We start from the raw sequence: 288,358 nt of genomic DNA, 5'->3' as shown, positions 1-288,358 counted from the left end.
ACCATATAACAATATAGTCTGATCACACAATAAATTACTCAATTCACTCAACGGTATAGTGCCTAATGTGCTGTGTGGAGAAAAGTTCCCAGAGCCATCCTGTCATGCATGTCTTGACTTTACCCCATAAGCATTATGTGGCCCCTAAGGTACCACTGATATACAGTCAGGTCCATAAATATTGGGACATGGACACAATTCTAATCTTTTTGACTTTATACACCACCACAATGGATTTGAAATGAAACAAACAAGATGTGCTTTAACTGCAGACTTTCAGCTTTAATTTGAGGGTATTTACATCCAAATCAGGTGAACGGTGTAGGAATTACAACAGTTTGTATATGTGCCTCCCACTTTTTAAGGAACCAAAAGTAATGGGACAGATTAACAATCATCCATCAAGCCTGAAGTCTGGGATACATAGACATCACCAGACGCTGGGTTTCATCCCTGGTGATGCTCTGCCAGGACTCTACTGCAACTGTCTTCAGTTCCTGCTTGTTCTTGGGGCATTTTCCCTTCAGTTTTGTCTTCAGCAAGTGAAATGCATGCTCAATCGGATTCAGGTCAGGTGATTGACTTGGCCAGTGCATAACATTTCATTTATTTCCCCTAAAAAACTCTTTGGTTGCTTTCGCAGTATGCTTCGGGTCATTGTCCATCTGCACTGTGAAGTGCCGTCCAATGAGTTCTGAAGCATTTTGCTGAATATGAGCAGATAATATTGCCCGAAACACTTCAGAATTCATCCTTCTGCTTTTGTCAGCAGTCACATGATCAATAAATACAACAGAACCAGTTCCATTGGCAGCCATACATGCCCACGCCATGACACTACCACCACCATGCTTCACTGATGAGGTGGTATGCTTTGGATCATGAGCAGTTCCTTTCCTTCTCCATACTCTTCTCTTCCCATCACTCTGGTACAAGTTGATCTTGGTCTCATCTGTCCATAGGTTGTTGTTCCAGAACTGTGAAGGCTTTTTTAGATGTTGTTTGGCAAACTCTAATCTGGCCTTCCTGTTTTTGAGGCTCACCAATGGTTTACATCTTGTGGTGAACCCTCTGTATTCACTCTGGTGAAGTCTTCTCTTGATTGTTGACTTTGACACACATACACCTACCTCCTGGAGATTGTTCTTGATCTGGCCAACTGTTGTGAAGGGTGTTTTCTTCACCAGGGAAAGAATTCTTCGGTCATCCACCACAGTTGTTTTCCGTGGTCTTCCGGGTCTTTTGGTGTTGCTGAGCTCACCGGCGCATTCTTTCTTTTTAAGGATGTTCCAAACAGTTGATTTGGCCACATCTAATGTTTTTGCTATCTCTCTGATGGGTTTGTTATGTTTTTTCAGCCTAATGATGGTTTGCTTCACTGATAGTGACAGTTCTTTGGATCTCATATTGAGAGTTGACAGCAACAGATTCCAAATGCAAATAGCACACTTGAAATGAACTCTGGATCTTTTATCTACTTCTTGTAAATGGGATAATGAGGGAATAACACGCACCTGGCCATGGAACACCTGAGCAGCCAATTGTCCCATTACTTTTGGTCCCTTAAAAAGTGGGAGGCACATATACAAATTGTTGTAATTCTTACACCGTTCACCTGATTTGGATGTAAATACCCTCAAATTAAAGCTGAAAGTCTGCAGTTAAAGCACATCTTGTTTGTTTCTTTTCAAATCCATTGTGGTGTATAGAGCCAAAAAGATTAGAATTGTGTTGATGTCCAAATATTTATGGCCCTGTCTGTATCTAGCGGTGCAATGTCAAATGTGCAGTGCTTGAGTTGTATCCCTGGCCCTCACGTCTTACAAGGCACCACAACAAAACCAAACTGTACACAATACTTCAATAAGTATCAGGTGTGATGAGGGATATGAACAATGGATAAGGGAGGGGAAGGAGTTCACAGGTCTAAAGCTTAATTGATGGATAAAGACACATAAGGGAGAGCGGGGGAAGGAAAGCATTTCTCAGATGTCCTTTCCCTAAAGTCCATCCAGTTTATAGTCTCTGAGCAGACTGTGGACTCGTTTTTTTTTTTTTGTTAAATAAACAAAAAAAAGGCCGACAAATTTGAAAAAAATAAATACATTTTTCTTTGTTTCTGTTATAAAATTTTGCAAATAAATAATATTTCTTCATGAATTTAGCCCAAAATGTATTATGCTACATTTTTTTTCCAAACTATGCTACATTTGTTTGGTGAAAATAACCCAAATCAGTGTATATTATTTAGTCTGTAGGAAAATTATAGAGTCCACAAACTATGGGATATATACATATGAAAATTGATCAATCCTGATGTACTGACGGCCAGTCTAATTTCTTGACGCCCAAAAGGGCCAGCACAGTACAAATTTCCCCCAAATTACCTATTTTTGGAAAGTAGACAATCCACTGTATTTAGTAAGAGATATATATATATTTTTGACATTCCCTGTGAAATTCCCTGATGAAGGAGACAGCATTCATTTCTGAAACGCGTTGGGTTCAGGAAACTATATCTTTTCTTTTGCAAATTTTTGTATCGATTGTATCCACAGCCATGTGCAATATATTATATGTGTTTTTCAATAAATATTCTATATTTTTCTACCATTGTTTGCCTATATGGTAGTGCCTCCAAAGTCCAACCCCTAGGGCTTTTTTTCTTTTTCCTGGTATATTTGGGATGTGGCACACCTCTCTTAGTTTCCCTTTTCATTAGTAAGAGATATGGGCAATTTTTTGAAGTTGTTATTTTTTTTGGTCACAATTATTTAAAAAATTAAGAAATCCCCCCCCAAAAATTCATCATTTTTTAAATTTTTCTTTTACATACTATCACCAGTGCAGTACAAAAAAAAAAAAAAAAAAAAAAAACAATTTTTAACATTATTTTTTCTTTTTTTTTTACAATTTTTTTTCCCAACAAACTGTGACCAGAGCAATGCAGTGTTTCCATAGTAACACTGTACTACTCTGGGTAAGTGATCAGGAGTTTTTTTTACACATTATGATTGCTTACACCAGTGAATTTCATTGGCATAAGCAACCATTTTAACTGAATGAAACTGGTTCATTCAGTGTCTCTTGTTGTGATTAGCTGTGATTGCCCAAAGCTAATCACATGGCACAAATGGGCTATGATTGGCCCTGTCTGTACCATGTGATCACTGTGACCAATCACAGCTAGCAACATAATAGTACACAATGGCTGGCATGAAAGGAAGCCATCCATTTTTTTACAATTGTCATGCGATCTGCTGTGATTGGCCACATTGATCACATGGTACTACTAGCAGGCCAGTACAGTGATCAGTCATGGACTGTGTCCCAGGGAAACAGCCAGTGACAGATCGTGCCACTGTGCGCTCCCATCTGGCCCATAGCACAATGACGTCTGGTGTTCAATCAACAAGTTCCCTGCCAGGAGCCATCAATGTCCTCTTGTGCAAATGCACCACAAAATAGTCCATTCAGCACCCCAAAGTGACTGATGGTTGTTTGAGGTACAAAGTCTTTGAGTTCTGGTTCCAGGGTCCTCAACAGTTCCTGGGAAAAAGAGGCACTGCCAGAAGACGTGCAAAGCTATTTTTTCATGGATAATACATAAGGGACAGTGCCTGTATCTGTTCACGTTTCTGGCATGCATGTGTCATGGTTATGCAATAGAGTTTGTCTGTCAGCTTACCTGTCTCCATGTGTTCATCTCTGGAGACCAGCTGACCCTCACCTGACAACTTTTGTAAACTCTCCTCTGGCATGGCTCCACCCCAGCTCCTATCAGGGAAGCCTATATTAACCTGTGCACTGCAAGCCAGCAGTGCTGATCAACCATTGTGTGTTAGCTTTCGTGTGCACTTGCTGTGTTTCCTACGTCTGATTCCAGTTACCGACTTTGGCCTGTTCTCGACTCTCCCTGTCTGCTTGTTACCCTGACCTTTGGCGTGTTATGTTTATCCTTGTCTGCTAGTTGCCCTGACATTTGGCTTGTCCCTTACTTTCCTTGTTGTTCCAGCCTGCTGCCTCCTTCCTCTTCTCCTGTAGTCTACCGTGAGCGTGAGCTGTGAGACCCTGGGGGCCGCGACCTGGAGCCAGACTGCAGCTCAGTCCATCCTCACCACTAGGGGCTCTGGTGAACACCTGCTGGCTCTTAGACTCCGCGTCCTGGGGAATCTATGCTCTAGCTCCCAGTGGGATCTGTGTTAGTGATCCAGTAGACCTGCTTCCTGAACCTCCCAGGGTTCAATCTGCAGCAGTCAGTCCTAGGGTCCACTACCTTAGCGGTGCACTTCCGACTTGGGTTGCCACATCATCCCTTTAATCCAGGACACACATTAATTACACAGGTTCTGTGGTTGATTAAGGTGGTAATTAAACTCATTTGGTGCCTTATCTGCATTAAATCAGCCTCAGAACCTGTGTAATTCATATGTGTCCTGGATTAAAGGGATGATGTGGCAACCCTACTTCCGACTCCTACAGAGTGCATCTGTCACCTGGCCTCAAGGTGACCTGACAGCATGAAAGCCCTCAAAGGCACCCCTCATTGTATCACCATCCATGCCACGTCTTTGTGCTTGTTGGTAGGCCTCTTTGACAAAACATTCCTCCAAACCACCTTGCAAGTGGCTAGAAGTAGACCCAGAACCAAGGACACAGTGTCCTTGGTTCTGATCGATTTGTAGACAGTCTTTGGTTTCCAGAAGTCGGTCCTGACTCCACATAACCTCTGCTCCTTGATAAACTTTAAAGTGTCCTAGTAATGCCAAGGTATGTTCTAATTATGAGGGAAGGAGCTGTCCCATTTACCCAATCCAAGGAACCTCCACAGAGGCAGGAGGAAAAAAAACATGACATGGAGTTTCCACCAGAGTGCCCTGTCTGTCCGATCTATCAAAGCCCTATGAATGTATGCAAAGAACATCCTCAGTTGTGTAGTGATGTCGGGCACGCCCTTACTGCTTTTGGCCTGGAATAAAAATTCATCTAAAGATGCTCATGGGTAACATAGCAGCCATCAAACTAGTATTTTTGGAAGGAGGTCAGCAGTGGCAGCCTCTATGTTTATATTATGGCAAGTTTACAATAAAATAATTTTCCTCAGAAATATTTTTATTTTTTCAGAATCTTTAGGTTTTTATGCAGTTCTAAATGTCGTTATGTTAGATAGCTATACATTGTCAAAAGATTGTTTTTCTAGAATATATTTCCTCTCTCCTGCTTTTTTTAACCTTGACCTTGCTGGCCAATTTTTAAGGCTGACTTCAGAGATTTCACAAGCCTAGAGATGGTTTTGTACCATGTCTGTGTCTCAGGGGGAGGATCACATTTGTTTTGGGGTGTGAAGTGCTCCCACCATTTTGTGTGGGTTTCCTCCAGGTGCCCAGTTACCTATCCAATCCAAAAATATACTGGTAGCCCAACTGCCATCTCACCAAATCAGCCATAGTGTGTGTGTAGGCAGGGGAAGTTAACTACTTTGCCACTAGGTGGCTCGGTACCAGATTAGTGTATGGTACAGCAATCAGTGTGTTCAAATATTAGGCTCCTTTTAGGTAGAGCCCCCCCCTACAGTGAGGTCAGGGGTGAGTAAGCACCCATACATACTGTAAGTCAGATAGAGAGAGCGGCACACACTCTCTTGGGGCATGAGATCCAAGAACCCCACACTTATGAGGATGTAGCCAACACACGTAGGCCCTGGACATGGCAGGAGACCAGGTGGAGTAGACCTGTGCATAGGAGGAGCCAGCTGTAGTCATTGTGTCCCTTATGGAGATGGGGGCTAGGGTGGAGTGCAAAAAAAAACACTTTAGATCCCTTTGTGAGGCTGCTTCCCAAGAGGGTTGCTGGGAGAGATGTACCAAGCCAAAAGGTGACTGCAGAGAGCACAGTCCTGTGAGTACTAATGACCCTGGACAGAGCAGAGACTGAAAGGTAGATGGCTGCTGGATGCTGTATATCAGGGATATGCAATTAGTGGACCTCCAGCTGTTGCAAAACTACAAGTCCCATCATGCCTCTGCCTCTGGGTGTCATGCTTGTGGCTGTCAGAGTCTTGCTATGCCTCATGGGACTTGTAGTTCTGCAACAGCTGGAGGTCCGCTAATTGCATATCCCTGCTGTACATGCTTTCACTTGTGACTACTGCGGACCGTCCACTAAATATGATTGACTGTGTATGTTAAGTGATTTCGGAATGTATATACCTGTGTTGGGGGAGAGGGAGGAGCCGGATGTGGGCATGGGGTTGGTGCCGACGCTGAGCCTGGGAAGCCCGGCGTCTCCCCTCCCGTGATGCAGGCTCCGGCTCACATGCGGGTCATCCCCTAGCCCGTCGCGGACTCCTCGGCCTGCTGCCTTCGCCCCCCCCCCCATCGGATACCTCCGCTCCAAGTGTAAGCCGTGACTGGTACGGGCAGTGAGTGAGAGCGGTGCTCTCCATTTGCCTGTATTGGACCGGCAACATCGTGCAGATCTCTGCCGTAGCAGTGAGTGCAACGAATCTACCTCTGTGGGAGCTGGCTGGCCTGTGTAACCCCGCCGAACCTAGTGACAGAACACGGAGCTTGTGGTGTCCGGCGCTGGGGAGGCCGACCCACAAGCCATCCATAAGAAACCTCAAGTCTGCGGCTGTTAGTGCCTGTTCTGGTATCGTGGAGGCTGCGGGACGGTATCAAGGTGCAGGGAAAATCTCCAGAGGATGAGTGATTTGTAAGCCACTGATCTGCTTAAACCCATCTGAGGGGGTAAGTGACTTTTCAGATCTGTATGAACTATAAGATGCTACATGTTACAGTCACATTCACCCGGCTCAATGAATTAAGGAAGAGTGGTAATTAGCAATATCTTATTAGACTTCAAGTTGATCACAATAACTATTTTGTTATCTATACCTAAGGGTGACTGGAACTATAATGGAACTACAATGCACAATGGCCAGGGTATAACGCATGGCGCTTTTTACCTCAAACTATTCAGCCTCCAGGGAACTGTAGTCACTGTAGACTCTGTGGCGATAGCCAGTGACTCACCATACATTACTCCTGTCAGGAACAAATTAACTGCCAGCCCTCCAATCCAATAAAGAAAAAAACATACACTCACTGCAAACTCACTGCAAACACATATCTACTGAAAACTTAGAGCACAGAAAAAAAAAAAAAAAAAGCTGACATGGGAGCCTGATGTTAATAGTGCAATTGTTTAATTGTGCGGACTGTTTGTTTGCTGTTCGTGTCTAGTGCACAGCCTGAACTTTCACAGTAGCAGACTACATGACAGCAGCAAAGAAAGCCCGGGAAAATCAACTGGGGCAAAAAGCAAAACTCCTGAAGGCCCATCCAAAATTGGGACAAGAAGACAGTTGGCTGAGACCGATATCCGCTCCACTGGTTGCGAGACAATGGAAGAAATAACAACGGGACCCCAACAAAAAAAACAGCTCCCTACAAAGGGAGAAATGGCAGAAATGTTTGCGAAGCTTGAAACATCGATAAAAGGAGAGATAGGAATCTTGCGTGAGAATATGGAATATGAATCATATCCTAAAAAGTGTCAAGGAGGTAGAAACCACGATGGACAGGCAAGGGGCCGAGATAAAAGATCTTAAGCTTCAGATGGAAGAGATGCAGAAAGAACAGAGAAACATAATGTATAGACTGGAAGACCAAGAGAACCGAAATAGAAGGAAAAACCTCCGGATCAGAGGTCTTCCAGAGCTACAAGGTGAAAAAGAGAATTTACAAGAAAAAATGGACGTCATCTTTGGAGGCCTGTCAAATCCAGTCGTAAAATAAAACTTGAAAGAGTCCACAGGATTAGAAAGCCGGCCGAAATAAGTGGGGACGTCCCGCGGGATGTTATTGTAAGATTCCATAACTACCAGGATAAGGAACAGATCAAAGCCAGCATAAGAAAAAAACAACCAGTGAAGTTCGGTGATATAAACCTGCAAATATTCCCAGACCTGGCTGCGGAGACTCTATCTAGGAGAAGAACTCTGAAACCATTACTGGCCTTACTCAAAACACATGACATCCAATACTCTTGGGGCTTCCCAGCCTGCCTAATTGGACGCAAAGAAGGTCGCTCCGCAGTATTTAGATTCTAGGAAGAAACGCAAAAATGTTGCCACCGCTTAGATGTCCCATTAGTGGAAATTCCGGGTTGGTGGGAAAAAACAGCAAACCATGAGTCTACAGAGGAACTAACAGTCTGGAAACCAGTCCTTAAAGCAAAATGAATTATTATGCAGAAAAAAATAAGATTTAAAGAAACTTAGTAATGGCCCATTTATATATATATAAGTTAGATGGGGAGGGGGGCGGCGGGGGAGCGGGGGGACGGATGGGCACAGGAAACTCCCAATCCCGGGGGGAGTATCGGTTTCAATTATGTCCACTTCGAGCTCAACCTCTAGGGGGACAACCGGGAGGCCGGGAGGTGTCAGTGAGGCTACGGTTATCTGGGTCTACGGGAGGCCCATTTCCCTCAACCGAATGGGGGGGAAGGTGTGGGAGTCTGAGGGGGGAGGTTGGGTGGGGTGGGGTGGGGAAGGGAGGAGGTTGGGAGGTAAGCCTGCATCCCATTGTCTACCACTCCTTTGGTTAGTATTGAAAGGTAAATCTCCTTTTGTCTCAGATAAAAAAAGATGTCTAGACTAAACATAATCTCATATAATGTAAGAGGTCTAAATTCCCCCACTAAATGTGGGAACGTTTTGGGTGAATTAAAACTCCTGAAAGCGGATGTTATTCTGCTACAGGAGACGCACCTCTTCCTGGGTAAGAGCCAGAGCATTTATTCCAGAGAATACCCGACTTGGTTTTAAGGAGATTCTCCGACCAGGGGTGCAAAAGGAGTGGCGATCGGATTCGCCAAGCGCGTATCGTTTAAGTTGGAAGAGAGATTGGTTGACCCAGAGGGGCGATTTCTGTTTCTAAGAGGTAAACTAAATGGGTCAGTTTGCTCATTAGCAAATGTATACGGCCCAAATAAAAACTCAAGCAGATATTTACTGGGAATCCTCGCAAAGTTTGAGGAATTCAGGCAAGAGGGGGCTATAATAGCAGGAGACTTCAACTTGTGTTTGGAACCAGGTAAAGATTGTATGTCGCGTGCGCGGGGGACTGGTGGGATGTGGCTGAACAAATTAAAAAAGAAGCTGCGCCTATGTCAACTTGTAGACGTTTGGAGGACACAACACTACAATCTAAGAGACTACACTTTCTACTCCCCCGTACATGCGACGTACTCTAGATTGGACTTCTTCCTCGTAGAACATTGTCTCCTGGAGGAGGTCGAGGGCACAGATGTTGGTACGATGACCTTCTCTGATCACGCGCCTATAAGTCTACAGCTGAAAATAGGCAAGCGTAAAAACTGGGTTAAAAGTTGGAGACTCGATGAGGATCTCCTCCACGATAGAATAATTGATAAACGAATCAAAGAGGAGCTGGAATTTTACTTTAAAACGAACGTACCGGGTGAGACGTCAGAAGCCATAGTTTGGGAGGCCCACAAAGCTTTTATCAGAGGGATTTTTATGATGGTGGGATCCGAGGTTAAGAGAAGAAAGGAGAAAGACAAAGTAGTTCCTAAACAAGAAATTCATAACCTTGAACAACTACATAAGAAAACGGGGGATAAGGAGGTATTAATGAGTCTACTAAGGAGGAGAGAGGCCATGCGGGCTTTAATCAAACAAGAAACCCGAAAAATGTATAACCTCGTGAAAAAAGAAAGATATATAGGTGGCAATAGACCTGGGAGATTTCTGGCTAAGGCCCTGAGGAAGAAGAAAACCTCCAACTATATTGATAAAATAAAAACAAAGGCAGGAGACATTAGATTCAAAGATAAAGAGATTGCGGAAATTTTCCGTGATTATTATGGGGAGTTGTACGCTATCAATAAAAATGACACCCAGGAAGGGAGGGAACAAAAACATGAGAAAATTAAAAGTTATTTAAAAGATAGTGGTATGATTAAGATCACGGAAACCGACCAACATATTCTAGAGGCCCCCATAACGGAGGAAGAAGTAAGAAGAGCCCTTAAGAAAACGCCAGTGGGCAAGAGCCCTGGCCCTGAGGGGCTGACAGTTCTTTACTATAAAAAATACCAGGATTACTTAATCCCCAATATGTGTTCTTACATGAATGAAATTGGGGATAAAGGGGAAATGAGGAGAGAAGCACTGGAGGCTAATATAGCTATTATTCTCAAACAGGACAAAGATAGTACACAGTGTTCCAGCTATAGACCCATCTCGCTTTTAAACGTTGACACGAAATTATTCGCCAAAGTGCTTGCGGAAAGACTGAAACAAATTATTAAAGACATCATACATCCTGACCAGGTCGGGTTTATTCCGGGAAGAGAGGGATGTGATAATAGTATTAAAACACTCTTAGTGACACAGAAAATTAAAGAGAGCGGAGCCCCAGGTCTACTCCTGTCTATAGACGCTGAAAAAGCGTTCGACAGAGTAGACTGGGGCTTCATGACGTGCACCCTTGAGGAGATAGGAATTAGGGAAAGAGCCCTCAGATGGATTAAGGCACTATACTCTCGACCTGCAGCGAGAGTGAGGGTTAATGGCTTACTCTCGGAGCCATTTGAAATGTTCAATGGCACGAGACAGGGGTGTCCACTTTCCCCACTGCTCTTCGTATTGGCTCTTGAACACCTCCTTTCCAGGATTAGGCTAAACCCAGACATCAGCGGGTTAAAGATCGGCAAAGACGAGTATAAACTGGCTGCCTTTGCGGATGATATCCTGCTTTATGTTACGCGCCCGAGGATTTCCCTTCCGAATATTATTTCTACATTAACAGAATATGGGAAGCTCTCTAATTGTAAGTTTAACCCGACTAAATCGCAAACGTTAGATATCAATGCTAGCAAACTCAGAGATAATGCATACCAAAAATGTTTCCCATTTATTTGGGGGAAAAAAGAACTTAAATATTTAGGGGTCAAAATAACCACAACAAAAGAGGCTTTATTCCAGGCGAATTTTATGTCCCTTCTCAATGAAATAAAGCAAGAGCTAAACAGAATAACACACGGACAGTTATCCTGGGCAGGTAGAATTAATACCGTATTTATCGGCGTATAACACGCACCGGAGTATAACACGCACCCCAATTTAGGAGGGAATTTTAAGGAAAAAAAACTTTTAGGAGGGAAGTTGAAGGGAAAAAAACTTACATTTAAATGCCCATCAGTGCAGCCTTCTCAGTGCAGCCTTGTCAGTGCAGCCTTGTCAGTGCAGCCTTCCCCAGTGCAGCCATGTCAGTGCAGCCTTGTCAGTGCAGCCATGTCAGTGCAGCCATGTCAGTGCAGCCATGTCAGTGCAGCCTTGTCAGTGCAGCCATGTCAGTGCAGCCTTGTCAGTGCAGCCTTGTCAGTGCAGCCATGTCAGTGCAGCCATGTCAGTGCAGCCTTGTCAGTGCAGCCTTCCCCAGTGCAGCCTTCCCCAGTGCAGCCTTCGATCCCCTGTCTTCAAAATCGCCGACCGCGATTTGAAAATGGTGCCGCCGGCGCCGAAATACACAGAGCCGGTCCTCGGCTCTTTCCGGCGGCTCTCGTTCACTTTCGGCTCCACTCGTAGTCCCGAGCGGAGCGGTTCGGATAGCTCCGCTCAGGACTACGAGTGGAGCCGAAAGTGAACGAGAGCCGCCGGAAAGAGCCGAGGACCGGCTCTGTGTATTTCGGCGCCAGCGGCGCCATTTTCAAATCGCGGTCGGCGATTTTGAAGTTGTGCAGCTCGGGATCGCATGGGATCGGCGTATAACACGCACCTGCGACTTTCCCCTGATTTTAAGGGGAAAAAAGTGCGTGTTATACGCCGATAAATACGGTATATATAAAAGGGTAATACTACCTAAAATTACATACAAAATGCAGATGCTTCCAGTGGCTCTCCCACAGGCATACCTCAGGAGTCTACACACAATGTTCCTAAAATTTATCTGGAGAGGAAAAAAACCTTGCTTAAACTTCGCACAGCTAACTAAAGAAAAGGGCAAGGGAGGGTGGAGAGCACCAGATATTAGTAAGTATTATGAGGCAATTGCCTTGACACGTGTAATAGATTGGGTGAAAAACAATACAGAAAAACACTGGGTAAAAAATTGAATATATAATTAGTGATAGTAAGTTAAATAAGATAGTATGGATCCCACCCCACTTAAGAAAACTTAGTACTGAAACACAGCACATTACTAGACACGCACTTAAAATATGGGACTCACTGCATAAAAGGGAGGGATGGGGGTTTAATTCACCCCTAATTTCACTTAAGGATTCAGAATATTTTGCACCGGGGAAGGAGGAGTGGTTTGGAAAGTGGATACTGGCGGAAAATGCTCAACTAAATGATGTGATGAACCAGGATAAAATATGTACATTCCAGGAACTTAAAGATAGGGAAAATTTGCTAGTCATAGACCCATGGCGGTATAACCTATCGTGCCACTTTATAGACTCACTCCCACAGCCAATTAGATCGGTAGGCAAACTACGCCCACTGGAGAAAAGTTGTATGGAAAAAAAAAGGAAGGGGGGGTTCTCTAAGATCTATAAAGTATTAAAGGAGTTGGGGAATACGGATGTCCCACCATATATTAGGAAGTGGGAGAAGGAGTTGGATTATAAGATCACAGATCCAGAAGCGTGGCAGATACTGAGGCGAGTGAGCACTACGTCGGTTAACTGTAAAATACTGGAGCTGAATTTCAAGTGTCTGGCGAGAATGTACATGACACCCGATCGAGTACATAAATGCCAGAAGGAAACTTCACAATTTTGCTGGAGGGGATGCAAAGAAACAGGGTCAATGGCGCATATTTGGTGGCCCTGCCCGGAAATTAGAAAATTTGGGGGGGGGAGTAAGGGAAATAATCGAAGAGATTACCAACATTGATATCCCGGATGACCCTTGGGAATGCCTATTCCATAAGAGCGAAATGCCCATAAAGACATATCTGAAAACGCTATTACCACAGCTCACTGACGCGGCTAAGAGCCTCATACCTAGGTATTGGTATAAGAAAGGAAGACCTATGATAAGAGATTGGTTTAATAAAATCAATGAAATCTATAGCCTAGAATACCTTAGGTTCAGTGAAGGGACGAAAGTGGAGGCCTTCGAGAAGAAGTGGAGGGAATGGGCGGAGTTTAAAGACTCTCTAAGAGCGGCCGAGATATGAGGTTCTTAGCTCAGGGTTGAGGAATCGGCCAGATTGTGGTAAATGGTTTAGAGCAGTGTTTCTCAACTCCAGTCCTCAAGGCACCCCAACAGGTCATGTTTTCAGGATTTCCCTCAGATGAAACAGCTGTGGTAATTACTAAGGCAGTGAAACGGATAAAATTACCTGTGCAAAATAATGGGAAGACTGAAAACGTGACCTGTTGGGGCGCCTTGAGGACTGGAGTTGAGAAACACTGGTTTAGAGGGTGACGAGGGGTCATTTGGGAAGATAGGAGGAGAAAAGATAAGGAGTGGTAGAGGGGGATGAAATAAAGGAGGGGTGGTTGGGTTTGGGGAGGGGGTTGGGAGGGGTTGGGAGGGGGTGGGATGGGCTGGGAGGGGGGTGTGCTTTTGGTTGGTAAAATAAGATTAGAGTGCATTTCAGCCCACTAAGGGTAAAAAAATATATATATATACCTCTGTTGTGACTGTAATGCCATTTTCTGTATACCGCCAGCAAAGCACAGCAAAACTATTTCTTGTGTGAACATTCCTTCCTTGGGAATTTAAAGGTCTAGCCCCGGGAATGTCACATGGAGGTTATTGGCAAGGAGCAGGGCACAAGAAGGGTGGAAGGTTCAGTCTCCGCAGGACAGTTTCTTGAAGGGCTGGAGTGGGGGTAGGGAATAGTGCTTTGGTGTCAAAACCAGCCAACCACGAAGCCCCTCTTACGTGTGTGTATAATAATTCATTTTCTAACAACTTCTATATTTTGTCTTTCTTAAGAATTTTCTGCGTGGAATTGAGAGTGTGAGGAACACATTCTTGTGGATCGGTCTAACGGATATAGATGGAACCTGGAAATGGGTGGATGGATCTCCTTTTGACGTAACTCCAAAGTAAGTACACTAAAACCCCAAATTTCTGAATCCTCCTCACATATCCCCAACAGTAAGATCTGGCAAAATTATCTGAAAAGGTGGCACACTGATGGGTCCTTGAGATGAAGTACATTGTTGTGACTTTATTTCACTCCACCCAGAGCTTTACAATATCTTGTCACCCAGAAAACCACAATGTACATATTATCAATATCGATCTATGAGTAAGTCCTTATGAGACAGCCCTCCTGAGTAGGGATGAGCCGAACACCCCCCGGTTCGGTTCCACACCAGAACCTGCGAACAGGGGCGGACTGACAACTCATGGGGCCCCCGGGCAATAGAAGATCATGGGGCCCCCTGTGTCTCCGCCCACATGCAAGCCGCACCTACACAAAGCCCCACTTACATGGGGCACACAGTAAGGCACATCACATGGCACACTGCAGAGCACGGGGCACATCATGGGGCACAGGGCATGGGGCACACAGTAGGGCACATCACAGGACACATAATGGGGCACCCAGCAGGGTTTATTATGCTGTACACATCAGGGCACATTATTGAGCACAGCATGGTGCATCACAGAGGGTACAGGGCAGATCAGTGGGTACACAGCGGGGCACATCACAGAGCACATCAGGAGATACACAGCAGGGAGCGTGCTGCACATCACAGGGCATGTGGCAAATAGTAGGGCACACAGCAGGGCACACAGTAGGGCACATCCTTGGGAACAGGACACAAGCGGTACACATCAGGGCACACATCCCAGGGCATGGGGCACACAGAGCACATTACAGGGCACACAGTAGAGCACAACAGGCGGTACACAGCAGGGCACATCACAAGGCACATCACAGGGCAAGGGGCACAGAGTAGGGCACATAAGGGGGTACACTAGCAGGGCACATCACAGGCCATGGGGCACGCAGTAGGGCAAATAGCAGGGCACAAACCAAAACACAGGGCACACAGTAGAGCACTGGGATCCTCCAGACTTAACACAGTGTCTTTCAGGGTAGCCATCAGGGGGGAAGGCGACACAGTGGGGGTGGAGGACACAGGGAGACACCATGGGGGGGGGTTGGAGGGCACAGGGGGACACTGTAGGTGGGTGGAGGGCACAGGGGGACACTGTGTGTGAGTGGCACAGGGAGACACCATGGGGGGGGGATGGAAAACACAGGGGGACACTGTGGGAGGTGAAGGGCACAGGGAGATACTGTGGGGAGGTGGAGGGCACAGGGGGACACTGTGGGGAGGTGGGGGGCACAGGGGGACACTGTGGGGGGTGGAGGGCACTGTGGGGGGGAGGTGGAGGGCACAGGGGGGCACTGTGGGGAGGTGGGGGGCACAGGGGGGCACTGTGGGGAGGTGGGGGGCACAGGGGGACACTGTGGGGAGGTGGGGGGCACAGGGGGACACTGTGGGGAGGTGGGGGCACAGGGGGACACTGTGGGGAGGTGGAGGGCACAGGGGGACACTGGGGGGGTGGAGGGCACAGGGGGGCACTGTGGGGAGGTGAGGGCACAGGGGGGCACTGTGGGGGGGGTGGAGGGCACTGTGGGGAGGGGGGAGGTGGAGGGCACAGGGGGGCACTGTGGGGGGCACAGGGGGACACTGTGGGGAGGTGGGGGCACAGGGGGACACTGTGGGGAGGTGGAGGGCACAGGGGGACACTGTGGGGGGGGTGGAGGGCACAGGGGGGCACTGTGGGGAGGTAGAGTGCACAGGGGGACACTGTGGGGAGGTGGAGGGCACAGGGGGACACTGTGGGAAGGTGGGGGGGCACAGGGGGGCACTGTGGGGAGGTGGAGGGCACAGGGGGGCACTGTGGGGAGGGGGGAGGTGGGGGGCACAAGGGGGCACTGTGGGGGGCACATGGGGACACTGTGGGGAGGTGGGGGGGCACAGGGGGGCACTGTGGGGAGGTGAGGGCACTGTGGGGAGGTGGGGGGCACAGGGGGGCACTGTGGGGAGGGGGGAGGTGGGGGCACAAGGGGGCACTGTGGGGAGGTGGGGGGCACATGGGGACACTGTGGGGAGGTGGGGGGGCACAGGGGATCACTGTGGGGAGGTGGGGGGCACAGGGGGTCACTGTGGGGAGGTGGGGGGCACTGTGGGGAGGTGGGGGGCACAGGGGGACACTGTGGGGAGGTGGGGGTCACTGTGGGGAGGTGGGGGGCACAGGGGGACACTGTGGGGAGGTGGGGGTCACTGTGGGGAGGTGGGGGGCACAGGGGGTCACTGTGGGGGTGGAGGGCACACAGGGGGGCACTGTGGGGAGGTGGGGGGCACAGGAGGACACTGTGGGGAGGTGGGGGGTACAGGGGGACACTGTGGGGAGGTGGAGGGCACTGTGGGGAGCACAGGGGGGCACTGTGGGGAGGTGGGGGCACAGGGGGTCACTGTGGGGGCACAGGGGGACACTGTGGGGAGGTGGGGGTCACTGTGGGGAGGTGGGGGGCACAGGGGGACACTGTGGGGAGGTGGGGGTCACTGTGGGGAGGTGGGGGGCACAGGGGGTCACTGTGGGGGTGGAGGGCACACAGGGGGGCACTGGAGGACACTGTGGGGAGGTGGGGGGTACAGGGGGACACTGTGGGGAGGTGGAGGGCACTGTGGGGAGCACAGGGGGGCACTGTGGGGAGGTGGGGGCACAGGGGGTCACTGTGGGGAGGTGGGGGGCACAGGGGGACACTGTGTGGAGGTGGGGGTCACTGTGGGGCACAGGGGGACACTGTGGGGAGGTGGGGGTCACTGTGGGGAGGTGGGGGGTGGAGGGCACAGGGGGCACTGTGGGGAGGTGGGGGGCACAGGAGGACACTGTGGGGAGGTGGGGGGCACAGGGGGACACTGTGGGGGCACAGGGGGACACTGTGGGGAGGTGGGGGTCACTGTGGGGAGGTGGGGGGCACAGGGGGACACTGTGGGGAGGTGGGGGTCACTGTGGGGAGGTGGGGGGCACAGGGGGACACAGTGGGGAGGTGGGGGTCACTGTGGGGAGGTGGGGGTCACTGTGGGGTCACTGTGGGGGTGGAGGGCACACAGGGGGGCACTGTGGGGGTGGAGGGCACACAGGGGGGCACTGTGGGGAGGTGGGGGGCACAGGAGGACACTGTGGGGAGGTGGGGGGCACAGGACACTGTGGGGAGGTGGGGGGCACAGGAGGACACTGTGGGGAGGTGGGGGGCACAGGGGGACACTGTGGGGAGGTGGGGGGCACAGGGGGACACTGTGGGGAGGTGGGGGGCACAGAGGGACACTGTGGGGAGGTGGGGGGCACAGGGGGACACTGTGGGGAGGTGGGGGGCACAGGAGGACACTGTGGGGAGGTGGGGGACACTGTGGGGAGGTGGGGGGCACAGGAGGACACTGTGGGGAGGTGGGGGGCACAGGGGGACACTGTGGGGAGGTGGGGGGCACAGGGGGACACTGTGGGGAGGTGGGGGGCACAGGGGGACACTGTGGGGAGGTGGGGGGCACAGGAGGACACTGTGGGGAGGTGGGGGACACTGTGGGGAGGTGGGGGGCACAGGGGGACACTGTGGGGAGGTGGGGGGCACAGGGGGACACTGTGGGTGGGAAGCTGTGCAGCAACTTTCTAATAGCAGCACGTGGTACAAGCTGCTGCACTTTCCTTCCTACATGCAGAGTAGCGCGGGAAGCGGCTGTATACAGACCTCTCGTGATGTGCTCCTCCTCCTCCTCGCCGGCCCCTCCTCTTTTCTGTCCGTCCGAGGTGATGACAGATACAAGCACCTGGGATGGACGGGAGGGAAGGAGGGGCCGGCGGGGAGGAGGAGGAGCGCATCACGAGGTGTGTGTATACACTGCAGTCTCTTAGCAGTGAGCAGAGACCCGATCAGCCCGTCAATCACAGCTAGCTGACGGGTAGATCGGGTCCCGAAGTGGAAGCTGCCATGGGGCCCCCTACTGGCCACGGGCCCTCGGTCAGCGTCCGAACTGCCCGATGGTCAGTCCGCCCCTGCCTGCGAACGGACCGAAAGTTCGCACGAACGTTAGAACCCCATTGACGTCTATGGGACTCGAACGTTCGAAATCAAAAGTGCTCATTTTAAAAACTAATTTGCATGGTATTGCCCTAAAAAGGGTTTGGGGACCCGGGTCCTACCCCAGGGGACATGTATCAATGCAAAAAAAACTTTTAAAAACGGCCGTTTTTTCGGGAGCAGTGATTTTAATGATGCTTAAAGTAAAAAAAAAAAAAGTGAAATATTCCTTTAAATATCGTACCTGTCTATAGTATGCCTGTAAAGTGACGCGTGTTTCCCGTGTTTAGAACAGTCCCTGCACCAAATGTCATTTTTAAAGGAAAAAATCTCATTTAAAACTGCTTGCGGGTTTAATGTAATGTCGGGTCCTGGCAATATAGATGAAAATCAGTGAGACAAACGGCATGGGTACCCCCCAGTCCATTACCAGGCCCTTTGGGTCTTGTATGGATATTAAGGGGAACCCCACACCCAAATTAAAATAAGGAAAGGTGTGGGGCCACCAGGCCCTATATACTCTGAACAGCAGTATACAGGCGGTGCAAACAAGACAGGGACTGTAGGTTTGTTGTTAAGTAGAATCTCTTTGTAATTTTGAACGGGTACATTTTTAACGTGTTTAGCTCCAGCCAAAAAATCTTTTTTAAGCTTTTTGGAAAACATAGGGAAGGGTTATCACCCCTGTGACATTTGTTTTGCTGTCTTTCCTCCTCTTCAGAAGATTTCACCTCACTTTTTGTCCCAATGGATTGGAAAGCATCAGTGGAAAGGAGAAATGTTTTTCCCATATTAACTCTTACAGGAGAGAATTTCTCTTCCTAGGGGTAGATTTCATCTCACTTCCTGTTGTCTCCTTCCGTTTGCAAGTAGGAGTCGTTTGTAAGTTAGTTGTTTGAAAGTAGGGTCCTGCCCTATATACTCAGCAGAAATTTGGGCCTTAGGTGTTGCTGTGGCCACAACACTGTAAGCCCTCACAGGGCCCTGCTGTGAAATATTAGATCAAGAATTGTAATTACATGCCCCTGTTGAACAGGAGCTGAAAAATTAGGCCTTAGGCACTGGTGCTGGTGCCACAACACTGCAACCCCTCACAGACACTCTAGTTGGAACGCAGGAACGAGCCCTGCTGCAAAGTATTGCATCAAAAATTGTAATTACACACCCCTGTTAAACAAGGGCTGAAAAATTGGGCCTTAGGCACTGGTGCTGGTGCCACAACACTGCAACCCCTCACAGACACTCTAGTTGGAACGCAGGAACGAGCCCTGCTGCAAAGTATTGCATCAAAAATTGTAATTACACGCCCCTGTTAAACAGGGGCAGAAAAAATGGGCCTTAGGCACTGGTGCTGGTGCCACAACACTGCAACCCCTCACAGACACTCTAGTTGGAATGCAGGAACGAGCCCTGCTGCAAAGTATTACATCAAAAATTGTAGTTACACGCCCCTGTTAAACAGGGGCTGAAAAATTGTGCCTTAGGCACTGGTGGTGGCGCCCAGAACCAAAAATGTTCTTACAAGCTATCAGCGTGATGATTGAGGAGGAAGAGGATAATTACTCAGGGATAGTCAATCAGCATCAGCATAGGCAGTCTTTGAAGGGATCTGAGATTTCAAAAAAAATTATTCGGTTACATCAGCATCAGGTGCTTGGTAGCTGGTGGTGATCCAAGACTGATTCATTTTTATGAAGGTCAGTCGATCGACCGAGTCAGTGGACAGACGCACCCTGTGATCGGTTACCACGCCTCCAGCAGCACTGAATGTGCGTTCCGAAAGAACGCTGGATGCAGGACAGGCCAGTAGCTCAATTGCATACTGTGCAAGCTCTGGCCAGTGATCCATCCTCAAGACCCAGTAACCCAGAGGATTTTCGGTGGGAAAGGTGTCCAAGTCTGATCTTGCCCCTAGGTATTCCTGCACCATGTAAAACAGACGCTGGCGATGGTTGCTGGAACCGATCATACCTTGGGGCTGCGGACCAAAAAATTGTCTGAACGCATCGGTCAGACGGCCACCTTCTCCACCGCTCCTTCTTTGACTGACCGAAGCCTCAGCAACACGTTGTCCAGAAACAGGAGTTTGTAACCTCCCAGTCTCTGGGAACGCGTTGCACAGACCTTTCTGCAAGGCCTCCCGAAGATGTTTCATCCTCTGCTCCCTCTGCGATGGCAAGATAAGGTCCGCAACCTTACCCTTGTAACGTGGATCAAGGAGGGTTGCCAGCCAGTATTGGTCCTTCTCCTTGATACCACGAATACGAGGATCCTTACGCAGGCTTTGCAGGATCAGGGAGGCCATGCAGCGTAGGTTTGCTGAGGCATTCGGTCCGGAGTCCTCTGGGTCACTAAGGACGACATGGTCCGCAGCCACCTCCTCCCAGCCACGTACAAGTCCATGTGTTTTTTGGGACTGATCCCTTAAAGACTGCTGCTGATGCTGAGTGCCAGGCTCCACCTCCATACTGACACAATCTTCCTCCTCCTCCTCCTCCTCCTCGTCCTCTTCCTGTGTGATCAGCGGGCACGCAGGAACACTGTCTGGATAAAGGGGGCCTTGAGAGCTAAGGAAGTCCTCCTCGTCCTGCCTCTGTTCTGCCTCAAGTGCCATAAGTGCCCTGTCCATTATTCCACGCAGCGTGTGCTCCAACAGGTGGACAAGGGGGACAGTGTCACTGATGCATGCACTGTCACTGCTCACCATCCTCGTGGCCTCCTCAAATGGTGACAGGACAGTGCATGCATCCCTGATCATGGCCCACTGGCGTGGGGAAAAAAACCAAGCTCCCCTGACCCTGTCCTGGTGCCATAGTCGCACAGGTACTCATTGATGGCCCTCTGCTGCGTGTGCAGCCGCTGCAGCATGGCCAACGTTGAGTTCCACCTGGTGGGCATGTCACAGATTAGGCGGTTCTTGGGCAGCTTAAACTCCTTTTGGAGGTCCGTCAGCCGAGCACTGGCATTATATGACCGGCGGAAATGCACACAGACTTTCCTGGCCTGGTTTAGGACATCCTGTAAGCCCGGGTACCTGCCCAAGAACCGCTGCACCACCAAGTTAAGGACGTGAGCCAAACAGGGCACATGGGTCATTTGTCCCTGTCGGAGGGCAGAGAGGAGGTTGGTGCCATTGTCGCAAACCACCATTCCTGCCTTAAGTTGGCGTGGCGTCAAACACCTCTGAACCTGCCCCTGCAGAGCTGACAGAACCTCTGCCCCAGTGTGGCTCCTGTCCCCCAAGCACACCAGCTCAAGCACCGCATGGCATCTTTTGGCCTGCGTACTTGCGTAGCCCCTTGAACGACTACGGAGCACCGCTGGTTCCGAGGAAGAGGCCATGGAGGAAGAAGAAGAGGAGGGGGTGGAGGAGAGAGGTGTGTCACAATCATTAGCATTTTGGAGGCGTGGTGGCGGAACAACCTCCAACACTACTGCACCTTGTCCTGCATCCTTCCCAGCTGCCAGCAGAGTCACCCAATGCGCCGTGAAACTTAGGTAACGTCCCTGTCCATGCCTGCTGGACCATGAGTCAGCGGTAATATGCACCTTACCGCTGACCGCCCTGTCCAGCGAGGCATGGACATTGCCTTCCACATGCTGGTAGAGAGCCGGAATCGCCTTCCGTGAGAAAAAGTGGCGTTTGGGTACCTGCCACTGAGGAACCGCACATTCCACAAACTCACGGAAGGGGGCAGAGTCTACCAACTGAAAAGGCAGCAGTTGAAGTGCTAGCAATTTTGCCAAGCTAGCATTCAACCGCTGGGCATGTGGATGGCTGGGAGCAAACTTCTTTCGGCGGTGCAGCAGCTGGGGCAGGGAAATTTGCCTGGTACAATCTGACATCGGTGTACCAAAATCAGATTGCCCACAAGTACTTGGCTGTGACACACCTAATTCTACACCTTCATTCCTCTCAGTGCAGGTCTCAGAGAGGACTGAAGGTCTAGTGGGGTTGGAAATCTCAGCTGATGAGGAGCAAGGAGAGGTCCTCTTTGTTCTTTGGTGTGGGTCTTTTAGATACGCTTGCCAACGAACTGCATGGCAGGTCAACATATGTCTGGTCAAGCATGTGGAGATGTTTTGGCCACGCGAGATACGCTTGAGACATATGTTGCAAATAGCAGCGGTGCGATCTGATGCACTCGTCTCTAAAAAGGCCCACACCAAAGAACTTTTTGAATAACGCGCAGAGACTGCAGCGCCCTGCACATGTGGAGCTTTGGGGTGTGATGCAGTCAATGTGCTGCCCTTAGGCTGGCCCCTGGAGGGCATCCTGCCTCGTTGGTGATGTGCCGCCTCCTCCTCCTCCTCCTCTCTCCTATCAGGCACCCACGTTGAGTCAGTGACCTCATCATCCCCTCCCTCCTCATCACTGGAGCAAACCTGGCAGTATGCTGCAGCAGGGGGAGCATGACTGCCAGATTGCTGTCCTTCTTGGGTACCCCCTCTGTCCGTGCTCATGTTACTGCCTTCATCGAGCTCAGTATCATCATCAGAGCCTTCCAAACGCTGGGCATCCTCCTGGAGCATGTACCCAACACTGTGGTCAAACAGTTCGAGGGACTCCTCAGGAGGACATGGTGGGGCTAGGGAAGGAGTCACTGATGACATTGAGCCGAGGGAAGAGGCCGCTGCTTTGCCAGACAAAGTACCCTGGGCATGGGTGAGAGAGGATGAGGAGGATGAGGACAGCTTGGTCATCCACTCGACCAAGTCTTCCGCATGTTGCGGCTCAACATGGCCAGCTGCCGAAAAAAAGGCCAAGCGTGTCCCATGGCCACGTGCTGATGAGGATGCACCGTCTCCACGACCAGCACTAGACACAGAGCCTGCTTGCCCTCTCTTATTGGCTTGTGACTGTCTGCCTCTCCTTCTTGGCCTTCCAGACATACTAATGGCCTGTAGCTGCACTAAGCTGGGATATATATATATATATATATATATATATATATATATATATATATATATACTGATACTGCAGCTAGCAAAATCAACTGCCTGCCTGTAGTATGAGAACACCACCAACCTTCTACAGGTAGCTTTAGCTGAACACTGTGTAAATAGTCTAGCTGCCTGACTGTGGTACTAATAGGATCAAAAGAACACCAGCAATTTTCTTCAGGTAGCTGTATTTACTGTAACAAGACAAGCCTGCCTGTCAGTAAGAAGATAACAGAAACGGATCTAGCTGAACACTGTGAGCAGGACGCACCCCACTAGCTTGTAGGTTTAGCTGAACACTGTGAGGTGGACGCACCCCACTAACTTGTAGGTTTAGCTGAACACTGTGAGCAGGACGCACCCCACTAACTTGTAGGTTTAGCAGAACACTGTGAGCAGGACGCACTGCACTAACTGTAAATAGTCTAGCTGCCTGACTGTGGTACTAATAGGATCAAAAGAACACAAGCAATTTTCTTCAGGTAGCTGTATTTACTGTAACAAGACAAGCCTGCCTGTCAGTAAGAAGATAACAGAAACGGATTTAGCTGAACACTGTGAGCAGGACGCACCCCACTAACTTGTAGGTTTAGCAGAACACTGTGAGCAGGACGCTCTGCACTAAATGTAAATAGTCTAGCTGCCTGACTGTGGTACTAATAGGATCAAAAGAACACCAGCAATTTTCTTCAGGTAGCTTTATATACTGTAACAAGACAAGCCTGCCTGTCAGTAAGAAGAGAACAGGAACGGATCTAGCTGAACACTGTGAGCAGGACGTACTGCACTAAATGTAAATAGTCTAGCTGCCTGACTGTGGTACTAATAGGATCAAAAGAACACCAGTAATTTTCTTCAAAATACTGTAACAAGACAAGCCTGCCTGTCAGTAAGAAGATAACAGGAACGGATCTAGCTGAACACTGTGAGCAGGACGCACTGCACTAAATGTAAATAGTCTAGAAGATAACAGGAACGGATCTAGCTAAACTGAATACAGTGTATATATATATATATATATATGCAACACCTGGGATGCATATATATATATAGACAATACACTTTAAGTGCAGCTAACTGACTGACTGTCCTGCCTAATCTAGCTAACTCAAATGAAATGACACTGTCTCTCTCTCTCTCTCTCTATTTCTCAGCACACCGGAACACACTGCACAGGGCCGCCGTGCAGGCGGCCTTATATAGTGTGGGGCGTGTACTAAATCCCCTGAGCCATAATTGGCCAAAGCCTCCTTGGCTTTGGCCAATTACGGCTCTCTGTTAAGGCGGCGCTGTGATTGGCCAAGCATGCGGGTCATAGTGCATGCTTGGCCAATCATCAGCAAGCAATGCACTGCGATGCCGCAGTGAATTATGGGCCGCGACGCGCCACACGAATTTGGCGCGAACGGCCCATATCGTTCGCAATTCGACGAACGATCGAACAGCCGATGTTCGAGTCGAACATGGGTTTGACTCGAACACGAAGCTCATCCCTACTCCTGAGCAGAGCATATCAAAGTGGGGGGGCTGGTTAGAGGGATTGACTCTGTAATAAAAGGTTCCAGCGGGGTGCCACCACTTCTCTGGATGAGCACTCAACGTGCCTTCACTTACTTACCTTTTGGTGGGAGCAAAGGATGAGTATTCTAAAATGTAATGTACATCAAAGTCAAATATCTAATTTTCTGGAACTTTTACATTAGGAACTGTGAATTGTATCATCAGTGCTTTATCCTTAGAACTTTCCATTTCCAGAACTCACATCAATATATGATGCTCTGCTCCCACCAAACACAGAACAAAACTTGGGGTGTTCTATCAAACATCCGAACAGCCAAAGTTCGGTCTGAAACTAGGTTCTCACCAAACCTTTGACTCATCCCTACTCCTTACATCATTCCAACTAGGGAAAGAGATGAGGGAAAGAACTCCTTACAGAAGCCAATAGGTAATGGAGTGAAGGGTAAGAACTTCTCACATGTGGAAGAACCTGGAGGAGAGAACTGTTCACATAGACAATTAGGGAAATAGGTGGGAGGAAGAGCTCATCACATAGATAATAGGAGCTATCTAGGCATGTGGTTAGCCACCCCTGACCTAACCTCCGTAGATTGTACCATCAAATTGTAGTGTGGAGATTTCATCTGTGTTTTGTGATTTCTTTAAACATTTGTACAAAGTGTAATTTGTAAAAAAGTATCTTATGAAGAGGCTGAACTCAGCTTTTTCTTGACTCCATTACTTTACTAGAACTGTCTGGAGCTGACAGGGAGGTATTAAATAAACCTCTGACTCTAGAGAAACTCTGTGTCGCTGCTGCCAGTGTGCCTAATAATAAAGCCCCAGGCACCGATGGGTTGCCAGGGGAGGTTTATAAAATGTATGGAGCCAATTTGTTGCCTGAATTAGTGATGAGGAATGGGAGCAAGCTTTGAAGAATCTGACCAGAGTCTCCTTATCCTCCTCACAGTGTCTGACCCCTATTATTCACAGGTCTCACTGCACTCCCCTAAAGTTACATTCCTGGGGTAAAGCAGCTACACCAAATTGTCCAAGATGTACTACTGACATGGGTACACACATACATACACTATATAAATATTGTGACGCCTGCCTTTACACGCAAATGAACTTTAATGGCATCCCAGTCTTAGTCCGTAGGGTTCAACATTGAGTTGGCCCACCCTTTGCAGTTATAACGGCTTCAACTCTTCTGGGAAGGTGGACAAGAGGGCCTGGCTTGCAGTTTCTGTTCTATCGGGTTGAGGTCAGGACTCTGTGCAGGCCAGTCAAGTTCCTCCACCCCAAACTCGCTCATCCTTGTCTTTATGGACCTTGCTTTGTTCACTGGTGCGCAGTCATGTTGGAACAGGAAGGGGCCATCCCCAAACTGTTCCCACAAAGTTGGGAGCATGAAATTGTCAAAAATGTCTTGGTATGCTGACGCCTTTAGAGTTCCCTTCACTGGAACTAAGGGGCCAAGCCCAACCCCTGAAACACAATCCCACACCATAATCCTCCCCCCTCCACCAAACGATTTGCACCAGTGCACAATGCAAGGTCCATAAAGACATGGATGAGCGAGTTTTGGGTGGAGGAACTTGACTGACCTGCACAGAGTCCTGACCTAAACCCGATAGAACACCTTTGGTATGAATTAGAGCAGAGACTACGTACCAGGACGTCTTGTGCAACATCAGTGCCTGACCTCACAAATGCTCTTCTGGAAGAATGGTCAAACATTCCCATAGACACACTCCTAAACCTTGTGGACAGCCTTCCCAGAAGAGTTGAAGCTGTTATAGCTGCAAAGGGTGGGCCAATTCAACATTGAACCCTACGAACTAAGACTGGGATGCCATTAAAGTTCATGTGTGTGTAAAGGCAGGCGTCACAATACTTTTGGTAATATAGTATATACAGTCAGGTCCATGAATATTGGGACATTGACACAATTCTAATCTTTTTGGCTCTATACACCACCACAATGGATTTGAAACGAAGCGATCAAGATGTGCTTTAACTGCAGACTTTCAACTTTAATTTGAGGGTATTTACATCCAAATCAGGTGAACGGTGTAGGAATTACAACAGTTTGTATATGTGCCTCCCACTTTTTAAGGGACCAAAAGTAATGGGACAGATTAACAATCATCCATTAAACTTTCACTTTTTAATACTTGGTTGCAAATCCTTTGCAGTCAATTACAGCCTGAAGTGGAATACATAGACATCACCAGACGCTGGGTTTCATCCCTGGTGATGCTCTGCCAGGCCTCTACTGCAACTGTCTTCAGTTCCTGCTTGTTCTTGGGGCATTTTCCCTTCAGTTTTGTCTTCACCAAGTGAAATGTATGCTCAATCGGATTCAGGTCAGGTGATTGACTTGGCCATTGCATAACATTCCACTTCTTTCCCTTAAAAAACTCTTTGGTTGCTTTCGCAGTATGCTTCGGGTCATTGTCTATCTGCACTGTGAAGCGCCGTCCAATGAGTTCTGAAGCATTTTGCTGAATATGAGCAGATAATATTTCCCCGAAACACTTCAGAATTCATCCTGCTGCTTTTGTCAGCAGTCACATCATCAATAAATACAAGAGAACCAGTTCCATTGGCAGCCATACATGCCCACGCCATGACACTACCACCACCATGCTTCACTGATGAGGTGGTATGCTTTGGATCATAAGCAGTTCCTTTCCTTCTCCATACTCTTCTCTTCCCATCACTCTGGTACAAGTTGATCTTGGTCTCATCTGTCCATAGGATGTTGTTCCGGAACTGTGAAGGCTTTTTTAGATGTTGTTTGGCAAACTCTAATCTGGCCTTCCTGTTTTTGAGGCTCATCAATGGTTTACATCTTGTGGTGAACCCTCTGTATTCACTCTGGTGAAGTCTTCTCTTGATTGTTGACTTTGACACACATACACCTACCTCCTGGAGAGTGTTCTTGATCTGGCCAACTGTTGTGAAGGGTGTTTTCTTCACCAGGGAAACAATTCCTCGGTCATCCACCACAGTTGTTTTCCATGGTCTTCCGGGTCTTTTGGTGTTGCTGAGCTCACCGGTGCTCTTTCTTTTTAAGGATGTTCCAAACAGTTGATTTGGCCACACCTAATGTTTTTGCTATCTCTCTGATGGGTTTGTTTTGTTTTTTCAGCCTAATAATGGCTTGCTTCACTACAAGTGACAGCTCTTTGGATCTCATATTAAGAGTTGACAGCAACAGATTCCAAATGCAAATAGCACACTTGAAATTAACTCTGGATCTTTTATCTGCTCCTTGTAAATGGGATAATGAGGGAATAACACACACCTGACCATGGAGCAGCTGAGCAGCCAATTGTCTCGTTACTTTTGGTCCCTTAAAAAGTGGGAGGCACATATACAAACTGTTGTAATTCCTACACCGTTCAGCTGATTTGGATGTAAATACCCTCAAATTAAAGCTGAAAGTCTGCAGTTAAAGCACATCTTGTTCGTTTCATTTCAAATCCATTGTGGTGGTGTATAGAGCCAAGAAACATTAGAATTGTGTCGCTGTCCCAATATTCATGGACCTGACTGTATATATGTGTGTGTGTGTATATATATATATATATATATATATATATATATATATATATATATGCCATTAAGTTGTAGTTGCTAAACTGAGTATATTTGTTTATTTTTTGAATTTGCATAATCTATGTGAGCTTTTTCTTTCTCTATGTCTCTTTTCTTAGAAGTCTAGTGGGAATGTTTTGTATGCTTTAATCTTGTTGTAAATTGCAAATTTATTTCAATAAAAAAGACTTGCATTATTTAAAAAAATTGTAGCATGTGGTCAGCTCTCTTGCAGTCCCATCACTGTTGTCGGGCTCACACCTTGATGATCCCATTTTACAGCATTTCTGAGGTTCCAGTTCTTCTCAGTTCCTGTCTTGGTCTAATCACTATTTGTCTCTTCTGTCCTTCAGGTTCTGGGGGGACTTACAGCCCGATGATTGGAAGGATCATGGTTTCGAAGGAGGGGAAGACTGTGTTGTGTTAAGGCAAGGAGTTAACTGGAATGATGCTCACTGTTCAGAGATCCACGGTTACATCTGTGAGAAGAAGATCATCTTCTGATATGGACTTCAGAGGACACCTGATATCTCTGTCTGCCTTTTCTCCTTCTCCATCATACTATGGCTATAAATAATCTACTACTGTATTCAATAATGCTGTAGAATATGCTGGGGCCTGTAGTTCCTCTAGATTAGGAGGATATCAGAGTGTCCATACTGCAGTTTTCAAGCTGAACTCCAACCTTGTCTATCTCACAATGTGCATTAGAAGCTACAGCAAGTCAAAAAGAGCCCCACCTCATTTCCTGGCTGGAGGACCTCCAGCATCATCTATCTTCTTTCTACACAGCCTGGTTGTCCCTGGCCTGCCCAATTCATTTATTAGATTTCAGTTCTTTCAACCATAGGGGGTTAAACATCACATGTTGCATGCAGACCACCCTAGGTAATGCACAATGTGGTCCGCCTAGGAGCACCCACTCCTCCAGACCAGGGCCGGTGCAAGGATTTTTGTCTACACAGGCGAAGGTGTATTTGGTGCCCCCCCCCCACCTTCCTCCTTCCACCCCCCCATCCCCCTTTCCCCCCCTCTAATCCACAATGAAACCCCCCCCCCCATTGTCTACAGCCTCGCTGGTACGTCCATCAGATTGCACCCATATGATGGGGCGAAGCGTGAAGGACATCACACAGCATTACAAATTTGAGCTGAACTGGCACTAAACGGCAGTGTGTAATGAGGGGGTGGAGTTATGCATTCCCCATTTCCGCTCACTGGCTATTAGGCAGCTGGCAGGTGAGGCAAACTAAAACTTCCACACCTTACCCGGTAGGAGAGAGGGCGCAGCTTCAGGAAATGCATACCTCCCAACTTTTGAACTTCAAAATGAGGAACATTTAAGGGAGGAAGTGACCTGCGGCGTACTCAGCTTAAGGGGTGTGGTTTAACAAAAGCCTGGCTTCCTAGTACCTATAAAATCTGCTTTGACTGCTATGCCATAAGCAAGAGTCTCACAGACACACATAAACCGCGGCACAATCATTAACCACAAACCCTCTTTCTAACAAGACCAATTTTCAGCTTTCAGCGCTCTCATACTTTGAATGACAATTACTCAGTCATGCAAAACTGTACCCATATGAAATTTCTGTCCTTTTTTTTCACACAAATAGAGCTTTCTTTTGGTGGTATTTAAATCACCACTGGGGTTTTAATTTTTTGCGCTTTAAATGAAAAAAGGCCAAAAAATTTGTAAAAAAAGGCATTTTTCTTCGTTTTGGTTATAAGATTTTGCAAATGAGTCATTTTTCTTTATACATTTTGGCCAAAATGTATACTGCTACATATCGTTGGTAAAAAAAATAACCCAAAAAGGTGTATATTATTTTGTCTTTCTGAAAGTTATAGAGTCTATAAGCTATGGTGGAAGGCCTATATAATTTCTTGAAACACCAAGTAGCCAGGAAAGCACAAATACCCCCCAAATGACCCCTTTTTGGAAAGTTGACATTCCAAGGTATTTAGTAAGAGGCATGGTGAGTTTTTTGAAGTTGTAATTTTTTTCCACAATTCTTTGCAAAATTAAGAATGTTTTTTTTTTTTCACAATATTGTCATATTAACAACAGGTATATCTCACACACAGCATATGCATACTTACAACTACACCCCAAGACTGATTCTTCTACTCTTCCTGAGTATGGCAATACCACATGTGTGAGGTTTTTACACAGCCTGGCCACATACAGAGGCCCAACATTGAAGTAGCACCTCCAGGGGTTCTAGGAGCATAAATTATACATGTCATTTCCTGACTACCTAATATACTTTTGAAGGCCCTGGAGCACCAGGACAATGGAAACGCCCACAAAATGACCCCATTTTGGAAAGCAAACACCCCAACCTATATATTATATGAGGCATTATAAGTCTTTTGAACGTGTCATTTTTTTCCCACAAGTTTTTGGAAAATGTGGAAGGAAAATGAAAACACATTTTTTTTTTTTTACACAAAATTTTCACATTATAAGATATTTCTAACACATGCCATGCACATAGCAAAAATTACACCCCAAGATACATTCTGCTACTCCTCTTGAGTATGGCGATACCACATGTGTGAGACTTTCCCACAGCCTGGTCACATACAGAGGCCAAACATTCAGGGGGCACCATCAGGTGCTCTAGGGACATAAAATTACAAATCAAATTTACTGACTACCTATTACACTTTTGTGAGGCACTGTAGGGCACTGATAAGCACTGTAGTGGCACTGATGTGGTATGGATGAGCACTGATGTGGCACGGGTGGGCACAGATGAGGCATGGATGGTCATGAATGACCACGGATCAGGTACGGATGAAGCCAGATGAGGCACAGATCACGCATGGATGTGGCACGGATGGACATGGATGAGGTACGAATGAGCACTGATGTGGCACAGATGAGACATCGATGAGGCACAGATGGGCATGAATGAGGCACATATGGGCATTCATGGGGCATTGATGAGGCACATATGGGCATGAATGAGGCACATATGGGCATGGATGAGACACATATGGGCATGGATGAGACACATATGGGCATGGATGAGACACAGATGGGCATTGATGAGGCACAAATGAGGCATGAATGAGGCACATATGGGCATAGATCAGGCATGGATGAGGCATGGGTGAGTGCTGCTGCGGTCTCTCTCCTCTCCTCGCACTCTCTCCTTGAAATCGAGGAGAAGAGAGAGCTGAACCAGACATGGGCCGGTTTGTTGACAAGTGATTGCTCCATCATTGGATGGAGCGATCACTTGGTAAAGGGCCGCAGTCATTGGCCCTTTACCCCGATCCGTGACACGCTGGGTCTGGAGGACCCAGCGGTCACGGACATTCCGTGGGTGCGCGCCCCAGGGGGGCACTCGGGAAGTGAGATTCTGGGTGGACATCATTATACGCCCTTCCAGAATAAGCTGACCATGCTGTAGCCATCATTCGGCTATGGCCCAATCGGCAAGTGATTAAAAAAAGAATGAAAAGCTTCCATTGCATATGGTTTTGCACACACTGAAAAAAATCAAAAAGATAACACTTTATCTGGGTCTACCTTAAAGAGGACCTTCAGTAAATTAGTCAGAGACTGATTAGCGACCAGAAACTGTTAAGACACTTTGGTGAGAAGTATATAATCTACAGCAGTGCTCAACATTTCTGAGCTATGAGCCACGTCTTAAGAGTTACTCACCACCGGTTGCCCCACCCGACCCCTACCCTGCCCTGCCCCTAATTCAACCCCTAAACACGCCCTCGTAAATTGTCTCATAAAATGACACTGTTAACCATTTTAATACTGGCCACTTATACCCCCTTCCTGCCCAGACCAATTTTCAGCTTTCAGCGCTCTCACATATTGAATGACAATTACTCAGTCATGCAACACTGTACCCAAACCAAATATTTATATATTTTTTTCACACAAATACAGCTTTCTTTTGGTGGTATTTAATCACCACAGTTTATTTTTTATTTTTTGCGATATAAGTAAAAAAAAGAGCGAAAATTTAGAAAATAAAACACACTTTTTTAGTTTCTATTATAAAATTTTGCAAATAATTAATTTTTGTTCATAAATTTGGGCCACAATTTATACTGCTACATATCTTTGGCAAAAATAACCCAAATCCGTGTATATTATTTGGTGTGTGTGAAAGTTATAGAGTCTACGAGCTATGGTGCAAAACTGATCACACCTGATGTACTGACGGTCTATCTCATTTCTTGAGGCCCCCGAAATGTCAGGACGGTACAAATACCCCCCAAATGAGCCTTTTTTGGAATGTAGACAGTCCAAGGTATTTAGTAAGAGGCATGGTGAGTTTTTGAAGTTGTAATTTTTTCCCCACAATTCTTGGGAAAATGAAGAAATTATTATTATTATTATTTGTACACAAAATTGTTATAATAACAAGTTATTTCTCACACACAGCATATGCATACTTCCAATTACACCCCAAAATACATTCTCCTACTCCTCCTGAGTATGGCGATACCACATGTGTGAGAATTTTTCACAGCCTGGCCACATACAGAGGCCCAACATGTATGGAGCACCTTCAGGGGTTCTAGGAGCATAAATTACGCATCTAATTTCACGATGACCTATCACACTTTTGAAGGTCCTGGAGCACCAGGACAATGGAATTACCCATAAAATAACCCCATTTTGGAAAGCAAACAACCCAACGTATATTCTATGAGGCATTATGAGTCTTTTGAACATGTCATTTTATTCCACAAGTTTTTGGAAAATGTGGAAAGAAAATGAAAGCATATTTTTTAACCACCTAAATACAGGGCACTTACACCCCCTTCCTGCCCAGGTCATTTTTCAGCTTTCAGCGCTGTCACACTTTGAGGCTCTGTTTCCACTACTGTGAGTTGTTGTGCGAAGTCGCATGACAAGTCAAAATCCCTGTATTTCAATGGCCCCTGTTCTAATTGGTGCGACTCAAGTCGCAGCGACTCCAAAAAAAGGTTTTTGCACTACTTTGTTCTGACTTCGGCACGACTTGTTCTCTCATGGTTCTCACTGGTCGCATGACATCGCATCAAAAATCGCATTGCAAAATCGCGTGACTTTGGGGTTGCAATAGTGGAAACCTAGCCTTAATGACAATTGAGCAGTCATGCTGCACTACAACTATGTGAAATTTTCATAATTTTCTTCACACAAATAGAGCTTTCTTTTGGTGGTATTTAATCACTGCTGGGTTTTTAATTTTTTACAAAGAAAAAAAAAAAAAAAAGACAGAAAATTTTGAAAAAAAAAAGTTTTCTTAGTTTCTGTCGGTAAATGTAAGTAATTTTTCTCCTTCACTGGTGAGCACTGATAGGCTGCACTGATGGGCCCTGATTAGGTGGCACTGATGAGGAGGCACTAAAATGCCGCACTTATGGGCACTGATAGGTGGCACTGATGGGCTCAGATAGAAGGCACTGGTGGGCACCGATAGGCGGCACTGACAGGCAGCATGGATAGGCGGCACTGATGGGCATTGATGGGTGGCACTGATAGGCAGCACTGGTGGGCACTGATAGGCAGCACTGATGGGCGACACTGATGGGCACTGATTGGTGGCACTTGTGGGCACTGATTGCTGGCACTGGTGGGTACTGGTGGGCACTGATTGCTGGAACTGATTTCTGGCACTTCTGGCGCTATATTGTAATCAGGGCACCGATGATCAGGGCCCTGATTACATGTGTAGATGTCCCACTTGCAAGGAGATGCCGCTGATCAGCTCTCCTCGCCACACGCTCTGTCAGTGTGAGGCGAGGAGCGCCGATTACCGGCATCTCCGTGTTTATATGTGACCGGCTGTGATTCGACACAGCCGATCACATGGTTAAAGATCTCTTTACAGAGATTGCGGCCGCGGAGTGTTGCTATGACACGGCACGGCCGCGATCGCCGAGCTGTGCGCCCGCGCGAGAGTGGCTGTTCTGGGACAACGCCATATGACGTCATCCCAGAACGAGAGCTGCACTGCCCCTCCATCATTTGACGGTGGGTGGGCGGCAAGTGGTTAAACAAAGTTGTCAATTTATACACATAGCATGTACATAGCAAAAATTAAGCAAACGCTCCAATGTATATTCTTTGAGGCATAATGAGTCTTTTGAACATGTCATTTTTTTGTAAACGTTTTTGGGAAACGTGGAAAGAAAATTAAAACCTATTTTTTTTTTTTTTTTTTTTTTACACAAAGTTGTCAATTTATAAGATTTAAGGCGAGTATGGCGATACCACATGTGTGAGACTTTTACACAGCGTGGCCACATAGAGAGCTCCAACATGCAGGGAGCACCACCAGGTGTTCTAGGAGCATAAATTACACGTCTAATTTTCTGACAACCTATCAAACTTTTGAAGGCCCTGAAGCACCAGGACAATGGAAACACCCACAAAATGACCCCATTTTGAAAAGCAAACACCCCAACGTATATTCTATGAGGAATGGGCTGGTGACAGGTGCTTGGGTACTCTGATGGGCTGGTGACAGGTACTCGGGTACTCTGATGGGCTGGTGACAGGTACTCGGGTACTCTGATGGGCTGGTGACAGGTACTCGGGTACTCTGATGGGCTGGTGACAGGTACTCGGGTACTCTGATGGGCTGGTGACAGGTACTCGGGTACTTTCATGGGCTGGTTGACAGGTACTTGGGTACGCTGATAGGCTGGTTGACAGGTACTTGGGTATGCTGATGAGCAGGTGACCGGTACTCTGGGGCTGGGCTTGGTACAAGCTATTGGGATCTGAGCACAGGTATATCTTTTCTTTGTTGTAACAGCTTGGATCTTAAACGCTGTCTGTTATCAAACAATGTCCCACCTCCTGGACCGGCTCCTATGATAGACAGCACACCACTTCAATTTCCCGGCATTGGACCAGTGTGCTGTCTAACATAGGAGCCGGTCCAGGGGCGGGACTTTGACAGCGACTGGCATTTCAGATCCAAGCTGTGTCACAGAAGGAGTTCCCCTCTCTGTGTGATCCAGCCGGCTCTCCTCTCCCCTCTCACAGTTTCCAGGCCGATCGCTAAGAGAAGACTCTGCTCCCATTCAGCCATTCTACAATGTGGCTCCGCACTCGCCCTCAACTAATTTCCACTCGCCAAATGCGAGCAGGCGAGTGGAAATTTTGAGGGCTGATCTACAGTATTGTGTATAAAGTGCAGGAGTATGTAAGGCAGAGTGCCGGGGATCGGGGATGTGCAATGCAAAGAGTGCTGCAGTCAGTGTCGGGTTTAGGATACATAACACTGACTGCAGGGGCCAGGGTGCTTAATGCAATGTAGTCAAGGATCAGAAGGCTGTAGTGTAGTAATACATGACACACAGAGTGCAGGGGATAGGAGTGTGTAACGCAAAGTGTAGCGGTAAGGTCAGTGCAAAATTCCCCCTCCCTAACTTTACCCTTTCAGCAAAAATCCCCATTCCCTCCCCTCCAAAAAAAATTACCACTAATTTGGACGTTTCCCCCCTCCCAGTACAAATCCTCTCTCTCCCTCCCAGAACAAATCCCCCCCCTCCCCAACATAAATATTCTTCCTCTTTTCTTGGCACAAGTCATCCACCCTCCCCAAATCCACATTTCCAGCACCATCCCCATCTTCTTCCCCATCCTAGCACTTATCCCCACACCCCTCAATTACCTCTCCCAACACAAATCCTCTTCCCCCCAATAGCCCTCTCCACCCCCCAAATCCTCCCTCCCAGTACAACACGCCTTTTCAGTACAAATCCCCACCCACCCGATTCCCCCTCTCCAAATCCCCCAAAGCACAAATCTTATTTCCCCTCAATCCGCCTTCCTAGCAAGATAAATTCCCCCAAATTTCTTCTTCCAGCAAAAATTCTCCACTCCTCTTTTAATATAATCCCTCCCCCCAATCCAGAGACAACTTTCCTATATACAGTCTAACTCAGGAGGTATGGAATTTACAGCCTCCTCTATTCTGGTGCACTCAGGCAGCTGCCTGGGCTGCCTTTTGGTTGTGGCAATTTAATCTTCTGTACTCTCTGTGGGGGCGGGATGAGTTCTGAGACTTTCCCCGGTGGTCATGGAGGGCTGCCAACCAATAGTGATCCTTTTCCTTTACGCCACATATTCTTGAGACCTTTCGCAGGCTTTGAAACATGAGGGAGCCCCTGCACCACAAATTTACGGGAGAATGAGAAGCAGACTCCTCGGGGTCACTGAGGATTACAGTATCTGGAACTGCCTCCTCCCAGCCACGTACTACTCCCAAGGGTTCTGGAGATGGAAAACCATCTCTTACTGTTTGATGTATGTCTTCCTCTGCTTCAATGCCTCCAAAACTGCCAGAATCCTCCTCCTCTCTCTCCTTTTGTGTGTTCTGTGGCATAGGAACAATGGTGTCTGCATAAAGTGGGCCTTGAGAGGAAAGGAAGTCCTCCTCCTCCTTCTGCTGCTCTGCCTCCAGTGCCCTGTTCATAATACCACGTAGAGTCTGCTCCAGCAGGAACACAACAGGTATGGTGTCACTGATGCATGCATTGTCACGGCTCACCATCCTTGTGCCCTCCTCCTCAAATGGTGACAGTTAGGGATGAGCCGAACACCCCCCCGGTTCGCACCAGAACCTGTGAACGGACCGAAACTTTGAGAAAACTTTAGAACCCCATTAAAGTTTATGGGACTCGAACGTTCAAAATCAAAAGTGCTCATTTTAAAGGCTAATATGCAAGTTATTGTCCTAAAAAAGGTTTGGAGACCTGGGTCCTGCCCCAGGGGACATGTATCAATGCAAAAAAAAGGTTTAAAAACGGCCGTTTTTTCAGGAGCAGTGATTTTAATAATGCTTAAAGTGAAAAAAAAAGTGAAATATTCCTTTAAATATCATACCTGGGGGATGTCTATAGTATGCCTGTAAAGTGGCGCATTTTTCCCGTGCTTAGAACAGTCCCTGCACAAAATGACATTTTTAAAGGAAAAAAAGTCATTTAAAACTGCTTGCGATTTTAATGTAATGTCGGGTCCTGGCAATATGGATGAAAATCAGTGAGACAAACACCATGGGTACCCCCCAGTCCATTACCAGGCCCTTTGGGTCTTGAATAGATATTAAGTGGAACTCCGCACGCAAATTTAAAAAAAGGAAAGCGTGGGGCCACCAGGCCCTATATACTCTGAACAGCAGTATACAGGCGGTGCAAACAAGACAGGGACTGTAGGTTTGTTGTTAAGTAGAATCTGTTTGTAATTTTGAACTGGTACATTTTTAAAGTGTAGCTCCAGCCAAAAAATCTGTTTTTTAAGCTTTTTGGAAAACATAGGGAAGAGTTATCACCCCTGTGACATTTGTTTTGCTGTCTGTGCTCCTCTTCAGAAGATTTCACCTCACTTTTTGTCCCAATGACAAATGTTTTTTGAAAATTTGGGGTTTCTAGTGAAACAAGGATTGGTCATAAAGCATCAGTGAAGAGGAGAAATGTTTTTCCCATATTAACTCTTACAGGAGAGAATTTCCCTTCCTAGGGGTAGATTTCATCTCACTTCCTGTTGTCTCCTTCCGTTTGCAAGTAGGAGTCGTTTGTAAGTTAGATGTTTGAAAGTAGGGGCCTGCCCTATATACTCAGCAGAAATTGGGGCCTTAGGTGTTGGTGTTGCCATAACACGTTAAGTCCTCACAGTTACTCTTGGTGGGCGCAGGAACGGGCCCTGCTGTGAAATATTAGATCAAGAATTTTAATTACATGTCCCTGTTGAACAGAGGCTGAAAAATTGGGCCTTAATCACTGGTGCTGGTGCCACAACACTGTAACCCCTCACAGACGCTATACTTGGAGCGCAGGAATGAGCCCCGTTGCAAAGTATTGCATCAAAAATTGTAATTACACGCCCCTGTTAAACATGGGCAGAAAAATTTTTGAATTTTCGAATTTATGAATTTTGAAATTTCCAAATTTACGAATTCCAAATTTTCAAATTTTGGCATTTTGGAGTTTTCCAATCTACGAATTTTTGAATTTACGATTGAGACAAAAATGAATTAATTTTTTGGCAGTGCACATGTCTGTTACCAAATCTTTGTAATATACGGACAAACCTAAACAATTAATTGAAGTATTATCCAATCAGGCAGGCCTTTGTACTACATCGTTGGTGGTAGATCCAGAAGATATTGTACAATCAGATTGTATAATGTATGGTAAGCTTGAGGCTGGCTATAGATGGATCAGTTTTTTTATTGATCAGTCAGTGTCTAATTTAAATAAACTGAGTGGATCCCCCCAATCCACACAACTAAGGTGGAAGAGGGAATCCTTTCTTCTGAGACATCGATGTCAGCGCTGCAGATTGAAGGAAACATTTCTGCTGGTTTAAGAGACATTGATCATTAAATTGACATCTCTTTAGCAGGAATGACTATAGAAGGATTGAAACGTATCCGATCCTTAAGGGACCAGTTGATAATCCATCCATCTGTGGCCAAGTTTAGAGGCTCCTGTTGTTTTCTTATCCCCGTTGACCTCACTCAGACACCTTTCACACCGAGGCCACACCGCGTTAGCTTTAGCGGCGCTTTACTGTCGTTTTACGAAGGGGTCATCCCCAAACTGTTCCCACAAAGTTGGGAGCATGAAATTGTCCAAAATGTCTTTGTATGCTGACGCCTTAAGAGTTCCCTTCACTGGAACTAAGGGGCCAACTCTAAACCCTGAGGGGCCAAACCCTAACCCCTGAAAAATAACCCAACGCCATAATTCTGACCCCACCAAATGGTTTGGACCAGTGCACAAAGCAAGGTCCATAAAGACATGGATGAGCGATTTTGGGGTGGAGGAACTTGACTGGACTGCAGTCCTGACCTCAACTCGATAGAACACCTTTGGGATGAATTAGAGCTGAGACTGCAAGCCAGGCCTTCTCGTCCAACATCAGTGCCTGACCTCACAAATGCTCTTCTGGAAGAATGGTCAAACATTCCCATAGACACACTCCTACAGCCGTGGCCAAAAGTTTAGAAAATGACACAAATATGAATTTTCACAAAGTCTGCTGCCTCAGTGTTTTTAGATCTTTTTGTCAGATGTTACTATGGATACTGAAGTATAATGACATCATAAGTGCCAGATGTTACTATGGGGTACTGAAATATAATAGCATCATAAGTGTCAGATGTTACTATGGATACTGAAGTATTATGACATCATCAGTGTCAGATGTTACTATGGATACTGAAGTATTATGACATCATAGGTGTCAGATGTTACTATGGGATACTGAAGTATAATGACATCATAAGTGTCAGATGTTACTATGGGATACTGAAGTATTATGACATCATAAGTGTCAGATGTTACTATGGGATACTGAAGTATTATGACATCATAAGTGTCAGATGTTACTATGGATACTGAAGTATAATGACATCATAAGTGTCATATGTTACTATGGGTTACTGAAGTATAATGACATCATAAGTGTCAGATGTTACTATGGGATACTGACGTATTATGACATCATAAGTGTCAGATGTTACTATGGGATACTGAAGTATTATGACATCATACGTGTCAGATGTTACTATGGGATACAGAAGTATAATGACATCATAAGTGTCAGATGTTACTATGGGGTACTGAAATATAATAGCATCATAAGTGCCAGATGTTACTATGGATACTGAAGTATTATGACATCATAAGTGTCAGATGTTACTATGGATACTGAAGTATTATGACATCATAGGTGTCAGATGTTACTATGGGGTACTGAAGTATAATGACATCATAAGTGTCAGGTCCCACACTTACCAGACAGGTGAGTCCGCTTGGGCAGAGGGTAGGCTCCCTTACGTATCCGATTCGGGGCCCCTGGTAGAGTAGACAGGAGGCCCACGAATGCGGAGTGGTATGAGGGCCTGATGTAAGGGTCCTGGAGCACGGTGGTCTGGCAAGCAACCGGTAGAGCTTCAAGACTGGTGGAGCAGATGCTGAGCAGGAGTTAATCAGGCTGGTCACACACACAGGCAGAGGTCGGCAACGGACTGGCAGCAACGGTACAAGGGTTTAGGCAGAAACAAGGTCAAACAAGCCGGGGTCGGGTTCAGGCAGCAATCAAGGGAGGTCCAAAGGCAAGCCGGGTCACAACGGGTCAAACTACAAGGATACAGGAACACAGGAAGATCACGGAACAAGACACAGAGCTGTTTGATCAGGCAGCACTGAATCAGGGTAGAGGCAGGCTTAAATAGGCTAATTGGCGCCAAACGCCACGCTCGTGCACGCGCCGATTCGCCAAGGCGCCCCGCGCCCCCGCACGTGCCCGAGCGCGCCCCCGACACCGGCGTGCACGCCCACACTACCGGGCACGCCAGCGGCAACGCACATAGGCGGACGCGCGCTTGCGCGAACGCGCGTCAGCGCGAACGCGCGTACGCACGCACGCCCGGACTCCACCCTGCATGCCACGGCCGGTCAGCCAAGACACGCCGGTGCCCCCAGGAACACGCGCCCCAGCACGCACAGAGACACGAGCGCCAACGTGCCCCGGCGCGCACCGGCGCCCAATCAGGTAACCTCTCTGACAGTGCCCCCTCCTCAAGGGCAGACTCCGAATGCCCAGCTGGGCCATCTTTGCGGCATGAGAGGTTTTAAAAGACTGCAGAAGTTCTCTGGCATGTAAGTTATTTTCCGGCTCCCACGAATTATCTTCGGGTCCATAGCCCTTCCATTTTACAAGGTATTGAACCTGATTGCGCCTTCTTCTACAATCCAGGATTGCCTCCACCTCGAACTCCTCTTCGCCATCAACCAAAATAGGTTTGGGTGGGCCGATGCTACGACCAGAAAAGAAGTTAGGGGTGACCGGCTTCAGGAGGGACACATGGAAGACTGGATGTATCCTCAGGGAGTTAGGAAGGTCAAGTTCGTATGCCACATTATTGATTTTTCTTTTAATCAAGAAAGGACCCAAGTATTTGGGCCCAGTTTCCTGGACGGACAGGCCAACTTGAGGTTAGCGGAAGATAATCAGACAGAATTGCCAGGTTCCAGGACAAGTTCTCCCCGTCTCTTCCTGTCAAAGATTTTCTTGTAATCTTCCTGAGCCTTGGTCATGGTTTCCTGCAGCAATTTGTTGTTATTTGAGAAAAAATCCAAAGTTTCGGATACTGCAGGAACAGGGCACTCGGGAATAGGTCCAGGCAGGAAGGAGGGGTGGAAACCATAATTGGCATAGAACGGTGACTGATTGGTAGCTGAGTGTAGTGAGTTGTTGTAGGAGAACTCCGCGATGGGAAGCAGGGAGGCCCAGTCGTCCTGGGAGAATGCGGAGAAACAGCGGAGGTATTGCTCCAAGGTTTGATTCGTCCTCTCGGTTTGTCCATTTGACTGAGGGTGGTAGGCCGAAGAAAATGACAATTCGATTTCAAGGGCGCCACAAAGGGCTTTCCAGAATCTGGAGGTAAACTGGACGCCTCTGTCTGAAACTATATTAGTTGGTACTCCATGCAGTCTGACGATCTCCTTAATAAAGATGGAAGCAGTCTCCATGGCTGAAGGGGTGCCCTTCATGGGGAGAAAATGGGCCATTTTAGACAGCCTGTCTACCACGACAAAAATGGACAAAAAACCTTCTGATGGGGGGAGTTTAACGATAAAGTCCATTGAAATCATGGCCCAAGGTCTCTCTGGGACTGGTAATGGTCTCAACAGACCCCATGCTCTTGTCCGGCTACTCTTGTTTCTGGCACACGTGTTACAGGACTCCACATATTCCTTGCAGTCTTTAGTAAGGTGAGGCCACCAAAAGGTGCGTTGGACAAGATCAGTTGTCTTCCGTGTGCCGAAATGACCGGCAAGTTTGTGATCATGGCACAACTTAACACCCGCACTTTTAGCTCCTCAGGGACCACAATTTTATTCTTGAACCAGAACAGTCCATCCTTGGTACGAGCTTCAGCGGGTGGAGACATTCCCATAGAGGATCGTCTGATCTGGGAGATTAGATCCTCCTGTAGGATCAGGAAATTTCCAGAAGGGAGGATGGTGTCTGGAGACAGGGCCTTCTCAGAATCCAGAAACATTCGGGAAAGGGCGTCGGATTTGACATTCTTGGATCCGGGTCTATAGGTTATATGAAAAATAAATCGGGAAAAAAAAAGTGCCCATCTGGCCTGCCGGGGTTTCAATCTTTTGGCCGTTCTTAGGTATTCTAAGTTCTTGTGGTCCGTGTAGACCAAAATGGGGTGAGCTGCACCTTCCAGGAGATAACGCCATTCCTCCAGGGCTGCTTTAATGGCTAGAAGTTCCCGATCTCCCACATCGTAATTCTTCTCGGAAGGGGAGAGTTTGTGTGAGAAGAATCCCACAGGGTACAAGAGTGCTTTGGCACCTTGTCTTTGTGAGAGCACGGCTCCCACCGCGACTTCGGAAGCATCCACTTCTAAGACGAAGGGCAAGGCAGGGTTGGGATGCTTGAAAATAGTGGCTGACGTGAACAATGCTTTGAGTCTTTCAAAGGCCTCTTGTGCCTTAGGAGTCCAGCAGAACCGGCTTCCTTGTTTAATGAGTTCCGTAATGGGAGTTATAATCGAAGAGAATCCCTTAATAAATTTCCTATAGAAATTGGCAAAGCCAATAAAAAGCTGTACTCCCTTCTTGTCTAAAGGTGCAGGCCAATCCAGAATAGCGGATACTTTTTGCGGATCCATTTTAATGCCATCAGGGGAAATGATCAAGCCTAGGAACTGGATGGATTGGAGCTCAAACTCGCATTTTTCAAGTTTGGCGTAAAAGCCCATGTTGTCTAAGCCGGGAGAGTACGTTTCGTACGTGTTTGCGGTGCTCAGCCAGGGACGCAGAGAAAACCAGGATATCGTCCAGGTAAACGATGACATATAAGTCCAGGAAGTCACGAAAGACATCGTTGACGAAGTGCTGGAATGTAACCGGTGCGTTGCACAGACCAAAGGGCATGACGAGGTACTCGTAGTGCCCGAATTGAGTACGAAAGGCCGTCTTCCATTCGTCCCCCTCTCTTATGCGGATCAAATTATAGGCTCCACGGAGGTCCAGCTTGGTGAAGATGGTGGCAGATCCTAATCTCTGAAATAATTCGGGAACCAAAGGTAGTGGGTATCTGTTCTTTATAGTGATTTTATTAAGCTCCCGATAATCGATGCAGGGACGTAAGGAGTGATCCTTTTTTTCTACAAAAAAGATGCCCGCCCCTGCTGGAGATGTGGAGGGACGGATGAACCCTTTCTTCAGGTTTTCGTCTATATAGGTTTTCAAGGTGCCCAGCTCCTGCTCAGTTAGAGGGAAAATCCTCCCGAAAGGAACTTCAGTACCAGGTAAGAGTTCTATTGGGCAATCGTAGGGTCTATGTACTGGAAGAGTTTCTGCCCCCTTTTTACTGAATACATCCAGGAAATCCCGGTAAGGTTCGGGAAGATTTTGGTAAGACTTAATTTCTGAGTCAAGGCACAGGCATTGGGAGGATGTTAAAGGGGTCCCCCGTAAACAGTGTTGTTTGCAATATTCCGAAGGAAACTGGATCTTGCCCGTAGACCAGTCGATGCTAGGATTGTGAGCCTGTAGCCAAGGTATTCCTAGGATAATTGGGAAGAGGGGAGAGGAGATGACATCTAGGCGTAAAAGTTCCTGATGTTCCGGGCCAATGGTGGCCAGTAGAGGAACCGTTTCCTGGGTAACAGGACCTGAGCGGAGGGTGGAGCCGTCCGCTAAGAAAACTGCCAGTCCCTGGGCCTTAGTTTGAGTAGGGATATGATGGTCTTCGACGAAGGTCCGGTCAATGAATCCGCTACATGCTCCCGAGTCAATGATGACCGGTACTGGGATGTTCCTTCCAGGTAACTGTAATACAATGGAAAATGTTAGGTGGTTACCGGAACTAGGTAAGACAGGTGCACACAACGAGGAGGACGGCAGGCACTTACGTCTTTTATTGGGGCATACTCTTGCAAAGTGTCCAGGCTCTCCACAGTACAGGCACAGGTTAAGTGTGCGTCTGCGTGTCTTCTCCTCTGGGGTCAGAGAGGGACAGAGAAGTCCCAACTGCATGGGTTCAGGAGCTTCCTGGGTTGGAACAGATGAGACAAGTGGAGCTTGGTTCGGGGCACTAGGGGCCCTGGGTAACATCCAGGTGAGGCGTGGGTGGCCAACAGATCTCTCAGAGCGTCTCTCTCTGAGGCGGCGGTCAATCTGGATTGACAAGTTGATTAACTCCTCTAGTGTCTGAGGTACCCCCACCCGTGCTAATTCGTCCTTCAAGGGGTCCGACAACCCCAGCCGATATTGGTGACGCAAGGCCGCGTCATTTCACTCAGTATCTGAGCTCCAACGCCTGAACTCCACAGCGTAATCTTCGGCCGCTCTGCGGCCTTGTTGAAGGGAGTGCAAGGCGGCTTCTGCCGTGGCTGTTAACTGAGGGTCCTCATACAGCTGAGACATGGCTAAGAAAAAGTCACTCAAAGAATCCAGAGATCTGGCCTTTTGCTCAGCAGATGGTGGGCCCAGGTCTGAGGCTCGCCAGTCAACAAAGAAATGACGAACCCCACTTTGGTAACCTCCAAGGAAAACGTACGGGGTAGTAAGGCAAAATGAAGTTCGCATGCGTTGCGGAACGCCCGGAACTTGCTACGTTCTCCGGAAAACTTTTTGGGTGTAGGCACCCTGGGCTCCGGTGGGAGCATAACTACAGAGGGTGCTGAGGCAGGACTAGCAGACGCTGCTCCCGGAGGGGAGGTTGAGAGGGCCTGGACCTGTCCTTCCAGTCTGGTATAGCCCTCCTGTAGGCTTTTGACGGCTTGGGTAAGGCCCGCTAGGTGCCTGCAAAGTTCATCCATGGGGGAGGCCCCCTGCCCGGACTCAGTCATGGCTGCCTGATACTGTCAGGTCCCACACTTACCAGACAGGTGAGTCCGCTTGGGCAGAGGGTAGGCTCCCTTACGTATCCGATTCGGGGCCCCTGGTAGAGTAGACAGGAGGCCCACGAATGCGGAGTGGTATGAGGGCCTGATGTAAGGGTCCTGGAGCACGGTGGTCTGGCAAGCAACCGGTAGAGCTTCAAGACTGGTGGAGCAGATGCTGAGCAGGAGTTAATCAGGCTGGTCACACACAGGCAGAGGTTGGCAACGGACTGGCAGCAACGGTACAAGGGATTAGGCAGAAACAAGGTCAAACAAGCCGGGGTCGGGTTCAGGCAGCAATCAAGGGAGGTCCAAAGGCAAGCTGGGTCACAACGGGTCAAACTACAAGGATACAGGAACACAGGAAGATCACGGAACAAGACACAGAGCTGTTTGATCAGGCAGCACTGAATCAGGATAGAGGCAGGCTTAAATAGGCTAATTGGCACCAAACGCCGCGCTCGTGCACGCGCCGATTTGCCAAGGTGCCCCGCGCCCCCGCACGCGCCCGAGCGCGCCCCCGACACCGGCGTGCACGCCCACACTACCGGGCACGCCAGCGGCAACGCACATAGGCGGACGCGCGCTAGCGCGAACGCGCGTACGCACGCACGCCCAGACGCCACCCTGCATGCCACGGCCGGTCAGCCCAGACACGCCGGTGCCCCCAGGAACACGCGCCCCAGCACGCACAGAGACACGAGCGCCAACGCGCCCCGGCGCCCAATCAGGTAACCTCTCTGACAATAAGTGTCAGATGTTACTATGGGATACTGAAGTATTATGACATCATAAGTGTCAGATGTTACTATGGGATACTGAAGTATAATGACATCATAAGTGTCAGATGTTACTATGGGATACTGAAGTATTATGACATCATAAGTGTCAGATGTTACTATGGATACTGAAGTATAATGACATCATAAGTGTTAGATGTTACTATGGGATACTGAAGTATAATGACATCATAAGTGTCAGATGTTACTATGGGATACTGACGTATTATGACATCATAAGTGTCAGATGTTACTATGGGATACTGAAGTATTATGACATCATAAGTGTCAGATGTTACTATGGGATACAGAAGTATAATGACATCATAAGTGTCAGATGTCACTATGGATACTGAAGTATAATGACATCATAAGTGTCAGATGTTACTATGGGATACTGAAGTATAATGACATCATAAGTGTCAGATGTTACTATGGGATACTGACGTATTATGACATCATAAGTGTCAGATGTTACTATGGGATACAGAAGTATAATGACATCATAAGTGTCAGATGTCACTATGAATACTGAAGTATAATGGCATCATAAGTGTCAGATGTTACTATGGATACTGAAGTATAATTACAAGAATTCCATAAGTGTCAATGGCTTTTATTGACAATGACATGAAGTTTATACAAATCAAGTCAATATTTGCAGTGTTGACCCTTCTATTTCCTGACCTCTGTAATTCCCCCGGCATGCTGTCAATCAACTTCTGGGCCACATCCTGACTGATGGCCGCCCCCCATTCTTCCATAATCAATGCTTGGAGTTTGTCAGAATTTGTGGGGTCTTTTTTTGTTCACCCGCCTCTTGAGGAATAACCACAAGTTCTCAATGGGATTAAAGTCTAGGGAGCTTCCTGGCCATGGACCCAAAATTTCCATGTTTTGTTCCCCAAGCCACTCAGTTATAACTTTTTCCTTATGGCAAGGTGCTACATGATGCTGGAGAAGGCATTGTTCCTCACCCAACTCCTCTTGGATGGTTGGGAGAAGTTGCTCTTGGAGGATGTTTTTGTACCATCCTTTATTCATGGCAACTTGTGAGTAAGCCCCCCACTCCCTTGGCTGAGAAGCAACCTTCCCCGCACACACATGGGCGGTCTCAGGTGGCATGACACAGGACTAATGGTAGCGCTCACCTACTCTTCTCCGGAAGCCCCAAACAATGGGAAAGGGGATTGATCAGAGAAAATGACTTCCCCCAGTCCTCAGCAGTCCAATACCTGGACCTTCTGCAGAATATCAGTCTGTCCCTGATGTTTTTCCTGAAGAGAAGTGGTTTCTTTGCTGTCCTTCATGACACTAGGCTGTCCTCCAAAAGTCTTCTAATCACTGTGCGTGCCGATGCCCTCCCTGCACTGGTGGTGCCTCTCACTCCCCCTGCACTGGTGGTTACCCCTCACCCCCCTGCACTGGTGGTTGCCCCTCACCCCCCCTGCACTGGTGGTGCCCCATCCCCCCTGCACTGGTGGTGCCCAACCCCCCTGCACTGGTGGTGCCCAACCCCCCTCTACACTGGTGGAGCCCCATCCCACCCACCCTGCATTGGTGGAGCCCCCCTGCACTGGTGGTTCCCCTGATCCCACAGCTGAATCAACTGTAGGAGATGGTCCTGGCACTTGCTGGACTTTCTTGGGCACCACGGAGCCTCCATCACAACAATTGAACCCCTCTCCTTGAAGTTCTTGATGATCCGATAAATGGTTGATTTAGGTGCAATTGTAGTAGCAGCAATATCCTTGCCTGTGAATCCTCTTTTGCATAAAGCAATGATGACGGCACATGTTTCCTTGCAGGTAACCATGGTTACCAGAGGAAGAACAATGATTTCAAGCACCCCCCTCCTTTTGAAGCTTCTAGCCTGCTATTCTAGCTCAATCAGCATTACAGAGTGATTTCCAGCCTTGTCCTTGTCACCGCTGACACCTGAGTTACCCAGAGAATCCCTGACATGATGTGGGCGGGTCCTTCTGAGGCCGGGCTGAAATGCAGAGGAAATGTTTTTTTTTTATGGTAATAAGTTGATTTTCATGGCAAAGAGGGACTTCATTCATCTGATCGCTCTTCATAACATTCTGAAGGATATACAAATTTCCAAACACGGAGTCAGCAGACTTTGTGACGATTCACGTTTGTGTCATTATCAGAACTTTTGCCCCCTCCCGGCTGTATATATAATATTTGGGGGTCTTTGTAACTTTCTAGCAAAAAAATTGTGATTTTTTTTTTTTACATGGAAACAAAAAGTGTCAGAAATCCTCCCGATCGTCCAGTGGATGAAGATTATCAGAATGGATAGGAAAGTAATATTGACCACACACGCCATCTAGTGGCCATAAACCAAACTGATATTTTCATACAAAACTCCTCCCTGCCAATGCTGTACATTTACCCCCCTTTCATGGCCAGGCCATTTTTTTTACGATATGGCACTGTGTCGCTTTAACTAACAATTGCGCGGTCGAGCGACGCTGTACACAAAACTGAGATCCTTTTTTTCCCAAAAATAACGATTTCTTTTGGTGGTATTTGATCACAGAGCGACAATTTTGGAAAAAAAAAAAAAAAACACAATATCTTTTACATTTTGCTATAGTAAATATCCCCAAATTAATTTAAAAAAAATTTCCTCAGTTTAGACCGATATATTTTCTTCTACATATTAAAAAAATCACAATAAGCTTTTGCGCAAGTTATAGCGTCTACAAAATAGGGGATAGAATTATGGCATTTTTATTATTTATTTTTGCTAGTAATGGCGGCGATCTGTGATTTTTTTAGCGGGCCTGCGACATTGCAGTGGACTGATCGGACGCTTTTTTGGGACCACTGACATTTATACAGTGATAAAAAATAGCCACTGATTACTGTATAAATGTCACTGGCAGGGAAGGGGATAACACTAAGGGGCGATCAAGGGGTTAAATGTGTTCCCTAGGGAGTGATTCTAACTGTAGGGGGGAGGGGAGTGACTGGGGGAGGAGAGAGAACGTTGTTCCTGATCACTTGGAACAGCAGATTAGTCTCCTCACCCCTGACTAAATGGAGATCGGTCTGTTTACATTGACAGATCTCCGTTCTGTCTCTGTCGGGAGCGATCATGGCTGCCAGGCGGACATTGCGGTGTGTATCGGTTCCTAAGTGACGTGGCGGGGGCGCGCGCCCCCCTATGCCCCTCATAGCACCCGCTATACCTACGGTGATTTACGCAGGGGAGCCATTCTACCGGCGGGTGGTCGGCAAATGGTTAAACGTGTAATTTGGCCCTTTTTTTTATTGCTCATTTGGGCATTTCTGCGCATTTTGCCTTTTTTTTTTTTTTTTTTTTTAGTGTGCATTTTGGCACTTTTTTAAAACACACATTTTGGCCCTTTAGCGCCCATTTTGGCGCAGGTTATTTTAGCACGCATTTTGGTGTGGTTCGTAACGCACATTTTGGTGCTTCTTTTAGCATGTAGTTTGACACTTTTTTTAAAAAAATGCGCATTTTGATTTGTTTTTTTTATGCGTATTTTTACAAACAGCGCATTTGTTGGCCACTTTTGGGGAAGCCATTAACAATTAATGGCACCTCAAGTATATTATTCATTACATTTTTTAATGCACTTTTTGCTGCTTTTTTTTAAACACACATTTTGTCTTGTTTTTTAAAACCGCATTTTAGCTCATTTTTATGTGCATTTTGGTGCTTTTTTTTTTTAACATGTATTTTGGCTCTTTTTTTTTAACCTGTGTTTGGGTGTGCAAAAAAAAAAAAAAAGAGCCAAAATACATGTTAAAAAAAAGCACCAAAATGTACATAAAAATGAGCTAAAATGCGATTTTTAAAAGACAAAATATGTGTTAAAAAAAAGCACCAAAATGCACATAAAAATGAGCTAAAATGCGGTTTTAAAAAACAAGACAAAATGTGTGTTTAAAAAAAAAAGCAGTAAAAAGTGCATTAAAAAAATGCACACAAAAAAAAGCCAAATGGAATTTTTTTTTTGGGGGGGGGCACGGAGTGTTGTGCGTTTTATTCGATGCGCATTTCGGCATGTGGGTCGTGTATTTATCAAATGACAAAATGTCTGCAAAGTGCATATGTGGGGGCGCCATTAACAATAAATGTCACCCAAAAGCGTATTGCGGATTTTGACACAATTTTACAGCAATTTGGAATCGTGGCAAGAATTGCGCATTTCTGCCAACAACGCTGCATTGCTCCGATGTGAACGGGTCCTAAAAGAAAATACAATATAACTATACTGTGTGTGTCTATATAGAGAGAGACACATAAACATATATATATATATATATAGACACATAAACATATATATATATATAGACACATAAACATATATATATAAAGACACATAAACATATATATATATATATATAGACACATAAACATATATATATATATATATATAGACACATAAACATATATATATATAAAGACACATAAACATATATATATATAGACACATAAACATATATATATATAAAGACACATAAACATATATATATATATATATAGACACATAAACATATATATATATATATAGACACATAAACATATATATATATATATATATAGACACATAAACATATATATATATAAAGACACATAAACATATATATATATAGACACATAAACATATATATATATATATATATATATATATAGACACATAAACATATATATATAGACACATAAACATATATAATTATTATTTATATCAATCTTTAACCACTTCACGCAATTCGCCGTACCCGTACATCGCTAGTTTGATGCTAAATACCGTGGTTACGGCAGCAGCTAGCCGTAATAACGCCGTGTGTTTCTCTTTATGATAAAAGTGGTTGGATTCGCCGCGAGATCGCTTTTATCGGTGGCGGGAGTGAGGGGAAGTTGCCTCCATAGCTCTTAAAAGGAGATTTTTTTTTTTTTTTCAAGTGACATTTTTTTTTTCTTTGTATTTATTGCATTTTAGTGTAAATATGAGATCTGAGGTCTTTTTGACCCCCCCAGATCTCATATATAAGAGGACCTGTCATGCTTTTTTTCTATTACGAGGGATGTTTACATACTTTGTAATAGGAATAAAAGTGACACCATTTTTATTTTTTTTTTAAAGAACAGTGTAAAAATAAAAAATATAAAGTAAAATAAATAAGAAAAATTATTATTTTTTTTTTTTTAAAAAAGGGGCCCCGTCCCTCACGCGCAGAAGCGAACGCACACGTGAGTAACTCCCACATATGAAAACGGTGTTCAAACCACACCTGTGAGGTATCACCGCGATCTGTAGTAATAATTCTAGTCCTAGACCTCCTCTGTAACTGAAAACATACAACCTGTAGAATTTTTTAAACGTCGCCTATGGAGATTTTTAAGGGTAAAAATTTGTCGCCATTCCACGAGCGGGCGCAATTTTGAAGCGTAACATGTTGGGTATCAATCTACTCGGCGTAACATTACCTTTCACAATATAACAAAAAAACTGGGCTAACTTTACCATCGTCTTATTTTTTTAATTCAAAAAAGTCTATTTTTTCCCCCCCAAAAAAGTGCGTTTGTGAGACCGCTGCACAAATACGGTGTGACAGAAAGGATTAAGCAAATCTCCGCCCCCATTTGAGCCTATTATTTATCCGGACCTGAAAACACCGTCTTGCGCACGCGCGGGTAAAGCTGCGTGAACAGCTGTTAACGAATGTGGCCGCACCGGAAAGGGACGCGGGTCGAGGATTTTCATAAGTCGAGATTTTTTTTTTTTTTTAGAACCCCGGAATCCATCTGCCCTTAGTTCAGGCATCAAGGCAGGAGGGTGTGGCTTATCTGTGAAAACCCCTCCCCCCCCCCGTGATGACTCCTGGGATGTATGACATCATAGTCACTGAAGAAATGTTAAAAAAATATATATAAATAATAAAATAAAAAGTATAAAACAAAACAAAAATCTCATGTCCTTTCCTCTGTATTTAGTGATGAGTGCGGCGTGAGGAATAATAATCATTTATTGATTGAGAGAGGGAAAGATTCACTTCAATTAAACATTAGATATAAAAAAAATAAAATCTAAAAATATAAATATAGAGGATACACGAAAATATAAAATAAACCTAAAAAAAATGTATAAATACAGAATAATAATAAATAAATTATAAATAAAACCCAATGTAGGTTGTGATCAGCCCTCCGGGGGGGGGGGGAGGGAAGTCCTCCATATATTGCCCCTCCCTCAGGTGGTGAGTATTTACTTTAGATGTGAAAGCTGTAATGTGATTGGTTGGTTGCTGGTCACGTGACTTCCTCTGATTATTATAGGACAGAAGGCGCTCATTCTATAGAAGGTGACATGTCAGCCCGCTCTGTAGAATTGTCTCCGGACATCTGGAAAACGTACAATAAAGTTGTTCCGTACAAAGTCCTCCTCCTCCAATCGGCGCCCAGCGTTCTGCGCATGCGCCCTCCCCTCGCCAATCCCAAGATGGCGGCTCCCTGTCGGTGGCTCCGAGTCTCCTCCGCCTGGCTGTCCGTCCGCCGGCGCCTGTCCTCCCCGCCCAGCTCTGCCGCCATCCGCAGCACCTTCCTCCGGTACTTCGAGGAGAGAAACGGACACCGGCACGTCCCGTCCTCCGCCGTCCGCCCCCGGGGGGACCCCACGCTGCTATTCGTCAACGCGGGGATGAACCAGGTGACGTCATATGACAGAGGGGCGGGCCCGGGAGGGTTGGCATGGTGAAGGAAGCTGCAGGGCGGGGCTGTAAAAGATTGACAGCTGAGAGGGACCAATGAAAAGATCGGAGGTCCCTGAGGACTAGGGAGGGGGCGGGGTTATGCATTTATTATAATGAGGATTATTATCATTCTATATCATATTTATGTGTCACAAGTGACTCAAACCAAGAAGTGTAGACCGGGGTGACCCCAAACCAGGAAGTGTGTAGACCGGGGTGACCCCAAACCAGGAAGTGTGTAGACCGGGGTGACCCCAAACCAGGAAGTGTGTAGACCGGGGTGACCCCAAACCAGGAAGTGTGTAGACCGGGGTGACCCCAAACCAGGAAGTGTGTAGACCGGGGTGACCCCAAACCAGGAAGTGTGTAGACCGGGGTGACCCCAAACCAGGAAGTGTGTAGACCGGGGTGACCCCAAACCAGGAAGTGTGTAGACCGGGGTGACCCCAAACCAGGAAGTGTGTAGACCGGGGTGACCCCAAACCAGGAAGTGTGTAGACCGGGGTGACCCCAAACCAGGAAGTGTGTAGACCGAGGTGACCCCGAACAAGGAAGTGTGTAGACCGGGGTGACCCCAAACCAGGAAGTGTGTACACCGAGGTGACCCCGAACAAGGAAGTGTGTACACCGGGGTGACCCCAAACCAGGAAGTGTGTACACCGAGGTGACCCCGAACAAGGAAGTGTGTACACCGGGGTGACCCCAAACCAGGAAGTGTGTACACCGAGGTGACCCCGAACAAGGAAGTGTGTACACCGGGGTGACCCCAAACAAGGAAGTGTGTACACCGGGGTGACCCCAAACCAGGAAGTGTGTACACCGGGGTGACCCCAAACCAGGAAGTGTGTACACCGGGGTGACCCCAAACCAGGAAGTGTGTACACCGGGGTGACCCCAAACCAGGAAGTGTGTACACCGGGGTGACCCCGAACCAGGAAGTGTGTACACCGGGGTGACCCCGAACCAGGAAGTGTGTACACCGGGGTGACCCCGAACCAGGAAGTGTGTACACCGGGGTGACCCCAAACCAGGAAGTGTGTACACCGGGGTGACCCCAAACCAGGAAGTGTGTACACCGGGGTGACCCCAAACCAGGAAGTGTGTACACCGGGGTGACCCCAAACCAGGAAGTGTGTACACCGGGGTGACCCCAAACCAGGAAGTGTGTACACCGGGGTGACCCCAAACCAGGAAGTGTGTACACCGGGGTGACCCCAAACCAGGAAGTGTGTACACCGGGGTGACCCCAAACCAGGAAGTGTGTACACCGGGGTGACCCCGAACCAGGAAGTGTGTACACCGGGGTGACCCCGAACCAGGAAGTGTGTACACCGGGGTGACCCCGAACCAGGAAGTGTGTACACCGGGGGTAACCCCGAACCAGGAAGTGTGTACATCGGGGTGACCCCGAGTATTGGCAGGGGGAGAGAGAAACTGGCGTCATGACATGACGCCGGTTTGTTACAAGTGATCGCTCTGTCATTGACGGAGCGATCACGTGGTAAATGGCTGCCGGGTGTACCAAGATGGCCGCCGCTCCAGAGCTAGGCCAAAGCCACGGCCTTTCCTATGGCCGAGGCCACAGAGCGCTCCGCGGATCGCGGGTGTTCCTCCGTACGCATCAATGACGATCCGTTGCACCCCTATGTGTGATTGGTGGGGGGCAAATTCCTCCAACAGTTCTCCCTGCTGATTTGGACAGTCCGCCCCACCCGGAATGCAAAAGTCTGGGGTGGGGGTTCGTCCCGAAGTATTACCTGTGTACCGGTGTTTCAATAAACAGTTCTTGGTGGTCAGCAACCAAATCGAGTACTGCCTAGTTTGTGGTTGCATGCGGTAGGGAAGATCTGATATCAGACTGGGAGGAAGCGGTATATGATGGAAGCACTCAAGCGGAGTGTAGGGACGTTTCGTTACGCACAGCGGGTAGGGGGGTTGTGTAAGTGTTCCCCGGTGCCATCATCAACAGACACCAGGGAGGGAGGGCAGACAGATGGGTGGTGATGCAGTAGGTCAGACCTTGATCTTCCCGGGAGTATTTCAGCAGATTTAATTTGGTCTGTTAAGCTACACCATGTACTCTGGTTCTGCCATGACACCTGCTATAATTTTGGCAGAAGGCCACAAGGTGGTTACTATGGTTGCCACCTCATCCCTTTAAACCCAAACACATATTAATTACACAGGTTCTGTGGCTGATTAAGGTGGTAATTAAACTCACTTGATGCCTTATCTGCATTTAATTACCCTCAGAACCTGTGTAATTCAAAGGTGTTCGGGTTTAAAGGGATGAGGTGGCAACTCTAGTGGTTACCCTTAGGAGAATGTCCTCTCTTTGGATATTGGTTGCTGTGGGTGTTTACAAGGGTGAATATGCTTTGTGTTCCTGTCCACCATTAATGTGGTCATTTTTGGAGGCAGAGGAATCTGCAGAGCTGGGGCTGGCAATCTCCGAGATCAGCAGAAGCTGCAACCTGCTAACTCCTTCCTACACTTAGGTCATGCTTACTCCATTTCTACCATCAATTCCACTCTCCTTGTTTTCACTAATCGCCCGCCGAAATCGGGACTGACATAATAATATTTTTCAATATTATTATTAGTCTGGGGTCACCTACGAAAGCAGTGTATGTATCCACACAGATAGAACCGAGGCCTTCACGCAATCACCTCGAAATGTTTCCAGGCAGATACTGATTGTCCAAGAACAGGATGGGAGGTTCGCTAGTCATGGCACCCCCCCCCCCCAGACCTTCATACATCATCCCATCCATGGTTGATCCTTCTAGTCACACGGCTGAAGGTGTGAATTGTTGTCAGATCTTAGGGGTTGAGATGTGTAACTGGCAGTAAATGTTGATGGACAGATGGTGTTGAAGGCGGCTCACTCTTATTCCGAGATGGTGGTTCCAGTGTGACATAGCCACTTTCACATCTTCTGGAAACCATTTGTCCTCTCTGTCCAAAATGTGACCTCATAATATCTACAAGGTCAGGAAAAACTGGACCATTGGAGTAACAGCGTCGTCCCGAATGTAGCTGGAGTGTCTGAGAAACTCAGAATATTAAACCAACATCTCATCCCTGTGTCCTTCAAACCCAGCAAAACACTGAGACAGAAGCCTGAACATCCAGAAGTGCTTTATTAAACCAAAAAAACATGAACATCCAGAAGACCTGACACAAGTGTGGAAGACACAGGATGTCTTTGACCCCCACCTCTATTCATGGATGGTTGTTCCAATGTGACATAGATGGCCACTTTCATGTCTAATGGAAACCAGCTGTACTCTTTATCCAAAATGTGACTTCAACATCTACAAGATCAGGAAAAACTCTGGACCATTGAACAAAGGAAAGAAGCAGAACACAAGGGGTAACGGAGTCGTCCTGAATAGCTGGAGTGTTGGAAAAACTCAGAAGGATTTTCAACAAACATCTCATCCCTGTGTCTATCAAGCCCAGCGATACTGAAGCTTTAACATCCTAAAGACCAACACAAGGGAAGTAACAAGCTATATGCAGTGCAGTGAGGAACACAAAGATCTCCACATTAGGTATTTAACCTCACAACACATAGCCTGACATAGAGTGAATTCTACAGATCAGCAGTCTTCATACATCATAACATCAAACATCACAAGGAAAAAGGACATAAAGTACTTTTGAGGACAGTGAGGTCATATTACGGTCAGAGAGGACCACTGGTTTACAAGAGGCATGGAAGAGGCCATCTACATCACACTGGAGCAACCATCCATGCAGGGCTGGTGCAAGGATTTTTGACACCCTAGGCGAAACCTAATTTTGCTGCCCCCCTCTGCCCCTAATTTTGCTGCTCCATCCCTGACTCCACCCCCTTTGCTCTGCCCATGTATACCCCACTTTTTTAATGAAGCACCCATCAAATGCAGCCCACCGGCGATCATCAAATGCAGCCTTATCCAGCACCCATCAGTTGCAGCCTCATCCGGCGCCCATCAATTGCAGCCTCATCCGGCGCCCATCAGTTGCAGCCTCATCCGGCGTCCATCAGTTGCAGCTTCATCCGGCGTCCATCAGTGGCAGCCTCATCCGGCGTCCATCAGTTGCAGCCTCATCCGGCGTCCATCAGTTGCAGCCTCATCCGGCGTCCATCAGTTGCAGCCTCATCCGGCGTCCATCAGTTGCAGCCTCATCCGGCGTCCATCAGTTGCAGCCTCATCCGGCGTCCATCAGTTGCAGCCTCATCCGGCGTCCATCAGTTGCAACCTCATCCGGCGCCCATCAGTTGCAACCTTATCCGGCGCCCATCAGTTGCAACCTCATCCGGCGCCCATCAGTTGCAGCCTCATCCGGCGCCCATCAGTTGCAGCCTCATCCGGCGCCCATCAGTTGCAGCCTCATCCGGCGCCCATCAGTTGCAGCCCATCAATGTAGCCAGCCAGTGCCCATCAATGAATGTTTGCTTGCTTCCATTCATTCGGGAGTCATGACACAGACACAGCCCTCCGCCGTCGCTGTGCCTCTGACACCATGTGCAAACGGAGCGGCGGCTGCCTGCTTAGTTGCTTGCTGCAGAGAGAAGAGAGTAGGAACACCAGTGGCCTGGCGTCCTAGGCAGTAGTGCACCCTAGGCAGCTGCCTAGTTTGCTTAGTGGTAGCACCGGCCCTGCATCCATGAATAGAGGTGGGGGTCAAAGGCATCCCATGTCTTCCACCTTTTGTGTTGGGTCTTCTGGATCTCCAAGCTTCTGTCTCAGTGTATTTCTGGGCTTGAGAAACACAGGGATCAGATGTTTGCTAAAGATCCTTCTGAGTTCTCCCGACACTCCAGCTACATATAAGATGGCTATATTACTCCGTGTTTCCATGTTTTTCTTGACCTTGTGGATGTTTATGAAGTGAACATTTCTGGACAGAGAGGACAATGCCCCAACATAGGAGGGTCAATTCTAGAGCTCAAGACTCTGCAGTCTTCCTACATGTTAAAGAAAAAGGATATACTGTACTTTTGAGGCCACTGAGGTCTCAGTTTTGGTCGGAGAGGACAACTGATTTACATGAATCATGAAAAAGGCCATCTACATCAAACTGGAAGCGCCATCATTGAATTGAGGCAGGGGCTTTCTACACCATCTGTCACCATATGCAATGCCATTATAACAGTTTACACATTCAGCCATGTGATATGAACGATTAACACCTATGCCGACATACTGACACCAAAGATGGGATGATGTACTGTAACTAGAACAAGGTGGCTCCACATTTCTCACACCTCCCTCCTGTTTTTGGACCATCAACATCTACACCTTCCATTTTGATTCCATAATAATGGGATCGTCATTGGAATAAATAATGAAGGGACCATGACCAGGGTATAGATAGAGGTAATGGAAAAAAGCTTGGAGAAGCTACAAAAGGTCTTCAACATTCCAGAACAAGTCCAGGTGGTGGTATGCACTGTATAGTTACTGCATATTCTTGTCTGTTTTTATGACTCAGGGGGTTGGTTACATCCATGGTAATGTGGTATACTCTTTCAGTTTAAGCCGGTCTTCCTGGGCACGGCGGACCCTCGCAGTGAGATGGCGCAATACCGCAGGGTGGTGAACAGCCAGAAGTGTGTGCGGGCTGGTGGGAAGCACAACGACCTGGAGGATGTGGGCCGAGACGTCTACCATCACACCTTCTTCGAGATGCTGGGGAACTGGTCATTTGGTGATTACTTCAAGGTATGAAGATAAGTTGTGGGCACTTTGGAGCGTTGTCCTCCATGTATTATCTATGAAGGGTTCACAGCTTTTCAGCAGCACCTAACCACCCCAGATTGAGGAAGACCCACCCACACATTGCTGTAGAGCACTGACCACCCCAAATTGAGGAAGAAGACCCACCCACAGAGCTTGTCTCTAACCAGACATTGCTGTAGACATTGCCCCAGATGCAGGAAGGAGATTCACCACAAAGATTTAATCTCTCACCAGACATTGCTGTAGAGCACCGACCACCCCAGATTTAGCAAGGAGATTCACCCACAGAGATTCCGTCTCTCACCAGACATTTCTTTAGAGCACTGACCACACCAGATTGAGGAAAGAGACCTACCCAACCACAGAGATTCAGTCTCTCAGCAGACATTGTTGTAGAGCACCAACCATCCCAAATTGAGGAGGGAGACCCACCCACAGAGCTTTAGTCTCTCCCCAGACATTACTGTAGTGCACCGACCACCCCAGATTCAGAAAAGAGACCCACTCACAGAGCTTCAGTCTCTCACCAGACATTTCTGTAGGTCACCGACCACCCCAGATTGAGGAAGGAGACCCACCCACAGAGCTTCAGTCCCTCACCAGACATTGCTGTAGAGCACCGACCACCCCAGATTCAGGAAGGAGTCCCAACCACAGAGATTGTCTCTTAGACAATAAGTACATGGCCCTCACCAAAATTTCCCAGAGGAAGCATCTGATCAAGGGGCCCCATCTGTCCTCATTTTGTGGATTTGCCATCTTGTTGGGTTTTTTCTGCTGTAGTCCTTCAAGTTTCCTCTCCATTATCAAACCCCCGCCTGGACTCATATGGCACGTTCCCTCTAACCCCTCAAGGTGATTCCACCCTCAGATCCGCCATTGCTGGGAGATGGAGTCTCCTGAGACTATAGAATGGGAGAGTCCCAGGAGACAACAAATGAGCCCCCTTACAATGTCTGAGGGTTTTATTGAGTCATGTGACCTGATGTCTGGTTATTTATCAGGTAGGCCGTACCTAAAATATCATCCATTATGTGTCTGTATTCTCCATATCAGAGGACCGGTATTGTTCCATCACTCCTCTCTCCATCCTCAGGAGGAAGCGTGCCGCATGGCGTGGGAACTGCTAACTCAGGAGTACCAGATCCCGGCTGATCGCCTCTATGTGACGTATTTTGGTGGAGATCCGGGGTTAGGCCTCTCCGCTGATGAGGAGACCAGAGAGATCTGGCTCAGCCTGGGGTAAGTACAGAACATGCGGGGACTCAATGTGCAGTACAGGCCACATACAGGGACACTGTCTACACTGGGTCTTCCTGCATTCAGAGACAAGGGCTGGGGCAGTGAGCTGTGAGATTAGGCATCCGTGGTATCCCTACATGAGTACAGAAGATAAGGTGGGGCTAAGATTGACAGAATTATTACTTACCACTCCTTGATGGTGTATGTACAGTATATATTTGAGTGTACCTGGGACTGTATGAAGACTTGTGTCATGGAGGCACTCTGAGGTCATAGGGGGACACAGAATGCTCGGGGTGCTCTGGAGTCAGAGGGTCACTAGATGATGTAGGGTGCTCTGTATCACCCTATTACCCCAGGATTGCTCAGGGTGCTCTGAAGTCTTGGGGTCACTAGATGATGTAGGGTAGGCCCGTACTGGCCATAGGGCACACCGGGCATGGGCCACTTGTCCTGGTAGGGCCTGTGACGGGAATCACTTTGGGTGGGGGGGGGGGTTTGTACAACTCTGCCTACCTTGGAGAGCTCTGGAAAGTCTGTGTCCAGCTCCCCGGCCCCTCCTATGTGTAATTCGCCCTGTGTCCATTAGGGGCACCAGGTGACCGAGTACCCCACTGTGATCTGTGCTAGTCGGACTCACTGTGCAGCCGCACTGGAATGTTGTGTATATATGTATATATTGTGTGTTGTCTCATGCTGTTGTGGACTCTTTGCTGGGATCGTTTGGGGTGTGGTTGTATTCTATTGTTATGTCTGTCTGCTCTGGAAGAAAAGTATATTATGGGATGTGTGTCTCTATGGGGGGTGCCTCCAACAGCTCTCCCTGCTGATAAGACTGTTTATTGATGAGAAGTTTGAATACACCTGACCTGTGTGTCTATTGTGGTTGGACAGTTTACCCCACCCTGAAGGCAAAGGAGGGGGGGGGGGTGTCTCTGAGTTATTTATCTGTTGTAACATGTGCTTGAATAAAAAAGAGTTTTGATGTTTTTCACCCTACACTGAGTTACGGCTGGTGACTGGGTAGGCTAAAGGGTCTTGGATTATTTGGTACCAGACAGAGGAAGCATTTACGGCGGACATAGTCCTGTTGAGGACAAGGGTTTGTCACAGGGCCCAATGCAGATGGGCTGCTCCTTGAGCCCGCGCCGCTCACCTGGCCCCTCCGCTGCTGGCAGTTCAGTTTGGCCGTTAGACCGGCGGGTGGAATCTACAGGTCAGGTGACCTGTGACCATGAGGGGGGAGGGGATCTGAAAGAAGACGCCAGACCATAGGGAAATGTAGGGTAATACAGGATACTCGGGGTGCTCTGGAGTCTCGGGGTCACTAGATGATGTAGGGTGTTCTGGGGGGTAATGGGGTGCTCTGTAGTCACAGGGGTAACACTGGATGCTCTGAGGTCACATTGGATGACACGGGTCACTCTGGTGTTATGGGGTGACACAATGGTTACTGGAGCACAGGGGGGTTCAGATTAAGCGTAGAGATGTGTTAATTGCACTCCAAGCCATGTGTCGCAATTTAAAGTCCCCAGCAGTTGAGAGGACTTTCTCTTGATTGGCTGCAATCCTGGCACTGTGGGTAGAGCCCAGACAGGATAAGAGGATAGGTCAGTTTACTCTGTACATACCTGTGTATGTTCTTACAACCCGTTATCTGTTCTCCTGTCACCCTTAGTATTCCGCCATCACGCCTGCTGCCGTTCGGTCTGAAGGATAACTTCTGGGAAATGGGGGAAACGGGCCCCTGTGGCCCCTGTACGGAGATTCACTACGATCATGTGGGTGGCCGGAACGCCTCGGCTCTGGTGAACCAGGACAGTCCGGACGTTGTGGAGATCTGGAATCTGGTCTTCATGCAGTATAACAGGTCAGTAGTGACAGCCTGATGTCTGGACAGGAGGTCAACACTGGGTGACCAGAGACTGATCTTACTGGGGATGTCACCAATAACGAGAGAGCCCAAAGTATGTCGTCACCTCACCATGGCAACCACTATATGGCCCAAAGTATGGGGTCATCTGACCATCATACCCATTATAAAGGCTGAAAGTGTGGGGTCATCTGACCATCAAACCCGTTATATAGCTGAAAGTATGGGGTCATCTGACCATCAAACCCGTTATATAGCTGAAAGTGTGGAGTCATCTGACCATCAAACCCATTATATGGCTTGAATGATTGGGTAACCTGACCATCATGCCCATTATATGGCCTAAAGTATGTAGTCACCTGACCACCATACCTATTATATGGCTCAGAATATTTGGTCAGCTGACCATCCTGCCGACTATATTGTGCTCTTCCAAACTTTTGGTAACAGTTTGGTGTACAAAGCCAGCTCCATAAAGACATGGTGTTATCAGTTTGGTGTGGAGGAACTCGAGTGTCCTGTACAGAGCCCTGACCTCATCCTTACTGGCCATCTTTGGGGTGAATTGGGACACCAATTGTAAGCCAGGTATTTTTTTGGTGCCCAACATGAGGCTCAACAGGTCTTCTCATACAACATAAAACACAAACATGGGCAGAAATTCCCACAGACACCCCCCAAAATCTTGTGGAAAGTCTTCCCAAAGGATGTTATAGCCACAAAGAGGACAACTCCATATTAATGGCCATGAGGGGAGGGGGCAACTCCATATTAATGGCCATGAGGGGAGGGGACAACTCCATATTAATGGCCATGAGGGGAGGGGGCAACTCCATATTAATGGCCATGAGGGGAGGGGGCAACTCCATAATAATGGCCATGAGGGGAGGGGGCAACTCCATAATAATGGCCATGAGGGGAGGGGGCAACTCCATAATAATGGCCATGAGGGGAGGGGGCAACTCCATAATAATGGCCATGAGGGGAGGGGGCAACTCCATAATAATGGCCATGAGGGGAGGGGGCAACTCCATAATAATGGCCATGAGGGGAGGGGGCAACTCCATAATAATGGCCATGAGGGGAGGGGGCAACTCCATAACGATAGCCATGATTCTGGATTGGGATGTCCAACCAGCTGAGGTGTGATGGTCAGAGGTCCACAAAACGTTTGGCTATATAGAGTATCTGTTGGTGTTGGGTGAATCGATTAAGATTTCTTCAGCAAAAAAGGGCGGGAGCCGCCCAGTTTCCTCCACCTTCACACATTCCAGCCCCCATAGTGAAGAACATTGGGACACGTTTTATAAAGTTATGGAGGATGAGGAGCTCCTAGAGAACATTCCTGATCTAGGAGGACATTGTTCCGGGTCTGATGTTGGTAACTTTAAACATTAATGATGTTGATAACGGTGGGTGTGGTCACTGACTCTTTCTTTCCCTCGGTCAGGGAGGCGGACCGGAGTCTGAGACGATTGCCCCAACACCATGTGGACACAGGGATGGGTCTGGAGAGGTTAGTGACCATCCTTCAAGGGAAACGTTCCAACTACGCCACCGACCTGTTCACCCCAATTCTGGAGGAGATTGAGAGGGTGAGCATTGTGTGTGGGGGTGTCCCCGATGACTATACCCCTAGTGATGGTGTGACCATTGTTTGTGTGTTCCGGGTGAATATACCCCTCATGGTATTGAACCCCACATTGATAAAGGTGGGTTATTTTCACTATGCCCCCCCACCTCACCTACATTCCTTAAGGGGTAATGTTTTACATACAGGGATCTGTATCCACTGGGGAGAGACAGTACAGGAAATACAGGAGTGTACCTGAGGCTGCATGGAGACACCGGGGTCACAGAGGTACTCGGGGTGCAGTGGAGTTATAGGATGACACAGGATGATCTGGGGTCACTCTTTGGTATAGGATGCTCTTGGGTTTGAGGTGACACAGATGCTGCGGGGGGGGTGAGGTCACTGGGTGACACAATGCTCGGTGATTTAGAAAGCTTTGGGGTCATTGGTGACACAGGATTCACTGGAGATGATGGGGTCCTGTACTGTGCAAGACTTACCTGCACCCTCTGTTTCAGACACCTGAGTTCTAGTGTCCCTCCATGTCTCGTGACTCCTCCATGCAATCAAGTAATACCCCTCCAGACTCCTTTGCCCCCCCCAGCCCCAGGACCTAGTTCCCTAGAACCCTGCCTCTCAGTACCCATCCCCTCAGTACCCTACTTCTCAATACCCAACCCCCCAGTACTCAGTCTCCCAGTACCCTAATTTTCAGTACCCAGCCCCTCAGTACCCAGCCCCCCAGTACCCAACCTCTCAATACCCAACCCCTGGGCATTCTGTGTCACCCAATGACCTCACAGCACCCTGTGGCTTCCAATGACTCCAGAACATCTTGTACCATCCTGTGACTCCAATGTGCCCTGAATGCCTCTGTGACCTCGGTGTCTCCATGCAGCGTTGCGTTTGCCCCTGTATCTCCTATACAGTCTATGTCAGTGGATTTCAATCCTGGACGTGACACTTGCCTTGAGTACTATGAGACGACGAGGCTTTGGTTATATTTTTCAAATGCTGTACACACAGTCTAGACAACGTGGCATGTTCACCAATGCCAGAAGCCTGGCGGACAAGATGGGCGAACTAGAGATGCTGTTGAACATGGAAGATTTAGATTTTGTGGGAATTTCAGAGACTTGGTTCAACAGCTCTCATATAGTAGGTGAAGGTGAAAAAAGAGACAAGTCCAACCTATGTGTGTGATTATAGGTCAGTATTACATTGTATATCCCTGTATGTTGCGGGTGTTCAGGTGCTTATCTAATAGTTTTTTGAAACGATTGATGCCCCCCGCTGAGACCACCGCCTGTGGAAGGGAATTCCACATCCTTGTCGCTCTTACAGTAAAGAACCCTCTACATAGTTTCAGGTTAAACCTCTTTTCTTCTGATTTTAATGAGTGGCCATGAGTCTTGTTAAACTCCCTTCCGCGAAAAAGTTTTATCCCTTTTGTGGGGTCATATCAGTACAGTATTTGTATATTGAAATCATACCCCCTCTCAAGTGTCTCTTCTCCAGAGAGAATAAGTTCAGTGCTCGCAACCTTTCCTCATAACTAAGATCTTCCAGACCCTTTATTAGCTTTGTTGCCCTTCTTTGTACTTGTTCCATTTCCAGTACATCCTTCCTGAGGACTGGTGCCCAGAACTGGACAGCATACTCCAGGTGCGGCCGGACCAGAGTCTTGTAGAATGGGAGAATTATCGTTTTATCTCTGGAGTTGATCCCCTTTTTATTCTGTTTGCTTTGTTAGCAGCAGCTTGGAATTGCATGCCATTGCTGAGCCTATCATCTACTAGGACCCCCAGGTCCTTTTCCATCCTAGATTCCCCCAGAGGTTCTCCCCCCAGTGTATAGATTGCATTCATATTTTCCCTGTACATCTTTTAGGACAGCCACCATAGAGAAACCTTGGCTCCTCCCATTTCAGGAAAAGCTGCCTTACACTGCAAGATTTAAGCCTCACCATCCCGCCAAACAGCCGGGGAGGCTGAGACCGATTGTTTCCTGAGGGGGGGGGGGGGCGACCAGGGTCTCTCTCTCTCTCCCTCTCCCTCTCCCTCTCCCTCTCCCTCTCCCTCTCCCTCTCCCTGCAGTCTGGTAGGCTAGGGAGCCTGGAAGGTACCTGGGCGACTGCGTCTTGCGTGCCCCCAGCTTCTCTTGTGGAAGCAGAAAGTCTGGGGAGGTCTGCTTTCGACTGCCCAGGTGGAGGCGTTGCGGAAGTGCACAGAGGCCGCCCTGCACTTTGCAGCCAGCGTTGGACCTCCGGGAGCTGGGCCGGATGGCGGGTGATGTCAGTTCCAGGGTGGGCGGGCACTTCCGCCGGCCACGGAATCTGAAAGCGGGATCCTCCTACGCGTTGCGTCACAGGACAGGTGACTTTTTCAAGGATCCTTGAAAAAGTCACCTGTCCTGTGCCGCAACACGTAGGAGGAGCCAGTGACGAATACTGTCGAGGCTGGCTGTCAGCACGATAGCAGCGGTGTGAGGAGTCACGCAGTGAGCGGCTGTTTGTTTTCACTAAGTGCTTTAGCATCCAGAGATATGAGTGCATTCTTTGTTGTGCATTAGCCCTGTGCATCTTTTCATCATTGCGCAATGATATGTACTTTTTCTATTGCATGAATCAACTGACATCTGTAAGCGATTTAATAGCCCAAGCAACACCTCAGAGTGGTTTCAAAGATTTAAAACGCACCTGCACTATAAGTTGGAATTGGACATATATAATATCAACATTGGTATACGAATTGCAGGCATTTGGTTGTGTTATCATCATATAAATCGCAAGAGTTTGTTGTTTGCAGTTGTAGTATTAGCTTATGAGACCTGCTAGTGATACCCATCATTATCACTATCTAACACGTTTAGATAATTCACAGGTCACTAATTTTTGATTTGGTTGGATTTTTACAGTGGTGGAATTATTTATATTTTTACTTGTATTTTAATTTATAACATGTGATTTGGAGTCTGTATACACACACGGTATTTATTTTTGTTGGATTTCACACAGAGGAAACAATTTTTTGGGATTTGATATTTGTATTCATTATAGGATTTGTGCACTGATTGAAAGGTTAATTAGAGCGCATCATTAATGTTTTCACTATTCATTTAGAGTGTCTGACCACTTTAGAATGATTGCAGCTTAATTATTTGGTTATTTTTCAGTCACTATTCATTTAAAATTCTCATTTCAGCACTTTAGTAATCTATACATTTCAGCCAGTAGCCAATAGCTTCAGTCTCTTACTTGCTTCAGAGCATGCGTCGTTTTTGGTACGTCGGAACAGCATACAGACGAGCGGTTTTCCCGATTAGGAATTGGTTCCATCGGAAATATTTAGAACATGTTCCATTTCTAGGTCCGTCAGAATTTTGGAAAAAAAAAACTCTGATGAGGCATACACACAATCAGAATAGACGATGAAAAGCTTCCGTCTGACTTTTTCTGTCAGACATTCCGCTCGTGTGTACGCGGCATTAGGAAACTTAACATTAATAAATCACCAGGACCAGATGGCTTGCACCTGAGGGTACTTAGAGAACTCAGTCAAGTAATTGCCAGACCGTTGTTCCTAATTTTTACAGACAGTCTACTGACTGGAATGGTACCAGCTGATTGGAGAAAAGCCAATGTAGCACCAATATTTAAAAAGGGCCCAAAATATAGAAATTTCACTAGACACAAATTTATGTTTATTAAATATAGTGGAGGAACCAAATATTTCAAATCATACCCATATCGCAATGACGAGAGGCTTGTTTCAGGCATGAAAGCTAATAACTCAGAAATGGATATCTGTATACTCCCCCAACGGTCGAAGAATGGAGAACACAAATAAAAGAAACCATAATAAAGGAGGAATTTATTTATACACATAGAGGGAGCCGAGATAAATTTTATGATATCTGGAAAAGCTGGGTAGAGGCCTGGGACAATGAAAATAAAAGATGAATCAATATGGGAGAGGGACAATATTGGGAGAGGATGGGAGGACGGGGGGGGAGATACAGTAGGGGGAGGAAATCTTCTTTGTTGTTGGGTTTTTTTTTTTGCTTTTAGTTTTTTTTTTTTTTTTGGGGTGGGTGAATGCTAGAAGTAAGATTATGTATCTGGAATAAAATGTATGTATAATTGCTATGAAAAGAATAAAAAAAGTACTGAATAAAAAAAAAGGCCCAAAATACACCCCTTGGAATTACAGACCGATTAGCCTAATATCAATAGTATGTAAACTCTTGGAGGGGATGATAAGGGACTATATACAAGATTTTAGTAATAAGAATGATATCATTAGCAGTAATCAGCATGGATTCATGAAGAATCGTTCTTGCCAAACCAATCTATTAACCTTCTATGAGGAGGTGAGATGCCATCTAGATAAAGGAAGGCCCGTAGATGTGGTGTATCTGGATTTTGCAAAAGCATTTGACACAGTTCCCCATAAACGTTTACTGTACAAAATAAGGTGCGTTGGCATGGACCATAGGGTGAGTACATGGATTGAAAACTGGCTACAAGGGCGTGTTCAGAGGGTGGTGATAAATGGGGAGTTCTCAGAATGGTTAGGGGTGGGTAGTGGGGTTCCCCAGGGTTCTGTGCTGGGACCAATCCTGTTTAATTTGTTTATAAACTACCTGGAGGATGGGATAAACAGTTCAATCTCTGTATTTGCAGACGATACTAAGCTAAGCAGGGCAATAACTTCTCCGCAGGATGTGGAAACCTTGCAAAAAGACCTGAACAAATTAATGGGGTGGGCGACTACATGGCAAATGAGGCTCAATGCAGAAAAATGTAAAATAATGCATTTGGTTGGCAAAAATCTGAATGCAATCTATACACTGGGGGGAGAACCTCTGGGGGAATCTAGGATGGAAAAGGACCTGGGGGTCCTAGTAGATGATAGGCTCAGCAATGGCATGCAATGCCAAGCTGCTGCTAACAAAGCAAACAGAATATTGGCATTAAAAAGGGATCAACTCCAGAGATAAAATGATAATTCTCCCGCTCTACAAGACTCTGGTCTGGCCGCACCTGGAGTATGCTGTCCAGTTCTGGGCACCAGTCCTCAGGAAGGATGTACTGGAAATGGAGCGAGTACAAAGAAGGGCAACAAAGCTAATAAAGGGTCTGGAGGATCTTAGTTATGAGGAAAGGTTGCGAGCACTGAACTTATTCTCTCTGGAGAAGAGACGCTTGAGAGGGGATAAGATTTCAATTTACAAATACTGTACTGGTGGCCCCACAATAGGGATAAAACTTTTTCGCAGAAGAAAGTTTAATAAGACTCGTGGCCACTCATTACAATTAGAAGAAAAAAAGGTTTAACCTTAAACTACGTAGAGGGTTCTTTACTGTAAGAGCGGCAAGGATGTGGAATTCCCTTCCACAGGCGGTGGTCTCAGCGGGGAGCATTGATAGCTTCAAGAAACTATTAGATAATCACCTGAATGACCGCAACATACAGGGATATGTAATGAAATACTGACACATAATCACACACATAGGTTGGACTTGTCTTTTTTCAAACTCACCTACTATGTAACATCCAGTGACTTCACCCACCTCCATCAATGACAGGGAAAATCATTTTATGATAAAATTGGCCAACATATTACAACATATATGACCCGATTTATTCTTTATAAATGTCAGACATGTGATGTAGTGGAGGATGTGGGGTGACCTTTATGTCTGTGTGATTCCTGGGCAGGGCTCACAGGCCCCTCCCTATGGGGGGCGGCTGGGCAGAGAGGACACCAATCGCGTGGACATGGCTTACCGAGTGGTGGCGGATCACATCAGGACCCTCTCTGTGTGTATCGCTGACGGGGTGTACCCGGGCATGGCCGGAGCAGAGTGAGTACCCCAAATTATCAAAACTTTGTAAGTAAGTACACCCCTCACATTTTTGTGAATCTTTTCTTCTATCTTTTCATGTGACAACACTGAAGAAATGACACTTTGCTACAATGTAAAGTAGTGAGTGTACAGCTTGTATAACAGTGTAAATTTGCTGTCCCCTCAAAATAACTCAACGCACAGCCATTAATGTCTAAACCGCTGGCAACAAAAGTGAGTACACCCCTAAGTGAAAATGTCCAAATTGGGCCCAATTAGCCATTTTCCCTCCCCGGTGTCATGTGACTCATTAGTGTTACAAGGTCTCAGGTGTGAATGGGGAGCAGGTGTGTTAAATTTGGTGTTATCGCTCTCACTCTCTCATACTGGTCACTGGAAGTTCAACATGGCACCTCATGGCAAAGAACTCTCTGAGGATCTGAAAAAAACAATTGTTGCTCTACATAAAGATGGCCTAGGCTATAAGAAGATTGCCAAGACCCTGAAACTGAGCTGCAGCACGGTGGCCAAGACCATACAGCGGTATAACAGAACAGGTTCCACTCAGAACAGGCCTCGCCATGGTCCACCAAAGAAGTTGAGCTCACGTGCTCAGCGTCATATCCAGAGGTTGTCTTTGGGAAATAGACGTATGAGTGCTGCCACCATTGCTGCAGAGGTTGAAGGGGTGGGGGGTCAGCCTGTCAGTGCTCAGACCATACGCCGCACACTGCATCAAATTGGTCTGCATGGCTGTCGTCCCAGAAGGAAGCCTCTTCTAAAGGTGATGCACAAGAAAGTCCGCAAACAGTTTGCTGAAGACAAGCAGACTAAGGACATGGATTACTGGAACCATGTCCTGTGGTCTGATGAGACCAAGATAAACTTATTTGGTTCAGATGGTGACAAGCGTGTGTGGTGACAACCAGGTGAGGAGTACAAAGACAAGTGTGTCTTGTCTACAGTCAAGCATGGTGGTGGGAGTGTCATGGTCTGGGGCTGCATGAGTGCTGCCGGCACTGGGGGGCTGCAGATCATTGAGGGAACCATGAATGCCAACATGTACTGTGACATACTGAAGCAGAGCATGATCCCCTCCCTTCAGAGACTGGGCCGCAGGGCAGTATTCCAACATGATAAGGACCCCAAACACACTTCGAAGACCACCACTGCCTTGCTAAAGAAGCTGAGGGTAAAGGTGATGGACTGGCCAAGCACATCTCCAGACCTAAACCCTATTGATCATCTGTGGGACATCCTCAAATGGAAGGTGGAGGAGCACAAGGTCTCTAACATCCACCAGCTCCGTGATGTCATCATGGAGGAGTGGAGGAAGACTCCAGTGGTAACCTGTGAAGCTCTGGTGACCTCCATGCCCAAGAGGGTTAAGGCAGTGCTGGAAAATAATGGTGGCCACACAAAATATTGACACTTTGGGCCCAATTTGGACATTTTCACTTAGGGGTGTACTCACTTTTGTTGCCAGAGGTTTAGAAAATAATGGCTGTGTGTTGAGTTATTTTGAGGGGACAGCAAATTTACACTGTTACACAAGCTGTACACTCACTACTTTACATTGTAGCAAAGTGTCATTTCTTCAGTGTTGTCACATGAAAAGATAGAAGAAAATATTTACAAAAATGTGGCTGAGGGGTGTACTTACTTATGTCAGCTACTGTAGTAATAGATACAAACTAATCAATGTAATAATTGTATCTCTGTGATTGGATCAGGATATGATAATGGATACATTTGTATCACAATTGGTGAATTTGATCCTGTGATGAGAAGTAATGTCTGTGATCTAATGATCATGTGATACAGTGCCTTGAAAAAGTATTCATACCCCTTGAAATTTTCCACATTTTGTTATGTCACAACCAAAAACATAAATGTATTTTATTGGGATTTTATGTGATAGACCAACACAAATTGGCACATAATTGTGAAGTGGAAGGAAAATGATAAATGATACAAATAAATATGTGAAAAGTGGGGGGGAGTACATTTGTATAGCCCCCCCTCCCGAGTCAATACTTTGCAGAACCGCCTTTCTCTGCAATTACAGCTGCAAGTCTTTTTGGGGATGTCTCTACCAGCTTTGTACATCTAGAGAGGGAAATTTTTGCCCATTCTTCTTTGCAAAATATCTCAAGCTCTGTTAGATTCGATGCAGAGCGTCTGTGAACAGCAATTTTCAAGTCTTGTCACAGATTCTCAATGTGATTTAGGTCTGGACTGAGACTGGGCCATTCTAACACATGAATATGCTTTGATCTAGATCAGTGGTTCTCAACCCCTCTAGTGCCATGACCCCTTGATAAAATGTCCCAAGTTGTGGGGTCCCCAACAGTAAAATTTTATTTTCGTAGCGTGGGTTGTCAGCATGCAAGGCAAGACAAGTAATTTGCACCCCTAACCCACGGACATTTAGCACTCCCTGAGTCCCTTCCACTCGTACAGTATTAAAACCCCTTATGGTATGTTTTAGGATGTACCACTCTTTCTCTTTGTTCTCCTTTCTTTCCCTTTTATCTCTCTCTATCCTCATTTATTGCCCCCCCCCCCCCATCCCTCTCTCTAGCCACCTTTCTTGTTTTTTTTCTCTTATTCTTTCTCTCCCTTTTTCTTCCCTCTTTTCCTCTCCCTTCCATATATTCTCTATTTTTATTTCTTCTCTTACTCCTTGGTTGGGGGGTGAGGGGGTGGGATGAGTGGCAATGCTGGAAGGGAGTTGGGATGAGTGGCAATGCTGGTGGGGGGTGGGATGAGTGGCAATGCTGGTGGGGGGTGGGATCAGTGGCAATGCTGGTGGGGGGTGGGATCAGTGGCAGTGCTGGTGGGGGTGGGATCAGTGGCAGTGCTGGGGGAGGGATCAGTGGCAGTACTGGCAGGGTGGTGGGTTGAGTGGCAGTGCTGGTTTGTGGTGGGATCAGTGGCAGTACTGGAGGGGGGTGTGATCAGTGGCAGTGCTGGGGGAGGGATCAGTGGCAGTACTGGCAGGGTGGTAGGATGAGTGACAGTGCTGGTTTGGGGTGGGATCAGTGGCAGTGCTGGGGGAGGGATCAGTGGCAGTACTGGCAGGGTGGTAGGATGAGTGACAGTGCTGGTTTGGGGTGGGATCAGTGGCAGTGCTTGCAGGGTGGTGGGTTGAGTGGCAGTGCTGGTTTGTGGTGGGATCAGTGGCAGTGCTGGAGGGGGGTGGGATCAGTGGCAGTGCTGGGGGGGGGGGATCAGTGGCAGTACTGGCAGGGTGGTACGATGAGTGACAGTGCTGGTTTGGGGTGGGATCAGTGGCAGTGCTGCTTTGGGGTGGGATCAGTGGCAGTGCTGCTTTGGGGTGGGATCAGTGGCAGTGCTGCTTTGGGGTGGGATCAGTGGCAGTGCTGGTGGGGGGTGGGATGAGTGGCAGTGCTGGCAGGGAGTTGGGATGAGTGGCAGTGCTGGCAGGGAGTTGGGATCAGTGGCAGTGCTGGTTTGGGGTGGGATCAGTGGCAGTGCTGGTGGGGGGTGGGATCAGTGGCAGTGCTGGTTGGGGGGTGGGATCAGTGGCAGTTCCGGAGGGAGTTCTGATCAGCCAACTTAGGTGCTCTTGATCAAGGTCATCTGCTGATCTGAGAACTGTAGTGGGGACTTTTAATGGCAACTGTAATTACAGGTAGTGTTACTCACTGTGTCTCTGGCTTCACTGCGTCTCCGGCTTTGTGGTGTCTCGCAGCAGTGACACCTATGCTGAAATCAGGAGATTGGGTCTCCTCCAGCCCCTCCCACTTCACATTCCTCACCAGTCAGCTGACCTCTAGTCTCTAGTAAATCAAGTGTAGCACTAGTATACATGCTAATACAATATAGTGTATGTGCCGTATATGTGGTACATATGAAAAAGCAAATGTGGTGTGTAAAAATCAAACCTGACTGTGCTTAAACGCAAAAAGTGTAAGCATCAAACAAAAAACACAAGTCCACATAAATGTGAAGAAGAAAGCTCTTCCTGGGTGACACCCAGCCAATGGGGATAAGAAATGGGTTGTCTGTAGTCACTCTCATCAATACTTCAAAGGTAAGTAGATGAATACTCTTACCGACCAGGATGGACACGCATGTCATACGACAGTGGGTCAAAAGGGCTCAGGGTCCTATACGGTCTGGATCTGATGTTGTGTACAGGAAGAAGTTAGGCAAATCCGGTGCAGTTTCCTCGACTCCCGGTTCCTGGGTTCCACAGACAATCTGTAGTCCAAGAAGATGTCGCCCAAACACAGTTCCTCATTGGCTCCAAAAACCAAACATATGGAAAAAGAAAAGGAGGGACTCCAGATGGTGCAGGTCAAACCAGACGGTTTATTAAAATATGTCATACGTTGACAATGACACAATAAAAAGTGATCACAAAAAAAGTATAAAAAGAGAGATAAAAGCAATGTGTGGTACAGTAAATGCTGGCCTGATGCGTGGACGGCCATGTCTTGGTAGGTTTGCAGTTGTGCCATACTCTTTCCATTTTCGGATGATGGATTGAACAGAGTTCCTTGAGATGTTCAAAGCTTGGGAGATATTTTTCTGTTTTCAATGTGTTTATTGAGTTTTGCAATGAAGAAACATAAGGAAACCATACAGACAATAGCTCAAAACTAGGGCCGACATGGCCGATCAGGGAGGACCTATGCCAGTAGGTTATACGGTTAACAGTATATGCTTGAAGCAAACGGAATGTGATTTGTCGTATGTACCTCAATACATGAACATAAAACAACCCTGTAGGGAAATTGCAAAATAATCACCTCAGTCTAGGGAACGAAATACGATGGGGGGGGGGGGGGGACCAGGGAAAGTGGTGTAGCCAACCCTAAACCTCAACAGCCCCAGTGAGCCCCGCAGGCTACCCTAAAGGGATCACACTGTAGCCTACACGGCTCACCTGGGGCCAAATAGGTGTCCCAAATCGACCCCCCTCCCCCTCAAAGCAGGGGTGTGATAAATCAAGCCTCCCCTGACTCCCTAAAGAGCTTCTATTGCGTGTGCTGGGGTAGAAATCCCCCCCCCCCCCCCCATGAAGATCTGCAGTGATGTATCAAAGTAGTTCTTTGAGTAGTTGCATGTCTTGCCTGTCTGCCACTAGAGGGTGTCAAAGAACATACCTGGTGTTGCTTACCATGCTTTCCAGTGTAAAGGCTCAGTGTCAGCAGATCTATAGATCAGTTCACTCCCTCCGCTTCAGGCTCTGCCACAATTTAGGAAGGGGGGATCCCTCGCTGTCTACAACAAAAAGTTAGACAACTTTGTTTCAAGGACAAGGGACCCTCTTGCATGCGGGATGGATGCGTTAGTAATCCCTTGGGATCAAATTTCACTGATCTATGCGTTCCCTTCGGTTCAGCTTCTACCATGACTTCTTCGCAGGGTCAAGGAGGAAAGGAAGCCAGTGGTCCTTATATCCCCGGCATGGCCCAGAAGACCCTGGTATACAGAGATCATGAGAATGGCAGTAGGGGACCCATGGGTTCTTCCGCTGAGTCCAGACCTGCTCTCGCAGGATCCGGTGTTCCATCCTTCCTTACAAAGTCTAAATTTGACCGCTTGGCAGTTGAGGCCTACATCTTAAAGAGCCGGGGGGTCTCAGGTTCAGTCCTCTCCACTCTGGTTAATGCTAGGAAGTCGGCCTCCGGGCTCATTTATTACAGAATCTGGAAGGCATATGTTTCCTGGTGTGAATCCAAGAGTTGGCACCCTCGGAAATGCATCATTGGTAGAATCCTTGCCTTTCTATAGTTGTGGATGGAAATTAAGCTGGCCTTGAGTACCATCAAGGGTCAGGTCTCTCGGCCTTATCAGTGTTTTTTCAAAGGCCGCTTGCTTCGTATTCCTTGGTCCGGGCCTTTATTCAAGGGGTGATGCGCTTGAATCCACAAGTTAAATCTCCCTTGTGCCCGTGGGATTTGAATTTAGTTTTGTCTGTTTTTACAAAGGCAGCCTTTTGAACTAATACATAACATTCCCTTGGGCCTTTTGACAAGGAAATTGTTTTTTTCTGGTTGCTATATCCTAGAAGGGTATAAGAATTGGCAGCTTTTTCTTGTAAAGAGTCATATTTTTTTTATCCACAGAAACAGAGTGGTGTTGCGTCCCCACCCAACCTTTCTGCCTAAAGTGGTGTCAGGGTTCCATCTGAATCAGGATGTTACCCTGCCTTCCTTTTTTTCCAGAACCGCATTCCGCGGAAGAAAAATTATTACACTCTTTCGATGTAGTGAGAGCAATCAAGGTTTACCTTAAAGCAACGGCTCAGATACGGAAAACTGATGTTTTGTTTGTGCTGCTAGAAGGCCCCAGGAAGGGCCAGGCAACGTCGAAATCTACCATCTCTAAGTGGATTAGACAAGTTATTTCCAGGCTTATGGTTTGAAAAGGAAGGTTCCTCCTTTTCATGTGAGAGCGCACTCTACCAGAGCAGTAAGTGCTTCATGGGCGGTGCATCACCAAGCCTCCATGGCTGAGATCTGCAAGGCGGCAACATGGTCATCGGTCCATACAATCACTAGATTCTATCAGGTGGATGTGAGAGGGCATGAGGATGCCGCTTTTGGGCGCAGTGTGCTGCAGGCAGCAGTATGGATCCTAATGTCCGATGGCAGTCTGCCTTGATCTGTGTCTCCCTCCCCTCAGTGACATTGCTTTGGGACATCCCACATAGTTATTACTATGGCTGCTCTGTGTCCCGTGATTTACGAAAAAGAAAATAGGATTTTTATAATGGCTTACCTGTAAAATCCTTTTCCTGGAGTACATCACGGGACACAGAGGTCCCACCCCTCTTTCTAGTATACACATGTATTGCTTTGCTAGAAAAACTGAGGTACTCCCTGTATGGGAGGGGTTATATAGAGGGGGACTTCCTGTCTTGGGTGTGACAGTGTCCAATCACCTGAAGGTGGAAGATAACCCATTTAGTTATTATTATGGCTCTGTGTTCCGTGATGTACTCCAAGAAAAGGATTTTACAGGTAAGCTGTTATAAAAAACCCTATTTTCCTTCCCCTCCACAATTATGAGCCACTTTGTGTTGGTCTATCACATAAAATCCCAATAAAAGACATTTACGTTTTTGGTTGTAACATGACAAAATGTGGGAAATGTCAAGGGGTATGAATACTTTTTCAAGGCACTGTATAACTATCCTGTGATGTAACGATCCAGTGGTGTAATTATCCTGTGATGTAATGCTCCTGTGGTGAGAAGTAAAACGACATTCCATCTCCCCGTCCAGGCTCGTACTGCGTCACATCCTGCGCCGAGCTGTCCGCTTCTCTTCTGAGATCCTCCGAGCCCCCCCTGGATTCCTGTCCACCTTGGTGCCCAGCGTTGTGGAGATCCTGGTGAGTGCGGTGTTATCCATTCCTTACTACATTTTAGGGTTGTCAATAGGGTGGAGACTGAGCTCCTTGCACAGATGGAAAGGGCTACAAGGGCTGGGACGGTGATAATAATGGGGGATGGTAACTACCCGGAAAGTGACTGGAGTAATGGCACAGCTGGGACATTTAAAGGGCTAAAATTTATAAACCTATTACAAGACAATTTTATGGTCCAGTTTATTGAGGCCCCGACTAGGAATGATGCTCTGTTGAACCTCTCAAACCATGCAGAGCTTATTACCAATATTCATATAAAAGAACATCTAGGTAGCAGTGACCATAACATGATTTCATTTGATGTTAGCTGTAAGCAACAAACACATACGGGAAAGATAAAAACAATTTAAGAGAGCAAATTTTCCAAGGATGAGGGCTGCTCTCCAGGACTGGGAGGGAATATTGGCATCGATAAACACAGAACAGGAATGGGAATTCTTCATAAAGACTGTATGTAAACTCACTGCAAAGTATATTCTCATGGACAATACGTTTTAAAAGGCTAACAAATAAAACCTATGTGGCTCACGGCCAAAATTAAAAAAAAATTATAAATAATAAGACAAGAGCTTTTAAAAAATATAAAAATGAAGGAACACTATCATCGTTTAAATGCTACAAAGAATATAAAAGAATATGTAAAAAGGAAATCAAGGACGCAAAAAGTCAAAACGAACGACAGATTGCAAATGATAGTAGGACAAACCCCCAAAAATTCTTCAAATATATTAATAGTAAAAAGGTCAGGTCTGAGCATGTAGGCCCTTTACACAATAATCTGGAGGGGGTGACTGGGGACAAAGAGAAGGCAAATTTAGAAAATACTTTCTTCATTTTTGTGTATAAAAAGGAGCATGAGGGAGCTTGTGTCCATAATGGATCCACAATGGCTCAAAAGTGATATGGTCCACAAATATTTAGACAGAATAAAGGTGGATAAAGCACCTGGACCAGATGGCATCCACCCACGGATCCTAAAAGAATTGAGCTCTGTCATTTCAAGGCCATTGTATCTAATTTTTGGGGACTCGTTAATTACTGGAATGGTACCACTGGATTGGCGCAGGGTCAATGTGCCCATATTTAAAAATGGAACAAAGTCTTTACCAAGTAACTATAGACCTGTTAGTGTAACTTCTATAGTCGGGAAGATACTGGAGAGTTTAATAAAAGACCACATAGATGAGTTCTTGCTGGAAAAAAATATTCTAAGCAACAGACAGCATGGATTCATTAAAGACAGAAGTTGTCAGATAAATCTGATTTCTTTTTATGAGGAGGTAAGTAAAACCTTGGACAGAGGGGTGGCTGTGGACGTGGTATACTTGGACAGAGGGATGGTTGTGGATGTGGTATACTTGGACAGAGGGGTGACTGTTTATGATGTGGTATACTTGGACAGAGGGGTGGATGTGGTATACTTGGACAGAGGGGTGGTTGTGGATGTGTTGTTATACTTGGACAGAGGGGTGGCTGTGGATGTGTTGTTATACTTGGACAGAGGGGTGGCTGTGGATGTGGTATACTTGGACAGAGGGGTGGTTGTGGATGTGTTGTTATACTTGGACAGAGGGGTGGCTGTGGACATGATATACTTGGATGGAGGGGTGGCTATGGACATGGTATACTTGGACAGAGGGGTGGCTGTGGATGTGTTATACTAGAAGACAGTTCCCCACACGTGGCTATTGTGTAAGGTAAAATCTACAGGTTTGGCAAGATCAGTTTGTAAATTAATAGAAAACGGGCTAAAAGACAGAATTCAGAGAGAAGTGGTTAATGATTCTTACTCTGAATGGTCTAAGGTTATCAGTGGGGTACCCCAAGGTTCAGTGTTATTAGTGGGGTACCCTAAGGTCCATTGTTATTAGTGGGGTACCCCAAGGTTCAGTGTTATTAGTGGGACACCCTAAGGTTCAGTGTTATTAGTGGGATACCCCAAGGTTCAGTGTTATTAGTGGGGGTACCCCAAGGTTCAGTGTTGGGACACTTACTTTGTGTGTGTGTGTATATATATATATATATATATATATATATATATATATATATATATATTATGATGTGGGATCTGGGATTTCAGTCTTTGCAGATGACACCAGGCTATGCAGTGGAATAACGTCCTTACAGGATGTCTCCAACTTACAAGCCAACCTCAATGCTCTGTCTCATTAGGCAACTATGTGGCAAATGAAGTTTAATGTGGATAAATATAAAGTTCTGCACTTGGGGGATAAGAATATATATCATACATACTAGGGGGGAGTCAATGGTGGAGTAGGGTCTGGGGGTTCTGGTAGATCATAAGCTCAATAATAGCATGCAGGAAGAGAAGATCAAAAGGGAGATATGATCTCCATGTATAAATACATAAGGGGTCCATATAGTGAACTTGGTGTTCAGTTATTCACTTTAAGGTTATCACAGAGGACAAGGGGCCGTTCTTTACATCTGGAGGAAAAAAAATTTCATCTCCAAATACGGAAAGGTTTCTGCATAGTAAGAGCTGTGAAAATGTGGAATAGACTCCCTCCAGGGGTGGATCTGGTCGGCTCTGTAGATTGCTATAAGTAAGACCTGGATTATTTCCTAAATGTACAGAATATAACTAGGTACTGTGTTAGAATCTAATATTTATCAATTAACGAATGAATGGATAAAATTGTTTCAGAATAATTGAGTTGTGTGAATATATATATATATATATATATATATATATATATATATATATATATATATATATATATATATATATATATATATATATGTATGTATAATTTCTTCTATGTATGGAAAACGTGAAATTATATAAGATTTTTATACTTGTGAAAGTATATGCTGTTATAAGCATTTCTTGGGAGAGCTCACATATGGCAATAATTGGTTGGTTTCTTTCACCTCCCCCATCTGTGAAAAGGATGGATTCACATACTTTAAGATGTACAAGTTCAATGTGTTAGTTAAGAGATAAGTCCTTTTATATTACAATATTTCTTGATTAGGATATTAATAAGAACATTGAGTTTTTAAATGAATATAATATACATACTGATATATGTAGTATTTGATTTAGAAGTTAAAGGAAACTTATATAAATTAAATGGTTTTACATATAGCTCCTCTTGGCCCACACTTCAGGAATGTCAAAGTTTAGTGACTGAATAACCCCCACCCTTGCGAGAATGGTGGGAGGAAAGATATGTCTCAGGAAAGCCTGCGATTTTCTGTAGGACTACAAGTCAATCAAGAACTGTAATGACACCTCGAGTATGAAAGGGGTTAAAGCCGTTTAGGACATTCCATTTCCGAACACAAAGGCAGCTACCGAACACTCCGATCAGCTGAACAAGAACCCATACCAATAATTCTCCCCCCCCCCCCCCCCAAATACGAGACGAGGCTCTGTCTTGAGGGTCAAACAGGAATTAATTTTTATTGAAACAAATACAGTCTTATATACAGTAAAAGGAGGAGGTGTATACCTAGTGCTCAAATTACTCTGAAAATACGCCTGTGACCAGGCCTAAGTATTATGAGCTCATTAACTAATTCCTTGAAGCAGCCTGGTCATTGTTATGATAAATCAGGATCAGACTTGTCACCGAGCTTCACACAGTAGATGGTACATTATCATACGTTTAAACACAGGACTCCTTCTCACAATAGCAGGAGCTAATTACAATTAACAATACAAACAGTGATCCCCCCCTCCTCAGCCTAGTAGGCAACAAACTATAGTATGAGTAGACTGTCTGGCTCCTACCCAGTTCTAGAGGCCAATGTGATCAGTTCTCACAATTAACATGTTGAGTTCAGAATCAAACAAACCAAGAATAGTCTTTACATATATTCTGGGAGATATTGTGGATAAATATTACTGTCCCCTTTTAAGTAATCCAAAATATATTTTCTCATTCACCCCATGCCAGGGTGGCACAGGATGACTTAGACATAAGAGGTGCATGGGGAGCTGAAACAAGGGTATCCCATACTTTCCAAGGGATTCTGGGTTCCACTGGCCCTCCCATCACCAGAACCTTTAACCAAGCCTTTTTAGGAAGGAGGGGGCAGATTTTAGGAGAAGGTGGGGGCTGAATTTAGGAGTAAAAAGCTAGTAACAGAGTTTTGGGAGACACTCACGCACACCAGGAGGAGTTTGCTGCCACATCTACACACAGACACACATCTGATTCAATCTTCATCTTAAGAATATTATACATTATTAATGACATTCTATACTTTGATATTGTTCTTGTAATATTTTGCTATTTTTATTATTAAATCAATTTTTGAGTTTTTACACAAGAACTGAACAGACTTTCTTGGATCTTTCCTCATCAATATGAATTATTGAAATATTGATATTATTACTGTAAAAACGAGAATTCAACATACTGACATTTATGGGTAAAGTTGATCCAGGGAATATCTGATTTCCTCTCGAGCCTCTCTTCTCATAAATCCAATTAATAAGCGTCTCTATAATTTCCAACACCATCGATCCAAAAATGGTGGTCGATCGATTTCTAAGATGTTCCTCAGCAGAGTCACAGTCACCAGGATAGAGAAGGCACATACACATATAAAGGAAGTGGAAGGCTCCATAGTGTAGTAATTCCACAAATAGTTTTATTAGCACACAAAAATAACTTACAGTTTTTAAGTTGTAAACAATCAGCGTTAGAAGCATAGGAACTTCCGGTCTCGGCCGTGACTGGAACTGACGTCACCCTGCTCTCTTCTGATGCGTTGCGTCACTGTGCACGTGACTTTTTCAAAGGGTATTATACCCTTTTGAAAAAAGTCACGTGAACAGTGAGGCAACGCGTCACTGGATTTATGAGGTGAGAGGCTAGGGCAAACAGTGTGGCACACAGTGGATGGTGGAGATTTTCTGGATATTGCCACTCTACACTTTATCTATGATGAACTATATTTGCACATTGTGGATTCACTAAAAATATCTGGATACATTTTTTTGCACTCTATATGGGACTATATAATTTTATATTTTTTGGATGAATTGGTAACACATTTTTTGGTGTATATATATTTTTTTATTTAATTTTTTTATATTGTTGTACACAGTGGATGGTGGAGTTTTTTTGGATATTGGCACTTTATTTGGGATGAACTGTATTTGCACGCTGTGGATTCACTAAAATAATTGGACTATCTTTTTTCCGGTTTTTGTTTATATTTCTGTTAAACTGTATTACTTCTCTGGACTATTATTTTTTGCACATTTATTTCACCGAGTGTTAATTGCACATTGGATTTTTTATAAATTTGCATTTTTTTGCACTTTGCAGTATTTCCACTAGCTGTATCACTTTGATTAGCTTTTTATTCGTAATTTTATTAATATTTATGCAGTAAGCGCCACATTTTCTTGATTATCATTCTGTAATGTGGGGTGTGTTTTCTCTACTAATGTGGGGCATATTCTGTAATAATGTGGGGTGTGTTCTCTAATAATGGGGGGCGTGTTCTCTAATAATTGGTGGTGTGTTCTGTAGTAATGTGGGGCGTGTTCTCTAGTAATTGGGGTGTGTTCTCTAGTAACAGGGGTGTTCTCTGTGTTTTGCAGGGCGATGCATATCCTGAACTGCACAGGGAGAAGTCACAGGTAAGTCACTATAATGAGATATTGATTTTAATAGGGAGCGTCCACCTTCCCAGAATGCTCTGCACACCATGGCTCAGTGTTCTTATTGTAAATGGTTCTGTTCAGCCTGTCAGTTTCCCCCACCCCCAGGAAACAGATCACCCCCAGTATAAATGGGAGAGGTATGCAAGTGATCAACTCTACTCTGTCCCTCAGAACAGCCAATCAATATACAGCGCCTCAGTGCCCATTCCCTCTCTACCCAGCCCATCAGTGCCCAGCCCCTCCATACCCATCCTTGAAATATCCAGCCCATCAGTGCCCAATCCCTCAGTATCCAGAGCCTTACTGCCCAATCCCTCAGTATCCAGCCCTTCAGTAACTGGCACATCACTGCCCATTTCTTCTGTTCCCAGTACCCTGGTACCCAGCCCCTCTGTACCCAGCCCCTCAGTACCGTCTCCTAGCACTCAGCCCCTCAGTGCCCAGCCTCATGGTACCCAGCCTCTCAGTACCCAGCCCTTCAGCACCTAGCACATCGCTGCCCATTCCTTCCGTACCCAGGCTCTTGGTCCCCTGCCTCTCAGTTCTCAGACCCTCAGTTCTCAGCCCACCCATACCCAGTCTCCTGGTACCCTGCCCCTCAGTTCCCAGTCTCCTGGTACCCAGCCCCTCAGTTCCCATTCTCCTGGAATTCAGCCCCTCTGTACCCAGCCTCATGGTACTCAGCTCTTCAGTCCCTCAGTTCTCAGCTCTTCAGTCCCTCGGTTCTCAGCTCTTCAGTCCCTCGGTTCTCAGCTCTTCAGTCCCTCGGTTCTCAGCTCTTCAGTCCCTCAGTTCTCAGCTCTTCAGTCCCTCAGTTCTCAGCTCTTCAGTCCCTCAATTCTCAGCTCTTCAATCCCTCAATTCTCAGCTCTTCAATCCCTCAATTCTCAGCTCTTCAGTCCCTCAATTCTCAGCTCTTCAGTCCCTCAATTCTCAGCTCTTCAGTCCCTCAATTCTCAGCTCTTCAGTCCCTCAGTTCTCAGCTCTTCAGTTCTCAGCTCCTCAGTCCTTCAGTTCTCAGCCCCTCCATACCCATCTCCTGGTACCCGGCTCCTTAGTACCGTCTCCTGGCACCCAGCCCCTCAGTACACAGCCTCATGGTACCCAGCCCCTCAGTACCCAGCCCATCCATACCCGGTCTCCTGGTACCCAGCCCCTCAGTACACAGCCTCATGGTACGCAGCCCCTCAGTTCTCAGCCCCTCAGTTCTCAGCCACCCCACACCCAGTGTCCTGGTACCCAGCCCCTCAGTTCCCATTCTCCTGTTCCCAGCCCCTCAGTACCCAGTCTCCTGGTACCAAGCCCCTCAGTACCCCGCCTCTCGGTTCCCTAGCACTTCGGTACCCAGCACCTCAGTACCCAGCCCATACATACCCAGTCTCCTGGTACCCAACCCCTTAGTACCCAGACTTAGTACACAGCCCCTCAGTACCCAGACTCTTAGTACACAGCCCCTCAGTACCCTGCCTCTCAGTTCCCTAGCACTTCGGTACCCAGCACCTCAGTACCCAGCCCATACATACCCAGTCTCCTGGTACCCAGCCCCTCAGTACACAGCCTCATGGTTCTCAGGCCCTTAGTTCTCAGCCGCTCAGTTCTCAGCCCCCCATACCCAGTGCCCTGGTACCCTGCCCCTCAGTACCCAGCCCCTCAGTTTCCAGTCTCCTGTTCCCAGCCCCTCAGTTTCCAGTCTCCTGTTCCCAGCCCCTCAGTACCCAGTCTCCTGGTACCCAGCCGCTCAGTACCCAGACTTAGTACCCAGCCGCTCAGTACCCAGACTCTTAGTACCCAGCCCCTCAGTACCCAGACTCTTAGTACCCAGCCCCTCAGTACTCCGCCTCTCGGTTCCCTAGCACTTCGGTACTTAGCACCTCAGTACCCAGCCCCTTAGTACCCAGCCTCTACAAATATGAGAGAATTTGATGTCTTATAATGAACAATGTTCCAAGCATTCTGTGCTATCTACCATCATTCTTGGCTTTTATTTATTTTTTTCATCACTGGGGGCTCAGCAGACCTCTAGGTTTTTTACTCACCCCATTCTCTGGTGGATGGAAACTAGAGAAAGCTCCCCATCCCCCTCCATGTCTGTTTCCTCCTGAACAGGGAGAGGGAATCTCCGAGACTGGACATGGTAGATCTATTGGTCTACATCCTCCTTTGCTATAAATGTCTGCTGAACGTTAGCACACCAAATGTACCCAATCAGGGGAGGGTCTAGCCGCTCTTCGTGGGTGGACTGACAACTGCTCATTATATAAAAGAATACATCCTCAGTATCCCTTTTAGATGTGCATGTGCCTCCCTGCTGGCTACTGGGTTCTACAGATTTTAGCTGTGCATTTTGCTGATCAGTTCCCTGATTACACAGAGCATAACCGAGTAATCAGCAGATTGCACAGATAACATCAGCAACCAATCGCCAGCATGCACTTCTAAAGGGATGTTGGGGATGTGTTCTTTCATGGGAACAGAAGTACAGTGCCTGACACCAGCCCTAAAGGTCACACCAACACATGACAAAGGGCAAAAATGATTGATAGCAGAGAATTCTAATAACTGTAAGAGGTTGGCCAATATCCGGTATGGATCAGGAGGAGATTGGATTGATGAGAGGATTTGTGCTGGAGTACCTGAGCTTGCTAATCCTTGTTAGTGGACCACAGAGCTGCTCCTCTTTTTGCAGTGACATCGAGAGGTTTTGTTTTGATATACCGGAGCTAGCTAATCCTCATGGGCGGGCCATTGAGCTGCTCCCCTCCCTGCGGTGACACCCAGAGGCTGTGTGTTGAATTGCAGGAGCTAACTGATCCTTGTGGGTAGGCCACAGAGCTGTTTCGCTCTCTTTCCATTAACATCCATAAGCTGTGTGCTGAAGTACCTGAGATAGCTGATCCTCATGGGTGGGCTACAGAACTGCTGCTCTCTCTGCAGTGACACCCAGAAGCTGTGTGTTGGAATACCTAAGCTAGCTGATCCTCATGGGTGGGTCACATAGCTGATTATCACTATGCAGTGACATTCAGAGACTATGTGCTGAAGTGCCTGAGCTAGCTTCCTCATGGGTGGGCCATAGAGCTGCTCCCTTCTCTGCAGTGACACCCAGAGGCTGTGTGCTGAAGTACCTGAGCTAGCTGTTCCTCATGGGCGGGCCATAGTTGCTCCCTTCTCTGCAGTGACACCCAGAGGCTGTATGCTGAAGTACCTGAGCTAGGTGCTAAGTAATGGACAGATTTATTTCATTTCAGATTATGAGAATCCTGGATGAGAATGAAGAGGCATTTTTAACTTCCCTCCAGCGTGGGCGCCGCATCATAGAGCGCACTCTACAGCAGGAAGGTGCCGGTAAAATATTTCCCAGTAAGTGTCAGCAGCCACCCTGTGATGTCATGATACAAGCCATATATAAAATATATATTGTACAGATGTAGGAAGTCCATATCCATGGAGAGGATAGTCCTGATGATTGCAGGAGCGTACCTGAGAGTAGGGAGGCAGCAGAGGGCACCACTGGGGTAGGGAGGCAGCAGAGGGCACCACTGGGGTAGGGAGGCGGCAGAGGGCACCGCTGGGATAGAGAGGCGGCAGAAGACCCCGCTGGGGTAGAGAGGCGGCAGAAGGCCCCGCTGATGTAGAGAGGCGGCAGAAGGCCCCGCTGGGGTAGAGAGGCGGCGGCAGGCCCAGCTGGGGTAGAGAGGCGGCGGCAGGCCCAGCTGGGGTAGAGAGGCGGCGGCAGGCCCAGCTGGGGTAGAGAGGCGGCGGAAGGCCCCGCTGGGGTAGAGAGGCGGCGGAAGGCCCCGCTGGGGTAGAGAGGCGGCGGAAGGCCCCGCTGGGGTAGAGAGGCGGCGGAAGGCCCCGCTGGGGTAGAGAGGCGGCAGAGGGCACCAATGGGGTAGAGATGCAGCAGAGGGCACCGGTGGTGTAGAGAAGCAGCAGAGCACCAGTTTTTTAGACAGGCGGCAAAGATGGGGTAGAGAGGCGGCAAAGGGCACTGATGGGTTAGAGAGGCAGCAGAGGGCACCGCTGGGGTAGAAAGGCAACAGGGGGCACCAATTGGGTAGAGAGGCAGCAGAGGGCACCTATGGGGTAGAGAGGCAGCAAAGGGTACCGATGGAATGTAGCAGGCCAGACAACAGCAGAGCATACCAGAGGCTTTGTGGAGACATAGGCCCAGCTCAGGAGTAGTGATGGAACCTGAAAGAAGACCTGGGAAAGGTTTTCATTACATAGGGAATACAGCCAGGTCTACAGACCCCACAAGGGGAGTAAACTTCTGTAACATCACCCACATCTAGCAGAGGGCACTCTGATTCACACGTTTCGTCTCTCTTTGCAGCGGACGTGGCGTGGTCTCTGTTCCGTAATCTGGGCTTTCCTCTGGACCTCATTGGCTTGATACTGGAGGAGCGGGGCTATTCCCTGGACAAGGCTGCCCTGGAGAAGCTCGCAGAGGAGGAGGAAAAGGTCAGAGAACATGTAGGGTCTGCCCCATTGTGTGTATATATATATATATATATATATATATATATATATATATATATATATATATATATATATATATATATATATATATATATATATATATAAAAAATATAGTTGTATACTTCCTTAATAATAGAAGATATATGGTAAAGTTCTATGTGCTGCTCGTAGATCTATAGTGTTTTGTCTGTGTTGTCTTTATTATGATCGGGGCTAAACATTACATAATATGTCTTTTTAGTCAAGGAAATCTGAAACTTTTCTGAACCTGTCATGTTTACTACATACCGCCAGCAGGGGATGCAATGGATTCAGCTTACAATCATTTTGCTACTATGTTGTGAATAGCCTGCAGTCTGATCTGGTGTGTAAAAAAAAACAGCACAATGAAAGAATGATGACAATCCTCCATTCCTTCTTTTGGTATTTCCTACCAGCACATACTTGGAGGTGCTTGGTATGTTCTACCAGGACATTCTTGGTGTGGTACCAGCACATACAGGAGGTGCTTGATATGTTCTACCAGGATGTGCTTGGTGTGACCAGGAGGTACTTGGTATGTCCTGCCAGTACATACTTGGTGTGACCAGGAGGTACTTGGTATGTTCTACCAGGACATGCTTGGCATGACCAGGAGGTACTTGGTATGTCCTGCCAGTACATACTTGGTGTGACCAGGAGGTACTTGGTATGTTCTACCGGAACATGCTTGGCGTAGCCAGGAGGTACTTGGTATGTTCTACCCAGACGTACTTGGTATTTTCTACTAGTACATACTTGGTGTGACCAGGATGTACTTGGTATGTTCTATCAGGACATGCTTGCTGTGACCAGGAGATACTTGGTATTTCCTGCCAGTACATACCTGGCATGTTCTACCAGTACGTAGTGGGTGTGACCAGGATGTAGCTGGTATTGTGAAATGAAGTGTGTCCCTTAGTGACAGAACTTGTCTCCCTCTTTGTATTTTTATCCTGATCGAGTTTTGTGTTCTCAGAGGAAGTTGAGGAATCAGCAGGCAGAGGAGGCTATAGGTGGTCTGCGGCTGGACATCCACTCTCTAACAGAACTACAGCGCAGGGGGGTCCCGGCTACTGATGACTCCCCGAAATACGGCTATATCCTGGGGGATGATGGGAAATATGGTAAGTTCAGTCTTACATCTCCAGCCTGGTCAATATACTATAGTAGGGGGAGGGTAGTGTACCGTATGGTCAGGGTGCTGGCTCTTGGTATGGTCAGAGTGTATCTAAGAAGCACTAATATTGAGGTACTGATATTGGGTTATTGATACTGAGGTACTGATACTGGGGTATTGATATGTGACTTGATACATTTAAAGAGTTACCGGGGTTCTCTGTCTGCAGTGTTCAGTCCCTGCCCGGCCACCATCCTGATGCTGTACAAGGACCAGTCATTACACAGTGCGGTCAGCAGAGGTCAGCGCTGTGGGGTCATCCTGGACCGGACCTGTTACTACGCTGAGCAGGGGGGACAGAGCTCAGATCTGGGGTACTTTGTGCGTGAAGGCGACCAGGTAAGAGATTCCTTACAACAGGTAACATGGATCAATCCTTTCTATATTACATGAAGAGCTAATACCAAGAGATAGCAGAGGGCGCCAACATCAGTCCCCAGCAACAGCCCCTCCCCCAAGGGGCAAACAACCTCTCCCCCCAGGGCAGCTTATAGTAAAGAAGCCCTCCCTGTACTGATCACCTCTCCTCCACATATATAGCACTTTCAGTAAAGAAGTTATCCCTTTTACTGATCACCACTCCTCCATACACAGCTCTTGTAGTAGAGAATCCCTCCTTGTACTGATCACCTCTCCTCCATAAGATAGATGTGTACAGACCTTGAGAAATCCTTCTACTGACCATGCACCTTCTCTGTGCTCCACACAGGACGTCCTGTTTCCGGTGGAGTACCTACACCAGGCTGGAGGTTATGTCCTACACGAGGTGATGGCCACGGAACCCCTGAGGGTTGGAGATCGTGTGGTGCTGTTCCTGGATGAGGTATCTGTGGGGAGTCCTGGGGGTGCCCTCAGCTTCTGGGCTGTGATCTCACTATCCTTCCGTCTCCTCGCAGGCCCAGCGCACCGCGTGTATGGAGAAGCACACTGCCACCCATCTACTAAACTTCGCCCTGCGCCAGGTTCTGGGGGAGAGCGCAGCACAGCGCGGGTCACATGTCACTGCTGAGCGACTGCGGTTTGATGTCAGTGTCACGGTGAGGAGCGAGATGACACGTAGTAGTGGGGAGCTAGAAAACTGCAAACCTGTTCATTGAAGGGAGAAGATCTCTGGGGTATATTGCCCAACCCCTAGTAGAATGGACACTAAGGGAAGAGTTGCTCCTCCCCCAGTTCTCATTGCCTGAGGGGGACAGACACTGGAAATCCTCCTCTACCAAGTGTCTCTTCCACTTCTTCCCAGTTGGAGGGGACTCTTCTCTGGTTAGTGGTGGGACTGGGGGACTCTTTCTCCTCACTGGTTAGTGGTGGGATTGGTAGACTTTCTCCTCACTGGTTTGTGGTGGGATTGGGGGATTCTATGTGATCCCTGGTTAGTAATAGAAAAAGAAGATGCCTCTCCAGGTGTGTGATGGAACCAGGTAAGCCGGGGAATGAACTCTTCCCAGGGGTGCTAGCCTCGGCTCGCCAGCCGTGCAATTTGGATAAAAAAGAATGGATGGCTTCACACCGAGGTAGTGATGAATCCCTTTTATTGTAAAATCCGTAACATGAATAACACCACAGGACAGGCAAACAGGTACAGGTAGACGCGTTTCACACAGCGACACTGTGCTTATTCATTACCATTACAATAAAGAGATTCATCACTATCTAGGTGTGCAGCCATTCATTCTCCCTGGTTAGTGGTAGGATTGGTGGATTCTCTTTCCTTCTCTTTCCTTCCCGGTTAGTGGTGGGATTGGTGGATTCTCTCTCCTCCCTGGTTAGTGGTAGGATTGGTGGAAACTCTCTCCTCCCTGGTTAATGGTAGGATTGGTGGATTCTCTTTCCTTCCCGGTTAGTGGTGGGATTGGTGGATTCTCTCTCCTCCCTGGTTAGTGGTAGGATTGGTGGACACTCTCTCCTCCCTGGTTAATGGTAGGATTGGTGGATTCTATCTCCTCCCTAGTTAGTGATAGGATTTGTGGACATCTACTCCCTGGTTAGTTGTGGGATTGGTTGACATCTACTCCCTGGTTAGTGGTGGGATTGGTGCACTCCCTCTCCTCCTTAGTGGTGGGATTGGGAGACTCTTTCTCCTCCCTTGTTAGTGGTGGGATTGGTGGACATCTACTCCCTGGTTAGTGGTGGGATTGGTGGACATCTACTCCCTAGTTAGTGGTGGGATTGGTGGACATCTACTCCCTGGTTAGTGGTGGGATTGGTGGACTCTTTATCCTCCCTGGTTAGTGGTTGTATTGGTGGACATCTCCTCCCTGGTTAGTGGTAGGATTGGTGGATTCTCTTTCCTTTCTGGTTAGTGATAGGATTAGTGGACATCTACTCCCTAGTTAGTGGTGAGATTGGTGGACATCTCCCTGGTTAAGGGTAGGATTGGTGGACATCTACTCCTTGGTTAGTGGTGGGATTGGTGGACATCTCCAACCTGGTTACTGGTAGGATTGGTGGATTCTCTTTTCTTCCTGGTTAGTGATGGGATTAGTGGACATCTACTCCCTAGTTAGTAGTGGGATTGGTAGACATCTACTCCCTAGTTAGTGGTGGGATTGGTGGACATCTACCCCCCTGGTTAGGGGTAGGATTGGTGGTCATCTACTCCCTAGTTAGTGGTGGGATTGGGGGGCTCTTTCTCCTCCCTGGTTAGTGGTAGGATTGGTGGACTCTCCTTCCTGATTGGTAATAGGAGTTCCACATTTTTTTTTCCACCTGTTTACATGGACCCCCCCCAAAAAAAACAAACAAAAAAAAAACAGCAAACTATTGAATCTTCTGTAAAGCCCCTCCCAGGAGGTCTTAGGGAATAACACCTCTCTGTTGGTATTCTCAGAAAGCCCCTCCCAGGGGGGTCTCGGGGAATATAATTTTTCTGGGTGTTTTTATGCTGATAGATTATTTGTCCCTTTTGTATATTCTCTCACGCAGTCTGTATATTTTAGGGGCCGGTGAGCAGTCAGCAGCTGCAGGAAGTTGAGAAGAAGTTCCAAGATGTGATTGGACAGAATCAGGAAGTTTATACTGCGGAGATCCCACTCACAGACGCCAAAAATATCCCGGGTCTTCGCAGTGTGGACGAGGTATGTCATTTACATCACATCACCCTGAATGAGTTTAATCCAACCAGAGTCTGGGGAGGGAACTCACAAGTTCTTTTACTATTGAGAGTCAGAGCAACACCCCCCCCCCCCTCCAGAACTGTGACCCCTCCCCCTTCTCCAAAGCACTGACTCCTCCCCCTTAGAGCAGTGACTCCTTCTCTTCCAGAGCAATGACTCCTCACCCTCTCTTTATAGCAGTGACTCCTCCCCCCTACCTACTCTGTTCAGGCTCTGTAGGAAGTTTTCAGTCAGAGAGAGACAGTCTGAAAGGAAGCAGCTTCTGCTGTGCACCGTCTGTAGATAACCCACAGTGCTCTGGGAATTCTGTGTTAGAAGTAAGTCTGTTAAATGTTTATTTGTGAAGCTTATTTCTTGTGAGAGAAATGCCAAATTCATATTTTTTGCTATATTTTAATTGGACCAAAAACTTCCAATAGGTATGGGGGTGTAGTGCTCTATCCTCCACCATCTAGTCTTGGAACCCTTTCCTTTCCTGTTTGTGATGTATCAATACCTCAGCAACCAATCAGATACAAACCTCCTTTAAATCTCTGAATCTGATTGGTGGTACATTAGGAGAGTGGGAGGATTTATAAAGAAAGGCCCACCTACACCACATGTGAGCTTCTCTCTGGAATCTGTCTGCAGGGATTGCACGAAACTTAAAGTGTTTTTCCACTTTTGCAGCCAAAAAGAAGTACATTTCCCATGAATCATTGGGCATGTGGTGATGTTGGTGGTGGGAAGAGACATTGCTGTCCGTAGGACGTAGCTGTCAGTCAGTGCCTGAGGGCGGTCACCACCGGGTGCTGCTCAGATTGTAACCGCCCACTCAAGGAAGTGCGGCATAATTGGGAGAAATTTACCATAGGAAGATATTGGCGGCAGCTGTTTGCTGTACACAGGAGCGTCCCTCGGTCACATGGAGGGAGGTGTTTGGGAGATAAGAAGGAGAGTTTGTGATGGTAAGGCTGTACCTTGTATATAGAAGTGTTTGCTTTCTGGATGGAGTTCCGCTTTAACAGACAGACTGGTGGGTGGACTGTACAGGATACCAGTGGTGGTTGTGGCCTGGCATTCCTTTACCCCTGGTCTCCACATTTCTCCCCTCCCCCAGGTGTACCCAGATCCGGTACGTGTGGTCTCAGTGGGCGTTCCCATTCAGGAGATGCTGAGTTCGGCCTCCAGAGCTGCTCAACAGACATCGGTGGAACTTTGCTGCGGCACGTAAGAGACAAGTTTTTCCCAACTGAATGTGTGTCGCGTTTGGTGTCTCCTTCCTGAAATTCTCCTGGATCGCCTTCCCTCTCCTGGTTCCTCCCAGGTCCTCCTGAATACCCCTTCCCCCAACTCCTTCTTGACCCTCTACCCTCCCCCCCCCCCCCCCCCGATTCCTCCTGAGATTCTCCTGTATTCCCCTTGAATTCTTCCTAAGATTCCCCCCCCCCCCCCCCCCCCGCACACACACACACACACACACACACACTTTCCAATTACTCCTGAGATTCTCCTGAATTCCTCAATATTCCCCATCACTTCCTGATTCCTCCTGAGATGTCTTCGATCTACTCCTCCTGTCAATTCTTTTCAAACTTTTCTGGATTCCCTTCCTCTATCCTGATTCTTCCTGATATTTCCATGGTTTGCCCCTCGATTTCTCGAGATTCTCCTGGATTCTTCCACCTCCCTTTCCAGCCACCATTCTCCCCCATGTCTCTCTCCTGAAATTCTCCTGTATTCCCTTTAGTTCCTTCTAAGATTCTCCTGGATTCCTTAACCCCACCACCATGCTTTCCAATTCCTACTGATTTTTCCAAAGGTTTCCTGGTCCCCCCCTTCGTGATTCCTCCTGAGGATTCCCTCCCTCCTGATTTTTCCTGAGATTTTCATGGATCCCCTTGAATTCACTGAGATTATCCTGGATTTTCCCTACCCCAAGATTCTGCCTCAGATTTCCTGCTACCAGTCTCCCCCACCCATTTCCCCTAATACTTATTTTTCTCCTGTGTTCTATACGCCCATTGATTCCTCTAAGGGTTCTCTGAGACCCAACCCCACCCCTTAAGTTTTTCCTAGGTTTACCACCCCTTCCTCCTGAGATTCTCAGGGATCCCCCTTCTGAACCTCTTGAGATTGTACTGTATCCACTAGCCACCCCCCCTCCCGATTTCTTCTGAGGTTTCCTGGGTTGCCTAAATGCTCATGACCCCCCCCCCCCCCCCGCAATTACTCTTGAGATTCTCGTGTGTTCCCCCAGAAAGATTTTCCCTCAGGTTCCCTGGGTCCCCCCTTCTGATTCCACCTGAGATTTTTTAGTATCCCCTACCCCAGAGCCACTCTCCAAACCCCCTGATTTCTCCTGAGGTTCCCTCAACTCTCTTAATACCCTCCCCTGATTCCTTTGTATCACCCCAGACATGTTCCCCCCCAGGTTTCCTGGGTTCCCCAAATGCTTATGACCCCCTTAACTCTTCCTGAGATTCTTCTGTATCCGCTATCCTACAACCACCCCCAACCCCTCCAATTACTCCTGAGTTTTCCTGGATTCCCCTCATTTTCATGATCACCCCCCCAGGATTTCTCTGTTTACCCCCCCCCCCCCTCCAGACAGGTTCCTCCTCAGGATTCCTGGGTCCGCCCTCCTCAATACCTTCTGAGATTCATCTGTATTCCCTTCCTGACTCCTGAGATTCAACGGTATTCCCCCAGACAGATTTTTTCTCAGGTCTCCTGGGTCCCCCCTCCTGATTCCTCCTGAGATTCTCCTGGATCCCCTACCCTACAGTCACCCCCAAACTCTTCCCCCCCCCCCCCCCAATTCCTCCTGAGGTTTCCTGGACTACCCTAATGCCGCGTACACACGACCGGACTTTCCGGCAGAAAAGGTCCGACGGAACGATTCCGTCGGACATTACGATTGTGTGTGGTCTTCATTGGACTTTTGCTTTTGAAAATTCTGTCGGACCTAGAAATAGATCATGTTTCAAATCTTTCCGACGGACTCAGTTCCTATCGGGAAAACCGCTCGTGTGTATGCTAGTCCGACGGACCAAGAACGACGCAAGGGCAGCTATTGGCTACTGGCTATTAAACTTCCTTTTTCTAGTCCCATCGTATGTTATCACGTTAAACGAATGGACTTTGGTGTGATTGTGTGTAGGCAAGTCCGTTTCAGCGAAACTCCGTCGGAAAGACCGTCAGAGTTCAGTCCGACGAGAAGTCCGCTTGTGTGTACGCGGCATTATTCTCATTGTACCCACCCCCCTATTTCTCCAGTTTTCATGAACCACCCTACAACTCCTCATGAAATTTCCTCTCATTCCTCCTGAGACACTCAAACCTCCCGATTACTCTAAAAAATTCCTCTCAATTCATACTGAGGTTCTTCTGGATCCCCCCAATTCCTCCTAAAATTTTCTGTTTATATGCAGACACCTACAGAAGACGGGAGCCATTGAGGATTTGGTGATCATCTCAGAGAAACCTCTGCTGAGAGGGATTGTCCGCCTTATCGCCGTTACCGGAGAAGAAGCCAGAGAGGTCAGATATCTGAGGCTACGCCCAGCACACATCCATCCAATCCTCTGCATGATACAATTTAATTATAATTATTTTAATGATGATCATTAAGAATGAAAAATTAGTGAAATTTACTGTTATTTTGATCGTGTACAAAAAAATATAAGACCTCCCAGGGTCACCTTCATCCTCTGATCTTCTCTCCAGGCACGGGAGACAGGACAGATTCTACGCAGGGAAGTGGATTCCATCATTGAGCGGATGAAGATGATAACCCCTTCTCTGAATGACGCTCAGAGGTTGTCCAAGGAGGTCGGACTTGTGACGGATGTGAGTGAAGATCAGGGTATCAGGATTCACACTGGGGGGCGTTCGGAAACGGGTGATGCTATATCCCATAGCAGGGGGGGGGGATGTGGTCACATGACTTGCAGACTAAATAGAAGGGGTACTGATGGGAAAAAACGATGGACACCAAAATAAAAACAAGGAGTTTCACATTGGTGGGGAGATGTGTGAGCGAGGGAGACAATCTATCACTGGAAGCTCCAACAAAGCCGCCATAACCGTTTCATTGTTCCTTTACATTGCAGAGTGTGGACAGCGCCCCTATGCCCCAGTGGCAGAGGAAGGAACTACAGGCTTCTCTCAAGGCTTTGCAACGATCGGCCAACACAGCTGTGCGGAAGGCAATAGGGAGAAAGGTAAAGGAGGGGTGGGGCTATCTTACACATGGGGATAGGAAGACGGGTAAAGGAGGGGCGGGGCTGTCTTACACATAGGGAGAGGGAGACGCGTAAAAGGGGGCGGGGCTGTCTTACATATGGGGAGAGGGAGATGGGTAAAGAAGGGGCGGGGATACGGAGATGGCTAAAAGAGGGGCGGGGCTATCTTACACATGTGGATAGGGAGACGGGTAAAGGAGGGGTGGATTATCTTACACATGGGGATATGGAAACGGGTAAAGGAGGGGTGGAACTATCTTACACACTGGAGAAAGGGGGATGGGTAAAGGAGGGGCGGGGCTATCTTGCACATGGGTGATAGTATATTTTATACTGTTTGGCCGGATGCCTTCACAGCTCTTCATTGGATGGAATCAATCCAGGTATAGAATCTCCTGGAATAGAGTGGACTTCAGTCCTGGGAGATCTCCTGCCACCAATCAGATTCTAATGCTCCTTTTCCCCCTCCCCCAGGCTGCAGAGAGAGTCCCGAGTCTGCTGAAGAGGCATGGTCAGCGTCCCGTCATCGTTGACTGTGTGGAGGAGGAGTCTCTTCCGGTGAGATATTGCCATTTCCTCTCCCGATATAGAGAATCTCGTCCTTCCTTCCTGAAACTCCTCCTCCCTCTGCCTTCCTGGAACTCCCCCTCCCTTCGCCTCGCTGGAACTCCCCCTCCCTCTGCCTCCCTGGAACTCTCCCTCCTCCTCCCTGGAACTCCTCCTCCCTGGAACTACTCCTCCCTCTGCCTTCCTGAAACTCCTCCTCCCTCTGCTTTCCCGGAACTCCTCCTCCCTCTGCTTTCCCGGAACTCCTCCTCCCTCTGCTTTCCTGGAACTCCTCCTCCCTCTGCTTTCCTGGAACTCCTCCTCCCTCTGCTTTCCTGGAACTCCTCCTCCCTCTGCTTTCCTGGAACTCCTCCTCCCTCTGCTTTCCTGGAACTCCTCCTCCCTCTGCTTTCCTGGAACTCCTCCTCCCTCTGCTTTCCTGGAACTCCTCCTCCCTCTGCCTCCCTGGAACTTCCCCTCCCTCCACCTCCCTGGAACTCCCCCTCCCGCTGCCTTCCTGGAACTCCCCCTCCCTGGAACGCCCTCCCCCTCCCTAGAACTCCTCCTCCGTGCTCCTCAGGCATGCTCCCTAGTAACAGACTGATTGTTGCTCCCATCCAGTCTCAGGAGAGCCGTCTGATGATAGACAGCAAGGTGGAAGAGCATGAAAGGACAATAGAATGTCAGTGAAAGGTGTGGGAGTGAAGTCATTAGAGGTTGTAGAGCCTCCCGTATTGTCTTCTCCCATTAGTAATAGTGGTGTGTGGTGCCCCCTGCAGGTCCTGATGAAGATGGTCTTCCTGCTGTGTGAGCGGTGCCCGGGCTCGGCGGTAATGCTGTTCAGCAGACAGAGCTCCGGGAAGGTGCTGTGTGCATGTCAGGTGCCCAAGGTAAGGGGGGCTTTTATTTCATGTCTGATCCATGTGTATTCAGGAATTCTGCTCATGTGATCTCTTCTCTCCTCCCCCTCAGGGCCCCTCCCCTGTTCTGTCTGCCCTGGATTGGGCGGTGTCAGTCTGCTCGGTGATGGGTGGTAAGGCTGGCGGTTCGGAGGGTTCTGCCAATGGAAATGGAAGCTGTGAGAACCTGGACGGGGTTCTGGAGGCGGCACTGAAATTTGCACAGACAAAACTCAACGACACCGGACATGACACGCGTCAGGCGGGAGAGAACTGACCCCCGCCGTGTCCAATTGGTGGAACTACATGAAATCCGAGAGGTTGATGGTGGGCATAGAGGTCATGTGACAGATGTGGACATCACACAGGAGAACATACATGTATATCAGGACGCTGCAGATGGGGGTTATAGGGAGGAGTCATGTCCCTGAACACGTCAGCTGGGTGTGGTGCCGCCATATTGGGGGCCCAATTCATATCCAGCCAATCAGTACATGAGGAGCCTCACACGTTGTCATCACATCTCACAGTGTATTGTGGATGGACAAAGATGGAGGCTGGCCTTCCACCCTGGGCCCTCCAATAGGATCAGACTTCAGATTTGCATTACTGCTGTTGGGTGTGACTTTCACATTATTAATATGTTTTGCTGTTCCATATTTCCATGGCTGTATTTCCTATGCAGATACATATTTTTTATGTATAGCAAGGACAGCCAGTGGCATGCCTGTGGAATAGTGAAGATAAGAGGGACCTGTCCATGGATGGAGTGCAATAAGCGTGCCCGGATCTGCACTGGGGGCCCCTCTCCTATCCACCAATGACTAGATCCCAGTGATCTAATAGGAACCCATCTGGGTAATATTTATCCAGCTGACACCATAGATGCTCCTTTGTGACAGGTCCTTTTTCAGTGTCCCGTTAACAGCAGGTGGAATCATTGGCTCTAGGTTTGGCCCCTAGCTGGTGTGCTGTATCTCTCCGGGGGGCCCCAGCTGTTCTGATGATCCTTCCTGGTTCCCATTGAAATCTCTCTGTCAAGGAAAACAAAATCTGTATTTGTTTCTTCTTTGAGGGGCCCAGGAATTCAGAGACTGTCGTTATACTGCCTCCTACAGGAAGAATGGGACACTGGCAAACAAAAACTGTGGGCCCAGTATAGCCCCTCCTACTCCCAGTATGCCTTAGTTTTGTGGGAGTGTCCAGGAGAAGGGTTGTCTTTTCTCTGAGTATTTTTATAATAATAAAAGATGAATTTCGGGATAAGGTTTGGCCGTGTTCTAAAATTGTGTACAGGTGGAAATCTCAGGAGGACCGTCATGGGGAAATAGAAAAGGGTCTTCACCAACCACAAGATTAGAGGAGCACAACTGTCTACAATGTCTTTGTATGATGGTGGATTAACACTGGGAACAGCTGAGCTCATTTGGGGGGCAGCACATACTTTTGCCTCCACCTGAGGAGAACCCACCTCACCCAATACCATCCCCTCCACCTGAGGAGACCTCACCTCACCTCACCCAATACCATCTCCTCCATCTGAGAAGACTCCACCTCACCTAATATTGTTTCCTCAATCTGAGGAGACCACCTCATCTAATGCTGTTCCCTCGACCCGAGGAGACCCCCACCTCATCTAATGAGACCCCACCTCGCCCGATACCGTCCTCCCTGCCCAAGGAGACCCCACCTCACCCAATACCATCCCCGCCACCTGAGGACCCCACCTCACCTAATATCGTTCCCCCAACCCGAGGAGACCACCACCTCATCTAATGCCACCCCCTTCGCCTGAGGAGTCCCCACCTCACCCGATACCATCCTCCCTGCCCGAGGAGACCCCACCTCACCCGTTACCGCCCTCCTTGCCCGAGTAGACCCCACCTCGCCCGATACCATTCCCTCCACCCGAAAAGACCCCACCTCACCCAATATCATCCCCTTCACCTGAGGAGACCCCCACCTCACCCGATACCGTACTCCCTGCACAAGGAGACCCCAGCTCACCCGTTACCGTCCTTGTCCGAGGAGACCTCGCTGATACCATCCCCTCCACCAGAGAAGACCCTACCTCCCCCGTTACTGTCCTCCTCACCTGATACCATCTTCCTCGCCCGAGGAGAACCCACCTCACCTGTTACCGTCCTACTCGCTTGAGGAGAGCTCACCTTGCCCGATAAAGCCCCCCCGAAAAGCCCCCACCTCACTCAATACCATTCCCTTCACCTGAGGAGCCCCACCTCACCCGATACCATCCTCCCTGCATGAGCAGACCCCACCTCAGCCGTTACCATCCTTGCCCGAGGAGACCTCACCCAATACCATCCCCTCCACCTTGTATAAGATATCTGGCAGTCTCTTCCAACTGTACACGGCACAGACATCTCTTCCCTATTCCTACCTATAGCATTAGCTGCAGCTCTGACAGACTCATATTTCCATAGAAGGGAAGGGTGCTTCACCAGAGACCTCAGGAGATTCCTGCTTCTCCTGCCTGCACCTACCTTCTTGCTACCCAGAGCAAAGTGTGATTGAACTGGGCTGTAATTTCTTCACCCACCACTAGGTGTCCTCAACGCTCCACCTGCATTCTGTACATCTAACTTGGGGCTGATATATAAGAAACATGCATGTATTTTATGGTACACATTTTACGTTGGGCATATATACAGTATCTCACAAAAGTAAGTACACCCCTCACATTTATTCAAATATTTTATTCTATCTTTTCATGTGACAACACTGAAGAAATTACACTTTGCTACAATATAAAGTAGTGAGTGTACAGCTTGTATAACAGTGTAAAATTGCTGTCCCCTCAAAATAACTCAATGCACAGCTATTAATGTCTAAACTGCTGGCAGCAAAATTGAGTACACCCCTAAGTGAAAATGTCCAAATTGGGCCCAATTAGCCATTTTCTCTCCACGATGTCATGTGACTCGTTAGTGTTACAAGGTCTCAGGTGTGAATGGGGAGCAAGTTTGTTACATTTGGTGTTATCGCTCTCACTCTCTCATACTGGTCACTGGAAGTTCAACATGGCACCTCATGGCAAAGAACTCTCTGAGGATCTGAAAAAATAAGAATTTTTGCTCTACATAAAGATGGCCTAGGCTATAGGAAGATTGCCAAGACCCTAAAACTGAGCTGCAGCACGGCGGCCAAGACCATACAGCAGTTTAACAGGACAGGTTCCACTCAGAACAGGCCTCGCCATTGGTCCACCAAAGAAATTGAGTGCACGTGCTCAGCGTCATATCCAGAGATTGTCTTCGGGAAATAGATGTATGAGTGCTGCCAGCATTGCTGCAGAGGTTGAAGGGGTGGGGGGTCAGCCTGTCAGTGCTCAGACCATACACCGCACACTGCATCAAATTGGTCTGCATGGCTGTCGTCCCAGAAGGAAGCCTCTTCTAAAGATGATGCACAAGGAAGCCTGCAAACAGTTTGCTGAAGACAAGCAGATTAAGGACATGGATTACTGGAACCATGTCCTGTGGTCTGATGAGACCAAGATAAACGTATTTGGTTCAGATGGTGTCAAGCATGTGTGGGGGCAACCAGGTGAGGAGTACAAAGATAAGTGTGTCTTGCCTACAGTCAAGCATGGTGGTGGGAGTGTCATGATCTGGGGCTGCATGAGTGCTGCCGGCACTGGGGAGCTACAGATCATTGAGGGAACCATGAATGCCAACTGGTACTGTGACATACTGAAGCAGAGCATGATCCCCTCCCTTCAGAGACTGGGCCGCAGGGCAGTATTCCAACATAACGACCCCAAACACACCTCCAAGACGACCACTGCCTTGCTAAAGAAGCTGAGGGTAAAGGTGATGGACTGGCCAAGCATGTCTCCAGACCTAAACCCTATCGAACATCTGTGGGGCATCCTCAAACGGAAGGTGGAGGAGAGCAAGGTCTCTAACATCCACCAGCTCTGTGATGTCGTCATGGAGGAGGGGAAGAGGACTCCAGTGGCAACCTGTGAAGCTCTGGTGAACTCCATGCCCAAGAGGGTTAAGGCAGTGCTGGAAAATAATGGTGGCCACACAAAATATTGACACTTTGGGCCCAATTTGGACATTTTCACTTAGGGGTGTACTCACTTTTGTCAGATACTATATATACATTATATGGTAGGAACATATTATGTGGTAAATTTAGAGAGAGTGCAAGGAAAGGAACAAATGCAGAGAGAGGGGGAAGGGAGAGATGAGAGGGGGAAGAGAGAGGAGAGGGAGATGGGAGAGGTTAGAGGATATCGGTTGTGGAGAACAAGCTGAGAAGAAGTTGTAATAATCGCAGAATAAGGTTAATAAAATATACAAAACTTTATTGATGAGTAAAAAAACCTCAATGGGGTAAATCTATAGAGAATAACACCTTCAAATAACTAGGTAATAATATTGATAATCATGTCCCTTTGGGTAATGATCCATGACATGAAATGAATGTATCCATGGGTTGTTCTGATTACATTTAGGTGATATAATAAATCATGTTAATAAAAATTGCAGCAAGTTGTCAGTGAAAGGCAAAGCGGCTGAACGGACTCGGCACAATGAAATCTTAGGAGCCGTGTTGGCAGAGAGTCATGCAGAGCAGAGATGGGGGAGTTGGCAGAAGTAAAGATGAACTTCTAGAAATGGGATCACTTGGCTAAGCTTGTCATTCAGGGGGATAAAGTTCTGGTTGTGGAACAAAAACTCTGATATAAGGCAGCAGAGAGCCGGCTATGAGATGTCCGTCTCTCCTTGGGATTGCTGATGGATCGGGTTCTGTTCTTATACAAGATATTGTTAGCAACATGGAGAAAGCAATTGCAGAGAGATGCAGCAAGAAGAGAGAGACACTGGGAGCCGGTAATGCCGTATATGTTAGATAGAGCCGCATCACTTTTTTACATCCAGGGAGAGGAGAGAGGGGGTGGAGAGTAGTATGAAGAGGAGGATGGAGAGCAGTATGGAGGATGGAGAGCAGTATGGAGGATGGAGAGCAGTATGGGGGATGGATAGCAGTATGGGGGATGGAGAGCAGTATGGAGGATGGAGAGTAGTATGGAAGATGGAAAGGGGTATGGAGGATGGAGAGTAGTATGGAGGATGGAGAGGAGTAGGACAGCAGTAAGAGGAAGGTGCAGTCTCTTCCTCTGTATTAGTGATTGTTCCAGTCAGCTTTTATTAATCAGAAACTTTAGAAAATGTATTTTTTCCCGCCATGAACGAGTCCTAATAATGAGTAGGATCCTTATCAGCATCATAGTAAGTATTGATAATATTGGAAAGTGCGGAATCCTACAGAGGGGAGAAGAGGGAATTCACAATGGGAGGCGACCATTATATCCATGAAGAGTAGAAGACTTTCCTTTAGAGGATTGCAGAGAAATCCGAGGTGTCGGTGAGGACATCCTCTATACATGGAAGAGGTCCAGGAGACCCAACACCGGGACACAATCACCAGACAAATCTCTGGCAGTCTACAAGAGATAATTGTACAATTACACCGAGATATTACATTGTATACATTCCATGAAATGTTTCATCAATTCATATATATGTGAATGTGATGTGTATTTGCCAAGTTGTCTCCAGTGGTAATGAAGATGGAGGAGATGATGAGGTCACTGATGCGACTTGGGTGCCGGATAGAGCAGAGGAGGAAAGTGAGGGTGAGGCACAACCCCAACGAGGGAACCATCATGGAAGGGAAGAGAGCAGCCACCCTATTCCATCACATTGTGGAGCTGTTATCTCCCGGCCGACTTCCCACAGCTCAGCTGTCTGGGCCTTTTTTAGTACATGTGTAGCTGATCTCACTGTTGCAATTTGAAAATTTGTCTCAGGCACATCAAGCGTGGCAAAAACACCAACCATCTGGGTACCACATGCTTGACAAGGCATTTAACCTCCCACCACTCAGCCTATTGGCAAGAGCACCTAAAAGTCACACAAAAGGGGCACAAATCTGTCCCTCCTCATTACTCACCTCAGTCTGCCCCCCCTATACCTCATGACCTCTCAGCAGCCTCCACTGACAGGGATGATGGTATAGTGCAGGGTGTCCCAGGTTCTTGCAGCCCATCTGCCAGTAGCACACCACCAGCTGCAGAGTAGTAAGGCATGCCCAAAGTGGTGCAAAAATTGTGTTATTTCCATCCAAAGTCTGCCAAAGAGACACCAGAATTTATCCAACAAATCTCTAATCTTGTTCCCAGTGCATTACAATGTGGCCTCATCATACAGACTGGACCCCCAAGTCATTATTTATAAGGAAAAAAAAATTACATTTAAATTGTTTTTTCCTGCAAGCTTTATAAATGTCAGTTTTGCTGCAGCAGGTTATATACAGGGTACAGATGGGCCACTTAACAGGCAGACTAAGAAGACCCCCCGGCATTATGTTTAACCACATGCCGACCGCCGCACGCACATTTGCGTCGGCAGAATGGCACGGGCAGGCAAAGGGACGTACACATACATCCCTTTGAATTTTCTGCCTAGCGGGCACATGCCCACCTTGGTAGTGTGCCTGCGGGTCCCGCAAACTCGATATTCGCCGGCAGGCCCGCGATTGCAGCGAGGAGAGGCAGAATGGGGGAAACAAGGCATTTCCCTGTTCTGCCTAGCAACATGACAGGGAGCTACTGTTCCCTGTCATCGGGAGCAGTGATCTCTGTCATGTAGCGAGCCCATCCCCCCTACAGTTAGAACACATCCAGGGAACACATTTAACCCCTTGATCACTGCCTGGTGTTTAACCCCTTCCCTGCCAGTGCATTTACACAGTAATCAGTGGCTATTTGTAGCTCTGATCCCTGTATAAATATGAATGGTCCCAAAATAGTGTCAAAAGTGTCTGATCTGCCCGCCATAATGTCGCAGTCCCGATAAAAATTGCAGATTGCCGCCATTACTAGTAAAAGTAATAATAATAAAAAAATGCCATTGATCTATCCCCTATTTTGTAGACGCTATAACTTTTGCGCAAACCATTCAATAAACGTTGCAATTTTTTTTTTAACAAAAATATGTAGAAGAATACGTATCGTACTGAAACTGATGAAGAATATCATTTTTTTATATATTTTTGGGGGAAATTTATTATAGCAAAAAGTAAAAAATATTGCTTTTTTTCAAAATTGTCGCTTTTTTTTTGTTTATAGCACAAAAATAAAAACTTTTTTTTTTTATTGTTTCACATTAAGCATCATTAAAATCACTGCTCCTTTAAAAAAAGATTGTTTTTTTAAAAAAAAAATTCATTGATGTCCCCCAGGGCAGTACCCGGGCCCCCATACTCTCTTTATGGCCAATTAATTGCATATAAGCCTTCAAAATGGGGACTTTTGATTTTTGCAGTTCGGGTCCCATAGACTTCAATAGGGTTTGCTGTTCAGGTACAATTTTTTGTGATGTTTGAAAGTTCTGACATGAACCGAACAAGGGGGTGTTCAGCCCATCACTAGTGACTACACATAATGCTGTGCAGTGGGATGGGTGACACAGAATCTGCCTGGGGGGTGACACAGAATCTTCCTGGGGGTGACACAGAATCAGCCTGGGGGGGTGACACAGAATCTTCCTGTGAGGGTGATACAGAATCTTCCAGGGGGGTGACAGAATTTTCCTGGGGAGTGACACAGAATCTTCCCGGGGGGGTGACACAGAATCTGCCTGGGGGGTGACACAGAATCTTCCTGGGGGGTGACACAGAATCTGCCTTCGGGGGTAACAGAATCTTCCTGGGGGGGTGACACAGAATCTGCCTGGAGGGTGACACAGAATCTTCCGGGGGGGTGACACAGAATCTGCCTGGGGGGGTGACACAGAATCTGCCTGGGGGGTGACAGAATCTTCCTGGGGGGTGACACAGAATCCTCCTGGGGGGTGACACAGAATCCTCCTGGGGGGGTGACACAGAATCCACCTGGTTGGGTGACACAGAATCTTCATGGGGGGGGGTGACACAGAATCTTCCTGTGAGGGTGATACAGAATCTTCCAGGGGGGTGACACAGAATTTTCCTGGGGGGTGACACAGAATCTTCCCAGGGGGGTGACACAGAATCTGCCTGGGGGGTGACACAGAATCTTCCTGGGGGGTGACACAGAATCTGCCTTCGGGGGTAACAGAATCTTCCTGGGGGGGGTGGCACAGAATCTGCCTGGAGGGTGACACAGAATCTTCCGGGGGGGTGAAACAGAATCTGCCTGGGGGGTGACACAGAATCTTCCTGGGAGGGTGACACAGAATCTTCCAGGGGGGTGACACAGAATTTTCCTGGGGGGTGACACAGAATCTTCCTGGGGGGGTGACCCAGAATCTGCCTGGGGGGTGACACAGAATCTTCCTGGGGGGGTGACCCAGAATCTGCCTGGGGGGTGACACAGAATCTTCCTGGGGGGTGACACAGAATCTGCCTTCGGGGGTAACACAGAATCTTCCTGGGGGGGTGACACAGAATCTGCCTGGAGGGTGACACAGAATCTTCCGGGGGGGTGACACAGAATCTGCCTGGGGGGTGATACAGAATCTACCTGGGGGGTGACACAATAATTGGTGGTGATGGTTAAAATAAAACATTTTTTCCAATGAAAATTGAGTCAGTGAAATGTATTGTCAGTAAGCTTTGACACAACAGGACAGTGTCTTGTATGAATAAAGCTTGTTGTAATGTTTGGTCCTTGTGCCGTTGTCACAGAACAGCATCCAGGAGCCAATCCACATGCAGCTCTGAAAGTGTGGGGGGCTGCTGTTACTCATAGAGAGGAGGCGGGGCAGAGGCGGGGCTGGAGCTCAGAGTCCCGGATTTCCAATCAGATGACAATGGAGGCGGAGCTGTAGCGGTGATCTAATGTGCGGTGCAGCCAGTGTGTCACCGCAGGCTTGTAGTACAATAGATGGGAGCGCGCATGTGCGGGTGCCCCTGTCAGATCAGTGCTGTGAAGGGGGCACCGGTCACACAACAACACAGGAAGTGGGCAACACTGAGCAGAAATGACGCCATTTAGAAGAGGAAAAGAACACAAAGATTATTATTACTGGAATTCTATATTTAAGGATCAGAAAGAGAAAATAAAATCTGAGAGTTCATATGACTTTACTCTGATATCATTCCATTCCGAACATTCTCTTCATATCAGGATCCGTGTATTACCTGCAGAGGTGGAGGAGCTCCCACACACCATCTTCTTATCTTCATCTTCTGTCTATAGATACATACCAGTATTCTCCATCCCTTCATAGAAGAATAAAATGAGAGTGTTAGAGGAAGAAATGTTGCTGTGATGATGGAGGGGGGAGGGGCTCATACTGTGCTCTGTAAGAAATGAAGGAAAAGTGAGGGGCCCTCACCATGGCAGGGGCCACACACTCATGTCCATCCAACCATTGGGATAGCAGACTGTATGCCGGGTGTGCTGGGCTGTCATGTGTACAGGATGAGAACACACATCTGATTGGCTCAGTTATACTGACACATTGGATGGACCTCAGGGGATGGGGGGTTATTTTTCTGTAAAGGTAAAACCTTGTGGAAGTTTGTTGGACCTGACTAAGATTATTATTGGTGGATCTGATTTTCCCCATCCCCCATCTGTAATGATAACATTGAGGAACATAACATTGAGGGATGAGGAATAAATTCTCCATCATCTGGGAAATCTGTGACTGGCACAGGAAATCTCAATCATCTCTCTCATTATCTGTATAACTACAGAGACCTCCACTGGGTTCTACAGAAATTGTATAGAATGATTGTCACCCGTCCTTCCATTTTCATTACAGTGCAGCCCGGGTGTCAGAAGACCTCCCAACAACGCCCCACCTCCATCATCTCATCACCATCCAATGTTGTCTACATTTTACTATTCACATTCTAAGACTTAGTATGTGTGTTACCTCCAATACAACAGATCTTACCATCTATTCACAGAGAAGCCGGCATTCCGGAGGACCTCACAATGTTGTCTCACTTCTGACTCTGAAATCTTCTCATCATCATCCAATGATATCTCCAAATAGGTCAGAGTTTGGTTTGTAGAGATAACGGAGCAAAGATCATCACAGCACAGTAATGTCCCTTTACAGGCGATAATACTGGAGGGAGAAGCAGGAAAGAGGTGAAATGTTTTTCCAGGGAGGGGCAGAAGTAGACACATCCAATGAATAATCAGTGGGCGCGGTCTTAGAAAATGAAATGTTCTTCCAGGGAGGGGCAGAAGTAGACACATCCAATGAATAATCAGTGGGCAGGGTCTTAGGAAATGAAACGTTCTTTCAGGGAGAGGCAGAAGTAGACATATCCAATGAATAATCAGTGGGCAAAGTCCTAGAAAATGAAATGTTCTTCCAGGGAGGGGCAGAAGTAGACACATCCAATGAATAATCAGTTGGAGGGGTCTGAGAGAATGAAATGTTCTTCCAGGGAGGTGCAGAAATAGACACATACAATGAATAATCAGTGGGCGGGGTCTTAGGAAATGAAACGTTCTTTCAGGGAGAGGCAGAAGTAGACATATCCAATGAATAATCAGTGGGCAGAGTCTTAGAGAATGAAACGTTAGGACTTTTGGATGGAATATTGGTTGGACCTCCCCTGTGAAATGGAGGTAAGTTGTCACCCACCTGAAAAGTCTTAGTGTGGAGTTACACTGTTGCGGGTACATTGCAGCATACGTGGTAACGCACAAATTGGAGGTGTGAATGGCTCCATATAGATTCCCACACTAAACTGCGGCACATCGATGGGAATCGGCCACATAGGAAATAATGGGATTTCTACTTCACATGCATCTCCATGCAGCAAAATCCATGAGGATCACTAAATGCACTGACTGCAATGATAATATGTCAGCAGATCAACCAATCATTGGACAGTTAGCTCTCGGGCAGAGCCAGGTGATGTCATTTCCTGCCTGGAACTGAAGCAGGAAGTGGTGCTAGTGAGCAATATTATCTACTGCCCAATTGGTTGCTGGATATGCTGACATAAGGTTGTCAGTGCATTTATTGTAAAGACAATTGTTTTGAAGGACATACTTCACTATTGGTGGCATTTTTGTTTTGTTTGGCGTTCTACGTCCAGCCAATCAGGAGGGACCAGATCCCTTAAAGGGAACCTACACTTGTAACAGCTGATCTTGTGGGAAGTACCCCGGGCCCATTGAGCCCCCCAGAGGGTGGACAAGCACATGACACCTATATTGTATATGGGGCCAATACGTGAGGGGGCATTTCATCAGTACAGAGGTGGAGGACTCTGAACACGCTTCATTTTGTAGTGACACACTGAAGGGGGCGCCATCATTGAGGAAGATTGCTCACAGATATATGGACTTTCCTCTTATTTATATCCAACTAGATACATTCATTTTACAGCACTGGTGTTGTGGCATCAATTACTTGTATACATTTGTTTGTTTTCTGCATAACGTGTATTGATACCAATTCATTAGGCTGCAACACGTTTTACAGCACTGAGGTTGTGGTAGTAGCAGACATATATTGCATGTAGCATTTGCTTTATATTATAATTTTTGTTGTGTAATTATTATTTGGAAGTATCAGGATCAGGATCACTCCTCACCTGGTTGCCGTCACACACGCTTGACACCTTCTAAACCAAATAAGTTTATCTTGGTCTCATCAGACCACAGGACATGGTTCCAGTAATCCATGTCCTTAGTCTGCTTGTCTTCAGCAAACTGTTTGCGGGCTTTCTTGAGCATAATCTTAAGAAGAGGCTTCCTTTTGGGACGACAGCCATGCTAACCAATTTGATGCAGTGTGCGGCGTATGGTCTGAGCACTGACAGGCTGACCCCACACCCCTTCAACCTCTGCAGCAATGCTGGCAGCACTCATACGTCTATTTCCCAAAGACAACCTCAGGATATGATGCTGAGCATGTGCACTCAACTTCTTTGGTCGACCATGGCGAGGCCTGTTCTGAGTGGAACCTGTCCTGTTAAACCGCTGTATGGCCTTGGCCACCGTGCTGCAGCTCAGTTTCAGGGTCTTGGCTAGGGATGAGCTTCGTGTTCGAGTCGAACCCATGTTCGACTCGAACATCGGCTGTTCGACCGTCCGTCGAATTGCGAACCATATGGGCCGTTCGCGCCAAATTCGTGTGGCGCGTCACGGCCCATAATTCACTGCGGCATCGCAGTGCATTGCTGGCTGATGATTGGCCAAGCATGCACTATGACCCGCATGCTTGGCCAATCACAGCGCCGTCAGTAGAGAGAGCTGTAATTGGCCAAAGCCAGGGTGGCTTTGGCCAATTATGGCTCAGGGGATTTAGTACACACCCCACACTATATAAGGCCGCCTGCACGGCGGCCCTGTGTAGTGTGTGTTCCGGTGTGCTGAGAGATAGAGAGAGAGAGAGACAGTGTCATTTGATTTGAGTTAGATAGATTAGGCAGAACAGTCAGTCAGTTAGCTGCACTTACAGTGTATTGTGTATATATATGCATCCCAGGTGTTGCATATATATATATACACTGTATTCAGTTTAGCTAGATCCGTTCCTGTTATCTTCTATCTAGACTATTTACATTTAGTGCAGTGCGTCCTGCTCACAGTGTTCAGCTAGATCCGTTCCTGTTATCTTCTAGACTATTTACATTTAGTGCAGTGCGTCCTGCTCACAGTGTTCAGCTAGATCCGTTCCTGTTATTTACATTTAGTGCAGTGCGTCCTGCTTACAGTGTTCAGCTAGATCCGTTCCTGTTATCTTCTAGACTATTTACATTTAGTGCAGTGCGTCCTGCTCACAGTGTTCAGCTAGATCCGTTCCTGTTATTTACATTTAGTGCAGTGCGTCCTGCTCACAGTGTTCAGCTAGATCCGTTCCTGCTATTTACATTTAGTGCAGTGCGTCCTGCTCACAGTGTTCAGCTAGATCCGTTCCTGCTATTTACATTTAGTGCAGTGCGTCCAGCTCACAGTGTTCAGCTAGATCCGTTCCTGCTATTTACATTTAGTGCAGTGCGTCCTGCTCACAGTGTTCAGCTAGATCCGTTCCTGCTATTTACATTTAGTGCAGTGCGTCCTGCTCACAGTGTTCAGCTAGATCCGTTCCTGCTATTTACATTTAGTGCAGTGCGTCCAGCTCACAGTGTTCAGCTAGATCCGTTCCTGCTATTTACATTTAGTGCAGTGCGTCCTGCTCACAGTGTTCAGCTAGATCCGTTCCTGTTATCTTCTAGACTATTTACATTTAGTGCAGTGCGTCCTGCTCACAGTGTTCAGCTAGATCCGTTCCTGCTATTTACATTTAGTGCAGTGCATCCTGCTCACAGTGTTCAGCTAGATCCGTTCCTGCTATTTACATTTAGTGCAGTGCGTCCTGCTCAGTGTTCAGCTAGATCCGTTCCTGTTATCTTCTAGACTATTTACATTTAGTGCAGTGCGTCCTGCTCACAGTGTTCAGCTAGATCCGTTCCTGTTATCTTCTAGACTATTTACATTTAGTGCAGTGCGTCCTGCTCACAGTGTTCAGCTAGATCCGTTCCTGTTATCTTCTAGACTATTTACATTTAGTGCAGTGCGTCCTGCTCACAGTGTTTAGCTAGATCCGTTCCTGTTATCTTCCTACTGACAGGCAGGCTTGTCTGGTTACAGTATATAAAGCTACCTGAAGAAAATTACAGGTGTTCTATTTGATCCTATTAGTACCACGGTCAGGCAGCTAGACTATTTACATTTAGTGCAGTGCGTCCTGCTCACAGTGTTCAGCTAGATCCGTTCCTGTTATCTTCCTACTGACAGGCAGGCTTGTCTGGTTACAGTATATAAAGCTACCTGAAGAAAATTACAGGTGTTCTATTTGATCCTATTAGTACCACGGTCAGGCAGCTAGACTATTTACATTTAGTGCAGTGCGTCCTGCTCACAGTGTTCAGCTAGATCCGTTCCTGTTATCTTCCTACTGACAGGCAGGCTTGTCTGGTTACAGTATATAAAGCTACCTGAAGAAAATTACAGGTGTTCTATTTGATCCTATTAGTACCACGGTCAGGCAGCTAGACTATTTACATTTAGTACAGTGCGTCCTGCTCAAAGTGTTCAGCTAGATCCGTTCCTGTTATCTTCCTACTGACAGGCAGGCTTGTCTGGTTACAGTATATAAAGCTACCTGAAGAAAATTACAGGTGTTCTATCCCAGCTTAGTGCAGCTACAGGCCATTAGTATGTCTGGAAGGCCAAGAAGGAGAGGCAGACAGTCACAAGCCAATAAGAGAGGGCAAGCAGGCTCTGTGTCTAGTGCTGGTCGTGGAGACGGTGCATCCTCATCAGCACGTGGCCATGGGACACGCTTGGCCTTTTTTTCGGCAGCTGGCCGTGTTGAGCCGAAACATGCGGAAGACTTGGTCGAGTGGATGACCAAGCCGTCCTCATCCTCCTCATCCTCTCTCACCCATGCCCAGGGTGCTTTGTCTGGCAAAGCAGCGGCCTCTTCCCTCAGCTCAATGTCATCAGTGACTCCTTCCCTAGCTCCACCATGTCCTCATGAGGATTCCCTCGAACTGTTTGACCACAGTGTTGGGTACATGCTCCAGGAGGATGCCCAGCGTTTGGAAGGCTCTGATGATGATACTGAGCTCGATGAAGGCAGTAACATGAGCACGGACAGAGGGGGTGCCCAAGAAGGACAGCAATCTGGCAGTCATGCTCCCCCTGCTGCAGCATACTGCCAGGTTTGCTCCAGTGATGAGGAGGGAGGGGATGATGAGGTCAGTGACTCAACGTGGGTGCCTGATAGGAGAGAGGAGGAGGAGGAGGAGGAGGAGGAGGAGGAGGCGGCACATCACCAACGAGGCAGGATGCCCTCCAGGGGCCAGCCTAAGGGCAGCACATTGACTGCATCACACCCCAAAGCTCCACATGTGCAGGGCGCTGCAGTCTCTGCGCGTTATTCAAAAAGTTCTTTGGTGTGGGCCTTTTTTGAGACGAGTGCATCAGATCGCACCGCTGCTATTTGCAACATATGTCTCAAGCGTATCTCGCGTGGCCAAAACATCTCCCGCTTGGGTACCACATGCTTGACCAGACATATGTTGACCTGCCATGCAGTTCGTTGGCAAGCGTATCTAAAAGACCCACACCAAAGAACAAAGAGGATCTCTCCTTGCTCCTCATCAGCTGAGATTTCCAACCCCACTAGACCTTCAGTCCTCTCTGAGACCTGCAGTGAGAGGAATGAAGGTGTAGAATTAGGTGTGTCACAGCCAAGTACTTGTGGGCAATCTGCTTTTGGTACACCGACGTCAGATTGTACCAGGCAAATTTCCCTGCCCCAGCTGCTGCACCGCCGAAAGAAGTTTGCTCCCAGCCATCCACATGCCCAGCGGTTGAATGCTAGCTTGGCAAAATTGCTAGCACTTCAACTGCTGCCTTTTCAGTTGGTAGACTCTGCCCCCTTCCGTGAGTTTGTGGAATGTGCGGTTCCTCAGTGGCAGGTACCCAAACGCCACTTTTTCTCACGGAAGGCGATTCCGGCTCTCTACCGGCATGTGGAAGGCAATGTCCATGCCTCGCTGGACAGGGCGATCAGCGGTAAGGTGCATATTACCGCTGACTCATGGTCCAGCAGGCATGGACAGGGACGTTACCTAAGTTTCACGGCGCATTGGGTGACTCTGCTGGCAGCTGGGAAGGATGCAGGACAAGGTGCAGTAGTGTTGGAGGTTGTTCCGCCACCACGCCTCCAAAATGCTGATTGTGACACACCTCTCTCCTCCACCCCCTCCTCTTCTTCTTCCTCCATGGCCTCTTCCTCGGAACCAGCGGTGCTCCGTAGGCGTTCAAGGGGCTACGCAAGTACGCAGGCCAAAAGATGCCATGCGGTGCTTGAGCTGGTGTGCTTGGGGGACAGGAGCCACACTGGGGCAGAGGTTCTGTCAGCTCTGCAGGGGCAGGTTCAGAGGTGGTTGACGCCACGCCAACTTAAGGCAGGAATGGTGGTTTGCGACAATGGCACCAACCTCCTCTCTGCCCTCCGACAGGGACAAATGACCCATGTGCCCTGTTTGGCTCACGTCCTTAACTTGGTGGTGCAGCGATTCTTGGGAAGGTACCCGGGCTTACAGGATGTCCTGAGGCAGGCCAGGAAAGTCTGTGTGCATTTCCGCCGGTCATATAATGCCAGTGCTCGGCTGACGGACCTCCAAAAGGAGTTTAACCTGCCCAAGAACCACCTAATCTGTGACATGCCCACCACGTGGAACTCAACGTTGGCCATGCTGCAGCGGCTGCACACGCAGCAGAGGGCCATCAATGAGTACCTGTGCGACTATGGCACCAGGACAGGGTCAGGGGAGCTTGGTTTTTTTTCCCCACGCCAGTGGGCCATGATGCATGCACTGTCCTGTCACCATTCGAGGAGGCCACGAGGATGGTGAGCACTGACAGTGCATGCATCAATGACACTGTCCCCCTTGTCCACCTGTTGGAGCACACGCTGCGTGGAATAATGGACAGGGCACTTGAGGCAGAACAGAGGCAGGAAGAGGAGGACTTCCTTAGCTCTCAAGGCCCCCTTTATCCAGACAGTGTTCCTGCGTGCCCGCCGATCACACAGGAAGAGGACGAGGAGGAGGAGGAGGAGGAGGAAGATTGTGTCAGTATGGAGGTGGAGCCTGGCACTCAGCATCAGCAGCAGTCTTTAAGGGATCAGTCCCAAGGAACACATGGACTTGTACGTGGCTGGGAGGAGGTGGCTGCGGACGTTGTTGTCCTTAGTGACCCAGAGGACTCCGGACCGAATGCCTCAGCAAACCTACGCTGCATGGCCTCCCTGATCCTGCAAAGCCTGCGTAAGGATCCTCGTATTCGTGGTATCAAGGAGAAGGACCAATACTGGCTGGCAACCCTCCTTGATCCACGTTACAAGGGTAAGGTTGCGGACCTTATCTTGCCATCGCAGAGGGAGCAGAGGATGAAACATCTTCGGGAGGCCTTGCAGAAAGGTCTGTGCAACGCGTTCCCAGAGACTGGGAGGTTACAAACTCCTGTTTCTGGACAACGTGTTGCTGAGGCTTCGGTCAGTCAAAGAAGGAGCGGTGGAGAAGGTGGCCGTCTGACCGATGCGTTCAGACAATTTTTTGGTCCGCAGCCCCAAGGTATGGTTGGTTCCAGCAACCATCGCCAGCGTCTGTTTTACATGGTGCAGGAATACCTAGGGGCAAGATCAGACTTGGACACCTTTCCCAACGAAAATCCTCTGGGTTACTGGGTCTTGAGGATGGATCACTGGCCAGAGCTTGCACAGTATGCAATTGAGCTACTGGCCTGTCCTGCATCCAGCGTTCTTTCGGAACGCACATTCAGTGCTGCTGGAGGCGTGGTAACCGATCACAGGGTGCGTCTGTCCACCGACTCGGTCGATCGGCTGACCTTCATAAAAATGAATCAGTCTTGGATCACCACCAGCTACCAAGCACCTGATGCTGATGTAACCGAATAATTTTTTTTGAAATCTCAGATCCCTTCAAAGACTGCCTATGCTGATGCTGAGTGACTATCCCTGAGTAATTATCCTCTTCCTCCTCAATCATCACGCTGATAGCTTGTAAGAACATTTTTGGTTCTGGGCGCCACCACCAGTGCCTAAGGCACAATTTTTTAGCCCCTGTTTAACAGGGGCGTGTAATTACAATTTTTGATGTAATACTTTGCAGCAGGGCTCGTTCCTGCATTCCAACTAGAGTGTCTGTGAGGGGTTGCAGTGTTGTGGCACCAGCACCAGTGCCTAAGGCCCAATTTTTCTGCCCCTGTCTAACAGGGGCGTGTAATTACAATTTTTGATGCAATACTTTGCAGCAGGGCTCGTTCCTGCGTTCCAACTAGAGTGTCTGTGAGGGGTTGCAGTGTTGTGGCACCAGCACCAGTGCCTAAGGCCCAATTTTTCTGCCCCTGTCTAACAGGGGCGTGTAATTACAATTTTTGATGCAATACTTTGCAGCAGGGCTCGTTCCTGCGTTCCAAATAGAGTGTCTGTGAGGGGTTGCAGTGTTGTGGCACCAGCACCAGTGCCTAAGGCCCAATTTTTCTGCCCCTGTCTAACAGGGGCGTGTAATTACAATTTTTGAAGCAATACTTTGAAGCAAAACTTAGAAAAGATTTTTTGGCTGGAGCTAAACACGTTAAAAATGTTCAAAATTACAAACAGATTCTACTTAACAACAAACCTACAGTCCCTGTCTTGTTTGGACCGCCTGTATACTGCTGTTCAGAGTATATAGGGCCTGGTGGCCCCACACCTTTCCTTATTTTAATTTGGGTGCGGGGTTCCCCTTAATATCCATACAAGACCCAAAGGGCCTGGTAATGGACTGGGGGGTACCCATGCCGTTTGTCTCACTGATTTTCATCCATATTGCCATGACCCGACATGACATTAAACCCGCAAGCAGTTTTAAATGAGATTTTTTCCTTTAAAAATGACATTTGGTGCAGGGACTGTTCTAAACATGGGAAACACGCGTCACTTTACAGGCATACTATAGACACCCCCCAGGTACGATATTTAAAGGAATATTTCACTTTTTTTTTTTTACTTTAAGCATCATTAAAATCACTGCTCCCGAAAAAATGGCCGTTTTTAAAAGTTTTTTTTGCATTGATACATGTCCCCTGGGGTAGGACCCGGGTCCCCAAACCCTTTTTAGGACAATACCATGCAAATTAGCCTTTAAAATGAGCACTTTTGATTTCGAACGTTCGAGTCCCATAGACGTCAATGGGGTTCTAACGTTCGTGCGAACTTTCGGTCCGTTCGCGGGTTCTGGTGCGAACCGAACCGGGGGGTGTTCGGCTCATCCCTAGTCTTGGCAATCTTCTTATAGCCTAGGCTATCTTTAAGTAGACCAACAATTCATTTTTTCAGATCCTCAGAAAGTTCTTTGCCATGAGGTGCCATGTTGAACTTCCAGTGACCAGTATGAGAGAGTGAGAGCAATAACACCTGCTCCCCATTCACACCTGAGACCTTGTAACACTAATGAGTCACATGACACCGGGGAGGGAAAATGGCTAATTGGGCCCAATTTGTACATTTTCACTTAGGGGTGTACTCACTTTTCTTACCAGCGGTTTAGACATTAATGGCTGTGTGTTGAGTTATTTTGAAGGGACAGCAAATTTACACTGTTATACAAGCTGTACACTCACTACATTACATTGTAGACAAGTGTCATTTCTTCAGTGTTGTCACATGAAAAGATAGCAGAAAATATTTACACAAATGTGAGGGGTCTACTCTTTTAAGATACTGTACATGTACCCCAACATGTGTACAATCAGGAGGAATTATTTCCATTTCTCTGCAACTAATATTTTCGTTTTTATGAGAGATAAAATAGATTCCTCTGATCTCGGATATAAATCAATGTTTGGCAGACAGTTCGGGGTCTTCTCACTGTATCGGCCTCGTCCCCTGCTGGGCTTGTAGATGAAATGACTAGGACTTCTCTAGTCAGTGAGGTGACAATTTTCTACAAGAATGGGGGGGGATTTTATTGACATCTAGGTGTCACTTCTGGTCTAGAGGCTCGCTCTGTCCTTCCAGATTCTAATTGAGGACCATCTGCCTATGATCGGTCACTGAATGAAGAGAATACGGAGTCTTTATAGCAATGAGTTACACTATATCTACAGCCATGATACTGAATCTACATTTATGTTACATCTCAGCTACTGGTAAGATTATCACACTTTTTTTTATGTTACAAGGAGAGATGGGGTAATATAGAAAACTGTTCTTCTGATTGTAAGCTCTTTGGAAAAGCAAATACTTTGTAGCCTCTTTTCTATAATTGTAGTGTGTGGGTGATTTGAGGATAGCGGTCATTTCTTTTGATGGGAGGTTTTATATCGGGGGACTTTTGTATTTGTGGGGTATTTTGAGGTTTCAGTCTCTCTCTGGAATATATTGGCATTTATTTTATACTGATTGGGACTTTTTATGTTCGGGTCGCTCAGAGCTCAGCATTCACTTGTTACTGACCATCTGTTCTTGGAGCTGCCTTTTGTTTGCAGAACTCCACTGCATTACGGGAAAGAAAGAACTAAGCCCAGGAAATGGAAATCATGTGTTATTAGTACAACTACGATCGAAGATGGGATTTATGATCAGGATCCCCCCCACATGGACTTCAGTGGGACTCGCTGTAATTTTCTGGATTTGCAGAACTCAGACAGGATATCTTGACCCTGCAGGGAATTGAACCCAGGCAGAGTCACTCATCCCTACTAGTCAGAACACATCTGATGGTCTAAGTCAGGGATATGCAATTAGCGGACCTCCAGCTGTTGCAAAACTATAAGGTCCCATCATGCCTCTGCCTCTGGGTGTCATGCTTGTGGTTGTCAGAGTCTTGCTATGCCTCATGGGACTTATAGTTCTGCAACAGCTGGAGGTCCGCTAATTGCATATCCCCGATCTAAGTTATACAGTGGATATAAAAAGTTGCACACCCCTGATAAAATGTCAAGTTTCTGTGATGTAAAAAATGAGACAAAGATAAATCATTTCTGAACTTTTTCCACCTTTCATGTGACCTATAAACTGTACAACTCAGGGGAACAACAAACTGAAATCTTATAGGGGGTAAAAATAAAATAATTTGGTTGCATACGTATGCACACCCTCTTATAACTGGTGATGTCGCTGTGTTCATAATTAAGCAGTCACATTCAAACTCATGTTAATTAGAAGGCGTTAAACACCTGCCATGATTTAAAGTGCCTCTGATTAACACCAAATAAAGTTCAGCTGTTCTAGTAGGTCTTTTCTGACATTTTCTTATTCACATCCTACAGCAAAAGCAATGGTCCTCAGAGAGCTTCCAAAGCATCAGAGGGATCTCATTGTTAGAAGGTATCAGTCAGGAGAAGGGTCCAAGGCATTAGATATACCGTGGAACACAGTGAAGACAGTCATCATCAAGTGGAGAAAATATGGCACAACAATGATATTACCAAGAACTGGACGTCCCTCCAAAATTGATGAAAAGACGAGAAGAAAACTGGTCAGGGAGGCTGCCAAGAGGCCTACAGCAACATTAAAGGAGCTGCAGGAATATCTGGCAAGTACTGGCTGTGTGGTAACAACAATTTCCCGTATTCTTTATATGTCTGGGCTATGAAGTAGTGACAAGATGGAAGACTTTTCTTACCAAGAAAAACATCCAAATCCTGCTAAATTTAGCAAAAACACATCTGTAGTCTCCAAAAAGCATGTGGAAAAATGTGTTCTGGTCTTAATGAAACCAAGGTTGAACATTTTGGCCATAATTCCAAAAAGATATGTGTGGCGCAAAAACAACACTGCACATCACCAAAAAACCACCACACCCACCGTAAAGCATGGTGGTGGCAGCATCATGCTTTGGGGTTGTTTTTCTTTAGCTGGAATAGGAAGCTTATTCAAGGTAGAGGGAATTATGAACACAAATACCAGTCAATATTGGCACAAACCTTCAGGTTTCTGCTGGAAAGCTAAATATGAAGAGGAACTTCATCTTTCACCATGACAACAACCCAAATCATACATCCAAATCACCAAAGGAATGGCTTCACCAGAAGAAGATTCAAGTTTTAGAATGGCCCAGCCAGAGCCCAGACCTGAATTCCATTGAAAATCTGTGGGGTGATCTGAATAGGGCTGGGCACAGGAGATGCCTTCACAATCTGACATATTTGGGGTGTTATTGTAAAGAAGAGTGGGCAAATATTGTCAAGTCATGATGTGCCATGCTGATAGACTCATACCCAATAAGACTGAGTGCTGGAATAACAGGTGCTTCAACAAAGTATTAGTGTAAGGGTGTGCACACTTATGCAACCAGATTATTTATTTATTTTTATTTTTACTTTCTTCCACCTAAAAGATTTCAGTTTGTTGTTCAACTGAGTTGTAAAGTTTATAGGTCACATTAAAGGTGGAAAAAGTTCTGAATTGATTTATCTTTGTCTCATTTTTTTACATCACAGAAATCCAACATTTTAACAGGGGCGTGTAGACTTTTTTTATCCACTGTATAAATATATACCACCCATATACTGTATACAGGGGTGTGAAGACTTTTTATATCCACTGTATATACAAGAAACATTTGTCTGCTAGCTGGAGAGATCTGGACTGTGTTTTATTGGGTGAGAAATGTGATCACTCAGTCTCTATGGGCCAAATAATCTTCATTGTGTTTTTATATCGTCCAACCAACAATCCACCTCGACATAGACATAATGTCTGATCTCTGATAGTCAATGGAGGGGGGATGGGATGAAAGCCAATAACAGTGAGTGACCTGAAGGACTATGATGGGAACTCCCAGCGTAACCGGCCAATCAGAAGTCTGTCATTGTAAAACTTTAATCTAGGCGACATGTCTGGATCCCTCACATAGAAGATTTATACTAGGGATGAGCGGAACACCCCCCAGTTCGGTTCACAGCAGAACATGTGAACAGGCAAAACATTTGTTTGAACACGCGAACACCGTTAAAGTCTATGGGACAGAAACATAAATAATCAAAAGTGCTAATTTTAAAGGCTTATATGCAAGTTATTGTCATAAAAAGTGTTTGGGACCCATGTATCAATGCAAAAAAAGTTTTAAAAAACGGACATTTTTTCAGGAGCAGTGATTTTAATAATGCTTAAAGTGAAACAATAAAAGAAATACGAAATATTTTGTAAACAATATTACATAAACGGGTGACCCCGCCCCCTCTGACACCACGGGGAAGTGATAGGAAAGTCCCCGTGCGTCAGATGGAGGCGGGGTCACCGGGTCACAAGAACAGAAGCGTCACACAGCGGGAGACTCCCATTGAGGCGGATCGTCCAGAGGACGAAGCGGGGAAGAAGAGGTAAAATGAGGTAAATGAGAAGACCGGAGGAAGAAGCAGAGGACTGGAGGAAGAAGCAGAGGAAGATAGAGGAAGAAGTGGGGGAAGAACAAGATGGAGGAAGAAAAAAACAGAAAGAAGACCAGAAGAAGATGGAAGAAGAAGCGGGGAAAGAAGAAGACATTAATAAAGGAATTGTCAAAAACCGGCTATTGTCTTTAACATTTTTGACACTTTTTTGTGAAATGGTAGGGGTACATTTGTACCCCATTACCAATTCACACAGGGGGGCCGGGATCTGGGGGTACCCTTGTTAAAGGGGCCTTCCAGATTCCGATAAGCCCCGCGTCCGCATACCCCCACAACCACCGGGCAAGGGTTGTGGGGATGAGGCCCTTGTCCCCATCAACATGGGGGCATCTTTCCGATGTTGGGGGCATGTGGCCTGGTATGGTTCAGGAGGGGGGGCTCTCTCGTCCCCCCTCTTTTCCTGCAGCCTGCCAGGTTGCGTGCTCGGATAAGGGTCTGGTATGGATTTTTGGGGGGACCCCCACGCCATTTTTTTTATTTTGGCTCGGGGTTCCCCTTAAAATCCATACCAGACCTGAAGGGTCTGATATGGATTTTGAGGGGGACCCCTACGCCATTTTTTTTTTAAATTGGTGCAGGGCTCCCCTTACTTTCCATACCAGACCTGAAGGGCCTAGTATGGAATTTGGGGGGACCCCCATGCAATTTTTTTTAAAATTTTGGTTTGGGGGAATCCCATGCCATTTTTTTAATGACTTTTATGTGTATTGCCAGGGCCGACAATTCATTATAGCCGCGAGTACTTTTAAATGACTTTTTTCCTTTAGAAATGTCAGTTTGCTCTCAGACTGTTCTAAACATGGAAAATATGCGCCACTTTACAGGCATACTATAGACACCCCCCAGGTACAAAATTTAAAGGAATATTTCACTTTTATTGTTTCACTTTAAGCATTTTTAAAACCACTGTTTCCGAAAAAAAAGGCAGTTTCTAAAACCTTTTTTGCATTGATTCATGTCCCCTGGGGCAGGACCCAGGTACCCAAACACTTTTTATGACAATAACTTGCATATTAACCTTTAAAATTAGCACTTTTGATTTCTCCCATAGACTTTTAAATGGTGTTCCGCGGCTTTCGAATTTGCCGCAAACACCCCAAATTGTTCGCTATTCAGCGAACGGCCGAACAGCCAGTGTTCGAGTCGAACTCATGCTCGACCCAAACATAAAGCTCATCCCTAATTTATACCAAAATCCTGCAGAATATTATATAATGTATAGGATAATTCTCACATCAGATCCTGCAGAGTACAGCCAGGATGTCTGAGCCCCTCACATAGAAGTTTTATTCCAGAATCTTCCAGATTATTATTCCCTGATAAATCCAGTGTGGTGAGGGATCGATTATTGATAAGAATGGATCTGAGATCATCACAGACAGAGGAACTCACACCACATCTCTCCAACCTGCAGAGACAAATCCAGACACATGATATTATATTATAAGATGAATATGAGGAATTATTCCCATTTAGTGAAAAGTAACATAACATCACTAGAGCGGAATATCAGGATATATAGAATGTTATACAGAGGAAAGATCTTGTTATTAGGGAAGATGATAAAGGTGAAGCTGTTGTAGTACTCATGTCTACACAGTATAAAGAGGGGGCGCTGTGACAGCTCAGTCACCCCCTTATGTACCCGGTTATTAAGCAGGACCTCACACAGTGTCTCATACAGTGGCTTATGAAATTGATAGATAAAGGAAAGGATCTGGGGGGTTTATGAAACAAAACAGCAGAATTTCTGATGGTGGATGCCCCAGGAATGTGTAACACCCTTAGGGGCTTCCCAAAGTCAATATCTACTAATTGTAAGTTTTTGAAACAACAATGTATAAATAAAATCACAGTGATATATATTGAGCCGTATCTATCAATATATATTATCTGTTCTTATATGATTTTCTCTGCAGCAACTCTACTACATTCATTCCCCTTCAAAGAGAACCCCTGAAGAAGCCATTAGGCGAAATGCGTTGGCTGTGCATCTCCTCACATATGTGTAATGGTGTATGCCATGGCTATCCATGATTGTGTACATATATGACTATAGTAACTAGTGTACATTGGTTTACGGGAAGTTTGTTTTTTATATATAGAGTTTGCTTCCAAATTTGGCATAGACATAATTTTAACCATCTATAATATTAATAAAATAGAATTTTTAAATATCATATTGTAAGATCTATTATTCCAGGAGGAGGTTTCAGCACTTTCAAAGTCCCAATATCTTGTTGTCTTTGTTGTCTAATCCTTTCTAGTCCTGTCAACTGATTACAAACATCTCATTGTGGATAACAAATTACAATAAGATGAAGCTGACTGCCCAGCTCTACATAGTATAATATGTGGTTGTGGGGGGACTCCGGAGGGGGTTTATTTCCATAGGATACAACCTTCATACCTGAACACAACCCCCACCAGGAGCAGAGAGGGGGAGATAGGCACTCATTGCCCAGAGCCAGGACAAAGGAAGACTTGGGACTTTTTATGGCAGACAAGGACTCATACAGGGGATGGGAGTTAGGGATGTTCATCATTTCTTCTAGTGATGGGGAGGGGTAACTTTCCAGGATTTATAACTCCTATCCTGCAGAAGGGAGACAATGACAGATTATATTTCTGGAGTATGAGTTGTATTGGTTATGGGACAGCCTTTTGTACAGAAGTGAGAACTGTCTAAGGTCTTTGCCTTCAGAGGAATATATCATGTTTTCTGTCTTTATTATGGGCAGGACAAAACATTCTATTCATAGATTTGTAAATAGGAAATATTGTGTATAAATACAATAGGTGGAGCTGAAATCTCTTTTCTACATGTTTACCTGTCTGTCCTTCCCGGATCACTGTACAATCCATGTTATTTACAGAGCTCAGTAGCTCAAGCTGTAATTTCCGTTAATAACTGAATGACTCAGAGGAGGGGAGCAGATTGCTGAAACCCACCGGAGGGACCTCACTGGATAATGTATGAAAATTGAGGATAAATTGATCCATGGTGTCTGTAGCTACAGAGGTCAGGGAGGTCTCGGTCACACATGTGTCAGTACCATGTGATTATGTGACATTTATTCAGCATTTCTAAAGGCTGATAACCACCTTCCATGCCTGCCATAAATATTACCATGGCAGCACACAGTGCTGGTCACACAGGAGCGGTAGCGTTGTGTCATGTTATAAATGTCGCTGTCATGAGACATCCAGGATTGTCAGTTGCCTGCATTCATTTCATGGTGATGTCCAATAATCTCTGGGCATTGGAGGACAGACAGCGGAGGCTCCGGTATCCCAGAATGCACTGGGAAATAATAGAGAAGTGGGACAGAGCAGCTCCGTGACACTTCTGGTTGTACAGAACAGCCGTGTGGTAACTCCAATAGCTTCTGTGTGCTGGCAAAATCACCAACCAGCCGGCAATACTGACAGTGCCAGGCAGGAAATGTGTCACTGCACAGCCAAAAACCTCTTACAATTATATATACTAATCAGCTGAACACAAAATCCAACACCAAATACATAGAAAGAGAACTGTGCAGCACTACAAGTGAGACTCCCTAAACCTAAAAATAGTATTTTTATTTCAAATGTTTAAACAAAAAAACACGTGTTTCAGCACAATTATACAGGAATATTACAATGTTATAAAAAAACAATATAAGATATATTGAAAGTGTTCAATATTGCAGTATGATGAGTGAGACCACCCAAACTTTAGCACACTATGTACATGCAAAAAACCTACTTTGTTGTCGGCCACTTATGATTGGTGATGTACAGTGACACCTCCCTTACAGGATAGATATAAAGATAGCTGTGCAGAGCTAGAAGTGAGACTCCCTAAACCTAAAAGTATTAATATTTACACATTTTAAACAAACAACACAAATAAACATGATGAAGCCCCGCCTAGGGCGTTACGTGTAAGGTGGAGACATCATCACGCCTGTCAGATACACTAGGAGAGCCGCTGCTATACTGTTATGAGGGAGAGGAGGGTCGCCGGCGGCTCTGTACATTCTTACATGGATATATTGTGAATCTCAAATTGTATTTTTATTGGGTTATAAAAGAACAGATATGAAATTGTTACATAATGCACAGTGCACTAACAATGAAAACGTAATAAAGAACAGAGAAAAAGAAAAAAAAATATATAAGTAGCAGATACAGATGAACAATGTCCATAAATACAGAACACAGGGGTGGTCTGCATAGCTTACCAAAAATATATAAAGTAAACAGCTCATAGGTAAATAATAGAACACAAAACCAGAGAGCATTCATAAAGGTAAAAAGGCAAAGGTTTTTGTGGAGGGTATATAATAGGCGACAAAGAATCCATGAAGGTATCAAGTGGTATGCATAGAAATGGGAGGGGGAGGGAGGGAATGTGATCAAAAATAATGTAATGCTAATTTAAGATGTGACAGTTGGCATAGGGGTCCCATATTCCGATCGATCCCAAGATTCCCAAACTTTATCAAATTGGGAGATAGAATCATGCACAGAGGCCGTCAAAAACTCCATCCTCCGAATATCAGCCACCAGGTGAAGACATCTGGACCACAGAGGAGGCGTGTTGGACAGCCAACACAATGGAATAAGCCTTTTGGCAGCTAACAAAATATAAGAGATTAGCCAATTTACTTTTTTGGTTAAGCCTGGAAAAGGGAGGCCCAACAAACAATTTAAGGAATCTAGCAGGAGGAACACATCCACCACCTTCTGTATTAATAGCATCACCTCATGCGAAAAGGGTTGAATCAGGGAACACTGCCAAAAAATATGAAGTAAAGAACCTGTGTCAGTTCCGCAACGCCAACAGTGTGGCGAAACTGAGGAATCATATTTGTGAATGGCATCAGGAGTTTTATACCAAAACATAAGAATCTTAATGGACATTTCCTTTTGGGTTACACATTTGGAAGACTTAAAAGTAGAGGACCAAATCTTGTCCCATACCTGGACCGTGATAGTTCGACACAATAAATAGGACCATCTTCTCATATAGTGGTGTGTGGTCTCAGTAAGAGGGGTCGACTCAAGGAGGATACAGTGGATAGAGGATATTAAATGTAGTTGGTGAGGGCCCTGAGCGCATAAACATTCAAAGGCGGTTGGTTTCTCAGGAGTCAGGGTTGGAGATTTGAAGTAAAAGAAATGTCTAACCTGTAAATAAAAATGAAAAAGGTGGGAAGGTATATCACATTTCTCACATAGAGTATTAAAAGTATGTAATCTCCATGTGATTGGATGGACTAGATTCCGGAGCTGAAAAAGAGGGGTATTAAGCCATGGGAATATCCTGCCCAGGGACACACTGTCTGGTACGATTGGGTTAAACAGCACATTCACAAGAGGAGGGCAAGGTGAGGCAAGAGAATAGCTTTTGAGACATTTACGCCAAATGGTTAAAGTAAAAGTCATTGGAGCAGTGCACTGACGTTTAATAGAAGGATCCAGGGATGGGAGGGTTCCCCCAAACTAAAGAGCATGGGTGAACCGAGTACAACACTCCCTTTTCAATGGCAGTCCATTGATTCGGTGAGTGTAATGAAGACCATGAAGCAATAGCCCTCAGATGTGAGGCGTAATAATATTTAATAATGTCCGGGGCTCCCAACCCCCCCCCCCCTGGATCTTAGGGAATTCACTATGCGGTGGGCCTTGCCGCCCCATATAAACTTTAGAAAATTCCTCTGGAGTGCTTTTAGTTGAGAGGAAGGAATGGCAACTGGTAATGTTTCAAAGTGGTATAGTAATCTGGGTAAAATAGACATTTTTAGGACATTAATCCTACCTAACAGGGACAGGGGATATTTTGTCCAGGCCGACAGGGATTTTTTAATGTCTAGAACCAGAGAAAGAAAGTTAGCAGGATAGAGGGAAGAATAAGAGGGTGTAAGAAGGACACCTAAATATTTGAGGGAGGTATTGCACCATTTATAAGGGTATGATTCTTTAAGCTGGGATAACAAGGATGGCGGAATGTGTATGGGAAGTGCTTCAGTTTTAGAAGTGTTGACCAGAAATGGCACTAAAGGAAGACAATAATTTATGTAGCGAAGGAAGAGATATCAACGGATTAGTAATAGTGAGCAGAATGTCATCTGCAAAGACGATAATTTATATTCCCCCTGTCTCATTACCACCCCACGAATGTTGGGATGAGCACGGATGGACTCAGCCAAGGGTTCTAAACATAAAATAAAAAGTAATGGTGATAAGGGACACCCCTGCCGAGTTCCGTTTGTCATGGGGAAGCCAGGTGACAGGAAGGATGACATCTGCACTTGGGCTGTGACAGTCGAATAAAGGGCCTCTAAAGCTTTTAGAAAGGGGCCGTTAAAACCGTATGTTTTTAAGGTGGCAAACATATAGGGCCAACTCAGCCTATCAATGGCCTTTTGTGTGTCTAAACTTAGAATCAATGCCGAGCGGGAAGACCTGTCCAATAGATCTATCAGATCTATTGTACATCGGGTGCTATCCCCTGCATGCCTACCGGGGACAAAGCCCACTTGATCTCTATGGATCAATTTGGGAGCAAGCCTGGATAGTCTGGATGCAAGAATTTTGGTAAATATTTTATAATTTGAATTTAAAAGGGCTATGGGCCTATAGTTATCTGGATTAGAGGGGTCCTTACCAGGCTTTGGAATGACTGAAATGTAGGAGTGAGAGAAATGTAGATGTGGGGATATGCCTTTAAGCAGGGAATCGTACAAGGTCAACATGTGTGGAGACAAAATGTCAAAGAAAGTTTTGTAGTAAAAATATGGCAAACCATCAGGGCCAGGGGATTTATGTAATGGGAGATCTTTAATTATAGTCAAATGTTCCTCAGCCATTATAGCCGCATCAATCTAAATCCGCTGAAGATAATTTTTGAAGTTTTATGTTAGAGAAGAAAGTCTCAAATTTTTCCTGGGTGAAGTTAAAGTGATTCTCCGGGGTCACACAGTTATACAATTTACTGTAGAATTTGCCAAAAATTTTAGACATCTCACGGGTGCAGTGCACTCTAGATCCGTCCGCCTGTTGAAGGAAGTCAGGGAATGAGTTGAATGGACGTGGACATAATTTGTTGACTAACATACTATGGGTTTTGTTAGAATATTCGTAAAATTTCTGTTTCATCCAGAGTAAGGATCTGGCTGCTCCATCAAGCTGTATTAATTTGATTTGTTCTCTGAGGGAAGAGACCCTCTGCAGTTTCATCACCGTGGGATTGCACAACAGCCTCCGCTCCACGATCACCAGAGCGGATGTTAAGGACTGTATAAGTCCATCTCTATCTCTCTTTAACCGAGAGCTTTCAGCTATGCAAGCACCACGGAATACAGCCTTGTGCGCCTCCCACAGCGTAGAAAATTCGGACGCCGACCCTATGTTAAGCTGAAAAAAATCTTCTTAACTTTTGGCTAGAATAGAATGAGAAACTTGAGACTGTAAGAGGAGGTCATTGAGACGCCAATGACAGGATCTGGTGTCTGGTGTAGGCCTGAGAAAGCATAGGATCTAACATAATGGGTGCATGGTCCGACCATGTGATGGGAGAAATGTCAGACTCGACCACATAGGCGATAAGTGGGGCTGAGATAAAAAATGGTCAAGGCATGAGTACATTTTATAAGATGAGGAGTAAAACGTGAACTGTTTAGCAGAGGGATGCTTAATCCTCCATGAGTCGAGAAGTTGATGGGATCTAATACATTTACGAAAAGCATTAGCTTGGGACGTAATTTTCTTAGACGGTATAGTACTAAGGAGAGTTTGTCTATCTCTAGTGGGTGACATAACCAGATTAAAATCCCCACCAATGATCATAAAAGGTTGTGAACAATATTGAGGGGCATCAAAAAGTTTGTTGAGAAAGTCAATTTGGCCTGTATTCGGGGTATAGAGATTGACAAGAGTGAAAGAAACAGACATATACTCGCAGTCTAAAATGAGGAATCTCCCATGAGGGTCAACATGGGAGTTTTTAACCTTAACAGGGCAGGACTTCCTAATCAGAATTGCCACTCCCGCCTTGCCCGTGGAATCAGAAGCAAGGTAGGAAGTGGGGAAAAACTTTGAAGCAAATCTAAATGAACCTCCTGCCCGGAAGTGAGTTTCCTGGATCGTTACCACGTCTGCGCCTGAGGCCTTGAAATCCCTCAGGGCCATCCAGCGCTTACGGATGGAACCTAGACCCTTCACATTATACAACATGCTCCTTAAAGTCATGTATAAAGTCGTGTAGGAATAGTAAGGGAGAACAACAGCAAAATATAGACAGCATAAGAATAAATGCATAACTGTTTATAAACATTACTGGTAACAACATTTCCTCGGTACCTGAGTGCTAACCAGTATACCCTGTAATGAAACCGCAGTGTGTTAGAGAAACAAAAACAAATGCAATTTCAACCTATAAAGCTGAACTATAACCATGGACATAAAGAAAATAAAACAACAAACGTAAAAAAAACCAAAAACGTAAGTTTTGGAAGACCTGAGAGGCGACTGCGTCTCAGGAAGCCCTGGACATAGACCAGGGCCGGTAGAGGCATATACGGATTTCCATCAGGAGACTCTGGATAGAGAGATGGGAGAGGCCGACTGCTCACCTGATGAACATTTAGAATAAGTCAGACAGTAGGAGACCTGTTAATAGTGGCAAAAAAGAGTCAGTAGATAAACAGGAACAACTGTCAATTGAGGTATGTAAAACACTAATAAAAGAACCCCATGGGATGGAAAAAAACTCTACCCCTAACAGGAAACAGGGTAGACACAAAACTTTGTGGACCAGAGCAGCAAACTTTGTTTCTTTTCTTCTGGATCTTGAAAAAAAAAGAAGAAAAAAAAAACGGAAATGCAAAGAGCATTAAAGTATGGATCCAAGGAGAAATGTACTAAAGATTCAAGAAGGTTGCTTGGAGGTACGTGGACATTGGGGTCTAGAAAGATGCTTCTTAGATTTACCCCTCATGGGGGTCCAGATGTGGCTGGGAGTGTTAGGAGGTGGACGAACCTGGGCTACAGAAGGAATCAAATCTTCTTCCGGAAGAGGAGGAAGGCCGAGGTTTTTCAGGAAAGCTTCACCCTCCTGCAGTTCACGCAGGGTATATTGGACTCCATTTTTGGATACAGCTAGGCAAAAGGGAATCCCCAGCAGTATGGAATCTTATGATGATGTAGATGGGAGGTAATTGGATGCAGGTTCCTGCGTTTAGCAAGGGTGATGGGGGAGAGGTCGCTAAAAATCTGCAGTTCTGCCCCCTTGTACGTAATTTGGGATTTATTGCATGTAGTCAGGGTTAGTTCCTCCTTGCTTTCAAAAAAGTGAAACCTCACTATAACATCTCTGGGCCTAGCTCCAGCCGGAGGTTTAGGGCCCAGAGACCGGTGCGCCCTATCTAGGCGCCAGTCTATATCCACCACTGTGGGGGCCAAGGTGTTGAAAAGACCCAGAAGATAGGCGCGCAAGTCAGGGTCCCCCATTGTTTCAGGGATACCCCTGAAGCGCAAATTCTGTCATCTTTCCCTGTTTTCCAAGTCCTCCTGCTGTATTTGTAGTTGGGAAATTGAAAAACGTAGGTTATGGTTTGCTTCCTCAATAGCCTGTACATAATTAATCATCTCATCAAATTTATTTTTAAGAGTGTCTGTAAGCTCCCCAATTTGGTTTCCCCTCTCAGTCTGCGGCTAACTTGCTCACCTCCGCTGAAATGTTTCTTGTGATTTGTTGAAGTAAGAGCTGCAATTTAGCATCCAACTTGGCGTCCAAGATGTCTGGGGTGAGGATCTCATGTGGAGAGGGTGGTTCAGAATCTGGACCCTGGGTGGTAGCTAGTGGAGAGTTCACAACATTCTCCGTTCCCAGGGATGGATCCATTGTGGCAAAAGGGTCTGCGGGATGACTCGAGATCGCAGATTGCGACCTAGTGACAAAGCGTTCCATATTTGGTCCCTGACACAGCCCGAACAAAGGCTTATAATCTCGCTGCTGCTGGCCAAGTTTGCCCATGAGATGCCCAAGAAATGTGATGGATGGTCAAGCTTACCCCTGAAGCTATAAATGGCTAGAATAGCATCTCAGAGGTCTCGGAGAGCAGACAGGACCCTGAGCTCACTTAAATGGCAATCTCCATAGTAGCCGGGACAGCCTTTATTATTTTGTTAAGTACATAAGTTAGTTGTAAAGAAAACCACTTTAGTAGCTGTGTGAGGGGGTTAATAGTCCCAGTGCTGCACTTAACCTGATGTGGAGGGAGCTATGTGTCAAGTGGAATGGAATAGAATGGGGTAGGGTGTACTCGGAGCAGCAAGATGGCTGCTGACTTCCGAGGGTAGGCCGAAGCCGTGGACTTTCCTGAGAGTGGTGGCCGACCAAGTGAGCTCCGCTCCGTGCAGGCCCAGGATTTCCCCGTCAGGATCAAAAAGCGGAACCCCTCCGATATATCGGTAAACAGTCACCTCTGGGGGAATCAGTTATGAGACAACTGCCCTGCTACTGACTGTGTCCGGGAGATGGGATAAGCCGGATCAGCAGGCCGCAAGATGGCATTGGGCCGCGGGAGACCTGAGCTGATAGCAGGGATCCTCAGGTGTCCATCCTCTGCTGCGTGGTTGTCCTATGCCCTCCAGTGGTGTAGCAGCTGATGGGCCAAGATAGAGTACTCATTTAACCCCCGGATCGTGGGAGCGAGGAACGGAGGGCTCCGGATGATCCGCCGGCCTCAAAATGACGATGAGCCTTTGTAGTGTAGGCCTAGTTGCAGGCCCAAAGCAGGTGTAGCAGGCCGAATTCCACAAATAGCCAGCTGGGGCTGTAGTATAGAAAGCCCAGGGACTGTTGCTGATAAAGTGGGGTCTCACCGGGGTAAATTAGGGCAAGGATGGCAATGGATTTCTCGCTGCCTGTGTAGAGCTCAGCACCCACACGTCTTCACTGCTTCGCGTCCGGACACGCCCCCGGATATATTGTGATTCTATGTGAGGATATATTACATGTTATTATTAATAAACTATTAATGACCCGAGTATCCCAGCTATTGTGACACATACAAATAAAACAGATGTGGTAGTAAGTCACCAAGTGGGTATTATCCTCAGACCGGAAAATCTGTCCTCCAGGGGGCAGGAGAGCGATAGTGAATATGATGACATGGCAGCTGGTTGTCATGTTATATAATTATTGTAATATATCCGAAATCCACATATCAAAGGAGATCATTTCCTCTACATCACTTCCCCTTTAGGCTCCTCCCACTAGAAAAGCAAACCCTCCCCCGGACATTTAACTGCCATTCTTATAGTGTTTTCAGAGCTTCATAAACACAATGAAGACACATCATAAATGTCATAGAAGTGTTACTGAGCATTGCTTCGTTCTACATAATCATGACACATGTGAGCGAGTACTAATGGTTTCTATTCCATCCTATTTCCTGCTTGTTAGGAATATGGATGGCCATTTCATATGTACATAGCCTGGTCACTGTTCTACTATAAGGGGAACCCCAAATCCCATGGATGAGATTACAAAGAGAAAGATTTCCTCAGAGAGAGGAGAAGACATGAGAAGAGGACAGGTGATGGAAGAGTCTACATGGGTGAGGATGGAGGACACCCAGAGATAGAAGGAAACACTGAGAGACGGGAACAATCACAAGACGTCACATTTCTCCATCACTGCAGATCACACATTTCTCTTACCCTAATTCCTGAATTTTACTCTCCGGGTTCATCAGAAAGGAAAGAGAATCACACTTCATTTCAACTTCTGAAGAGGAGGAATCTTCTTCTTCATCTTCTGCATTGTCCTCTCCATGACCATCTTTACTGGAAAAAGTACAATGCAGAAATCTAAAAGCCAATAATGAGATAATAATCAGCACCAAGAATGTATGACCTCTGACACCAAGAATAACAATGTAACATCCAACATTTCCCTTCCACATGGCTGCCTTCCCTCTGGCTCTACAGTCTCATACTGGACCTGATGTGGACTTGGTGACTATAAGTGGTCTTTGAAGTCACACTCCAGACAAAACTTTAAGGAGAACCCTGATATGTATACGGGGTCTCCGGCCTTCCTACACAGGGGTTTTCATTCATCAACAGCTTCTGGAAAATCCTGGAACACCACTTTGGTTCCAGATATAAAATGCAGTCCAGACATTCCCATCTCCGCCCACTTCTGCAGACAATTGGCCCCTCCAATGTTGAGATGATGATGTCACATCCCTGGCATTATTTCCCTCTCCCAGACCTCTGAACATGAAGCTTTCCCTCCAAATTTTCTGTGTGATAAATGGTATAATTAGGGTCAGGGAAAGGGTTAATACGATGTAAATGATGTGATTGTTACCAGAAGTTGTGTAGAAGGTGATATGTGGGAACCACCATTTAGCTCTGGTTCACACAGCACAACATGAAAGTCGCAGCGACTTCCAGCTTGACTTTGCTCTACAACTTCCCGGCGACCAGGTGAGACTTCAAAGTAACTTTACTAAGGAGCATTCCTATGTGACTTTGATGGATCCGTGTTTATAGCATGTTTTGTCACACGGCAAAACATGCGTCTGCTAACAGTGATTCGGGCATCATTAACAATCAGGCTGCATTTACATCTGCATGATTCTGAATGCACATCAACCGCACAGAAATTGTGTTCTTTGCCGAACGTTTCAGAAATGTGCTGCGACCGTGGCCTGTACTCCAAAAATGGCAAGGCAAGCACGATGCATGTTTCCAAAACATGTGGCAAAGCATGCATTTTCCTGCAGGTTGCCGGGCATTCAGAAAAATTAACACGTGAACGAATGGTATCACAAATGCAACGTGTGTTGCTGCACATTTTCGAAAAGGAACAGCAAAGCATGCGTTTTATTGTGGGTTGGCGTGCGTTCAAAAACATGAAGATGCAAATGAATGGTAATGCAACCGTGCCACACATTTATGAAACGCACAGCAAAGCATGCATTTTCTTGCGGGTTGTAAATACGTTACCATTCATTCACATCTGCGCATTGCTTTGCTGTGCGTTTCATAAATGCACAGCAATGTATGTTGCACTTGCATTATTATTTATTTGCTTCTGCACATTTTTTAATGCAAGGCAGACCGCAATAATACATGCGCTTTGCTGTATGTTTCAAAAATGCACCGTAAGGCGCATTTCGCTTGTGTTACAATTTATTTACATCTGCACAAGTGTGGCGTGCATTGCTGTGCATTTTTAAGACATAAGAAAAAGCACACATTTTCTGTGTGGGTTGCCTCGTATTCGGAAACATGCAGATGTGAATGCTGGCTAATTGTTAATGACACCCCAATCACAGTTAGCAGATGCATGTTTTGCTGCCAAGATGCATGACGCTCCATGACTGAGAAGATTCTTGAGCTACAGTGCCTTGCAAATGTATTCACCCCCTTGGCATTTTTTGTGTTTTGTTGCCTCACAAACTGGAATTAACATGGATTAGCGGAGGATTTGCATCATTTAATTTACAGAACATGCTCACAACTTTGAAGATTTTTTTTTTATTGTGAAACAAACAACAAATAGTACAAAATAACAGAAAAAGTAAATGTGCATAACTATTCACCCCCCTAAAGTCAATACTTTGTAGAGCCACCTTTTGCGGCTATCACAGCTCCAAGTTACTTTGGATAAGTCTCTATGATCTTGCCACATCTTACCACTGGGATTTTTGCCCATTCCTCCTTGCAAAACTGCTATAGCTCCTTCAAGTTGGATGGTTTGTGAACAGCAATCTTTAAGTCTGACCACAGATTTTCTATTGGATTGAGGTCTGGGCTTTGACTAGGCCATTCCAACACATTTACATGTTTCCCTCAACACTCAAGTGTTGCTTTAGCAGTGTGTTTGGGGTCATTGTCCTGCTGGTCATTGTCCTCCCTCAACTCTGACCCGTTCCCCAGTCCCAACTGCTGAAAAACATCCCCACAGCATGATGCTGCCACCAACATGTTTCACTGTGGGGATGGTGTTCTTTGGGTAATGTGATGTGTTGGGTTTGCGACAGACATAGCATTTTCTTTCATGGCCAAAAAGTTCAATTTTAATCTCATCAGACCAGAGCACCTTCCTCCATACATTTTGGGAGTCTCCCACATGTCTTTTCGCAAACTCAAAACGTGCCATTTTCTTTTTTGCTGAAAGTAATGGCTTTCTTCTGGCCACTCTACCATAAAGCCCAACTCTATGGAGCCTATGGCTTATTGTCATCCTATGTACAGATACTCCAGTCTCTCCTGTGGAACTCTGCAGCTCCTCCAGGGTTACCTTAGGTCTCTGTGTTGCCTCTCTGATTAATGTCCTCCTTGCCCGGTCTGTGAGTTTTGGTGTGCGGCCGTCTCTTGGAAGGTTTGCTCATGTGCCATGTTCTTTCCATTTGGTTATGATAGATTTGATGGTGCTCCTAGGGATCATCAAAGATTTGGATATTTTTTTATAACCTAACCCTGACTTGTACTTCTCAACAACATTGTCCCTTACTTGTTTGGAGAGTTCCTTGGTCTCCATGGCAGTGTTTGGTTAGTAGTGCCTCTTGCTTAGGTTTGCAGCCTCTGGGGCCTTTCAAAAAGGTGTGTATATGTAATGACAGATCATGTGACACTAATGCCGCATACACACAATCAGAAATTCCGCCAGCAAAAGTCTGATGTGAGCTTTTCGTCTGAAATTCTGACCATGTGTATGCTCCATTGGACTTTTGCTGGCGGAATTCCCGCCAGCAAAAGATTGAGAGCAGGTTCTCTATTTTCCAGTCGCAAAAAGTTCCTATCGGAAATTCCGTTCGTCTGTATGCAAAAAACCATTCATGCTCAGAAACAAGTACGAGACGGAAGCGCTCAGTCTGGTAAAACTAGTGTTCGTAATGGTAATAGCACATTCGTCACGCTGTAAATTTTTTGATCTTTTAATGCAGCGCATTCTTTTGTTCTTTATAAGGCTAGAAGAATGAAGTTGTTTTGCTGCTGATATTCACACAGAGTTCTGACAAACGTATTTCTTTATTATTTCTTGTGATCTCCTAAATAATATTTTTATTTTTTAAAGCCAGATCTCCATAATAAAGTTTAGAATTATTTTTTATAGTGATTTTTTTCCTTTTTTATTTAAATCAAGATCTCCTTTTTTTATTATTATTTTAAAATTATTTTCTAGTGATCCCCATCATTTTTTTTTTATTTTTTTGAGTGTCAAGTTTCCACAACAACATTATTATCTTGTATTTTTTTAACCTCCAGGAGGTTGGTGTTGGTGTCCCTTGTTAATTTGACATTGTATTTTTGAAATGTACCTGCCTACTCACAAACAAACTGTCCTTTTTTTAAATAAAAACACATAGGCAAGTATTTGCTGAAAACAAAATTACCATTTATTCTGGGTCATAACAAAAGAAAAAGGGAAGGCAACGCTGGAGAGACTGCAGAAATTTGCAAAGACTTTGTACCCCAGGGCAGACATCAACTACTTGAAAAAGAAAATTGGTAGCCTGAGGAGTGTATACAATAGGGAGCACAATCTAGTTCTGGACTCCGAGAGATCAGGCACAGCAGCAGATGACATATATGTCCCCAGGCTGTGGTATTACAACAGCCTGCGTCTTCTGTCAGACCAGACTGAACCCAGGCTATCACTCTCTTGTCTTCCTTCTATGCTTCCCTGCACGCTGTGGCTTTGTTCGTGGAGTTGTGGCAGGAGGTGGAGGAGGTATAGGAGATGGAGGAGGATGGATGAACTCCGAAAGGTAATGAGGCCAAGTGCTGCCTCCTCCACGTTCCTCCCCTTCCTGGGCCCTTTGGGTGGAAGGCGGAGGGGAGGGACCTGGGATTGGGTCAGTCCACTGGGCTGCCACTTCCCCCTGCCACCTCCTGGCTGCCATTTCCCCCTGCCACCTCCTGGCTGCCACATTCCAGACCCTCATCCTGGCTGAGGCTTTCCTGTGTATAAAAAAGGGACATAGTTTTAGTTTTTGCTTCATCAATCACACACAATTTTCAGCTCATGACTGTTGCAAATTAAATGTTAATAAATAGAAAAGACTAGCATTCTGACCCCAGCATTTTTCATTCTTGTCCCAATCATTTTTGGCCAGTACTGTCTATTGATATGTAAAATACTTTTTGTTCAATCATTAATTTCTTATCAAAAAGAAAATCTAGTTAACATCCTTAATTTTAGGATAACAAATATGTAGAAAAATACTATACCTGCCTCAAGCTGGGCTCCTCCACTTCTTCCTGGATGGAAAGCCCAGGTTGGTCCATGGAAGCCTCAGCTAGGGTGGAAGGAAGTGTGGAAAGTGATGACCTCACTTCAGTCTGGTCTTCCAGAAAACACATTTTGTTGTAGTACCACAGACTGGGTACATACAGGTCATCTGCTGCTGCTCCTGACCTCTGGGATGCCAGGACCTTATTACGCTCCTTCTTGTATGTGCTCCTCAAGCTACCAATTTTCCTGTCCAAAAAAAATTGCTGTCTGCGTTGGGGACCTCTGTCTTCACAAATTCCAGCAGTTTCTCCAGCGCTGCCTTCCTAGCTGGTCTGTTATGGTATACATTTTGTTTGACCTTGCCACAAACTGGACAGCTCCCTGTACCTATCAACAAACTGGCTCATAAACTATGCCTTTTTGAACGAATTCATTATTTCTGCAAGACAAAAAACAAGAGAAAAACCCTAATGTCGGCACTTCCTCCACTCACAGATCCTACTACTGATGCACGCGCGTTATGCTTTATATACACTGCGCATGTGTGAAACTCCGCCCATGTCGCCCGCCCCAGACGTTCTTTCTACAATATTCCCCGCCCCTTCTCTTTCGGTGCAGTTGGAGAGGACATGGCGGAGACACAGCAGGTGCGTAATTCCAGTAACAACGAGGAAAGTCCGGAGCCAGAAACGTCCCGATCCCAGAGGAGATATAAGGCCTCAAATATGTCCTTTGTAGAGATGGTGGACATCTTGAAGAGGGCAGACTATGATGGGAAGTATGGACCTTACCTAAACCCAAATGTGAGAAAGGCCAAGATCATGTCTAAAGTTGTGAGAAGGCTGCACAGGAAATTTGGGGTACGACGATCCAAGGAGCAATTGAGGAAACACTGGTCAGACCTGAAATTGAGGGAGCAAAATCAGTACAGAAAGATCAAGAAAGTTCTTCTAAAAAGTAAGTATTTGTCCTGTGTCCCTATTATTATTATTACTTGCATGAAGCTCCATGTGGTTTTCTTTACTGTTGCACAGTTTAAAATGGCAACTTTCAGGCTCGTGGGCACAGTAATCGGTCGTAGTAAACATCGTTTGTTCGCCCACTAATAATACGATTTTTTTGCAGATACAGGGTTAACTACATTTGGTCATGCCTATTTGTATTTAAATAAGTTTAGTACATTGTTGTCTAGATGTGTTTGTAACTAGAATGAAATGCAAACTTGATTCAGTGTAATGTAAGGAGAGGACACTCAGCAGCTGTTTACACATCTGGACACAGGAGCACTAGTGTGGGACACCAGAACAAACTTTTAGGGTGTCCCACACAGGTGTTCCAGGGGATACTAGGGGTGTCTCCATGTGTGAATATTGTCCAAAAAAGTTAAGTATTCCAGCATGAAGAAAAGGAAAAAATCATGTATTCAGCTTGGAACTCTGCCAAAACAGACAATTGTACCACACTTCCAAGCAATGTTTCAGCATAGATATAGAGAGAACCAGTTCATCCATGCATAATCAGCCAAAAAGATTTCCAATATATTCAGTCATGAAGCAGAACACACTTGGGCACACAAAGTTTGATTCAATTGGTGCGCAAGACTGCAAGGATCTGAAGCTGATTATGAAAACCCCGGAGCCGTCTTATGTAAATTTTTACACATCAGCCGTAGGTCTATAGCCTGTAAAACGACATGGAAGCTTATGAAAAGGGAACATACCAGTCCGCTTGGGGTTCTTACCCTTATCTTTACTACAGGTGCTTGACCAGAAAACGTCTTTCACACGTCAATTGTAGACAGGTCCAACAGACAGAGACAGGCTGCGGTCAGGATGAGTTCCTTATATCCAGCAGAGTGATCACTTGTCCGCATAGAGAGCAGTGGATCTAATTGCATGCGGTTCATCCGTTTCACTGTGCAGGTCGCTCAGCTATGTTTAGCCAGCAGAGGGCACTCTCTAATAAGTCCATACCAATGCTTTTGCCTTCAATGTTTCCGTGCAAGAAGTCATCTTGCAATCAATAATATGAAGCCGCTCAGGAGCACAGGGGGGAGCTGCCAGCATCTATGGCATCACTATGTCGACGCGTTTCTTGCTTTAAACAAGCACTTCATCTGGACATTGTGCATGTAATATCACTATCCTTAAATAAGGCCTCCTGGCCAAAGTATCAATCGCATATTGGATTATGTATCACCATCTTGTGGTTACAACTTAAAACTACACTTAGTCAAAAAAGAAGAAAGACAGGTGAGGCTTCCCAGATCGCCATAGAGGCAACATAAGCTACAAATAATACTTGAGGTTTTACCTCCAGATAATACCTGACATATTTGGGGAGATCACCCGATTAGCAAATAATAATGATGCACACATGGATAATAGAGAACGTTTAGGTTTACTATAGGGCAAACCACAACTAAAGATGTATGTTCTCAAATGATATGGAGAAAACAAGGCTCATCTTGTGGGCAATGAACTAATCTGGGCATGTGACCGTGCAGTGGCCCGGGGATATCCCCGTATGACATATATCAGATGAACAGTCATGGCTTTATAAAGGAGGGACCCCCCTAAGGTTCCAGAAAGACTTTCAGGCTTAACTCAACATTGAGGCCCATTGGCTGAAGGGTCTGGAGCCTAAATATCCATAATTTTTCTTTCCTCATAAGTACAGTATCATAATCGCCCCTGTGGTCAGAGAGATTGAGGGCAAAAAAATCCCTTTACACTGAGTCCCAATAGATTTTCTTGAAATTTAGGGAAATTGTGGGCTATTGGGGTCTCTTCCTCTAGTCTAATACTTTTTAAATGTTCAGCAAACTTGACTCGTAACTGGCGCTTAGTTTTGCCAACATACAACATGTGACAGGGGCATTCTAAAATATAGGGGACCCTCGATGTGCTGCAATTAATAAACAATTTGATTTCATATTCATTAGTAGAGTCTGAGTCATGGAATGTTTTGGTGTGGTCAACAAATTTGCAAATGCCGCAGTGCCCACAGGGGAATATGCCCTTTACCCTGGGCAAATCCGTGAGCCAGTTTCTGCTAATGGGTCATCTGAATTCTGACTCAACCAAATCATCCTTCAGATTTCTGGCTCTTTTGGCCACCATTAGTGGTTTGTCACCTACAATCGCTTTCAATGTGTCTGACCTAATAAGGATGTGCCAGTGGTTGGATAGAATGGAGCCATTGTACGCCAAAGGGAGTGATAAACCTGACTGGTTCATTCAGATTGCCCATATTTCCCTTCTGGGGTACAAGCAAATCAGCCCTGGTTTTCTTCCCCGCAATCATTTTGGGCCTTCGGAAAATGCCATGTGAGTACCTGCATTCTCGAAATCGCTGATAATAATTGCTCAGATTCACGCCGGTAATCCTCCTTAGTGGAACAGTTCTTCCGGATACAGAGGAACTGTCCCACAGGAATACCCCGTATCAGAGAGCGGGAGTGGTGACTGTCGGCTCGCAGCATGGTATTGGCAGCTGTCTCCTTCCGGAATGTTTTGGTGACCAATTCACCATCCTCAATTCTAATTGAGAGGTCCAGGAATGAGATTTCATGAGGGTCCGCAACATAGGTCAGCCTTATGTTGCGTGTGTTGTGACCCAGTTCTTCCATGAAATCTGAGAGTTCCTGGCGAGTGCCGGCTCTACACCATCAGCACATCATTAATTTACCGTAGCCACAGGTGGGCGTGGTCACGGTACATTGACGAAGCGTAAACCCTCTCCTCCTCCCACCATGTGAGGTGGAGATAGGCGTATGCCGGTGCCCATGGGGCTCCCATGGAGGTCCCCCAGAGCTGTTGATAGTAGTGGTCCGCAAATTGAAAAATGTTGTTCTTGAGAGCCATCTCCAATAATTCTAGAATAAATTAATTTTGCGCACCCATGTTGGGAAATCTCTGGTCAAGAAAATGGTGTACAGCTAGTATTCCCCATTCGTGTGGGATAGACGTGCAAAGGGATTCCACGTCTATCCCAACAAGAGACTGTCTGAGACCACAGCTTCAGGTAATAGATGTATGCCTGCATATTTATAATACATGTTGTGTCTTTTGATTTTAGGTGATGTGCATGTTGTGGAAGAACGAATCTCCTCATTTTTACCAGTGAAAGTGCACAAATGCTAATCCAGGACATAATGGTGTGTAGTCAGGATTTAGACATCATAAAGCAAAAAAACAATGATGTTGAACAAAAACTGAAGAACATGATTGATGTATTAGGGAGAATCTAAATAACAACAAAATGACACCATTTTATAATTTTTTTGAGAAATTTCCTAAAGTTTTAATACATTTTAAAAGCCAAATTTTGAAGATGCACACAGTGTGTCAACATGTGCTATCTGGCATCATGGGATATCAATGTACGCGTTTTGTGTGTGCAACCTCTTCCTCGCAACTCAAGTAGGTGAGAGGAAGGGGTTGCACCCCCAAAACACGTCCTGTGATCCCCCATGAGCTAGCACATGTTGACATTAGGCATGGGATCAGGAGGGAAATCCACATTTTGAATCCCAATTTTTGTGCATCTTTAAAATTTGGCTTTTACAGGGGTCACATCACCCCATGTGATGAAGGCAATATCAACACAGTTTTGACATACTAATGTCTGATATTGCCTTCACTTTTTATACGTTGAACTTTGTAAGTTCCAGAGTTGTGTATGTTATGGTTTGAAACATGCCTGTTAAAGCAAAATATAAAACTAAAAATGTCAAACTTAATTAAACAAAGATCTATTTTTGGTGGAAACATTTTTATACTCAACAATTAGGGATGGGCTTTATGTTCGGGTCGAACATAAGTTTGACTCGAACATTGGCTGTTCGCATGTTCGCCGAATAGCGAACAATTTGGGGTGTTCGCGGAAAATTTGAAAGCCGCGGAACACCCTTTAAAAGTCTATGGGAGAAATCAAAAGTGCTAATTTTAAAGGTTAATATGCAAGTTATTGTCATAGTGTCATAGTGTTTGGGAACCTGGGTCCTGCCCCAGGGGACATGTATCAATGCAAAAAATAGTTTTAAAAACGTCCGTTTTTGCGGGAGCAACGATTTTAATAATGCGTAAGTGAATGAATAAGTGAAACAATAAAAGTGTAATATTCCTTTAAATTTCGTACCTGGGGGTGTCTATAGTATGCCTGTAAAGTGGCACATGTTTCCCGTGTTTAGAACAGTCTGACAGCAAAATGACATTTCTAAAGGAAAAAAGTCATTTAAAACTACTCGCGGCTATAATGAATTGTCGGTCCTGGCAATACACATAAAAGTCATTGAAAAAAACGGCATGGGATTCCCCCACAGGAGAACCCCGAACCAAGATTACAAAAAAAAACGCGTGCAGGTCCCCCCAAATTCCATATCAGGCCCTTCAGGTCTGGTATGGATATTAAGGGGAACCCCACGCCAAAATTAAAAAAACAAAATGGCGTGGGGGTCCCCCTCAAAATCCATACCAGACCCTTATCCGAGCATGCAACCTGGCAGGCCACAGGAAAAGAGGGGGGACGAGAGAGCGCCCCCCCTCCTGAACCATACCAGGCCACATGCCCTCAACATTGGGACGGTGCTTTGAGGTAGCCCCCCAAAGCACCTTGTCCCCATGTTGATGGGGAGAAGGGCCTCATCCCCACAAACCTTGCCTGGTGGTTGTGGGGGTCTCCGGGCGGGGGGCTTTAACAAGGGGACCCCCAGATCCCGGCCCCCCCCGTGTGAATTGGTAATGGGTACAAACGTACCCCTACCATTTCACAAAAAAAGTGTCAAAAATGTTAAAAAAGACAATAGACGGCTTTTGACAATTCCTTTAATGTCTTCGTCTTTCCCCGATTCTTCTTCCGTCTTCTTCTTGTCTTCCTTCGGTGTTCTTCTTCTTCCTCCATCTTGTTCTTCCCCCGCTTCTTCCTCTAGCTTCCTCTGCTTCTTCCTCCGGTCTTCTCGTCCGGCATATTCCTCTGGCTTCTTCTTCCCCACTTCGTCCTCCGGACGATCCGCCTCAATGGGAGTCTCCCACTGTGTGACGCTCCTGTTCTTGTGACAGCTCTTATATAACGGAGGGCAGGGCCAGACGGTGACCCCGCCCCCTCTGATGCACGGGGACTTCCCTATGGCTTTCCCCATGGTGTCAGAGGGGGCGGGGTCAACCGTTTACGTAAACGGGTGACCCCGCCCCCCTCTGACATCATGGGTAAAGCCATAGGGAAGTCCCCGTGCATAAGAGGGGGCGGGGTCACCGGGTGGCCCCGCCCTCCTTTATATAAGAGCTGTCACCTGAACATAAGTCGCAGCTGGTATATCATGCCAGTTACTATTTTTTATTCTGCCTTTGTTAGCACTTTACATCCTTTTTGAGGAATCAGACATCCATGGGCTTCTTATCTTACCTCCTACTTTTACATTATTCACCCTATAGTGGTTTTGCTCCTTGGTCTGGTTTCGTGAGCCAATCGGCTCACTTCTACGTCCTGTAGCTGCAATGCGCGCCACGTGATTTCCCCGCCCCCTCTTTGGAGCGGGTGGATACCGTTGCGCTGCTCATCGATGCCTCGTGACACACACCATGCGTGTGGCGTTGTATGAATGTCGTCACGCTGGTGGCATTTTCCATCTGCGGCCAGTGTGAGGGGTTTTTGATGCCTACGCCAAATGATTTTGTCATTCTGCCGTTGGCGCCTTTTCCTCTCCCGGCATGCCTACGTGACGTTAGATAGCGCTTGGACGTTCGGGCCCTTATAGGCCTCACTTGGGGCTGGTTGTCCACATTGATGGCTTATTTTCATTACTAGGCTAACACTCATTTACCGCACATTGTGGTTGCCTGCAGTCCAATACTAGGTAATATAGACAGCTATATTTATATAATTGCATTACATAGTACTCATCCAAGTACAGCAATTATTAATTATTTATAATTTTTTATCTCTCTTAGAGGCTAATCTTGATGTGCTCAGCCATTACCTATGTTTCCTATGAGCCTCCGGTGTACGGACACCTGTCCTCAGTGTGTGGGGCCATAGGGGGCACCTGCTTGCACCACATGCTGCCACAGCTCCCGGACAAGATGCCCTTAGGGGAGTCTCCAGCTCTCGTGGTTGCACCGCCACATGGTGGTTGTGAGTACTTTTTAGAAGAGTTCATATTTTTCAACCAGATTGTCCCTATAGTGTCCCCCCCTCAAAGGCAGTGATTTAGATACTTTTATATCTCTTTTCAGATATTATGACATTGCTGCTCCTGAAGAGTGGATAAAAATACTCCACAAAACACATAGAGCCTTAGTATATGCAATGCTTTACTGAATATGTATCTCATTTTATTCATATGGACATTTGCAAAGCGATCAGTGATTTCAAGTAAATAGGAAGTTTTTCAATTGGTGTAGTCCAAGTCTCTATGTACTGTCATGTATTTCATGTTCCTAATATGTATATATATGAATTTTACTGTTTTACTATGCATTTCCTGTATAAATCTTCTTTTGATTTACATTAAATATGCCGTGGTTGACCCCCGATTGGTGATTGCATGTTTCATTCAAAGTCCCACTTTGCTCCCTTTTTTTCACCTGAACAGAAGCGTCACACAGCGGGAGACTCCCATTGAGGCGGATCGTCCGAAGGACGAAACGGGGAAGAAGAAGCAGGAGTAAGATGCCGGACGAGAAGACCGGAGGAAGAAGCAGAGGAAGATAGAGGAAGAAGCAGGGGAAGAACAAGATGGAGGAAGAAGAAGAACACCGAAGGGAGACCGGAAGAAGATGGAAGAAGAAGCGGGGAAAGAAGATGACATTAATAAAGGAATTGTCAAAAACCGTCTAGTGTCTTTTTTAACATTTTTGACACTTTTTTTGTGAAATGGTAGGGGTACATTTGTACCCCATTACCAATTCACACAGGGGGGGCTGGGATCTGGGGGTCCCCTTGTTAAAGGGGTCTTCCAGATTCCGATAAGCCCCCCCGCCTGCAGACCCCCACAACCACCGGGCAAGGGTTGTGAGTATGAGGCCCTTCTCCCCATCAACAAGGGGACAAGGTGCTTTGGGGGCTACCCCAAAGCACCCTCCCAAAGTTGAGGGCATGTGGCATGGTACGGTTCAGGAGGGGGGGCACTCTCTCGCCCCACCTCTTTTCCTGCGGCCTGCCAGGTTGTGTGCTCAAATAAGGGTCTGGTATTGATTTTGAGGGGGACCCCCACGCCATTTTTAAAAAGAATTTTGGCGCGGGATTCCCCTTAATATCCATACCAGACCTGAAGGGCCTGGTATGGAATTTGGGGGGACCCCTACGCATTTTTTTTTTTAATTTTGGTTCGGGGTTCCCCCTGTGGGGGAATCCTATGCCGTTTTTTTCAATGAATTTTATGTGTATTGCCGGGACCGACAATTCATTATAGCCGCGAGTAGTTTTAAATGACTTTTTTTCCTTTGAAATGTCATTTTGCTCTCTAAACACGGGAAACATTCCGCCACTTTACAGGCATACTATAGACACCCCAGGTACGAAATTTAAAGGAATATTACACTTTTATTGTTTCACTTTAAGCATTATTAAAATCACTGCTCCTGAAAAAATGGCTATTTTTGAAACTTTTTTTGCATTGATACATGTCCCCTGGGACAGGACCAAACACTTTTTATGACAATAACTTGCATATAAGCCTTTAAAATTAGCACTTTTGATTATTCATGTTTGTGTCCCATAGACTTTAACGGTGTTCGAACAAATTTTTTGCCTGTTCGCATGTTCTGGATGCGAACCGAACCGGGGGGGGGGGGGGTGTTTGGCTCATCCCTATCAACAATGTGTGGCTTCTTCTTTCAATGCTCAATACCAGTTTTTGTATTAAGTTGGTGTTTACAGTGACAATGGTGGTTATTTAATAAAGCAAAATCCACTTGGCACTATAAGTGCACTAGGTGAACCTAGGAAACAGCTAAAAGAAACACAAGCAGTAAATCAAATTCAAGATGATTTCAGATCAAAATAATTTTTTAGTTTATAAAAGAATCAAAAATGGCCCCCTTACCCGTAAAATAGTTCAGATACTTTTGCCACACATCACGTGCGCTTTGGGGGGGCAAGCCAGGGCAGCCAGCTTCAAGGGCCGTCATTGTATTTATGTCCTGAATTGTGGCCTCAGGCCCAACTGAGGCCACATAATTTGGAGCATTTCTCCTTAAATAATTATGGAAAATACAGTAAGCTAGCACTATGTGATTCAGTTTATACTCCGCCATATTGATTGCTGTAAGGAATAGGCAGAACCAGCTGGCCATTATACCAAACGCATTCTCCACCACTCTTCTGGCTCTGGCCAGCTGGTAATTAAAAACCCTCTTCTCCGGGGTGAGGGTCCTCTGGGGGAATGGCCTCATCAGATGTTCACCCAGGCCAAATGCTTCATCTGCGACAAACACAAATGGGAGTCCTTCCACGTTCTCTTCCGCAGGTGGCAATCCCAAGCCACCACTCTGGAGACGTCCGTAGAACTAGGTCTGGGCAAAGACTCCACCATCTGACATCCGGCCATTCTTCCCTACGTCCACATATAAAAACTCATATGTCGCCGACACCACCGCCATCAACACTATACTATGAAACCCCTTATAGTTAAAATAGTATGACCACGAGTGGGGTGGTGGGACGATATGGACGTGTTTCCCATCAATTGCCCCACCATAGTTGGGAAAGTCCCAATGCTCGGCAAACTGGGAGGCCACAGTCTGCCATTCCTGTGGCGTTGAAGGCAACTGTGGAGTCCAACCAGAAAAAATAACTTTTGCACATAACATTGCAAGCAGATTAGGCACAAACATTCTTGGCCAACATCAGTATAGCATTTATTTTAAGGAGTATTTGAAGACAAAAAGATAAGGTACACTTATCAGATCCCTCACCCCCTCTGATGGCCCATTGCAAAAATTTTAGGGGAGGGGTTCTAGATGAGTTTGGGACCACAAAAAAAAAGCCTCTGGCACTCTGCCTGAATTTAACCACTTCAGCCCCGGAAGGATTTACCCCCTTCCTGACCAGAGCACTTTTTGCGATTCAGCACTGCGTCACTTTAACTGACAATTGTGCGGTCGTGCGACATGGCTCCCAAACAAAATTGACGTCCTTTTTTCCCACAAATAGAGCTTTCTTTTGGTGGTATTTGATCACCTCTGTGGTTTTTATATTTTGCGCAATAAACAAAAAAAGCGACAATTTTGAAAAATACGCATTATTTTTTACTTTTTGCTATAATAAATATCCCCAAAAATATATATTTTTTCCTCAGTTTAGGCCAATACATATTCTTCTACATATTTTTGGTAAAAAAAAAAAAAAAATTTGCAATAAGCGTTTAGTGATTGGTTTGCGCAAAAGATATAGCGTCTACAAAATAGGGGATAGTTTTATGGCATTTTTATTGATAATTTTTTTTTTACTAGTAATGACGGCGATCAGCGATTTTTATCATGACTGCTTCATTATGGCGGACACATCGGACACTTTTGGTGCGATTTTGGGACCATTCACATTTATACAGCGATCGGTGCAATTAAAAATGCATTGATTACCCACATAGCAAAAAATTAAAAGTGTAGCGCTATAAGCTCAATAAATGTGTACAATAAATAAATCTATCAAAATGATGTGAAACATGAAAAACCTTATACAATTAATGCAACTACTAAATAAAACTGTAGTGCACTAGATACACAAATATAACAGTGACTGTTATAAAAAAGCAATAACACATATGTGTATATAACACCTCAAATAATTGGTGAATAACATCAAAAGATATAATAGTCCATATCATATAAGTGAAAAAGATCAAAGAAGTCTATGGTGATAGTGCAAAAACGATGATGGGCGAATGCCTCCCAAATGCACAGGGGGATGATTAGACCCAATCAGGCAGGTAAGTGGACCGTGGTAGAACCGAAGGTGCATGAAAAGCTGAAATCAGTGCCAGGACCATCACCAGGAGAGTATGGAGGCTTACCAGAGTGAAATGGCCTGAAATGGCATACGCCATACAGGTCAAAAAAGCTTGATGACCAACAGGTCTAGGTAGCTTGCCTGGTCAGATGTCATCTCCTCTCGATAAGAAGGAAAATCCGCACGGCATCCACATCAATAGATACACCACCATAGGCCATTAGTTGGAATGGCCGCATCAGTTTTTTTTTCAGCTAGTACAAAAAAAAGACGCATTGATCATGCCAGAAATGCTGTGTCCTTGTCTCTTCCTGTGAGCTGAATCTGCTGGGTCAGCTCTCTGGGCAGTTCCTCTGTCTTCCCCTCTCCCTGGAGAGCTGACCCAGCAGATTGTGCTGTCTCAGAGCTCCCGGCGGGCGCGCGCGCCCGCAATCCGCCCCTTAGAGTGCAACGTACAGGTACGTTAATCTGCCTGTACGTGCCCTTCTGCCACAGTATATCTGTGTGAGGCGGTCGGGAAGCAGTTAAGGACACAAATAACATTTGTACACATTTTAGGGGGTGTTTAGGGTAAAGCACTACTATGGAGCTGACAAAATACATTGTTAAGTGACTAGGCTAGGTGTATATGGGCCCAGGATAGCATGCTGGGGAGGTTAGTGAAGGAAAATATGCATTAAGGACAAAAAAAAAGGACATTCACAGCATATTACAATCATGGTAATTAGGGAATGATGAAAGAAATACAATACATTGGCAAAATTAAATACATATAATGTGATGTTAAAGGAGAAAAAGGTACCCTAATATAGTCCTTCTGCAGGACTTATATGATGGCAGAACAGGTCTCTGGAATAATGATCCCCAGAGCCTGGGGGGAGACGCCTGTCAAGAACTTGAGGTCCTGCAGACTTCTCCCTGTCGCCAAGTACCGCAATGTGGCGACTAGCCTCTGCTCGGGAGTGATGGCTTGCCGCATGCAGGTGTCCTACTTCATAATATAAGGGGACAACAAAGCCAACAGATGGTGAAAAACGGGGTCCGTCATTCGGAGAAAATTCCTGAAATCATCAGGATTATTCTCCTGGATCTCCCGCAACAAAGGCATAAGACAGAATTGGTCACGCTGGAGCAACCAATTCTTCGTCCATGAACTCCTCCCCATCCTGTTCATTGGCTGGGCTTGGGTCAAAGCAGGAACCCCAACACCAAGCCCCTGCATAGCACAAACTCTACGACCAGTACGTAACCGCAACATGGCTACAAAAACGGTTGACTGGTCAGAACAAACTAACAGAAAGCACTGAAAAACAGAAAGGCCTGAGAAGAGCGAGCTGAAAATCAGAAACGAGCGGACAAGAACGCACTGAAAAACAAATAGGTACTATAATAATAATAATAATAATACGCACTGAAACCCAGATGCGAACTGACTACACGCACTGAAGAACAAATATGAACCCACAAGCACAAACTGAAGAGAAGTAACGATCTGAAATGCACGAGGCTGAAAAGCACGAATCGCCTCTCACCAAACTTCTACTAACACAAGATAAACATGAGATTAGCAGAAGGAGCCCAAAGGGTGGCACACTGGCTATTGAACTTCCCTTTTCTAGTGCCGTTGTATGTGTTGTACATCACCGCGTTCTTGGCGGTCAAAAGTTTGTGTGACCGTGTGTATGCAAGACAAGCTTGAGCGGAATTCCGTCTGAAAAACCATCCAAGTTCTGATCGTGTGTACGCGGTCTTAGGTTGCACACAGGTGGACATCATTTCACTAGTTATGTGACTTCTGAAGGTAATTGGTTGCACCAGAGCTTTTTATGGGCTTCATAACAAAAAGGGTGAATACATACGCACATGCCAATTATCATTTTTTTATTTCTGAAAAATAGTTTTATGTATATATTTTTCTAATTTTACTTCACCAACTTAGACTATTGTGTTCTGATCCATCACATATAATTCAGATTAAAAAAAATTGAACTAAAGGCTGTAATGTAACACAATAAGTAAAAAGCCAAGGGGGTGAATACTTTTGCAAGGCATTGTACTTTGGGGTGTTTGTTGCATGTAGGGCAGAACATTCCAGTGAATGGGCTCCCTAAACACAATGGGGGTTATTTACGAAAGGCAAATCCACTTTACACTACAAGTGAAAACTACAAGTGCAAAGTGCAATTGAAATTGCACTGAAAGTGCACTTGGAAGTGCAGTCGCTGTAAATATGAGGGGCAGGTCTGAAGGAGTGGAAGCTCTGCTGATTTTATTATCCAATCATGTGCAATGCTGTTTTTAAATTTTCCTTGCATGTCCCCCTCGGATCTACAGAGACCGCACTTCCAAGTGCACTTTCAGTGCAATTTCAAGTGCACTTTGCACTCGTAGTTGCACTTGCAGTGCAAAGTGGATTTGCCTTTCGTAAATAACCCCCAATGTGTGCTTACTCATGAAAAATACACAAATAATGTAAGTGGGAATGTGCGTTTCCGCTACGCTCACGCGTGACTGGGCTGTGTTTGGGAGGAATTTATTTAAGCAGCAAGGATGACCAGGGAGGAGAAGTGAGGTTTAAAGAAGCCTTAGAAGACGCAGCAACGTCTTAAAGATTCAGACAAATGTACAACTTTCTGGCGATTTTACATTGTAGTCTATGGGAGTCGTGCAGCACAAGAATCGCCCGAAAGTAGTGCAGGAAGTATTTTCTTTTGTCACAGTGACTCAAAACGCAGCAATGAGGACAACGCCCTATAAAATCTGTGTGTTTTCACCTGACCTGCGACTTTACATGTCACCAGAATGTCGCAGCTCGCTGGAAAATTGATGTAGTGTGAACCAGGGCTTAGGGATGAGGAAAGTGTGAGTTCCCAGGACTTCTAACAAGTGTAGTAGATAGAGAACATGTCTGATAATCACCATCATACTGTATACAGGTTCCTGCCCATTCTCTGAATTCAGTTAGGATATCCTCACACTCACTTACCCGACATCCTGACTCCTGTGTAGGAATGGAGATAGAAGTTTCTGGCACTCTGGACCCACAGTGAGATCTACAAGATGTAAAGACTGAAAACTTTCTCTCTTCAAACACTCCAAGCAATAGTTCAACTGCTTGGAATAATTCCTGTCCATCCACAAGTGACCAGTATGTGAGCCATACAGCTCCAAACTTGTACAACCAGACATGACTCTCCTAATGAAGTCCTTGTCCTGAGTCTCATACAGACAGAAGATGTTCTGAGTATAGAAAGTAGGATCAATGTCCTTCATGGCCCATTCTAGCATTGCAGGTCTGGCGCGAAGTGAGATGGTGATTCCTGTGACCTCTAAGAATGTCTTCACCTGATTTTCATTTAAGAAACCAAACAGGAATTGTACAGATAATGCTAAATGTGAGGAATTTGAATTGAGGTCACAGAATGATTTCTCTTTACAGATCTCTGGGAGGAAAGTACCTTCCATAGACCCAGACCCATCATCCATCACATAATAGAGAGCAGCAAGGAACTCCTGTACACTCAGGTGGATGAAGCTGTAGTAGGTTTGGGTGCGGACCTCCCAATAAAAGATGTTCTCATTCAGAAATACAGACTCCACCTCAGACAGAGAAAGTCCATGTCTTTCCAGATCTTTCTTCTCAAACAAGATTTGTTGGTTTAGAACTCCCTGATTTGCCAGAGCACACAGCTTCTTCAGGCAGGTTTGTTTCCTGTGTACAGATTGCTCCTTCTTGCTGTGATGAGTTAGTAAAACCTCCAGGTAGAGAAGGTAAATTGAAGTCATCGTCTGACACTGAATCAAAGCCAAATCTTTTCTTATTTTTTGTTTCATTACAGTGCAGATAATCCAGCATGTGATGGGGACGGCACACATGGTGTACACAACGTCATTGTCTTTTATTATACTGAGAACCTTGTCTGCATCTTTTTTATTTCCAAAGAATTTATGGACATATTCCTCTCGATCGTCCCTTGTAAATCCCTGGATTTCCACATTGCGAGAATCATCAATGAATGTGTTAAGTTTCTCCATGGCCAGTGACCTTGTGGTGATGATCAAAGAAGATTGTGGGAGAATGTGTCTCCTGAGCAAGCTTTGGAGAATCATTTCTTTGTGGGTTTCCATAGAAATGTCAAGACAACTCTCAGATTTCTCCTCCAGAGTCCACCTCAGTTCATCAAACCCATCAACTATGGTGAGAAGTTTTCTCTGACCTCCAGGATCCTCCAGAATAGACACAAGGTCATGTGAACTCAGTCTGCAGGTTTTGGATAAAAGTCCCACAAGACTTATGTTTCCAGGGATGGTGTTGATTTCTCTACAGCTCAGATAAAACACAAAGTCAAACTTGTCTTGGTAGAGATCTCCGGAGGCCCAGTCCAACATGATCTTCTTGGAGGTCATTGTCTTTCCAATCCCAGCAGCTCCTTGTAACACCACAATCTTAGGAATGAACCCACCTTCATCAATGTCAAAGAGGGCCTGGATTGTGAATGGGGATCTTTTCTCCATGATCTGTAGATGTCTTCTACCTGAGCTCCTTATTTCTTGTTCTTTTCCCTCTTTATTCTGGGGTCCCTTTATCATCAATACCTTGGTGAATCTTTTCTGTAGATGAACAGCCTCCCCCATAATGTAATTATATTCCTTAATCCTCAGGAACTTCTCTTTCGTAGACTCTCTGAGTTCCTTACTGATGCCTTTATGAGAGAGAAGAGAACATTTTATTGCTCATACACACATGAAATAGTATTTATAAGACAGAATTGGAAATATTGTATTCTAACCATAAACCCAAAGAATTTAACCCTAAAAGAAGATATTCTATGAAATATAGGAGGACTGTGGAAGCATCCAAACTGTGGACACATCATCCAGGCCAGAGGAGTAACTATAACCTTCAGGGCCCCAGTGCAAGAAACCATGAAGGGTCCCCCTGACTACTGGTGCCCTTTCCATCAGTCCCAGGGCCCTTCCCTCCAAGACTGGGGCTCTTCCCTCTGAGGCAGGGGCCCTTTCCACTTGTTCCTGTCATGGGGCCCTTTAAATGCCCTGCTACGACTTATCACGTGACTTGCAACACAAAGTCTCATGACATGTCAAAACACATTAATTTCAATGGATGCTGTCCTAATCCATGTGGCTCAAGTCGCAGCAACAAAGAAATAGGTTCCTGCAATACTTTTCTGTGACTTTGGTGTGATTTGAGTGCCATAGACCACAATCTTAAATCACAAAATTGCAAATAAGTCACAAATAAATTGCAAGCAAGTTGCACAACTTTGGGGTCACAGCCGTGTTAACTGAGCCCATGTTCTGCAGTGGCCCCCCTTCCTGCCATCTTGGGCCCCCCTACAGTGACGGAATGCCAGGGCAACCTTTGCGACCCTGGTAGTTCCACCACTGATCCAGACTACAATAAAACAAAAAGTTCATCCAGAAGAGATTTAATATCAGACGTGGATGACCTACTAACCTGTGTATCTGTTGTCATGTGTCATCTTCTTCAGTTTGGCTGGAAATAAAATTAGGGAAGTGATTAGTCCTGACAAACCTCTGAAATGTATAAAATAATAACTAAGAGATTTATTAGTGTAGCAGATCCTCCCGACATCATCATCCCACCAACCCTCTGTAGATTGGAGTCTCTCCTCCTCTAGGTGATGGGGAGTGTCTTTGTCTGCCTGGTAACATCTCAGCACATTGCAGTGACATGTGACCATGGTGGGGGACCAGAAAAGCCCCCAATTCTCTATGCAGGTTTACAGACACACACCTCCTCCAGGTGATGGGGAGTGTCTTTGTCTGCCTGGTAACATCTCAGCACATTGCAGTGACGTGTGACCATGGTGGGGGGACCAGAAAAGCTCCCAATTCTTTATGCAGGTTTACAGACCAGTGGCGTAGCGTGAGGGGTGCGGGGGGTGCCGTGGCCCCGGGCGCAAAATTTAGGGGGGCGCAATTTCGTGCCAGTAGTGTCACTACTGGCTGCCTCCTCCTAATTTCTTTTCCTGTGTCCCCCGCGCTCCGCCGCCATGTCTAGTGTTTTGCGCCTTGTGATTGGGCGTATGGGGGTCATGTGTGGCGTGGGGCTGGCCTATCCGCGATCACAGTCGCTCCTGAAGTCCCGCCTCCGCACATGACCCCCATTCGCCCAATCACAGTGCGCCGGGAAAAATGAATATGGCGGCCGGAGCGCAGGGGAGACGAGAGTGTGAGCGCCGGGGCAGATGTCTTCTCATCCTCCAGACCGATGCAACACAATAAGGTGAGAAATAGATAAACACAGGGGGGGGAGAAGAGACAGGCGCCGTATATGTAGTGTCAGTATAGGAAGACTAGGCAGGACAGTATAGTGTATAGTGTAGTGGACAGTGTAGTGTAGTGGTCAGTATAGTGTAGTGTAGTGGTCAGTATAGTGGTGTGGACAGTGTAGTATTGTGGTCAGTACAGTGTAGTGGACAGTGTAGTATTGTGGTCAGTACAGTGTAGTGGTCAGTGTAGTATTGTGGTCAGTGTAGTATAGTGGTCAGTACAGTGTAGTGGACAGTGTAGTATTGTGGTCAGTGTAGTATAGTGGTCAGTAAAGTGTAGTGGACAGTGTAGTATAGTGGTCAGTACAGTGTAGTGGACAGTGTAGTATTGTGGTCAGTACAGTGTAGTGGACAGTGTAGTGTAGTGGACAGTACAGTGTAGTATTGTGGTCAGTGTAGTATTGTGGTCAGTACAGTGTAGTGGACAGTGTAGTATTGTGGTCAGTACAGTGTAGTATTGTGGTCAGGACAGTGTAGTGGACAGTGTAGTGTAGTGGTCAGTACAGTGTAGTGATCAGTGTAGTATTGTGGTCAGTATAGTGTAGTGGACAGTGTAGTGTAGTGGACAGTGTAGTATTGTGGTCAGTACAGTGTAGTGGACAGTGTAGTGTAGTGGACAGTGTAGTGTAGTGGACAGTACAGTGTAGTATTGTGGTCAGTGTAGTATTGTGGTCAGTATAGTGGTGTGGACAGTGTAGTATTGTGGTCAGTACAGTGTAGTGGACAGTGTAGTATTGTGGTCAGTACAGTGTAGTGGTCAGTGTAGTATTGTGGTCAGTGTAGTATAGTGTTCAGTACAGTGTAGTGGACAGTGTAGTATTGTGGTCAGTGTAGTATAGTGGTCAGTACAGTGTAGTGGACAGTGTAGTATAGTGGTCAGTACAGTGTAGTGGGCAGTGTAGTATTGTGGTCAGTACAGTGTAGTGGACAGTGTAGTGGACAGTTTAGTGTAGTGGACAGTGTAGTGTAGTGGACAGTGTAGTGTAGTGGACAGTACAGTGTAGTATTGTGGTCAGTGTAGTATTGTGGTCAGTACAGTGTAGTGGACAGTGTAGTATTGTGGTCAGTACAGTGTAGTATTGTGGTCAGTACAGTGTAGTGGACAGTGTAGTGTAGTGGTCAGTACAGTGTAGTGGTCAGTGTAGTATTGTGGTCAGTATAGTGTAGTGGACAGTGTAGTGTAGTGGACAGTGTAGTATTGTGGTCAGTACAGTGTAGTGGACAGTGTAGTGTAGTGGACAGTGTAGTGTAGTGGTCAGTATAGTGGTCAGTATAGTGTAGTGGACAGTGTAGTGGTCAGTATAGTGTAGTGGACAGTGTAGTGGTCAGTACAGTGTAGTGGACAGTGTAGTGGTCAGTATAGTGGTCAGTATAGTGTAGTGGACAGTGTAGTATAGTGGTCAGTACAGTGTAGTGGTCAGTATAGTGTAGTGGTCAGTATAGTATAGTGGACAGTGTGGTATTGTGGTCAGTGTAGTATTGTGGTCAGTGTAGTGTAGTGGTCAGTACAGTGTAGTGGACAGCGTAGTATTGTGGTCAGTGTAGTGTAGTGGTCAGTGTAGTATTGTGGTCAGTGTAGTGTAGTGGTCAGTGTAGTGTAGTGGACAGTGTAGTATAGTGGACAGTGTAGTGTAGTGGACAGTGTAGTGTAGTGGTCAGTGTAGTGTAGTGGACAGTATAGTGGTCAATGTAGTGTAGTTCTCAGTGTAGTGGTCAGTATAGTATAGTGGACAGTATAGTGGTTAGTGTGGTGGTCAGTGTAGTTCTCAATGTAGTGGTCAGTATAGTGGTCAGTGTAGTGTAGTGGACAGTATAGTGGTCAGTGTAGTATAGTGGTCAGTATTGTATAGTGTAGTGGACAGTGTAGTTCTCAGTGTAGTGGTCAGTGTAGTGTAGTAGACAGTATAGTGGTTAGTGTAGTGGACAGCATAGTGTAGTGGTCAGTGTAGTGGACAGTATAGTGGTCAGTGTAGTGTGTAATGGTCAGTATAGGAATCAGGTAGGTCAGTACTATTGTATTTGAAGGGACTCGGGGAATGATAAAAGTCCGCAGGTTAGGGGGGGGGGGGGGCGCAAATTACTTGCCTTGCCCCGGATGCTGACAACCCACGCTACGCCACTGTTACAGTCACACACCTAGAATCTGGAGACTTGACTCCTCTTTGTGATGGAGGTTCAGGTGGATGCATGGGGCACAAGGCTCAGAACCCTGAGCAACAATCATGAGGGTCTCCTAGGAATACAGCTATAAATATGGAGGTTCTGTATAATAGACAAGTGGCTTTGATTGTATTGCTCTGCTCGGCATGTTGAGTGATGTCATTGTGTTATGGTGACTGACTGCAGGCATCCTGTGGAAGTGTAATGCCGCGTACACACGAGCGGACTTTACGGCAGACTTTGCCCAGCGGACTGGATTTCGTCGAACAATTCGATCGTGTGTGGGCTCCAGCGGACTTTGTTTTCTCAAAAGTTGGACGGACTTAGATTTGAAACATGTTTTAAATCTATCCATCGAACTCGAGTCCGGTCGAAAGGTCCGCCGTCTGTATGCTAGTTCGACGGACAAAAAGCCACGCTAGGGCAGCTATTGGCTACTGGCTATGAACTTCCTTGTTTTAGTCCGGTCGTACATCATCATGTACAAATTCGACTGACTTTGGTGGATTGTGTGTAGGCAAGTCTGTTCATTCGGAAAGTCCGTCATAAAGTCTGTTGAAAAGTCCGCCAGGGGAAAAGTCTGCCGTAAAGTCCGCTTGTGTGTACGCGGCATTACTCTGCTTCCCTTTTACATTGTTCCTGAACTCTGTAGCCTTTTCCTTCATCCACAATGTTATACCCACATTTATTTTATTCTGTAAACTCCCTCAGTAAATATTTTTTAACCCCTTAGTGACTGAGGGTAAGACAGATGTTAATACGTGAACACAATTTAGCAACTTTGACCTGTGTTAGTAAATCTGTACATATAATCACAACTACATTGTGTATCCAGGAGGATTATACCACATTTATTTCAGGACAAATCGAGCTTCATTTGGTAACACTGGCACTAAATAGTAAAACAAATGTTAGCTGTTGTTTGTACCCGTAGTACAACCTAAAAACATCACACACATTTTGCTTTTTTTATCCTACCTAAAAAATGTGACACTGATACTAATTTAGAAAATGTTTTTTTTTAAATAAACCTACCAAAAATACACTAACCCTGACCTCTAACATGACCTCTGACCTTTGACCCTAAAACTAAATCTGGCACTTACCTGGATCAAACCTTCATCTAGCTATTTTTTTTTTCTTTATTAAAAAGAACACAATGTATGATATATAATATATCCTGTATGTTCTGATCATTATAAGGTATATATTTACTGATCTTACTGTTGCTTTAAATTGGCATCCATTATTAACAGGAACTGTAGTATATTACGCCCACTTCCTGCCCAGCAGACATATCAGATAATCTTAAAGACCTCCACTATTTCTTGGAACTTAACATTTTTATAGAACACATTGTCAGTACATCAAACCACTGAGACAAGTATATTGTAAACAATCAAGTAATCGTTGTAGGTATATGTCTTTTTCCATGCCTTCTATATACACACAGAGAGTGTCCTATTGTAGACTGACTTATCTGTATTTATATGTAGTTATCAATGAAAAAAAAAATGGCATGGGTATGGGGTATTATATAACGTTCCATAGTATACAGTGGGAGTTTGTTCGTGTGAAGAGCTCTATAAGAGATCTGAACGTACACCGACAATATCAACTCTCCCCCCGGCCACCCCGAAAGGGCTCTGAGTGTGGCCAAAGGGGGAGAGTACAAATGTGTAGTGATGGTGCGAGAATGGTCGGTACTTCGTATTGTGGGAAGGGGCCCATGTCAGTGGTAGTAGGGTCCCACGTCCCTAAGTATGTGATGTATAAACTGTCTGAGAGACCTCCAGGGGAGTAAATTCATCCGTATAGGTTTGGAGAGCTCTAGTTTGAGATGTGTATAAACCATATTGTGTAGTGTATTAAACAGAAGGTAATTGTGAGGTGGGGGAATATGAGAGGGGGGGATAGGTAGTGGGAGGCGGAGGACTGTGGGATGGTTAATAGAGATATCCAGGGGTTATCCTAGGATGTGGAAGAAGTAGTCCCATGCAAAGCGGATGTTGTGAACAACTCTTTAAAGTGAGACCAACAGGCCCAGGTTTCCCAGTACTTTGTTGGCTGGTCTCTGGATTGGTGTATGAGATTTTCCATTTAAGCTGTTCTGTCAACCCACTGTATCCATTCTGTAATCGTGGGTGGGGAGGTACTTCTCCAGTGTACCGGGATACATTGGTTGGCGGCATTGATGAGGTAAAGTACAATAGATTTTTTGTATGTTGACCTAGAGATGGACGTGTAATGTAATAGAAATTGGGTGGGAGTATAATCGGGAGTCTAAGTGGTAATTTGGGTGATCAGGCGGTGTATTTCTAACCAAAATGGTTGTATGAGTGTGCACCCCCACTAGATATGGAGAAATGTGCCAGGAGCTGCGTTACATATCCAGCATAATGGGGAGAGACTGGTGTGAAACTTGTGAATCTTGTCAGGTGTTCTGTACCATTTTGAAAATATTTTAAATCTGCTTTCTTTTGTGGAGACGTTAATTGAGCCTTTGTGAATACGACTGTATATGTGTCCCCACTTCTCTACCGTTAGGTCCAGGTGTAGGTCTGATTCCCACTGTCTGACCAGCTTGTCTTCTTTAATTTTGTGCGTGGAGTACAGGAGCACATACACAGTCGATATTAAGTGTCTTTGGGGTTCTTTGCTGTTGCAAATGTATTCAAAATGTGTGAGTTCCCGGTACCAGAATGTATTGGGTTTAGAGTTTTGAAAAAAGTGTCGGATTTGTAGATAGTTATAGAACGGGATATGGAAGTCTGGGAAATGAGCAGTCATAGCTTGATATGAGAGTAGTTTTTTGTTATGAAAGAGTTGGTGTGCTCTAAGACGTGCTCTGAGTGGTCCCATCATTGGAGAGCCTAAGGGTAGTCCCGGTTGGAATTCTGGATTGTCATCAAGGGGAGTCATGGGTTCATAGGTAGTTTTCAAGTTTCATTTTTTGCATGCAGCTCTGAAATTTAGCATTGTAGCATTGATTAAAGGATGTGAGTTAAGTTTTTTTGGGATGTAAGAAGGACTAAGCCAAGGTATATTTGCTAGCGGGATTCTAGAAAATGCGCTCTCAAGTTGGATCCAGTCCTTTTCGTGTCCATGTAAGTGCCAATCGACTATTCTGGTCAGGAGACATGCCCAGTGGTATTTCTGGACATCTGGTAGGCTTAAGCCACCTTGCAATTTGGGAAGCGTCAGCCTCTCCCAACTCAATCTGGGTGGCTTGGATGTCCATATGAAAGTCCTGCATAGCCGTTTGTATGTTGAGAAGAAAGATGGAGGGAGTTTAATGGTGATGGCTTGAAAAAGATATAAAAGTCTGGGCAAAATATTCATTTTTAAAATAACTATTCTTCCAAACCATGAGAAAGGTCTAGCATGCCATTTGTGCAGCTCTCCTTGGATGGTTTGTAGGATAGATTGAAAATTCTGGGAGTATAAATCAGTTAGTTTGGTAGGTATTTTAATACCCAGATAAGTAATGGCATGGGCTTCCCAGTTGAATGGGAAATTGTTCTTGCATTGTTTAACTAATGTGCTTGGTAGAGTTATGTTCAGGGCTTTTGATTTAGAGAAATTGATTTGCAAATTCGAGAGAGATTTGAAAAGTAAGAAGTCCTGAAGCAAATTAGGGATAGTATTTATCGGGTCAGTTAGAAAAAGTAAGATATCGTATGCGTAGGCAGCTAATTTATAGTGTTTGTGATTGATCTCAAGACCTTTGACGTCCTGATTCTCTCTAAGTTTATGGAGTAGGGGTTCCATCGTGAGTATGAAAAGTAACGGAGACAGGGGGCAGCCCTGTCTAGTACCATTGGACACGGAGAAAGCGTCCACCAGGCGACCATTTACCCTAATTTTAGCTGTGGGGTGGGAGTACAAAGCTAGAATCATCTGCAGCAGGCGGTGAGGTATACCTACGGCGCAAAGTGATTCCTCCATATAATCCCAGGCCACCCTGTCGAACGCCTTCTCCACGTCCAAGGACAGAAAAAAGATCTGAGTAGACGTAGAGGAAAGTCAATGGTGGATATTCAGAGCTTTCGTAGTGTTGTCCCTGGCCCCCCTGCCAGGGACAAAACCAACTTGGTCCAGGGAAACGAATCTGGGAATTAGGGGAAGGATGCGGTTGGCCAGTGCCTTGGCGTAAATTTTGTTGAGAAGTGAAATGGGGCGGTAATTTGATACCAGCGTGGCATCCTTGTCAGGTTTTGGTATAAGGGTGATATGTGCCTCCAGGATGTCCTTGTGGGCTGTACCGGAGGGATTTAAGTTGTTGAATGCCTCAACTAATTGTGGTATAAGTGTTTCTGGGAATGCCTTATAATAGCCAACCGTGAGGCCATCTGGTCCTGGGCTCTTGCTTGACTTTAATTGCTTCAGAGCCTGTAGGGTCTCTTCTATTGATAATGGTGAGTCTAGTTCTGTGGATTCTTCAGCAGTTAGGGGAGACGGAGTGTGGTGTTTTAGGAAATCTTGGATCATTGCCCTCCTTTCATTTGTGGTGGATTGTATTTGTTTAGCGGGCAGATTGTATAATTTAGAAAAATATTGCACAAATTGATTGGCTATATCATCTGAGGTTGCAAAGGCTTTCCCTGTGCTGTCTTTAATCATGTGAATGGTGTCTGTTGCTTTTCTAACCTGTAAGGCTCTAGCCAACAGCCTCCCTGATTTATTACCAAATTCATAGAAGACCTTTTGGGTCAAGGTGTATTTACGTTTTACTGATTTATGTAATTCTTCTAAGAGTTCTTCCCGGGTTTGTATCAACTCTGCCAGGGCCTCAGTTGCCAGAGTGGCTTTGTGTTTTTGTTCTAGTGTGGATATGCTTTAGTTAAGTCTTCAATGCAAACTTTCCTAAGTTTAGTCCTTTTGGTGGCTAGGGATATGAATTCACTCCTAATGACGCACCTGTGTGCAGCCCATACTGTTTCCAGAGAGGATTCTTCCTGAATGTTTTCTGAAAAGTAATGTGCAAGGGTTGTAGATATCAGCTGGGTGGTTTCTGGGTCAGTGAGAAGGGAATTGTCAAGGCGCCAGATGTGCGACCTGACCATTGTTGTGGGTAGATTCAAGGTCATTGTAATAGGATTGTGATCCGATAGAATCATCAGTTCAATAGTGGCTTTCGTGAGATAGGAAAGGTCGTTTTGGGAGATAAAGAAGTGGTCAAGTCTCGAGTACTTGTTATGTGGCGGAGAGAAAAAGGTGAAGTCCTTATCTTTAGGGTGTAACGTGCGCCATGTGTCATGTAGTAATATGTCGCTGAGTTGTGATTTAATCGCACGCAAGGCTCTGTATGTCAATGAGGATAATCGGTTGGATGTATCAATTGGGGGATTCAGGGCTACATTGAAATCTCCAACGATTAATGTGCCCGACTGGAAATTTAACAGATGTTGGAATGTTTTTCGAAAGAACGTAACTTGTTGAGTATTTGGTGCGTAGATATTGACTAAGGTGATGGGTCTCTTGTGAAGCGTGCCTTTTAAAAAGAGGTATCTACCTAGTGTATCCCTTTGGATCTCCGTTATGAGTAATGGGCATTGTTTGGATATCAAAATGGAAACCCCTTTGGACTTGGCATCTTTATTTGGTGCATGGTATACTGTCGGATAGTGCTTGTTTTGCATTTTGGGAATGCTGTCTGTTCTGAAATGGGTTTCCTGAATAAGTGCGACATGTGTTTTGGATTTCAGCAAAGAGGATAACAGTTGAGATCTCTTTTCAGGTGTGTTGAGACCTTTTATGTTTATGGAACATAGCTTGAGTCGTGTGTGTGGTAGAGACTTGTCGTATGGTGAGGGGGGCGTACCCATGTCCTCTGCCAGGAAGGGATGTGTAGGTGGGGTAGGGGGTAGTTAGGAATGGGGGTAGAAGGATACCTCAGGGTCTAAGATAGACTTAGGTCAGACTTATCTAGTATGTCTGTATTACCGATGAGGTGGTGGGGTACCTATCCTCCCACCTCAGAATCAGGGGAATCGGTATTGTACAGAGCGGAGACAGTGTGCACCTCACTAAAGGTGAGACAGCACCCCTTTCCGCTACTGTGTGGGGGTTGGCCCAAGCCGTACACGGAAGTGTCCGTAAATCAAGGGGATACCTGCCACCATTCTACCGTGAGTGAAGATGCAGGAGGTATCTGACATTTACAAAGGTAGGTGTGGGTGATAGGGGTTAAGCATATGTCAAGAGTATAACAATACATATATAGTGACAAGCGCGCATCCTGACACAGTGTGTATTATACAGTGTGTGTAATCCTTAGTGTTTTGAACCCTATAGGTGTGATATTGAATAATAAATATCCAAAATAATTTATGTGAAAAAAACTTATTGAAGAATTTGTTATAGTTCCGCTAAATATTGAATTCCCATGCTCCAAACAATATTGTGAAAACAATATAGTAAAAAATGTTGGTATAGTGACACCAGCCACAATGTTGCTAAAAAAAACTTTTGGTCAGCAACAATGTAGCATCCACTCATTACTCAAAATAATATTGTGAACATCATATGGTGAAATATAGTGGTATAGTGACACCAGCCACAATGTTGCAAAAAGACTCTTTGGTCAGCAACAATGTAGTATTCACTCCACACCTCAAAAATAGTGCTAGAAAAAAATAGTCTGTCAGTGAGAACTTCTTCCCCCTGAATATCCTGTGTAAGGATTTAAACAATAAAAAATATGTATTCAAACTCAGTCCTCATAGAAATATATATTATGCTGATGATGAAATAAATCTTCTACTGGAATACAGCGATGATCTTCCTATTCAGAAAATATAGTAGAAGAGGCTGCTTACCGGATCAGATGGATCTCTGGTTAGGGAGATCAAACAAGCTTGTTGCATTAGCCTGCCGGCTTCCCTGATTATCACCTGGATGTCAGTTGTAGGATCTTCATCCACTTTACCCAATCCACAGAACAGGTATCCTCTGTTTTTGGTATACAGGATTTCACAACTCCAGAATGATTTTAAATCTTTGAATTATCCATAGTATAGCCAAACACCTCAGTGGGAACAAAGCGGGAGAAACTCCATAGTGCAGATGTGTGTTTCAAAAAATTTATTTTAAAAAACTTTTTCACAGTCACTTCAACAAATTCCACTGCAGTTAATCACAGCAATGACACACAGCACTCTAGGAACCGCAAATCAACAACTTCAAAAGTGAACAGCAAACGGGAACCAGATAAAAAACAGCTAAAAAACAGCTAAAAAGTTCAACTGCAAATTTTAGCAGACATGTAGCGAGGGAGCAAACCGACTGACTGCATGGGAAAAAAAAAAAAAAAAAAAAACGTGATGGCGTCACAGCCTCTAGCTCCACCCGACATGTTTCCCCTAAACAGGCTTCCACTGTCTCCGTTCCCAGTGGAAGCCTGTTTAGGGGAAAAATGTCGGGTGGAGCTAGAGGCTGTGACGCCATCACATTTTTTTTTGGTTTTTTTTTTTTTTTTTTTTCCCCATGCAGTCAGTCGGTTTGCTCCCTCGCTGCATGTCTGCTAAAATTTGCAGTTGAACTTTTTAGCTGTTTTTTAGCTGTTTTTTATCTGGTTCCCGTGTGCTGTTCACTTTTGAAGTTGTTGATTTGCGGTTCCTAGAGTGCTGTGTGTCATTGCTGTGATTAACTGCAGTGGAATTTGTTGAAGTGACTGTGAAAAAGTTTTTTAAAATAAATTTTTTGAAACACACATCTGCACTATGGAGTTTCTCCCGCTTTGTTCCCACTGAGGTGTTTGGCTATACTATGGATAATTCAAAGATTTAAAATCATTCTGGAGTTGTGAAGTCCTGTATACCAAAAACAGAGGATACCTGTTCTGTGGATTGGGTAAAGTGGATGAAGATCCTACAACTGACATCCAGGTGATAATCAGGGAAGCCGGCAGGCTAATGCAACAAGCTTGTTTGATCTCCCTAACCAGAGATCCATCTGATCCGGTAAGCGGCCTCTTCTACTATATTTTCTGAATAGGAAGATCATTGTTGTATTCCAGTAGAAGATTTATTTCATCATCAGCATAATATATATTTCTATGAGGACTGAGTTTGAATACATATTTTTTATTGTTTAAATCCTTACACAGGATATTCAGGGGGAAGAAGTTCTTACTGACAGGCTATTTTTTTCTAGCACTATTTTTGAGGTGTGGAGTGAATACTACATTGTTGCTGACCAAAGAGTCTTTTTGCAACATTGTGGCTGGTGTCACTATACCACTATATTTCACCATATGATGTTCACAATATTATTTTGAGTAATGAGTGGATGCTACATTGTTGCTGACCAAAGTTTTTTTTAGCAACATTGTGGCTGGTGTCACTATACCAACATTTTTTACTATATTGTTTTCACAATATTGTTTGGAGCATGGGAATTCAATATTTAGCGGAACTATAACAAACTCTTCAACACGTTTTTTTCACATAAATTATTTTGGATATTTATTATTCAATATCACACCTATAGGGTTCAAAACACTAAGGATTACACACACTGTATAATACTCACTGTGTCAGGATGCGCGCTTGTCACTATATATGTATTGTATTAGGGTCTTTTTTATTTTTTTGACTAACACTAGCAGCTGCACCTAATATTTTATTTTATTTAATTTGTCTGGTTAGCGCAAAAGTTATTTTTTCTTTATATTTTTTCAAGAGTATAACAAGTATATTAAGTATATCAGAGGACAGGAGTCCTATTGTAGGGCGACTAGTTCCAATTTATCTAGAGGAGGAGGTTTAAATGAACCGTCTGTGGGTGCGAACCATAAGTAATGTGAATTTTGAGAATTCCCTCAAGTTGCCATTGTACCCAGGGAGGCTAACAGTGGGAAGTCCAGCGAGATAACGGGTGAGTATCTCTAGTTTGTCGTGAATGTTGTATCGTAACAAAAGACTGATATAATATTTACGTAAATAAAATGCATGTAGAAAACGCAACTGAAATGCATTACATTTTGGGTGGTTAAATCGGATACCATACCGTATGTAAAGATAATATACTGCAGGTGAGTTCAATACTTGAGTTCTTGAATGGAGAATAGTATGTAAGAGAGAGGCAATGTATATACCTATGTAAGTTCTCACTGGCATTGAAAAAGTGCGTCGGGGACTTGAAAGATGGTAGCGGCAACGGCAGAAATGCATGTATCTTGTTGTTGTCCATTTAAGGAAGAGGAGTAAAAGCAGGGATCTGAGAGGTATCTAGGAGTGCACAGGAGAGTTTGCAGTGCCATCACGTTTGGTGGGAGTGTCAGCCAGCTTGGTGCACGTAGTGCTGTGAAGGGAGGAAGATTCCCTTGATAGATCGTGGTTATCTCTGTGCTGTATCATATCCTCAGTCGAAGTCCTGTAGACCCGATTCTAGACCAACCGTAAGTATGGGATTCCGGACGGTGATGTAGATCCATGGAGGTCAAGTCCGTGTTTGTCAGGTGGTGGCAGAAGATCTCCTGTGTGTCTAGTGACACGAGAGTACTCCCGACTATCGCGGGATTTCCTGCAGAGTGTGGAGTTTGAGGTAAGTTGAGGAGAGCTTTGGTACAATCATCTATGGTGGGCGGGCTTTCAGCTGCTGGGGGTTATGGGGATCGTAGTTTAAACTATTCGGTGAGCCAACATTGCGGGTGGTAAATGGGAGCGCTGTCAGATCGGTCACAGTGCATGGGGAGGTCTGAATGAAGCGGTGGTATATATTTGGGAGGAGCACCTAAGCCCCTTATAAAGTTCTAAGGGTGTCCTGTTGCGAGTAAAGTCCAAGTAAAAACAATTAAACATAACCTATTAAAACGAAAACAAGCCAGACAGGGCTAAACTCTAGTGCCATCACCATGATAAATCAAATAGGATGTTAGCGGTCCCTCCTGGCTCTCCTAGAACTCGGAGAGCTGAAGGGGTTAGGGCCCTGGTACGTGCCTCGGGAGGCATGACGGTTGCCTGAAACCGAGGGAGAGCAGTCTCCTCTGGTGCCTTGATGCTTGCGCCTCCATTGGTTCCTCCGCTGGCTGTTCTCTGCTGACCGCCGAATGGCAGAAGCCAGCATACCAGTTTGGTACCTCCACCCGAGGGATGTTTAGAGTATCGCAGAACTGTGTAAGGTCTTCCGGTACCTTTAGAAGTGCAGTACGTCCCTGTGAGGTGGCCGAGAGGCAGAAAGGGAATTTCCATTTGTATGGAATTCCCTGAGTGCGGAGAGCGTCTAACAAGGGTCTCAGGTCTCGGCGGTGCTGTAGTGTTATTCCAGAGAGATCTCGATAGATTTGAATGGGCTTCCCTTCATGTACAATCTGTGGCTTGTCTCTGGCTTGCCTGAGAACTTCCTCCTTTAATTTAAAATCAACAATGCAGCATACGATATCCCTAGGAGGATCGGTGTCTCTCCCTCTGGGTCTCAGCGCTCGGTGGATCCTCTCCATCTCAATGGGGGTCTGTGGTAGTCTGTTTAGGAGCTTGTTAGAGAGGCTAGTGACTGATGGTATTATGTGAGTCCCCTCGATCGTTTCTGTGATTCCTCTGACCCGTAGGTTGGGGCGTCTGCCCCTATTGTCGAGATCTTCCAGGTGTCTTTGCATGTCCCTCATCTGAAGGGTGTAAGTATCAACATGATGAGTAGTTTTACGGAGCTGGGTGTCATGGCGCTCAGTTGTCTTTTCCACCGCTTGTACCCTGTCAGTGAGCTTGTGTATATCCAGTCGGAGTTCCGAGATAGCCGCTGATAAGGTATCCTTTATATCAGTGGCAATGCTTCGTAGATCATTGATGTTTAAGTGTGGCAATGGGGCATCTTCTATGCCCTCCCTATCTGAGGAGATTGCCTGAGGTGAAGATAAGGGCGTCCCTGACAGTGAGGGAGCTAGGGTCTGTGACTGCCTATGGCGGGCTGATGCCGCATTCCCCCGACGGGGTATATTGTGTCCCTGAGATCCTGGTTGTTCCCGGGGGAGCGGGAACGGGAGGTGGAAGAGTTCCTTGAAGCAGTCCCCATCACACCAGCTTGATTTGGGGTGTTTTTACCTCAGTTAGGCTGATAACAGGTCGTGAGGTAGCAGGAGCCTCAGAGTTAAGCGGCCATCTTCATGCCAGGTCAAACCACGCCCCTGACCTCCACTATTTCTTAATACTGGCCTTGGAAGCATAAGTCTGTAAGTTTCCCCAGGGGGTTTTTAGCAGCAGAGAATTTGTATAAAATGGTTGATATAAAAAATAATTTATTTAACAGACAATAATCATTTCAAATGAACAATAATGAATCATCCATATAGGTGGTGCGACACAAAAACAAACATAGAACATCACTCATAGCAAAAAACACCCTATGTACAAGCATGGTTTGCCAATTGTATTTATGACATATTTGACATCCACGACTCAAGAGTTGTGGAGAAATCAGGGAGGAGAGCAAAAAACTACATCATTGAGTCATTAGATGGGAAAAGGCAGCTGACTCTGCCCACTCTCATAGAATGTGATATGATACCAGATGATAGATCAGAGATACCCACACCTGAAATTGCACGTCACTACCCTCATATGATGCAAATATCAGACAAGATTCCAGCACTGGACCTAGGTGCTGCAATTATCCTTCTACTTGGAAGAGACATACCGAGAGTGCACAAGGTCAGAGAGCAATACAATGGGCCACACAATGCACCATTTGCACAATGTCTTGACCTTTGATGGGTCATCATTGGTGATGTATGTCTGGATGGAGCTCACAAGCCGGCAAAAGTGAATGTCTACAAAAAAAACATTTTGCAAAATGGCCACACATCATGTCTTAGCCCCTGTACCAACAGGATACCGATTAAATAGAGACTAGCCAACCTAATACAACAGCAGAAAGTTCAAAGTTACATGGAGGCTATCACCTCATCTGAAGATACAGATGAGCTAGGATGCAAGGTGCTTGAAAGAACGTGAGATGATGACAAACCAGCACCATCTGCTGAAGATAGCCTCTTCCTTGAGATCATGGACAGAGAAGTCTTTATAAATGAGTCAAACAGCTGGGTAGCTCCACTACCTTTCCGTTCACCCCGACGTTACCCTCCTAACAAGAAAGGACAAGCAGTGAAGCGTCTCACCTCATTGCAACGCACTCTAGACAGAAAGACAGATATGAAGGAACACTGCCATGATTTCATGCAGAAGATCTTCGACAGTGGTCAAGCTGAAAAAGCACCACCATTGGAAGAAAAACAAGAATGCTGGTACTTACCAATATTTGGAGTGTATCTGTGACGGACCCCGTACTCAAGATGTCCGCCGTAAATGCTTCCTCTGTCCGGTACCACACAATCCAAGACCCATTAGCTTTCCCATTTACTAGTCGTAGCTAAGTGTAGGGTAAAACATCAGACCACACCAGTCTTGGAGTACATCAGGAGTAGCCTTTTATTTGAGATCTCACCCAAATATATACAGCTTGTCGACAATACAAATTGTAACCAGAAACCTAATTAACACGTGCTAATTATCTAACCCTTTAGACAGCCTAGGTGACCAAGAGACATGACCTTTAGGATAGACTTGCAGTCTTTTAGCTCAGAAGACACAATCAACATTATCATAAATCAACACAGAACTCCTCTATACAATAGCAAGGTTAATTAGCACAAACCACAATGGGTGAAATACTTTGATGCCGCGTACACACAACCGTTTTTTCTGTCGGACTAAACTCCGAAGGTTTCCCCGACAGAACTCCGACGGAATTCCATTCAAGCGGTCTTGCCTACACATGATCACACCACAAGTACAATCGTCCAGAACGCGGTGACGTACAACACTAGAAACACTAGAAAAAGGACGGTCAATAGCCAGTAGCCAATAGCTTACGTCTCGTACTTGCTTCAGAGCATGCGTTGTTTTTGGTCCGTCGGAACAGCATACAGACGGCACACAGACGAGTGGTTTTCCTGATAGGGATGGGTTCCGTCGGAAAGATTTAGAACATGTTCTATTTCTAGGTCCATCAGAGTTTTCCAAAAAGAAGGTCCGATGAGGCCTACACACGACCGGATTATACGATGAAAAGACTCAGTCAGACTTTTTCTATCGGACATTCCGCTCGTGTGTACGCGGCATTAGAAGTAGACAACAGGAGACCCAGGGATTTCCAGATCTCAATAATCAGCATTCCCCTCACACACATCCGCTATATAAGTCCCAAGCATGCACAGACCACCATGGCCTCCTTAACAATGTCCCTTTGCACTACACAACAAGTATCTTCCCAAATGTTTTGTAGCTTCCTCAAATGCCAGGGCCCATAGTCGGTGGGCAAGAGGCTTGCATTCAGTCTTCTCCAAAAGCCTCTGTCCCAGCTAGGTCTGTCACAGTATCATCCTCAGAAACCAGGACAAATACAAGTAGTATTTGACTCCAGTGCAAAGTATGAAGGCCTTTCCCTAAACGATGTCCTCCTCAGTGGACCTGATCTGAATAATACACTCCTTGGAGTCCTCATCAGGTTCCAAAAAGAACGCGTTGCAGTAACAGCAGATGTACAACAAATGTTCTACTGTTTCCTTGTCCACAAAGATCACAGAGACTACCTGAGGTTCCTGTGGTATGAAAACAATGACTTTAACAAAGATGTCACAGAATACAGGATGAAAGTACATGTGTTCGGGAACAGCCCCTCTCCAGCTATAGCTATCTACAACCTGAGACGAGCAGCACAGGTAGGTGAAGAAGAGCATGGCACAGGTGCCAAACAGTTTGTCATGAGAAATTTTTATGTGAACGATGGACTCGCTTCTTTCTCCAGCAACAAAGAGGCTATCGACATCCTGAAAAGAACAAGAGAGATGTTAGCAGAATCTAACATAAGGTTACACAAGATAGCGTCCAACAGCAGCAAAGTCATGAAAGTGTTTCCCTCAGAGGACCGTGCAAAAGACCTCAAGGACCTGGATCTAGAAACAGATTCACTGCCCCTTCAAAGAAGTTTAGGGGTCAGTTGGGATCTGAAAACCGACAGCTTTACATTTAGAGTATCCAGAGAAGAGAAGCCGTTCACGAGAAGAGGTGTCTTGTCCACGGTCATCAGCCTTTATGACCCCCTAGGATTTGTAGCCCCCAAAACCATGCAAGGCAAGGCTCTTATGAGAGAAATTGCTACTGAACATGAACAAAGTGAATGGGATATGCCTCTACCTAAGGAGAAAGAAATGCAGTGGAAGTTGTGGAAGGACTCATTAATAGAGCTTGAACAACTTATCATCCAAAGGTCATATGTCCCTGTTTCTTTGTCTGCCACGAAGCAAAGAGAATTGTGTGTATTCTCAGATGCATCCACTATGGCTATAGCAGCTGTAGCCTACCTTAGAGTAATGGACTTTGAAGGACAAAGTTATATTGGGTTTATCATGGGAAAATCCAAACATGCTCCACGTCCTGCTCACACTGTTCCACATTTGGAGCTTTGTGCTGCTGTCTTAGCAGTGGAGATGGCAGACTTGATCGTTGCTGAACTGGACATTGAAATTCATACAGTGAAGTTTTGCACAGACAGCAAGATTGTGTTAAGATATATTCACAATGCTTTGAGAACATTTTTATCTATCCGAGGACCTGTGAAGCAACTCCACTTAGATCGGGACACAAACTTTACTGGGGCCTGTAAGGAGTTAAGGATCCTTACAGAAGACTCTGAGATGAGTGCTTATCTTCAAGATCAAAGATGCACTTGGACCTTCAATCCTCCTCGTGTCACATATGGGAGGAGCTTGGGAGAGGATGATTGGAGTGGCTCGTCGCATTCTGGATGCCATGTTTCTGAAGGTTGGCTCTACTCGCCTTACACATGAAGTTCTCATCACAGTTATGGCTGAAGTCATGGCTATCATGAACGCTCGACCCTTAGTTCTAGTGCCTACCGATCCAGAAATGCCGATAGTCTTGACACTTGCAATGCTTTTGACCCAGAAGATGGAAACAGTGACAGCTTCCACAGGAGACTTTGGTCTCATAGACCTTTACACCAAGCAATGGAAGCAAGTTCAGAGTCTTTCAGACATCTTCTGGAATAGATGGAAACAAGAGTACCTGGTGACGCTCCATCACGCAGAAAATGGCAAATTGACAAGCCTAACCTGCAAGTCGGAGATGTTGTCCTACTAAAAGACGCTCAGGTCCACAGAAACGAATGCCCAGTTGGACTCATTGTCGAGACTGTACCTAGTAATGATAGTAAGGTTAGAAAGGTCATGAGACAGGGCACCCCTAAGGTGTACTTTAGACCTATCTCTGAAGTTGTTTTACTTCTTAAAAAGGAAACATAGTGGTATAATGTTCATTATGCCAGGTGGGGAGTGTTCTGATCATTATAAGGTATATATTTACTGATCTTACTGTTGCTTTAAATTGCCATCCATTATTAACAGGAACTGTAGTATATAACGCCCACTTCCTGCCCAGCACACATATCAGATAATCTTTCTACAGTGAAGGAAGCATGTTAAAGACCTCCAATATTTCTTAATACTGGCCTTGGAAGCATAAGACTGTAAGTAGGCTGTCATTAGTTTTAAATTAATTAGTATATGTTCTACTAATTTAACTACATTTTATATGTGTGTTTGGTGGGATGTGTCTGTCAGGAAGTTCATTCAGCTAGGCCACATTTTTGCTAGCTAGTGCCTTAACAGTATTGTAGCATGCCTGTTACTATTTGCATTTGTGATCTGTTAAATGCTAATGCATATTTTTATAATTTGTGTTTTGCAGTTTTACAAAAAACTTATTCTCAGTAAAGATTACAACTATTAGCCCTTTCTCCTGAGTCTTTATTGGGAAGCTGTTAGCTGTCTGCCAAGCCTTGTACTTTGAACACACTGTGGGGGCAGAACACTGTATGTATACAATGTATTATATAACGTGCCCTGTATGTATACAATGTATCTTTCTCTCCATTTAGAAAAGAAAGAAAACACAGGGGTGAGCTGCACAGTGACTCATTACTATGATTGCCAATCAGAGGTTATCACAGCGATCATGTGACAGGGAACCGGGAGTCCCAGATTCTGATCATTAGTACAATCCCTGGAGCTCTTGGTGAGATCCTAGTCTCTGTGCAGCGCTCTCCCAGCACAAAGAGAGGTACACAGATATGTGGCCCTCAGAATAAAGACCCCCTTCCATGAGGCCCCATATGTGCGTACTGTCAGTGGAAGTGGTTCATCCAGTTGGAAGCTCCTGATTGGTCACTGGCTTTCCCATGATGACATTCCTAGTTCTTCCTCACACAGATATTGATCAGGAATTGGTAGGAAATGGTCATTAAAGACGGGAACTCACCATTCTGTTCTCTCCTCTCCTGGAGGTCATTTGCGGGTCCCATCAGACCGATCTGTGTAAAGACATGAATGGTGACATCCAGAGCCCCTTCTTCTCCATATGTGACTATCAGGAGGTCCTTGGTGGTGATCCAGTCTGCATTTTCTAGTTTTCCTCGGGGGATGGAACGTTTATCTCCATAGGGGAAATCAGACAATTTGTTCCTAAATCTCTTGAAGTCACTTCCTTTCAGATCCTCCAGAGAATATATGATAAGATCCCCGGGGGTTTGTGGGAGATTTCCCAGGACACCAGGAGCCGACCCTGCAGAGAGAACAATCAGCAACCATAAACATTCATCCTGATTGGAGGATTTCTGACACATGACACCAGATAAGTCTGTACTGGCAGCCAGCAATTCTATAAAGAACATATAGAAAGGAAAGAAAATGATCCCCCAATATGTCTATATGTACATCATCCTATGGAGGGATTGGATTCCCTGTGATAATCTCATATGATTGCCTCCATAGTGATAATGATGTGTCTGATCAGTGTGAACTAAGAACTCCGATTACCCCCAAATGTCTCAGCAGTAGACATGTGCACACTGAAGTATTTTGTTTCGGAATTTCGTTTTCGTCCGAAAAATAAATTTAGTTACTCCCGAAATTCGTTTTTATTTACCGTATATACTCGAGTATAAGTCGAGTTTTTCAGCACATTTTTTTGTGCTGAAAGTGCCCCCCTTGACTTATACTCGAGTCAAGCACTTTTCTGCAGCAAAAAATTTCATTTTCCGAACCAAATTTGGGGCCCAGTATCTCAGGGCCACTTTGTGCTAGAAACCCAAAATGTGGTGTGCAAACCAAGTGGAACTGGTACCACAACATATCCAAAGCTGGGGTTCCTAGCACTAAGTGGCCCCAAGATACAGGGCCCCAAAATCGGTTCAGAAAATGTCATTCTCTGCTGCAGAAAAGTGCTTGACATTTTCTGAACTGATTTTTGGGGCCCTGTATCTCGGGGACACTTGGTGCCAGCTTTGGATATTTTATGGTGCTAGTTCCACTGAGTTGGCACACCGAAGTTGGGGTTCTTAGCACTAAGTGGCCCCGAGATATGGGGCCCCAAAGTCGGTCAACTGTGTCCCTCTGCAGCAATGTCATTTCTGGACCATTTGGGTTCAGAGACCCCAAATTTTGGCTGCAGCTAGGGGGCAGCTGGGAACCCTTAACTACCGAGGTTGAAGTTCGGGGGACCTATGGCTGCAAATGGGCACAGTGAGGCATGCAAATGGGCACAGTGAGGCTGCAAATGGGCATTGTTGACCCTCTTTTCCATTTACAGTAGCTGTGCATTTCTCACCCTCGTCTTATACTCAAATCACTAAGTTTTTCCCATTTTTTTGTGGTAAATTAGGGCCTCGACTTATACTCGGAACGACTTATACTCGAGTATATACGGTATTTTGTTTTTCATTAAAAATTGGATTCGTCCGAAAATCCAAATTAATTAAGGTCGAATCTGTCATTGAAGGCTTATGGTGTCTGTCGAATGTTCAAAGAAGATTCGACGGAGCAGCTAAACTGTACTATGCCGCAATCGTACATTTCAGGTCGAATTTTCCACCTACAAGCTATAGTAGAATTCTAATGTTGTATGACTAGTAATAATTAGATTTATTAATTATTTTACTAGTCAACCAACATTAGAATTTTTCTATAGCCTATGGGCGGATGCATTTGACCGGAAATGTACGATTGCAGTGTCGTACAGTTTAGCTGCTCCGTCGAATCTTCTTAGAACTTTCGACAGACACCATAAGCCAAAGATTTGACGTTTGTATGTTTTTCGTTGCTTTGTCGAATCTTCGTCGTTCATGTTGAATGGTCTAGTTGTAGAATAATTTTGGATTATTAGAGTTAAGGTTAGACACATTCGACCACAGGTTCCATAGACACAGATTGTTATTGTCAGCGTCATGTCGAATCTCCTATCTATATCGAATTGGTGTCGCAACTAAAACAAAAATAAAGCATTTGTTTATGTCGGATCTTTCGGTTTTAGTATTAACAAACGATAACGAAAATACCTGAAATTCGGACGAAAATGCATTCGGACGAAAACGAATGCACATGTCTACTCAGCAGTATGTGTCATGTGACACGGGGCGGTTTTCTCCTTAGGATTATAGTCAAAGGATTCCCCCAATTGCTAAACAAATCATCATAAAATTTGGGGTCCTCCAGTCATTATGGTTTACTGGGCCACCTCAGAAGATCATTTCCATCAATGATAAATAAAATATGAAGAGACGGGAATGTGTTTGTGGAATTGATGAAAGCTCCTTAACTCTTCTAATGGGTGGACTGACCAGATGTCTACAGGAAATGTCCAGACTATGGAGACATAAGACGTCCTATCATCTAATTCCAATCTCTGGAGATGTGAGATGGAGGAAAACATGGAGGAAAGGATTGTCAGGATCAACAGTCATACCTTGTGAGGAGGAGGATGAGAAGGAAGAGGTCGCCATGACATCAGAAGATAACCCGAGATGACATCACCTGGAAGGAGCACAAACAATAATAAACTCATTTGTAGTGCGATGAATGGAACCAATAAGGAGGATTTTGTTCCCTTATGTGGATAACAATTGGCTGCCTTGTTGTCCAATCAGAATAGATTAAAATTGGATAGATTTCTGTCATTTACAACCCATACAGTAACTATGCGGGTCAATCAAAACCTACTACACGGCATTCATCTGGTTGGTATATCGGAGGTCACAAAGGAATCTTACCCTGTTTAGGGCCACAATTTTTATAGACTCGTATTTCTAGGTGTCACCTCCACAAATCTGTGCCATTCATAGCCAAGACTGGTACTAATTAGCACCAAAATATCAGCCAGTAGGGATGAGCCGAACACCCCCCGGTTTGGTTCGCACCAGAACCCGCGAACGGACCGAAAGTTCGCACGAACGTTAGAACCCCATTGACGTCTATGGGACTCGAACGTTCGAAATCAAAAGTGCTCATTTTAAAGGCTAATTTGCATGGTATTGTCCTAAAAAGGGTTTGGGGACCCGGGTCCTACCCCAGGGGACATGTATCAATGCAAAAAAAACTTTTAAAAACGGCCGTTTTTTCGGGAGCAGTGATTTTAATGATGCTTAAAGTAAAAAAAAAAAAAGTGAAATATTCCTTTAAATATCGTACCTGGGGGGTGTCTATAGTATGCCTGTAAATGACGTGTGTTTCCCATGTTTAGAACAGTCCCTGCACCAAATGTCATTTTTAAAGGAAAAAATCTCATTTAAAACTGCTTGCGGGTTTAATGTCATGTCGGGTCATGGCAATATGGATGAAAATCAGTGAGACAAACGGCATGGGTACCCCCCAGTCCATTACCAGGCCCTTTGGGTCTTGTATGGATATTAAGGGGAACCCCGCACCCAAATTAAAATAAGGAAAGGTGTGGGGCCACCAGGCCCTATATACTCTGAACAGCAGTATACAGGCGGTGCAAACAAGACAGGGACTGTAGGTTTGTTGTTAAGTAGAATCTGTTTGTAATTTTGAACATTTTTAACGTGTTTAGCTCCAGCCAAAAAATCTTTTCTAAGCTTTTTGGAAAACATAGGGAAGGGTTATCACCCCTGTGACATTTGTTTTGCTGTCTTTCCTCCTCTTCAGAAGATTTCACCTCACTTTTTTGTCCCAATGAAAAATGTTTTTTGAAAATTTGGGTTTTTTTGTGGAACAAGGATTGGAAAGCATCAGTGGAAAGGAGAAATTGTTTTCCCATATTAACTCTTACAGGAGAGAATTTCCCTTCCTAGGGGTAGATTTCATCTCACTTCCTGTTGTCTCCTTCCGTTTGCAAGTAGGAGTCGTTTGTAAGTTAGATGTTTGAAAGTAGGGTCCTGCCCTATATACTCAGCAGAAATTTGGGCCTTAGGTGTTGCTGTGGCCACAACACTGTAAGCCCTCACAGGGCCCTGCTGTGAAATATTAGATCAAGAATTGTAATTACATGCCCCTGTTGAACAGGAGCTGAAAAATTAGGCCTTAGGCACTGGTGCTGGTGCCACAACACTGCAACCCCTCACAGACACTCTAGTTGGAACGCAGGAACGAGCCCTGCTGCAAAGTATTGCTTCAAAAATTGTAATTACACGCCCCTGTTAGACAGGGGCAGAAAAATTGGGCCTTAGGCACTGGTGCTGGTGCCACAACACTGCAACCCCTCACAGACACTCTAGTTGGAACGCAGGAACGAGCCCTGCTGCAAAGTATTGCATCAAAAATTGTAATTACACGCCCCTGTTAGACAGGGGCAGAAAAATTGGGCCTTAGGCACTGGTGCTGGTGCCACAACACTGCAACCCCTCACAGACACTCTAGTTGGAACGCAGGAACGAGCCCTGCTGCAAAGTATTGCATCAAAAATTGTAATTACACGCCCCTGTTAGACAGGGGCAGAAAAATTGGGCCTTAGGCACTGGTGCTGGTGCCACAACACTGCAACCCCTCACAGACACTCTAGTTGGAATGCAGGAACGAGCCCTGCTGCAAAGTATTACATCAAAAATTGTAATTACACGCCCCTGTTAAACAGGGGCTGAAAAATTGTGCCTTAGGCACTGGTGGTGGCGCCCAGAACCAAAAATGTTCTTACAAGCTATCAGCGTGATGATTGAGGAGGAAGAGGATAATTACTCAGGGATAGTCACTCAGCATCAGCATAGGCAGTCTTTGAAGGGATCTGAGATTTCAAAAAAAATTATTCGGTTACATCAGCATCAGGTGCTTGGTAGCTGGTGGTGATCCAAGACTCATTCATTTTTATGAAGGTCAGCCGATCGACCGAGTCGGTGGACAGACGCACCCTGTGATCGGTTACCACGCCTCCAGCAGCACTGAATGTGCGTTCCGAAAGAACGCTGGATGCAGGACAGGCCAGTAGCTCAATTGCATACTGTGCAAGCTCTGGCCAGTGATCCATCCTCAAGACCCAGTAACCCAGAGGATTTTCGGTGGGAAAGGTGTCCAAGTCTGATCTTGCCCCTAGGTATTCCTGCACCATGTAAAACAGACGCTGGCGATGGTTGCTGGAACCGATCATACCTTGGGGCTGCGGACCAAAAAATTGTCTGAACGCATCGGTCAGACGGCCACCTTCTCCACCGCTCCTTCTTTGACTGACCGAAGCCTCAGCAACACGTTGTCCAGAAACAGGAGTTTGTAACCTCCCAGTCTCTGGGAACGCGTTGCACAGACCTTTCTGCAAGGCCTCCCGAAGATGTTTCATCCTCTGCTCTCTCTGCGATGGCAAGATAAGGTCCGCAACCTTACCCTTGTAACGTGGATCAAGGAGGGTTGCCAGCCAGTATTGGTCCTTCTCCTTGATACCACGAATACGAGGATCCTTACGCAGGCTTTGCAGGATCAGGGAGGCCATGCAGCGTAGGTTTGCTGAGGCATTCGGTCCGGAGTCCTCTGGGTCACTAAGAACGACATGGTCCGCAGCCACCTCCTCCCAGCCACGTACAAGTCCATGTGTTTCTTGGGACTGATCCCTTAAAGACTGCTGCTGATGCTGAGTGCCAGGCTCCACCTCCATACTGACACAATCTTCCTCCTCCTCCTCTTCCTCCTCGTCCTCTTCCTGTGTGATCGGCGGGCACGCAGGAACACTGTCTGGATAAAGGGGGCCTTGAGAGCTAAGGAAGTCCTCCTCTTCCTGCCTCTGTTCTGCCTCAAGTGCCCTGTCCATTATTCCACGCAGCGTGTGCTCCAACAGGTGGACAAGGGGGACAGTGTCACTGATGCATGCACTGTCACTGCTCACCATCCTCGTGGCCTCCTCGAATGGTGACAGGACAGTGCATGCATCCCTGATCATGGCCCACTGGCGTGGGGAAAAAAAACCAAGCTCCCCTGACCCTGTCCTGGTGCCATAGTCGCACAGGTACTCATTGATGGCCCTCTGCTGCGTGTGCAGCCGCTGCAGCATGGCCAACGTTGAGTTCCACCTGGTGGGCATGTCACAGATTAGGCGGTTCTTGGGCAGGTTAAACTCCTTTTGGAGGTCCGTCAGCCGAGCACTGGCATTATATGACCGGCGGAAATGCACACAGACTTTCCTGGCCTGCCTCAGGACATCCTGTAAGCCCGGGTACCTGCCCAAGAATCGCTGCACGACCAAGTTAAGGACGTGAGCCAAACAGGGCACATGGGTCATTTGTCCCTGTCGGAGGGCAGAGAGGAGGTTGGTGCCATTGTCGCAAACCACCATTCCTGCCTTAAGTTGGCGTGGCGTCAACCACCTCTGAACCTGCCCCTGCAGAGCTGACAGAACCTCTGCCCCAGTGTGGCTCCTGTCCCCCAAGCACACCAGCTCAAGCACCGCATGGCATCTTTTGGCCTGCGTACTTGCGTAGCCCCTTGAACGCCTACGGAGCACCGCTGGTTCCGAGGAAGAGGCCATGGAGGAAGAAGAAGAGGAGGGGGTGGAGGAGAGAGGTGTGTCACAATCAGCATTTTGGAGGCGTGGTGGCGGAACAACCTCCAACACTACTGTACCTTGTCCTGCATCCTTCCCAGCTGCCAGCAGAGTCACCCAATGCGCCGTGAAACTTAGGTAACGTCCCTGTCCATGCCTGCTGGACCATGAGTCATCGGTAATATGCACCTTACCGCTGACCGCCCTGTCCAGCGAGGCATGGACATTGCCTTCCACATGCCGGTAGAGAGCCGGAATCGCCTTCCGTGAGAAAAAGTGGCGTTTGGGTACCTGCCACTGAGGAACCGCACATTCCACAAACTCACGGAAGGGGGCAGAGTCTACCAACTGAAAAGGCAGCAGTTGAAGTGCTAGCAATTTTGCCAAGCTAGCATTCAACCGCTGGGCATGTGGATGGCTGGGAGCAAACTTCTTTTGGCGGTGCAGCAGCTGGGGCAGGGAAATTTGCCTGGTACAATCTGACGTCGGTGTACCAAAAGCAGATTGCCCACAAGTACTTGGCTGTGACACACCTAATTCTACACCTTCATTCCTCTCACTGCAGGTCTCAGAGAGGACTGAAGGTCTAGTGGGGTTGGAAATCTCAGCTGATGAGGAGCAAGGAGAGATCCTCTTTGTTCTTTGGTGTGGGTCTTTTAGATACGCTTGCCAACGAACTGCATGGCAGGTCAACATATGTCTGGTCAAGCATGTGGTACCCAAGCGGGAGATGTTTTGGCCACGCGAGATACGCTTGAGACATATGTTGCAAATAGCAGCGGTGCGATCTGATGCACTCGTCTCAAAAAAGGCCCACACCAAAGAACTTTTTGAATAACGCGCAGAGACTGCAGCGCCCTGCACATGTGGAGCTTTGGGGTGTGATGCAGTCAATGTGCTGCCCTTAGGCTGGCCCCTGGAGGGCATCCTGCCTCGTTGGTGATGTGCCGCCGCCTCCTCCTCCTCCTCCTCCTCCTCCTCCTCTCTCCTATCAGGCACCCACGTTGAGTCAGTGACCTCATCATCCCCTCCCTCCTCATCACTGGAGCAAACCTGGCAGTATGCTGCAGCAGGGGGAGCATGACTGCCAGATTGCTGTCCTTCTTGGGCACCCCCTCTGTCCGTGCTCATGTTATTGCCTTCATCGAGCTCAGTATCGTCATCAGAGCCTTCCAAACGCTGGGCATCCTCCTGGAGCATGTACCCAACACTGTGGTCAAATAGTTCGAGGGAATCCTCATGAGGACATGGTGGAGCTAGGGAAGGAGTCACTGATGACATTGAGCTGAGGGAAGAGGCCGCTGCTTTGCCAGACAAAGCACCCTGGGCATGGGTGAGAGAGGATGAGGAGGATGAGGACGGCTTGGTCATCCACTCGACCAAGTCTTCCGCATGTTGCGGCTCAACACGGCCAGCTGCCGAAAAAAAGGCCAAGCGTGTCCCATGGCCACGTGCTGATGAGGATGCACCGTCTCCACGACCAGCACTAGACACAGAGCCTGCTTGCCCTCTCTTATTGGCTTGTGACTGTCTGCCTCTCCTTCTTGGCCTTCCAGACATACTAATGGCCTGTAGCTGCACTAAGCTGGGATAGAACACCTGTAATTTTCTTCAGGTAGCTTTATATACTGTAACCAGACAAGCCTGCCTGTCAGTAGGAAGATAACAGGAACGGATCTAGCTGAACACTGTGAGCAGGACGCACTGTACTAAATGTAAATAGTCTAGCTGCCTGACCGTGGTACTAATAGGATCAAATAGAACACCTGTAATTTTCTTCAGGTAGCTTTATATACTGTAACCAGACAAGCCTGCCTGTCAGTAGGAAGATAACAGGAACGGATCTAGCTGAACACTGTGAGCAGGACGCACTGTACTAAATGTAAATAGTCTAGCTGCCTGACCGTGGTACTAATAGGATCAAATAGAACACCTGTAATTTTCTTCAGGTAGCTTTATATACTGTAACCAGACAAGCCTGCCTGTCAGTAGGAAGATAACAGGAACGGATCTAGCTGAACACTGTGAGCAGGACGCACTGTACTAAATGTAAATAGCAGGAACGGATCTAGCTGAACACTGTGAGCAGGACGCACTGCATTAAATGTAAATAGTCTAGATAGAAGATAACAGGAACGGATCTAGCTAAACTGAATACAGTGTATATATATATATATATGCAACACCTGGGATGCATATATATATACACAATACACTGTAAGTGCAGCTAACTGACTGACTGTTCTGCCTAATCTATCTAACTCAAATCAAATGACACTGTCTCTCTCTCTCTCTATCTCTCAGCACACCGGAACACACACTACACAGGGCCGCCGTGCAGGCGGCCTTATATAGTGTGGGGTGTGTACTAAATCCCCTGAGCCATAATTGGCCAAAGCCACCCTGGCTTTGGCCAATTACAGCTCTCTCTACTGACGGCGCTGTGATTGGCCAAGCATGCGGGTCATAGTGCATGCTTGGCCAATCATCAGCCAGCAATGCACTGTGATGCCGCAGTGAATTATGGGCCGTGACGCGCCACACGAATTTAGCGCGAACGGCCCATATCGTTCGCAATTCGGCGAACGGGCGAACAGCCGATGTTCGAGTCGAACATGGGTTCGACTCGAACACGAAGCTCATCCCTATCAGCCAGTAAGATGTCTACAGAGAGGTCAGGTGATAAAAAGGAGAAGGCCCCAAAATGGAAGCCGTGTGTGGTCAGCAGAGACCTCCATTCACTAATAAGATACTTCCAAGAGGATTCTTCAGGAAGATCAGTATTTATTGATCATAAAAACAGGTTAAAACACGAACAAGACATTGCGTGGCTCTTTAGTGGCCACTTTGTCAGGAAAAGGTGTACAGTACACTTTAATGGGTGGGATCTGTTTGTGTCCTTCAACCCAGATTATACTCTACAGCAGGGATATGCAATTAGTGGACCTCCAGCTCTTGCAGAACTACAAGTCCCATGAGGGATAGCAAGACTCTGACAGCAACAAGCATGACACCCAGAGGCAGAGGCCTCATGGGATTTGTAGTTTTGCAACAGCTGGAGGTCCGCTAATTGCATATCCCTGCTCTACAGTATACTGATATGTCAGGTTTTCTGATAATAAATGATAAATATTCATATGAATTCTGAAGGAGATATGAAGAATAACCTTCTGATGAACCACAGGTTACAAATGTTATAAAACTAAAAAGACTCTGAGAGTTGTCTGTGAAAGGAAAGTTTGCACACAGAGCAATTAGTTACAAGGACACATTTAATCCAGCAGACAATGGGGCTGATTTACAAACTGTTTGCACCATGAGTTGAGGCGCACGCCGAGGCACAACGTACGTTTTGGTATTTACAAAATGTTTGCGCCGGTAACGCAGCGCTATTCCACATTTACTATAGTAATCCTGGCGCACGGCAGGAGGCGATCAGTGCGCCACTATGGACATGGCCCACGGCATCTTCAACTCAAAATTAAAAGAAGCTGGAAGTGCCAATATTATGAGGTGATGTGAGGGAGTTTAGTAACAACTGCCCAAGTAACAAAAATGCCCAAAATAAAATGAGAAAGTAACTTTTTCTGAAAAAGCCTGCTGTGCCTGCAAGTACGTTTAGAACTGCGTGAGATCAATGTAAGCACTGTGCATGCGTTGTGTCACTGCGCCGGCAAAATCTTAGCAAATGTCAAGCAACGTAAATGCATTTTCGTGAGTTGAACGGGCGCACCTCTAAACTTGACATTTTTTTTTTTTTACTTTTACTTGTTCACTTTTATGTTTTTTAAGGATATTTGCACACAGGTCATGTTAGCATGTTATGTTGCCAACATGTAACATGCACCTTGTTAAAATTATGTAAAAAGACTCCTCCTCTAGCTCCTCCTAAAAGGGCATTTAACCTTTCCCCTCTAATGCATATTTCTTTGGGCTAACTTTTTCTTTTAAAGGGGAACTCCACACTTCATTCTCCAATGCTCTTGTCTTCCCCTTTTAATGCATATGTTTTATTTGGGCTAGTTTTTGCTTTTAAAGGGGAACTCTACACTCCAATGCTCTTGTCTCCCCCTTCTAATGCATATCATTTTTTGGGGCTAGCTTTTGCTTTTAAAGGGGAACTCTACACTCCACTCTATTCTCCAAGGCTGCCTTCACCAATCCAAACCACATCCTTTTTCAGAGAAACAACAGGGCCAGCTAGGAAAGGGGCGAGAAGAGCGATCACCCAACCCCCTCCTGAATCATACAAGGCCACATGCACTCAACATAGCTGGCTACCTTTTGGGCAAGTTGGGCTCAGCCCAATACCAACCACAAAGCACCTTGTACACACTAGTTTAATGGGGCTTTCTACATTCGGTAAAGCCCCCCTGTCTGCAGCCCCCCACAACCCCAGCCTAGTGTGAAAGAGGCCCTGAATATGGGAACAAGGTGGTTGACTTTTGGGGTGCCTGAGCCCCTTCTGCTCCCAAGCATACACCCCCCCTTTCATGGGCTGGCTTGCTGTGTGTTTAGCTAGGGGTTTCCTAGTGTGTGGGAGGGGCACAATATTTTTAGATTTTGGGGTGGTATTTTTCACATGGGGATTCTCATTTTAAGCCTTTACAGCCCCAAATGGCCTTGTATGTATTGTAATCCTCATTATGGGACTAGCCTCCCTACATCCAAACCCACTCCAACTTTGGGGACTTTGAAGACTTCAATACAGTCGACAGACAGTCCCAGTTTTGTTTTGCTGTGCTCCGCAAGGGACTCTAGCTCCTAATCGTTTGCCAGACGATAACGCTTTTTTCCCTCCTACCCCCCCCCCCCCCTTTTTTTTTTTATCATAAGAGAACGGCCCTGTTCCTGAATGTGGACTTATCTTAGCTTATATTTAGGACACTAAGTCCGGTCGGGTGGTTCCCCCTGTCCCTTCCAGACAAAACAAGAGATGGGCTGGGGCAGAAACGCATGCCGCTTGTGTTGAACTTGCCCCTACCCTGAGAGTGGAGGCAACTTCACAACACAATATGGGGGTTTGGCACCCCCACAGTTGCACTGATTTACAATGCATAGGTTATTTTTATATGTTATCACTGTTAATATGTTTTTATTACAGCTTAACCAAAGACGTACAGTCTTCTATCTTTACTCCTGTTCTTTTCTCTTCCTTCCAAGCTTTCCTTCCCTATGGGGCACTCCCATCCCAGGAATGGGTCTGGTATGATAGTCTGAGAGGACCCCTGACGGAATTCGTGAGGCTCCTAAAACGTGAATACAGTCCACCGAACCCGAATGACCAGTAGATCCTCCACAAAATACACCATCTTAACACATAATGTACAGGGCCTAAACTCCCCTATTAAGAGGACAAAGGCCTTCCACTAATACTATAAAATGGGGATAGACATATTACTACTACAGGAGACACACTTTTCACGGACCTCCGCCCCCAAATACCTACATAAACGTTACCCCACGGTCTTCTTATCAAATGGACCAGATAAAAACGGGGAGTAGCTATATGCATCGCTAAGAAGATCCCATTTGTGACCATCAACATTATAAGAGACAATGAAGGCCGCTATATCATGGCAACTGGGAAATTTAATTGAAAATTTAATCACCCTACTCTCCTATTATGCTCCCAACACAGGGCAAGCACAGTTCCTGCGCTCAATGCTAACAGTGATTATGCCTCATGTGATGGGACATGTAATTTTGGGAGGCGATAGCAACACGTCCCTAGACCAAACTTTAGATAAATCCAACCCCAGGAAGACAGTTCTAAAACATACCCCAAAACAAAGTGGGGAAATAGCACACATACTACACAGCTATGATTTGATCGATATTTGGAGAGATGCTCACCCGACCACCAGGGATTACATGTTTTATTCCCATGTACATAAAACGTATAAGATCGCTTATTCACATTTTCCCCACTACTCTCTTATACCTCGTCGGCTAAAATTCTCCCTATGGCATGGTCGGACCATTCCTCGATCCAAGTCACACTAACGAACCTATGGTCAAAACCACAACCATCGCCTTGGCGACTAAACGAGTCCCTATTAAATGACCCTATAATAGCCAAAGAAGTAGAATTGGCTCTCCAAGGCTACTTCCAGAACAATCCCCCCTCCTCATCCACTCCCATCATGATCTGGGCGGCCCATAAGGCCACCATCCGGGGCAAACTGATACAATTGGCTTCCAGAGTGAAACAAGCGCAAGAACAACTGATCAGCCACCAAACTGAGGAGATGCGAAGCCTTATGCACGAACAAAGAGCCAAATAGCATCTAGATCTTCGAGACCAGATTGACGCAGCCCGCACAGCCCTGAACTTGAGCCTCACCACAGCAGAAAAATATATTTGATGGCCCAGACATCGATACTACACCATGGGAAATAAGCCCAATAAACTCTTAGCGAGAAAACTAACCCCCAGACCATTTACACCTGCTCTACCTAAACTGCGACAACAGAATGGTCAGACAACACAGAATCCTCAGCTTTTACTGCAGGAATTTTTCACTTTTTACTCCAACTTATATGGTTCCCACACCCCTCTCTACAGGGATAAAGCGGAGGAGTTCCTCCGAGACATCACACTCCCTACACTAGATCAAGATCATATAGAGTTAATGGATGTGGAATTTACCGTAGGAGAAGTAGCGGCAGCCATTAAAAATATAAACCCATCCAAGACACCAGGTCCGAATGGATTTTCTGGCCATTATTTTCGTAAATATACAGAGATTCTGACCCCACATCTGTGCTCTTTCTACAATGAATTAAGAAAAGGATCCCCTTTGCCATCACAGGAACATTTTATTCATGTTATACCCAAACCAAATAAAGACCATGGGGACTATGCTAAATTATCGCCCGATATCACTAATAAATTTAGACCTCAAGATAATGACAAAGATCTTAGCTACTCGCATGAACACATTTATATCAAAGTACATTCATCCTGATCAGGTAGGGTTCGTTCCTAATAGACAAGCCCCAGATCAGACCAGACGGATCATTGATATTATATCGGCTCTGAATTTGGGCTGGGATGGGGGAGGTCAGAGGGGAGCGCTAATGATCTCATTGGACCTACACAAGGCCTTTGACTCCCTGTCCTGGGACTACTTGTTTTTCATTTTAGAACGTTATGGGTTTGGCCCGAAATTTTTGATGACACTTAAAACTATATATAATACTCCCACAGCGCACCTAGTAGTCAAGGGCTATCGGTCACAAAATATAGATATACACAGAGGAACCCGACAGTGATGCCCACTATCCCCCATATTATTTATTATGGCATTAGAACCATTAGCCATCAAAATACAAAATCATCCAGATATACAGGGTATTTACCATGGAGACCGCGAACATAAATGCGCGTTATTCATGGACGATATATTGTTAATTCTCTCCTCCCCAGTCACCTCTCTGCCCACTCTAAACATAGTACTAAAACATTTCACTTCAATTATAAACAGGCTGAACTGCCAGGCACTGAACAGGCTGCATTGATGGGCACTGAACAGGCTGAGCCAATGGGCACTGAACAGGCTGAGCTGATGGGCACTGAACAGGATGAGCTGATGGGCACTGAACAGGCTGCATTTATGGACATGGAACAGGCTGTGTTGATGGGCACTGAACAGGCTGAGCTGATGGACACTGAACAGACTGCATTGATGGGCATTGAACAGGCTGTATTGATGGGCGCAGAATGGGCTGCATTAATGGGCACTGAACAGGCTGCATTGGTGGGCACTGATCAGGTGGAGCTGATGGGCACTGAACAGGCTGAGCTCATGGGCACTGATGAGGCTGAATTTATGGGCACTGAACAGGCTGAGCTTATGGGCACTGAACAGGCTGCATTGATGGGCACTAAACGGGCTGTATTGATGGGCACTGGACAGGCTGCATTGATGAGCACTGATCAGACTGCATTGACTGACACTGGTGAGGCTGCACTGATGGACACTGACGAGGCTGCATTGATGAGCACTGATGAGGCTGTGCTGATGGGCACTGATGAGGCTGCATTGATTGACACTGGTGTGGCTGCACTGATGGGCACTGACAAGGCTACACTGATGGGCACTGATGAGGCTGTGCTAATGGGCACTGATGAGGCTACATTGATTGGCACTAGTGTGGCTGCACTGATGGGCACTGATGAGGCTGCACTGATGGGCACTGATGAGGCTACATTGATTGGCACTGGTGAGGCTGCACTGATGAGGCTGCACTGATGGGCACTGACAAGGCTGCACTGATGGGCGCTGATTTGGCTGTGCTGATGGGCACTGATGAGGCTGCATTGATTGGCACTGGTGAGGCTGCACTGATAGACACAGATGAGGCTGCTCTGATGAGCACTGGTGAGTATAATACACTCTTGAAATGTGCTTTAAAATGCATGGTTTTCCCTTTTATGAACAAGAAAATAATGACGTTATGTGGTTGGGCTGATATAATAATGCTATGGGGCTGGTATGAAATGATTTCCAGAAATAACGTATATATCATACAATCATTCCATAAACACATACCACATACACTGCATATATCATTTGAGGAAAATATGCTTATAAAATAGTTTACTATTTGCCAATAAATAAATATAAAAATATGTCCCTGGATTTTATTTTAAAAATCTGGCCACCTTAAAGCGGAGTTCCACACAAAAATGGAACTTCTGCTTTTCGGAACCCTCCCCCCCTCCGGTGCCACATTTGGCACCTTTCAGGGGGGAGGGGGGTGCAGATACCTGTCAAAGACAGGTATTTGCACCCACTTCCGGCATAGACTCCCATGGGAGTCTATGCTTCTTCCTGTCCCGACCGCGCTGTCTCCTGGGAAACACACAGCTCCCAGCAGAGAGCGGGGACCACTAGGGACGCGCAGCGCGACTCGCGCATGCGCAGTAGGGAACCGGGAAGTGAAGCCGCAACGCTTCACTTCCTGATTCCCACACCTAGGATGGCGGCGGCAGCTGCCGAGAACCGAGCGGGTTCTCGGCGTCCCCTGCCGACATCGCTGGACCCTGGGACAGGTAAGTGGCCATGTATTAAAAGTCAGCAGCTGCAGTATTTGTAGCTGCTGCCTTTTAATATTTTTTTTTTTTTTTTTGGCGGTGTGGGTGAACCCTCGCTTTAAGCTAAGCTAGGCAATCTTTATGACCTAAACTATAAACCTCTTTTACCATTTGTAAACAGTAAGCTTAAGGAATGGTGAACTCTGAAACACTCCTGGTTCGGGAGGACGGCATTATTAAAAAAAATAATATTTTACCACAAATTGTTTATGTTTTCAAAACAGTCCCCGAGACCCTCCATGAGCCATTTTTAGTTCATTGAAATCTTTATTTTTGTGATGGGCTGACTCCCCAGCCAGGATCAGATACAATATCATCACTAGGCTTAAATCTTTGGGAGGGGCAAGCTTACCCCATTTGGGTTACCATCACAAGGCTATACACCTTACTGGTATTTTGGATTGGCTTCATAATTCCTCTGGGAAACTATCGGTTCAAATAGAGGAAGAGTTGTCCGCTTCTCCTCTTACATCTCTATCGTGGACTTTGCCTTCTTTATGATCATGAGCAGGCTTTATATCTCTGAGTGTCTCATTAGCTCTTATGCCCCGTACACACGGTTGGACATTGATCGAACATTCCGACAATAAAATCCATGGATTTTTTCCGACGGATGTTGGCTCAAACTTGTCTTGCATACACACGTTCACACAAAGTTGTGAGAAAATCCGATCGTTCTGAACGCGGTGACGTAAAACACATACGTCGGGACTATAAAGGGGGCAGTAGCCAATAGCTTTCATCTCTTAATCTATTCTGAGCATGCGTGGCACTTTGTGGGTCGGAATCCTCTACACACAATCGGAATTTACGCGAACGTATTTTGTTGTCAGAAAAATTTATAGCCTGCTCTCAAACTTTGTGTGTCGGAAATTCCGATGGAAAAAGTCCGATGGAGCCCACACACGGTCGGAATTTCCGACAACAAGCCCCGATCGCACATATTCCGTCGGATAATCCGACCGTGTGTACGGGGCATTAGAGTTTGAGACCATTTACTTTGATTCTTTCTGCTGTCCTGCACCAGATTGGTATTGTTATATGAGAGGTGAGAGGAGGTATTCCCCTCCCATCCTGTCCCCTATATGATTTGTGATTTTTTTGTAGTGGTTCTTTCTCTCTGTTTCTTTGTAATTATTGCTACACTCTAATTAAAAATATATTGTTTTTAAAAAAAAAAGAATGATTGGTGGGCTCTCACCTTGTTAGATCTGTCCATACATCCTCCAATCAGATTGCTTGTTCTCTTCCGACAATGAAGAGAGCTGAAAATATTCCTAGGAAGGTGAAGAGTCCGATCACAGCAGATTCTGGAAGAAAAAACCTGGAAACACGGCACTGGCAGAATCCAACTTCTTCTTATCCTATGAAGACCAGATGTGCGCAAATAAGGTTTTCTGCCTCGGAGGTGGGAGGGGGGACTTCTAGTAACATAACACACTCCCACCTGTAAAGACTGCTCAGAGGTCATTCATCTCTAAAAACAACACGGCACTGGGTGTGTCCACATTCCTCATCCTGTAAAAAGAGCTGAACAACTCACCCAAAGCCTTGTCATATATTATACAATTTTCTTATTCTATTTCCTTCAGCTATGTAGTACAAGGGCCTGCCTTACTGCATGCAAATTGAAAGTGTTTAGGTTTGACCTCATATCATATGGTTTTGGTAAATCTAAAGGAAAATTGTACAATGAAATTGTATAATGTATGGCCAGCCTAAGGGGTCTATTGATAAAAAAAGATCTGCTTAGTAGGGATGGACTGGATTTTCAAATCAAACTTAAAGGGGTTGTAAAGTTATTATTTTTTTTTTTTTTAAATAACAAACATGTTATACTTACCTTCACTGTGCAGCTCGTTCTGCACAGAGTGGCCCCGAACCTGGTCTTCTGGGGTCCCTCGGCGGCTGTTTCAGCTCCTCCCCGCAAGCATTTACCACCTTCATGCGAGCTCCCTCGCACGGTGGTGAGTGCTTGCGGGCGCGCTCCCGTGATACAGCCGGCGGCTATAGCCGCTCGCTGTATCACTCGGCCCCGCCCCCCGGCGCGCCGCGTCATCGGATGTGATTGACAGCAGCGCGAGCCAATGGCTGCGCTGCTTTCAATCCATCCACTGCAGCCAATCAGCGACCAGGCTGAGCTGCAATGAAGCTGACGAGGACGAGGAGCGAAGATTCGAGGCGTCAGGTAAGTAAAACGGGGGGCCTGGGGGCGGCGGTACTGTCAAAAGTTTTTTCACCTTAATGCATAGAATGCATTAAGGTGAAAAAATTTTTACCTTTACAACCCCTTTAATTTCTACTCAAACATCAGCTGTTTGTTTGTTCGTAGAACAAACAAACATTTTGGGCATTCACAGCAAATTTGAGCGGTGTGGAGCGCCCCATAATACACTGCAACATCGCAGTGCATTGACGGCTGCTGATTGGCCAAAGCATGCACCTGACCTGCATGCTTTGGCCAATCACAGCGTGAAGTACTGTCAGAGCCACGATTGGCCAATCATGGCTCAGGGGCTAAGTCCATGCCCCACACTATATAAGGCTGCTGCTTACATGGCGGCTGTATGTAGTGTGCTAATGTGGAGACTGGAGAGAGATTAGGCAGGTTACTTAGTGGATAGAGTGCAGGCAGTGTAGTGTGTATATAAGTAGAAAGGCCAGTATGGTGGCCTGAATTTATGGGAGGAGCCCGGGGGGTATTTAACCAGCCCGCTCGCCTGTGGTATTCATCAGTTTCCTGTGCGCGAAACCCACCCTCCCATCCCCCTTTTCAGGTCATTTCTCAATTATTCATTTCTCTTCACAGAATAATCATTTCTAAAACTAGGGTATGCCCCCTTATTTTGGTATACCATCCATCAGACCAAGGCGCACTTTCAGGTCATGTGGTAAGTCCACACTTCCAGGTCCATTTCATATGGTAAGTCTTATGTTAACTAAAAATGTTACCCATGTCCGTTTCTGCAATAGGGCTTCAACCATAAATATATATATATATATATATATATATATATATATATATATATATATATATATATATAATTATATATATTGTGAGTGATTAGCTTCAAGTAGAGCAGTGGTTCTCAACCCCCCTAGTGTCGTGACCCCTTGGTAAAATTTCCCAAGTTGTGGGGACCCCTAACAGTAAATTTATTTTCATAGCGTGGGTTTTCAGTACCCAAGGCAAGACAAGTAATTTGTGCCCCTAACCCACGGACATTTAGCACTCCCTGAGTCCCTTCCACTCGTACAGTATTAAAACCCCTTATGGTACATTTTAGGATGTACCACTCTCTTTGTGCTCCTTTTATCTCTCTCTATCCTAATTTCTTGTTTTTTTTCTCCATCCCCCTCTCTAGCCATCTTTTTTTGTTTTTTCTCTTATTCTTTCTCTCCCTTTTTCTTTGTTCCTCCCCCTCTTTTCCTCTCCCTTCCATGTATTCTCTATTTTTATTCCTTCTCTTACTCCTTGGTGGGGATGGAATGAGTGGCAGTGCTGGCAGGGAGTTGGGATGAGTGGCAATGTTCTGATCAGCCAACTTAGGTGCTCTTGATCAAGGTCATCTGCTGATCTGAGAACTGTAGTGTGGACTTTTAATGGCAACTCTAATCACAGGTAGTGTTACTCACTGTGTCTCCAACTTTGTGGTGTCTCATAGCAGTGACATCTATGCCGAAATCAGGAGATAGGCTCTCCTCCAGCCCCTTCCACTTCACATTCCTCACCAGTCAGCTGACCTCTAGTCTCTGCCCCCCAACCATGCCGTGAACTGAATGGGTGGCTGCGAAGAGGCTGAGTGGGCAGCCGCAGGCTCCAGGAACAGCCCTACTGGGAGGCTGCGAAAAGGCTGGGAGAGCAGCAAAGGCTTCAGGAACAGCCCAGGATTCGGTGGCCCCTGGCAAATCGTCATTCGACCCCCGAGGGGGTCCCGACCCCCAGGTTGAGAACCACTGAAGTAGAGAGTTCTCAGAGAGGTAATCCAGCCATATGCAAGGTTAAGGGCTTCCTGCCCATGTTTATTTGGTCAGCAAAACAGCATCAGACAGGGATTCCCACGCAGGGGTAGAAAACATAGTCTCAAAGCAAAAGTCATTCAAACAAAATGTAAGCCTCCTGGCTAATAAATAAACCTTACTGAGTCTGCTTCAGTCCTGCAGGCATGTTCCCTCACAGTCTGCTGCCTTCTCTCTCAGCACCAACACTGATTCTACTCGGGTAAGTCAAAATGACCAGTCTTTGCCTGGTTTTTGGTATAAGCATTAGGTGGGCTTCTAGGATATCTTTGTTAGCATGAGGCGAGGAGGATAGTGAGTTAAAAGCTTTTAGAAAATGTGGGAGTAGAATATCAGTAAAGGATTTATAATAGCTAATGGTTAGGCCATCAGGACCTGGACTTTTACCCGACTTTAATTGTTTGGGTTTAATTGGTGGGTTTTACTTCCTCTTTGTCTCCCTGCAAAGGTAAAGCATAATGGGCTACTATGCATCGCATAGTAGCCCATTATGTATCACTTTCCTGAAACCGGAGCATCCGATGTCACCGCTGTCCCCTCTTCCACGAAGCGTCCATCTTCCTTCCGGGCATCGCGGCTCCGGCGCTGTGATTGGCCGGAGCTGCCAGTCACCGCACGATCTCCTTTAGAAACGACACGCTCGCCATTTCTAAAGGAGTCTAAAGTGCGCCTGCGCCTTTTTTGTAAATATCTCCTAAACCGTGGAGGTTTGGGAGATATTTCGAGCACCTACAGGTAAGCCTTAATCTAGGCTTACCTGTAGGTAAAAGTGGTTGTAACGGGTTTACAACCACTTTAATTGAGGCAGGCCGATTGTCATTTCCCATACGTCTGTCTGAGTGTCTGGGGAGATTGTATAAGAATAGTAGTTGGGCCTCAAGTTGGGCCGCAATGTCTAGTGGTGCAACGTAGGACCTTCCCTGAGAGTCTTTAATAGTGTGTATGTTTGTATTTGCTTTCTTAGTCTGGATAGCTCTGGCTAGGCATTTTCCACATTTGTTACCAAATTCATAGATTTTCCTGTAGGATAAATTTGTCATGTTGTTGTTGCATTGTGTTGTGTGGTTTAACTCTTCATGTAAAAGTATTCTAGAGAAAAGGACGTATTTACAGGGAGGGCGGGACTTTGAATGAAGCACCGAGCAGCAAGAGAGAACTAGGATGAACAAGGAATTTAATTGGAAAACTAAATTGAAAACATATATATTCCTGGTAAAATTAATACCCGGTAACATACATATAATTGTTAGACCATTGAGCACAGTCCATAATTACATGTAATAATAACAATGGTATACAATGGACAAGGTACTAACAGTAAAGTCAATGGTAATATCTCATGGTATACACATATTAAATTCCTTGGTTCACCTCAAAAAAATATATATAAAAAAATTTTTGAATGGTATTGCCTGTAGGACCTATGGCCTCACTAGACCTGGAGGGATAAAATTACATAATCACTTGAAAAGTCTTGATAAGATTGGTAAGAACACGGCAACCGGTAGCTCTACGTGTTTCGTGGCTTTTATGCCACTCATCAGGAGCAAGCACGTGTGATTTCTGTAAGAAATGTTATAAAGGTAAGAAAAGGGATAACAAGTATGTGGAAAGACAAGGTTGGGTTTTCTCTCGATGAAAATGGGATGGATATTCATAACCTTACCAGATCATGATATCATATAAAGTCCCTAGGGATGGAAATACTTGACCTTACCAGGTCATGGCTTCCTGAAAGTCCCTATTTCCCCAAACCTTCTCCATTTATTAAAAGTATTCTAGCCTGGGTGAGGTTGTGATATATCTGTTATACTTGGGATTGCTTGTGGACGAGCTACAAGGTTTTAATTTTGTTGAGTAGATTTGCAGTTGTAGCTTGTTGTGCCTTTCTCTGGGATGTTTTTAGTGCGAGGAGTTTTCCTCGTATGAGGCACTTGTGGGCTTCTCACTGGGTAAGTGGAGCTGTCTCAGGTGTATCATTTTCCATAAAGAATTTGTGTATGTGATTAGGAATATAATTAGTATCTGTTTCTGATGTCAGTAATGAGGAATCTAAACGCCAAATCTTTGTAAAAGTGTTTTTGTCTGACAACAAGTGGCGACTGGTGCTCAAAATTGTTGGGGGCGCAAACAAACTTAAACATTTGGAAAAAAACATCAATTGCAGCCTCAATGTGCCCATCAAACGCAGCCACTGTGCCCATCAAACGCAGCCACTGTGCCCATCAAACGCAGCCACTGTGCCCATCAAACGCAGCCACTGTGCCCATCAAACGCAGCCACTGTGCCCATCAAACACAGCCACTGTGCCCATCAAACACTGCCGCTGTGCCCATCCAACTGTGCCCAAATGCTGCCATTGTGCCCCATCAAACGCTGCCATTGTGCCCCAAACGCTGCCATTGTGCCCCATCAAATGCTGCCACTTTGCCCCATAAAACACTGCCACTGTGCCCCATCAAATGCTGCCACTGTGCCCCATCAAGCGCTGCCTTTGTATCCATCAAATAGTGCCACTGTGACCCCCCCGCCCACACGCTCTCCATGTGCCGGACACTTACCATGTCTTGGTCAGGCAGATGGTGACGGCGGCGAGTGGTGAGACCTTGCAGAGGCTCCTGTGTCCTTCATGCATCTCCTCCCCGTCCTCTCGATAGGTGGCCAATCGTAGTGCCTGTCCTTTCAGCCAATCAGGTGACGGGTAACAGACCTGATTGGCTGAGAGGCGGTGCAGTGTTAGGAAAGTGAATATTCATTCGCTTTTCTAACACACCTGGGTGAACTGCAAGCACAATGCTTTGCGCTCGCAGGTCACCTTTTTTGAAGCCTATGGCTCTAATCGGGTGCTTCAAAAACACCACCCACTGCTGTAATTCAGGCGTAATTCAGACGTCCGAAAAGGGGCCGGCGCCTGAATAGGGGGTGACTACATGCTATGCATGAATCTATCCATTATACACAGAGGAGGTGGCTGGAGAGAGGGGGCGGGGCCCCTAATGGATGCACCGCCACTGCTGACAACATCAGGGTCATCGTGATTGGGTGATGATCTGACAGGAGCATTGATTCAATAGTAGCATTGGACAGGAAAGGGAGGTCTTTTTGGGATAAGAATAAGTAATCGATTGAAGAGTATTTGATGTGTGGAGCAGAGGAAAAAGTATAGTCTTTATCGTTAGGATGGAGGGTATACCATGTATCATGTAAAAGTAGATAGTGAATTTGTATAATGATTTGCTGAATGGTTTTATACGGCAGTGATGCTGCACCAGTAGAGGTGTCTAGAATTGGGAACAACACAACATTGAAGTCCCCCCCAAGGATGGACAAACCTGATTGAAAATCTGCGAGGAATTATGAGAGAGTCCTAAAAAAGCCGATTTGCGTGAGTTGGGACTGTAGATGTTGGCTAAGGTTATAGGTCGGCCTTGGATTTGACCCTTTAGAAAGATGTATCTGCCTTTTGCTTTCATAAGTGAGCCTGTGAGTTGCCAGTCATAGTTTTTTGAGATTAGGATTTAAACCCCTTTGGTCTTTGCGAGTGGGTTGGTGGCATGGTAAAATGTAGGGAATAGATGATTTGCAATCTTAGGGATCTTATTTGTTCGAAAGTGGGTTTCCTGTAGAAACACAATGTTCGATTGTATGCATTATATCGATGACCTGGCTGCATTTTTCTGGGATACTGAGACCCTTTATGTTCAGTGAGACCACTTTGAGTGTGGGGGGTTCAGTAGTGGAGCGTGTATGCGACATGCTCTCCATGTGGCGTGGCTTTGACTTGTAAAGAGAAAAAAGTGATATACAGTTATCTCTCACAGATATGAACGGGGAGGTTTTGAGGGAGAGTAGTATATAGGTGATTCTGGTTTCAGTGGTGATGAAGTGGTAGCGGAGACTGAGAAGAGGTAAAAAAAAAAAAAAGGGGGATCGGGGAGAGAGGGGGTGAGAGGGTGGGAAAGGGGGAAAGTGAGGGGAAATGGACTAGCACATTATGAAATACTTAGCTTGGAACGAAGCCCTGCAGCGGTGCCTGGTCACCGCTAAGGGAGCTGACATGTTCCCTCAACTTTTCTTCTGGGATCCCTGGCTCAGGCGCTGTGAGTGGCCAGAGCCTTGATGACGTCACTCCTGAGCATGCGCGTTGCAGCCCCTCATTCCGGCAAGGAGCTCTGAAGTTCTGGCAGTATACGTCGGACCTTCAGAGCACATGACGTGCACCTTTGATGTCAGCGGCTGCATGCAGGGTCAATATCCTCTAAACCGTGCAAGTTTAGGAGATATTCTTTTTACCAACAGGTAAGCCTTATTATAGACTTTATTATAGACTTACCTGTAGGTAATAATCCCCAAGCGGGGATACAACTGCTTCAAGTTTGAGTTTGGATCTCAGCGAGATGAAACCTGGGCTGGGAGAGACAGAGATCCCTGCAAGATATGAGATAGTATTGTCTTATAAACACTATAATGGAATCGATCACGCACACATGATGACCTCATTAGCTAAATCAATCTATTGTGGGATTTTTGCAATTGCTCAGTTAGTCAGATCTTATACAGAGAAAAATATGTGTCAGCTAACAATCAGAGTATTTTAGAATAAGTCTATATCCTCGTTGCTTAATATGGCATCATTTACCTTCAGGTCTTAAAGGAGTTGTAAAGTCTCAAGGTTTGTATTCTATGCATTAAGGTGAAAACCCTTCTGTGCTGCAGCTCCCCCCCAGACTCCCCCCCATTTTCTTACCTGAACCCGTTCCAGCGACGAGCATGAGCTCAGCATCTCCAGCCGCTGTCTCAGATCCTCACTGGATAGATTGATAGCAGCGGGAACCATTGGTTCCTGCTGCTGTCAATCAAATCCAGTGACACGAGGGGGGGGGGGTCAGGGCCCAGTCCTGCTGTCTGTGTCAATGGACGCAGCGGCAGGACTCAGTAGTGTGCCCGCACGGGTGCCCCCAGGGAATGTGGCTCTCTGTGGGGGCATGAAATGAGGAGGAGGAGCCAGGAGCGTTGCCAGGGGACCCTAGAAAAGGAGCATTGGGACCGCTTTGTGTAAAACCCCTTCCATAGAGCAGGTAAGTATGACATGTTTGTTATTTTAAAAAAAAAATTACAATCACTTTAAAGAGAGTGGTGAGATCACATGAATAGAGCATCTACAAAAATAAAGTGTATCTAAAAAGTGCTTATATTCAGTTTAATTCCCCTCCTTCAGCCTGCTGGTCAAGGACCATGAGGTATGCGTTGAAGCTTGGATCAGGCATGACGGGGGAAGGAATAGATGATAATAAATCTTCCCCTGTGCAAGCAAGGAATGCTGAAATCAGTGCGATATCACCTTTTAGATAAAGTCTCCTAAGTGTAATCTGAGTTACCAAGTTCAATGTTCAATGATATCAGCAAAGGAGACTCTACTATCTATAGACCAAGTGTGTTGTATAAATGAAAGACCTTTAGGGGAGGTAAGGGTTGGAGGGAAGGAAAAGGTAAGGGGGGAGAGAGGGGGAAAGGGAAAGGTAGGGGGAGATATTTTAGGTAGTTGGTCTGAAATTAGAATTAGAGGCCCGTCGGTATGAGTTTGTTGGTCTTAGATTTCAATCTTCCGGTATGTGGTTAAGGGCAATTGATTTGCCTTAAAGTGGATGTAAACCCTCCATATCCCCAGTGATATGAACAGCCTCAGATGATACACAGAGATGAAACAAATCTCCCGACATAAGTTTTACATGTACAGTATGTAACCGGTGTTCACACCACACAAGCTATGCTGGGGGTGTGTGTGACATGTAATGCTCTGAGGTGGGATGGGTGGGGGAGGGGTGAAACATAATTCTGTGCGGGGGGTGCATGACTACTCATAATTCTGTGCAAGGGGGGTGCATGACTACTCATAATTCTGTGCAAGGGGGGGTGCATGACTATTCATAATTCTGTGCGGGGGGATGCATGACTACTCATAATTCTGTGCAAGGGGGTGCATGACTACTCATAATTCTGTGCAAGGGGGTGCATGACTACTCATAATTCTGTGCGGGGGGATGGGTGACATGTAATGTTTGTGGGATGATGGGTGACAGGTAATGTTTGTGGGAGGATGGGTGACAGGTAATGTTTGTGGGAGGATGGGTGACAGGTAATGTTTGTGGGAGGATGGGTGACAGGTAATGCTCAGTGGAGGGGGGATGGGTAGTGTGACGGGAGTCCCTTTTGGGCACAGGGTGTTTGGCTGATTGAAGTGTTCGGTAGCTGCCTTTGTGTTCGGAAATGGAATGTACTAAACGGCTTTAACCTCTTTCATACTCGGGGTGTCGTTACAGGTAGACATGTAATGCTGTGCTGGGGGGTTGGTAATACTTAATGCTATGCTGGGGGAATGGGTGACACCTAATGCTGCGGGTGGGGATGGGTGACACGCAATGCTGCAGGTGGGAATGGGTGAGACGCAGGCCCGGATTGGCCATAGGGCAAACTAGGCACTCGCCCGGTGGGCTGGGGCCGCCAGGCTGCAAGTCCTTGTGGGGCCCAAGGCAGCTGGGCTACTCTTTGAGCCCGAGCCACTCACCCAGCCTCTCCGCGGCCGCCCAGCTGCCAGTTAAGTTTAGACATTGGTGCCGGTGGGACAGAAACATGAAGGGGAGGAGCTAGATGAGACACCTTTGGCCTCTCCGCGGCCACACGGCCACCCGTATAGGTCAGCTGTCGGTGCCGGAGGCGTGACCGCAAAGGGGGGAGGAGCTAGAGCAGACACCTGCTGCAGACACCTTAGAGCCGGATGACAGAAAACGTGAATGCAGCCCCCCCTGTAACCTGGATAGGAGGAGCAGTGGGGGCGGCTGCATATAGAACAATCATTCTCTCCATCTTCCTCCTGCAGTCTCGGGATGCCTGCGAGAAGTAGAGGAGAATCAGGCATTCCGAGACTGCAGGAGGAAGATGAAGAGAATGATTGTTCTATATGCAGCCACCCCCACTGCTCCTCCTATCCTGCTTCTTTTTGCTGCCCCCCCGGGCTCCCCACCCCACCCATACTCATTGCCCCCTCATGCTCTCCACCTCCCCCATGCTCTCCGCCACCCCCCTGTGCTCTCCACATCCCCCCATGCTCTCCACTGCCCCCCTGTGCTCTTCACCTCCCCCATGCTCTCTGCCCCCCTGTGCTTGCCACATCCCCCCATGCTCTCCACTGCCCCCCTGTGCTCTTCACATCCCCCATGCTCTCCACTGCCCCCCCTGTGCTCTTCATATCCCCCCATGCTCTCCACTTCCCCCTGTGCTCTCCACATCCCCACATGCTCTCTGCCTCCCTCTGTGCTCTCCACATCCCCCCATGCTCTCCGCCACCCCCCCTGTGCTCTTCACATCCCCCATGCTCTCCACTACCCCCCTGTGCTCTTCACATCCCCCATGCTCTCCACTAACCCCCTGTGCTCTTCACATTCCCCCATGCTCTCCGCCAGCCCCCCTGTGCTCTCCACATCCCCCATGCTCTCCGCTGCCCCCTGTGCTCTCCACATCCTCCCATGATCTACACCGCCCCCCTGTGCTCTCCACCTCCCCACATGCTCTCCACCACCCCCCTGTGCTCTCCACCTCCCCCATGCTCTCCACATCCCCCATGCTCTCCACTGCCCCCTGTGCTCTCTACATCCCCCCCCATGCTCTCCGCTGCCCCCCGTGCTCTCTGCTGCCCCCTGTGCTCTCCACATCCCCCTATGCTCTCTGCTACCCCCCTATGCTCTCCACCTCCCCCCATGCTCTCCACCGCCCCCTGTGCTCTCCACCTTTCCCATGCTCTCCACATCCCTCCATGCTCTCTGTCACCCCCCTGTGGTCTCCACTTCCCCCCTGTGCTCTCCACACCCCCCTGTGCTCTCCAAAACCCCCATGCTCTCCACTGCCCTCCTGTGCTCTCCTCTTCCTCCCTGTGTTCTCTGCCTCTCCCCTGTGCTCTCACCCCACCCAATATTTTTAAGGTTCTTCCCTGTGCTCTCCACCCCCATGCTTTTTCCTGGTCCCCCCTCGCCTCCCCCCACACCTCTGCCGGGTTCCCCCCTCCCCTCTCTCGTGGGATCTGTCAGGCTGGAGAGTGTGGAAGGGGCTGGTTAACATGTCATGGACTGCTCAATTCAAAATGCCCGGGCCTATTTTTGGTCCCAGTTCTGGCCTTTTGACATGCAATGCTGCAGGTGGACATGAGTAACACGCAATGTTGTGGGTGGGAATGGGTGACACACAATGCTATGGGTGGTGATAGATGACACGTAATACCCTGGGACACACAATGTCCTGGGGGTGACACTCAATGCCCTAGGAGGGGGTTTTGACCCCTCGTGCTCTCCACCTCCCTCCATGCTCTCCGCCAACCCCCATGATCCCCACATCCCCCATGCTCTCCACCACCCCCTGTGCTCCTCACATCCCCCATGCTCTCCACTGCCCCCCGTGCTCTTCATATCCCCCTGTGCTCTCCGCTTCCCCCCTGTGCTCTCCAAATCCCCCCATGCTCTCTGCCGCCCCCTGTGCTCTCCAAATCCCCCCATGCTCTCCGCCGCCCCCCTGTGCTATCCACATCCCCCCATGCTCTCCGACGCCCCTCTGTGCTCTTCACATCCTCCATGCTCTCTCCACTGCCCCCTGTGCTCTCCACCTCCACCCATGCTCTCTACTGCCCTACAGTGCTCTCCATCTCCCCATGCTCTCTGCTGCCTCCCTGTGCTCCCCACCCCCCCATGCTTTTTCCTGGCCCCCCTTGCCTCCCCCACACTTCTGCCATGTTCCCCCCTCCCTTCTCTTGGGGATCTGTCAGGCTGGAGAGTGGGGAGGGGGCTGGTTAACATGTCATGGGCTGCTCAATCCAAAATGCCCAGGCCTATTTTTGGTCCCAGTCCGGGCCTTTTGACACGCAATGCTGCAGGTGGACATGAGTAACACGCAATGTTGTGGGTGGGAATGGGTGACACACAATGCTGTGGGTGGTGATGGGTGACACATAATACCCTGGGACACACAATGTCCTGGGGGTGACACTCAATGCCCTGGGAGGGGGTTGTGACAGACCACTTGGCACCCCACTTGGGTGCTTCCACCAAGATACAGCGTCCTCCACTCTGGAGCCAGGGACCAGGTATTATATCTGAGCATTGCACCCAAGAACTAGATGACGCTAGCTTAGGTGCAAACAGGATCTGACTTTATTGTAAATTCATACAGAATATATACACCACACAAAATCAGGTAAGAGCTTTATCACATTATCCTAAACAATGCAAACTGTAAACAGTAATAAACAGCCAACATAAACAGCCAACATAAACACAAAAACATCCTACAATGGCTCAGTAACAAGGTAAAATAGACAGAATACTAATCACATCTCCGAGAGATGATCAGACAGACAGAAACAATAGGTGACCCAATTACCAATGGTAATTCACACGTAGGAGGCACACAATGAAGAAATGATACCATGACAGAAAGACACCTTAGTAAACAGATTATAGCAGGAGACCCAACATCAGGTTGTGTTGAACACTTTATGTTAAGCTCATGTTGAGGGCATGTGACCTGGTATGGTTCAGGAGTGGGGGCGCTGACTTGTGCCCTCCCCTATCCTTTCCAGTCAGCTTTCCGACCTACCAGGCTGCATGCTCAGATAAGAGTCTGGTATGGATTTTGGGGGACCCCATGCCATTTGTTTTTATTTTGGCATGGGGTTCCACTTAAAATCCATACCAGACGATACCAGTACATTGTTTCGTGCACTAGCTACTGGGCGGTGCTCATTGGCCACAGGGGGAGCCAATCAGTGGGTCCAGGGGACACAATGTCCACCAGCCACCTGCGATAGCTCCCCAGAGAGATAGAATGGCCAATGTAAATAAGGGAGACTGGCGCCCTATCAGGCATGGACACTGTGATCTTGTGTTCCTGGTGATCTCTGTGTCCATGCAGTGAGCCCATCCCCCCACAGTAAGAAAGCACAGACAGGGAACACACGTAAGCCTTTGAACGCCCCTGATGTTAACCCCTTCCCAGCCAGTGTCATTCGTACAGTGACAGTGCATATTTTTAGCACTGATTACTGTCATAATGTCACTGGTTCCCAAAAAAGTGTCAAAAGTGGCAGTTAGGTGTCAGATTTGTCCACCACAACATCAGAGTCCTGCTAAAATTGCTCATTACTAGTGCAAAAATTAATAAATAAAAATTCCATAAATATATCCCATAGTTTGTAGACACAATAACTTTTGCGCAAACCAATCAATATATGCTCATTGGGATTTTTTTTACCAAGACTATGTATCAGAATAAATATTGGCCTAAACTGATGAAGAAATTAGATTTAAAAAAATATATATTAGATATGTTTTATAGCAGAAAGTAAAAAATATAGGTTTTTTTTTAAACTGTCAGTCTTTTTTGTTTATAACACAAAAAATTTAAACCGCAGAGGTGATTAAATACCACCAAAAGAAAACTCTATTTGTGGGAAAAAAGGGACATTACTTTTATTTGGGTCCAGTGTAGCACGACCGCACAATTGTCAGCTAAAATAGCACAGTGCCGTATCGCATTAAGGGGTAAAACCTTCCTGTCCCTAAGTAGTTATTATGAATCTTAATGTTACAGTTTACCAACCTGGGATTAACCTTCACTCTTCTATATTTATTGCTTTTTGAAATGCACATTACTCCCTGGATACATCTCTTTTCCTTCATTTACTAACGTGTGGAGGAAGCCGATTGGCTGACCAGATAATCTCCTTGTGATTTTACAATTTTCCCCAGAAGACACTTGTCCCATGACATGCTGGAAATGTGCTCTGGAGATATGGATCATTCATTTTAGGTCAAAGGTAGTATTTACAACCCTCATACCAGACACATCCCTATAACACCAATCTCCTTTTACTGTGTATATTTACTCTTCTAAATAAACATTTCTCAATTAGCAGAGGTTATTGGTTTCCTTAGTCCTCATTAGGGATGAGCTTCCTGTTCGAGTCAAACCCATGTTCGGATTTGTCCACCACAACATCAGAGTCCTGCTAAAATTGCTCATTACTAGTACAAAAATTAATAAATAAAAATTCCATAAATATATCCCATAGTTTGTAGACGCAATAACTTTTGCGCAAACCAATCAATATATGCTCATTGGGATTTTTTTTACTAAGACTATGTATCAGAATAAATATTGGCCTAAACTGATGAAGAAATTAGATTTTAAAAAATTGCCTTCCGGCATGTGGAAGGCGATGTCCATGCCTTGCTGGACAGGGCGGTCAGCGGTAAGGTGCATATTACCGCTGACTCATGGTCCAGCAGGCATGGACAAGGACGTTACCTAAGTTTCACGGCGCATTGGGTGACTCTGCTGGCAGCTGGGAAGGATGCAGGACAAGGTGCAGTAGTGTTGGAGGTTGTTCCGCCACCACACCTCCAAAATGCTAATGATTGTGACACACCTCTCTCCTCCACCCCCTCCTCTTCTTCTTCCTCCATGGCCTCTTCCTGTGCTTTGTCCTCAGAACCAGCGGTGCTCCGTAGCCGTTCAAGGGGCTACGCAAGTATGCAGGCCAAAAGATGCCATGCAGTGCTTGAGCTGGTGTGCTTGGGGGACAGGAGCCACACTGGGGCAGAGGTTCTGTCAGCTCTGCAGGGGCAGGTTCAGAGGTGGTTGACGCCACGCCAACTTAAGGCAGGAATGGTGGTTTGCGACAATGGCACCAACCTCCTCTCTGCCCTCCTACAGGGACAAATGACCCATGTGCCCTGTTTGGCTCACGTCCTTAACTTGGTGGTGCAGCGGTTCTTGGGCAGGTATCCGGGCTTACAGGATGTCCTGAGGCAGGCCAGGAAAGTCTGTGTGCATTTCCGCCGGTCATATAATGCCAGTGCTCGGCTGACGGACCTCCAAAAGGAGTTTAACCTGCCCAAGAACCGCCTAATCTGTGACATGCCCACCAGGTGGAACTCAACGTTGGCCATGCTGCAGCGGCTGCACACGCAGCAGAGGGCCATCAATGAGTACTTGTGCGACTATGGCACCAGGACAGGGTCAGGGGAGCTTGGTTTTTTTCCCCACGCCAGTGGGCCATGATCAGGGATGCATGCACTGTCCTGTCACCATTTGAGGAGGCCACGAGGATGGTGAGCAGTGACAGTGCATGCATCAGTGACACTGTCCCCCCTTGTCCACCTGTTGGAGCACACGCTGCATGGAATAATGGACAGGGCACTTGAGGCAGAACAGAGGCAGGAAGAGGAGGACTTCCTTAGCTCTCAAGGCCCCCTTTATCCAGACAGTGTTCCTGCATGCCCGCCGATCACACAGGAAGAGGACGAGGAGGAGGAGGAGGAGGAGGAAGATTGTGTCAGTATGGAGGTGGAGCCTGGCACTCAGAATCAGCAGCAGTCTTTAAGGGATCAGTCCCAAGAAACACATGGACTTGTACGTGGCTGGGAGGAGGTGGCTAAGGACCATGTCGTCCTTAGTGACCCAGCGGACTCCGGACCGAATGCCTCAGCAAACCTACGCTGCATGGCCTCCCTGATCCTGCAAAACCTGCGTAAGGATCCTCGTATTCGTGGTATCAAGGAGAAGGACCAATACTGGCTGGCAACCCTCCTTGATCCACGTTACAAGGGTAAGGTTGCGGACCTTATCTTGCCATGGCAGAGGAAGCAGAGGATGAAACATCTTCGGGAGGCCTTGCAGAAATGTCTGTGCAACGCGTTCCCAGAGACTGGGAGGTTACAAACTCCTGTTTCTGGACAACGTGTTGCTGAGGCTTCGGTCAGTCAAAGAAGGAGCGGTGGAGAAGGTGGCCGTCTGACCGATGCGTTCAGACAATTTTTTGGTCCGCAGCCCCAAGGTATGATCGGTTCCAGCAACCATCGCCAGCGTCTGTTTTACATGGTGCAGGAATACCTAGGGGCAAGATCTGACTTGGACACCTTTCCCACCGAAAATCCTCTGGGTTACTGGGTCTTGAGGATGGATCACTGGCCAGAGCTTGCACAGTATGCAATTGAGCTACTGGCCTGTCCTGCATCCAGCGTTCTTTCAGAACGCACATTCAGTGCTGCTGGAGGCTTTGTAACCGATCACAGTGTCTGTCCACCGACTCGGTCGATCGACTGACCTTCATAAAAATGAATCAGTCTTGGATCACCACCAGCTACCAAGCACCTGATGCTGATGTAACCGAATAATTTTTTTTGAAATCTCAGATCCCTTCAAAGACTGCCTATGCTGATGCTGAGTGACTATCCCTGAGTAATTATCCTCTTCCTCCTCAATCATCACGCTGATAGCTTGTAAGAACATTTTTGGTTCTGGGCGCCACCACCAGTGCCTAAGGCACAATTTTTCAGCCCCTGTTTCACAGGGGCCTGTAATTACAATTTTTGATGCAATACTTTGCAGCAGGGCTCGTTTCTGCGTTACAACTAGAGTATCTGTGAGGGGTTGCAGTGTTGTGGCACCAGCACCAGTGCCTAAGGCCCAATTTTTCTGCCCCTGTTTAACAGGGGCGTGTAATTACAATTTTTGATGCAATACTTTGCAGCAGGGCTCATTTCTGCGTTCCAACTAGAGTATCTGTGAGAGGTTGCAGTGTTGTGGCACCAGCACCAGTGCCTAAGGCCCAATTTTTCAGCCCCTGTTTAACAGGGGCCTGTAATTACAATTTTTGATGCAAAACTTTGCAGCAGGGCTCATTTCTGCGTTCCAACTAGAGTATCTGTGAGGGGTTGCAGTGTTGTGGCACCAGCACCAGTGCCTAAGGCCCAATTTTTCAGCCCCTGTTTAACAGGGGCGTGTTATTACAATTTTTGATGCAATACTTTGCAGCAGGGCTCATTTCTGCGTTCCAACTAGAGTATCTATGAGGGGTTGCAGTGTTGTGGCACCAGCACTAGTGCCTAAGGCCTAATTTTTCAGCCCCTGTTCAACAGGGGCATGTAATTACAATTCTTGATCTAATATTTCACAGCAGGGCCCATTTCTGCACCCACCAAGAGCGAGTGAGGACTTACAGTGTTGTGGCACCAGCACCTCCACCACCGAAGGCCCAATTTTTCTGCCCTTGTTCAACAGGGGCATGTAATTACAATTCTTGATCTAATATTTCACAGCAGGGCCCATTTCTGCACCCACCAAGAGCGAGTGAGGACTTACAGTGTTGTGGCACCAGCACCACCACCACCAAAGGCCCAATTTTTCTGCCCTTGTTCAACAGGGGCATGTAATTACAATTCTTGATCTAATATTTCACAGCAGGGCCCTGTGAGGGCTTGCAGTGTTGTGGCCACAACAACACCTAAGGCCCAAATTTCTGCTGAGTATATAGGGCAGGCCCCTACTTTCAAACATCTAACTTACAAACGACTCCTACTTGCAAACGGAAGGAGACAACAGGAAGTGAGATGAAATCTACCCCTAGGAAGGGAAATTCTCTCCTATAAGAGTTAATATGGGAAAAACATTTCTCCTTTCCACTGATGCTTTCCAATCCTTGTTCCACAAAAAAACCCAAATTTTCAAAAAACATTTGTCATTGGGACAAAAAGTGAGGTGAAACACGCTAAAAATGTACCCGTTCAAAATTACAAACAGATTCTACTTAACAACAAACCTACAGTCCCTGTCTTGTTTGCACCGCCTGTATACTGCTGTTCAGAGTATATAGGGCCTGGTGGCCCCACACCTTTCCTTATTTTAATTTGGGTACGGGGTTCCCCTTAATATCCATACAAGACCCAAAGGGCCTGGTAATGGACTGGGGGGTACCCATGCCGTTTGTCTCACTGATTTTCATCCATATTGCCAGGACCCGACATTACATTAAACCCGCAAGCAGTTTTAAATTAGTTTTTTTCCTTTAAAAATTACATTTTGTGCAGGGACTGTTCTAAACACGGGAAACACGCGCCACTTTACAGGCATACTATAGACACCCCCCAAGTACGATATTTAAAGGAATATTTCACTTTTTTTTTTTTACTTTAAGCATCATTAAAATCACTGCTCCCGAAAAAAAAACGGACGTTTTTAAAAGTTTTTTTTTGCATTGATACATGTCCCCTGGGGTAGGACCCGGGTCCCAAAACCCTTTTTAGGACAATACCATGCAAATTAGCCTTTAAAATGAGCACTTTTGATTTTGAACGTTCGAGTCCCATAGACGTCAATGGGGTTCTAACGTTCGTGCGAATTTTCGGTCCATTCGCAGGTTCTGGTGCGAACCGAACCGGAGGGTGTTCGGCTCATCCCTAGTCCTCATACACACGGGTGTCCTGTGTAGGGATGGGACAAATGTCCCCAAGTTCGGTTTAAGAGGGGTTCACCAAGAATGACTAAAGTTTGAGTGTAGAATCTGAACCCCATTGAATGAGGGCAAAATAGTAAAAAAAAAAACAGTTCTGGTTATTTTCTGGGCTGATAGCCAAGGGACCTACACACTAAGGGCATAGGGGGCTAGGCACTGCCTGGGGGGAGATGTACAAAAACAAAAAAAAATTGGTCCTGGGAGGAGCGGAGGGGGCGATTTGGGCGATATTAATAATCATAATCATAGTAAAATTATTATTATTATTTTTTTTAAATTGTGTATTACATTTATTCACAGAAATACAAGAAGAAAAAGAAAACCAAACAAATGATAGAACGTAGAAGATACAATCATTGAAAAAGCACATAATATATGCTAAGGCATAAGCGTAAGGTTACAATGCTACCAACATTACAGTATCACAGGATTTCAACTGTGTAGGTCAAGAGGGGGGAAAGGGGGGGGTGGAGAGACCCAGGGCGGGCGACACAAGTAAAAATTGATATATCACACAAAAAGGAAGTGTTGCTCTCTGGATCGAGTGTCAGTGGGGTCCCCAGGGCGCCCAAACTGAGAAACAAAGGCACCCTGTAGGAGTCCCACTGAAATAGGAGGGGTAGGAGAGGGAAGGGGAGGGAACAGCTTCCAGTCAGCACTCGAGGAGAGGAAACGTTCCCGCCCGCCCTACATGTTTTGAGCTTTGGTAATGGTGTGTGTGTTGTCATTATTTTGTATGTTTTACTTTTACGAGGTATGGTTGGGTCTTTGGAAGCATTGGTAAATAGACTCCTGGAATTTGATAGGTGGGGACACATCTGAGGTATGGGTCCCTGGGGAATGCCAGTTATGGTGGATTAACTGGGAAGTGAGAATGGTATATCTGCTGAAGGTGGTCGTCCCCAAGTCGGTGCAATGCGGCAGGGACCAGGGAAAGTGTTTAAGCAGATATAAGGTAAAAAGATTTTGATAGGTAGTGCCTCCAAGGATTGGCAACCAAAAAAGATTATGCCTTGTTTTGCTTATATTGTTAAATTATTTGTTCACTTTAATAAAGGGGCCGTACAACGGCCAGTTTTCCCAACTTTTGGTGTCAGACTAATTTTTGGTAGTTATAGCGGGGGCTATGAGAGTGGTGTATAGTAAGGTGGGGCAAATGGGCCAGTATACATATGGGCAGGGCTTTTTTTTAGCCAGAACGGGGCGGAACGGCGTTTCGCCACCTATGGCAGCCCTCTTCTTTCCAGGCTGTCACTCAACACTGAAGCCGGTAGAGGAAGTTTTCTATATTACTTCCTCCACCAGCTGTGTGCTTACGCTGGCGCCCAGGACACCTTCCCCACATCTATTAATAGGTGCCCCGGGTCCAGATGCCACAAGTTTTGTCTTCTGGGGCTTCCAGAGGTATCTTCTGTCCCCCCTACTGCCTGTCAGATCTGTGTAGCAGCTGTGAAAGTCCTCCTCGCTCTGTGTACACTGATGATCTGACAGGTGAAGCTGCACAGAGGAGACTGCACAGTAGAATATTCTACCTGGGGGCGCATGCACGGCGCGATGCGGGACAGACGTGTCTGCTGAGAGCTCCGTCTGACCGGGATCGCCAGGCTTGATTCCCAGGGCTATTTCGCCTAAAAACCGACCCAAATACTCTAGCACCCCTGGGGAACATAGCGGTGCATGAGATCGAGCAGAAGGAGGAGCAAACAGAGCTCCGGACACTCGTTAACAAACTACCTCCTCGGCCTGGAACAACAGCAGGGGAAGATGTCCCCAAATGGCGCCGGCTCACAGGCTGCCTCTAACAGCTCCACACAGTCACACACGCAGCCTAACAAGGAACAACAGCAAGGGAAGATGCCCCAGAGTGGCGCTTGCTCACAGGCTGCATCTAACAGCCCCACACCGTCACATATGCGGTCTAACAATGAATGTGAGTACAACATGCCCCTGACTAAAGCTGACCTTGATGACAGTCTTTCAGCCATCTATGAGAAACTGGCTGCCAAAATACAACTTGAACTGCACAAATCAACCAATGCCCTGACACAGGAGATTGCCAGCATAGGAAGCAGGACAGATGTGCTAGAAACGAAACATGACGAACTCTCCCTTGCACACAGTGACCTCAGGAGGGACTATGAGACTCTTGCAGACAGCTTCTCCTTTATGCAGGCACACGTGGAGGATTTGGACAATCGAAATCGCAGAAGCAATATTAGAGTGCGTGGGATCCCTGAATCCACCACTGATCTATACCCTGCAGTGTCTAGAGTCTTCCACATGCTTTTGCCAGACAGGCCCATATCGGCTTTCACCTGCGATAGGATTCATAGAGCTCTTCGCCCCAAACCACCCCCTGACAAACCCCCACGCGATATAATATTATGCATGAAAGATTTTCTCACGAAGGAGGATATCATGAGGGCATCCAGAAATACTCCAAATATTGAGCTTGATGGCGTCAGATTACAAATCTACCCTGATATCTCCCCAGCTACCCTTGACCGCAGACGCAGGATGAAGGAAGTCACCACAGTCCTTCAAACAAACAGGATCAAATATCGCTGGGGTTTCCCATTCAAACTGTTAGTGCTCCATAATGGTACAACACATACAGTATACAACGTCATTGAAGGAAAGGATCTTCTTATCAAATTAGGCCTTTTACAACCAGAACCTCCGAATCGCCTTCCTGCTACACCCCGCTCTTCCCCCATATGGTCCACTCCTTCTTCCCGCCGCAACCAAAGAGAACAGAGAAGATGGCGCCAATCCTTCCAAGACCAAGCATGAAAATCTTGTAAAATATCTCATTTAAACTGACTACCATTATACATCCTTCTCCTCAGGAACCCTCCTGCAACAGCCACAAGGACCCAGACTGCAAGAGACTTTTTTTTTTTTTTTTTTTTCTCCCCTCCCCTTCCCCCATACCCAATTATTCTTTCTTAAGTGTTTATTATTGAGGCAGTTGTTATTATTCCTCTAAACATAATTGTTTATAACTCAGGATGTAATTTACCTGCTGGGTTCCATTTGAGGTTTTGTTCAGAAAGTTATATTAATTTTGCACCTTAAAATCTGTTATATAACTTTTACCTGGCTCATCCGCCGTCGCTGGTTTGCCCCCATGCTCCCATCCATGGCCTGGTGCGGATCCTCCATTGTTATGGATGCCGTGGCAGGCTTTGCATGTGAGTCTAGGACATTTTTTTGTCCACCTTTAAAATTTGCAAGGTCGAAGGACACCCTGTCCTGTGGCCCCCCTAGGTTTTATTACAGCCTACAATTTTTCTTTGCCCTGTTGGCATTAATTCTAATTGTAAAAATTTCTGGAAGATTCTACCTATACCTTTTTACAGGTACACACCAAAAGAAATTCAAACCCCTACCATACAGTTGTTTCACCAACCCAGACTGTAGCTTTTTATTATATGATGTATTTGTAGTTTATACTGGTTATCTTGATATTAGTAATAACTGGATATCTCGCAATGTATATCAAGATTTATTACATTCTCCACACGATTTTTGTCCAAACCCAACCAAAATAATCAACGCGTTTATCTCAATTAGAAATGGGTCTTAATATATTTTCACACAATGTTCAAGGATTCAATTCCCCACACAAACGCAAAAAGGCTTTTAGACATTATAAAAGACTAGGTGCAGACATCATCCTCCTTCAAGAAACTCATTTTTCTACTGATAACCACCCGTGCTACTTCGATAAAACATATAACCAACTTTATTTCACCACATTCTCCAACAAATCCAAGGGGGTTGCGATTTTTATCCGCAACTCTATAGTATTCGAGATACAACACATTTATAAAGATATTGACAGCAGATACATTATTCTGAAAGGCACACTGAACAAACGCGCACTCACAATCGCCTCCATATACGCCCCCAACGAGGCCCAGACATCATTTTTTAACAAATTTTTTGAAACCCTATATCGTCTTAGCTCCCCCCATGTAGTATTAGGAGGTGACTTTAATCTGGCAGCTCATCCTTCCTTAGATAGAAGCAAAGTCGCTCCTACGACGAAAGCATTTTCTAAAACAATAAATCGATCACTCAGTAAATCCCAACTAATAGACTCCTGGAGAGCCCATAATATTGGAGTTAAAGCTTTCACTCACTATTCCCACCCACATGACTGTTACGCTAGGCTCGATTACATTTTCACTACTCCCATTTTATTGGCAAACTCATCAAGAGCCCGAATCCACCCTTGTCCATGGTCTGACCATGACATGGTTGAATTTGAAACCTCTCATATTGGTCTTGCCCCTACCCCATTTAATTGGCGTCTGAACGATTCGATTTTATCTGACCCATCCACTATTCAAAATATAACCACATACATTGAAGAGTACTTTAAGAATAACTCAACTAATGATATTTCCCCCACTACACTCTGGTCTGCACACAAAGCAGTTATCAGGGGACATCTAATTAGCATAGCTGCAGCAAAAAATAAAGCTAAACTCTCTGACATTAAAAGCCTTACAAAAGACCTAGACCTTCTATATATTAAACTGAACCAATCCCCATCCCCTGAAACCTCAAAACTAATACAATCCAAACGTCAAGCCTTAGATACGATTCTATCAGCAGATACTGAAAAATCTCTTAGATTTTCTAGGGCAAAATTTCTATTACATGGTAACTCCACTTCCACTATGTTCGCAAAAAAACTTAACCAAGAACATAAACCTCCTCATATATACAAACTACGCAATCAATCAGGCAACCTAGTCACGCACCCCAAAGAGGTTCTAGACATATTCTCTTCCTTCTATAAAGATCTTCTCTCAGGCCCTCAAACCCAACCTCATCACACCTCAATTAAATGGCTTGAGAAATTACATCTCCCCACCCTCAACGATCAACAAGCCTCTTCCCTCAATGATCCCTGTGCAGACACCGAGATCATCAATATAATTAAATCCCTGAAAACCTCAACTGCACCGGGACCAGATGGTTTCTCCTCACTATATTATAAAAAATTTGCTCCCCTTTTAGCCCCTAGATTAACCAAATTATTCAACCACATTTTGATGGATGGCCATTTTCCAGATGATATGCTTCTAGCAAATCTATCCCTTATTCCTAAACCTTTTAAGGATCACACCCTTCCCCAAAATTTTCGCCCTATCTCAGTGCTCAACAATGACTTAAAAATTTTTGGAAGACTCCTGGCTGACAGATTGGCCAAAGTCATCACCTCCCTTATACACATCGACCAAACGGGGTTCATTCCCGGCAGACAGATCACAGATAACATAAGACTTGTTACTAACATAGTACAGGATGCCAACCACTCTTCCCGCCCGGTCTGCCTTCTTAGCCTTGACATACACAAGGCTTTCGATAGCGTAAGCTGGTCATATCTCAACCATCTACTCCCTAAGTTTGGCATCACAGATAAATTTATCCATGGATTTAATGCTCTCTACCACCTTCCTAAAACCAGAATAAAAATCCCCGGCCACAACTCAGACTTCTTTCCTCTAAGTAGAGGTACCAGACAGGGCTGCCCCCTTTCCCCCCTACTATTCGCATTAGCAATAGAACCCCTAGCCCAAGCTATAAGAAATAACCCAGACATCAATGGATATAGTAAAGGCCCAAATGAATTCAAACTAAGTCTCTATGCAGATGACGCCCTACTATTCCTCACTAACCCTCTCATATCTTTACCCAACCTTATATCCGAGCTCAATTCTTTTCACACTCTATCAGGCTTAGGTATTAACATTAATAAATGTTCAGCCCTGCCCATCAATCTGCCCCCTAATCTAACCACAAACCTTCAGCAAAATTTCAACTTCATATGGTACTCTAATTCATTTAGATACCTGGGTATCCAAATCACATCCCACCACAAACTTCTATATAAAACCAACTACATACCTCTTTTTTTAAATATTAGATCTCTTTTAAAAATTTGGTCCTCTTACCGCATCTCTCTTCTTGGTAGAATATGCGCTTTCAAGATGACGATTCTCCCCAAACTTCTATACTATTTCCGCTCATTACCTATCAATGTCCCCAAAACCAGACTTGAAGCTCTACAAAGAGAAATTAATAAATTTATCTGGTCTAACAGGAAACCTAGATGCAGCTACTCTCTCATGTTCAGACCCCAAAATAAAGGCGGGCTTGGCCTTCCAAATATTTGGCAATATTTTATAGCAACCAAACTTACACAAATAGCCCAATGGTTTGCCCCCAACTCAAACATCCCATGGCTAAACTTTGAATCAAACTCTATCTCTCCATACTTTATACAGGGCCTATTATGGTCCAACCTAAACTCCCACCACAAAATCCTTAAACTAAATAATATTGTGGCCCACCTTCTCCAATTTTGGCTTAAAATCAATAAAACATTTAAACTATCATCAGACACTCCCCCTCTGGCATCCTTTTTAGGGGACCCCAGACTTATCCAAAACCACAACAATAACAATTCATTCCCTCATTGGCGCAACAGCGGTCTGACTACCTTAAGATCACTACTCCCATTCAAAACATTCATTCCCTTCCACACACTTCAATCTAAATACAACTTTCCATCTTCCGAACTCACAAATTATCTCCAGATTAGACACTTCTACACAGAGCACTACTCATTAAACATTCAATCTCAAACGACCTTATTTGAGCACATCTGTCTAAACTCCCCAAGGGACAAAGGCCTGATTTCTATAATTTATAGACATCTTAACGATACAATATTACCCGAAAAGTCTGGCCCAATGTTGCAATGGGAAGTTGATTTAGACATTTCTATCCCCTTAAAATCATGGAACGCCATGACAGATAACCTCCGTAAGTGTAATATTGCAGCTTCATTTAGGGAGTCGCCAATGAAACTATTCTCTAGATTATACCTGACACCCTCGAAAATCCACTCCTTCTATCCTACTGCCTCTCCTAACTGTTTTAGGGGCTGCAATGTACCTGGCACATACCTTCATATATTTTGGGACTGTGTATACCTAGAGCCTATATGGAATGCTGCAGCAAACAAAATAGAATCTATAGCAAAAAAAAAAATCAACCTCACACCACAAATATGTATACTGTATGCAACAATTCCTGACATACCTATTTCTTGTATAAGACTGACCCACTCCCTAATTAGTTCTATCCAATGGATGATAGCTCTAAACTGGAAATCCCAAAACTTACCCTGGACTCAGGTCCTGTCTAGAATGGATATGCTCAATCTCTCAGAAAGAATTTATCATACCCTACATGACAGTATGCATACTTTTGATGAAAAGTGGTCTTTATGGTCTCGTGACTGAAATTTATTATACTCTATTATATAGATTGCTTACACCCCCCTCGTTGTTATAATATTTTCACTTGCCTCTCATTTATGTACTACACAAATCATACGGTATATTGTCTCTGGTATACATTATTTTGTACTCAACTGTCTTAACCACCATGACCCTGTAACTCTATTGTACTGAATCTTCCAATAAAACTTTTGTAAACAAAAAGAATATTCTACCTAACAGAACAGAGCTGGCTGCACTGTTTTATTGCAGTGAAGATAACCTGTGTGCTATAAACTATGAAGAGGAGAGAGAGCTGCGAAGGGGAAGGGGGAGGAAGTTGGGAGGGGTGGCTGTGCAGAGAGACAGCTGTGGAGACGCTGAGGTTGTTCTGCAGTTATCAGAGCTGGGGATGAAGATGGGGGGATTTAGATTGGGCACAGTGAGAGCTGTGGGGGGAGCTATGGATTAAGGGGAGCTGTAGATAGGGGTGCAGAGGTGACATGTGGAGGGGCAGAGAGATAGTCTGTGGATGGGTTGTGCAGAGGTGAGATAGTCTGTGGATGGGTTGTGCAGAGGTGAGATAGTCTGTGGATGGGTTGTGCAGAGGGGAGATAGTCTGTGGATGGGTTGTGCAGAGGGGAGATAGTCTGTGGATGGGTTGTGCAGAGGGGAGATAGTCTGTGGATGGGTTGTGCAGAGGTGAGATAGTCTGTGGATGGGTTGTGCAGAGGTGAGATAGTCTGTGGATGGGTTGTGCAGAGGGGAGATAGTCTGTGGATGGGTTGTGCAGAGGGGAGATAGTCTGTGGATGGGTTGTGCAGAGGTGAGATAGTCTGTGGATGGGTTGTGCAGAGGGGAGATAGTCTGTGGATGGGTTGTGCAGAGGGGAGATAGTCTGTGGATGGGTTGTGCAGAGGGGAGATAGTCTGTGGATGGGTTGTGCAGAGGGGAGATAGTCTGTGGATGGGTTGTGCAGAGGGGAGATAGTCTGTGGATGGGTTGTGCAGAGGGGAGATAGTCTGTGGATGGGTTGTGCAGAGGGGAGATAGTCTGTGGATGGGTTGTGCAGAGGGGAGATAGTCTGTGGATGGGTTGTGCAGAGGGGAGATAGTCTGTGGATGGGGCGCAGAGGGGAGATTCTTTATTTGTTCATCATCATCCTTAATCCCTCTACCCCTCCAGGCTGTGGTTATATCAAACTATAATGGTGATTTTTTTATCCCCTTTTTAGTATATGGATGCCCTTGCTCCTGATGAGTGGATAGAAGTCCACGAACCGTTGTCGAGCTTATTTTGATGCATCCATCTCATATTTATGATTCTAGATGGTTTTTATTGCTCTACCAACCTGATATAATGTTATGCCTACTCCATTTGGGAGACTGTGATGTATAATATTTACTTTCTGTGTCATGTTGGTGACTATCCTCAATATGTATGTTGATACTTTGTATTTTATATGCCAATGTGCTATTATGCCTTTATATGGGTTGATCCATGCCTTATCTTTGGTCTAATAAAGAATACAATTTTTTACATATGTATATGGTTTTGTCTGGCTCTACCCCACCCACCTCATCTAAAGTCCCCCCCCCCCCTCTTTTTTGCTATATATATGGAGAGTACACAATATATGGACTCCTCTCCTCTCTATACACTGTCCCTGTATATACTATGTATATGGAGATTACACAATATACAGACTCCTCTCTATACACTGTCCATGTATATACTATATATATGGAGAGTACACAATATACAGACTCCTCTCCTCTCTATACACCATCCATGTATACACTATATATATATGGAGAGTACACAATAAACAGACTCCCCTCCTCTCTATACACCATCCATGTATACACTATATATAAAGAGAGTACACAATATACAGACTATCCTCCTCTCTATACACATTCAATGTATAAACTGTATATTTGGAGAGTACACAATATACAGACTCTCCTCCTCTCTATATACCATCCATGTATACACTATATATATGGAGAGTACACAATATACAGACTCAACTCCTCTCTATACACCATCCATGTATACACTATATATATGGAGAGTACACAATATACAGACTCTCCTCCTCTCTATACACCATCCATGTATACACTATATATATGGAGAGTACACAATATACAGACTCAACTCCTCTCTATACACCATCCATGTATACACTATATATATGGAGAGTACACAATATACAGACTCAACTCCTCTCTATACACCATCCATGTATACACTATATATATGGAGAGTACACAATATACAGACTCTCCTCCTCTCTATACACCATCCATGTATACATCATATATATGGAGAGTACACAATATACAGACTCCTCTCCTCTCTATACACCATCCATGTATACACTATATATAAAGAGAGTACACAATATACAAACTCCTCTCCTCTCTATATACCATCCATGTATACACTATATATATGGAGAGTACACAATATACAAACTCCTCTCCTCTCTATATACCATCCATGTATACACTATATATATATATATATATGGAGAGTACACAATATACAGACTCCTCTCCTCTCTATATACCATCCATGTATACACTATATAAATGGAGAGTACACAATATTCAGACTCTCATCCTCTCTATATACCATCCATGTATACGCTATCTTTATATATATATGGAAAGTACACAATATACAGACTCTCCTCCTCTCTATACACCATCCATGTATACACTATATATATGGAGAGTACACAATATACAGACTCAACTCCTCTCTATACACCATCCATGTATACACTATATATATGGAGAGTACACAATATACAGACTCTCCTCCTCTCTATACACCATCCATGTATACACTATATATATGGAGAGTACACAATATACAGACTCAACTCCTCTCTATACACCATCCATGTATACACTATATATATGGAGAGTACACAATATACAGACTCTCCTCCTCTCTATACACCATCCATGTATACATCATATATATGGAGAGTACACAATATACAGACTCCTCTCCTCTCTATACACCATCCATGTATACACTATATATAAAGAGAGTACACAATATACAAACTCCTCTCCTCTCTATATACCATCCATGTATACACTATATATATGGAGAGTACACAATATACAAACTCCTCTCCTCTCTATATACCATCCATGTATACACTATATATATGGAGAGTACACAATATACAGACTCCTCTCCTCTCTATATACCATCCATGTATACACTATATATATATATGGAGAGTACACAATATACAGACTCTTCTCCTCTCTATATACATCCATGTATACACTATATAAATGGAGAGTACACACTATTCAGACTCTCATCCTCTCTATATACCATCCATGTATACACTATCTTTATATATATATGGAGAGTACACAATATACAGACTCTCCTCCTCTCTATACACCATCCATGTATACACTATATATATGGAGAGTACACAATATACAGACTCTCCTCCTCTCTATACACCATCCATGTATACACTATATATATAAGGAGTACACAATATACGGACTCCCCTCCTCTCTATACACCATCCATGTATACATCATATATATGGAGAGTACACAATATACAGACTCCTCTCCTCTCTATACACCATCCATCTATACATCATATATATGGAGAGTACACAATATACAGACTCTCCTCTCTATACACCATCCATATATATACTATATATATGGAGAGTACACAATATACAGACTATCCTCCTCTCTATACACATTCAATGTATAAACTGTATATTTGGAGAGTACACAATATACAGACTCTCCTCCTCTCTATATACCATCCATGTATACACTATATATATGGAGAGTACACAATATACAGACTCTCCTCCTCTCTATATGCCATCCATGTATACACTATATATATATGGAGAGTACACAATATACAGACTCTCCTCCTCTCTATCTCTATATATCTCTATCTCCTCCCCATGGAAGAGGAATTCAGAAGGAGGTTGCGAGAGATGCAGAAACAGCATAGAGGACCAGTATCAGAGCAGGTCCTGCTGGGATGGTTTGATTGTATCCGCTGCGAACTCTGGAAGGAAGCGCTAGCCCGTGAGCAGCGACACCAGGGAAAAGTTCTCCCCTCTATCCAGGAAAGGTACTGGTCGCAGTATGGATTGTGGGTGCTGTTTTTGTGAGAAAAACCGCACAAGGAGCAGACAGCTGAATTAAGCAGGTTAGTCTGGGTGGAGATGTGGCTGGATGAGAGCTACAGATCCCTCCGGTGGCATGTATCCCAAGCATGCCCTTGGACAGCGGATGACAGCCCAAGGAAGGCTTTGGCTACGGCGGCCTGGGACTGTTGTATGTGAAGCTGACAGGGGACCCTAACTTTGGGAGTGATTTGGAGTGGCAGTTGGACGAAATAATGGATTTCAGAGAAGGGCTACTGAACGTCTCGGAAGTGCACTGGGCACTGGAAGATATCAATTTTCTGGCCATTCAGGAATGGGAGCTGGAGATCACCTACAGACGGCTGCTAGACTCTGCTCAGTGCCAGGGCTGGGCTCTCTTTGCCTGGAACTATCAGGAAATACCAGTTGACAACTCTGAAATCCTGGCTGAAGAGTCGGCAATGTGGCAGAGTAACAGTGTGCTTTGCCAACCTGCCCCTGCAGCTATGGACGTGGAGGTCTTATGGCAGAAGCAGCAAGTGCTGACTGACCTTGATGATCCTGTTTCTGTATGGGATTATCTTGGATGGAGGAATGTGCCTGTCCAGCAGAATGCCAGAGAATCGGCAGTGGAAAATCTAAAGATTGCCATCCCCAAAGCTGAAGTGCTGACAACAGGGCAGAGTTCTGCTAACCTCTGCTCAGCACTGATAGCATCTTCTGGGTTCCACGGACAGGAGATGGTGAACCTTTATCCCCAGACACCAGTTGCAGAGACAGGGGATATGATAGACTTTTCTGCTGAGGAAGAACAACCTGATGAGCCTCCATCAGAAGAGCTGGTATCAGGGCCAAACTTCACTGTGCTCTGCCCAGCACCAACAGCAGTATCTGTGTGGAGTTACAAGGAACTTCCCAGCTGAAGCGCTGGTCACCGCACAGAGGGTCCAAGACCTCTACCCCACACCTGTGACAGTTCCGGAGGTTCAGGGTGAGAAGATGGTGATCACTTCACAGCAGCAGATACAGGGGGAGAAGGGAGAGGAGGTGTTCGTTGTCCCTCCTCAACAGTTAGGGAGGGGATGATGAGGTCACTGATTCCACGTGGGTGCCTGATAGGAGAGAGGAGGAGGAGGAGGCACATCTCCAATGAGGCAGGATACCCTCCAGGGGCCAGTTTAAGGGCAGCACACCGACTGCATCACACTGCAGAGATCCGCATGTGCAGGGCGCTGCTGTCTCTGTGCGTTATTCCAAAAGTTCTTTGGTGTGGGCCTTTTTTGAGACGAGTGCATCAGATCCCACCGCTGATATTTGCAACATATGTCTCAAGTGTATATCGCGTGGCCAAAACATCACCCACTTGGGCACCACATGCTTGACCAGACATATGTCGACCTGCCATGCAGTTCGTTGGCAAGCGTACCTAAAAGACCCACACCAAAGAACAAAGCTGACCTCCCCTTGCTCCTCATCAGCTGGGATCTCCAACCCCCCTATACTTTCAGTCCTCTCTGAGACCTGCACTGAGAGGAATGAAGGTGTAGAATTAGGCGTGTCACAGCCAAGTACTTTCGGGCAATCTGCTATCGGTACACAGACGTCAGATTGTACCAGGAAAATTTCCCTGCCCCAGCTGCTGCACCACAGAAAGAAGTTCGCTCCCAGCCATCCACATGCCCACCGGTTGAATGCTAGCTTGGCTAAATTGCTAGCACTTCAACTGTTGCCTTTTCAGTTGGTAGACTCTCCCCTCTCCCGTGAGTTTTTGGAATGTGCGGTTCCTCAGTGGCAGGTCCCCAAACGGCACTTTTTCTCACGGAAGGCGATTACGGCTCTCTACCGGCATGTGGAAGGCAATGTCTTGGCCTCGCTGGACAGGGCGGTCAGTGGTAAGGTGCATATTACCGCTGACTCATGGTCCAGCAGGCATTGACAGGGACGTTACCTATCTTTCACCGCGCATTGGGTGACTCTTCTGGCAGCTTGGAAGGATGCAGGACAGGGTGCAGTAGTTTTGGAGACAAAGAAATGAAATACTGCGCTGAAAAAAATAAAATAAAATAAAATAAAAATAAATATAAAAAGCTGCAGCTCTATTTTGTATGATATATACAACACAATAACTAAAAGAAAAAAGTAGACTGCGCTAAAAAAAGAAAAAAACGAAATAAGCATAATGTGACAGTCCATGAAATGAACGTGAAATACAATGGTAAATCTCCACTTAAAAGGGGATACCATCAGAAAACATCCTATATGGAAATGACATTCAGTGAAGTGAGTCTTGATATGATGATCCTTTTGTGCAAAAAAAACACCAGTGACAGTGAACCTCCACCGTAAAAAATACACGCTTACCAGAAGGCAAGCGATAGCAAGCCTGTAAGCTAGGATCAATATCCTGACATCAGACCAGAACCAGCAGTGGATCCCTTGATGGCAATGAGGACATTCCAGAGGATTGAGGCTCAAAGAATGGACCAGCGATCCGTATTAAGGGGACATGAAAAGAAACTCTCCATAGTGTAAATCCATAAAAATAATTTATTAAAAAAGAAGTAATTGCACTTACAGAAAAACAGGAATAAAAACGCTCATAGAAAGATGCCGGCCGGCACGCAGACACCCGTCCACCATACATGGTACACCGTGATGACGTCAGCATGCCTCCCACCCAACGTACGTTTCGTCAAAGTTTGACTAAGTCAATCTTGTATCAGTCTTGGATCACCAGCTACCAAGCACCTGATGCTGATGTAAACGATTGATTTTTTTTTTAATGTGAGATCCTTTCAAGACTGCCTATGCTGATGCTGAGTGACTATCCTGTTATGCTGAGTGACAATCCTCTTCCTCCTCAATTTTCATGCTGATAGCTTGTAAGAACATTTTTGGTTCTGGACACCGCCACCAGTGGCCAAGGCCTAATTTTTCTGCCCCTGTTTAACAGGGGCATATAATTACAATTTTTGACGCAATACTTTGCTCATTCCTGCGCTCCAACTAGAGTATCTGTGAGGGTTTGCAGTGTTGTGGCACCAGCACCAGTGCCCAAGGCCCAAATTTTCAGCCCCTGTTTAACAGAGTTCTGCACCCCGAGCCCACCCTTTTTTGAAGCTCACCCTTTTTTTGAAGCCTATTAGAGCCTTTGCAACCCCATTGGAATCCATGCCTCCGGTGCTCTGCATGTAGATTAGGGGGCTTGAAACATGGATAGGGTGGGCAGCGCCCATGTGCCCCTAATGGATGGGCTGCCACTGGTGTGGGGTTGTTTTTCAGGGGTTGGGCTTGGCCCCTCTGGAGTTGGACTTTGCCAATCTGGGTTGGGCTTGGCCCCTCAGGGGTTGGGCTTAGCTAATTAGTTCCAGTGAAGGGAACTTCTTTGCAAAGAATGCAACAAGAAATGTAAGGTTGCAATTAGGGCAGAGCGTAGCAGAGGAGAGCAAAAAAAATCCCAAGAAATTATTTAAGTATATAAACAGTAAAAAAGGGAGGACAGACCATATTGGCCCCATAAAGAATGAGGAAGGACATCTGGTTACAAAGGATTGAGAGATGGCGAAGGTATTGAATTTATTCTTCTCCTCAGTCTTCATGAGGGAATCGGGGGGCTTCAGTAACCAAAACTGCAGTGTTTATCCTCATGACACATCACAGGAAGCACCTCCATGGCTAACAGAGGACAGAATTAGAAATAGACTTGGAAAACTTAACATTAACAAATCACGGGGACCACATGGTTGCACCCGAAGGTCCTTAGGGAACTCAGTCAAGTAATTACCAGACCTTTGTTCCTAATTTTTATTGACAGTCCACTGAAAGGAATGGTACCAGCTGATTGGAGAAAAGCCAATGTAACACCAATATTTAAAAAGGGCCAAAATACATTCCTGTGAATTACAGACCAGTTAGCCTAAAATCAATAGTATGCAAGCTCTTGAAGGGGGTGATAAGGGACTATATACACATGATTTTAGTAATGAAAACGGTATCATTAGCAGTAATTAGGGATGAGCTTCGAGTTCGAGTCGAACTTATGTTCGACTCGAACATCGGCTGTTCACAAGTTCGCCGAACAGCGAACAATTTGGGGTGTTCGCGGCAAATTCGAATGCCGCGGAACACCCTTTAAAAGTCTATGGGAGAAATCAAAAGTGCTAATTTTAAAGGCTTATATGCAAGTGATTGTCATAAAAAGTGTTTGGGGACCCGGGTCCTGCCCCAGGGGACATGGATAAATGCAAAAAAAAGTTTTAAAAACGGCTGTTTTTTCAGGAGCAGTGATTTTAATAATACTTAAAGTGAAACATTAAAAGTGTAATATCCCTTTAAATTTCGTACCTGGGAGGTGTCTATAGTATGCCTGTAAAGGGGCGCATGTTTCCCGTGTTTAGAACAGTCTGACAGCAAAATGACATTTCAAAGGAAAAAAGTCATTTAAAACTACTTGCGGCTATTGCATTGCTAGTCTGACAATACACATAAAAGTTCATTGATAAAAACGGCATGGGAATTCCCCACAGGGGAACCCCGAACCAAAATTAAAAAAAAAAAATGACGTGGGGTCCCCCTAAATTCCATACCAGGCCCTTCAGGTCTGGTATGGATATTAAGGGCAACCCCAGCCAAAATTTGAAAAAAAAATGACGCGGGGGTCCCCCTAAATTCCATACCAGACCCTTCAGGTCTGGTATGGATATTAAGGGGAACCCCACGCCAAAATTAAAAAAAAAACGGCATGGGGTACCCCCAAAAATCCATACCAGACCCTTATCCGAGCACGCAACCTGGCAGGCAGCAGGAAAAGAGGGGGGGACGAGAGAGCGCCCCCCCTCCTAAACCGTACCAGGCCACATGCCCTCAACATTGGGAGGGTGCTTTGGGGTAGCCCCCCAAAACACCTTGTCCCCATGTTGATGAGGACAAGGGCCTCATCCCCACAACCCTGGCCGGTGGTTGTGGGGGTCTGCGGGCGGGAGGCTTATCGGAATCTGGGAGCCCCCTTTAACAAGGGGACCCCCAGATCCCGGCCCACCCTGTGTGAAATGGTAAGGGGGTACAAAAGTACCCCTACCATTTCACTAAAAAACTGTCAAAAATGTTAAAAATGACAAGAGACAGTTTTTGACAATTCCTTTATTTAAATGCTTCTTCTTTCTTCTATCTTCCTTCATCTTCTTCTTCTTCTTCTGGTTCTTCTGACTCTTCTGGTTCTTCCTTCTCGTCCAGCATCTCCTCCGTGGCGTCTTCTATCTTCTTCTCCTCGGGACCATGACGTTACAAGGGGCGGGGTCACCGCCTATATAAATGGCTCCGCAGCTCGCACAAAGCATCTCAGCCGGAGAGAGCATCGTGTCAACATCGGAAGAAGAGATGAAGAGAAGAAGCGGCGAGACAGTGGCGAGACAGCGGCGACAAGACAGCGGCAGCAGACCGGGCCCCCTGCTGGCAAAAGAGCTGGAAGAAGATAGCGGAGGGGCCCGGGAGAAGAGGCGGAACACTGGGAGAAATCAGAAGAAGACCCCCCGAAGTCGGAAGAAGATCCCGGAGCTGCCTAATAAATTAATCTTAAAACCTGTGTACTGTGTTTTTTTTTTATTGACACTTTTCCCTAGGTGAATTGGTAGGGGTACCATGTACCCCATACTCATTCACATAGGGTGGGGGGCCGGGATCTGGGGGCCCCCTTATTAAAGGGGGCTCCCGGATTCCGATAAGCCCTCCGCCCGTAGACCCCGACAACCAACGGCCAGGGTTGTCGGGAAGAAGCCCTTGTCCTCATCAACATGGGGACAAGGTGCTTTGGGGTGGGGGAGCGCGCCCCCCTCCCCCAAGGCACCCACCGCCCATGTTGAGGGCATGGGCCTGGTACGGTTCAGGAGGGGGGGGGGCGCTCGCTCGTCCCCACCCCCATTCCTGTCTTGCCGGGCTGTGTGCTCGGATAAGGGTCTGGTATGGATTTGGGGGGGACCCCCATGCCGTTTTTTCGGCGTAGGGGGTTCCCCTTAAGGTCCATACCAGACCCAAGGGCCTGGTATGCTCTTGGAGGGGGAACCCATGCCGGTTTTTTATTTAAAATTTGACGCGGTGTTCCCCCTAAAGATTCATGCCAAACACAGTGACGGGCATTGGCGGGGATACAAGTCGGATCCCCGTTCATTGAAAGTTGGACATATGCCGGCTTCATGTCGCAGGGCAAAGTCGGATCCAAAGTAGGGCGGCTGTCGTGTCGCACCAGTGTGAACCCAGCCTCAAGGATGATCAGAAGAAATGGACAGCACCTTAGTTAAATATATGACTGTCACAGCAAAGGGGTCTGAATACTTAGGACCATGTGATATTTCAGTTTTTATTCAATAAATCTTCAAAAATGTCAACAATTCTGTGTTTTTTTGTCAAAATGGGGTGCTGTGTGTACATTAATGAGGAAAAAAAAAATAACTGAAATGATTTTAGCAAATGACTGCAATATAACAAAGAGTGAAAAATTTAAGGGGGTCTGAATACCTTCCGTCCCCACTATATATATATATATATATATATATATATATATATATATATATACTGTATATATATATATATATATATATATATATATATATATATATATATATATATATACACACACATGGTAATCGCTGAACTAATGCATTGCAAAGACAGGGTAGTAGGTTGGTTGAAAAAATATATATATATACAGCTAATAGGCTAACATGGAGAGGCAATTTTAAGCTGTGTAAAACGCTCTTAAATGTAAAAACGTCTGTGGGCATGAGCCCTTAGACCTAATGAGGCCTGGGACTTTGCTACACAAGTATTATAAAACGCACAACAACATGAAGGATACAAACTGGCTCAATGACTGCAGCTCTAGAAAGGCTATATCAGGCCTGAGTAGACTCAGCTAAAATATCTGGGATTCATGAACAAGGGAGGGAGGAGGTAGGAGTAGGATAAGGTCAGGGTGACAGGACATGGGCAGGGAACAGAGGGAAGTGAGAACAATGGGACCGAGTTCTGCATAGAGGGAAAGGGAGGAAGATGGGGGGAGGGGGGAGGAAATGCTTAATGGGCAGAGGAAGTATAAGCAAGAGACCAGTTGTAACAGGTAGTGGAATAACACATAAAACCCAGACCTTGACACCCGGCAAGAGAGGGTGAACATTAGACATCTGAAAAATAGCATATGTAAATTTTAAGAGGAGTCACCCTCATTCTCGCTAAGGCTTTTGAATAGTGTCTAAGAATGATAACAGGCTAAAGTAAAGTAAATCATAGAGCTGGCAAAGTGAAGACGGAAGGGGTTTAAACATTGGAACAAATTGAGTATACTTCACCACACTGACAGATTAGGTTGGTAGCAGTGGCGTCTCCAGCTTTCATATTTAGGAGGGGCACATGGGGGGACAGGGACAAAAGTAGGGGGACAACTATAAAATGCATATATATATATAGATATATAGATATATAGATATAGATATATATAGAAATATAAATATATACTGGGGCCCTTTACTACGACCCCACAATGGCCCTTTCACATTATCTGCAGTGAGCTCCCTTCCTACTGTATTGGGGTCCCCCAGGGTGGCAGAAAACAAGATATATATGTCACCAGCATACCAAGAAAATATAAGGATCCAAAGCAGTGGGAGAACTTTCAGGGTTGCAAAGGTTGTCTTGCCTCCGGGCCCTGGTGTTCTGCCACTGTGGGGTTTCCCAGCCTCCTCTTGCTGTCCTGCCCCTGCTATTGACTGCTCTGGTCTGGCATCTCTTGGAATTTACAGGCTGGTTCTCCTGTCCTAAGGATGGGAGAAATCAGTCTGTTTTTTCAGTAACTGAGAGTCCTGGTGGAGTCCTTCCTGCAAATCGCTCTTCTCCCTGCCAATGAGGATGCAGGGGAAGGAGCAGATCGGGCAGATCGGGCGGCCGTGGTTGTGTGAGCGCTCGCATTATGCAGTGTCAGCAAGCAGAGGGAGGGGGAGGAATCACCCACAGGAGCTGACTGGGGACTCTCTCCCTCTTAGACATTGATTTTTTAGACATGGTGGGGCACAGCATAATGTTGGGGGGGGGGGGTCAGGGCCCCCCCCCCCTAGGGACGCCATTGGTTGGTAGATGTGCTCTAGAACTCTTAAGGCCCATACACACTATTGGATTCTCTGCAGATTTTTGTCTTTAGATTTACCAAAACCATATAATATGAAGACAAACCTTAGGAGTTTCAATTTGTATGCAATCAGGAAAGCCCTTGCACTACATGGTTTTGGCAAATCTGAAGACAAAAATCTGCAGAAAATCTAATAGTATGTATGTCTTAGGAGAGTCTTGTGAGGTGAAAAGGCAAATGGGAGCCCCGCCCTGGGATGCCCGGACAGAGAATAGGTAAATGGGGTCCCCTCCTAAGGTGGAGAGTAACAAATGGTGAGTGGACTGGGTTTGGGGGGGGGGAGGTTGGATGATCCACCCAGATGGCTGTGTGCTAAAGTCAGTACTTAACATAAAAAACATTGAGACACATCAAACACTGAGCAGGAGCATGTTGGATTGTCTGTCAAAGCACTCCCCTGGTTTCTGGTTCATATGAGATGTATACTGTTGAATAAAGCCTGGTAGGTAGAGATCTGGAAAGCCATCTTTAACCACTTCAGCCCCGGAAGGATTTACCCCCTTCCTGACCAGAGCACTTTTTACAATTTGGCACTGCGTCGCTTTAACTGCTAATTGCGCGGTCATGCAATGCTGTAACCAAACGAAATTTGCGTCCTTTTCTTCCCACAAATAGAGCTTTCTTTTGATGGTATTTGATCACCTCTGCCGTTTTTATTTTTTGCGCTATACACGGAAAAAGACCGAAAATTTTGAAAAAAAATGATATTTTCTACTTTTTGTTCTAAAAAAAATCCAATAAACTCAATTTTAGTCATACATTTAGGCCAAAATGTATTTGGCCACATGTCTTTGGTAAAAAAAATGTCAATAAGTGTATATTTATTGGTTTGCGCAAAAGTTATAGCGCCTACAAACTAGGGTACATTTTCTGGAATTTACACAGTCTTTAATTTATGACTGCCTATGTCATTTCTTGAGGTGCTAAAATGACAGGGCAGTACAAAACCCCCACAAATGACCCCATTTTGGAAAGTAGACACCCCAAGGAAATTGCTGAGAGGCATGTTGAGCCCATTGAATATTCATTTTTTTTGTCCCAAGTGATTGAATAATGAAAAAAAAAAAAAAAAAAATACAAAAAGTTGTCACTAAATGATATATTGCTCACACAGGCCATGGGCATATGTGGAATTGCACCCCAAAATACATTTAGCTGCTTCTCCTGAGTATGGGGATACCACATGTGTGGGACTTTTTGGGAGCCTAGCCGCATACGGGGCCCCGAAAACCAATCACTGCCTTCAGGATTTCTAAGGGCGTACATTTTTGATTTTACTCCTCACTACCTATCACAGTTTTGAAGGCCATAAAATGCCCAGATGGCACAAACCCCCCCCAAATGACCCCATTTTGGAAAGTAGACACCCCAAGCTATTTGCTGAGAGGCATGTTGAGTCCATGGAATATTTTATATTTTGACACAAGTTGCGGGAAAGTGACAATTTATTTTTTTTTTTTTTTGCACAAAGTTGTCACTAAATGATATATTGCTCACACAGGTCATGGGCATATGTGGAATTGCACCCCAAAATACATTCTGCTGCTTCTCTTGAGTACGGGGATACCACATGTGTGGGACTTTTTAGGAGCCTAGCCGCGTACGGGACCCCGAAAACCAATCACCGCCTTCAGGATTTCTAAGGGTGTACATTTTTGATTTCACTCTTCACTGCCTATCACAGTTTCGGAGGCCATGGAATGCCCAGGTGGCACAAACCCCCCCAAATGACCCCATTTTGGAAAGTAGACACCCCAAGCTATTTGCTGAGAGGCATGGTGAGTATTTTGCAGCTCTCATTTGTTTTTGAAAATGAAGAAAGACAAAAAAAAAAAATTTTTTTTTTCTTTTTTTAATTTTCAAAACTTTGTGACAAAAAGTGAGGTCTGCAAAATACTCACTATACCTCTCAGCAAATAGCTTGGGGTGTCTACTTTCCAAAATGGGGTCATTTGGGGGGGGTTTGTGCCACCTGGGCATTCCATGGCCTCCGAGACTGTGATAGGCAGTGAAGAGTGAAATCAAAAATTTACGCCCTTAGAAAGCCTGAAGGCGGTGCTTGGTTTTCGGGGGCCCATACGTGGCTAGGCTCCCAAAAAGTCTCACACATGTGGTATCCCCATACTCAGGAGAAGCAACAGAATGTATTTTGGGGTGTAATTTCACATATTCCCATTGCATGTTTGAGCAATATATCATTTAGTGACAACTTTGTGCAAAAAAAAAAAAAAAAAATAATAATTTGTCTCTTTCCCGCAACTTGTGTCACAATATAAAATATTCCATGGACTCGACATGCCTCTCAGCAAATAGCTTGGGGTGTCTACTTTCCAAAATGGGGTCATTTGGGGGGGTTTTGAACTGTCCTGGCATTTTATGCACAACATTTAGAAGCTTATGTCACACATCATCCACTCTTCTAACCACTTGAAGACAAAGCCCTTTCTGACACTTTTTGATTTCATGAAAAAATTATTTTTTTTTTGCAAGAAAATTACTTTGAACCCCCACACATTATATATTTTTTTAAAGCAAATGCCCTACAGATTAAAATGGTGGGTGTTTAATTTTTTTTTTTCACACAGTATTTGCGCAGCGATTTTTCAAACGCATTTTTTGGGGAAAAAACACACTTTTTTACATTTTAATGCACTAAAACACACTATATTGCCCAAATGTTTGATGAAATAAAAAAGATGATCTTAGGCCGAGTACATGGATACCAAACATGACATGCTTTACAATTGCGCACAAACGTGCAGTGACAACAAAATAAATACATTTTTAAAAGCCTTTAAAAGCCTTTACAGGTTACCACTTTAGATTTACAGAGGAGGTCTACTGCTAAAATTACTGCCCTCGATCTGACCGTCGCGGTGATACCTCACATGCATGGTGCAATTGCTGTTTACATTTGATGCCAGACCGACGCTTGCGTTCGCCTTAGCGCGAGAGCAGGGGGGACAGGGGTGCTTTTTTTTTTTTTTTTTTTTTTTTTTTTCTTTATTATTTTTTTGCTTTTTTATCTTATTTTAAAACTGTTCCTTTCATTTTTTTTTTTTTTTTTAATCATTTTTATTGTTATCTCAGGGAATGTAAATATCCCCTATGATAGCAATAGGTAGTGACAGGTACTCTTTTTTGAAAAAATTGGGGTCTATTAGACCCTAGATTTCTCCTCTGCCCTCAAAGCATCTGACCACACCAAGATAGGTATGATAAAATGCTTTCCCAATTTCCCAATGGTGCTATTTACATCCGGCGAAATCTAAGTCATAAAATGCTCGTAGCTTCCGGTTTCTTAGGCCATAGAGATGTTTGGAGCCACTCTGGTCTCTGATCAGCTCTATGGTCAGCTGGCTGAATCACCGGCTGCATTCTCAGGTTCCCTGTTGAGACAGGAGAGCCAGAGAAAAACACGGAAGACGGTGGGGGGGGGGGCATTCTCTCCCACTGCTTGTAAAAGCAGTCTAGAGGCTAATTAGCCGCTAGGATTGCTTCTACATGAAAGCCGACCGCTGGCTGAAAAGAATGATACCAAGATGATACCTAAACCTGCAAGCATCATTCTGGTATAACCACTCAAAGTCGTGAATGCTGTACCTGAAGACAAAAAAATGGTTAACAATAAAGCACAGTAAACGGTAAAGTATAAATAATTACATACCTGAAAAACAAACATGATAAAACATAATAACAATAAAACATTGCAGAATAGAATACAGTAAAAAAGAGCAGAACAATAGAGAGAGAATAAAGAGAGAGAGAACAATAAAACGACAACTATTATTTTTTATTTTATATTTTTGTTTGTGTTTTTTTTTTTTTTTTTTTTTTTACACTTTTTTTGTAACTGTAACTTTTATAACTGTAACCGGTTCCAGGTTCGGGTCTCTCAAAATGCGATGGCATCTTGGGAGACCCTGTGAAAGTGTGCCTAGTCTGTGGAATGCTGTACCCTACGCTAATACTCAGCTAGTGAATGGTAGCGTTCAAAACATTCACCAATGCAAAGACCAGGATTGTCAGGACAGGAGGGACAATAATAGTGGGTGTCACGCCTATATCCGCGCTTGCTGCAGACACAACATCTTTTTTGGGGGGGTTCGTTGGGTAGGGGTACTCGGGAGGACATAAAAATGCCTCTCATGCAGCCAACTGCATTTGGTTGGGGATGTGAATGGGGGAAGTACGGGCGCTGCAGAAGTGGTGGGTTCCCAATTAGGATTGGCGAATGCACCAGGAAGGGCACTATGGGCATGACGGGCCTGTGTTTGTCTTCTTGGTGGCAGCGGGACACTATTTGTGCTTGCCACTTCACCAGCTTGAACTGCACTTATGGGACTCGCCACGTCACCAAGTGTTACTGCAGTGCTGGTTTGACTACGACCGGGGTGTACTAGGCCACTGGCGCTTGCCAGTTCACCAAAACGCTACCAAAAAAACTGTTAACGATCGCAGGGATCAGGCCTGACTCTGCGAACGCTGCAGTTATGCATTTAGTGTTTTGTAAGTGACAGTGATCGATCGATACTGCACTTGGGTGGGCTGGGCTGGGCCGGGCGGAGGGGCAAAACGCAGGTGCTAGCAGGTATCTGGGCTGATCCCGCTAACACTGCGTTTTTGGGAACCCTAAACTGCTGGGGACGCCAGTATAGATCTGATCGGATCAGATATTGATCAGTTCAGATACTATACCACTAAGGGAGGTGTACAGTGCGTGCATGGGTGTTAGCGCTACTGGCACTAACCTGACGCTGCCTGGGGCTGGTGCTTGCCAGTTCACCAAAACGCTACAAAAAAAACTGTTAGCGATCGCAGGGATCAGGCCTGACTCTGCGAACGCTGCAGTTATGCGTTTAGTGTTTTGTAAGTGACAGTGATCGATCGATACTGCACTTGGGTGGGCTGGGCTGGGCCGGGCGGAGGGGTAAAACGCAGTTGCTAGCAGGTATCTGGGTTGATCCCGCTAACACTGCGTTTTTGGGAACCCTAAACTGCTGGGGACGCTAGTATAGATCTGATCGGATCAGATATTGATGCGTTCAGATACTATACCACTAAGGGAGGTGTACGGTGCGTGCGTGGGTGTTAGCGGTACTGGCACTAACCTGACGCTGCCTGGGGCTGGTGCTTGCCATTTCACCAAAATGCTACCAAAAAAACTGTTAGCGATCGCAGGGATCAGGCCTGACTCTGCGAACGCTGCAGTTATGCGTTTAGTGTTTTGTAAGTGACAGTGATCGATCGATACTGCACTTGGGTGGGCTGGGCCGAGCTGGGCGGAGGGGCAAAACGCAGGTGCTAGCAGGTATCTGGGCTGATCCCGCTAACACTGTGTTTTTGGGAACCCTAAACTGCTGGGGACGCTAGTATAGATCTGATCGGATCAGATATTGATCTGTACAGATACTATACCACTAAGGGAGGCGTATGCTGCGTGCGTGGGTGTTAGCGGTACTGGCGCTTATCTGATGCTGCCTGGGGCGACGCATATCACCGCCGGGCGATCAGGGGGCTAAATCTTTATTCGGTAATAAACGGCGGGTGCCCTGACACTATAAAAAATAAACAAACTAACCAGCGTCACCCGTAACGGTTATACAGTGATCAGTGGTGAAAGGGTTAACTAGGGGGCAATCAAGGGGTTAAAACATTTATTAGGTAGTATATGGGGGTCCCTGTCGCTATAAAACTCTGACGGCGAACCTAAATATTTACGTCCCTAACTAGCGTCACCAGCGACACTAATACAGCGATCAGAAAAATGATCGCTTAGCGACACTGGTGACAGGGGGTGATCAAGGGGTTAAAACTTTATTAGGGGGGGTTAGGGGGGTACCCTAGACCTACAGGGGGCCTAACACTCACTGCCCTGACACTGTAACTGTCACAAACTGACACCAATACAGTAATCAGAAAAAAAAAAAAAAAAAAAAAAAAACCTGCTTGGTGTCAGTTTGTGACAGGGGGGGGGGTGATTGGGGGGGGATCGGGGGGCGATCGGGGGGGGGATCGGGGGGGGGATCGGGGTGTTTAGTGTGCCTGGCATGTTCTACTGTGTGTAGTGTGTTGGTGCACTTACATTGCAGTCTTCTCTCCTCGGCCCGGAACGGAAAATACCGAGCCGAGGAGAGATGACATCATTTCCTCTGCCTCTGTGTACAATACAGAGGCAGGGAAATGATCCCATTGGCTGAGAGCGATCGCGAGGGGGGGGCCACGAATGGATGGCCTCCCCCTCACCTCCGATCGCCGGGGGAGATTTGCCGACCGCCGCAGGCACCGGGGGGGGTCCGATCGGACCCCCCACCCGCGGGCAGGCAAGGACGTACATACACGTCCTTTTGCCTGCCCGTGCCGCTCTGTCGACGTATATAGTCGTGCGGCGGTCGGCAAGTGGTTAAGTGTCCTGACTAGGGATGAGCTTCGAGTTCCAGTCGAACTCATGTTCGACTCGAACATTGGCTGTTCGCAAGTTCGCCGAACAGCGAACAATTTGGGGTGTTCGCGGCAAATTCGAATGCTGCGGAACACCCTTTAAAAGTCTATGGAAGAAATCAAAAGTGCTAATTTTAAAGGCTAATATGCAAGTTATTGTCATAAAAAGTGTTTGGGGACCTGGGTCCTGCCCCAGGGGACATGGATCAATGCAAAAAAAGTTTTAAAAACGGCCGTTTTTTCAGGAGCAGTGATTTTAATAATGCTTAAAGTCAAACAATAAAAGTGTAATATCCCTTTAAATTTCGTACCTGGGGGGTGTCTATAGTATGCCTGTAAAGGGGCGCATGTTTCCTGTGTTTAGAACAGTCTGACAGCAAAATGACATTTTGAAGGAAAAAACTCATTTTAAACTACCCGCGGCTATTGCATTGCCGACAATACACATAGAAGTTCATTGATAAAAACGGCATGGGAATTCCCCAAAGGGGAACCCCGAACCAAAATTAAAAAAAAAAAATGACGTGGGAGTCCCCCTAAATTCCGTGGGGTTCTGCGGGCGGGGAGCTTATCGGAATCTGGAAGCCCCCTTTAACAAGGGGACCCCCAGATCCCGGCCCCCCCCCTGTGTGAAATGGTAAGGGGGTACTTACCCCTACCATTTCACAAAAAAACTGTCAAAAATGTTAAAAATGACAAGAGACAGTTTTTGACAATCCTTTATTTAAATACTTCTTCTTTCTTCTATCTTCCTTCATCTTCTGGTTCTTCTGGTTCTTCTGGTTCTTCCTCCGGCGTTCTCGTCCAGCATCTCCTCCGCGGCGTCTTCTATCTTCTTCTCCTCGGGCCGCTCCGCACCCATGGCATGGGGGGGAGGCTCCCGCTCTTCTCTTCTTCTTTTCTTCTCTTCTTCTCTTCTTCATTTTCTTCTCCGGGCCGCACCCATGGCATGGAGGGAGGCTCCCGCTGTGTGACGGCGCTCCTCGTCTGACAGTTCTTAAATAATGGGGGGCGGGGCCACCCGGTGACCCCACCCCCTCTGACGCACGGGACATGACGGGACTTCCCAGTGGCATTCCCCGTGACGTCACAGGGAAGTCCCGTGAAGTCCCGTGAAGCCCCGCCCCCCGTTATTTAAGAACTGTCAGACGAAGAGCGCCGTCACACAGCGGGAGCCTCCTTCCATGCCAGCATGGGTGCGGAGCGGCCCGGAGAAGAAAATGAAGAAGAGAAGATGAGAAGAAAAGAAGAAGAGAAGAGCGGGAGCCTCCCCCCCATGCCATGGGTGCGGAGCGGCCCGAGGAGAAGAAGATAGAAGATGCCGCTGAGGAGATGCTGGATGAGAATGCCGGAGGAAGAACCAGAAGAGCCAGAAGAACCAGAAGATGAAGGAAGATAGAAGAAAGAAGAAGCATTTAAATAAAGGAATTGTCAAAAACTGTCTCTTGTCATTTTTAACATTTTTGACAGTTTTTTAGTGAAATGGTAGGGGTAAGTACCCCCTTACCATTTCACACAGGGGGGGGCCGGGATCTGGGGTCCCCTTGTTAAAGGGGGCTTCCAGATTCCGATAAGCCCCCCGCCCGCAGACCCCCACAACCACCGGCCAGGGTTGTGGGGATGAGGCCCTTGTCCTCATCAACATGGGGACAAGGTGTTTTGGGGGGCTACCCCAAAGCACCCTCCCAATGTTGAGGGCATGTGGCCTGGTACGGTTCAGGAGGGGGGGGCGCACTCTCGCCCCCCCTCTTTTCCTGCGGCCTGCCAGGTTGCGTGCTCAGATAAGGGTCTGGTATGGATTCTTGGGGGGACCCCACGCCGTTTTTTTTTTTTTTGGCGCGGGGTTCCCCTTAAAATCCATACCAGACCTGAAGGGTCTGGTATGGAATTTAGGGGGGACCCCACGTCATTTTTTTTTTAAATTTTGGCCGGGGTTCCCCTTAATATCCATACCAGACCTGAAGGGCCTGGTATGGAATTTAGGGGGACTCCCACGTCATTTTTTTTTTTTAATTTTGGTTCGGGGTTCCACTTTGGGGAATTCCCATGCCGTTTTTATCAATGAACTTCTATGTGCATTGTCGGCAATGCAATAGCCGCGGGTAGTTTTCAATGAGTTTTTTCCTTCAAAATGTAATTTTGCTGTCAGCCTGTTCTAAACACAAAAAACATGCGCCCCTTTACAGGCATACTATAGACACCCCCCAGGTATGAAATTTAAAGGGATATTACACTTTTATTGTTTGACTTTAAGCATTATTAAAATCACTGCTCCTGAAAAAACGGCCGTTTTTAAAAATTTTTTTTGCATTGATCCATGTCCCCTGGGGCAGGACCCAGGTCCCCAAACACTTTTTATGACAATAACTTGCATATTAGCCTTTAAAATTAGCACTTTTGATTATTCATGTTCGTGTCCCATAGACTTTAACGGTGTTCGCGTGTTCGAACGAGCTTTTTTCCTGTTCGCATGTTCTGGTGCAAACCGAACAGGGGGGTGTTCGGCTCATCCCTAGTCCTGACTGAATGTGGTTCCCCTGGCTTACCAAAGGTGTAGGAGAGAAGGGATACAATGCGACTTAGGAGGACCCTTATGTCCTGTACACATGATCTGAAAATCAGACAGGAGATCGTCCGACTTTTTTTGCTTACTAGTCACAAGTAGAAATTAAATAGGTTACTAAAGTCACGAAAATTCTCGTATGACAAAAAAAAAAAAATCGGAAGTGATGTCACATGTTGTAGTGTATTTGTATTGTATTTTTGGATGACAACTGTACTGATTAAATGAAAATCGTACAATCTGGCATTGTACGAGAAAATTTTTCGTGCATGTCTGATAAAATAATATCGGATGAACTATCATGATCGGCTCTCGAAAGCTCTGTACTAACAATCCGATTATCGTACGATCGCGTCGAAAGCCATTAGTCTGACATATTGCTCTCAAGTGGGCGTTACCAAAGTTAGAGGGACCGGGGGAGCTTCAAAGAGGGATAAAGGCAGAGGAGGTAAAAAGAGAATACAGCAACAAAAAAACCCTAAATAAAACTATGAACTGAGTATAGGAGCAAAATGAATCATATTAACAAGTAAATGATGAAAGTATACAGTCAGGTCCATAAATGTTGGGACATCGATACAATTCTAATCTTTTTGGCTCTATACACCATCACAATGGATTTGAAATGAAACGAACAAGATGTGCTTTAACTGCAGACTTTCAGCTTTAATTTGAGGGTATTTACATCCAAAACAGGTGAACGGTGTAGGAATTACAACAGTTTGTATATGTGCCTCCCACTTTTTAAGGGACCAAAAGTAATGGGACAATTGGCTGCTCAGCTGTTCCATGGCCGGGTGTGTGTTATTCCCTCATTATCCCATTTACAAGGAGCAGATAAAAGGTCCAGAGTTCATTTCAAGTGTGCTATTTGGATTTGGAATCTGTTGCTGTCAACTCTCAATATGAGATCCAAAGAGCTGTCACTATCAGTGAAGCAAGCCATCATTAGGCTGAAAAAACAAAACAAACCCATCAGAGAGATAGCAAAAACATTAGGTGTGGCCAAATCAACTGTTTGGAACATCCTTAAAAAGAAAGAACGCACCGGTGAGCTCAGCAACACCAAAAGACCTGGAAGACCACGGAAAACAACTGTGGTGGATGACCGAAGAATTCTTTACCTGGTGAAGAAAACACCCTTCACAACAGTTGGCCAGATCAAGAACACTCTCCAGGAGGTAGGTGTATATGTGTCAAAGTCAACAATCAAGAGAAGACTTCACCAGAATGAATACAGAGGGTTCACCACAAGATGTAAACCATTAATGAGCCTCAAAAACAGGAAGGCCAGATTAGAGTTTGCCAAACAACATCTAAAAAAGCCTTCACAGTTCCGGAACAACATCCTATGGACAGATGAGACCAAGATCAACTTGTACCAGAGTGATGGGAAGAGAAGAGTATACAGAAGGAAAGGAACTGCTCATGATCCAAAGCATACCACCTCATCAGTGAAGCATGGTGGCCGTCACGCCCCATAATGCACTGCGCATCGCAGTGAATTGCTGGCTGATGATTGGCCAAGCATGCACTATGACCCACATGCTTTGGCCAATCACAGCGCCGTCAGCAAAAAGAGCCATAATTTGCCAAAGGTAGTGTGCCTTTGGCCAATTATGGCTCAGAGGGTTAAGTCCACGCCCCACACTATATAAGACTGCTTGCACGTCGGCCTTGTGTAGTGTGTTCTTGGCAGAGAGAGGGATAGAGAGAGAGTGTCATTTCATTTACTTTGAGCAGGCAGTTTATTCAGTTGTCTGCAGTATATTTAATATATATATACAGTCAGTCTCGTATATAAATATATCCACTGTATCCAGTTTAGCTATATCTCACTGCAGTCCGTTCCTGGTGTACTCTTTCTAATATACCGTATTTATCGGCGTATAACACGCACCCCAAGTTTAGGAGGGAATTTTAAGGAAAAAAACTTTTAGGAGGGAAGTTTAAGGAAAAAAAACTTACATTTAAATGCCCATCAATGCAGCGTTATCGTGTCCATCTGCAGCCTTGTCAGTGCAGCTTTGCCCCAGTGCAGCCTTGTCAGTGCAGCTTTGCCCCAGTGCAGAATTGTCAGTGCAGCTTTGCCCCAGTGCAGCTTTGCCCCAGTGCAGCCTTGCCCCAGTGCAGCCTTGTCCCAAGTGGTCAGTGCAGCCTTGTCCCCAGTGGTCAGTGCAGACTTGTCCCCAGTGCCGCCGACATACACAAGTTTAGTGTGTATTTTTAAATATGACGCCGCGGAGTTCGGAGGGAAGCTGAACGAGCGCCGCCGAGAACACAGTGACTGGGCGGAGCCGAGATACACATAGCCGAGGGTTCTCGACTCTTCTCGGCGCTGTTCACAGTCACGCCCAGTCCCTATGATGGACATAACAGAGGTCCAATGGCGGGACTGGGCAGGACTGTGAACGGCGCCGAGAAGAGCCGAGAACCCTCGGCTATGTGTATCTCGGCTCCGCCCAGTCACTGTGTTCTCAGCGGCGCTCGTTCAGCTGAACGAGCGCCGCCGAGTCCCTCCGAACTCCGCGGCGCCATATTTAAAAATACACGTTATGTGAATGTCGGCGGCAATCGCGGCGATCGCTCCGATAGATCACAAAATAGCGGGGATTGGCGTGATTTTAAGGGGAAAAAAGTGCGTGTTATACGCCGATAAATACGGTACTTCATGCAGGCAGGTGATTCAGTTAGCTGCAGTGCATCATTTAGTATATATACATCCTGGCTTTGCATATATATATATATATATATATATATATATATATATATATATACTGTATCCTGTGAAGCTAGATCTGACTGCAGGCCATTCCTGTTGTACGTATTCAAATACACTTTCAGGCATGCAGGTTGTGTGATCTGCAGTGCACAAAATATATATACAGTCTTCAACATATATGTATCCACTGCATTCTAGTCTAGCCAAGCCTATATCTGATTGCAGGCCATTGTTGTTGAAAATTCACACGGACGTTAAAACCCCATTGAAGTCTATGGGACTCGAACGTTCGAAATCAAAAGTGCTAATTTTAAAGGCTAATTTGCATGGTATTGTCCTAAAAAGGATTTGGGGACCCAGGTCCTGCCCCAGGGGACATGTATCAATGCAAAAAAAAGTTTTTAAAACAGCCGTTTTTTCGAGAGCAGTGATTTTAATGATGCCTTAAGTGAAAAAAAAAAAGTGAAATATTCCTTTAAATATCGTACCTGGGGGGTGTCTATAGTATGCCTGTAAAGTGGCGCGTGTTTCCCGTGCTTAGAACAGTCCCTGCACAAAATGACATTTTTAACGGAATAAAAGTCATTTAAAACGGCTGGCGGCTTTAATGTAATGTTGGGTCCCGACAATATGGTTGAAAATCAGTTAGACAAACGGCATGAGTACCCCCCCCCCGTCCATTACCAGGCCCTTTGGGTCTTGTATGGATATTAAGGGGAACCCCGCACCCAAATTAAAAAAAGGAAAGGCATGGGGCCCCCAGGCCCTATATACTCTGAACAGCAGTATACAGGCGGTGCAAACAAGACAGGGACTGTAGGTTTGTTGTTAAGTAGAATCTGTTTGTAATTTTGAAATGGTACATTTTTAAAGTGTAGCTCCAGCCAAAAAAATCTATTTTTAAGCTTTTTGGAAAACATAGGGAAGGGTTATCACCCCTGTGACATTTGTTTTGCTGTCTGTGCTCCTCTTCAGAAGATTTCACCTCACTTTCTGTCCCAATGACAAATGTTTTTAGAAAATTTTGGGTTTTTAGTGAAACAAGGATTGGCGATAAAGGATCAGTGGAAAGAAGAAACGTTTATCCAATGTTAACTCTTACAGGAGAGAATTTCCCTTCCTAGGGGTAGATTGCATCTCACTTCCTGTTGTCTCCTTCCGTTTGCAAGTAGGAGTTGTTTGTAAGTTGGATGTTTGAAAGTAGGGGCCTGCCCTATATACTCTGCAGAAATTGTGGCCTTAGGTGTTGGTGTTGCCACAACACTGTAAGCCCTCACAGGGCCCTGCTGTGAAATATTAGATCAAGAATTGTAATTACATGCCCCTGTTGAACAGGGGCAGAAAAATTGGGCCTTTGGTGGTGGTGGTGCTGGTGGTGGTGGTAGTGGTGCTGGTGCCACAACACTGTACGTCCTCACAGTTACTCTTGGTGGGCGCTGGAACGGGCCCTGCTGTGAAATATTAGATCAAGAATTGTAATTACATGCACCTGTTGAACAGGGGCAGAAAAATTGGGCCTTTGGCGGTGGTGGTGCTGGTGGTGGTGGTAGTGGTGCTGGTGCCACAACACTGTAAGTCCTCACAGTTACTCTTGGTGGGTGCTGGAATGGGCCCTGCTGTGAAATATTAGATCAAGAATTCTAATTACATGTCTCTGTTGAATAGGGACAGAAAAATTGGGTCTTAGGCACTGGTGCTCGTGCCACAACACAGCAACCCCTCACAGATACTCTAGTTGGAGCGCAGGAACGAGCCCTGCTGCAAAGAATTGCATCAAAAATGGTGATTACATGCCCCTTGTTAAAGAGGGGCTGAAAAATTGGGCCTTAGGCACTGGTGCTGGTGCCACAGCACTGCAACCCCTCACAGATACTCTAGTTGGAGTGCAGGAACGAGCCCTGCTGCAAAGAATTGCATCAAAAATTGAACAGGGGCTAAAAAATTGGGCCTTAGCCACTGGTGGTGGCGCCCAGAAACAAAAATATTCTTACAAGCTATCAGCATGATCATTGAGGAGGAAGAGGATAATCACTCAGCATAACAGGATAGCCAATCAGCATCAGCATAGGCAGTCTTGAAGGGATCTGACATTTCAAAAAAATGTATTCGGTTACATCAGCATCAGGTGCTTGGTATCTGGTGGTGATCCAAGACTGATTCATTTTTATGAAGGTCAGTCGATCGACCGAGTCGGTGGACAGGCACACCCTGTGATCGGTTACAAAGCCTCCAGCAGCACTGAGTGTGCGTTTCAAAAGAATGCTGGATGCAGGACAGGCCAGTAGCTCAATTGCATACTGTGATCCATCCTCAAGACCCAGTAACCCATAGGATTTTCGTTGGGAAAGGTGTCAAAGTCAGATCTTGCCCCTAGGTATTCCTGCACCATGTAAAACAGACGCTGGCGATGGTTGCTGGAACCGATCATACCTTGGGGCTGCGGACTAAAAAATTGTCTGAACGCATCGGTCAGACGGTCACCTTCTCCACCACTCCTTCTTTGACTAACCGAAGCCTCGGCAACACGTTGTCCAGGAACAGGAGTTTGTAACCTCCCAGTCTCTGGGCCTCCCGAAGATGTTTCATCCTCTGCTCTCTCTGCGACCTTACTCTTGTAACGTGGATCAAGTAAGGTTGCCAGCCAGTAATGATCCCTCTCCTTGATACCACGAATACGAGGATCCTTCCGCAGGCTTTGCAGGATCAGGGAGGTCATGCAGCGTAGGTTTGCTGAGGCATTCGGTCCGGAGTCCTCTGGGTCACTAAGGACGACATGATCTGCAGCAACCTCCTCCCAGCCACGTACAAGTCCAAGGGTTTCTTGGGACTGTAAATGATCCCTTAAAGACTGTTGCTGATGCTGAGTGCCAGGTTCCGCCTCCATGCTGACACAATCCTCCTCCTCTTGCTGTGTGATCGGCGGGCACGCAGGAACACTGTCTGGATAAAGGGGGCCTTGAGAGCTAAGGAAGTCCTCCTCTTCCTGCCTCTGTTCTGCCTCAAGTTCCCTGTCCATTATTCCATGCAGCATGTGCTCCAACAGGTGGACAAGGGGGACAGTGTCACTGATGCATGCACTGTCACTGCTCACCATCCTTGTGGCCTCCTCAAATGGTGACAGAGAGGAGGTTGGTGCCATTGTCACAAACCACCATTCCTGGCTTAAGCTGGCATGGCATCAACCATCTCTGAGCCTGCCACCGCAGAGCTGACAGAATCTCTGCCCCAGTGTGGCTCCTGTTCCCCAAGCACATCAGCTCAAGCATCGCATGGCATCTTTTTGCCTGCGTACTTGCGTAGAACCTTGAACGCCTACGGAGCACCGCTGGTTCCGAGGACAAAGCACAGGAAGAGGCCATGGAGGAAGATGAAGAGGAGGGGGTGGAGGAGAGAGGTGTGTCAGAATCACCAGTAGTAGCATTTTGGAGGTGTGGTGGCGGAACAATCTCCAACACTACTGCACCTTGTCCTGCATCCTTCCCAGCTGCCAGCAGTCACCCATGTGCCGTGAAAGACAGGTAATGTCCCTGTCCATGCCTGCTGGACCATGAGTCAGTGGTAATATGCACCTTACCACTGACCGCCTTGTCCAGCGAGGCCAAGACATTGCCTTACACATGCCGGTAGAGAGCCGTAATCGCCTTCCGTGAGAAAAAGTGGCTTTGGGAACCTGCCACTGAGGAACCGCACATTCCACAAATTCACGGAAGGAGGCAGAGTCTACCAACTGAAATGGCAGCAGTTGAAGTGCTAGCAATTTAGCCAAGCTAGCATTCAACTGCTGGGCATGTGGATGACTGGGAGTGGACTTCTTTCGGTGGTGCAGCAGCTGGGGCAGGGAAATTTGCCTGGTACAATCTGACGTCGGTGTACCGATAGCAGATTGCCCGCAAGTACTTGGCTGTGACACACCTAATACTATACCTTCATTCCTCTCAGTGCAGGTTTCAGAGAGGACTGAAGGTATAGTGGGGTTGAAGATCCCAGCTGATGAGGAGGAAGGAGAGGTCTGCTTTGTTCTTTGGTGTGGGTCTTTTAGGTACGCAACAAACTGCATGGCAGGTCGAAATATGTCTGGTCAAGCATGTGGTGCCCAAGCAGGTAATGTTTTGTCCACGCAAGATACGCTTGAGACATATGTTGCAAATAGCAGTGGTGCGATCTGATGTACTCATCTCAAAAAAGGCACACACCAAAGAACTTTTGGAATAACGCGCAGAGACAGCAGCGCCCTGCACATGCGGAGCTCTGCGGTGTGATGCAGTCGGTGTGCCACCCTTAAGCTGACCCCTGGAGGGCATCCTGAATCGTTGGAGATGTGCCTCCTCCTCCTCTCTCCTATCAGACACCCACATGGAGTCAGTGACTTCCTCATCATCCCCTCCCTCCTCATCACTGGAACATACTTGGCAGTATGCTGCAGCTGGGGGAACATGACTGCCAGATTGCTGTCTTTCTTGGGCACCCCCTTTCTCTGGGCTCACGTTACTGCCTTGCTCTAGCTGGGTACCATCATCGGAGCCTTCAAAACGCTGGGCATCCTCCTGGAGCATGTACCCAACACTGTGGTCAAACAGTTCGGGGGACTCCTCAGGAGGACATGGTGGGGCTAGGGAAGGAGTGACTGATGCCATTGAGCCGAGGATAGAGGCCGCGTTAGCAGCTACTTTGCCAGACAAAGAAACCTGAGCCTGGGTGAGAGAGGATGAGGACGGCTTGGTCATCCACTCTACCAAGTCTTCGGCATGTTGGGGCTCAACACGGCCAGTTGCCGAAAAAAAGGACAAGCGTGTCCCACAGCCACGTGCTGATGAGGATGCACCGTGTCCACAACCAGCACTGTTGCCTCTAGACATAGAGCCTGCTTGCCCTCTTTTATTAGCTTGTAACTGTATGCCTCTCCTTGTTGGCCTTCCAGACATACTAATGGCCTGCAGTGAGATGTAGCTGCACAAAGCTGGGATGTATATATATACTGATTATACTGCAGCTAGCAGAATCAACTGGCTGCCTGTAGTATTATTAGTATAAGAACACCAGCAATTGTCTTCAGGTAGCTTTAGGTGCACACTGTACAGGGGACACAGTACACTAACTGCAAATACTGCAGCTGCCTGCCTGTGGTATTAATAGGATCAGAAGAACACCAGAAATTGTCTTCAGGTAGCTTTAGGTGCACACTGTGCAAATGACACAGTACACTAAATGTAAATACTGCAGCTGCCTGCCTGTGGTATTAATAGGATCAGAAGAACACCAGCAATTGTCTTCAGGTAGCTTTAGGTGCACACTGTGCAGAGGACACAGTACACTAATGCCCTGTACACACGGTCGGACTTTGTTCGGACATTCCGACAACAAAATCCTAGGATTTTTTCCGACGGATGTTGGCTCAAACTTGTCTTGCATACACACGGTCACACAAAGTTATCGGAAAATCCGATCGTTCTGAACGCGATGACGTAAAACACGTACGTCGGGACTATAAACGGGGCAGTGGCCAATAGCTTTCATCTCTTTATTTATTCTGAGCATGCGTGGCACTTTGTCCGTCTGATTTGTGTACACACGATCGGAATTTCCGACAACGGATTTTGTTGTCGGAAAATATTATATCCTGCTCTCAAACTTTGTGTGTCGGAAAATCTGATGGAAAATGTCCGATGGAGCCCACACACGATCGGAATTTCCGACAACACGCTCCGGTCGGACATTTTCCATCGGAAAATACGACCGTGTGTACGGGGCATAACTGTAAATACTGCAGCTGCCTGCCTGTGGTATTAATAGTATCAGAACACCAGCAATTGTCTTCAGGTAGTTTTAGGTGCACACTGTGCAGAGGACACAGTACACTAACTGTAAATACTGCAGCTGCCTACCTGTGGTAATAATAGGATCAGAAGAACACCAACAATTGTCTTCAGGTAGCTTTAGGTACACACTAGACGAACCGGGCTGCAGTGCCCACCCGTCCTTAACTGCGGGAAAAGCTCGGTGCCGGCCTAATGGCACTTGGAAATGTGAGTGCAAAGTGTTTTTTATGTATGGAATAAAGGTTTTAAACGTTATTGCGCGATGATGGTTTTTTATCCGTTTGCATGAGGAACATTGAGGACCTGGTATAGATATTGGAGAAAAGTTTCCTTTGAGTGGAGTGGTTATCCCTGTTAATGAACCAAAGGTGCAGTTTTAAAGATTAATCTGGTGAGTGGCAAATCTCACAGGTGGTGGTGAAGCACTAAGTCACTTTTAATCTGATACCACACACAAGAGCACGCCGCCCACGGCAATTATAACGGATGATTCGCAACACATATGAAGAAGAGTCTATCATGATGTGACATATGTCACTGGACTTTTTATATGATTTAAAGTATTTGGATTAAGTTGTTGTTCACATGTGATGAATTATACAAACATATGATTATTGTATAAATGAGATATAACCAGTTAGGTGGATGGTGAACCAAATTAGGCTATTGAGATAGCACATACACAGGCAATATAGAGAGCACAGATGGGAGCAGCGCATCCACTCACATAGCACTTTTAATTTAATTTTTTCTCTGAAAAATTTTTTGGATGCAGCAGCTATAAATATCACTTACACCATTTTTGATAGGATAGTTTTTGCGCCAGTGACACATATATTTTCACAAAAAGGTAGTTTTAGGTGCACACTGTGCAGAGGACACAGTACACTAATGCCCTGTACACACGGTCGGACTTTGTTCGGACATTCCGACAACAAAATCCTAGGATTTTTTCAGACGGATGTTGGCTCAAACTTGTCTTGCATACACACGGACACACAAAGTTATCGGAAAATCCGATCGTTCTGAACGCGATGACGTAAAACACGTACGTCGGGACTATAAACGGGGCAGTGGCCAATAGCTTTCATCTCTTTATTTATTCTGAGCATGCGTGGCACTTTGTCCGTCGGATTTGTGTACACACGATCGGAATTTCCGACAACGGATTTTGTTGTCGGAAAATTTTATATCCCGCTCTCAAACTTTGTGTGTCGGAAAATCCGATGGAAAATGTCCGATGGAGCCCACACACGATCTGAATTTCCGACAACACGCTCCGATCGGACATTTTCCATCGGAAAATCCGACCGTGTGTACGGGGCATAACTGTAAATACTGCAGCTGCCTGCCTGTGGTATTAATAGTATCAGAACACCAGCAACTGTCTTCAGGTAGTTTTAGGTGCACACTGTGCAGAGGACACAGTACACTAACTGTAAATACTGCAGCTGCCTACCTGTGGTAATAATAGGATCAGAAGAACACCAACAATTGTCTTCAGGTAGCTTTAGGTACACACTGTGCAGAGGACACAGTACACTAACTGTAAATACTGCAGCTGCCTGCTTGTGGTATTAATAGGATCAGAAGAACACCAACAATTGTTTTCAGGTAGATTTAGGTGCACACTGTGCAGAGGACACAATACACTAACTGTAAATACTGCACCTGCCTGCCTGTGGTATTAATAGGATCAGAAGAACACCAGCAATGGTCTTCAGGTAGCTTTAGGTGCACACTGTGCAGAGGACACAGTACACTAACTGTAAATACTGCAGCTGCCTGCCTGTGGTATTAATAGGATCAGAACAACAGCAATTGTCTTCAGGTAGCTTTAGGTGCACACTGTGCAGAGGACACAGTACACTAACTGTAAATACTGCAGCTGCCTGCCTGTGGTATTAATAGGATCAGAAAAACACCAGAAATTGTCTTCAGGTAGCTTTAGGTACACACTGTGCAAAGGACACAGTACACTAACTATAAATACTGCAGCTGCCTGCCTGTGGTATTAATAGTATCAGAACACCAGCAATTGTCTTCAGGTAGCTTTAGGTGCACACTGTGCAGAGGACACGGTAAACTAATTGTAAATACTGCAGCTGCCTGCCTGTGGTATTAATAGGATCAGAAGAACACCAGCAATTGTCTTCAGGTAGCATTAGGTGAACACTGTGCAGAGGACACAGTACACTAACTGTAAATACTGCAGCTGCCTGCCTGTGGTATTAATAGGATCAGAAGAACACCAACAATTGTCTTCAGGTAGCTTTAGGTACACACTGTGCAGAGGACACAGTACACTAACTGTAAATACTGCAGCTGCCTGCCTGTGGTATTAATAGGATCAGAAGAACACCAGTAGGGATGAGCTTCGAGTTCGAGCCGAACAGCGAACAATTTGGGGTGTTCGCGGCAAATTCGAATGCCGCGGAACACCCTTTAAAAGTCTATGGGAGAAATCAAAAGTGCTAATTTTAAAGGCTAATATGCAAGTTATTGTCATAAAAAGTGTTTGGGGATCTGGGTCCTGCCCCAGGGGACATGGATCAATGCAAAAAAAAGTTTTAAAAACGGCCGTTTTTTCAGGAGCAGTGATTTTAATAATGCTTAAAGTCAAACAATAAAAGTGTAATATCCCTTTAAATTTCGTACCTGGGGGGTGTCTATAGTATGCTTGTAAAGGGGCGCATGTTTCCCGTGTTTAGAACAGTCTGACAGCAAAATGACATTTTGAAGGAAAAAACCCATTTAAAACTACCCGCGGCTATTGCATTGCCGACAATACACATAGAAGTTCATTGATAAAAACGGCATGGGAATTCCCCAAAGGGGATCCCCGAACCAAAATTTAAAAAAAAAAATGACGTGGGAGTCCCCCTAAATTCCATACCAGACCCTTCAGTTCTGGTATGGATATTAAGGGGAACCCCGGCCAAAATTTAAAAAAAAAATGACGTGGGGTTCCCCCTAAATTCCATACCAGACCCTTCAGGTCTGGTATGGATTTTAAGGGGAACCCCGCGCCAAAAAAAAAAAAAAAACGACGTGGGGTCCCCCCAAAAACCCATACCAGACCCTTATCCGAGCACGCAACCTGGCAGGCTGCAGGAAAAGAGGGGGGGACGAGAGTGTGGCCCCCCTCCTGAACCGTACCAGGCCACATGCCCTCAACATTGGGAGGGTGCTTTGGGGTAGCCCCCCAAAACACCTTGTCCCCATGTTGATGAGGACAAGGGCCTCATCCCCACAACCCTGGCCGGTGGTTGTGGGGGGTCTGCGGGCGGGGGGCTTATCGGAATCTGGAAGCCCCCTTTAACAAGGGGACCCCCAGATCCCACCCCCCCCTGTGTGAAATGGTAAGGGGGTACTTATCCCTACCATTTCACTAAAAAAACTGTCAAAAATTTTAAAAATGACAAGAGACAGTTTTTGACAATTCCTTTATTTAAATGTTTCTTCTTTCTTCTATCTTCCTTCATCTTCTGGTTCTTCTGGTTCTTCCTCCAGCGTTCTCGTCCAGCATCTCCTCCGCGGCATCTTCTATCTTCTTCTCCTCGGGCCGCTCCGCACCTATGGCATGGGGGGAGGCTCCCGCTCTTCTCTTCTTCTTTTCTTCTCTTGTTCTCTTCTTCTCTTCTTCATTTTCTTCTCCGGGCCGCTCCGCACCCATGCTGGCATGGAGGGAGGCTCCCGCTGTGTGACGGCGCTCCTCGTCTGACAGTTCTTAAATAACGGGGGACGGGGCCACCCGGTGACCCCGCCCCCCTCTGACGCACGGGACATGACGGGACTTCCCTGTGGCATTCTCTGTGACGTCACAGGGAAGTCCCATCAAGTCACCGTGCGTCAGAGGAGGGCGGGGTCACCGGGTGGCCCCGTCCCCCGTTATTTAAGAACTGTCAGACGAGGAGCGCCGTCACACAGCGGGAGCCTCCCTCCATGCCAGCATGGGTGCGGAGCGGCCCGGAGAAGAAAATGAAGAAGAGAAGAAGAGAAGAAAAGAAGGAGAAGAGCGGGAGCCTCCCCCCCATGCCATGGGTGCGGAGCGGCCCAAGGAGAAGAAGATAGAAGATGCCGCGGAGGAGATGCTGGACGAGAACGCCGGAGGAAAAACCAGAAGAGCCAGAAGAACCAGAAGATGAAGGAAGATACAAGAAAGAAGAAGCATTTAAATAAAGGAATTGTCAAAAACTGTCTCTTGTCATTTTTAACATTTTTGACAGTTTTTTAGTGAAATGGTAGGGGTAAGTACGCCCCTTACCATTTCACACGGGGGGGGGCGGGATCTGGGGGTCCCATTGTTAAAGGGGGCTTCCAGATTCCGATAAGCCCCCCGCCCGCAGACCCCCACAACCACCGGCCAGGGTTGTGGGGATGAGGCCCGTGTCCTCATCAACATGGGGACGAGGTGTTTTGGGGGGCTACCCCAAAGCACCCCCCCAATGTTGAGGGCATGTGGCCTGGTACGGTTCAGGGGGGGCCGCACTCTCGTCCCCCCCTCTTTTGCTGCGGCCTGCCAGGTTGCGTGCTCGGATAAGGGTCTGGTATGGATTTGTGGGGGGACCCCACGCCGTTTTTTTTTTTTTTGCCGCGGGGTTCCCCTTAAAATCCATAGCAGACCTGAAGGGTCTGCTATGGAATTTAGGGGGAACCCCACGTCATTTTTTTTTTTTAATTTTGGCCGGGGTTCCCCTTAATATCCATACCAGACCTGAAGGGCCTGGTATGGAATTTAGGGGGACTCCCACGTCATTTTTTTTTTTCATTTTGGTTTGGGGTTCCCCTTTGGGGAATTCCCATGCCGTTTTTATCAATGAACTTCTATGTGTATTGTCGGCAATGCAATAGCCACAAGTAGTTTTAAATGAGTTTTTTCCTTCAAAATGTCATTTTGCTGTCAGACTGTTCTAAACACGGGAAGCATGTGCCCCTTTACAGGCATACTATAGACACCCCCCAGCTAAAAAATTTAAAGGGATATTACACTTTTATTGTTTGACTTTAAGCATTATTAAAATCACTGCTCCTGAAAAAATGGCCGTTTTTAAAACTTTTTTTTGCATTGATCCATGTCCCCTGGGGCAGGACCCAGGTCCCCAGACACTTTTTATGACAATAACTTGCATATTAGCCTTTAAAATTAGCACTTTTGATTATTCATGTTCGTGTCCCATAGACTTTAACGGTGTTCGCGTGTTCGAACAAACTTTTTTCCTGTTCGCATGTTCTGGTGCGAACCGAACAGGGGGGTGTTCGGCTCATCCCTAAACACCAGCAATTGTCTTCAGGTAGCTTTAGGTGCACACTGTGCAGAGGACACAGTACACTAACTGTAAATACTGCAGCTGCCTGCCTGTGGTATTAATAGGATCAGAAAAACACCAGAAATTGTCTTCAGGTAGCTTTAGGTACACACTGTGCAAAGGACACAGTACACTAACTATAAATACTGCAGCTGCCTGCCTGTGGTATTAATAGTATCAGAACACCAGCAATTGTCTTCAGGTAGCTTTAGGTGCACACTGTGCAGAGGACACAGTAAACTAACTGTAAATACTGCAGCTGCCTGCCTGTGGTATTAATAGGATCAGAAGAACACCAGCAATTGTCTTGAGGTAGCTTTAGGTGCACACTGTGCAGAGGACACATTACGCTCACTGTAAATACTGCAGCTGCCTGCCTGTGGTATTAATAGGATCAGAACACCAGCAATTATCTTCAGGTAGCTTTAGGTGCACACTGTGCAAAGGACACAGTACACTAACTGTAAATACTGCAGCTGCCTGCCTGTGGTATTAATAGGATCAGAAGAACACCAGCAATTGTCTCAGGTAGCTTTAGGTGCACACTGTGTAGAGGACACAGGACTCTAACTGTAAATACTGCAGATGCCTGCCTGTGGTAATAATAGGATCAGGAGAACACCAGCAATTGTCTTCAGGTGCACACTGTGCAAAGGACACAGTACACTAACTGTAAATACTGCAGCTGCCTGCCTGTGGTATTAATAGGATCAGAAGAACACCAGAAATTGTCTTCAGGTAGCTTTAGGTGCACACTGTGCAGAGGACACAGTACACTAACTGTAAATACTGTAAAAACACCTGCCTGCCTGTCAGTATATTAGGAAGAGAATAACAGGAACAGATCTAGCTAAACTGAATACAGTGTATATATATACAAATATATATATATATATATATATATATATATATATATATATATATATACACACACACAACACCTAGGATGCATATATTTACACAATACACTGTAAGTGCAGCTAACTGACTCGCCTGCCTAATCTTTCTAACTTAAATCAAATGACACTGTCTCTCTGTCTATCTCTCTCCGCCACCGCAACACACTACACAGGGCCACCACGCAGGCGGCCTTATATAGTGTGGGGCGTGTACTAAACCCCCTTAGCCATAATTGGCCAAAGCCACCCTGGCTTTGGCCAATTACGGCTCTCTGTACAGACGGCGCTGTGATTGGCCAAGCATGCGGGTCATAGTGCATGCTTGGCCAATCATCAGCCAGCAATGCACTGCGATGCCGAACAGGCGATGTTCAAGTCGAACATGGGTAGGCTCATCCCTACCTGGCATACAGGACAAGAGAAGTGGTACTGTGCAGATGGTGGGGCTGCTTGTGGAGCAGCTGAAGTCTGTGTGGTGCTGAGCTCTTCTGATGTCTGGTACAAGCCCAGGGTTGGGCTCCCCTGGGCGGGGATCTCTCCCAGGAGAGTCCCAGGCTTTCTGGCCTACACAAGGACTGTCAGGTGAATCTGTGGTTGGTGGTGAAGCAGGAGGACAGGGTTCTGGGAATGGGAAGACACTTGCAGAGACTGTAAGTAGATGTGGAAATGTTTGTATGAAAAGTACCGATAATACTGATAATAGGAAGTCTAGTGATGTTATTCAGCAAAAGAGTTCTCAGTCCAGCCAGCCATTGTAGGCTCAGCAAGCCCAGCACAGTGCAGCTCAGTCTGTTCAGAGACATAATATTATTGCTCAGCACAGTCCAAACTCTCAAAGTGCAACCCAAAAACCCTGCAGAGTGGGGCTCATTCAGTCCAGGAACATACTAATGCTACCCAGTACAGTCCAAGTTCTGGAAGCGTGATCCAATCCAGCCAGCCATTGCAAGCCCAGCAAGCTCAGCGGAGTGCAGCTCATAGAGCTCAGAGTGGAGCAGAGACATTGGTTTCTCCCAGTACTCCTTGCAAATATACCAGAACTTCCTTAGAACGGAAAACCATTAAAGAGAACTTACAACAGTGTGTAATGGTGGGCAGCAGCCAGGGACGTTCATTGCGCTCTAAGCTGCAGCAGAATAAAGAGGAGGGTGGTAATAATTTTCCACAATCTGCCCCAGTGAAACCATCTACACCCAGCAGAGACTCTCAGCCCAGCACTGGTAATGGGAAGGTGGACCAGAATTTCCAGCGTCCTGCAGCCGCGAAGCAGAAAGTGTTAAAGTCTGAACCTGCGCTGCACCTGGCTGACAAGATTCCTTTCCTGGTAAAAAGAATGGAGACCCTGAGAAAAGCCAAGACTAGAATCCAGAAGCAGATTGACTCTGTTTATAGACTTAAAGCTGCCAACCCCAAGAAGGAAATTTTATATGACAGCAAACTGAACTCCCTGGGCATTGAACTGGCCGGTGTGTCAAAGGACATTGATGCTGTTCTGGAAGAACTGGGACCAGTGGCGGAGGTGTACCGCAATTGTGACCGATTTGAGGCGGGATTGAGTGGTAGGATTGAGTCTTCTACAGAGTCAGACTCTGGGGAACCAGTCCAACGCACGAAGCCACCACATGTGCCTCCTGAAGGGAAGACTGTGCAGCCTCTGGAGGACAGTGAGGTTGGAGCAGATCCTCCTGCTGGACTTCCAGCTCTGAAGTGTAGTGGGAACATCAGTATAACCCAGCAGACATTCACAGTACAGGAGACTCAGAGGAGTGACATGGTGGACTCCCAGCATATGGATTGTGAGAACAGTGCTGCTGCCACTAGTACTCCTGGTGGGAGCCATGCTGGGGTGACTGGTGTTCATGGAGGGAGCCATGCTGGGGTGACTGGTGTTCATGGTGGGAGTAACACTGGGGTAACTAGTAATGATGCTGCTAGTAATGATGATATGAGGTGCAGTGATGATGTTAATAATATTGATGTGGTGGATAATTCTGATGTTATTAATACTAATGCTGGTATATCTGAATGGGGTCATCAGCACTCTGAGGGCTCTGAGAATGTAGCAATGGAGGAGTCAGTTCAGAATAACCCTCAGGATTTCCCCCCCTTTGGTGGGATCCACCACCTGCTCCACAAGGGAATGCTGGTCCATCTGGTCATGTCCCTCCTCGGAATGCCTGGAGCCGTGGGGCCCCTTCTTTTTCCACCAGTAACAGTTATACTGGTCAGGCCTTTAAGAGGAGAAATGTGGTCAGATTGAAGCACAGGGGTTCCAGAGAGGAGCTCCCTGATAGGAGGTTTGTAGTAAGGGAGTTGCTGTGTCATCAGATGGGGTTTGCGCCTGCAGACATACTGGCAGTCATCAATCTCCCTGACAGACAAGGTTATGATGTCAGCTTTAAGCTCATGTCTGACTTAGACAGGTTCTGGGCCAGTTTCAGTGGTTTGCAGGACAAAGAGGGTTGGAGGAACTTCATCTTTATTCCCATCTCCAAACCTGACACAGCAAATGTTGCCATCATTTTCTGGAATGAGTCTGTGCCCCCCCAGGATATTGTCATCTGGCTTAGAAGACATTGTGAAATGGTTTCTGAGTTGACAAAAACTAAAGACAGTGATGGGATCTGGACTGGTGGTTGGAGGGTTCTTGTTAAGTTGAGGCAAAGTAACAATGTTACCCATCACCTGCCAAACTCCTTTTTCATTGGGCGGGAGAGAGGAGTTTGCTTCTATGCAGGTCAGCCCAGGTTATGTTTTAAATGTGGTAAATCTGGCCATGTGGCGAATGTTTGTACGATCCTGAAGTGTAATCTTTGCGGGGAGGTTGGCCACATCAGTTCTACCTATGAGAAGGTTAAGTGCAATCTATGTGGTGGGCTTGGCCATTTCCATAAGGATTACCCAGAGGCCTTCCATAATAAGGATGGGGAATCTGCAGACAATGAATTGTTGGCTGCAGCAGAACAACTAGAGGAGGAAGCCTTAATGAATGGGGCTGTATTGACTAGGGAAGAGGTGGTCCCGGAGGTCCAGGAGACTACCTCCGGGCGGACGGACAGTGTTCAGCAGGCTGAGGAGCAGCCGGCCCCACACTCCTCTTCTGTTCCAGTTCCTGTCTCTGTGAAGATCACTGGTCAGAAGAGGAGGAATAAAAAAAAAGATAAGTCTACCCGTAAACCCGAAAGTGACTGGACATTAGTGCAGAAGCCAGCTAAAAAAGTGAAAGGGGCACCAGAAGTGGGTACAGCAGTTTCCACCAATAGGTATGAAGCGTTATCAGATTTGGAGGCTGCCTCCTATTCTCTGGAGGCCCAGGAACTGGAGCAGGAATTAAAAAGAGTGGAAAAAGAGTATGCGACTGGCTCAGAGGATGACCCGCCCACTAAAAGGCGTCCGCCCCCTGATCCTGGATCCGCAGAATCTGATATGGAAACTGGTAGTCAGCAGAGTGACTCCGATTCTGACTTATAATGGGGGTCTTATTTTTTCTCCTCTTTGCTGTGATGGCAGGTTTTTCTCTAAACATTGTCTCCAGCAATGTGAACAGCATTAAAAACAGGAGGACAAGGCATGCCGTTTTTGAACACCTCAGGTACCTGGATGCTGATGTCTATTTTTTACAAGAGACACATCTAACATCTGTTGGACTTATGCGGGAGGCAGAGAGGGAGTGGCACACAGGACCCTCATTTTGGTCTTTGGCTGTGGAGTCTTATGCAGGTGTTGCCATCCTTTTCAATACTAAGGATGTGACGGTGCATAGACTCACTGAGGTGTCAATGGGAAGATGTCTTATATTGGAGGTAACAATTCACGGCAGGAGACTCCAATTAATTAACATATATGGGCCTCAAACAATAGCAGGAAGAATTGGGTTATTTAATGATGTGAAATCATATCTTTTTACATCAGTCCCTGTGGTTATGGTAGGAGACTTTAATGTCACTAGGACATCAAGTGACCGTTCTTCTGGTAGGGTGGTGGGTAGTGACTCCAAAGTTCTTAATCGTATTATTTTGCAAACCGGTTTAAGTGATATTTTTGCACAAAATGGCAGGAAGCCAGGCTTCACCTTCTTTCGTGGTAATATCAAAAGCAGACTAGATATGGCACTGGTAAGTCCTACAGAATTGGTAACCAATATGAGTGAGAAGCTGGTACCTTACTTAGATCATGTGGCCCTTTACTTTTGTCTGGGAACCTGTAAGCATCCTGATATGGGCAGGGGGCTATGGAGGCTAAACTCTAATCTTTTAGAAGATGTATCTGTCCAGCAACAAGTACAGAACCTCTTGCAACACCATGATGAGAGACTAGACTTCTATGACTGTACTGCGGATTGGTGGGAGGATGTTAAAAAGGACATCTCTTCTCTCTTGAGGAAGTTGTCTGCTAAAATGGGGAAAAGTAGATATAGCTATTATCTCAGGCTGAGGAAAGAGCTGGAGTCGCTTTATTCTGGCGGGTTGGAGGCAGGGAGGAAGATTGATCAAGTAAAATCTGAGCTAAGTCAATATCAATATAGCAGATACAACTCCCTGGTATTTGAACGGGATTATGGATCCCCAGGGACACCTGATCCCTTTGAAAATTGTAGGGACAAGGTGACTAGGAAGTTAATGATGGGCCTGAAGGATTCCCAGGGGATTTTGCAGGAGTCTCAGGAGGGTATTCTGGGAGTGGTAAGATCATACTATGCTGACTTATTTCGGGAGAAGGGTTTGGATAAGAAGAAGATGGCACAGTTCTTGGAGGCGGTTCCAGGTCCTGTTGTTGATAATTTGGATTTTTCTCCTTTGACAGCAGACATAACGGTGGAGGAAGTTAGGGAAGCTATTGATAAATTACGTCAAAAGAAGGCACCAGGACCTGATGGCATTACAGCTGAATTTTATAAGAAATTTAAAGGGCTCCTGGCTCCGATTCTTGTGGATGTGTTTAAAAGCTGTTTGGAGAAACGCCTGATGCCTCCATCCATGAGAGTATCATCCTTAGTTCTGCTGTTCAAGGGTAGAGAACCTAATGACATCAAGAATTGGAGGCCTATAGCCCTTTTAAATGTAGACCGGAAGATTCTGGCAAAAATATTATTTTCTAGGTTGAAGTGTTTTTCTCCAGCACTATTGACAGACTGTCAGTATGGCACGGTAAAAGGGCGGAATATTTATGGTGCTCTCATTTCCCTGAGGGAAGCTTTTGAGAGGTGTAAGGTTCTTAGGCATGGGAAGTATATGGTGAGTTTAGACCAAGCTAAAGCTTTTGACAGGGTTGACCATGGGTATCTGTGGGCGACTTTGTTAAAGTATGGTATCCCAAGGTTATTTGTTGATTGGCTGAGAACTTTATACTGGAAAGCTGAGAGTTTTCCACTTATCAATGGGTGGCAGGGCGGTACTTTTGGGGTTGAGGCTGGGGTGAGGCAGGGTTGCCCCTTGAGTCCCCTCTTATATGTTTTTGCCATTGATCCTTTTTTGAGATCACTGCAGGAGTGTGATTTTCGGGGGGTACCTGTGCCCCATGCCTCGGCCCTATCCGTATTCGCTTATGCGGATGATGTCACTGTAGTGGTGTCCACCTCCCATGAGGCCCAGTTGCTAGCAGCTTCCATTGGAACTTACTCTGAGGCCTCTGGGTCTCTTGTCAACTTTGAGAAGAGTGAAGCTCTCTGGACACTGCAGGGTGATCCAGATTTTGATCTGCCCCAGTTTGCAAAAGCTTCAAGTTGTCTTAAGATCTTAGGGGTTAAGTTTGGAAGGGAAGATAATGCCAGGCTAAATTGGGAGGAGAAATTGGATGCTGGTAATGCAAGGGTTCAGCGATGGAAGAATTGCAAGTTGACCTACAGAGAAAGGGTCAAAATGTTGAAGACGTACTTAATTCCTATCTTTCTATATGTCTCTATGGTTTTTCCGTTGCCAGAATCTTTCTCTGTAAGGCTCTTCAGTCTGTTTTTTCAGCTCTTCTGGGGTAATAGACTGAATCCAATAAAAAGAGGGGTTACTTACCTGCTGAACAAAGAGGGTGGGTTGAATATGATAAATCCTAAGGTGTTTTTTGATTCTCTGTTTCTTAAAGTTAATTTTGGGTGTTTGGACTCCGATGTTGGCCCTCCGTGGGTAAACAGTGTTAGGGCCTGGATATTGCCTCGTGCAGAGTCCTGGATGCGGGGTGGTTCTCTCAAGAGGAAGAGATGTACTCAGGGTTATCTCCCACCATATCTGGACTCAGCTCTGAAGTCTCTGAGGAGGTGGGGGATTGAGAAATCCTACCTTGAAAAAAGTCCAAGGAAATTGTTATACCGGAGGATCTGTAGGACCTTTTTCTGTTCTCCACTTGTACTCAGAGACTGCACTACAGCTGTTATGGAGGAAAGCTTAAAGTTGTTGAATAGCCCCAGATTACCCTCAAAGTTTCATGACATTGCCTGGCTGTCTCTCCATGGGAAGATGTATGTGAGGGGGAACATGAAAGGTCTGGCTGCATCTGAAAGGATCTGCCCTTTGGGCTGTAGTCAGGAGGAGTCCATGGAGCATTTCTTGGTGGATTGTTGGGGAAGCCGTGAAGTCTGGAAGGAAGTAGCTGCTGGAGTTGGGATCCAAAGGTTGGAAAACCTAAGTTGCTCAGACAGGCTTTATGGTGTTCCCCCAACAATACACGGTGTAGATAGAGGGACAATGTACATCATCATTACCGTAGTCAAGTACTATCAATGGCATGCAAGGACTAAAGTTGCCATGCATAATGAACAGTTTATCTCCAGTAAAATTGCAGGTTTAGTGTTATCCGAGTTACGATGGATTAAGGGTTTGGAAATTAGGAAATGTTGGAGAAGTATAGACTTATGGAAAGGAGTCTTATTGTGACATTTGTTTCCTATTAATGCCCTTTTTTAACTGCTAAGTTTTTGACCTAAACAACATGTCAGTAATTGTTGTATTTATGTTATTTTAAGTCAGTTAGTCTGTTATTATGTATCTTGTTTGTTTTTTACAAATAAAAATCTCCATACATACCGAATAAGAACAGATACTGAGAATTACACCTGACATACAGGACAAGAGAAGTAGTACTGTGCAGAGGGTGTGGCTGCTTGTGGAGCAGCTGAAGTCTGTGTGGTGCTGAGCTCCTCTGATGTCTGGTACAAGCCCAGGGCGGGGATCTCTCTCAGGAGAGTCCCAGGCTTTCCGGCCTACACAAGGACTGTCAGGTGAAGCTGTGGTTGGTGGTGAAGCCGGAGGACAGAGTTCTGGGAATGGGAAGCAATCTGCAGAGACTGTAAGTAGATATGGAAATGTTTGTATGAAAAGTACCGACAATACTGATAAGAGGAAGTCTGGTCATGTTATTCAGCAAAAGAGTTCTCAGTCCAGCCAGTCATTGCAGGCCCAGCAAGCCCAGCACAGTGCAGCTCAGTCTGTTCAGAGACATGTTATTATCGCTCAGCACAGTCCAAACTCTGGAAGTGCAACTCAAAGAACCCCTCAGAGTGGGGCTCATTCAGTCCAGCAACTTACTAATACCACCCAGTACAGTCCAAGTTCTGGAAGCGTGATCCAATCCAGTCAGCCATTACAACCACAGCAAGCTCAGCAGAGTGCAGCTCATAGAGCTCAGAGTGGAGCAGAGACATCGGTTTCTCCCAGTACTCCTCGCAAATACACCAGAACTTCCTTAGAACAGAAAACCATTAAAGAGAACTTACAACAGTGTGTAATGGTGGGCAGCGGCCAGGGACGTTCATCGCGTTCTAAGCTGCAGCAGAATAAAGAGGAGGGTGGTAATAATTTTCCACAATCTGCCACAGTGAAACCATCTACACCCAGCAGAGACCCTCAGACCAGCACTGGTAATGGGAAGGTGGATTTCAAGCGTCCTGCAGCCGCGAAGCAGAAAGTGTTAAAGTCTGAACCTGCGCTGCACCTGGCTGACAAGATTCCTTTCCTTGTAAAAAGAATGGCGTCCCTGAGAAAAGCCAAGACTAAGATCCAGAAGCAGATTGAATGTGTTTATAGACTTAAAGCTGCCAACCCCAAGAAGGAAATTTTATATGACAGCAAACTGAACTCCCTGGGCATTGAACTGGCCGGTGTGTCAAAGGACATTGATACTGTTCTGGAAGAACTGGGACCAGTGGCGGAGGTGTACCGCAATCGTGATCGATTTGAGGCGGGATTGAGTGGAAGGATTGAGTCTTCTACAGAGTCAGACTCTGGGGATTCGGTCCAACGCACGCAGCCACCACATGTGTCTCCTGAAGGGAAGACTGTGCAGCCTCTGGAGGACAGTGAGGTTGGAGTAGATCCTCCTGCTGGACTTCCAGCTCTGGAGGGTGGTGGGAACATCAGTATAACCCAGCAGACATTCACAGTACAGGAGACTCAGAGGAGTGACATGGTGGACTCCCAGCACATGGATTGTGAGAACAGTGCTGCTGCCACTAGTACTCCTGGTGGGAGCCATGCTGGGGGGACTGGTGTTCATGGGGGGAGCCATGCTGGGGTGCCTGGTGTTCATGGTGGGAGCCATGCTGGGGTGACTGGTGTTCATGGTGGGAGCCATGCTGGGGGGACTGGTGTTCATGGGGGGAGTAACACTGGGGGGACTGGTGTTCATGGGGGGAGTAACACTGGGGTAACTAGTAATGATGCTGCTAGTAATGATGATATGAGGTGCAGTGATGATGTCACTAATATTGATGTGGTGAATAATTCTGATGTTATCCATGCTGGTATATCTGAATGGGGTCATCAGCAGTCTGAGGGCTCTGAGAATGTAGCGATGGAGGAGTCAGTTCAGAATAACCCTCAGGATTTCCCCCCTTTGGTGGATCCACCACCTGCTCCACAAGGGAATGCTGGTCCATCTGGTCATGTTCCTGCTCGGAATGCCTGGAGCCGTGGGGCCCCTTCTTTTTCCACCAGTAACAGTTCTACTGGTCAGGCCTTTAAGAGAAGGAATGTGGTCAGATTGAAGCATAGGGGTTCCAGAGAGGAGCTCCCTGATAGGAGGTTTGTAGTAAGGGAGTTGCTGTGTCATCAGATGGGGTTTGCTCCTGCAGACATACTGGCAGTCATCAATCTCCCTGACAGACAAGGTTATGATGTCAGCTTTAAGCTCATGTCTGACTTAGACAGGTTCTGGGCCAGTTTCAGTGGTTTGAGGGACAAAGAGGGTTGGAGGAATTTCATCTTTATTCCCATCTCCAAACCTGACACAGCAAATGTTACCATCATGTTCTGGAATGAGTCTGTGCCCCCCCAGGATGTTGTCATCTGGCTTAGAAGACATTGTGAAATGGTTTCTGAGTTGACAAAAACTAAAGACAGTGATGGGATCTGGACGGGTGGTTGTAGGGTTCTTGTTAAGTTGAGGCAAAGTAACAATGTTACCCATCACCTACCAAACTCTTTTTTCATTGGGCGGGAGAGAGGAGTTTGCTTCTATGCAGGTCAGCCCAGGTTATGTTATAAATGTGGTAAATCTGGCCATGTGGCGAATGTTTGTACGATCCTGAAGTGTAATCTTTGTGGGGAGGTTGGCCACATCAGTTCTACCTGTGAGAAGGTTAAGTGCAATCTATGTGGTGGGCTTGGCCATTTCCATAGGGATTGCCCGGAGGCCTTCCATAATAAGGATGGGGAATCTGCAGACAATGAATTGTTGGCTGCAGCAGAACAACTAGAGGAGGAAGCCTTAATGAATGGGGCTGTATTGACTAGGGAGGAGGTGGTCCCGGAGGTCCAGGAGACTACTCCCGGGCGGACGGACAGTGTTCAGCAGGCTGAGGAGCAGCCGGCCCCACATTCCTCTTCTGTTCCAGTTCCTGTCTCTGTGAAGATCACTGGTCAGAAGAGGAGGAATAAAAAAAAAAGATAAGTCTACCCGTAAACCCGAAAGTGACTGGACATTAGTGCAGAAGCCAGCTAAAAAAGTGAAAGGGGCACCAGAAGTGGGTACGGCACTTTCCACCAATAGGTATGAAGCCTTATCAGATTCAGATGCTGACTCCTATTCTCTGGGGGCCCAGGAACGGGAGCAGGAATTAAAAATAGTGGGAAAGGAGTATGTGATTGGCTCAGAGGATGACCCGCCCACTAAAAGGCGTCCGCCCCCTGATCCTGGAGCCGCAGAATCTGATATGGAAACTGGTAGTCAGCAGAGTGACTCCGATTCTGACTTATAATGGAATGTTGGAGAAGTATAGATTTATGGAAAGGAGTCTTATTGTCACATGACATTTATTTCCTATTAATGCCCTTTAACTGCTAAGTTTTTGACCTAAACAACATGTCAGTAATTGTTGTATTTATGTTATTTTCAGTCAGTTAGTTTGTTATTATGTATCTTGTTTGTTTTTTACAAATAAAAATCTCCATACATACAGCACAGGAAATTACATTTGGGAGTTGCTGTGTGTAGCGCCCTCCTAGAATAGGTTGATAAAAAGGTTCATCTAAATTTAGACTCTTTGGCTCCTCTGTGAACATTGGAGCGGTGTGTGATTATTTGGCTGCTCAGATCTCACAGCCTGCAGGCTCAACTACTTTTCCCTGCCTTCTAGTAGGTTCTAGAATGTATTGCGTTGGAGGAGGCAGACCCAAGGCTTAAATATTAATGTGGTCTCAGCCAATCTCTTGGGGGGAGTGCCCAGCAGGTGGCTGAGAAGGAAATAAATAGTCTGAGGCCTGGAACAGCAGGCTTCTTGTCCTATACGAGGGGATCCTGCTGGGAAGGTGAGCCCCCACATGCTCCTTTTGTATACACAGAGCTGAAGAAAGTATTTAGCCACTTCCATACCGGGCCTATCCTGGCACTCCTCTCCTACATGTACAAATCATAATTTTTGTTGCTAGAAAATTACTGAGAACCCCTAAACATTATATATTTTTTTAGCAGACAAACTAGGGAATAAAAAGCCAGTTGTTTCAACTTTTTATCTTGCTCGGTATTTGAGCAATAGTTATTTTTCAAATGCTTTTTTTTGGTAACAAAACAGTTTAATGAATTAAAAAATAACAAAACAGTAAAGTTAGCCCAATGTTTTTTGTATAATGTGAAAGATGATGTTACGCAGAGTAAATAACCAACATGTCATGCCTCAAAATTGTGCACACTCATGGAATGGCGCCAAACGTCAGTACCTAAAAATCTCCATAGGCGACGCTTTAATTTTTTTTACAGGTTACCTGTTTAGAGTTACATAGGAGGTCTAGTGCTAGAATTGTTGCTTGCACTCTATTTTACTTTTTTTTAATTTTTACTCTTTCTTTTACATTTTTTATCACTTTTATTCCTATTACAAGGAATGTAAACACCCCTTGTAATAGGAATCTATCGTGATAGGTCCTCTTTATGGAGAGATGCGGGGTCAATAAGACTCCACATCTCTCCTCCAGGCTGGAAAGCATGAGTTCGAAAAAAAATTCACGATCTCATGCTGACAGCCCCGATGGCGACTTTGTCTATATCCGCAGCCCGTATGTGACGTCATAACGTTGCGCACGGGCCTCCGACGGTCATAGAGATGACTGGTGACCATCTGGTCACTGGAAATCTCTATGGTCGTCATCCGGCGGCAGCCGATTCTTTCTCCGGGTCCCCAATGGCACGGGAGAGCATGGAGAAGCACCAGATGGTGGCAGGAGGGGGGATGTCCCCTCCCGTTGTCTGTAAAAATGATCAAGTGGCAGAACTGCCACTATGATCCTTTTTATCGTGCACAGAATCGCTGGTAGAAAATAATGATATCTTAACCACTTCAGCCCCGGACCATTTGGCTGGCCAAAGACCAGAGCACTTTTTGCTATTCGGCACTGCGTCGCTTTAACTGACAAATGTGGTCGTGCGACATGGCTGCAAAACAAAATTTCAAAAAGTAATAATACTGCGCCAACCCAAGTGTGTAGAGCAGCCGACACAACAATCAGACCAATTGTAAATCAATAATTATAATAAAGTGTGGCGCTAAGAAAATGTGATGTTCGTTATTGAGCACAACCCACCAAAATGACAATCTGGAGGTCAAATTCTGCACAATAAAGTGTTTGCTGAAACAAAACTTCTATCAATAGTATGTGAAATCAAATATAATATAACTTAATCTGTGTATCTGTGAAGTGATCTTTTGGAATGGGTGTCTAGCTACATGTGAGAGCAATCCAATGATACATAACTAACAACTCAGAGTCGTTATATGTAACCCAAAAAAAGTGAATTATTCAAATATGTAAAGCATTCATGCTATTAGTGATACAATCAAAAATTTTTTTTTAAGAAATTAATATATGCTCGAAAGGTGAAGTGAGAGTCCATAGAAAGTTTATGTGACATGTATTTGGAAATCAGGCCCATTAACTTGCATTAAAACCAATCATATGGGTCTCCCGTATCCGGGGTTGGCTTCAGTGTAGTATGGTGACCAGACACGTGGTGTGGATAGGGACAGGTAAAAATACCCTTACCGGAATCGGTGGACTCACTAGCCAGCGGCTCGAGAGTCAAACAGGCTTGCAGGGGAACACGGAATGATGGATGTAGCACTGTGTCCAAAGCAGATGGAAGAGTGGTGGGGACACTCACCGCTCGGCCTCATCCGATCTCACTGGCTCCCAATCTCCATAGTATAGCACTATATACTAATCCAATGATCCTCATGGAGAGAATGCGGTCCTCAGGTTGGAAAGATCAAAAAGAAAACCTCCACATAGTGTGAATCAGTTTTCAAAAAAACTTTAATAAAAAAATTTTACAGTAAAAGGCACTCTGGCACGTAAAAACAAACTGGAGACCAGGTACAAAAATGAATAAAATAAGCGCTTAAATCAATCGTGGCAAGACAGGCATATCAAAACTGACGCGTTTCGTCCGCATGGACTTCAACTGGGGTATGGCCAAAGACCAGAGCACTTTTTGCTATTCGCCACTGCGTAGCTTTAACTGACAAATGTGGTCGTGCGACATGGCTGCAAAACAAAATTGACATCTTTTTTTCCCACAAATCGAGCTTTCTTTTGGTGGTATTTGATCACCTCTGCGTTTTTTTTTTGCGCTATAAACAAAAATAGAGCGACAATTTTGAAAAAAATGCAATATTTTTTACTTTTTGCTATATTAAATATCCCCAAAAAATATATAAAAAAACTAATTTTTTCCTCAGTTTAGGCCAATATGTATTCTTCTACATATTTTTGGTTATAGCGTCTACAAAATAGGGGATAGTTTTATGGCATTTTTATTAATAATTTTTTTTTTACTAGTAATGGCGGCGATCAGCATTTTTTTTATCATGACTGCGACATTATGGCGGACACATCGGACACTTTTGGTGTTATTTTGGGACCATTCATATTTATACAGCGATCAGTGCTATAAAAATGCATTGATTACTGTGTAAATGTGACTGGCAGTGAAGGGGTTAACCACCAGGGGGCTAGGAAGGGGTTAAGTGTGTCCTAGGGAGTGATTCTAACTGTTAGGGGGCGTGGCTATGAGCGACACGTCACTGATCGCAGCTTCCGATGAGAGGGAGCATTCGATCAGTGACATGTCACTAGGAAGAACAGGGAGAGGTTGAGTTTACACTGACATCTCCCTGTTCTTCAGCTCCGTGACACGATTGCGGGCCACCAGCGGACATCGAGCCCGCGGGTCCCGCTGGCACGGCCATGGAGCTTGCACGACCACATGGCGGCAAATTTAAAGGGACGTATCTGTACGCCCATTTGCCTGTCCATACCATTTTGTCTACGTAAATGTTTGTGCGGTGGTCGGCAAGTGGTTAACGATACCTGTAGCTGCACCCATCATTCAGATATCCCCACTGAAAGCCAAGGACGTTATATGACAGCCTGCGGTATGGAAGTGGTTAATAAATTTACCTTCTCTTTGTCCCCAGTCACCCCCTCCGGATTATTGTGTAAAGGGCCTACATGATCACACCTCACCTTTTTATTATTATTATAATGGGAAAAAAATTGGTGGCTTGTCCTATTATCTTTTACAATCTGTCGTTCGTTTTGAATTTTTGTGACTTTAGTTTCCTTTTTACATATTCTGTTATATTCTTTGTAACATTTAAACGATAATAGTTTTCCTTAATTTTAATATTTTTTAAAATCTCTTTTCTTATTATTTATAGCTTTTTTAGCTTTGGCCGTGAGCCACATAGGTTTTATTTTTAGCCTTTTAAACTTATTGCCCATGGGAATATACTTTGCAGTGAGTTCACATACAGTCTTTATGAAGAATTCCCATTTCTATTCTGTGTCCATTGATGCCAACATTACCTCCCAGTCTAAGTCCTGGAGAGCGGCCCTCATCCTTGGAAAGTGAAGTATTATTATATTTCCAGTATATGTTTGTTGCTCACATATAACATTAAGGCCGGGTTCACACTTATGTGAATTGGATGAGGGTTTCCACACATCCAATTCACATGACAGGAGACTGTGACCATCTCTCAATGGAGCCGGTTCACACACCTCCGAGGCAGCCGCGGTCCGCACTGGAGAAGGTTCCTGTGTGTCTTTGGCTCCATTTCAGGTCCAAATTCAGGCAAAATTCAGACATAATTTGAACCTGGAACAGGGAATGAGGATGCATCGGACCCCCTGCTGCAAACCGCGGCCTCAGCAAGTGTGAACCCGGCCTTAATGAAACCATGTTATGGTCACTGCTACCCAGATGTTCTTTTATATGAATATTAGTAATAAGCTCTGCATGGTTTGAGATTACCAGGTCCAATAGAGCGTCATTCCTAGTCGGGGACTCAATAAACTGGACCATAAAATTGTCCTGTAATAGATTTATACATTTTTGCTCTTTACCTGTCCCAGCAGTGCCATTACTCCAGTCACTTTCCAGGTAGTTACCACCCCCCATTATTATTGCCATCCCAGCCCTTGTAGCCCTTTCCATCTGTGTAAGGAGATGAGTCTCCACCTCCTCACTAACACTGGGCGGGGCCTATAACAAACCCCAATGAGAACATATGTAGTACCCATGTGCAGTTCCACCCATAGTGCTTCAGTCTCATCACACTTTCCATCAACTCCATATACATTCATCAGATGGGAGATACAGAGATACAAAGTAACATTGCTTGTAGACATGTGCAGAGCAAAAACATTTGTTTAGCTACATTTTGATTAGTTATTTACATACATTTGTTTAGTTAAATTTGTTTAACCCATTTAATTTGTTTTCAGAATTTGTTTTGTTTATTCGTATTCAAATCGATTCAAATTTTTGGAATTCAAATCGGTTTGAATAGTTTTCAAATCAATTTTGTGGTTCAATAAGTTTTTATTGTTTTCAACAAATATTTAAACAAAAAAGAAAAGGTATAGACATTGGCAGTTGCCTGACATCAGGTCTCCTGGTCTACAAATATGATTTATACAAATAACAAATATAGTGCAATCCAATACTTATGCAAAGGTCACTTGAAATCAAGCCTTACCTTAGGCTCGTAAACGTGTGTCTGATTAACATGTAAGTGCTATTTTTCCTTGGTTCTGGGTGCCCCCCCATTGGGAACCTGCTGTACCCAGAAGCTCAGGGAAACTGAGTAATTAAACTAGAACAAAGGTTGTCAGGATTATCTCAGTGACAAAATTCCAAGTCTCCTAAAAAGTGGAGAATGGAAAAACACATAGTGAGGGAAGAGAAAACTTATGAATTGCATCCAAGGGTGTTCAGAGGAGACAAGGAAGAAGAAGTTGTAGGGAAATAGAGGGGAGGGGGACGGGTGGAGAGACAGCGAACCTCAGTCCCAGATGAGGACCATAGACCCAGCGTGTGGACCAATTAATAGGACAGTTTCAGCTTTTAGGTGGTAGTCTTCCCCAAGAGCCTCTGCTTAAGTTTATCTGAAGTAGATTTATTCCTCCAAATACTCCAGACAAAGGAAAACTTTGCTTGTTTGTCCAAAGCCTTGGCTTGCATTTCTTCAATGAGCATAATATTGTTGAACTCACCTACCCATTCCATTAGAGAAGGGGGTCTAGTGGTTTTCCAGTGCCTGGGTATTAGTTGCCGTCCTGCACTGATAAAGAATTTCAGGAGGTTATTTTTTTGTGACTTGACAGTACTGGGTAATATGGAGAGAAGGGCGTTGGAGGGTGAGGGCGCTAGTGGCTTATCGTAAATTTCTGTGTAGATCTGGAAGATTTGTGTCCAAAATGGGAGAAGCACGTCACACTCCCACCAGATATGGATGTATGTACCATTCATTGAGTTGCATCTCCAGCATGTGTGAGTTAGACGGAAACATGATCCTGAGGGTAGTTGGCACTCGATACCACCCCAATATCAATTTACAGTTTTTTTCCTGCGTGTAGCTTGAAATGGATGTCTTATGCGTGAAAAGAAAGGCTCTACTCCACTCTACCTCAGTTATCTCTTTACCAATCTCCGCTGACCATTTTGTAGTATATTTAGGTAGGGCTCCATGAGTGTGTTCTAGGATCAGTTTATATGTCAATGATAAGGTATGTTGTGGAGTGTCAGAGAGTGTGCATAGTTGTTCGAACCCCGTCAGGGGTCTGTGGATCTGTTTAGAGTCATGGAGCTTCTTACAATAAGAAGTCAGGTGTCCACGAGTGAGCCATGTCACTTTGGAAGTAATGTCTGTTGGAGTAGATAAAAAGGTACCTAGGGTACTGTCGACAAACTGTCGTGCCGTGGGCCAGGAGTCCCTGTTATAGTTATCTATAGTGTGGGTTGAGCTGCCTTCCGGAAAATTTGAATTATCAAACAGAGGGGTGAGGGGGCTTGGTTCAGATGATAATGAGTAGTTATCTCTCCTACGGTACCAGATTGCCAAAGCATCTCTAGAGAGAGGGGACAATGTTGAAAGTGATTTATAAGTCCGATCATAGCCCCGAAGAAGCGCTCGCAGATCATGTGTAGATAGGTATTGTTCCACAAACGTGGAGGCTTTGATCATAGGGTGGGGAAACCACTCGAGGATATGGGAGACAACTGCCGATGTATGATAGAGCTCAAAGTCAGGTAGGCCTAGCCCGCCTTTTGTGATAGGAGAGCATAAAAGTTTATGTTTCAGCCTCGGGTGGTTGCCCCTCCACACAAATCGGATAGCCATAGATTGAAGGGGGTGGAAAATCGCAGAAGGAAGGGCGATAGGGAGGGCCTGAAATAAGTACAGTAACTTGGAGAGTATGTCCATTTTTAATGTGTTCATGCAACCTACCCAGGACAATGGTAGGTCCATCCGATCCTCCGTGAGGTGTCGGATTCTGTTGAGTAGGGGGCTAAAATTCAGGGGATATATGTCTGAGGGTTGTTTTGTTATGGCCGTGCCTAGGTAAGAGATAGAATTCGATCGCCATTGAAATTAAAAATTTAATTGAAGGGAGGAGAGTGTAGAATGTGACAGAGAGAGGTTTAGGGCTTCCGTTTTAGAGATATTTAGTTTATAATTACTAAAACAACCGAATCGATCTATCTCTGCAAGTATTGAGGGTATGCTAATATGAGGTTGGGTTACGTAAAGGAGCAGATCATCCGCATATAAGGAGAGCTTACATTGGGATGAGGGTATCTGTATGCCCTGTATGTTAGGATTTGCTCTGATAGCTTGAGCCAAGTGTTCAATTACCAGGGCGAACAGGAAGTGGGAGAGGGGACAACCCTGCCTGGTGCCGTTAGTGATCGTAAATTTTTCTGATTGAATGCCATTCACCAGAACCGTGGCAGAGGGCATAGAGTAGAGGGACATAATGCGTGTCAGCATTTTCGGGCCTAGGCCTAATTGGGAAAGAGTGGCTTGGAGAAAAGACCAGCTGACCCTATCAAAGGCCTTCTCTGCATCACAGGAGAGAAGGCAGGCAGGTATATGATGACGTTGAGCGTATGTAATTAAATGTATGGTCTTGGTAGTGTTGTCCCTGGCCTCGCAACCAGGAACAAAGCCCACCTGGTCTTTATGTATTGTTTTCGATAGCAAAGGAGAGAGACGGTTTGCGAGGATCTTTGCGTACAGTTTTAGATCAATGTTTAGAAGAGATATCGGTCTGTAGTTGGGGCAGAGAGAGGGGTCTTTACCAGATTTGGGGATGACAACTATTTGGGCCTGGAGTATAGAAGAAGAGAGGGCAATGTTCTCATCAATAGCATTAAAAGCCCTCGCTAGCAATGGTGAAAGTTGAGGTGCAAACATTTTATAAAAGCATGAGGAAAACCCGTCTGGGCCAGGGCTCTTGCCAATTTTGAGATTCTTTATGGCGGTTTTGAATTCCGTGTCAGACAAGGAGGACTCTAGATCCTCCATGCCTGACACTGGAAAGGGTGGAAGTGCCGTCTCCTGGATGTATGAGGGCAGATCTTGCGAGGTAGGCATAGGTGGCGGGGCCCGGGGGGGTGAGGTTGTACAGGGTGGAGTAGTATTGGCGGAATTCTTCAGCTATTGCGGAATTCTTCATTATTTTACCTTTAGTGGGGATATTTATAAATGGGATGGGCCATCTGGTTTGTCGGGGTTGGAGTGTGTTTGCTAGATGTCTGCCACATTTGTTGGCTTGTGAGTAGTGGGCAAATCGCCCCTTATCACGAGCTATCAGAGACCTCTCGGCAAAGATTAGCAAGAGGTCCCTTCTAGCATTGGTGAGCTCTAGAAGAACTGCATTGTCAGGGTTTTTTTTATGCGACTCTTCCAGATTGACTATGGTGGTCAGAAGACGTGTCGTGTCGGCAATGCGGGCATGCTTCAGTCGGGACCCATGTTGGATAAGTTTGCCCCTAAGTAAACATTTGAGCGTGTCCCATTTCGTAAGCGGGTTAGTGGTGTCTTGGGCATGGTCCGACACAAAGTGTTTAATGGTCTGTGTAATGTCTTGTGAGCATACTGAGTCGGATAGTAGATTATCGTTTAGCCTCCAGGAAGAGTTCCCTTTGCTTGCGGTGATGTTCCCCAAGCTCATGTGTATGGGGGCATGATCTGACCAAAGGGTGAGGCCAATAGAGGCGGAAGGTGAGTAGACTAATAGGGATTGGGAGATAAGAAGGTAGTCCAGTCTACTGTAGGATATATGTGCGGGGGAATAATAAGTGTAATCCTTAGTGCTAGGGTGTAGCATCCTCCACACATCCACAAGGGATAAATCAGATAGAAGTGTTCTCATTTTGGTCAGGGAGGTCAGGGAGATTGAGGACTTACTAGTCGAAGAGTCAAGACGAGGTATCAAGGTGGCATTGAGGTCTCCTCCCAGGATCATGTTAGTTGTGCAGAATCTTTTCAGACGGGAAATCACAGAGGAGAGGAATTGCTGTTGGTCCTGATTTGGAGAGTATATGTTAATAACAGTATAAATTATATTCATTTGTGACAATTTAATAAAAACATATCTGCCTAGTGGGTCAATATAAGTATCAAGAACATCTGGGGTGAATGATGCATGGAATGCTATAGAAACCCCTTTAGATTTTGCTGAGGGGTTGGTACTGTGAAACCAAACGGGGTATTGTTTATGGGGAAACTGTGGAAGTTTGTCAGTTCTAAAGTGGGTTTCCTGCAAAAGAAGGCTTTGGGTCCGCAATTTATGAAAGTGATATAGTATTTGCCTTCTCTTCTCTGGGATATTAAGGCCCCTGCAGTTCAATGAGGAGACTTTCAAAGAGGTTTGTACTGCCATAGGATAGCTGATTTATATGGTATAGAGAAATAAACACAGGGGAGGTTCGCTGTCTCAGAGGAATGGGTGGAGGAGGAGGGGGGAGTAGAGGGACATCTAGTGGTGAAATGAGAGAAGGAAAGTACGAGCAGTAATGAAAAAAGAAAAAACAAAACCTGAAAGAAGAAATCGAGGCCGAACAACCTCACTACTAGCGTTGTGAATAACATATCAGCTAAGACTGCAATGGGCCATGAAGGCCCTAAGTGGGTCAATGCACAGAGGAGCCCGCACACGCCGGGCAACAACTAAAGAAAATGTTTTTTTAAAACTATGAACATAACAACTCAGGGCTCCGTACTGCTGTGTGAGTGATAAGCAGCTATACATAATTCTCTAAGAGGGTGAATCGCCTAAAGATACACTAAGGCAGGGATAGCATGTAGAGCTCCTTACTCAGCAACAAGACATAACCATTTTCGATATAAAAAAAGGAGAGGGGGGAGGAGGGGAGGGGAGGGGAGGGGAGGGCTGGGATGAGACAAGTTGAAGGAACAATGAGCATCAAGAGGAATGTTTCCTGTACAACAGGTAGTCATACATCTAAAAGACATATAAAAAGAGATAAAACGATAACATGAAACCTGTATTAAAAAAGTAAGAAATTGGGTTAGTAGTATAGTGTCCCTACAAATCTGTAGACAGGGATGTCTTCACCGGTCTGAGGCCTGTAAAAAAATGATGGTCAAGTATCAAAAGCAAAGGTTCAACCCTCTGTCGCTGTGGAGAAGTCCGATTTGGACCGTTTGTTCTTCTTTGTTTGCTTCTGCCATCCTGTAGCAGCTTTGAAACCAGGAGTGGCTGCATGAAGTGGCCAGTCTTGGATGGAGATCTGTGGCAGTCCAAAAGTCCTGAGGAATTTGGGAAGATCACCTAGCGTGCGAAATGTCGCAGACTTCCCTTCATGAGATGCGTACAAGTTAAAGGGAAAACCCCAGAGATACTTAATCTGTTTTGCTTGGAGGGCGAAAGTAAGAGGTTTTAGAGCACGTCTCATGTCCAGGGTCATTTTAGAGATGTCAGGAAGCAGAGACACCGGGGTGCTATTGAAATATATGGCATTTTGAGATTGTGCGGCTTGTATGATGGCATCTTTAATCACATAAAAGTGCATCCTGCAGATAACATCTCTGGGGTGTTCTAGGTTTGGATTCTTAGGGCCAAGGGCTCTATGGACTTGGTCAAGTTCCAGGGGGGCATCATTGTCTTTCTGGAGCAGTTCGTTAAACATGGCAATGACTGCAGGGCTAGGTCTTTGGTTTCAACAGATTCCGGGAGGCCACGTATGCGTATATTGTTACGTCTGGCCCTGTTTTCCTGGTCATCTTGATGGTATATCAATTGCTGGATCTGCAGGGTGTGCTCATGTAGAATAGTTTCATGTGCTTGCAGTATGGACGCAGTCTCCTCCATATTATGTTCCACTTCTTCAATTCTGTTAGTGACATCCCTGCACAGTTCAGTTATCTCTTGCTTATATGAACGCTCCGGTCGCTGTACACAGGCCTCAAAGTCATGCCTGGTGGGGAGTGTTTTAATGTATGCCTCCATGTCCCATCCACCAAAGGATCTGTGAGAGTCTGGGGAATGGCATGCAGAGCGGTCCGAGATGGTCTCTGAATCAGGGGGGGACCGAGGACGTTGTCTGGTCTTCATGTGGTGGGTGGAGCGCTGAAAAACAGCTCCTTGTGAGGCCGCATGTGTGCCTTAGGTCCGGGCCAGCGCCATCTTGGATGGGGGGGCAGAGCGATTTTGCCCCAAACGAGTGAAGAAACGGTCTATATCCCTTTCTAGATGTGGATCGGGGGTAAGGTGTCTGTCTCCCCCACCTCTCCTCCCCATAACCAACCTTATTCCAGGTGCTGGGAAGCGCTGAGAGCCTGGATAGGTCTGGCGTGTGCGGGAGATCCAGAAGGGAACGTCTTACTTCCTCATGTGCTCGGCCACGCCCCCTTCAAATCAATTTTGAAAAGTTTTCAAAATTCAAAAAGTTTTCAAATTCAAATAGTTTTCAAATTTCCAAAGAGAAAAAAATAGAATAGAAAATAAAGGAATAGAAAAAAATATATGATAGAATAGAAAAGAATATAACAGAAAATAAAAGAATATAATATAATAGAGTAAAAGAGAAGAAAATAGAATAAAAAGAAAAAAATAATAGAAATGAATAGAATAGAAACAAATAGAATAAAAAAATAATAGAATAAAATAGAATATAACCATCTTCCTATTCTAATCTATTCTTTTCTATTCTTTTATTTTATTTTCTATTCTATTCTAGTTTTTTTTCTATACTATTCTGTTATTTTCTCTTCTATTCAAATTCAAATTGATTCAATTTGAATTTTGGGAAATAGTTATATTCTTTCTATTCTATTCTTTATTTTTATTTCTAGGCTTTTCTATTCTATTATAGTCTATTCTATTCTTCTTCCTATTTTTTTATTTTCTATTTTGTTCTGTTTTACTCTATTATATTATATTATTTTCTTTTCTGTTATATTATTTTCTATTCTATTTTTTTTCATATTCTATTCCTCTATTTTCTATTCTATTCTATTCTCTTTGGAAATTCGAAAACTTTTAAATTGATTTGAAAACTATTAGAATGGATTCAAACTCGAATTCCGTCCAATTTTTTAATTTATTTTTTGTTATTTTGAATTTGTTTAAATGCGGTACTACTGTAATTCAGAGATTTGAATACATCCGAATCTCCAAAAAACAGAACGAAACAAACTGCACATGTCCAATTGCTTATAAACTTTGATCAGACAGAAGATAGAGCAAAGTAACATTGTTTATAAACATTGATCAGACGGGAGATAGAGAAATACAAAGTAACATTGTTTATAAACATTGATCAGACAGAAGATAGAGAAAAACAAAGTAACATTGTTTATAAAGATTAAACATTGATCAGTCTGGAGACAGAGAGATACAAAGTAACTGTCAGGAGTGTATGTGCTCCTTCTCCATCATAGCTGCTGGTTCCAACATCCTGGTTTTGGTTATGGCATTCTTCTTGTCTGTCTCATCCACCTGCAAGATGATTGATTGTTCGGTCTCTGGGTGGAGACCAGATCTGATCTAAGCCAGTCAAATCTTCACTGGAAAAGAAAATGGGGAAATTGGCGCTGCCTTACTCAAATAGATTTTCCCAAATCTTACAAGTAATGAATAAGTGTGTAAAACAAAAAAGGTTACAAGTATTAAGTAAGTGTGTAAAACAAAAATGGGGGTACTTTTGTGAGTGACTTGCCCCTACATTTGTGCTAAAATTTATAAATACGTGAAAAATATATATTTCATTAAAAGTAAACGTGCGGCTCCTCTGTGTGACTTAAATAAATATCATGATGTGTAGATATGATTAAAATGTGCTCCACCTCTGTTACAACGTATCAAAAAATGTCAATCATCAACTTACTATAATATTAATGCCACAAAATCAGGGGTTAACAATAACCATGTAAGGGTCTCCTTATATCCCTTATAAATGCGATACCAAAAGTGCACTGTGCATAAAATAAAATAAAATAAAAGTGCATTAAACTTATATATATTAAATTACGTAAGGCCTCAATTCATATGAGCAAACCCATGAGGGCATAAATCCAAACATTAATGTTCATATAAAAAGTACATCTGTGGACAATAAAAGTCCCTAAAATGAATACCAAACCAGGGAAAAAAACTCTTAATGAAGTCTATTTAGAAGAAGAAATATTTAGGTACGTCAGGATCAATTATCATGCATTCCCAGCTGTCCAGGGGGTAGTAGTAGGTGACTCCTGTGCATATAGAAACTGGTGACTTCAAGTGCTCCCCCCACGTGCTCCCCCACTCACCGGACTCCGTCACCCTCAAAGGGGTACTAAGCAAGAGAGTGGGTGCCTCAGGATGGCTGCTGTTGTGGGATGTCCCTCTACCGCTCTGCTTGTTCGTTCATAGATCCCTCCTTATGTGCTGGTAGTAAGGTTCCCCTTATCCGGATCTGGATGTATTCACTATTTACCACCTCCGTGCTGTTAAAGACTCCTCCCGTGAAAAAAACGGACAAGGGGCTTGTATGGTGAAGTACTTCCAGTTTAATCAAGGATAATTGTATTTAAATAAAAACGTTTTAAAATCAAAAAGCGTTTAAAAGCAAAAACAACCGCCGCTGCCTGCAAGAAATGGGACCGGGAAGCAATTCCAAGCGTGCGTCCCACCTTGCGTTCCAGCCGGCTCTTCCGGGTATGACGTGTGAGCGTGACTCCGCCTCCGCTCACACGTCATACCCGGAAGAGCCGGCTGGAACGCAAGGTGGGACGCACGCTCGGAATTGCTTCCCGGTCCCATTTCTTGCAGGCAGCGGCGGTTGTTTTTGCTTTTAAACGCTTTTTGATTTTAAAACGTTTTTATTCAAATACAATTATCCTTGATTAAACTGGAAGTACTTCACCATACAAGCCCCTTGTCCGTTTTTTTCACGGGAGGAGTCTTTAACAGCACGGAGGTGGTAAATAGTGAATACATCCAGATCCGGATAAGGGGAACCTTACTACCAGCACATAAGGAGGGATCTATGAACGAACAAGCAGAGCGGTAGAGGGACATCCCACAACAGCAGCCATCCTGAGGCACCCACTCTCTTGCTTAGTACCCCTTTGAGGGTGACGGAGTCCGGTGAGTGGGGGAGCACGTGGGGGGAGCACTTGAAGTCACCAGTTTCTATATGCACAGGAGTCACCTACTACTACCCCCTGGACAGCTGGGAATGCATGATAATTGATCCTGACGTACCTAAATATTTCTTCTTCTAAATAGACTTCATTAAGAGTTTTTTTCCCTGGTTTGGTATTCATTTTAGGGACTTTTATTGTCCACAGATGTACTTTTTATATGAACATTAATGTTTGGATTTATGCCCTCATGGGTTTGCTCATATGAATTGAGGCCTTACGTAATTTAATATATATAAGTTTAATGCACTTTTATTTTATTTTATTTTATGCACAGTGCACTTTTGGTATCGCATTTATAAGGGATATAAGGAGACCCTTACATGGTTATTGTTAACCCCTGATTTTGTGGCATTAATATTATAGTAAGTTAATGATTGACATTTTTTGATACGTTGTAATAGAGGTGGAGCACATTTTAATCATATCTACACATCATGATATTTATTTAAGTCACACAGAGGAGCCGCACGTTTACTTTTAATGAAATATATATTTTTCACGTATTTATAAATTTTAGCACAAATGTAGGGGCAAGTCACTCACAAAAGTACCCCCATTTTTGTTTTACACACTTACTTAATACTTGTAACCTTTTTTGTTTTACACACTTATTCATTACTTGTAAGATTTGGGAAAATCTATTTGAGTAAGGCAGCGCCAATTTCCCCATTTTCTTTTCCAGTACATCTAATTAACTCCTAATTAGGAATTAATTAAGGGAAGGCAGCAGCCCTGTTAAAATCCTAAGCGCAGACTCTTAATCTATCAGTCAAACCTTCAGTCTCATGCTTGTTATAGAGTGTAATAATGTATGTAATACCTAATCATACTCCCTGTCTCTCTGCTCTGCTAGATTGGATTTCCTTGTGTATGACCTTGGACTGGTTAATGACTATTCTCTGAATTCTTACTGCCTTTTACATAGACTGTCATTGAAACACTCTGCCTGTCTACCAATCACAAGTACCTCTTTCCTTTGAACTAAGATATGTGTGTGAGTCACTCTGGCTGCATGGGAATGAAGTCCTGTGCCCACCACTGTGAGGGCTGGCTGGGAAGGGAGCTTGTCTATGCTCACAGCAGAGGTAGAGAGTGATAGGTGCCCCATAAGCCACACATCAAGTCAAAACCTGCTGCGTGATAATGAATGGCAGTCTCAGCCTGGAACCCCACCAGGCCACACCCCCAATGCGTTTCACTCCACCCACCAGAGCCTACTATTGAGGATCCCCATGAGTATGCTCTGGGGGGTGGAGTTACATGTGTTTGGGGTGTGGCCTGGCGGGGGTCTAGGCTGAGACTGCCATTCACTATCACACAGCAGACTTTGACTTGATGTGCAGCTCCCTGCACACCTATCACTCTGTTTCCATTGTTCAGTTCATGCACCCCTGGCATTGTAGCCAGGCACTATAGCATTGTATATAACCAAGTGCCTGCTTGCCCTATGGGAAAGGGGGCTGCTATAGGTGAATAATACAGTAGCCAGCTATACCTTCACACCACCTGCGTTTGGGGCAAGCGTTATATTATCACAAGCCTGCAATAAGAATTTGTTTTCTGTGAAGATGGACCCTACACCGGCTTGTTTATTTGCTGAAGAGATTTGCAAACAAACACACCAAGTCTAGGAACTGTCTGTGCACGTAAACGCACCTCCAGAAATAATTCAGGCGTCAGAGCCTAAGGTTAACCCGCTTGCTTGTTCTTCTTGTGACCCCCATATGTTTTCCAAATGCAAAAATATCTGCCTACTATACGTTAAGCTTAAGCCACGCTCTTCTGGTTATTGTCCCCGGCAGATGACCCAACAAGAGAGTCAGGTGAAGCTTTTTTTTCAAGGCTCTAGGTTTTCTCCAAGATGATCCTGACCATGCCCACTCAGCTGACCCTAACCTTAGGACATTTCATCAGGATAAATGCACCACTGAACAATACTGTTCTGATTCCCACTGCTGGGCATCTGAATCTGGGTGGAATGAACCCGCTCTAAGAAGTCAGTTCAGGTTATGCTTATCAGTCTCCATCAAAGACTCCTTAGTACACGATCCTGAATCCAAAGTCATTGAATGAAGCCATGTAAGTACCGATCCATACAGACAGACGTTTATGGGAAAGACATACACAGAGGTTTGTTTCTTTGCCCCCTAGTAAGCTGCCCACTTCTTCTCCGTCAGAGTTTCCTGAACCCTTTCAACCTCTCTAGGAGCAGCAGCCCTTGAAAATTGGCGCTACCCATTTATCCTCTGGGAAAATGGTTAGAAGAATATCCCAGGGACTCTGCTTATATTGTGGCAACCATGGCCACTTTGTCACCAGCTGCCCTAATAAGGCGGGAAATGCCAAGTGCAACACCGGTCTGTGAGAGACAGAGCCAAGGGACCCTACTGCACTGGGGACACCTGATGTAAGGAGGGACTCTGTTGGGGACACCTAATGTAAGGAGGGACTCTACTTGGGACACTTATGTAAGGAGGGACTCCACTTGGGACACTGATGTAAGGAGGGACTCCACTTGGGACACTGATGTAAGGAGGGACTCCGCTTGGGATGCCTGATGTAAGGAGGGACTCCGCTTGGGATGCCTGATGTAAGGAGGGACTCCGCTTGGGGGTGGGAGTCGGGTGTGGGAGTCAGTGCGGGAGTCGAGGGTGGGAGTTGGGGGAGGAAGTCGATGAGGTAAGTTGGGTGTGGGAGTCAGTGCGGGAGTCGGGGGTGGGAATCAGGGGTGGGAATCAGGGTTGGGAGTCGGGGAAGGGAGTCGGTGAGGGAGTCGGGGGAGGGAGTATATATATATATTTTATTAGCAGAGACCCTGGGGAATAAAATGGCGGTCATTACATCTTTTTTTGTCATGCAGTATTTACACAGAAATTTTTCAAACGTGATTTTTTTGGAAAGAAAACACTTTCATGAATAATAAAAAAAAACAGTACAGTTATCCCATTTTTTGTATAATGTGACAGATGATGATATGCCAAGTAAATAGATACCTCACATGGCGACGCTTTAAAACTTTTTCCAGGTTACATGTTTAGAATTACAGAGGAGGTCTAGTGCTATAATTATCACTCTCATTCCAAAGTTTGCGGCGATACCTCACATATGTGGTTTGAACGTTGATTACATATGCGGGCGCGACCTACGTATGCATTTGCTTCTGCGTGCGAGCTCGCGGGGACGGGGCGCTTTATTTACTTATTTTTTTATTGTTTAATTTATTTAATTTTTTTATTTTTACAATTTCCCTGTAAAAAAAATGTTTTTGACTTTTTTCCTATTACAAGAAATGTAGATGGTGGAATTCTACATTCTGCATCTCTATGAAGGATTTCTAGTAAACAAATCTATATCTTTTAGGGATGAGCCGAACACCCCCCTGTTCGGTTCGCACCAGAACATGCGAACAGGAAAAAAGTTTGTTCGAACATGCGAACACCGTTAGTCTATGGGACACGAACATGAATAATCAAAAGTGCTAATTTTAAAGGCTTATATGCAAGTTATTGTCATAAAAAGTGTTTGGGGACCTGGGTCCTGCCCCAGGGGACAAGGATCAATGCAAAAAAAAATTTAAAAACGGCCGTTTTTTCAGGAGCAGTGATTTTAATAATGCTTAAAGTCAAACAATAAAAGTGTAATATCCCTTTAAATTTCGTAGCTGGGGGGTGTCTATAGTATGCCTGTAAAGGGGCGCATGTTTCCTGTGTTTAGAACAGTCTGACAGCAAAATTACATTTTGAAGGAAAAAACCCATTTAAAACTACCCGTGGCTATTGCATTGCCGACAATACACATAGAAGTTCATTGATAAAAACGGCATGGGAATTCCCCAAAGGGGAACCCCGAACCAAAATTTAAAAAAAAAATGACGTGGGAGTCCCCCTAAATTCCATACCAGGCCCTTCAGGTCTGATATGGATATTAAGGGGAACCCCGGCCAAAATTTAAAAAAAAAAATTATGTGGGGTTCCCCCTAAATTCCATACCAGACCCTTTAGGTCTGGTATGGATTTTAAGGGGAACCCCACGCCAAAAAAAAAAAAAAAAACCACGTGGGGTCCCCCCAAAAATCCATACCAGACCCTTATCCGAGCACGCAACCTGGCAGGCCACAGGAAAAGAGGGGGAGATGAGAGTGCGCCCCCCCCCCTCCTAAAGTGTACCAGGCCACATGCCCTCAACATTGGGTGTTTGGCGAACTTGCGAACAGCCAATGTTCGATTCGAACATGAGTTCGACCCGAACTCGAAGCTCATCCCTAATATCTTTATAAACTTCCAGCTCCCCCTATTACCGCCATCTTTTCCAACACTCCCAATTAGAGGTCGGCTGGCCCAGCATCGCGCACCCTTTGGGAGATCTCAGTGGTCCAGCGCTGGGATTGGCTCCCATGGTCTGGAGTCCGGGCAGATGATTGGTTGAGCACATCAGACTATTTCCTTCTGTTTTTACTCTTAGTGCCATCTGCATTCCCCATATGCCACTGTATAGGCTTCCATAGTCAGTATGGGACGATCGATCTTTGGTGACCTGGAAGTGTCTTATCAATGTGATGTATATTACATTCTCTGCATTTCTGCTTCTATTATCTGATTCTTTTTACTTTTTTTGTATCAATAAATATTACTTTTTAATTTTTAATCATTATCTGATAATTTTTGGATAGTCCCTACATAGTCCCAACACCAAAGGGTCCTTCTTTTGGCCGGAGTTTCTCCTACAACCCCTTAATCCTTTTCCATAATAATACAACTAATTCCCCCCCCCCCTTATTCATTTCATAATTAGATTTTATGTATACGTATAATGTGTGTGAATTGTGGGCTCATGTAAGGAGGACATCTAGTGGCCAAATCATTTAGTGTATTAAACACATATAGAAGTGTCGCCCTCTAGTGGCTGATAACTATATAACATCAATGAAAGACTATATAATGTGTATTGTAGATTTGAGTCTTCACATTATATGTCATAGTATTTTATTTGCAGCACCGGGAGTCCGGTCTTAACCCCCTTACACATTTTTGTAGCACAGGGATTTTGGTCCCACATACATGTGATTTGTAATGGAATATCTCTGGGTTGATCACATGATATATTTTGGTATTCTACTTCCAGCACCGGGAGTCTGGGATTATCACCTCACAATGTATTTTGGTATTTTGGACCCACATTCATGTGATATATAATCACTTGGTCATGTGACATGAGGTAATGACTCATACACTAAATGTCATGTCATTTATACATGTATAGATAGCACACATATAGGACTAAGTGCCATGCTGATACAAAGAAACTAACATATGTGGGGATACTGATACGAGGTGTGTCTAAATAGTTCAGTGATTGGTCCAATATCTCAACAGCAACATGAGCCAGGTGCACGTGCATACACATGACGATCCAGAGACACGCTGAGAAGAACCACCTAGTGTGGAATACATGTGACTGTCGGGGTAAATCCGCTGGGGGGGGGCATAGTCAGTGCAAGGGGGAGGGGCACAGGGCAACGATCAAAGTTCTGCTACAAATTGGGGAAAACAGTGATGGAGACACATGAAATGTTGGACGATTGTACGGGACGGAAGTCGTGAGCAGAAAATTAGTTTATGATGGTTCAAACACTTCCACGTCAGGAAGGAAAGGACTGAGGAGGAACCACGCTCGGGTCACCCATCTACAAGCAGGACCCCAGACATGATCAAACAAATCTGACAAACGCTGGCACCAGATTGGCCACTGACTCTACAATCGATGCTGAAGGAATTGGGCATTAGCCAGGACACTGTGCCCACCATCGTCCACCAAAATTTGGGGAAGCAGAAGATTTCTTCCATGATTCACAACATTTTATACATTGGAGATTAATATCTCAATCCTTTCTTGTGATTGGTCAGCGCTGCTCATGTGATCGCTTTTCTGTAGTATATTTTTGTGATGATCGATTTATTGTTATAGTGGCTGCTAATGTTGTTTTGTATCATCATTCTGTGATTTCATGAGCGCTGGGGGGGGAGGGGTATCAACCTTTTATGTTTGACTATTTCTCATTGATTAGATATTGAATTTTGTTACCTATAGCAGCCATGGAGGCGCTAAAATCGATCAGTAACCGAACGATTCATTTAGATGACTTATTTGCGGTAGATGCTGCACCAGGTGGAAATGTGGATCATCAATAATTACTCACAACATTGGGGTACACATTAGAGAAGCAAATCTGCACTTGGTGGGATATTTGTACGATCGAACAATACCTAAAAGAAGAAATCCTCATGAGGATCCTCAGGTGGGAAATTACCCCACAGGAGGGTCTAAGTGAGGAAGGGTCTATGAATGACGACTTAGACTTCTTTAATGGGGGGGGGGGATTTAAATTGCAGCAACTGATGTTAAAAAGAAAAAAAATGAGGTTATTAGAAAAAAAGATTGCTGATTTGTAAATGACGTTCGATCCAATCAAAGACACAAATTTTAATGGCGACATTAAAAATAAATTAGAAAATTTTTTTAGAGAAACACAGAAAAAAATTTTAAAAATTCCACAGGGATATGGGAGACTTCAAAAATAATTCCATTTACCTATGGCAAAACACTAGTAGTGAGCAGAGGGATGTGGATGAGAAGGCTGAACTAGCACCACCACCATAGAGGATCCTCAGAACACTTCTGGGGCCCAATCAAGGCTCCCTACTAATAATTATTATAAAAATGATAATAGGGATCATTATAGCCCACATCCTATTCATATTGGGGAACAACAGTAAAGTAACCCATGGCCCAATCAACATCACTACTCTGATGATAGAGATCAATGGAGTCCATCCCCTATACTCACCTCTAATAGATATGAAATGTTAAACGACTAGAACACCAATACCCCAAAACCAGCAAGGCCTTTTTTAGGATGAGGGGGGTGAGGTGGGCAGAGAGGAAGAGGAGGGAATCAGTGGAAAGGCCGCCCCCCAAAGATGACACAATACCCGAGGGAGCGAGGGGGGTGGAATCCCCCCCAATGGGAAAGACCCCGCAGCCCCTTACCAGTAATAAGAACACAGGATAGAGAGGTTGTAGAGGGCAACGGAGAGTCAAAAAAAAGAAGAAGGGAGACAGATTAGAAGGATTTATAATTTACCAAACATCCAACTCAATGATAAAGAAATGAATATTGTAAACGCGGGACTCAAATGTGCCGCCAATAAACCAATTAACAAATTTACTGTTTAATAGACGTACAGAAATATATAAGAGGAATAAACATGAAAAGATACTGTAACGACACCCCAAGTATGAAAAGTGTTAAAGTCGTTTAGGACATTCCATACCCAAACACAAAGGCAGCTACTGAACACTCCGATCAGTCGAACAAGGAACCCATACAAATAATTCTCCCCCCAAATACGAGACAAGGCTCTGTCTTGAGGGTCAAGCAGGAAAGAACCTTTATTCAAAAACATGTCACAGAGATCCAACTTCACAACATCTCCCCCCCCACCCTTGGAAAACTGGGCAGGGCAAACTGTCCAATGACAGGTCAGGTGTGTCCAACGTCTCATCAGCACACAGTCTTATCAGCAAGGAGAGCTGCTGGAGGAATCCCTCCTCCCTCCATAGAAATACACATTCTGTGATCCAAGGCAGACAAACACAATAGAACATTGGATTACAGCCCCACCCCAAACTAGCACAGCAAACAGTACACAACAGCATGAGACAACACACAATATATACACAACATTGTGAAGCAGTCACTATTTATAATATGGCACATACGGGGTTGTTTTGTGTTTTGGGGGAAAATGGACTTAAATCCAAAGTAACATTAGTTCAGGGTCCCCAGGCATATACCTCACAAAGAGTATTGTTCCCTTAAAATCCAGGGCCCATAGTCGAAAGTCAAGAGGCCTGCATTCAATCCTCTTTAAAAGCCTCTGTCCCGGCTAGGTCTGTCACAGGTACTTCTTGGGAATTCAATGGAATCCAATGAATAGAATTGACCGCACAACCAGAGGTGGTGATAGTGGGATAAACAATAAATCTCTATTTAATCCTCCACAACCTTCCAATAAACATGTGGAAGTTTTTTAAACAAATGTTTTTAAAGGATGTAGATAAATTGGTACCTAGAAAGTGTGTTACCCCAAAATACACAGAGGAAGGTTTAAAGTCCTTAGAGGCCTGAAAAGATGTCATTGTCAGACCAGCAGACAAGGGGGGAGGGGAAGTGATTTTAGAAAGTAAATGTTATCATTCCCAATTAAAGAATATGTTGTCAGATGGGAACACGTATGTACGATTGAATAATGATCCCACTGAGAATTACAGAAAGGATTTGATGAATTTGGTAGAGCATGGATATAACATGAGAAAACTGAATAAGATAGAAAGGAGATATTTGATTCCAAGTTTCAGTCGGGTTCCGACGATATATACATTACCCAAAATCCATAAGGATTGGCAGAATCCCCCTCCGCCAGACCCATAGTAAATAGCATTGGCCCACTCTAGCTGACACTGAATTAATATTTAGATAATTACCTACAAGAAAGTGTGGTACACACTAAAGATTATAAAAAGGACACCAGGCACTTTTTACAGCTTTTAAAAGATCCCCATATTCCAGATGTCCCAGAAATATTTTTGGTCCCAGCTGATGTAGCGTCACTATATATAGTAATACAGCGTGATGACGTCTGATATCTCTGAATTGGGCATTAAGTAAAAGGGAGGATCTTCCATTCACACAACAAAATGTTTTTAGGAATGGCTTTAGAATATTGCTTGGCCCAGAATTATTTTTGGTTCGGCCAGTTTTTTACCCAAATAAAAGGCGCAGCAATGGGCGCAAATTTTGCGCCAAGCCTAGCGAACCTATTTATGAGTGCATGGGAGGATACATTTATTTATGGCCAGCAAAAAAAGAGAACAAAAGGTTCATTGACGATTTGTTTTTCATATGGGTAGGTACAGAATCAACTTTAATACTATTATTATTCCGAATGAGCTCCTCAATAAATAATAAATTAGAATGTCAATGGAGCAGGGAAACAATAAATTATTTGGAGGTCACAGTAATGCTAATTAATCATCAACTGGTCACAAAAGGTTTTTTTAAACCGACGGACCAGAATGGCTATTTACCTATTCATAGTGGCCACCACCCTATATGGCTCAAAAACATACCAAAGGGGCAATTCACAGGAATTAGGAGAATCTACTCACGTGGCGATTACCTATTACAAGCACAAATAATACAAAAGAGATTTGTAGAAAAGGGCTATAAACCAGCAGTTTTGGATAATGCTATTGAAGAAATATATCAAATCCCACAAAGTAGATGTCTTATGGACAAAGCAAAACACAACGACACGAAGCATGAATGGGGCTTCATTAGTGGGTATCATGCACAACATAAAAAAAGTCGAAATGATTTTTAGGAAATATTGGTCAGTATTGAGTATGGATAAAATCTTGATGAAAGCCATTACGGAGAATCCAATAGTTATCTATAGAAAAGGGCAATCGTTTGGTGACAAAGTTGTCAAAAAAATATTGGACCCACCAATTAGACCCTCCTATGTTTTGGGATAGGCCCGGATTTTATGCATGTCGCAGATGTATATCATGCCGACAAGTAAATACACCAATAAGAGGTTTAATGGAGTTCCAATCCACTGCCAATTCTAAAGTGTTTAAAATAACTCGAATTGCACAAAATTAAATCTTTTATGTTGTATATGCACTCCAGTGCCCATGCGGTCTGATGTACATCGGTCGCACTAAACGCACTTTGGGCAAGTGTGTATCAGAGCACATTAACAACATTAAGATCAGTTTTAAAGATCACAGTGTATCCATGCACTCTCGATGCAAGCACAATAGGGACCGCTCGGGACAAAAATTTTGGGGAGTGAAAAAAATGTACCCAGAATGGAGAGGGAGTAATAGGGTACGAGAATTATCAAAGTGCGAGACCAAATGGTTTTATTTAACTGACACTTTATGCCCCAAGGGAATGAACGTTGAGTTGGATTTAAAATGTTTGATCAGACTCCAACCCCAAAGCTATTGGCTGATGTATCTTTGGTAAGGTCATCTTTACTACAATCTTTAGAGGTTTCTAGAGTCAATATATATGCCCTAGGAAAGTACCGGTATGGAGACAAGTCTGGGAGACCACTTGCAAGGTCTTGGCATCCCCGATCCTCAGTGACTTTTATACCTAGCATTGCGTTACTTTAATTACTACAGATACAATCCCTCTTGAAAAGACATTTTGTGATTACTTCACAGCTTTGTACAATCTTACTCCCCCACCATCTTCCGACTTAGATTCTCTTGGCAGTCATATACAGGAATATGTGTCTGAAACTGCTACCCCAATATTAGATGAAGATAGTGGGAATTCTTTGGATTCCCCTTTTCTACTTGAGGAATTATTGGAAGTGATTACTAATACACCATCGGGTAAAAGTCCCGGTCCCGATGGTTCTACATCAAAATTCTATAAGATCTATAAGGATTATATTACACCGTTCATTCTTCGGGTGTTTAATAGCATATCTGCTATTAATGGGTTTGCACCCCAGACACTAGAGGCGCACATCACACTACTTCCTAAACCTTATCCCTAAGGATTTAAACTTGTGCTCTAGCTATCGTCCTATATCTTTAATCGGGGTAGATATCAAGATCTATGCCAAATGTATTGCCTCACGTCTTCAATCCCATATTCCAAATCTGGTAGATACAGATCAAGTTGGGTTTGTGCAGGGGAGAGAAGCACGTGATAACACACTTAAATCCCTTTTACTCATCGATCATACCCAGTCAGCAAAAATACCAGCTTGCCTTCTCTCTGTGGATGCAGAGAAGGCATTTGATCGTGTTGAGTGGCCATTTTTGGAACAAACTCTGATTCAAATAGGACAAGGACCAATCATGTTAAGGAAAATTATGGCACTTTATACTAAGCCAAGAGCAAGAATACGGATCAACCAATCGTTATCTCCTAACTTTCCTATTCAAAATGGTAGGCGTCAGGGATGTCCGCTGTCTCCCCTCCTGTTCGTTCTAGTAGTGGAACATCTGGTAACTGCTCTTAGACAAAATCCGTGTATTACAAGCATACCATTAGACGGGCAGGAGGTGAAGTTGGCAGTATTTGCTGATGATCTGTTACTCTTCGTCACCAACCCACATGTCTTCATGCCATCTATTCTGTATGAATTTCAGTGTTTTGGAGCTCTGAGCAATTTTAAAGTAAATTTGTCGAAATCAGAAATTCTTAATGTTTCTCTGTCACCACATCAAGTTCAGGCTCTTGGGAATAATTTCCCATTCAAGATTTGTACCTCGACACTTAAATACTTGGACATAAAAATTCCACAAGATCTCACTAAGCTATATATAGAAAATTATTACCCTCTTATGCAGCGTACAATACAGGACCTTAAGAAGCACGATCAAGCCCATTATTCATGGTTTGCTAGGATTAATATTTTAAAAATGGATATAATACTGTGCTTTCTTCATCTTTTCCAAACTATACCTATAGTTGCCCCCCGTTCCTTTTTTACTACTCTACAATCTACCTTTACAAGGTTTATTTGGGGATGCAATAGACCTAGACTGCAAAGGGGAATTTTATCTCTCCCTAAAGCAAAGGGGGGCGTAGGGGCACCTGACCTATATTACTACCAGGTTGCAGTGGTGTTAACTAGACTAGTAAACTGGTTCCATCATTCCCATCTTAAACAATGTGTACACATAGAACAGTCAATTGCTCCTTTGGATCTCCAGGCGCTTCCCTGGATAGATATCTCTGCCCGGGGTTCACCTTCCTCTTTGTGTTTCCTTACAGCACATTTATTGCGTACCTGGGATAAACTACAAACCCAATTAGGACTTTCCCCTAAAGTGGGATTAATGACACCAGGGTTCTGCCCGGCAACGGTACGCAGACATTTTCTGGTATGGAGTAAGGAGTCAAATCATCGTATATCCCAACTTCTTTGTCAGGGAGATCTCCCGTTGCTATCAGATTTGATCCCTATTCAGCAGTAATTAATTAAACACTGGCTGGAATATTGGCAATTAACGTCTTTTCTTTCTTCCTTTCCTTCTATAGATGTGTTTAATAGTGAGCCAGACACCTTTGAGTCTCTTCGGCTACAAGAAAATGTACCAGAACATATTTTGTCTGCAGTGTATAGGGTCCTTATTCTTAGACCCCATGCATGTCTCCCGGAGTTTACAAATAAGTGGAATATAGACTTGAATGTCCAAATTAAACCAGAGGATTGGGAAAAAGCGTTTATCCTAACACATAGTATGTCGTTAGCAACTAAAGGCTCACGAGACAAATTTTAAGCTTCTCTCTCCTTGGTATAGATGTCCGTTGTTGCTTCACCGGATATATCCAAATGTCTCAGACCTGTGTTGGCGTTGTCATTCTGCCAAAGGTTCGTTATTACATATTTGGTGGGAACGTCCTTCAGTACATAATTTTTGGGATATGATACTCCAGCTTCATACTCGTGCAACTGGGGTAATTATTCCCAACACGCCACAAATTACTTTACTATCCATCCTACCCGGCTTGTACAAAAGCATTAAAAAAGGCCTTTTGAGACACTGGTTGACAGCTGCAAGGGCAGTAATACTGCACCACTGGCGGTCAGCGTATGCTCCATCGTTGATTGAGTGGGTCTCAGAGATGGGCCATATTGAAAGGATGGAGATTCTTTTGTCACAGGAGTTGGACACTTATGAACAATGTTGTCAAATTTGGCTCCCTTGGAAGGTGCCTAAGGTAATCCCTTGAACTACGGAATCTGTATATGGGTGGGAAGTAGGATATGGAACTGGTGCAGAGTCGGTTTGAGTGAGGCGATCCTTGTTTGAGTAGCTATTTCTGGTAGTTTTATTTATTTTGAGTATTATTGTTTTTTTTTTTCTCTCCTCTACTTATTTATTTTTTTGTGTTGTGTGTGTGTGTGTGTGTTTTGTTTGATATATCTAACATTACTGTTGGAGTTGAAGAAAGGGAGTAGGAAATTATATATTTTATTTTACCCAATTGGATGAAGGAATATAAGGCAGGCATATTCTTATCAGGGTTTAAGGATGTGGGTGGTCTTGGGCAGTGGTGGCGGACCTTGGTGCTTCTGATGTTTTGGGGCTGCACTTCCCTTGATGCGCAACTACTTCGTAGAGTGCAGTGGTGGCGGTGGGGATGTGGCCGAGACGTCTAGGGTTCCGGGGTTCGCCATCACAGGTCTGGAGTATCAACATGGGCTTTCTTTCCATTTTTTTTTTTTTTATTTATTTTTTTTCATTTGTTTTATTTTATTCTCTCTCTTGTTTCAGAGACCCCTGCAGTATGTTGGTATATGTTTATGTTTTATATATTATTATAATGTGGTATGTTCTTTATTAGTCCCTATAGGGTGTGATTAATGTTTGTCTCTCTTTTTTCTTTTTTGTTATGTAAATTTAAATTTTTCAATAAAATCAGAATTGAAACAAATTGTTTGATCAGTAATTATTGAATTTTGAGTGAATTTTATATATATATATATATATATATATATATATATATATATATATATATATATATATATATATATATATTTATATATGTAAAAGGTTTCTGTGATTGATTACATAATTTTAGATATTCTTATGCTATGATGTTGTTGTGATATATGTATGGGATGAAAGTATGAATGTCCCTTTTAAAAATGTTAATTTGATGCATCAGACTGTTTAATGTCTAATATGATTTTAACATATATTGGAATCTAAGTTGAACATTGTATATATGTTGAATCAAAACAATAATAGGGCTATAGTGAGCACATGATTGAGAGTGGAATGAACTGTGACCTGAATTTAATACTCAGTCTCATCATCGATTAGTGTATCTTTATAAATAGTGTCACCATACATGAAACGATCGGTTGAAAACAAGTGTGATTTCACCGATCGAATATAAACGCATATGGTGGCAACTTAGCATACCTACCCACAATCTATGATGGGTGTATATTGCGCCACTCAGTGATTGTGGTTTTACCATGCACTGCTGGATTGACAATATAATGTTTTGTTAGATTGCATAAGATCTCTGGATGTGATGCGGCGGAAGCTGTGTATCAGACCAGTAGGAACGAGCGTGTGCAGGGTTAATAACCTGGCGCTCGTAGGTGTATATAAGGATGGGGGCTGCGCTGTGTGGCCA

General features: G+C 45.6%; 3 protein-coding genes across 4 annotated transcripts in view; 2 read left to right on the top strand and 1 right to left on the bottom strand.

Moving 5' to 3' along the window:
- LOC141134915 (C-type lectin domain family 10 member A-like) overlaps positions 1 to 29,157 on the top strand; it is an 88,462-nt gene extending 59,305 nt beyond the window's left edge. Inside the window, exons 8-9 of the mRNA XM_073624348.1 lie at positions 13,988 to 14,100; positions 28,505 to 29,157. Coding sequence (XP_073480449.1) covers positions 13,988 to 14,100; positions 28,505 to 28,655 — 264 coding nt within the window. The 3' untranslated portion in view covers positions 28,656 to 29,157. The remainder of the gene's footprint in view (positions 1 to 13,987; positions 14,101 to 28,504) is intronic.
- A 23,014-nt stretch (positions 29,158 to 52,171) lies between these two features.
- On the top strand, positions 52,172 to 97,642 carry AARS2 (alanyl-tRNA synthetase 2, mitochondrial). Its single transcript, XM_073623235.1, has 22 exons — positions 52,172 to 52,529; positions 58,101 to 58,289; positions 59,404 to 59,549; positions 61,228 to 61,419; positions 62,873 to 63,017; positions 68,719 to 68,864; positions 76,111 to 76,219; positions 81,843 to 81,881; positions 85,154 to 85,265; positions 86,242 to 86,369; positions 87,385 to 87,532; positions 87,755 to 87,924; positions 88,295 to 88,408; positions 88,482 to 88,622; positions 90,525 to 90,662; positions 91,801 to 91,910; positions 94,115 to 94,223; positions 94,410 to 94,532; positions 94,796 to 94,906; positions 95,402 to 95,485; positions 96,253 to 96,363; positions 96,446 to 97,642. Exons 1-22 carry the CDS (start codon positions 52,191 to 52,193, stop codon positions 96,647 to 96,649), a joined length of 3,108 nt encoding a protein of 1,035 aa, XP_073479336.1. The 5' UTR covers positions 52,172 to 52,190; the 3' UTR covers positions 96,650 to 97,642.
- A 3,695-nt stretch (positions 97,643 to 101,337) lies between these two features.
- LOC141133716 (NACHT, LRR and PYD domains-containing protein 3-like) lies at positions 101,338 to 188,357 on the bottom strand. Of its 2 annotated transcripts, XM_073623236.1 has the most exons (10): positions 188,133 to 188,357; positions 173,818 to 173,885; positions 171,337 to 171,639; positions 152,005 to 152,043; positions 149,512 to 151,228; positions 131,042 to 131,191; positions 120,561 to 120,734; positions 106,296 to 106,472; positions 105,532 to 105,612; positions 101,338 to 101,851 (listed from the first exon to the last, which is right to left on the bottom strand). In XM_073623236.1, the coding sequence occupies exons 2-9, from the start codon at positions 173,852 to 173,854 to the stop codon at positions 105,573 to 105,575; spliced, it is 2,637 nt and encodes an 878-aa protein (XP_073479337.1). In that variant the 5' UTR covers positions 173,855 to 173,885; positions 188,133 to 188,357; the 3' UTR covers positions 101,338 to 101,851; positions 105,532 to 105,572. The 2 variants fall into 2 exon arrangements, with proteins under 2 accessions (XP_073479337.1, XP_073479338.1); XM_073623237.1 differs by lacking the exon at positions 101,338 to 101,851 and having other exon boundaries at positions 105,407 to 105,612.
- Positions 188,358 to 288,358: the final 100,001 nt, after the last annotated feature.

Source organism: Aquarana catesbeiana, linkage group LG03, assembly GCF_042186555.1.
Source record: "Aquarana catesbeiana isolate 2022-GZ linkage group LG03, ASM4218655v1, whole genome shotgun sequence".
NCBI lineage: Eukaryota > Metazoa > Chordata > Amphibia > Anura > Ranidae > Aquarana > Aquarana catesbeiana.
The sequence above is the reverse complement of the archived record's forward strand: the minus strand, read 5'-3'. Positions and strand labels throughout refer to the sequence as shown.

Coding starts and splice junctions, on each gene's coding strand:
- LOC141133716 (XM_073623236.1), bottom strand. CDS start 173,854: ATGGCGACCTCTTCCTTCTCATCCTCCTCCTCACAAG. Junction 151,229..152,004: donor ACATGACAACAGATACACAG/GTTAGTAGGTCA, acceptor TCTCTCATAAAG/GCATCAGTAAGGAACTCAGA. Junction 106,473..120,560: donor TGTACTCTGCAGGATCTGAT/GTGAGAATTATC, acceptor TTCTCCCTCCAG/TATTATCGCCTGTAAAGGGA.
- AARS2 (XM_073623235.1), top strand. CDS start 52,191: ATGTCAGCCCGCTCTGTAGAATTGTCTCCGGACATCTGGAAAACGTAC. Junction 85,266..86,241: donor TGCCGGTAAAATATTTCCCA/GTAAGTGTCAGC, acceptor CTCTCTTTGCAG/CGGACGTGGCGTGGTCTCTG. Junction 88,623..90,524: donor GGTTTGATGTCAGTGTCACG/GTGAGGAGCGAG, acceptor TGTATATTTTAG/GGGCCGGTGAGCAGTCAGCA.